Source organism: Apus apus, chromosome 1 (assembly GCF_020740795.1).
Source record: "Apus apus isolate bApuApu2 chromosome 1, bApuApu2.pri.cur, whole genome shotgun sequence".
Lineage (NCBI taxonomy): Eukaryota > Metazoa > Chordata > Aves > Apodiformes > Apodidae > Apus > Apus apus.
In genome coordinates this window covers 32190810-32479167 of record NC_067282.1, presented here as the reverse complement: position 1 = coordinate 32479167, position 288358 = coordinate 32190810, and the positions used below count along the sequence as shown (strand labels likewise).

General features: G+C 41.3%; 7 protein-coding genes across 19 annotated transcripts; 4 read left to right on the top strand and 3 right to left on the bottom strand.

Moving 5' to 3' along the window:
* The first annotated feature begins 9793 nt into the window (after positions 1–9793).
* Positions 9794–14098, top strand: PCDH8 (protocadherin 8). Of its 2 annotated transcripts, none has more exons than XM_051625837.1 (3): positions 9794–12243; positions 12380–12590; positions 13059–14098. In XM_051625837.1, exons 1-3 carry the CDS (start codon positions 9832–9834, stop codon positions 13430–13432), a joined length of 2997 nt encoding a protein of 998 aa, XP_051481797.1. In that variant the 5' UTR covers positions 9794–9831; the 3' UTR covers positions 13433–14098. The 2 variants fall into 2 exon arrangements, with proteins under 2 accessions (XP_051481797.1, XP_051481807.1); XM_051625847.1 differs by having other exon boundaries at positions 9832–12102; positions 13059–14054.
* Positions 14099–35245: 21147 nt separating this feature from the next.
* Positions 35246–49971, top strand: CNMD (chondromodulin). Its single transcript, XM_051608831.1, has 7 exons — positions 35246–35317; positions 35833–35964; positions 38358–38498; positions 41111–41224; positions 44052–44205; positions 45445–45644; positions 48180–49971. The coding sequence occupies exons 1-7, from the start codon at positions 35246–35248 to the stop codon at positions 48393–48395; spliced, it is 1029 nt and encodes a 342-aa protein (XP_051464791.1). The 3' UTR covers positions 48396–49971.
* A 6851-nt stretch (positions 49972–56822) lies between these two features.
* Positions 56823–82432, bottom strand: SUGT1 (SGT1 homolog, MIS12 kinetochore complex assembly cochaperone). The gene is made up of 13 exons (XM_051619604.1): positions 82063–82432; positions 81927–81972; positions 79665–79755; positions 78912–78981; positions 78489–78559; positions 74341–74394; positions 72748–72764; positions 72108–72142; positions 71430–71526; positions 70286–70393; positions 58918–59008; positions 58019–58200; positions 56823–57370 (listed from the first exon to the last, which is right to left on the bottom strand). Exons 1-13 carry the CDS (start codon positions 82083–82085, stop codon positions 57269–57271), a joined length of 987 nt encoding a protein of 328 aa, XP_051475564.1. The 5' UTR covers positions 82086–82432; the 3' UTR covers positions 56823–57268.
* A 1494-nt stretch (positions 82433–83926) lies between these two features.
* On the bottom strand, positions 83927–170346 carry ELF1 (E74 like ETS transcription factor 1). Of its 8 annotated transcripts, XM_051619714.1 has the most exons (10): positions 148330–148668; positions 121965–122270; positions 114948–115169; positions 113148–113322; positions 105473–105580; positions 104716–104880; positions 101184–101267; positions 98056–98248; positions 96521–96988; positions 83927–85607 (listed from the first exon to the last, which is right to left on the bottom strand). In XM_051619714.1, exons 3-10 carry the CDS (start codon positions 114957–114959, stop codon positions 84992–84994), a joined length of 1821 nt encoding a protein of 606 aa, XP_051475674.1. In that variant the 5' UTR covers positions 114960–115169; positions 121965–122270; positions 148330–148668; the 3' UTR covers positions 83927–84991. The 8 variants fall into 8 exon arrangements, with proteins under 8 accessions (XP_051475674.1, XP_051475637.1, XP_051475663.1 ...); XM_051619677.1 differs by lacking the exons at positions 114948–115169; positions 148330–148668 and adding an exon at positions 170272–170346; XM_051619703.1 differs by lacking the exons at positions 114948–115169; positions 148330–148668 and adding an exon at positions 169665–169682.
* A 59-nt stretch (positions 170347–170405) lies between these two features.
* WBP4 (WW domain binding protein 4) lies at positions 170406–192864 on the top strand. Its single transcript, XM_051644132.1, has 10 exons — positions 170406–170523; positions 176029–176101; positions 177550–177612; positions 177726–177849; positions 178657–178872; positions 179769–179824; positions 182640–182706; positions 184699–184844; positions 185877–186112; positions 187765–192864. Coding segments are annotated over exons 1-10 (1191 nt in total). The 5' UTR covers positions 170406–170521; the 3' UTR covers positions 187973–192864.
* A 3625-nt stretch (positions 192865–196489) lies between these two features.
* On the bottom strand, positions 196490–211106 carry MTRF1 (mitochondrial translation release factor 1). Of its 2 annotated transcripts, XM_051644130.1 has the most exons (10): positions 211045–211106; positions 208054–208509; positions 203902–203993; positions 202964–203045; positions 202625–202732; positions 202361–202533; positions 201012–201129; positions 199899–200035; positions 198217–198315; positions 196490–196718 (listed from the first exon to the last, which is right to left on the bottom strand). In XM_051644130.1, exons 1-10 carry the CDS (start codon positions 211055–211057, stop codon positions 196596–196598), a joined length of 1401 nt encoding a protein of 466 aa, XP_051500090.1. In that variant the 5' UTR covers positions 211058–211106; the 3' UTR covers positions 196490–196595. The 2 variants fall into 2 exon arrangements, with proteins under 2 accessions (XP_051500090.1, XP_051500091.1); XM_051644131.1 differs by lacking the exon at positions 211045–211106 and having other exon boundaries at positions 208205–208290.
* A 5082-nt stretch (positions 211107–216188) lies between these two features.
* On the top strand, positions 216189–284881 carry NAA16 (N-alpha-acetyltransferase 16, NatA auxiliary subunit). 4 transcript variants are annotated; one of them, XM_051644126.1, is made up of 20 exons: positions 216198–216550; positions 227234–227318; positions 229511–229615; positions 234473–234630; positions 235373–235507; positions 241201–241354; positions 242888–243007; positions 245127–245222; positions 248935–249041; positions 271708–271780; positions 272017–272186; positions 272553–272705; positions 274635–274763; positions 275342–275555; positions 277824–278017; positions 278671–278779; positions 279283–279381; positions 279975–280118; positions 282703–282800; positions 283075–284881. In XM_051644126.1, the coding sequence occupies exons 1-20, from the start codon at positions 216497–216499 to the stop codon at positions 283273–283275; spliced, it is 2598 nt and encodes an 865-aa protein (XP_051500086.1). In that variant the 5' UTR covers positions 216198–216496; the 3' UTR covers positions 283276–284881. The 4 variants fall into 4 exon arrangements, with proteins under 4 accessions (XP_051500088.1, XP_051500089.1, XP_051500086.1 ...); XM_051644127.1 differs by lacking the exon at positions 216198–216550 and adding an exon at positions 217320–217402; XM_051644128.1 differs by lacking the exons at positions 272017–272186; positions 274635–274763; positions 275342–275555; ... (4 more) ...; positions 282703–282800; positions 283075–284881 and having other exon boundaries at positions 216189–216550; positions 272553–272644.
* The last annotated feature ends 3477 nt before the right edge of the window (positions 284882–288358 follow it).

Genomic DNA, 288358 nt, shown 5'->3' with positions numbered 1-288358 from the left:
AACTCACTGCAGGTAGAACCTGGGAGGAGATTTACCTGCCTAATCTCTACTCAGCACTTGCAGGCTGCAGTGTTTCAAAGGTATAGCCCAGTTCAATAGAATGCTCAAAAAAATGGCACAAGTAACTTTAGCAGGGCATCCTCTTGCAAATTCTGAAGTGCTCAAATGAAATAATGAAAAATCCATGGTTTAAAATAAATAGTTAAATAAATCAGTAAATAAAAAAATGAACCAGCAGAGAAAAAGAGGACAGTTTGGATATTTATCCCACAGATAAAACTACCATTAAAAAAGCTTGGGATAAATTTATCCTAGCCTCTTTTCTGAAGATAGCTGAACTGCTTCAGATGAAACTTTCTCTTAGAAAGAACCAATAGCCTGAAGCAGACATCCAGCATGGAAAATTTCATCTTAAACAGTTACTACTTGCTGAAGCACAAGCTCCTGGAGACAGTCTTCTATACAATGTAAGTATTGTTATTACAGGACTCCCTATAGGACACAGAGAGCCCTGAGTGCCTTTCCCCAGCATGCCTGCTACCTCTGCTCCTGCTCCCCTTGCCTGGCTCTCCACTGCCCCTTCCCAGCCCAGCTCTGCTGGGACCAGCCTCATTTTGCCACCTGCATGACCAGCCCAACACTGATTTCTCACCCCAGCTGCTTTCACCAGGGTAAAACAGCAGAGCAAATCCAGTCCTGGGGAGTCACTAATCCAGCACCTCAATCCAAGCTGCAGCTCTCCTACACACACTTGCAATTAGTTCTTTATATTTTAGACTTTTTTTTGCTGTCCTTATCTCCTGTGGGTCTGCCACGTTTTTTTAACTGGTTAATGACTTTACCCCCGAGCTGAGCACACCATCTCCAGTCATTAGCAAGCATTATGTGTTCCTGTTGTGCTATACATCTTGGAAGGCTGCATTCAGATACGGTGCATCTTCCTCTTCGCGGTGCCAGGGTCTTGCACAAGCCTCCCTTACTCTTTTGATGGACTGCAGACAGCTGGCTCATTAGTCAGTATCTAATTGCTTATCAGTCAGACTCTCAAGCTCCTCATTACTTCACTTACAGAGCTACAGTAATTAGATTTCACATTTCTTTAAACTCTCATGGCATTGTTTTAGCCTAGTGAGGAGGCACTCATATATAATACACATATATTATAAATTATCTCCTATAATTATCATCTTCATTATCATATATAACGCAGACATATACATCCATAATGCTGCCAAGGCAAACTCAGACCTCTCCAGTTCTAAGTGTTCAGGGCACTCCGGGAGCATCTTCAAATGTCTGTCAGTTTTAGCTTCTGCAACAAGGCTTCACCCATCTGTGACCCTTCACTTACAAACAATGCCCAATTGCATCGTTTGCTACCTCTCACCCACCAGAACATACCTCTCCCACAAAACAAAGCTTTCTGCACATTGCAGAAATGCAAATTATTTTAAGCAGAAACATGAATTTAGTACAGAAGCCAGCAGACAAGTCACTTGAGCCACCAGCCCTGATATTTGGGATAACAGATTTTATGCCTCTTTTCTGGTCTAATTTGATGTATTTCTTTAGCACCTGTTGTCTAGGCCTCAAGCTTTTTTTTGCAAGATCATTTCACCCATTTATTACAGCAATTTATTTGACTTTCCAGAACAGAATTCTGCCAACTTTGGAGCCAGATTTTTTTTTTATTTTTTTTTTCCTGGGGATCACATGTGAAATTTGTGCTGGTGTCTGTATTTCCAAATGCAAAAAGCACAGATACTGAGTGGCATGTGAAACTGTGCACCTCTTTTTAAAGTGAATGGACCAGATGGTTAAACTTGAAAAGGCAAACAGGTGATTCCCCTAAAATTATTAAAGGGCCATATCATCACAGTTGACACCTGCAGAAATAACTTAAGCAGAGCCAGAGGATAGACCATTTTATGCAGTGTTACAGATTTAGCTGTAGAAACTGCAGTGGTTTCCAGATCATCTTATTGTGCTGCTTTGTTGCACATTTACAGGTGCAGGAGGAGTGGGTGACATCTGGGGACTGACTGGCTGTTTCCTAAAGATGGGCAAACACATTGCTCTGGCCTACAGTGTAGATGCATCCCTCAGCCATAGAAAACAGCTCTGCCCCTCTCAGCTCTACCACCAGCTCCTGATGTCCCAGGTCACATCACCCAGAGCCCGCATTGTGCCTCCTCAGCTAGACCCCTTCAGCAAAGCACACATAGAGAATGAGCAAAGACCATGCATGAAAGACAGGCAGCGAGTACAGGAATATTTTGTAGCTCTGGAGGTCAAAGTCCTGCTGAGGTCGAACAATGGCAGATTCAGACAAAAAAATCTGAAGGCAAAAGCTTTCCTGTGGCCTTGTAAGGCAGTCTGATCTAATCCTGAGCAAACACCACAAACTCCTGAAATGCAGCAAAATATCGTAGAAAACCTTAAAGCAAAAATCCTGGGTGAAATACTCAAGAGCACCTAATGATTTAGGAACCAGATTTCCACTAGACCCCAGGCTTCTATAAAGTTTATTCTCACAAACTTGGTATGAATAGCTAAAGCCTTTCCAAATTTATTTTAATGGGATGTGCTTGCTCTCCTCCCTCCTGTTGTGTGCCGTTTCCCTGCCTTGCTCTGCCCAGAGCTGGCTGCACGTCAGGCAGCAACACAGTGGCAGCCATCGAAGCTTAAAACGGGCCCTTGTAAGAAACCCAACACGTTAAAGGCGGAGACAGAGAGAGAGCTGTAACTCTGAGCCCCACCTGAAGGTAAGAAAGGGAGATGATCCCAAATGCAGGGTGAAGGCAGATGTCCTGACGGGACTCACCACCCGTTCCCCCTTGCCTTCAGTCCCAGGGGGCTCCTCGCCATGCTGAAATCTGGCTGGGCAGGCTCCCGGCTCCTGGAGGCAGCCGGCTTGGGGAGGATGCTCAGGGATGCGGAGGGAGGGCACAGCGCTCCTGCCCTGGCCGGCGGCCAAGCGCGGCAGCCGCCTGTGCCCGGGCCCTTCCCCCGCAACGGCAGGGACACCAGGCACGCTCTCCCCGCAGCCCGCAGCCGCCGGGGAGGTTGGGAGAAGAAGAGACTTAGTCCTTCACAGCTGGGGGCTCTGACTTTGCAAGCTGAAGCGCTATTAAGATGGAGGATGAGGAGGGGGAAGAGGGGGGAGAAAGAGAGGCGAGATGGAGGAAGGGACTGACGGCACAAGGCTGAGTCCCTGCCTCTCCGTCCTGTTTTTCCCCCATGCTGCTCCTCACTGTAATCCTTCAGGAAACAACTAGGAGCAGACTCAGGACACCAACCTGCAAAGCCCCCCCAAGACTGAGATTCAGAATCTGTGGCACTGTGCCTAAGCTCATTAAACCTGCTGTGACACTGGGCTAATTAGCTCGAGCATGGCATCATGCTCACACAACTTCTCCATATCCAGGACCTCAACAAGGATCAATTCCCAGCATCCACTCCTGTCCCATGGATGTATCAGCAGGGGAGGGAGGAGAGAAGTCATGTGTGGGTAAGACTGAAAACATAGAGACAGCAGAAAAATGGGGCGGATATTTTTATTGGCAGAGTAACAATACATTGGTGTGTATGTAACTACCCTTGGGCTCGTGTGAGGATACAATCTTACTGGGAAGGACTTCAGAAACTTTAGGGAGGAGGCAGAGCCCAAGGACTGACATGGCCATGCTTGCTTAGTGCAGCATGGGGCAGGTAGCACTGGGTGTTTGGGAGCAGCAGAAGGACATTCAGAAAGGGACCTTGCACACCAAATAGCAATGGAGCTGCCACTCAGAGAAATCAGTCAAGCCCATCACAACCACCACACCTAAGTATTCACAGAGGACTGTACATCTTCCTGGTAGATGAGTGGTGGATTTCTTCCATCCATTCATCATTTGTAAGAGTCTAAAATCCCAAACAGTCCTTCAAGGAGGAGAGTGTGAATGAGGCCCAGGAGGAAACAAGGAGCTGCTGGAGGAAAGCCAAATATACTAGCCCAGACACCTTCAAAGTGGTATGAAAGACATCCCAGCCAGGTGTACAGTAGCGGCCACAAAGGAGGAGCACCAACTTATAGCAGTCAAGGAGACAAGCCATGCAACTCCTCTCTTTAACATCCCAGCAATTTGACCAGACCCCAAGCTATAGAAAGAGTAGGCATTTCTTCTAAAGGTCTACATCAAAGCCTGTTACCTGCACCCCCAAAAACCAAAGGCATCAAGGCAAAATGGCCAGAAAGGACCTGCATAATAAGGGTTGTTCCTTCTAAGGGCACCTCTGATTTCCTAATGATCCTCATGGTTGGCAAACAGCAGGATTGGGCTGTCATCTGTCGAATGCACCCACAGTGTGCAGTGCATTTGTCTTCACAACACCACTATGACATACAGAACTGCTGTGTGGACATGAGGGCCTGAGTCTGTGACAGACTTGAACGCTCAACCAGGCTAAAGTATGTCCAACACCCATGGCATTCAATACTCCAGACCTTGGTAGGGCTAAGCCTTGTTAGCTTGCTCCAGGTGGCAGAGCAAAGAACTGAACCTGGGCACCTGCCTCATGGTTTAACAGCTGAAAAGCCTCAACTATATCTTCGGGGCAGAAAAGGTAGAGGGTGAAGAGAGCTGTAAAAGTGAAGGCAGAAGAGGGCAGGGACTCCAAGGGAAGCTATGTGGGATCACAATCTGAGTTGTGGTATAGGAGGGAGAAACTCACATCTAGCCATCTTGCAGGCAAGACAGACTAAGGAGCACCCCAAAAAAGCCTGTAGTAGACCCCAGCTGAGAGCCACATTGAGGGACCTTTAGGAATGCACTGCTCCAGGGATACCTCCAGGCAGTGCACACGAGGATCATGCTGTATGGGAAATGCAAAGAACTGGTCTTTTGTTTCACGCCCTTTTGTTTTAACCTCTTGAATCAGACCCCAGCTGCTACTCCAGGAGAGGCTAGAAATTAATCCAATTAAAAAATAAATTCCCTGTGCAATCAAAACTGCTTGCCGGGTGGGGGGTATGGGCATGTGATTTCTTTCTTCTGCAAAACAAACTCTCTTTTTCTAATCCTCGTTTCACAGAGGGGAGATACAGGCAGGGAAGCATTGGAAGCAAATATAACAAACAAATGATCAGGATGATTTATAATCCCGGTAGCAACCCGCAGCTCACAGGAAGGATGGCAGCCTCTGTCTTCTATAGCCTGCGTGGCCAGAGACAGAAGCACAATGCCGCGTGCTACCCTCCAACACAAACAGGCACAGAGCAACAAAACCCTTTGCCGCTTCGTTCCACTCTTTTGTTTTCCAGGATTTTTTGGTCATCCCGGACTTGTGGAGCTTGACAGGTTAACCCACACTTCCTTGGTTGGCAGAAATGATTAAACAGGGGGGGACTGTTTAGGCCATGAAGCAGAAGGAATTGCTTTGTTTCTGTAGATCACTCCAAGGCAGCCGAGCCCGCCTGAGATGCCCAAGAAAAAGGGAAAGGCTGACAGTGGAGATGGCTTCCCATGGAGCAGGGCTTTCCAGGGAGCCTTCTGGGCTTGGAGATAAGGGATGAGGGGACCCACTACATCCCGGCCTCACAGCTGGAGAGAAGTTGTCCCGGCCTTCTGGGTATGTGGGTAAGCAGGACCAGCTGGAGCCCATGTCCACATAGCCTGGCTTCTCCCTGCCAGGCTCAGCAAAGACCCAGTAAAGTCCTGCTACCCTAGGGCTTGTGCTGCAAGGGGATATCACCCCAATCGCCCTGAGAGCATGCTGAAGGGAACCAGGGCCAAGGAGAGAGTGAGACTTCCAAGATCTTCCTAAGATCTCCTGGGAAAGGGGGAACATATATAACACAGCCATCTATTCTTAAAGCCTGGCTTGCTAACATCACCCCATGTGTTACGGTGCACATCCTCCCTCAAGGTATATGTGGTCCTGAGGTATTTGGCTGGATATCTATGGAAGTCTTACCTTCTCTTGCAATCCTAAAATGTAACACTTTCTGGCTTATCTTCATCCACAAAGATACTGGAGAGAATCGCAGGCACCTGCTGAGAGGAGGAAAGTCTTACCCCATTGCACTGGGGACAGCAACACCATGGGACATATGCAAACTCGTTGTGCTGTAGGTGACAGTGAGAAAGACCAGAGCCATAAGTGCCTGTGCTCCACTGGAGGAATGAAGGGAAGAGGAAGAGGAGGAGATCCTGAGTTTTTGTCTCCCTCTGAAAGGCAATGGCTATCTGAGGAGACAGGAAGAGCACCCACAAACTTAATTTCTAAGAGTTAGATCAGATTCAGGGGCAGGGGGGGGAAGTAAATTTAAAGCTAAAAAACGGAACTTGGAGTGATTTTCTGGCCATTACCAACTTGGTTGATATTGGCATGAGACTGGTAGTCTAGGTGTCCTCTTACTCCTTGGGAGCAACACATTCCCCAGGGATTCAGGTCCACAGGGGTGGCTGGGTGAGTCTTGCTTTTTCCTTTGCCTGACACCCATCTCTCTCAGAGGAATTTTGATTTTTGTGTTTAAGAGGTACAGGGCAGCTTAGCAGCAGAGATCTGACCTCTGGACAGTATGGATCGCCTCTTTCTTAGCAGGTTCCGAGTCTCCACAACAACACTAAGCGCAAGAGAGCTGGTAAATTATTAAAACAAGCTTGCAACAGCTCTGGAGAAACCACCAGTGCCTCAGATTCAAAGGAAAGGCTGTGGTGTGAGAATCCCCATTAGTAACAATACGCACAGTTTGCAAGAACATATGTCCCCGCATGGAGCAATCAACCAATCTGGGCTGTTTAACCACAATATTTCAAAGAAGTGCCTTTAATGCAGCTGATCCATATGTTTATTTCTGAGCAGTAAAACGGGATTCTTCACTAGCCTTTCAGAACATTTCTGTAATGGACTCTATCCAAACTATTGGGGAGAAGGCTTTGCTCCAGCGGAGTGACTGATAGTACTTTTTGAATCTCAGAGTCATGACTGTGGAAAAAGAATAATCCAGGAAGACAGAAAGTGCATTTTGCTCTCTTATAAAAATAAATAAATAAATAAATAAATAAATAAATAAAATGGCAAGAGGAGCAAGACTCCACTGGGAGCCTCTTAAGAAGGGGTTTGGATCACAAGCACGTGAGGTTGGGGCCAGGTGGATGGGAAAGAGATTTCCAAGCCTCTTCTGATGTGGATGCTTGAGCACGCACTGAAAATACAGCCCTTTGCACCCTTCTCTCCTGCAAAATGTGTGGGAGGTGAACACAGGTCCTGGTTTATTGATTGATTGATTTTTTTAGAAAGAATAAGAGCTCCTCGTGGAATAGCAGTGTCTTTGTGGGAGGGGGAGGAGGGGGGGAAGTTCTGGTCTTCTTCCCTGCTCGATCTAATCCTAATTAAAAATAAATTACATGCTGTATGGAACTTGAAATGGCAAAGATAATCCTGTTACACACGAGGAGCCTCCCCCGCTGCCCCCTGCCCGTTCCCGGCCGGCAGCCCCGTTCCCAGGCACGCAACTCGACCCCGGACCCCAAACCCGGGACCCCGGCCCGCTCCGGACCCCGGCCCGGCACAAGGTGGCCCGACCCAGCCGTGCTGCCACCCCCGCACCCCCCGCCCCCCATCCCCTCCAGACCGCCGTCTGCGGAGCTCCCGCGGGCAGGGGACAAGAGCTCGGAGGAGGCTTTTCGTATGGAAACCAGGCGCTGGGGCAGCTTTTGTTGGCGGCAGAGCGTGTCCCTTCCCCGCGCCCCCGCAGGCAGCGCTCAGGCGCGATTTAAATCCTATTTCCATAAGCCGGAGCTGCGGCCAGCCCGCCGCCCCCCGCTCGCGTGCCGACCCACGCAGCGCCCCGCGCAATGCCCGCGCAACCACCTGCGCAAGAACCCGCGCAGCGCCCCGCGCAGCCCCGGAATAGAGGATGAAGCCCCCCGAGGATGCTACATCCCATCGTGTGCACAACGGAGCACTTTGATCGAGGCTTCCAAACCCCACTTAGTTTTTTCCTTCTCTTCCTTTAAAAGGCATCCTTAGGTTCTCTGCTACGTGGAAAGAGGGAAGGAGAAAAGGGGAGGAAGAAAAAAAAAGAGGGAAAGGAAGGAGGAAAATAAAGCAAAATCAAAGAATAAAAAATATTAAAGAGTGAGAAGAAGGAAAGGAAGGAAGGAAGGAAGGAAGGAAGGAAGGAAGGAAGGAAGGAAGGAAGGAAGGAAGGAAGGAAGGAAGGAAGGAAGGAAGGAAGGAAGGAAGGAAGGAAGGAAGGAAGGAAGGAAGGAAGGAAGGAAGGAAGGAAGGAAGGAAGGAAGGAAGGAAAGGGAATAGGAAAGGCACGCAGTTCCCACTTAGGACCTGCAGCTTCCCTCCTCCTAGGGTGCCCTCCCTGCAGGCCGGACCAGCAGCCCCCTCCCCATGGCGGCCCAGGCAGGGCGGGGCTGCGCGGGGCCTTGGTGCCTTGCGGGGCAGATGGTTTTGTTCCCCCCGGTTCGTGCCAGGTTTCAGCCTCATGCTGTTATTTTGTTCTTCTGGAACGAGACTGGTGTTGCTTCCCAGAGAGGCCCTATTAGGACAAAAAGAAAATCCCGTGAATAGGCGTAACAGGGCACCAGGAGGGATAGGTCTTAAATGTATTTTAATATGAGCAGGGCATTGTGTGTAATTCAGCGCTCATCATCGTTTAGTCAAAGAGTTATGGCAGTGATTGGGAATGAATAGAGGGACATAATGGATACATGTGGCGTTTGCTCATTATATTCAACTTAGTCCAGCTCCTCTGTGGAAACTGTTCAACTTTCTCTCCCTTTAGCCTGTCATAGTGAAATAATACAGACATTGGTTCCTCGAATGGGATAGCCTGCCATGCTATTATATTTCTACAGCTAACGAGGGCTTCATAAGCCTTTGATACAGCCTGATCTTTGAAACCTTTCCAAATCTCCTCAAGCTTATGCTAAATCCTATTTGGAACTTTTTTTTTTTTTCTTTTTTTCCTCGCCTGCTAGTGCCCCAGGCTTAAGAAACCCGGGCGGTGACATGCATACTAAAGCATGCGGGGACACCTCCTGAAAGGCGACTTACGGCGCTGATCACAGGCTCTCACGCGAGTGACACACCACTCCGGGCGAGCAGCTGAATGCCGCCATCCCCCCCGCACCTCCAGACCCCCCCCCCCCCGCCTCTGCACCCCCCGCACCCCGCTAATCCGCTCCCGCCGCCCCGCGCCTGAGTACCCACCCGCGCCCGCCACGACACGGGCGCGACATGCCACCACACGACATGCCACGACACGACATGCCACGACACGGCACCTGTCCGACCTGTGGCATAATTAACAAACCCCGCCGCGCATTTTACTCCGCGTTTCCCGCGCCAGCTCCGCTGCCGCGCATCCGGAGAAATAAAAATGAAGGGGGGGGGTGGGGGTGGGGAGAGGAGGGAAAAAAAAAGAAGGAAAAAAAAAAAAAAAAAAAAAGGAGAAAAGCAATGAGGGGGGCAGTCCAGCGGGGGGGAAAGGACAAACCCCAAACCTCGGAGAGTTAAAGGAAACAAAGGCGAGCGCCCCGCGCCCCCCGCTCCCGCTCCCGCGGCCGGAGCCGCCCCGGCCCGGGGACCGCCCGGGAGCCGCCAGCGCCCCGCAGCCTCCCATTGGCTCCGCCGCCGCTCATTTGCATACCGCCGTCTAGAAAAGGCGGCGCGGCGGCGCGGAGGGGCGCAGACGGCGGCGGAGGGGGCGCGGAGGCGCAACGCGGGACGGTGGGTCAGCCGCCGAGTGCCGCACATCGTCACCCGCCGGGTACCACGCATCGTCACCCCGGACCGCGCCGTCGGGCTGAGCCCCGCGCAAGTGCCATGAGCCCCCTGCGGCTGCTGGCCGTCGCCTGCCTGCTGGCTCTGTCCCGCTGCAAAACGGTGAGGTACCGGACCGACGAGGAGGGTGCGCCGGGCACGGTGATCGGCACGCTGGCCGACGAGATGCCGGTGAAGGCGCCGGGAGAGATGAGCTTCCGCCTGATGAGGCAGTTCAGCAACAGCTCGCTGGTGAGGGTGCGGGAGGAGGACGGGCAGCTGAGCATCGGGGAAGCGGGGCTGGACCGGGAGCGGCTGTGTGGGCAGGCCCCCCAGTGCGTCCTGGCCTTCGACGTGGTGAGCTGCTGGCGGGAGCGCTACCGCCTGGTGCACGTGGAGCTGGAGGTGCGTGACATCAATGACAACGCGCCACGCTTCCCCCGTGCCCAGATGGCACTGGAGGTGTCAGAGAGTGCTGCACCTGGCACCCGCCTCCCGCTGGAGGTGGCCGTGGACGAGGACGTGGGCTCCAACTCCATCCAGAGCTTCCAGGTCTCCCTCAACAGCCACTTCGGCGTGGAGGCGCAGACTCGGGCAGACGGGGCACGCTGTGCCGACCTGGTGCTGCTCCAGGAGTTGGACCGTGAGCGCCAGCCCTCCTACACGCTGGAGCTGGTGGCCAAGGATGGCGGCAGTCCGGCACGGTCGGGCACGGCCACCGTGCATGTCCGTGTCCTTGATGCCAACGACAACAGCCCTGCCTTCGCCCAGGGCTCCGTCACGGTGGAGCTGCCTGAGGACGCACCACCCGGCTCCCTGCTGCTGGACCTGGACGCTGCTGACCCCGACGAGGGCCCCAACGGCGAGGTGGTCTACGCCTTCGGCAGCCAGGTTCCCTCTGAGGCTCGGAGGCTCTTCCGCCTGGACCCGCGGTCGGGCCGCCTCACACTGGAGGCCGCTGTGGACTACGAACGCACCCGCACCTATGAGCTGGATGTGCGTGCCCAGGACCGTGGTGCCAGCCCCCGCACCGCCACCTGCACCGTCATCGTGCGCCTCACCGATGTCAACGACAACGCGCCGCGCATCAGCATCAGCGCCCTCCGCGGTGCCGCCAGCGCTGCCGGCGTGGCCTATGTCAGCGAGGCAGCGGCCAGCGAGAGCTTCGTGGCCCTTGTCAGCGCCACAGACCGTGACTCGGGAGCCAATGGGCAGGTGCGCTGCAGCCTCCGTGGCCATGACCACTTCACCCTGCAGCGCGCCTATGAGGACAGCTACATGATCGTCACCACAGCAGCGCTGGACCGTGAGCGCATCCCCGAGTACAACCTCACTGTGGTGGCCGAGGACCTGGGCTCGCCACCGTTCAAGACTGTCCGCCAGTACACAGTGCGAGTGAGCGATGAGAACGACAATGCCCCGCTTTTCGCCAAGCCCCTCTATGAGGTGTCTGTGCCAGAGAACAACCCCCCAGGTGCCTACATCACCACCGTGGTTGCCCATGATGCCGATCTTGGCCACAACGGTAAGGTCACCTACCGTCTTCTGGAGACACAGATCATGGGGGCTCCCATCTCCACTTACGTCTCAGTTGACCCTGCCACTGGCGCCATCTATGCCCTCAGGACGTTCAACTATGAGATCCTCAAGCAATTGGACCTTAGGATCCAAGCCACTGATGGAGGCTCCCCACAGCTCTCCAGCAGCACCCTTGTCAAAGTGAGGATGGTGGACCAGAACGACAACCCTCCTGTCATCATCCACCCAGTGCTCACCAACGGGACGGTGGAAATTGGCGTGTCCAGCAAAGCCTCCCGTGACTCCCTGGTGGCCCAGATCAAAGCTCGAGATGCAGATGATGGGGCCAATGCTGAGCTCACCTTTGCCTTCCTGGAAGAACCTCAGCAGGATCTTTTTGCCATCAGCCCAAGTACTGGGGACATTGTGCTGAGGGGCGACCTCTCTGAAGAGCTGGGACAGTTGTTCAAGGTCATCCTCACTGTGACAGACAATGGCAGACCCCCCCTGGCCACAACTGCCACAGTCAACTTCCTGGTGACTGCCACTGCTCCTTCCAGTATCCAGGAGATAGCCAAGCCCAGCTCCTGGGAAGGAAAGGCTTTGCAGTGGGACATCCCTCTTATCGTGATCATCGTCCTGGCGGGCAGCTGCACCCTCCTCCTGGTGGCTATAATCACCATCGCCACTACCTGCAACAGGCGCAAGAAGGGGAACGAGATCAAAAACAATGCTTCTCTGAAGGAGCAGATAGACATCTCCCACCTGGAGAAGGGCCAGCAGGAGGAGAACAGCCAGAGGGGGAACGTGTTTGAGGTACGAACCTTTCCCAGCAAAACCTCTTTCACCAGCCCTGACCCATCTCCTGTTGCCGAAGAGATCTCCACTGCTGAGAGCAGCAGTGACAGCACTTGTCTCTATGACGGTCAAAAGAGGCTCAGAGGACCGAGTGGGGAGGTAAGATCCTGACACAGGGAAGGGGGTCAGAGGGTGGGGGGGATCTCAGAGGATGTGAATTGCAGAGATGTGGATCTGATACTGATTTACCCTTCACTACTCCCCCCCTCACCTCTCCTTTGATCCCCTACCCCAGCAGGGTTTTGCTGCTGCTCCGAACTACAGCAAGGACCCTGCTCCCCCTGTGGCCATTTGGAAGGGACACTCATTCAACACCATCTCTGGCCGAGAGGCGGAGAAGTTCAGTGGCAAAGACAGTGGCAAAGGCGACAGCGATTTTAACGACAGCGACTCGGATATCAGCGGAGACGCCCTGAAAAAAGACCTCATCACACACATGCAGAATGGTAAGGGCTTACCCCATGCTCCTGGCTGGCACCTCTGGACAGACAGACAGGGGGGTGGTGATGTGGACAGAGGGACCTAACCCTGGGGCATAGTGATTAGGCAAGAGCAGCTGGAGGGGGAAACCTGATGCTGAGTGACTCACACTGCCCATCTCTTTGCAGCAAGCTGTTAGATGCTGATTCGTCTCCACACAGAGTGCCCAGCACAAATGAGCAGATGTTGAAAGTACTGTAGGATTGGGGGTTTTTCCTCACCAAAATTCTTCCACTGAGGTTAGGGTTGTGTGGAGTATCCCTAGCAAAACAGCATCACCTTCCCAAGCATGATTTTTGCTGTGCTGCAGAGCATCACCTCCCAATTCCCACTGTCAGCGCATTGAATCATCCTGTGACTGATAACTCTGGGGATTACGAATTATCTGGATTTATTCCTGCAGTAACAACAGGTTTCTCCTTCTCTCCCTTTAGGTCTGTGGGCATGTACAGCTGAGTGCAAGATCCTGGGCCACTCGGATCGCTGCTGGAGCCCCTCCTGTGGCCGAGCCAACCCTCACCCCTCTCCCCATCCTTCGGCACCCCTCTCCACCTTCTGCAAGAGCACGTCCTTGCCCAGGGATCCCCTTCGCAGGGACAACTTTTATCAAGCCCAGCTGCCCAAAACAGTGGGGCTCCAGAGTGTCTATGAGAAAGTGCTGCACAGGGACTTTGACCGGACGATGACCCTCCTCTCCCCGCCACGCCCTGCACGGCTCCCCGATCTTCAGGAGATTGGGGTGCCCCTCTACCCAGCCCCCTCAACTAGATACCTGGGTCCCCAGACTGACACAGCTGAGAAGGTGTAGCCGAACACTCTCCATGCTCAAGTACACGTGTCCCTGCACGCACACGGCTAGGTCACTCCTGAGAGCCTTTAAGTTATTGACCAGACCCAGTGTCATTCATGTAAATATGCAAGATGTGCCTTAAAAATGAAGTAGTTGGGAAAGATTTCCAATCACGTCAATACTGTTTGATATTTGCAAACAAAAGTATTGTTTGTAGTTAATGTAATTTTTATGAAATGTGCAGTATTTAATTTTTTTCCATGTTTTCTACATTGTTTCTTGTTTTCTGCTTTTGGTTCACCCATGGCCTGCCATTTTTTGTAGTGTTTTTAACCTGTACATTGTGTAATGTAATGTTTGTACATAATGAAAATTGGTTATATTTTTATATAATAAAAGCTTAAAAAATGGGAATTCTTGCCAAAGGGGCTGTCTGAAAGACACAATGATAATAATAATTAATAATAATAACCTGAATATGTAAAACCTTGTAAGGGAAATTCCTCTTTCATGGTGTAATAATAACCTAAGCAACCCAGTGTACTGAGAAGTTTGCCTTGCCAAATGTGACTTGTAATTCTTGAGTCTGTGGTCAACTTAAAAGTTAAATGTTATTTAATTGCCTTTGGTTCCTGTAATCTGTGTCACTCATAAACACTAATAAAGGTTTTGTGATGTGTCGGAGGGATCTGTTAATGGATTTCATGCCTTAGAGCACAGAGGTCTTTACAGGTTAACAAACTTATTTTGTGCAGAGAAATGCAGTGGGGAGGAGCCTGAATTATGCTACTTTTATTCTTGACCACCCTTCCTCTCTGGCAATACCCCACTGAAGGTGTAGCTCTGGAGATTTTAATGATGGGTTACGGGGTGAGAGGGAGGGCTGGGTGGCTTTTCACTATCTGGTCTGAGCTCTTCCAGCCCCATTCTTATCCTTCACTGGCAGGAAGCAGTGTGATTTTAGTGAAGCACATGAAATGAAGTCTGAAGTGCTGGTGCCATGCAAGTGTCTTTGCATCAGCAGCCACTTGAGCACTTCGCTCTCTGATCTGGCTGAGATGTTTACATGAGTCAAGCTGCATAGGAAAGTGTTTATATATTTATCCCTTGTTAAGACAGCCTTATAAAAGGACAGAAACTTCATTTTTATTTTATTTTTTTTGTACATATATTTATTCACCAAGAGAAAGGATAGGTTTGTATTTCTGCATAAAAGACAGAAAGAAGAGATGTTGATTATGTTGAGCCTGACCATGCTACATATTTTGCCTCTTCCTAGAAAGGACAAAGCCTGAAAAAAATGTATGTAGAGCATTGAAATTCCCTCCCATCAAGGTTTCAAGTTAACAACAGATCTCAAATCTGTCCGCTGAAATCAGGCATAGAATAGCATTGAATGAAACAAACTAAGCATGAGCATTTCTTCCTGTTTTTATAACAGAGATAACACTGACATTGGAGGTTAAAGACTGGATTGAACTTTTCCAAATGGAAGAACTGTGTTTCACTTGGAGTATATAATTTGGCATTTTGTACAAATCAAGAACCCAGAAATTTGCACGTGACAAAGCTTTTGGTTTTTATTGTGAATTCTTCAATTATAGGTCTAATTAGTACGGTACACATACAGAAGATGATTCACAAAGAAAATATAAAGCCTTCTTAGGTATAAATAAGGCCCTATTAGACTTTGTGTCTCAAAATGTAAATAAAAAACAGTATTCCACTTGCTTGTCCCTTAACCAACAAATTCCCTTTCTCCCATCTTCCAGCTTTCTCAAGCCCATGTAGCAAGGATGACAGAGCCTGACCAAGTCTTCATGCACACGCAGGCCGAGTTTTAACAGGAGCTTTATTAAAGCCCCTGTGTGAAGATTTGTGGCGGGTACTGAGTTTTAGAGGTTGTCCTGTAGTGAACATACTTGAAGGGAACTGAAATCAGGCCGATGCAAAGCTCAACTGGGAAGCAACATCTCTTATGGTCAGGAAAACAATTGAATGTCTATGGCGATTCATCTAAACCTGGTAGTAAAAAAACATGGTGCATTTAATTAACTAAGAGGGTTGTCTTGGTTAAATTTAGGGCTGAAGTTTGGGCTGAAGAGTGGGTGCTGTGAAGGAGGGCTGGGAGCCTCCCTGCCAGCTAATCATCAGTGATGCAGCACAGCAAGTCTGCATGCAAAGTAATTAGCCATAACTGAACGCAGGGAGGGAAAGGCCCTCTGTCAAAAAAGGAGGGCGATCTGATTAGATGGTTCATTTGACAGCCTGGGATACGTGCTGCTAGAACTCCACAGCAGGTCCCTAAGGTGCCAGCAGGTCCCTGGACTCTCCTGGAGGAGGCTGGTGGGAGGCAACTGCAGCCAATGGGCAGTTCATCGCCTTGGGCTGAGGTGCTGAATTTGCACTGCTGCCTGCAACAGAGCCTGTGTGCTTCTGTGGGTGGGTCGGTGCTCATCACTGCCTAACCAGGAGTGCAGACCACCCCAGAGTGAAGCAGTCATGAAAAAGGAGGCAAATACAGTCACCTGTTCCTGTTCCCAAAGCAGCTTTCAGCAGTAAGCAGCTACAGTCTCGTTGGGATCTGGGGTATGTCTGTTCTGGGGTCCAACCTTCTGCCAGTAAAATGTGGGATTCATCCACTCAGCATTTAAATCTGACCCAGTCACTTTGCAGGGACTCCAATTAGTGGAAATATATGGACCTCTTCTGAGGACTTCTCATCTTGACTCAGAGACAAGCAATGGGGACAGTTCAGGTCTATCACTGAAGCTCCTGATTTCCTCTTTGCCTGTAGGGCGAGGGGCAACAGCCCAGACTCCTTTAACCTTCAGATACCTAAAATTAGGTGAGGGAAATCCCCAGGCTGCATCAGAAAAGAGCACACATCATCCAAAGTGCAGATTAGTGAAGAGGGGAGCCCAAGGCTTAGCTCCAGGGCAAGGGCCCTTGAAGCAAACATTAGCTCCACTGGTGCTATTTCTCTGTGTATGTCCTAGTTATTTTCTTCCATTTTTGATCAACATAACAGATTTTTGCTACCATACTCTAGAATTTAATGCAGACTTATCCATTAAATTCCATTTATTTGCCAAGCATGGCGTGGCATCAGCCTTGTGTGATGTGTGGGGGAAGAGACTGTGCAGCCACACAACTTCTCCATCCTGTGCAGCTGCCCTCTCTGTCCTGTGGAGCTGCCCTCTCCTGCCTGCCTTTCCCCAGTTCAGAGGGCAGAGGTGAGAAGGGAGAGCAGGTACACGGACTGGAGACAGCACTCTTTCACTCAGCTAGCATTAATTACACAGTCTAAACTGGCTACAGCAGCTGGAGATCACAAAAGCCCTAACACTAAGCCTAAGATACTCCTGTAGAATTCTCAGCTATGATGGAGCTCCGTTAGGATGCAAATCATCTCCTGAACCAGCCACCTAACACAGGCCTAGTCTATTGCACCGAGAAATTCCCCATCCCTCCCCACATGCAACCTGTGGTGGCTTTAGATGTTTGCCCTGTGGATATCCAACACCTAACAAATCTTAACCCAAGTGTTTTCAGATAGCACCAGGTAGTTTGCTGGTAGCAATTGCCATGAGACCATCTGATCTGAGTGCACTGGCAGCGTGGCAAAATGAGGGAGCTGTAGCCACAATCATTTGCATGAAGGTGAACACACCTCATAGCATCAGTAACATCAAGCCAGGCCGTTGGAGACCAGCAGACTCACAACCAAGTGCCAGCATCCAATTTCTTTGGCACGAAGGGAGAGGACTAAGACAGTACAAACACAGAAGTGGGTAATTCCCACAGCCTCTCTTTGGGTTTACCTGCACAGCCATGAAGACATAGCTGCAAGACCCAGGACACAGAGGAATGGTGCTACAGCAGCACAGTCATTAAATGCCCTGTGTCCTAAGTGCCTCAGAGATGTTCCGGGACTGTGGGCTTGCAGCTGCCACCCTGGAGAACTTGGGGCACTTATCCAAACCTGTTCTAATTTTTAATAAATTAAATTCATTTTCCCAAAGTAGAGTCAGTTTTGCCTGTGAAAGTAATTAGTAAGTGAACTCTCTATATGTATCTTGACCCATGAGCGTGTCTTTTAAATCTGATTTTCCCCCTGTCCTGTAGAGGAGGGAGAGGGACTGAGTGGCTGGGTGGTGATCTGGCTTCTGGCCAAGGTCAAGCCACCACACACACCAAAGAAAAAAGATCTGAAAGATGGTTTCTGTAGCACTTGAGAAAAAAAAAATTTTAAAAAGTCATATTCCCACTGACCTGCTCCTATTTCCTGTGCCCCTTTAATGCCTCCAACGGATGTTGCATGTTTAACCTTGTGTGATGGAACACCTAATTCTGGTTTCTACAGTGCAGTGCCTGCTCCAGATGCAGGACTCCCAGGGGTGGCAGCACTCATGCTTCTAAGTGGATATGGTTGTGACATCTGGGGTGGGGGTTCATTCCTGTGATTTTTACACATGCGAGACATGCTCAGAAAATGCTGCCTGGACCAGGCCCTGAAGGCAGAGGAGCATCAGGGTGGGGTTTACTTGATGATTCAGACAGATGTGCCTTTTGTGGCCAGTGGGTGTCTACATGAAGAGAAGGTGTCTTTGGTCTTGTGGCAGAGAAGGAGGGCTTGTCAGAGGGGTCTAGAGGGTTGCCTGGCTCACCTCACAGCAAGCACCTGCATATGCTTAGTAAAATGGCTCTCTGCTCTCTCATGACTGCATCAACTACCTTGCCATTGCACATGACAGCAGATTAAGCACCTACCTTACACACAGACACACATGTGGGTATAGAAATTCAGGTGGGTGTACTGACACCAAAAGAATGTCACCCTTTTCTCCATGTCCAGCTTCATTTTCCCATTAGTCCTTCGCAACCTGGACCCAGGAAACTCATCTGCCCATAGGCTGATGTACAAAAGCTGGGTGGATCTCTGCAGGTTTAGCTCAACCAGAGGTCAGATGTATGTCAGACACTGTCAGGGAGGGGGCAAAGAGGAAGGAGGCCCCCAGGGCTTGGGAAGAAGGCAGAACTGCACTTTTGGGCAGCTGCCAACAAGTAGAGCACCCTAGGTGTAATGTAAAGCTTCTACAGGTTTCTAAGTGAACTAAAGGTTGGCCAAGGAGGAACCTAATGCCTTTTGGATGCTTTGAAGGTTTGTCATACTGCCAGCTCCCTCCCCAGTGTTACCTAAGCCCAAATTTAGGTTGAAGAATGTGGGCAGGTAACTGGGGAGAAGTGTTACTTCCTACCATATATGCCAAAGTCTTCAAGCCTTCCTTATTTAAGAGGATGCTTTGGAGATGCTCCCTGGAGTCAGGTTTCCTTCTCCTTAGGCAGTGATAAGGATCCCTCCACTTGCCCATATTTCCCGATGGACAAAAAAACTGGTTTTGCACTCATGCCCATGATGCCCATGGCAGTGGGATCCTCACCACTCTCAGGGCTCTGAGATCTGCTGTCCATCAATGTTAATCATACTGGTAGGGCTCACAGGGAGCCAGGAACCCAACTTCAGGCAGGGAAGATACAGGGATCAGCAGGGGGGCTGGCTTCAGTAGTTTCCCCCTGCAGGGCCAAGATTAAGATCCCGGTAGCTGAACTGAGAAGGGAGCAGATGGCCACCATCTGAGAAATGCAGTGATTTAGACTGTGAAAAGCCAGCGGATTCATTCAGTTGGTAATTATTAATTTTTTTTGAGTGGGCATTAGCATCCTCTGGGTCACAAGCATAAGCACCCATTTTAGCCTGCAGAGGACAAACCCCACTTGCCCATTTTAGCCTGCAGAGGACAAACCCCACTTGCCCATCAGCTCCTGCTGAGGTGGGCAGCCAGCTGCTGTGCCCTGATGGTACTTTTTGAGTGAGGAGGAACTACCAGCCCCCCATGGGAAGCAGGGAAGCAACCCCATGGGCTACTATAGCCAAACACTGTTTAAGGATGCTTTCAGATTTGAAGGCAGGTCTCTGTTCCAAGCCCAGTTGTGCTCCATTGCTTTAATCTACACAGGGTTAAGAGGCCAGAGGTGAAGACTGCCTCCTACCCATTATCCCCTCCTGGGCAACTGCTTCAGATCCCAACGCAATGTCTACCTTCCAACCATGAAACAGTTGACTCACATCTTAAGAGTGCTTCTTAAGTCAAAGTATTGGCCTCTTCTGGGCACGTGAGTGCCATGAGATTTGGGCATTTCTGTCCTGGCATCAGCACACAGTTGTCTGCCAGAACTCCCAGCTCCCACCATAGCAAAATAACCTCTAGGCTTTCTTCCAGATCTAAAGTGGATATATGGTGGAAACAGCCCCTGCACCCACCACAGGTGGCTGGGTACCTACACTTTTGCAGCTTCCCAAGATCTTGGGGCAGATGGCCCAAAGCCAGGGGCAAGAAATTACATTTTTCCCCAGCAGCTCTCTGCCAGGCAGACCCTGCCCACCTTCACAGCCCAGCTCTTGGAATCTTTGCCCACCTGCCTGCTAAATGCAGTCTGTAAGGGTGATGAGCTCTGGCCCTGCCTGGGATGGCTGCTCTGCAGATGAACACTGTCACCCTGGCTATGTGCTCCATCCCCCTGGGATGGGGCAGCTCACCAAATAACAACCAGACCAATGGGCCCTGCAGGCAAGACTTCCCTTTTCCCACAGGCTCATGCTTGGTATAGGAATACTTCTGAAGCACAATGGTTTAGGGGTAACTTGATTCTGCTCCTGCAAGTAGAGGGGAGTTTTGTGGGAGGTCAGCAGAGGTCATGATGATGGTCAACTCTCTAAAACACCATCAGAGGGACAGAGAGACAACAGGAGAAGAAATGGCAACATTTTCTGCTCCCTTCAGCTGGAAAACTCTTCTCCCTCCCACTCACAGTGAAAGGAAGACAAGAAAAGCAAGGAGTATGGGGGGACAGGAGAGAGGGTTATGGGGCTAAGCTGTCTAGAAGCCGCAAACACACAATGGCTTTTGGAGGACAATCCCAAACAAAATAACAAATTTTATTTATGTACAGAGGATGTTCAGCTTAACTCATCTTAATTTTTTTTTCCATTCAAAACATGTTCACTGGATTTTGAAGAAATTCAAGAATCTTGACCTTCCAAAAATCCTATAGCAGAAACTAGAGCAGGTTTACTGGACAACTCCCTAGAGAATAGCACAAAAAGGCACCTCTACAAATCTTAAAGATCTTAAAATTGCTTTTGCCTGGAAATTTTCTGCTGCCTGAATCTCTGCATGTCAGACAACAGAGCATGTAGCATGTGAGTCGTGAGTAGGGGCATCCCTTCCCCAGGTTTTTGGTGCAGCTCACAGACAGTAATTCAATGAGGTCTCCTCCCTCCCCAGAGATTAATTTCACTGCTGTTCTAAAGATGTTCCTCCTCCCTTGTGGGTTAGACCACTTCAAAAATGGGTTTCAGCCAGGGCTGGCAGCCTGCTGTGACCTTTGTCTGTTTGAGTAATGCACGATAATGAGAGATCCGAGCTGCCTCTGAACACACCACTTGACAGGATGTTAATTAAAACAGAGTAGCACTACCTCTACCATTTGCAGGGCCTTAGCTCAGAGCACTTTATGAATGCCCAGCAGGTGAAGGAACATGTTCAAGGCCACACAACACATCTGAGAGAGCTGGGAGCAAATCCAAGCCCTTTTTGTTTAGTTATCAGCATACAAGCTGCCTTACAGGATGAATCCCAGGAGAAGACCAGCTGGATGCAGCAGAGACTGGTGGTATGGGAAGGTAGAAAAATTGCTTCCAGTCACTTCACTTGAAAGGGAAAGAGCATCCTGCCTCCATTTGTTCTCACCCCACCAGCAGCAAACCATTACTGTCCAAATTACCTTTGTAAATGTCCCCACAGTCTCTCACTCCTCTGTCAGATCATAGCAAAGAGATTGGCTCTGCCACCTCCAGATTCACGGCTGCTTTGAGCCCCAGGATGGCCAATGCTCTGCTTCATTTTACCAACCTGACATGACCTGGGTATTCTTAGGAGTTATTTATTTTTATTTATTTAATTGTGTAAACTGATTATCCGTGTAACAACTTTAATCAATTATCTGTGGCAAAGAACTTCTCTGCAACTTAATTAGCAAAGTTCTTCCCTGACCTAGCAATATCTGATTGCATCATAGAAGAGCTTAACTTTGAAATGGCAACACAGTTCATTAAAAATAACTAATAGCTGCAGGGTTTAAAGATGTAAATGTTCATTTTCTTAATGAGAAAAAAAAGGGCATGCAGACTCTACCTGTCTATATTCATTATACTGTGTCCACATGGGATGACTAACATTTGCAAAACTCAAGTTTAATTAACATGCTTATTTTTACAATGATATTTCTCATTATAATAAATTAAATGTTTAAACAGCCAGCGCAAACATTTTGATCCAAGACAAAAACGCTTGCACAGTGCTAGTTTAAGCATTTAATTTATTATAATCCTTTCCATAACAAATGCCTTAGAAGTTGATTTTTTCGCTGTGAAAGGCTATTAGTATTATTTCCTCTGGTAATGTTTAATCCAAAACAACCAAAAATGTAAGGCGTGAACAAAATTGGACTGGAAGCTATGATGATAAATGAGATAGTGGAGGAATCTGCCTCCGCCGGTAGCTGAGCCGGAGCCTGCAGCTGGTGCCAGCCCCGTGGAGAAGCTGCGCCCTGGAAGGCCACGTTGCCATTAGGAGCTCCTACACAAAATCATCAAAGCGCATCCACTAATCCAAAGCACTTTTAAGCCCCGAGAGCCTTTACCCCAACCCTACCCACCAGCATACCCAGGGCAGGGAGGTCTTTCAGAAAGGCTCCTTCCAGTCGGAGTTTGTTTTCATCTAAAACAACCCTTCAACATTTCCCGGCTTGCGATTGAGGCTGGATGTGGCTCCTGGCATGGGGCAAACCCCCCAGGGGAGCCCCAGGGCAGCCCGGGGAGCGGGGCAGCCTGGGGTGCCGTGAGAAACACCGCTAGCAAAGTGGAAGCAGGGGAGCGAGGAGGCTGCAGCAAGTTCCACCATGAGAGCGGAGAGGGAGAGGGTTGTGCTAAAATCATAAAATCACTACATGTTTCGGGCTGGAAGGGATCTTACAGATCGTCCAGCTCCAACCCCTGTGCATCAGCAGCGGTTGCTCGGAGCCCTGTCCAGCCTGCCCTAGAGCACTTCAGGGAGAGGGCATCCACAGCTTCCCTAGACAACCTGTGCCAGCGTCTCACCACCCTCACACTAGAGAATTTCTTCTTAATACTGAATCTAAATCTTTCCATTTGAAACCATTCCTCCTTGTCCTATCACTCCAAGCCCTTGTAAAAAGTCCCTCCCCAGCTTTCCTGTAGTCCCTTCAGGCACTGGAAGGCTGCTATAAGGTCTGCCCAGAGCCTTCTCTTCTCCAGGCTGAACAGCCCCAGCTCTCTCAGCCTGTCTTCGTAGCAGAGGTGCTCCAGCCCTCTGATCATCTTGGTGGCCTTTCTCTGGACCCACTCCAAGAGCTCCATGTCCCTCCTGTGTTGGGGGCTCCAGAACTGGACACAAGTGGGGTCTCACCAGAGTGGAGCAGAGGGGCTCCCTTGACCTGCTGGCCACACTTCTTTTGATGCAGCCCAGCACACAGCTGGCTTTCTGGGGTGCCAGAGGTGAGCTTCTCATCAAATAACACCCAAAGTCCTTTTCCACAGGGTTCTCTAGATGTCTTGAAAGACATAGGAGCTCAGCAGTTAACATAGCTCCTTATTTTCATGGGGTTTTCAGCCTTGGCATCAATGTGGGACAAGAGGCTCAGTCATGAAATCGGCCACCACTTTACACCCACTACAACAAGGTTCAACTGCTAGTTTCTAAAAATCTTCTGTTCCAGTTCTGGCATGGCTGGGGTTCAGGGGGCAAGCTGAAGCAGGGCAGGTGTCCTTCCCTGCTTGATATAAATTCACCAAAGACAATTATTGCCCGAAGGGATGCCAGCTGAGTGGGCTCCATCATCTCCCACTGGGGGCTGGGACTGGGAGATCAAGCCCCATGAGAGGCTGGAAGAGCAGGGAATGACAGGGCACTCCAAGGGTTCCTCAGGGGCACAGGGAGAGCAGGAAGGGACGCTCAGCCTGGCTGGGAGCTGGAAGACACCCAATTCTGACCTTATCTAGGTTTGTGTCCCCAAGAGACATCTCCTGCACCTCCTCAGAAAATGTCTACCTTTGAGATGGAGGGGTGTGTGCAGAAAGAAATGGCCCAGGTGGCAAGTTCCTCTTGAAGTGGTCCAAGAGAGAAAGCCTTGCAAGGAATAAAGTCAAGGCAGGGTCATGCCATCAGGTGAAAAAGGCCCTCATGTTCAAACACCCCCCGAGCAGGTAGATAAACACGAGGCAATGAGCTGCTTGGGCTGGGCACAGGCACACAAGGACCCACTGAAGGTCCCCAGAGTAACAACCAACATCCCCTGCCATCATCTCACCCTTGTATCCAGGAAAGCTCCCACCTTGGCTTGGCTGCCTGGAATCAGTGCCAAATAACCATAGCTGTACAGAGTATTTCAGTGATGCTGAAAAGCTTGTCTGCAAATCACTCCACTTCAGCACATAATTCAGAAGTATATAATTCGAATTAAGAAGTAAAGCCCTTTAGGGGATTTCATTATGCTGTGCAGATCATTAGCAAAACACAAGTCGTCAATCAGTTTAGCCAGCTGACAAGCCAGAAACCAGCTGATGGTCCAGGCTGAGCCAAAACAGCAAAGGAGAAGAGAAATCTCCCCTGGATTTACCTAGTGACTGTGACAGTGATTCTTATTTTTTTATATTTTTTTTTAATTAAAAAAAAAAAAACATTAATGGACAAATTATGAAGTCTCCCCAAACCACTGAATTAAATCCAGGGGTTGCTCACAGTCTGATAAACATCCTGCCACAAGGTGCCCACGTATTTTTCATCGCTTGCTGCTTGACAAATTGCTGCATTCACAAAAACTCGGAGGATTAATAAGCTGATCCCACTGCCTAACTAATTGCAAAAACCCAAGAAGTGACTTGAGTAGTAAGATGGTCATTACAAAAATACCCACTGACTTTGGAAAAATTGAGGGCACAACATTTTTACCTCGAAGGGCAGCTTTATGTAGGCCACAAAGTGCCTTGGGTATTTCTTAGAGTATTTGAGTTTATTCATGTATTATTTTGTCGGATATTTAGTGCATTTTTCCAGCAGGCAAGAAACTGGAGCTTCTGTGTACGAGTTTCATCTGCTCAAAATGTGAAAAAATATAGATCCCCTTAGCACATTCTGCTACAGTAGAAGCAAAGTGTAAAAGAAAAATTCCAAATATGTAGATTTAAAAATAATAACACAGACTCTCTCCTCCCTAGAAGGGATTTGAAGAAAAAAAAAAAAGAAAAGAAAAAGAGAAAGAAAGAAAGAAAAAAACAACCTGGGCTACATATAGGTCTAGACTTTAATTGTCGAGTTGCCTAAGAAGAATTATTGGCCTGAGGTCATTTTAATCAGGTTGCATGTCAGCTTGCAAAATCTCCAAATTAGCTTACAGCTCCAGGAGAGAAAGATGTTTTTCCTTCCTGAGGAATGCAAACAGATTGTTGTGACATGTTCTCAGTCATCGTGACAGATCAGATCCCTGCTTTGCTCTGTGAGCCAGGGAAGAAGTCACCCTCTCCTTCGGAGATTTGGGCATCTCCCAATTTGTCAGAGCCAGGGATGGAGTTTATAGAAATCCTTCTGAAAGTGAGGTTTATATGCAAAGACTCTGATAAAAGAGATTGGCCTTAATTGGGAAACAAGTCTCTTTCACAGTTTTTAACAACCTTCAGGCCTTCCTAGCAGTCTGATGAAAGGGAAGTTGTGAAAAGAAACAATCCGTATGTATGCAGCAGGAACTATCGTATCCTGAGCTGCGCTGAGAATGACAAGAAACCAACTCATCCTTTTTAAAAAAGGATTAATTTGCCATTTTCTTCTCGAGTTTGTAAAAAGTAAGGCTGTGGCTGGATTTCAAAACAGGCTGAGTACCTTAGTTAGATTTATGGCAGGCTCTGAGCCTGAGACTATGCACATTGCTGTGGAGAAGCTAACCTGGGGTGGGTGTCTCTCCCAGGGTGTCCTCAGCTACTGTGGCTAATTTGGTCCCTTTGGTCTAGCACATTTGGATGCTTTTTTCTTTTTTCTTTTTTTTTTACTTCTCCATGTTCAGTTTTTCATCTACATCAGCAAATGTCTCTAATGGGATCACAGAGGGGTTAGGAAGCAAGGGGACAGGAGCAGGAGTGCTGACTTGTTTTCATTTTGATGGGACCAGAGGAGAAGGTAAGTGCCGATTCATAACAACTGGCTGACAATGAGATGCATCTCACCTCTCTGGTGTCCCCCAAAGGTCTGCACCTGAATTAGTAACCAGCAGTGTCTTGTTCACAGAAGAGGCAAAGAAATAGATGTTTCCAAATGGGGATTCCTCTTACTTCCAGCTGCTGCCTCTTTCTTCTAACTAGTTCAGGCCCCTTATTTAAGGATAATGAATCTATCTGTCCCTGGTACTGGCCAAGGGCTCAGTATTGCCTGCAGCTGGGGAAGGACATAGGCAGAAGCAGGAGACCCTGACACACTGCAAATGTAGGTGCATGCCTGGGCAGAAAAGGGCCTGGGACCACTTTGCCAGAACAGAAGAACACATGATGTGCAGGCACTCATACGTGCACCATGAAGGAGCCATCCTGAGTGGCTGATGTATGGCCCCCAGGCCTTTAAAATTGGATGGGACAAGGCAATGGGGGATCTTTCTATGGGGAGAACCCCAACAGCAGCAGAAGGGACTGTATTTCTCTGTCCCCACTTTTTCCTTCTGTCATGCTGCAAGCCAAGAGAAGTCACAACCACATCTCTGGCTGGAAGCTGGCAGTTTCTTCCTCCCAAAGGCCTCCGTGTTGACAGCAGAAAAATCTTCAGCTTCCCTGTTGTACGAGTTTGAGGACTTTTTTGTTGTTGTTGTTGTCCCCTGGCTCCCTGCCATCAGCCCTGATGGGGAACTCAGGGCAAGGGAACAGTGCCACGCAACCCAGATGTCAGCAAATTGTTAATCCCAAGGGACAGACCCCTGGGGTGAGATTCCCCCTGCAACTTCTCCAATTAGACGGCTTACCTCCTGCTTGGCCTCTGCTTTAGCCATTTCAAACCTAAGATATTTGAATGTCCATGCTCCTAGTTAAACGGCTGGGAAGCTCTGGATGTAGGCATGCAGAGATTACTGGTTCAATAATAGAGTCGGGCACATTGACTTTACTTAATTTTGCTAATAAAGCTGCAAAATAAAGCTGTTGACTCTTCTTTCATCAGCATCAGCCCCATGAGGCTCTCCCATGGCTCGCCTGGTGATTAGAGCAGAGGGCTGGAAACACGGGTCTGGAGTTCAGCCCTTAATGAGCTGCCCATTCAGTGTGTTTCACTTGGGGTTCTTGACCTCTTTGCACCTCGGCCAACTCAGCTGTAAAACTGGCTGAAGGGTGGACCTCGGGGAAACCAGTCGCTGTGCCCTAGTTGAATCTCAAGTCTGGGATGCATGGGTAAACACAAAATAAAAATCAACAACAATTTGAATCTGCAGTGACCCAGCTCAAATGCCACGAGGATGTCAGGCCTTGCCAGTGTAAACAGCATCAGTCTCTGGGGTCCCTCATTACAATGTCAGAGCAAATCTAAGCAATGTCCCTGCAATTTGTGCTGTTGTGGAAAAATAAAAAATGGTGCTGTGGACACTAGCACAGACAAGGCAACGTGGTGCCAGCCCCGGTACCTGGGTACATCAGCACCTGCAGCACTAAGCACTGCTGGGAAAACTTGAGTGGCATGTGCCCGTCCAGGAGGGGGTGCAGTCCCCCAGCCAGGGTGAGCGGGGTCTCCATTACTCCCTAAATCTCTGAGCTGTGAGAGAGCCCACGGCCCATCCCTTCTTCAGGACAGCTCTCTGTGGAGAAACCAGCATGAACCATGCCATGGACAGGAAAGCCCTAGTGCTCTCTCACACAAAGTCCAAAACATTTCCAACCTGTCCCACACCCAAGAGGGCTGCAGCTGCTGGCACCTCTATTAGCACTCATTGCTTGATGAAGGAGAAGGAGATGAAAGGAGGGGCTTGTGTCTGATACAGCTGGTTTGCTGTGTAACACCTTCTAGATATGATGGGAATGCTGAAGAGAAGTCCTGTTGCAGCCATCTGCCCAACACACACACGTCTGCTCACGTGAAACACAATGGTATCTCTCAAAGTTGAAGACAATTGAGAGTTTTTTCCCTTTTAACTGGGAGGTTGCAGGTCAGACTCAGAGGTGGCAGAGAGGATCCAGAGCTGCCAAGCTGGCATTTCATGCAGTGAAAAAGGCAGAGGCACCATTCCTTGGGATTTCAGTAGTGTGGGGTCAGCCTTGCACGTGCTGTTTGTCACGGCAGGCTTCGTAAAATGAAGCAAGAAACTGTTTTCAGACAGAGCAAGAGCACCTGGGATCCAGTCAATCCAATCCAGTGGCAGGGCCATTTGTTCCCAGTCCTTGTCTGCAGCTCCTCACACAGTCTTCCACTGTGCAGCCATGTGGAAATGACACTCCTGAACCAGAAAGCTCTTCCTTGGTCATAAGCAAGAGTCCCAGCTGTAAATCCTCTGGATGTCACAGCATTATCCCACCTTGCACCACGCAGACATACACAACCAAGCACAGGCTTGGAAAGGGCTGAGGTTGAGAACTATCTTATAAAGCCTTCTCTATACCAAGTACCTACCACTTATAACCCTGCCTGCTCTACAAAGTGGCCTTTAGTGACTGGTAGGTGTGGAGAAGAGGTTGGCATGAGGTGTCTTCCAGAGTTGGGAACGTGGATATTTGCTGGGTACCTGCAGGCAGCTGGGGGTGAGCCCAGACCTTCAGCATAAAAAGGAGATCCCTGTTCTTCTGTAGGGATCCTTTTACTGAGGATTTTCCATCCCTTGGGGGAAATATGCTAACAGGCTTTAAATAATTAAACAAATCACATTGCTGGCAAACCCAAGTTGATCTTTAAAATGCATTATCCTCAGAAGGCCAGAGAAATGCTCAGTGCTTTACACCTTCCTCCAGCCTCTTCACACATTAACTAATTCATCACCTGTGGGACCACCCAGCTGCATCTCATCCACAGAGCAAAGGCTACACCAGTCACCTCCATCTTTAAAACCAGTATTGCCACAGCTGGGGACTAGGTTTCCTCAGTGCCAACAAGCACAGGCAGTGGGGTAACAAAACTCTTTTCATGAGGCCAAGCTTGCATGGAAGACATTGTTTCCACAAGAGACTCTTACTGGTCTTGGCCAGGAAGAGCAGGCTTCCCTTACTGCAACAAGATGCCCTGGGGCAGCTCCAACAGTCTTGCTGCAGGAGGCAGGGTCATGTGTGGCCATGATCAGGGACAAGTTTGACTGTCTGTGGGCAGAGGCAAGGAAATCAGCTATTTTGAGCATCTCCTCTGGGCCACCAAGGCTGTGCATGGTGGAGACCTTCAAAGAGAGGAAGGCAGAGCAGCTGCAAGGCAGCTCTCTCCATCTAGTGCAATACTGCAGATCATTTGTGTAGCTCTCTGCAAGCTAACTCTTCTTCTTCCCCAAAAATAGCCCAAAAACTGCCTGGAGACAAGTCCTACTGTCTCTGCCAGACTATGCAGGGACAGGCAAGCAGCTTGAGGCAGGGTCTGTCAGTAAGGAGAAAGCCTTGCTGATGAGGAGCAGGGAAAGGCCAAGCCCATCCTCAGCCCTCCCTGACATCCTCCCAGCCCAGCAGTGGGGCTGGGCTTTGCCCCTGCCCTTGCAGGACCCCCTGGAGGACAAACTGGTGGACAGAGGCCACTGGCAGCCCCTTGCCAATTAGTCCAGTTTTCTGCAGTGACATTTTCCAGCTCCTCAGCTCTCTCTCCTGCAATGCATGGCTTAGAGCAGATGGGCTAACATGTGGAGCTTAAATTATTTGGCAGTTCCCTCTTTTTGGGATTAGGGAATGCCATGGAAATAGCTGCTTGTGGCACTGTGAGGAAAGCCCTGGGAAACGGAGCTGTGCTGCAGGTCCTGAGGCCAGCTCCAGGACAGCCAGTTCTTCCCAGGAGCTCACCATCTCTTCTCCCACCTCACCCGGCCTCTGGGCTCAGGAAATGCCATTCCTCCCTCCATCACTCTTCCAGGCTGCCCAAGGGGAATGGTCACCAACTTCTCTCATGCTGTTTCTCAAGCATCTGCTCCCCTCAGCAGTCCACGTCAGGTACTAATGGGGACACTGCTGCTCCAGTCTTATTGAACCACATCTTTGGGAAAGGAGATTTGACTCTAGCCAGGCCAAAATTATTATCATTGTTGTTGCTACAGCTTGATTTTGGTAGAAAAGCCAATGAGGGAGTGTCCAGAAATTATGGTTGCTCTTGGCCTGTCTCTAGTCTATCTTTTATCTCTCAGGACATATTCATCCAAGCAGTCCATGGCTCCCATCTCCAGTTGAGCCCATGGTGCTGTCTGATGAATTTTGCAATGAGAACTTAGCCATTTTCTCCATCATGTCCTACCATAAGCACAGAGGTCCTCAGAGGGAATGCACCTCTCACAGCCTTCAGCGGGGAATGGAGAATGGATGTGTTGTACTCCCCATGGTTGTGTCTGAGAACTAGCAATCTTGAGAGAAGGGATGTAAAGTCACCCAAAGTAAAGTCAACAGAGCACTCAAATTTAGCAGGTTGAACCAGGTAGTTTATTGGTTCTTTCACCCTCCCAGATTTAGTTTCTTAAATGTGATGCAATAGAGGAAGAACCTTTTTTTTTAAAGCAGAGATTTATTAAAAAAAAAAAAAAGCCTGATGTAAGAGGTTAAATGAAAGAACATAGGGTAGGTGAATAAAGATTAAACTTGCTGAAATCAACCTGCACCAAAGTCTCAAAAAGGTAATGAAAACAAAACCAAAAAAGTTGAAAGTTTTGTCAGAAGGGTGAGTAAAATGTATGTTTCAAGAGATTGTGAAAAAAAAATAATCTGCTGCTGCAGGAACCTCTGAGACAGTCTCATTGGAAATATTCTCTAAAGTCAGGTCATGAAATTATTAGAAAAACAGTGCATATATCAAAAAAGAGAAATACAGTTGATTCATGGGTGGTCTTGGATAAGGAAAAATAAACAAACCCCAAACAAAAAAAGCCAGGCTCGGCCTTTGCTGCAAAGCAAGGAGAAACTTAGCAGATTTCTCATCAAAGTGTAAGAAAGCCTCTGGGAAAGAAACAGATTGATGCTACCAAATTGTTTAAGATGATAACTACCTCCAAAGCACAACGTTGTGGTTGGAGGTTAAGAAAGTAGCCCATGAGCAATTTACACAGAATAGCTACAAAGGAGACCACATTGTTAAAGGTAGGAATGAAAACATGTAATGACAGCTAGTTATTTTATTTTATTTCTTGAATGCAAAGAAAGCAGAAGGCACAGCCACTAGCTAAATTAAGAAGAATAAGATGAAGCCATATGGATAAATGGGATTCGGCTCTGGGGAAAAGCAAAACAGGCTTTAGTGGCCTAGGGTGAGGAAGAGCAAACTGACTTGGGCCATATGTCCTCACCCAAGCACAGGGGAGAAGAGGATGATAATGGTTGGACTTGATGATCTTGAAGGTCTCTTCCAACCTACATGATTCTGTGATTCTGTGTTTTGGGCTGAGCAAGGTCCTGCACCAAGTATGTTTTGGGCCATCCTTTCAAGCAGGGCCAGCCTGGCTGCATGGGATGCATCCATCCTGCTGGGGATGCATCACAAGCAGAGCAAATAGGGATGCCCATCTTCTCCAGAGAATAACATCAAAGCAAAGGACACTCTAGGGCTTTTCTGGGAGAATTTCATAGCCTACCAGGAAAAAAGGTGATTATGGTGTTTGAAATTTTGTCTGTTGCTAGCCAAAGAAGGGAGGATGGTGTCTGCACACCGTGGGCATGGGACATGGATGGAGAAGAGAAAAAGTGAGCATACCAGGGACACTGCAATGTCCAGGGTCCCTACAGAGGTGAGAGCTGTGGTGGTTACATACATACATGTTTTTTAATCCCCTGGTCTCAGTGCCAGCAAAAGAGTCCATAGAGTTTCTCACATTCCTCAGACTGTCACAGGTTAAATACCAAAGCCAAGATTTTATTTTTCTGTAGGACTTTCTTCCCCAAAGGACCTTGGTTATTTTGAAGAGACATCAAGTAAGTAGGACCTGAATCAGCACCAAGTTCTGGTTGTGTAAACTCATGGAAAAGCAGAGCAGTGAAGCAGGTGCTCGGGCTCAGAAGCTCTTGCAAATTTCTCTTCAGGCCCTTGTGAAGTTCCAATAACTGTTTGAGACAAGGAGAAAATGAAGATAAAATGCATAAGGCACCAGAGGAGACTTACGGAAAGGCACACAGCATCACCCAATCCTCATTTTTAATATTTCCGTTTCTCCTTCTAAACTTTTTCTTTAAACTGAAAAGTAATGAGAAAATGTGCTGCTTTGAGACAAGCTGGTACTATCAGCTAAGCAACCTCACATTCATCGTAGCACTCCAAGTACTCTGGAATGCTTTTCAGCCTGAAGGATAATAGTGTTAGACTACCAGAAAGGCTGTCCTCTAAAAGACTGTTATTATGATTTCCAGTCTCAGAAGCTGGCTTAATCCAGCTGAGCACACACATGTTATTTAGAGAGGAGCCTGAGCTCAGACACTAGTATCATCGTCATCTTTATTGCAAATGAAGAATTCAGCCAGTGAAAGGCAAGTCACTTTATTTTTTTTGTCCTAAGCCCTGCAAACACTGGCTGTTGCACTTGTCTTTGCACTCTGCAGCAAGTGTCTGGAGCTGCTGAATGCTGGGCCGTTTGTACAGATTTGCATCTCTCTAAAAAAACCCCTTTTTTCCTCTCTTGTCACCTAATCAATCAAATGGCAAAAGGTGCACTCCCCTCACCCTCCAAGGAAAACAGATAGATGCCCACACAAAAGGCAAAGCATGAACAGAGGGGTTACCTAGAAGGGATAAGCTGCAAGCAGTGTAACAGGAATTTAATTTTTTTCCCCTTCTGTCTCCTTGAAATGTCATGCTCCTCTTCCTATGCCTGTGGAACAAAAGAAGAAGAGGCAGTGATGCTCTAAATTGGAGGGGGGGGAGGAAATCTGGGATTTTTCCCTGCATGAGAAAAATGTGTTTGCAGGATTACTCAGGGGATTTGCACTTTGAATTGAGGAGGAAATGCTGCACGCACAGCTTCTCTCCCAGGGTTTGGGCAGACTAGCTCCCTCCTGAAGGACCAGTTCCCTCATCCACACCTCCCCTAGCAAACAGGACTTATCTAACACCCCAGCCCACCAAGGACCAGCAGCCAGGCACGCATCCCTGAGGATCAGATTGTGGCTGGGATCATGGGAGTGTGCCCAAGCCAAAACCTGCCAGGGCCACCACTGCCCCATCAGTAGGGTGAGGACAAGCCCTTAAGTCCATCCTTCAGCTTCCCAGGGGTGATAACTCGTTTCATCACATGCTGCCCTTGCAGCACCGGGAATGAATGTGCCTCCATGAGTATCCAGCACGGATGTATTAATTACACCTGTTCGTGCTTGCACTGACAGTGTCTTTGTTAACACTCCTCCTGGACACCGCATCCTCAGCTGCCCTGTTGCTAGCCAACATGGTGCAGCCTCCCTCTGTCCTTCCACTTACATCCCAGGAAAGGAGCCATTGGGCACTTGGATGCATACCAGGATGGGGGGACAGCTGGTCCCCACCTCAGTGGCAGGGAAGCAGCTCAGATGAGCCAAACCCCAGCGAGCAGCAGCTCTTCCCAGGCAAGTGCTCCCTCCCTGGCACATTTTCCCATGGGAGACAAGTACAGGGGCCTTAAAATAAATGTCTTTTTAAAGAAGGCATGCTAAATGGAGGTTTGAGATCAAAGGCTGGGATTCTCACATTTTGCCAAGACAGACATATCCATTCACGAGATTTTTGGTGTTACAAAATACTTGCTAATGAAGAGGATCATAGTCTTATTATTAGCCCCAACCTACAACAGGATGTCATTTGAGAGCAGGCTGGAATATGCTCTAGTTTAGGAAGTTGCAGGCTTTGCTTTTGATTTAATGAGCTGTGATTGTTTTTATTTTTGATGGCAACTACGCCCTCTACAATTTTGGTTAAGGTCTGATTGTTAACGACAGGAATAGATGGGAAGGATTAATTTGGGTAGAAGGGAAGCAAAATGGGGATGCTGTCTGTGGGATTTGGCACCCGAAGCATGTGGTGGCAAGGCGACCAGTGGGGCCTACTTGTCCTCCACTCTTGTGTTGCTTCATGCTGGTTTTTAAGCTGTGGGTCACAGCAGTGAGGGGATTTAGAAACATGAGAAACAGCCAAGATTTTTGCAGTTATGGAGCAGGGCGCAAAGGACAGGCAAGTGTAAGAAATCAATTGCAGGGGCCAAACCTGCCTTTTTGGAACACACAGAGCTGTGATGAGCCGTGGTGGGACAGGTTCATCGCGGGGCCTCTGCTGGCAAGATCCCAGTAGGTTTAAGACAGGGGGACATGGCAGTAGTTTGTAACGACTGAGCAAAGAGACATAAACCTGCCAGATAAGCAAAACAGAGAAGAGAGGGGAAGAGAAATGTAATCAGAGATGCACACTGGAAAAAAAAAAAAAAGTGCTGTTGTAGAACTAATTAGGACAAAGAATGCTCTGGAGTGAGGTGGGGTCGCATGTACCAGGGTCTTCCCAGTTTAACAGCCCCCTTGCAGTGCTGTTGCTTGTCTGGGAAACTGGAGCTGGGCCACAGGGTAAGCAAGGAAGGGCAGTGCACACCCCTGGTTGCCCCTTCACATACTCTTTTGTAGTTGTTTTGTTTTGTTTTCTCTGCTTCCAGCCTTACAAAGGGTTTTCTGGTCTGTTTTTGGCAGTGTCAGCCCCAAAGGGGTCCAGCACTGATTATTTTCCAGCAGCAAAGAGTGCACACTTGGACACAAGCATGTGCAAGTTCAGGCAAGATGTCCATACACTGCATGAAGGAAACACAGACACGGACAGACACGTAGCCAGTTGTAGCCGGAGTTTTAGCTTCTTGTGTACAATCTTAGAGTGACCAAACAGCTCCCTTTCAACCCAAATTCCCCTTCAATCCTGCCTCTAGATGCTTAAAGAACATGCTGAGCAGTATGAGTGACGAGGAAATAGAAGAAATCCCAGGGATACGCCTGCTTTGGAGGTCAAGTCTCAAGTTATCGATGACCTTTGTAAACCAAAAGATGAAGTTCGCCCTGTGCTGTGCCTGGGGCTCCGTGCCCCGGGCTGTGCCCAGCCCCAGCCTCGCCCCGGGCCGCGCTAGCAGCCGGGCTGTTGGCTTGTGCCACCCATCCAGGTGTGTTGCAGAGCAGACATCCAACAGCAGCAGCTTGTCACCTCCAGCGCCTGTGGATTCCTGTGGCAAATGTGGGGGGGGGAAAAAATAAATAATAATGCTGTTCTATTTTAAAAGCTGCATTTTCCGATGTCTGCGGGGCTAGGGGGGGTGTATCCCCTAAACCCCCCCTGACTCCCTATCTCCAAAGCTGGCCACAAGCCCCAGGGGTGAGGGGAGGACGGGGCTGCGGGGGGTCACAACCCCGGCTGCTGGGCAGCTCAAGGGGCTCATTGTGAGCAGGGCGGGGGGCGGTCCGGCCCACCCCTCGCGGCCGGGGCGGGCCGGGGCGGTGCTGCCCCCGTCGGGGCCGGGGCCGGGGCAGGGGCCAGGAGAGGGGCGGCGGCGGAGCCCGGGGCAGCTCTCCCTGCTGCGGCTGCCATGGCTGAAGGCTCCGAGAAGGTGCCCATCGCCCGAGCGGGGCCCGACGATGTGGAGCAATGTCTGCCCCCCGTGAGCGCTGCCAGGCGGCACCGGCCAGGGCGGGACGGACCGGGCGGGATGGGGTAGTTCGGGACAGAACGGGTCGAGTCAGGATGAAGCGGGTCGGGACGTCTCGGGGTGGTATGGGATGAATCGGGACAGGACGGGACTGCTCGGATCGAGTCGGAATGGGACGGGAAGGGACAGAACGGAATGGGATGAGTCGGGACGGGTCGGGTGGGGCTGGTATGGGAGGGATCACATCGGGACAGAACGGGTCGGGTAGGAACGGATCAGGACCGAACGGGTAATAATCAGGTCCTCTCAGGGTGGGTAGGGTAGGGTCGGGTCGGGACTGAACAGGTCGGGACGGAGTCAGGACGGGACGCGGTGGAAAGGTGGGTCAGGACGGGACGCCGCATTCCGCACGGCCAGGCGAGGATGGGTCGGGTCGGAGCCTGAAGCGGGGTCCCGCTGGAGGCGGGGGGGAAATCCCTGCCGGGCCGGGGAGTCCCTGCCCGCAGCCAGAACCGCGCTCTCCGCAGGCCTACACGGCGGCTCCCCCGGGCCCGGGGCGGCTGCTGAAGGCCGGGGCCGCGGTGCTGATCGCCGGAGCCCTCCTGCTCCTGGCCGGGGCCATCGGCGCCTTCTACTTCTGGAAAGCCACGGAGCGGCAGGTGAGCGCGGGCGGCCGCCGAGGCTGGGAGCAGATCCTCACCTCGGCATGGGCTGGGGTTTTGAGCTGGTTGGATGGCAGGGGAGGCACAGGCTGTGGAAACTCTTTTTGCGAGGTCGATAAAGAGGTCTTTAAGCAGACCTGTAGTTTTTTTCCATGCTTTAAAAAACCCCAAAAATCTCAAAACCAAACTCATTATCTTTACTGGCTGTTTGGATGGAGCCTCCTGGAAGCACATTTACTAATGAACATGAAACGTACCTTTGAGAAAACAGTCACTACATTGATTTCTGCTTGCAAATCCTCAGTGAACTGAAACCCCAACAAGTCCCCAGGGGTTCACATCCTGCGCAAACTCCAGCTCCCAGGACAAAAAACGCATTGAAATGTGTGAACTCCTTTTTCACGTCATCTGCATTCTTGGTCCGTTTTCTACCTGGACCCTCAAGTATGTAATGCTGTATTTAACCCATTAACAGGCCCCATTAATTCACTCTGGTGGATTGCATGGTAGTACAACCACATAGGCATTTATAGTTAGCAGCTGTGGAGCAATTTTTAAAGTACTAAGTTTTATTACTTAATTTTCTGGGGCATATGAAAAAGTATGTATGCAAAGCATAAAACTGAGAAGCTGCTGATCAGTTTTAAGAATCAAACTTCAGAGTATTGGAACATGTTAATATATAAACTTTTCCTTCTGTTTACATCAGATTAGGGTTTAAATAAATATTTGAAACATGGTGGTGCACATGTGAATTAACTTGCTCCGTAAGTGCAATCGGTATCCTTGGATTTACTTTGGAAGAAGTTTTGTACTGGGCTCCAGCCACACGCCAGTCCCTGTCAAGGGGAGCCTTGTGTGAATCCCAGCAGCCAGAGCAGAGGTTCCCTGGTGAGATGCACCCCTGCACGTAGGAATAATTCAGATAATCAGAAAGAAAGTAGAGGGTTTTACACCAAAAAGACAGGACACGTTGCTGACCTCCAGGACTGGTGCTGTAAGAACCATCTGCTCCTCCAGGCTGTTGAAAAGGGAGAGGGGCCTGAACCAGGTCAGTGTGCAGGGAGGGGGTACAGTGCAGGCACCTGCAGAGTACAGGACAAAGTTTCCTTTTTATTGGTTGCTTGTGTCATCTAAATTCTGGTTTGCAAGATGTGTCACATTCATAGCTGTCATTAAGCTCCTAAGTTGATCTCTAGGTAAGGACACTGGGGAAGTTTGGAGTTATTTTTCCAAGCTGCTTTCAAACTCAGAAAGCTACACTTGACTTGCAAATGTAAAATTTATATCTAGGGTAATTAAAAAAAAATCAGGCAATTTAAAAATTATTATTTTAAATCTTTAAATTCTCCCATAACTGACAACCTCAACAATAGCTCCCTATCAGGGGCAACCATGTACATTGGTCTAGTTTTATGGATCATGTTCAACAGGAGTCCTAGACAGCAGAGAATATGGGACTGAATCTGTGTAACTGAGGAACCATAAATCTTCAGCACCTTAGACTCTCCTGAGCGAAGGTGAGGGAAGAAGAAATTTGTCTCTAGCTGTCAGTATAAATGTTTCATTAAAATGCTGTAAGGCTTTTTAAAGACCAAAAGTAAACTGCTTTTGCAGCACTTTTAGCTGAGCTGCACAAGAGAATTGCAAAAACCCCTCCACAAATTGTGGTTCTCCAGTAAATACAAACCACGCTGCAGCTTTCCTCTTTGAAAATAGGATAAGAGCAAATACGCTGACAAGTCAAATACGAGACTATACAACTTCACATCCAATTTAAACAAAGTTCACAACCATTACAAGCTGGGAAGAATGTCCATATTCAAGAGAAACCTGTTTTCTTGTGCCTCAGCAGCACATCCTAAAAGATAAATAGGGGTTGGCCTCCTTTGGAGTAGGGTGTTCACTCCTGCTCTCCTTTGGGAATCATGCCAACATATGGAGCGATTCCTAAAATGTGACCTAGAAAAAGGGTTGTAAGTTGGAGTGGGCCTGGATGTGGGTTCACTTCACACTGTTTTTTAAGTAAAACTCTGAATAGTCCCTGGAGGATGGACCTCAGGAGGTCTGTAATCCTAACTGCTGCTCAGAGCAGAACAGCTGTGGGTTCAGAGCTGGTTGCTCTGGGCTTTATCCAGTTGGACCTTGAGAACTTCCAGGAATGCAGACTGCACAAGCTCTCTTGGCAAACCTGCCCCACTGCTGTCCTACCCCACTGGTGAGGTGTTGCAGTAGTGTGGAGATGGTTGTTGAAAGGGTTATCAAATGTCTACAGAAATAAAAGTTAGGAGCTGAAGAGGGGTATGACAGTCAGATGGACCCATTGCCTGATGCAGAGCAAGGCAATAAGCAACTACTGACATGTGCTACTGCCCTTTTATTGATTCCAGGTGTACAATGTTCACTATACTATGAGCATTAATGGAAAAATACAAGATGGATCAATGGAAATAGATGCTGCAAACAACTTGGAGACATTCAAAACGGGAAGTGGGAGTGAGGAGGCTGTTGAAGTTCATGATTTTCAGATTGTAAGTACCATCACCCTTGGCCTTCATGTAACACACTCCAGTGCTGGACTCCAGGGATACCCTGCCTGACTTCTCTGCCCTAGTCAGTCTCAGGTTCCAGCCTCCAACTGTCCACATAAACATCCTTGCTCTCTCAGCTTGCTTTCACAATGAGACAGGCAGCTTCCTCCAAAACAAAGTCTGAGTGCCTGTTGGGGATAGGCTGTGCCAGCTCCCACTCCAGGAAGCAGTACGGATTAGCCTGCATCAGGTTTGGCTCCAAGTAACACTTTGCAGTTTCAAACCATTGAACAGAACTGCAGCATGTGCCCTTGGGGTCTCGCTAGGAAAACGTTCTAGCAGGCTACAATGCAGCCCTTGTGTGATTTCATATGATTTAAATTGGAAAACCCACCTCCACCTCACCAAAACATCACCATTTTAGGAGCATAGGGCCAACACAATAAGCCAAATATACACTGAGGAGAGACCACTGCCTGCTGGACCCAGGCAGCTTGCTCTGCCCTGATACCAAGCATGGGAGCTGATCTCCATGGCTCGGCCTGGGTTCATCCCCAGAGGGGAGGATGGAGGCATTGAGGATAGCTTATGCATCTATGCACCAAATGCCCAGGGCTGGGCCGCTTGGGCTGGCAGCAAACACACTTGGGTACCCTAGCAACTTGGCTGTGACTGCTTAGCACAGAGACTGAAACTCAGCAGAGCTCAACAGCTTGGATAGAGTGGTTCACTGAGCTGTACCACCTTGGAGCTACTAAAGGCACATCCATGCAAAGTTGCAGAAACCTACTTACAGAGCTCAGATCCCACAATTAACATTCTTTGTGCAAATTAACATTCGTGCAAAATGTTCAACTTCAGAGCTAACTCCTCTCTAAGTCAAAGAAGCACCTAAAGGTGTTGCTGTCAGGAAGACTTGCCCAGGGCTTCTGGAGCAGCCACCTTTCCCTTGTTGAATCTAGAAATTCAGCTCCTTGGCTTCTCAGCAAATACAGACAAATCCATGCCAGGAAACCCAGGACCCCACCTTTCCTGATAACTGCGGTTCAGCCTTTATGAAACTCTCACTAATATCACCATAGCAACTTCATTAGCAGCTGAATAAGAGCACCCACAATGAACTCTTCTTGTTTGCCTTCACCATGCCACATCTGCACAAAACCACCTGCCCACTGGAGAGATACTGACTTCACATTGCCTCCAGATGTGCTGCTGGTTAGCTACTGCCTGTCACAGCTGGGTCAGGAATCGGTCCCCAACACCAACCAGCTAAAGGCACCTCCCAAGGGACGGTGCCCACTTGTAACAACAGAGGGCCAAGGCCAGGCTCAGCAAGAGCAAAGGGATGCTGCCAGTTGAGTTTTGAGCCAGGAACACACATAAAATAGAAATTGATGAGATGTACTCCAACAGCCAAGTATTTACATTAGCAACTTTGGATTGACTGGCTTCTCTCCAACGATTGCATGGTTGGTGAAGACTTGGATTTGGCAATTCCTAGGACACTCAGTGCACCACAAAGTCTCATTCCCTTCTGCACTCCTCTCTGCACAGCCATCCCCTCTCTCACTGCTTCAGAATCGTCATGTTGTTTTGATGGGTGTCTGCCCAACTGCACAGGATTTGCAGGCACACAGGATGAGACTCTGGTGCCTCAGTACTGTCCATCTCAAACTGTACTCCATGGTCTCTGGTATCCATGATGCCCATTTAGAGGTGAGAGGGATCATGTGAACACCCATGGCCCCTGGCCTGGCAGCTAACTGCTAGGCCGAAAGCCAGTGTCTCTCAAACGGCACTAAATCTTTATCTAGCAGGTGAAATGGAGCTCACACAAGCCTATGAAAGCCATGCAAACTTTTCAGCCTACAACAAGCTATCTAAAGTCATAATGTAGAATAGAACACTTTCATGGGTACTCGAGAGACCTACAGCAGAAACACAGAATATATAGACAAGCAAGGTTCACCTGACCAAGGTGCTAGTATGTAGCTGGCAGATACAACCCCAGACTTGGAGGAGACCTGCAGCCCTCTGGAGCTGCCAGGATACCCATCTCTTGCTTACAGCTAGACATCCATGGCTTAGGCAACTGCATTTCAGCCTCATAGGCCAGATAAAGGAAGTCCCACACAGAGATTTCTGCACCAAATAGCCTGTCACGAGCTTCCCCTTGCTGTCACAGCCACTTACATGTACAAATTGAAACAAGCTGCCCCCATATTTTTGTAAATCCGTGTCATATGGGTACTGGCACCACCAGCTAACACCATTTCAAGTCTGCCCACGTTAGGTGCTAAGTTACAGTTCAAACTGTGTCAACTAATTCCTTAACAGAGCTACTCCAACCAGTCTACAGTGGGCTTGGAAGCACTTACATAAAACACCTCCATCTTTCAGAAACTGAGCAAAAACTTCCAGACCCATTTAAATGACCAAAATCATAAAGCTAAAATGATGAGGGAAGAGTGTTTCATTGCATCGGGTTTTAAGTAAGATTTTACCTTCAGACTAAAACATTCAGTGGCAGTTTTAGCAGAGCTTGAGTGCTTTCCTGGGGTCAGTGGAGGGCTGGAGGGCTGCATACAACCCCCTGCCTTCTGCTTTTTCAGGGCATAACTGGAATCCGTTTTGCTGAAGGGGAAAAGTGTTACATCAAAGCTCAGCCAAAAGCTCACGTTCCTGAAGTTGATGTTATGACTAAAGCGAGCCTCTCATCTGAGCTGGTAAGGGGTCATTTCTTTTATTTTTGTTTGTTGGTTGTTTTTTTTTTCCCCAAAACAAATCTTTGTATAGAGAGGGTCTCCAAGAAATATTTAAATACAAATAAAAACATTTGAAAACCACTGTGGATAGTGATGACAGGGTCGTTGAGGGTACTCTAGCTGAGGGTTCATTGACTGCAAGGGGCCCCTGAAGGGTAAGAGCAAGATTGGGTCAGAGGTGTCATTGTGTCCAGGGGTATCAGAAAAGGTTGCAGACTGGAGAGTGGGGGAAGCCCCAGACCAATGCCTAGCAGATCCATAGGAGACCTCAGTGACAAGAGTATCTGCTTGAGATCAGGCCGTGCATAAGGCTGGATGAGAGAGGGTGGAGGGAACAGCTGCTTTAGTCAATGCAAAGAGGGATTGTGGCAGATCCCAGGAGATTTCTATCAACACTCTTGAGCAGAAGCAGGGACTCCATTACTCAAGTCCTCCAAAATTATCAGTAAAGGGGAATTGTGGAAAACATGACTGCAAAATTTCAGCTAACTCAGAAGAAATAATATGTTTTTTTAAAAATTAAGAATTTGCCTTCTTAGATAGCAACAGAATTCATTTTAGGACATTGTGTTGACTAAATTCAATGGAAACTGCATTGCAACCACCACAAAAGCTGCAGTTCTTGCACAGATACCACCAAACCTCCCCCTTCCCTCACATTTGTAAAACGGCCTGTCACTTTCGGTGTGCAAAGCCTGAGTTTCCCAGAGCTCAGACCTTCAAACATATCACTCACAAAGGAGTGGCTCTGGTGACTTGATCATGGCTGAGCCTGGATGCTGACAGAGGCTCAGCTGCTGGCAGGAGAGCACAGGAGGTCCACAAGCCCTTTCCTTGGGTTTGCTCCACTCCCGAGAAAATAAAAGCAGGGAGAGAGGTTCTGTTAAGGCTGCACCTCTCTGCAATGGTGCTGAGATTTCAGAACATCTGCTTTAAAATGAAGGGAAAAAAGGTCTAAATGAAGTCAGCAAGGCACCAGTAATGTTACAAAATCCCCTGAAGCTGGTGGGATTTTCCCTATAGAATTATTTTGGTTGGAAAAGACCTTTAAGATCATCAAGTCCAACTGTTAACCTAGTGCACAGCCAAGTCCACCACTAAACCACATCCCTAAGCACATCTACACATCTTTTAAATACCTATAGGGATGGGGAAGAGATCTTGCCTAAATTCCAGACAGAGACCTAGATCTTTCCCACCTTGCTTTATTTTAAAGGCAGGCTGGGATTCTTGGACTTCACTAGCACTATTGCCTGAAGACAAGGTTTCAATTTTTCATCTTTTTGTAAGAATAAAGTCACAGTCCCGAATAAATCATCCTAAAATAGTCAAGAAGTTATTTATAATATTCTAGATGTCTACAGTAAACATCTTTCCTTGTCCTGTTCTCCATGCATGTTCTCCAAAAATGCATCTCCAACACAACTGCTGCAATAAATTAAAAGCACTAAGGCCAAAACGAGCAGCTGACAGTGCTACTGTTGGGATATTAATCTTTCCCTGTTGCCCAGTTTTCCAGGTTAGAGGTATGATGGGAATGGGAAAGCAGTAATTTATTTTTCTAGAGCAAGTCCCTCTCTGATACACGTGTATTTAGGAGAAAGTATGCATGTCCTTTTCTTACAAATCGTATCATAACCAACACGACCTGTAAAAATGGCTGATTAAAAGAAGCTTTTCTAGATACCCAAACTCTGACTGCTGCTCACAAGTCAGGATCATCTAAACAGAAACAAAGGATATTTTTATTTCTGAAAACTAGATTCAGATATTCCTGATGCAAATAAAAGCTTAAGTGGGAAAATATAACTAAAGAGCACTTCTCACTAGACAGACTGGAGTGCAAACGTAAATGACTTGAGACCTACAAATGAAATAAACACATTAAAGGAACAACAGCTCAGTGGAATAAATTGATCTAGTCAGTTATGTAACAAGTTTCAATGACTTTTATGGAAGCAACTTAGAATTTTAACTTGGAAATCATACTGATTTTCATGATTCAAAAGTTGGTTTTCTTTTAATACTTTGCTATTGCTATAAAATACTTACACATTTTATGTAAAATAATACTTTGAACTAACAACTTTAAAGAATCAATCACTAGCATTTTCCTACATTACTTTGAAGATATGAACCAAAAACCTGCAGGGTACACTTCAAAAAGGCAGGCTCCTTCAACTCACACTTCAAGCTTTTGGTCCATTGAATTGCCTTTCCCACACGAGACCTTTAATCAGACTGATCACATTGACTTAACACTGGAAGGTGGAGGAGTTCTCAAGCTATAATCCTCTCTAAAGCTTCAGAACAAGATTCTCCCCTCCAGCCCCCATCCCATTGTAAATATAGATGTTATCTTGGAAGTACATCAAATGAGAACGGGGCATGATAAAAAATTAAGGTCTTCGTTTGTAGCTGGCATATTTCATTGCTGTTTTGCTGATGGTGGTAAATCTTCACAGCTTCTACCACCTGCTAATTGGGCACTTTGGGCTGAAAGATCTCTGACACCTAGTCCTTGTACACGGGGCAAAAACCTTTCAAGAGAGAGAGACGGGTGAAATCTTAGCCCCAGCAAAGCTGACAGTAGTTTTGCCACTCAATTCAGTGGTGGTAACCTTTGCTTGGGCTTTGGGCTCAGTACAATCTGTTCACATTCATGAAATACATGGATGCTGGGTTTTAGCTGCAGCCCGTGATTCTACAGTTTGATGCTCAAGAATTAACAGCAAGCAGGGATGACTGCTCATGGAGCAGCAAAGCATTTATGCTCTTCTATTTGCAGGAAGATGAAATCATGCCTGTGAGATTTGACGAAAACTCTCTTATCTGGGTGGCTGCAGACGAGCCCATCAAGCATAACAGTTTCCTAAGCCCCAAAATTTTAGAGCTTTGTGGGGATCTTCCAATTTTCTGGCTGCGACCAACATATCCCAAAGGTAACACTTCTATCTGAAAAGTATGTTTTACCTCCTGCCATCTAAATGCCCTCCCCAGATCAGGTTTGCAACCAAGACTTGCACATCTGGGAAACCAGGGTCCTTTCCTCCCTTGCCCAGCCTTTCTTCCCAAGCCATTGTGGGTTGGTGCCGAGACTGTAGATTTAGAGTTTATCCACATTTACTAGACATTACCCATACTTGTATTTCCTCAGACAATACATACAACCCATGTGGGTGACTTACTATGAGACAAAACATTCCCAGAGAGATCAGCCTCCTTCTACAGAAGGTTTAAACTAACCCCCAAAATGTTTAGGTAGCTGACACCAGGTAGCAGGGACACTATACCTAATCAAGAGTTGGGGAGTATCAAGCTCCTGATTTGGGACCATAGCCTGTCCCCTTTCCTACCCTGCTTCTCCAGAGGATTTCAGTGGAGTGGAAGGATGAGGTGCTTTACCTAGGCAACTGGTGAATGAAGTTTGTGAGGTCCTGGGGGCAATCCCTGGATTGAAGTACAAAAGCAAAGGTGTTCAGGAGACACCAGAGAGACAGCAACTTCTCCAGGTGACTTCCAGGCCTGGGAGGAAAGCAGAGGGTTGGAAAGATTTACTCTTCCTTGGTCCAATTAATCTTAGAACTCTCAAAGAGGGAGGGGGAAAAGAAAAAGGAAATTAAAAACAAAACAAAACAAAAAACAACAATGACGCCATTAGCACTGTAGAGCACCTGTGGATCCAAACTGCCAATATTTTCCACTTTTTTCATGACCTTGCATATCCTACTGGGCAACAAAAGAGCAACATCAATGCTGTCCAGAATCTGTTTCCACCAGGTTCACCAGCTGCCCCTGGGAGAGGGCACCAGTTTGTCCCAAAAGCACTTAAATAAAGAGATGTATGACTGGTCTTGCTAGTGCTGGCAACTGCTGCTGAGTTAACATTAGTGACAACACAGTGGGTCAAAAAGCACCTCCTCACACCCATTTTGCTTCAAGGGGAGGGAGGTGGGGGGAAGGCAATCTCACACCCCTTTGGATGGACACTGGCAGCAGATACAACGTAGGAAGGTGAGCAGCTCCCATGGGAATGCTCATCAAGTTTGCCACCAGACAGTTTCATCTTTCCCTCTGCCCTCCACCCCCCCCTCTTTCTTTGCGATATTTAAAGAAACCACTGAAACCTTAGATAATAGTTCCACTGAAGGAGGATTATCCTCTTGTGATTATTTCTTCAGATGTCCAAAGGAGAGAAATGAAGAGAAACAAACGCCAGTCAGAATCAAACTTTGATACAGAAGACATGGAAGCTGCTGCTGAAAGGAACACCAGATTGTCCACCATGCAGCTGACTCAAGAGCTTGATCATCAATCTAATGAAACCAGGCCAATGGCACAAGAAACCGATCAAACACTTAATCCAGACAACCCATATAATGTAAGTATTTGCTCTGTAACCTTCTTTCAGAGCCCAAGACTGTTGTAGATAGGTAATAATGGTGATGTGGGGCTCATCTTTTTTTTTTTTTTTTTTCTGTTAAATCTGTGCAGTCTTTGCCTATTCAGTTTTTCTCTGAAATTACAGACTTGTAAAACACCTAAGAAGCTCAAAAAGCTCTTCCCTCAGCCTCCTTCCTCCCTCATTCCAGTCTTCAGTAGACTTTAGTCTGAAACAAGCATGAGTGCTTGAGGCTAAAAGGTTAAGGCAATTTGATGCCCAGTTGCTTTTCAGGTCTTCCAGGTCCATATGGAAGCAGCACAAGTGAGATCTGACAAGGATGGCATCTTCTGAAAACAAACTATAGCTGGTCTTGGTCAGACAGCTGAAACCCATCATTTACTGACAATGTAAAGAGACAGTCCACTAGCTAGAAGCATACCTTGCCATCAAATAGAAATCAGTATCAGAAGTGACTACTTCAGAGGAAAGCAGCAGTGAGATAAGGGTGAGGCCAAATAAATCTGTTTTCTCAGCCTTTTTGCTGTCAGGGTGAACAGCCCTAGTCTAGCAAGTAATTCACAGAGAACCTGTTCAGAGAGACAGCAATAGTGGGTGGAGGATGAGTATGGCAAAACTTGTTTGCACTCTTGGAGATGAAGCAGCCCACAGACAGAGCCCAGGAGCTCCCCTCCTGTGTCCCAACACCTTTGCTGCACTGTGGGAATACTGACTGTACAGTAGGCACCTTCCAGTCTACTGCACCAGCGCCAGACAATTTACACCCACCATTTGGTGCAGCAGGAGTAAGTCATTTTAATACAGCACTGTCACAAGATAAATGCCTCCTGCTTTGGAAGTAAGTTCCAGCTTTGACTTGACATTTATGCAACAGCAGGAGATCATTATACTGTGACAGCATTCTGCCGAGTTGACATCCCTTAATTAAAGTTAAATTAATCACTCCAAATAAAGTGGATCTAAATCGACTCTCTCATGAGGTCAGTGAAACAGCAGTGGCACTGGAATGTGACTTCTCACAGCTACTAACATGACCACATCCATGGGATCTGAGTTGCCCTGTCTCTGGAGGGCAGTGGCACAACTGCCACAGGTCCCTTCTTCCAGCCAGAGTGTCCCTGGGTCAAATGGAGAACACCCAGTCAGATTCAGTCACCAGACATGGTGACCCAGGCCGTCCGGGGAAGTGGTTGAGCCACCATCCCTGGAGACATCTAAAAAGACAGATGTGGTGCCAAGGGACAGGATTTAGTGGTGGATGTGGCAGAGTTAGGGTAGGGTAGTGGTTGGACTTGATGATCATGAAGGTCTTTTCCAACAGACTGATACTGTGATACTTCCCTCAGGCTGCAGGGCAGGATTTGCCTTCACAGAGTTGTTGTATAGATGCTACATCCAAGCTTTGTTTAGAGATCAATTCATTTGATTCAAAAGGACCTTTACTCTGTAGGTCCTTCCTGTAGGATGAAATGAATCTTCCTTAGAGCTGTTTCTCCTCACCCACTGTAAGTGGAGTCTGGACCATCAGCTCAGGTGTAGAAGCTCACATTGCAGGTGTCTGAATTTAAGGGAGATGAATCCTGCCTAAGGAATCAACACCCTCCTTCTCTTAGGGCTAGGAATGGGTCACTGGGAGCCCAAACAACACCGAGCTGTTATCAGTGACCTGTACAAGTCCAGACAAGTGACAGGACTTTTCTGTGACTCACCTCTTTGGCAGGCTGCAAGTTTCAGGAATGAAAAATGTTCATCTTAGTGTTATTTCTGGCATTTGCTCTTTGCTTCTGCTTCTCTTGAAGTAACACAAATGGGCAAAGGACAAATCAGTTTCAAAAAGCAGAATATCCAGGTTCCTTTCTTTTTGTTTTTCCCCAGAAAAGAGGAAAGATTTTGACAGGTGAAAGTAGTAGCAAGAGCCTGCTTTTACATATTTTATGCATGCCTTGCTCCATGTTGCTCCTTACTGTCAGATGCAAAACAGGCAGAATTCCCACTGTCCACAATGCCCCTAAGTGTGGCAGAGGTGGGGAAGCAGACTGAAATACAAGGGAGAAATACTCAGACAACTGCAAGGTTACTGGGAATGCTGTAAAAAGCATTAAAATACAAAAATTAAACCAAAACACTAAAAACACAGCATACACGTCAGACATCATCATCTACATAGAAAGACCCAGATAAATGTCTCAAAATCTTTTCCATTACTAATATTAAAACTTGGGAGTTTATTACTGCTGGATCTCTTGCAAGGACAGCAGAAGAAAGATCATTACCTTAGAACTCCCTGTTGTTTTTCTCCGTTTTACACAGGTGATTGTGCCACTTCTATGCTTCTACCAAACAGAGCAAGGCAAAACAAAAGAAGTTAAAACAAGGCAGGGTCAGTTAGTGTGAGTTCTGTTAACATCAGCAGGACTGAGATTTCAGATTCTACCCATTATAGGGTTAACAAGTGTATTCTAAATTCTCTCAGAATGAGAGTACTGGGATGACATTTAATATTTTACATTTCAGCAACTGGAAGGCGAAGGGATGGCTTTTGACCCCATGCTGGATCACCTAGGTGTGTGCTGCATTGAATGCAGACGAAGTTACACGCAGTGCCAGAGAATTTGTGAGCCTCTCCTGGGCTACTACCCGTGGCCTTACAACTACCAAGGCTGTCGTACTGCCTGCAGAATCATCATGCCCTGCAGCTGGTGGGTTGCTCGTATCATGGGGGTTGTGTAAGAAAAAGCCATTGGAGCCTTGACAGAGCAAGCAGGAATGCAATGACAACAAACCGGTAAAAAAGACTACAGCCAAAGCAGCAGTAGCAGCCCTGGCTTTTAAAATCAAAGTGTGTGCTACTGCATCAAAAGCAAGACCAGATATTCTAACTGTAAATAAAAATCTTAAGTTAATATCCCATTAGCTTTGCAAATGACAAGGGCATACTAACACTGAATTCAAAACCTAAGACATCCCAAGGGAAGACAATCCTAGACTTTGCTGACAAACTGGTTTAGCAGTCCAGAAGCTTGCTCATAAATCCAAATTCAGCCTTTCATAACAAAACACTCTCTTTCCAAGCTACATGTGAAAATTTACGTCCAATTAGGCAACTAGCTCGCCTCGTACACTTGGAAGTACCTTTCATCCATGTAGCTTACTTAAATAAATCACAAGTTAAGTTGCTCCCCGTTGCTATTCATACTGAGTTGCTAGGTCATTATGAATGGTTATAAACCAATTACAGCATACCTTTCCCACAAAGCTGCTCCAGGGGACACGGGAAAGCTCACATTGTGCTAAATCGGAAACAAACGGCAGGAAAAGGGTCTGTGGAAGGGAATGCGCGTAGCGTGGAATCAAAACCCTCTGCACATCTCAACATCAAAGAGGCCCCAGCATCTTGTATCCATGATACCACTGTAGTGTCTAACAAGTATCTGCTATCCAGCTACTACAGCAGAAGTATTTACATGCAGTTGCAGACCAAGGAGTCTCGAGATTCTTCAGAATCCACAGCAGCCACTGTACTTATAAATCCTTGAACTAGACACTTTTGACACAAGATTACAACCCCTCTTTATTCCACATGGAGAGCAGCCATTCATGCTAGCTCTTTTAGCTTTTCTGAAGCTAACCTCCATTCCTGACCAGAGAAACTGCCTGCCAGAAAGGGCAAAATAAAAAAAGGGAAAAAAAAAAAAAAGTATTTCTAACCTTACCCTTTTTGCTTAGGCAACTCTGCAATTATTAGGATTGATCCCATTACATATTAAATCTCTAAGGAAGGTACTAAGCTGAAACAATCACGAAGATGGAATGACTTAGGATTTCGAGCCTTGAAAAACACATAAAGGTACTACACTGCCTTCATCCATACTATACGTCTTGAACTCTGCCACTGAGTTTATGAAGCCATCTACATGAGCTTTACAAACACAATGGTCCAAATTTTTTTAAAAGTTCTCTTTCTGGAGCATTCATTTTGTGATTAAACGGCTTTCGAGATGTTGCAAGCCTCGTAATGGCATTAACACTGTGTGACACACAGAAAAGAGGAATTAATTTGACATAATCATGGCTTAAAGAAAATAAAGACAACCTCATGTGGAATGCTAAACTGCATATCTAAAAAGCAAAGTGTTAAGTAAGAATAAGATGAGAATAGAATTCAGTATTTTTTTCTATTGTAGCTTTTTTAAATATAACCTTCACCTTCCCTTAATCTGAATAACAGACTTGCTTTGAAATATTTAAATTAAAAACTTCTTAAAGTGGGATTTCAAGGCCTGTTAAATTTGAGTTTCTGCTTTTTAAAATGAAAACAACCTTGATCATTATGTTGTTTTAGAAGTATGTCGTTCATATGCTTAGAAAAGTTGCGTTTTCCTTTTTTTTTAACTGCAGATTAAACAGATACATTTAAAAATGGCAATGGCTTTCTGGGCTTTTTTCCATGTAGAAAGTGTAACAGCACCTTGTACAGGTTCAAGAACTGTCTGGAGAGGAAAACAAGAGGATCACCAAGTGAAACACTGAAGGCAAAGAGATGGAAATGTGACTGTATATACAAACTAAAACTGTTGCTCTCTTTTGCATGTAAGGCCATGCTGAGGCAATCCATGATCTGCTTCTCCCTGTGTACCCCCAGTTTAAAAAGAAAAAAAAAAAAAAAAAGCCATCTTATGCTCAAAACTGAGTGATCTTGGAGGTGTTTTCCATGTCTACACATTCTTAAAATTAACGCCTCCTAAACAAAAGCTTGTTATCAGCTGATTTCTACAGGCAGTCACAAAGCATAGAATCACAGAAACATAGAATCATTAAATCATTGGAAGGGACCTTAAAGATGATGAAGTTCCAACTCCCCTGCCATGAGAAGGGAACCCCACCACTTGATCAGATTGCACAAAACCTCGGCCAACCTGGCCTTAAAAACCTCCAGGGACGGGGCATCAACAACCTCCCTGGGCAACCCATTCCAGTTCCTCTCCACCCTTATAGTGAAGAATTTCTTCCTAATATTTAACCTACATCTCCCCTCTCTCAGTTTAAAACCATTACCCCTTGTCCTATCACCATCTTCTCTGATGAAAAGCCCCCCCACCAGCTTTCCTGTAGGCCCCTTTCAAATACTGGAAGGCTGCTATAAGGTCTCCCCAGAGGCTTCTTTTCTCTAGGCTGAACAGCCCCAACTCTCAGCCTGTCTTCATGGCAGAGCTGCTCCAGGCCTTTGATCATCTTGGTGGCCCTTCTCTGGATCCTCTCCAACAGGTCTATATCTTTCTTTTGCTGAGGGCACCAGAACTGTATGGAAGAAGTAAAAAAAGCATCCTACTCATGGAGATGTTGAGCTGTCAAATCCAGCACGTACGCCTTAAGAACTCCTCAGTACACACCCTGCCAAGAAAGGAGCAGATACATTGCAGTACTTGTGACTAATTAATTGCTGGAACTACAATACTGCCTAAGCACAACAGAGAGGGCACAAGTTATCCATTTCCAAAAGACATGCAAAAAAATGCCACCCCCAACTCATGCTTCAGAAGTAAGCAAATACGTATTTACTGATACATCATATTCAAAGAAAAAAAAATAGTAAAAATCTCTTGCTGTGGCAAGGTTGAAAAATTTTATCTAAGCTCAACATCTAATTTAGAAGGAAACATTCCAAGGCAACATAGGAATAGCAATAAAACCAATGATCCAACAGTATGAAAAGATGTAGCAATATTCCCCCCGGCAGTGGCTCAGACTACAGTTGTATCTATCCACAGTGAACCTGTTCACTGTTGTACAGCATTTACAACCTATGTTGAAGACAAAGTTTTCCAGTGTCACCACATGCAGGGGAGCTGGAACTAGATGATCTTTAAGGCCCGTTCCAACCCAAACCATTCTATGATTCTACAAACATGTCTACATTTGGAGGGGGTGGGAGTAGGGTGGGGAGGGATGTTCCTTGAATCTGCACTTGCAGAAACCATTTCAAAACCCTCCCTCAGGGAAACCTTCCCTTCAGGGAAAAAGAGCACAATGAGCTTACCACCAGTGGTGTTTTCCACCACAGGTAGGTGTATGTTAGACACTATAATTCTATTAGCCTTAAAACTTAATTACCCATGTGATTGTATAATAGGAGGACTAGAACGGCAGGGCAGATGGGAGCATAAAAAGGGGATAAATTAAGGCTGGTGGAAAAGAGCAGGAAAACAGGCAAGAAAGCCACAGGGTTAAAAGACTCAGAGCCAGTGATGGGAAGGCAGGATTCACTTTTCTGTGTCTGCAGCCCCCCTTTTCCTTGCTTACAAGAAATGAACCTGAATCATAGAATCATTTTGGTTGGAAAAGACCTCAAAGATCAAGTCCAACCTTTAACCCTACTCTACGATGTGTACCCCTAGACCATATCCCCAAGCACCACATCTATGTGATTTTAAACACATCCAAGGATGGTGACTCAACCACCACTCTGGGCAGCCTGTTCCAATACCTGACAACCCTCAGAAAAAAATTTTCCTAATGTCCAGCCTAAACCTCCCCTGGTGTAGCTTTAGGCCATTCCCTCTTGTCCTATCACTACGTGTGAGAAGAGACCAGCATCTACCTCTCTACAATGTCCTTTCAGGTAGTTAATTGAAGACAGCAATAAAGTCACTCAGCCTCCTTTTCTTTAGACTAAACAGCCCCAGTTCCCTCAGCTGCTCTTCGTAAGTCTTGTTCTCTCGACCTTTCACCAGCCTAGTTGCTCTTCTCTGTACCTGCTCCAGCACCTTGATCTCTTTCTTGTATTGAGGGGCCCTAAACTAAAGAAAATACTCGAGGTAGGGCCTCACCAATGCCGAGTACAGGGGCACGATCACTTCCCTAGACCTGCTTGCTGCACTGTTTCTAATACAAGCCAGGATGCCACTGGTCTTCTTGGCCACCTGGGCACACGGCTGGCTCATGTTCAGTCACTTGTTGATCAGAACCCCGAGCTCCATTTCCGTGAGACAGCTTTCCAGCCACTCTTCCCCCAGCCTGTTGCATTGCATGGGGTTGTTGTGGCCCAAGTGCAGGACACAGCACTTGGCCTTTTGTCCTTTTTAATATGGGATCATCCTCCACTTGTATGTACAATGAGAAAGTAAGAAGCTGCTGGGAGGTGTGGAAGGGAAGATGGAATCTGTTTTCTGTCTCCCATGTATCACTGCACCCCTACTGCAGCCCAAATAAATTCCAAAAAAGTTTTGGTGTAGAACAGACTCATCACTTGTCCCATGCTGGAGAGGAGAGGGAAGAGATGGAGAGAAGCCTAAAACTACAGTTGGCAGAGAACAAATTGTTGATTAGCACATTAAGGTGGACAGAATCTCTGCTCAGAAAGAACACAAGTTAGGCTGAACCAGGAGCGCCACCATCTTCTGCTTCTAAGAGGCTCAACCGATCTTTCAAAGCACTGCACGTATACCAAAGATGAGAAGCAGCCTTAAGCTACAGCAGACAGGCATCTTCTATAACCCCCAGAGCAGAAGCAGAGTAATCCCATCTGTGGTATTAAATGGAAAGCTACTGTTATCCCTTGTTGTCCTGCTCCCCTATTTGCAACAGGACTGCAAACCAAGATTACTGAGGCAAAACTGCCTGGCTCTTCTGGACTGTACTACCTACAGATGACCAAAAGGTTTTTAAAAAAAACTCAAAAGAAGCTTGAACACAACTAAAACATCATCAACACTGTCCTTGCAAGCAGGTCTGTCTCCAGCCAACTCATTGCCAGTGCTGCAAGAAATTCCACTCACCTTCTCCAGTCCTGAAGGAAATTCCCTTTGTTACCAATGCCCTTCACAGCCTATATGCAACCTCCAAGCTCCCCGAGATCTTCTGCTTGCCTTTGGGCTTCTGGAACCATTTTGTATATGTGTTTTGTCAAGAAAAAAACCCATACTGTTCACAAAGCCCCTTCCTCTACTTTACAAGGAGTTTTTACTTATTGCTTTAATCCAATTTCCTCCCCACAATACAACAAGAGGCAACAAGAGTTGCCATTATCAGTTCACCTAAATTTTAGGGTGAAATATATACATACAGATTATCTGCCTGTGCCCAGAAACACGCTGGAATTATGTTCAGACCTGCAAACTTTGCTCACAGGATTGAGATGGACAGGGAGGTCTAGCACTTGATTGCTACAAGTTTTAGCCCGAAGCCAAATCATTATACTTGCATTACATATGCCTCAAGAGTACGTAAGTAGCAATGCATTTTATTTCACTTTTTGCCTTACACTAAGTAAATTGAATCCCAAAGCAGTGAAACAGTACCCACTTAACACCAGAATATATTGTGCTCATCTGACAAAATATTCCCATTGCCTTTTTCTGAGTTAAAGTAGACAGAGGAACTCCTCCTGTGTTCTCTTCAGTTAGTAAGACCAACTTGATTGGCAGAAAACATCCTCACATTACTTTTTCATTTCTATTTCAGAGATTTTTATCTAGGCTTTTCCCAAAGCAAGTCTTTGCTAAGCACTGTTAAGTGCTCTGAATTACACTTAAAAAGCCAGACTGGCCAGAAGACAAGAACCCAATTTTGTGACAAATTGAAACGCTCTGACATTTGTTTTCCTTCTACATTAGAAAGGAAGAAATGCCTTTCAGAGCATAAATAAAAAGCAGCAAAGCACTTATCGAGTCAACTTCAGTGTTAGCATCCCATATAGATGGCAAATGCTCAAGATACTGAGCAACTAGCTACTCAGAACTCTCTGAAGGGCAAGAAATTCCCCACTGAAGCTAACAAATCTTCAAGGAAATATGCCACCAGTATACTCTTTGAGAAGGTCTTCCAAGTAGGAATCACTGCTCACTAAGAGTCAAAAGGTAAGACACATACAAAACCCTTCCTATATTCAATCCACCTTGCATCATAATATCCAAAGATGAGGATAACACTCACTTCTGAAAGTCATCAGGTCTGAGCTTTGGAAAACATGAATAAATTCTGAAGCCAAAAGTCATTAAAAAAGAAATCACCTCCCAGCTCGAACTACAGATGATCTGAGCAAATCAAGAACCTGTAGTTATGTCAAGACTGTAGTCAGAGAGTATGACACTCTGAAGTTCATAGCTATGGCATACACCCAAAACCAATATTTTTTTGGGGTGGGTGATATTTTAAGATCTTGGTACCTACTGCACGGGCACATTACCAGTACTAGGAAAAAAACCCAACACTACACTTCCACAGCATCACTGCAAAACCTAGATTCTTAGTCCTCAGGAGGAACAGAATATACCCTTTCTTCACCTTCCTTATTTTTTTATCTTTCATATTTATTGCTGTTCCAGCTGCAGACTTCACTTATCCCATTAAAACACCTATTCTAATAGCCCTTGTATTTTAACAAACTTGTACACTTCTTGCTGTATTAAAGTAACACATCAAATACAAACAAAACAGGCAAAACAACAAACAATCTGAAAAGTCTACATGACTGGAATGCAAGGAAAAGTAGCAAATTTAAAGCAACATCTGATGAGGAATGAAGTGCATTTCCAGGGGCTTCCAATATTTGCAACTCATGAGAATGGTTGAGGTGGAAGGTCATCCTGCCCAACCCTCTGCTCAAGCAGGGCCACCTAGACCCAGTTGCCCAGGACCATGTCCAGACAGCTTTTGAGTATCTATAGACTCTTGCAGATTTGCATCCAAGACTTCTTTTTCTGTAAATTCTGTCATTTAAAATTTGATCATGGAAAAACTGCATTGATGGCAACAGTGAAGGATGCATGGGCTCATCTGTGAAATAATGAAACTCAAGGTAACTGCCTGCTACTTCAGGCAATTGCAATAGATCCTTATTTCTGAATGAGTAATTGGCTAGATGGCCACACCCAGAGAGTTGTGATCAATGGTTCAGTGTTCAAGCGGAGGCAAGTGATGAGTAGTGTTCCCCAGGGGCCAGTGTTGGGACCAGTGCTGTTTTAACAACTTAGTTGGAGACATGGACAGTGGGATTGAGTGTATCCTCAGCAAGTTCACTGAAGATACCAAGCTGTGTGGTGTGGTTGACACCCAAGAGGGAAGGGGTGCCATCCAGAGGGACCGTGACAAGCTGGAGAGGTGGGCTAGTGCCAACCTCATTAAGTTCAACAAGGCCAAGTGCAAGGTCCTGCACCTGGGTTGGCACAACCCCAGGCACAAATACAGGCTGGGGGGAGAATGGCTGGAGAGCAGTCCTGAGGAGAAAGACTTGGGGGTGGTAGTAGATGAGAAGCTCAACATGAGCCAGCAGTGTGTTCTGGAGCCCAGAGAGCAACTGCATCCTGGGCTGCATCAAAAGAAGTGTGGCCAGCAGGGCCAGGGAGGTGATTCTGCCCCTCTACCCTGCTCTGGTCAGACCCCATCTGGAGTGCTGTGTCCAGTTCTGGTGCTCTCAGCACAGGAAAGACATGTAACTGTTGGGAGAGGGTGCAGAGAAGGGCCACGAAGATGATCAAAGGGCTGAAGCATCTCTGCTATGAAGACAGGCTGAGAGAGTGGGGGCTGTCCAGCCTGGAGAAGAGAAGGCTCCAGGGAGACCTTACAGTGGCCTTCCAGTACCTGAAGGTACCAGAGAGGTACCAGAGAGAGGTATTATTACCAAAGAGGGTAGTGATAGAACGAGGGGTAATGGTTTTAAACTGAAAGAGGGGAGATTTAGGTTAGATATCAGAAATAAACTCTTCACCATGAGGGTAGTAAGGCACTGGAATACTTTGCCCAAGGAGGTTGTTCAAGGCCCCTTCCTGGAGGTGTTTCAGGCCAGGCTGGATGAGGATTTGCACAGCCTGGTCTAGTGGTAGGGCTCCCTACTCATACCAAGGAGGTTTGAACATGATCATCTTTAAGGTCCCTTCCAACCTTAACCATTCTATGATTCTATGAATGCAGAAGTTAGAGGACCCATTTTTCTGCAGAAATTTCTAGCTACCACTGACTGTCTGCAGTTCAGACTATCATCCAAGTGGGAGGACTCCACAAGCATCAAGAACAGAAATACCATCCTCTTCACTGAATATAAGTTTTGCCCTATACATGTCAGCTTTTTTTTAGCAGTGTATTCACATCCTTACCTATATGCTTTAAGCAATTACCCCATCAAAAAGGAAGATTACTAAAAACGAAATGAAGCAGCTTCCGTATAGAAAAATTTATATTTACAGTTTTATTTAGCAGAGTTAAAGAGCAAACAATTTTAACACTGTTGTTGAAAAGTGTCTTACCCCAAAGTTGCCAAGATGTAATAAGTTATTGAACAGAAATATGGGGCGTAAGGCAATAATCCTGACCAGCCCATTACAGATCACCCTATCCCCAAAGAGCAGAGCTGATAAAGGCGGTAGAAAATTTAGACTGATTGACTCAATTTCCAAACATTAGACAGAGATGATAAAAACAGGGCTCCACTCCGAAGAATATCTTTAACATCTGCAGAGGAAGGAATTTCTAAAGCACGCAAAATATACGGACAAATTCCTGTTTCCAAGGGAACATTCAGTGCTTTGAATCCAAGACTGCTATGTCCATACACAGTGGTCAGTACATGACTATGGCAACACAAAGATGGTAAAAGATTAAGAATAGGATTAGAATTTTTTCCATTCCACATCATCAGGAGGGTTTACTTCTACCTTCCTTTTACCAACATCAGACCAGTTGGTGCTCAGAACTGTGCCTCCAGACTCCATCTGCAACATAAGAGAAAGCTTGTTTAGCTTGCTAGAGGAACCCTAGTAATATGAAAACTACAACTCTTAGAGCAGATTAAGAAATTCTGAAGAATGGTGAAGAATTTAAGCTTCATGTAGTAAGATGTTACACAGGAATTCTGTGTACATATGAAACAATATTTGACAAAGCCATCATTAAATAATCTTCAGCCCAACAGTGCTTTTATCAGTACTGGACACAATGGGATGTTGCTTCATTAAAAAGAAGTTTTTGAAGGGTCAGTCACATTCTTGTCTCTGAGGACTTCAAACTGAAGAACTAGATATAAACAACTAAGAGGAATTTGATCCTTTTTACCCATAACAAGTCTTCAAACTCTGTAAGTACCAAAATCTGCATTCCCTTTGATAACACTGATGGAAACAAAGAGACCGGTGACAAAGAACACCTTGGACTTAGAGTCACATTCATTAGTGTACACATTGTACAATCACACTATAACTTTCAGCAAGACTTGTTCTACCAGTATCTCTACTAGAACTACTGCCACTCCTTACAGGCCCAAGGTTCTGGTAGCTAGAGGCTTCCTAATTCATGCCCAGTTTAGTAAATTGTGTCAATGTGCAAAAGTTACTTATCTGTTCAGAGAAAGAGTGAAGACTTACAAATGATTTGTTCATGGCACGTTTCACTTCATCTGTACCATCTGAATAAATTTGCTGGAAGAGTTTATTTAAAGCAGCATCTCCTTCTAACTTCTCATTCTTCTCCTCTTCCTTGATTTCAACTACCAGCTTGTCCCAGTTCCTCGTATAGTGAGAGGATGATGGATATAAGTGCTGGGTATCTGAAAACAGAAAACAGAACTGTAACTAAGATCTTCTCACAACTTTTAGAGCAGCAGAGAACACATAGACATATATATATCCAATGAATCAGAGATTATAATGGAACAGGAATATGAAAATGCAAATGGCTTCCTCCTTATGGATCCAAGTATTGCAGTAAAAAAAATAAAGGAAGCTAAGAAGCAACTGCCAAAGTTGACTTTTAAGTAAACAGTTACATAATGTAGTTATCCAACAAAAAATGGTGGATAACAGCAACACAAATAACTGAAGTCAAAACAAAGTAGGATACACTGGCTGACAGTAAGAAAAAAAGAAGCCAACAGCCCAGAGCAACAGGAAAATTTGTGCTACATATCTTCAATAAATAAACAAGGAAATTCAAATTCTCTTGAAGACAGAATTGTTAATCTGTTTTGAAAAATTCCAAAAGTATTGCATTCCAAGAGTGATGGAATTCTTAAGTAAACAATACTAAATGATTTAAGCAACAATAGAGGCATAATGGCAGGTTTTTATAATGGTTGGACTCCATCATCTTAAAGATCTTTTCCAACCAGAATTATTCTATTATTACCATACCTAGAACTGCAAAACAGTGACCAAAAGAGACAGACAGAGAGCCCCAAAAGACTATTCAACACAAAAAAAAGTAGTAACTGCAAGTAACTTAATACAAATGAATATTTTAATACTTAATAGTTCAGAGAACAAACCTGGTGTAAATTGCTTTAACTTAGAAGAATCTCCCTGGCCCTCCAGCTTCTCCCATCTTACAGCCTCTGGCTTTTTCATTTTTATTTCAACCTACAAAACAAAAGACAAAAACAAGTAATCCCAATGGCAATGAGTTCTGCCAAATTGTTTGAAAGTAGCTGGATCCTGTAGCAGCAAGAATATAAATACATTTGTTTTTAGAAACAGTCTCTAATATGAAGCCTGTATTTTACCAAAAATTATCTACCTTACAAGATGAAGGTGCATGACTTCAGGTCACAGATCAGCTAAGCTCTTAAGCATCTGCGTAACTCTTGTATCAAACGTTTACCATTTTGTTTAGTACCACCTCAATTTATTTTGCTTTCCATTCACTTGATTCTTTCTGTAAATTATATAGTATCACAAAAGTAATGATCAGTCCCAATGTCTTTACACTGCCAGGCACCAGGGTATTATCTTTCAAGTATCCGGTTCTTGCCAGTCAGCTCTATTAAGTCTGAAGGCCTGCAAAATTCAACTTTATCTAGGTTTACATTTCATCCACCAAAAATTTCCTATTTTATGTGTCGTACAAAAAAACAGAGAAACACCCTGGGATTATGGCTTCACTAAGGACAAGTAACACCTGACCAATATGGTGGCCTTCTACAACAAGGCTACAGAGACGGTGGATGGTGGCAGAGCAACTGACATCATCTACCTGGATTTGTGCCAGATGCTTGACACTGTCCCGCATGACATCCTGGTCTCCAAACTGACAAGGCATGGGTTTGACAGATGGACCACTCAGTGGGTAAGAGATTGGCTGGATGGCCACACCCAGAGAGTTGTGGTCAATGGTTCAGTGTTCAAGTGGAGGCAGGTGACAAGTGGCATCCCTCAGGGGTCAGTATTGGGACCAGTGCTGTCTAACTTCTTTGTTGGAGACATGGACAGTGGGATTGAGTGTATCCTCAGCAAGTTCACTGAAGATACCAAGCTGTGTGGTGTGGTTGACACCCAAGAGGGAAGGGGTGCCATCCAGAGGAACCTTGACAAGCTGGAGAGGTGGGCTAGTGCCAACCTCATGAAGTTCAACAAGGCCAAGTGCAAGGTCCTGCATCTGGGCTGGCACAACCCCAGTCACAAATACAGGCTGGGGGAAGAATGGCTGGAGAGCAGTCCTGAGGAGAAAGACTTGGGGGTGGTAGTAGATGAGAAGCTCAACATGAGCCAGCAGTGTGTTCTGGAGCCCAGAGAGCAACTGCATCCTGGGCTGCATCAAAAGAAGTGTGGCCAGCAGGGCCTGAGTGATTCTGCCCCTCTGCTCTGCTGAGACCCCACCTGGAGTACTGTGTACAGTTCTGGTGTCTTCAGCACAGAAAAGCATGGAACTGTTGGAGATGGTCCAGAGAAGGACCACCAAGATGATCAAAGGCCTGGAGCAGCTCTGCCATGAAGACAGGCTGAGAGTTGGGGCTGTTCAGCCTAGAGAAGAGAAGACACTGGGGAGACCTTATAGTGACCTTCCAGTACCTGAAGGGGCCTACAGGAAAGCTGGGGAGGGGCTTTTCATCAGAGAAGATAGTGATAAGACAAGGAGTAATGGTTTTAAACTGAGAGAGGGGAGATGTAGGTTAGATATTAGGAAGAAATTCTTCACTATAAGGATGGAGAGGAACCGGAATGGGTTGCCCGGGGAGGTTGTTGATGCTCCATCCCTAGAGGTTTTTAAGGCCAGGTTGGATGAGGTTTTTTGCAATCTGATCTAGTGGTAGGGTTTCCTGCTTATGGCAGGGGTTTGGAACTAGATGATCTTTAAGGTCCCTTCCAACCTTAACCATTCTGTGCAGATCTTCTCACTGGAAAAATTCAGAAGCTGTATGCATTTGGTCAAATGAACACACATTGCTACAGAGAAAACTGTCAAGTAGCAATTGACAAAACTGGGAATTAAAAATGGATACGGTTGCAATTATCGTAGGAAAAACAAAATTAAGTGCAGTACATATCATGGCCCATTCACAATTACACATAATCCCTTTAGCCAACCACACTGAAAAGTGTTTTTTTTTCAGAATTAACCTTAACCTTTCATTACAGGGTTACAAATTTGCAAAACAATATGTGCAAAACAGGGGCTTCGTAATGTCACTCCAAATGACAAATTCACTTAAAGCATCAGAAAGCTCAGTGCTTGCTAAACTTCAGCAGTTCCTTGTTTGTGAAGGGCTCAGCAGAAGCAGGTTCTTAGTTCTACCTAAAGCCACTGTAACCTGGGGATCCCTGCAGACCCAAGAACAAAGGCACCACTGTAAAAGCTAACCCTAGAGATCCTAACGGCAAGCTCCTTGCACGGCATCATGGTGGTCTGAAATTTGAACTTTATTGAATAAATTCTTCAAATCAGTCACTGGCAAGCAACAGAATACCTTATAAAATTAAAGAAATTAGCTCATTTAAGTTTCAAAGCTCCCATGTGCAATCATGCTGCATTTTAGGAATCAGAATATTCAATTATGATTGCTTCAATTGCTTCCCCCTACCCCCCTTCCCGTGGGGAAGTTACCATTTCTCTAGATGAGTCTGTATACTTATTTTCCACCACTAACTTGTACTATCTGAGAACCACAAAAATATTTTTAAGACATGAGTTATGGAATTCCCTTCAAGGCAGGGGAGAGTTTCAGTAGGTTTTAAATCAAATACCCACAGGTATTTACTTCCCACTCCCCATGTCTCTTGGATTTCCACTGTTTTTAGCAACTTTACAAGTCACAAATTACGCATCAGGGTGTCAGCTTCCAAAATAGTGGAAGTCACAGAACCAGAAATAACCAAATAAAAATTAAATACCATATTACTCCAGTTGCTCAATCTACTGTCCCTAAAGAAGGCCTGTATTCCAGAGCTTAATATTGAAATCTGTGAGGATGCAGAGATTTCTGTTTGCAGAAGATGCATTCAAACTGTGAAAACTTCTTCAGCAAAACTAGGTCAGTAAGGCTTCCTTCACTGGACTCTTCTAAAACATTCTGAAAACTACAACCTTAAAGTTAAAAAAATAACATCTACACTCATAAATCAAATGTTCTGCAATTAGCTTAAAGAAGCTAAAATATTTGTTGATGTACAGGTAAGACAAACAAGTAGTTCTACCAGTGCCAGAACTAGCAGGGTGGGGTTTTTTTCCAATGGATTTGGATCTCATGAGTCAAACATTTAAGTTAATTAACCACTTACAAAGGCACTAATTAGTTACAAGTGAAACGTGAGTATTACTTTAAAAAAACTTGTCTCTCCCCTGCTTCCTATCTGATTCTTCTCAACCTGAGGAAACTATTACCAATTCAGCTGCACTTTTAAGTAGAGGAGATCTCATTTTTAAGATTTTATACTCTGCTTATTAGTGCATCCCCCTACATTCTATTAAAAAATAAAACAAAAGAAAGATTAAATGCTCAACCCTATACCTCTTCAGTTTTTCTTCTGTTTGTTTCTTCCTCCTCTATCTCCTCTTACACTTCAGGCTTTCCAATATCTTGCAGTATCTCAAATACGGACTATTTAATTCATACCAAAAATGACCTCTAATGCAAAACAATGCTTGATATGAACTACTAAACATGGACCTTTTTCTTCTCAGAATACAATCCTCCCCCCCAAAAAACCCTTATAAAGACTTTTGGCTATTCTTCAGAGTACTCCGTCCATGCATAAAAAGGAGAAAAAAGAAAGATCTTTACTTTTACTGCTCCAGTAAACACTCTCTCCTTTTTAAATCTGCTAGTTCTTACAGTTTCCTCTCTGGAACTGTTCCTAAGCTGCTGCTACACATGACAAACATCCTCAAGGAAAAGAAAATGCTACAAACTAATTCCCAGAGTAAGATGCAGATTTCTTAACTCTAAACCATTTCAACTCTGCGAAGCTAAAAGTACAGACAGCTGAAAAACAGAGACAGAAAGTATTTATGACATGATTAAAACTCTACTCCCATCTACTCCATTCACTTCCATTGAAGTTACTCATTAGGCAACGTGGCAGGCAGCAAGAAAACAAGGGAAATCATTGGCTGGTTACCATTATACAACCACATTTTCCAAAAATATAAAGCTATATAGTTCTGTTTGTGAAGGCACATATTTCTTCAGCTTGAGAGCTTCATTTGATCTAGGGAGAAACAACTTTGTGAGTCCCAATTACGTGCACAAATGGCAATAAATGCATTTTAATGACTATTTTAAAGCAGATACTGATAGCTATCATGCAGACAAGTAACACAGCAGTACGGACATGTGTGTTGTATCTAACACACAAATACTGTTAGCTTTTTCCTCTCCTTTGAAAAAAATTCAGTACTCAGGCAAGAGAAATACATCAACACTTTGCCAACTACTTTGATTTAACATTTATATTTCATAAAACATGCACCTGTCTGCCTTGTGCCAACTTTAGAATAAAAGACAGGAAAATTTCATTGCAAATTAAATGTTTTGCATGTCTCTTAAGGACGAGTCTAATTCCTCAGCCTCTCCTTGTAGCTGTGCAGACACCTGACCATCTTGGTAGGCCTCAGCTAGGACAAAGTACTCCAGATGTATGAAAAGCTTCAAAGCAGAAAACCCAGAATCACATTAGGGGTTGGAAGGGACCTCTGAAGATCACTGAGTCAACCCCCTGCCAGAGCAGCAACACCTAAGGCAGATCACACAGGAATGCATCCAGATGGGTCGTGAAAGTCTTCAGAGAAGGAGACTCCACAACCTCTCTGGGCAGCCTGTTCCATTGCTCTGTCACCCTCACAGTAAAGAAGTTTTCCCTTGTGTTGAACTTCCTGTGTTGTAACTTGGTGCCGTTTCCCCTCGTCCCATTAAAGGGCACCACTGAAAAGAAACTGGCCCATTCCTGACATCCACCCTTCAGATATTTGTAGACATTATTAAAGTCCCCTCTTAGTCTTCTTTTCTCAAGACTAAATAGCCCCAGGTCTCTTAGCCTTTCCTCGTATGACAGGTGTTCCAGTCGCTTCATCACCCTTGTTGCTTCCATTGGACTCTTTCCAGCATATCAAGCATATCTTGAACTATAAGATCAAGAGTGAGTGAATAGTAAGTGAATAATTCACTTTCTGTAGTAATTTTTAAGTTCCTGGTATTTTGGGCTCAAAGTGAGGAAAGCAAAAAGGAAAAGAAACATGGAATTTTGACAGAGTAATTAATGCACTACTTGTTTGAAATACTGCCTTGACAGAAACCTAGCCCTCTGAGAAGAGGGTCAAATGAATTCACTGTCTAGAAAAAAAAACCCACATCTGCAGTGGAAGGATACAGAGAAGTTTCTACTCACAGAATTTTCTAGTCATAAAAGTAGTAATTTTTTAAAAACCTATCAAAAGATTTAGACAATAAGTATATCTGCTGCTTACTCCAAGTGCTACCTATCAGGAAAGTAAGAGTTACTTTCAGAAGCTATTCTGAGCTACTTCATTGGTAGTGTAAGAACACAAAAAATCCTTACTTTTAAGTTGACTGGCATAAGAGCATTTCATCTAGTTTTAAGAAAGAATTTCTGTCCTTAGTTACAGATAAACACAACATTAGTTAGTCAACATTCATATTCTAAGTAGAAGCTTATGTTAAAAAGCCCAAACCTATGGTGAACTAGATTTCACTGAACTTACTTTCTGGGACATTGACAGTTTAACTGACAAACATTAAAAGGGAAATAATTTTTAACTTCCTCTTCAAAAGAAGTCACAAGATTTTTTTAAAAACTTTTTTTTTTTTTTAATTCTACCATGTTTTATATTTTACAGTCCATGCTAAGGGAAAGTTCACTTACCAATGGCAAATTTGTGTCAAGCTCTGATCTGATGGATGAAAGAAATCAGAACTGGCAAAGCTTAAGAAGAAGTTCAGCCATTAATTTTATGATGCATCAAAAATACCCTTTTAAATTCTGATGGTTTGCTATGTCAAAAACATGAAAATGAGAATTCAGGGTTTCCAATCTACTACTTAGTTATTTACTGAACTACTGACGGCCTTGTCCAAGTTGTAAATCTTAGTGTTGAGAATTGTCATTTTTGCAATCATCTCATGTATTTTGTAACCTAAATTTAAGGGTAGGACAAAATAGCACTATCTTCTGAAACTATATTACCTATTCAAACTTACATCTAAAATCACATGCACATTCAGTTTTGGTACCCTAGGTATTCGGAGACCTTTTATAAATTGCTTATAATCTGAACTCCAGGATCTCTGGTCCATAATTTTAAACAATATGAGATAAAGATAACTCTACAGCATTATCACAATCTACAATTAAGAAATTTATTCTGTCCAAATGTATTGCAAGATAAGTGATTTAGCATACACTTTTCAGTTTCTTTGCCAGTTATATACTATGGAGAACAGAATGCAAAAAGGTCAGAGTTTCCACCTCAATATTACACAGTAATCCCTTATAAAAATTTTGAATTTTAGAGAAGGAGCTAGTCATACAGAGGTATGCCACTGCAACCTCAATGCAAATCATCACTATTCCAATAGTTTTAAATCCATCTTCTCTCAAGACAGAGAAAACCCCTTATGTATAGTTCTGTTTCATGTATTTATATAAGGCATGGGCACATAGACTTACATGCTTATTTAAAATACAATTCTCAGAGTATTAACAAGTTTAAATCTACCCAACACCTATCTGCATCCATAAAGAAGAAAAAAAAAAGAAAAAAGAAAAAAAAAAAACATTTTGAGCCAAGTAAATATCATGCTAATAATTGGGAAGGTTTCTTTATGGTCTAGCCAGGAAATTGCTCCAACTAGCTCTGCCTAAGAGATGCAAGAAATTTCAGAAAAGTATCCAACTCATATATTAAATATCAATTAAAAATTTACAGAAAACACTCAAGAATATATCTGAGATATGAATCTGCATGAAAACCTCATAGGGAAAACAAGTACCTGAGAGCAGGGAAGCTATTTTATGAAAACATCCAAAATGACAAAGGATCTTTTAAGGATTGGACTGCAACAGTTAAGAACTCCACTTAAAATAAATCTGTTCCTCTGATTATCTATCTGTGCATATTTGCGTATGAATAGAAACTCTGATCACAGTCCAAGAGTATGTGAAACAGCCTCACTCTTTGCCTTTTCCCTTACACATTTAGCAACAGGCATTGGTGTGCTTTTCCAGTAAGCACGGAGCATTTCAGAGTTTGCAAGGCAAAATGGTGGTTTGAGAAAAAGAAACATTTCACTGATGCACACTACCATATTCTTGGCACGAAGCTGCTAAGACTGTGCTTCTACCTCAGACATCTCTATTAAGTAACAAATGTCAACTGTATAAGAGGCTGAAGATTTCTAACACCTTTCCTGTTTGCAGCACAACTTTAATCTCTAATTAAAGGACAGTTCTGCAGTAAAGAAACCGTTTTTACCGCTTTTTCAAATGGCTCTAAAATTGCTGCAAGTCAGTGCTTTCAAAAAGCCCAAACGACTAAAAACTGAACATTCAAAGTAATTGTCCCTAAACTGTTTGTAGATGCAAGAGCAGAAAGGAATAAAACGAGAAAGCACCATCTCAAGTTTCCTTCAAGTTCATAAGCATATACTAAAAGCACATACTCATTCTCACTCTCCTTTACAAGGTCCAAGGAGCAGAAAACCCTGAGCATCACCTAGTACACAACAGCAGATCTAGAGAAACTGCTCATGTTATACAAGTTTCCAACAGAACATGGCAAAATGATCCCTGGAATCCCAAACATTCTGCCTGATAGACTGAACAGAAAGCAAAGCTGACAGTGCACAAAGAACTATTTCAGAACATTAGAAATCCTTACACAGTTTGTGCATTTCAACTTTCCTGCTCTATTTTCTGGACAGAAACAGATAATCTAGTTTTGTCTTAAGCATATTTAGCCAGTAATTTGAGAGTTTTATGGGTTTTTTTCCTTTTTTGAAGAGAGCTCGATGATCCTATGCTCACTGAGCTACATGACAAATGCATTCAGGCAACTTCCGAAGACCAAACCTGATCCAGCCTTTACATTTTGGCTCCCTCTTCTGGAATGAAGCAGCCAAGTAGCACAAATAAAGGGTACCTTCCTCTTGTGAAAATGCTGAATGCAACGTGGCAGTTTTTCCCTCACTTCACCTCACACCTGAACACCACTGAGGATGACGACCACAATACACAAAACCCTACCTAGTGTGTGCAAAGTTATGCTACATACAAAGAGCTGATCAGCTTCTATTTATATATGGTGCTTTTTGGAGCTGCTGTTACTTTTTGCTTAACCAGACTACTATACACACCTTGGACAGATGAGGAGTATAAACAACAATGTCATTTGATCTAGTTATGCTAGTTATGATCTACCAACTATGCTGTTAATGTAGAGGAAATAAATGCTATGCACATACAGCACAGGACTCAAATCAGTTGTATTCAGCATTTTCTCACATGAACTTTAAGTTAAAGCCTTAGTTCATCTGGAATACAAGCTGAACAACACAGGGTAATTCCAAGTAACTTGTGACTAAATGTGAACAGGAGCCATAACCAACTCAAAGCTGAATTTGGAAGTAGAGATATCTATTAAACAGCAGATCAACTTTTGAGTTAGGTAAGAAAATGGCTCCAAGCATGGCAGTATAACTACAACCATTATTTAAGGGAGTCTGCATCATCTGCTGACAATTAGACAATATACAATACTAGGATGCATAAAGATTTTCTCTCAAAACTGGACTTCACCCTCACATCGTGCTGTTCTTGAGTTGGCATTAACTGTTTTATCTCTTCTAGCTCACAGCCTGAAGCCAAAAGTCTGCAGATAATGAACACTAACTTATTTCTGCTCATACAGAAACCATTCAAACCCCTCAAAGCATCTATCTATGCTACCTCTGTACCATTTGCTATTCCAAACAGATACTTTGTATGTCAGAGATAGACACAGTATGGCTCTATTGAAAGGTATAATATTTATTTTATTGCCAGGAAAGAAACAATTCTTAAGGTACAAACTACACTTTTCACCACTGTTCATATCTCCTGAAAGAACCAATCCCAGAGTTTGTAAGTTCTGCCTGCTCTTTGCAGTTATTTTTGTAATTGCAGAATTACAGATTCTATTAAGGCTATTTCATCCTCCTGAATTTTCATTTTTACCTTTATTCCTTTGCATTTATCAAGAGACAATGAATTTTAAGCAGCAGTGAGAAATCCCTCTCCAGCTTCTCTGTTATCAAAACATGCAGGATTCTTCTGCTGTCAGTTCCATTGTTTCATCCTCTATCCATTACATTTATCAGATTTATTAAGTTCACAGGAAATACAAACTATCCCCCACATAACCTGTCCACACATTCCATTCTGTTACTCACATATTTCCTCATATAATTGGAAAAGACAGACCAAACTCTGTTGCCCAGTCAAGACTACATGTTAATGGCAACATAGCTCACACGTGTAAAGCTGCAATACAAAATAAAGCATTATGAACACACGCAGTTATTATCTGAAATTATTGATCAATAGGAACAGATCTGTTCCTATCCCATGAAAACACCATTTCTTTAGCAACACATAGTAAAAAGTTCATATAATTAGGAAGACAGTGAGATTAGGTCTTTCTTTTCAATTCCTTATAAAATAACTTCATGTAAATTTGTAAAGGTGTTGAAAAGTTCTAAGTAATAAGACACATTATTCAAAGTAATAACTGCCATCTTCCATACTGCTCATAAAAACAAAGCACATACATTAAACTTAAGGAAAGGAATCTGAATTTCTAGTACTCAGACACTAAAGGCCACACCATTCTGTTAAAGAACTTAATGTTTTTCAAAGTAAAATATTCTAAACCTTTAAAGAAGTCTTTGCATGCATAAAGTAGACGTGCTTCTATGCGTTTTTCTTCAGCCAGACTCCATCTGCTGGTCAGAACTGGAATTTAGCTGGGAATAATTTAAATTGTATTTTTTCACTATGCCTACACAGATGTCCTTATACTATTCTTTTCTGCAAGAGGAAGAACATGTTCAAGCACAGACTTCTGCTGTAACAACACTTTCTGTGATCTCTCTTATCCATTCTGTCTCAAAATATTATCTCATATAGGAAAATTAACACTTGGAAACAAATGCAAAATATATACAAATACACTGCTTGAACATAACTATAGTTTTCACACTACTGTAGGAACCTTCATATAAACAAGGCTCTAGACTAGTTACTAGAGATTATTCCAGAGATTATCCCAGGCTAGAAAGGGTACTTTAGAAAGACAAGGTCAAGTTTATTTCAACCATGCCCAGGAACATGCAGGTGCTTTGTGAAAGTAATGGTAAACTTCCAAGGCAAATGAAAAGACTAACACAAGCTGGATAGGAATATAAAGCAAACAAAACCTCACAGTTCTCTAGATAAGGTCCGTGCCCATTCCATACAAATTTAGATAAATACTAATGGACTAGAAAGCTTTCTACATACTTGGAGCACTCTGCTCATGCCCCACAGCCTAAGAGCTCACATGACTCAACACATAACCTGCCCAGCTTCCTTAGGGCAAGGAGTGGAGAAAGGAGACCAACTTCCTATGATAATCCCCTCATGTAATCTTGAATTCCCTCTTCACTGAAACGATGCAGAATTATAGGCATCTTTTTGAGAAGGGAACAGGTAAAATGGAGCATCAGAATAAAAAGGAATTTCCAAAAGCTCTGCAGAACCACTGCTGAAATACAAGGAAATAATCAACAATATATTCCTGCTTCAGAGATTCAGGCTTGGCTCTATTTACGAAGTGTGTGTCTTTAACAGCCTATGTCTTTCCATATGCTATACCCAACAATATATGCCACATCAGACCAGTTTCTTACTTTGCTATACCTTTAATACAGAAAAAAACAAATAGTGAGACAAAAGCATACTCTCTCACATCGTGTGATTTTTAAGTGTCTCCAAGCAAGTACTATTTCCAGGAACAGTGTGGAATACACCCTCTTGAAAAGCCAAGAACAGTTAACCATCTGGCTAACCTTTACCAGCAAGAAAAGGTCATGAAATGGTAAAGAATTATTTCAACACCAAAGTCCTCAAAGTCTGACTTGCTTTTTCTTGGGCACACACAGATTAACAATGCTTCATGAGGCTATATTGGCTCCTAGAAGTTTAGCAGAAAGGTGTTCATACTTTCCCAATACCTGACTTTTAAGAGTCAAGACCACAGTCTTCTCTCTACAGCAACAACTAAAAATATCCTCAACATATGTCATTTGCACTATAGTTGCACAGAGACAGCAGAGCACGAACATTTTCAACATCAGGAAGAGTCAAAGAAATACAGTTTAAGAAGCTTACCTTTGTGGAAAGCACTTTAAAAGTACTTTGCTCGGGCACTATAGAATGAAGAAGAACAAGCTTTAAGTTGTAGTCTTCACCTGATGGAAGTCTCACTGATGCATTCATCTGTTAAGAATCAAAAACATATCTCTGGTCATCTTTGAGAGCAGTTTTCCAAGTAAAGGACTGTCATTTGGCACCAAGATTAAGCAATTAAATTAAATTAATGACCCTTCACTAGGGCACTTAAAGCATCAGGCATCAGAATTTCAGACTACACCATCACATTACTGCATTATTAAACAAGGTGTTTCTAAAGTACACTAGAAAGTGAACAGGAGATTTCAGTTCTTAGCAAGTACTCAAAAAGCCTATTATCTTGTCAGCTTGATCTGCATTCTTTGGGGAAAGAATTATATGGCAAATGAAGTATCAACACATTAATAACGGAACATGAAAACAGTCTGCAACTTCCCTTTTAATGCATGCAAACTACGTGGCAAGTGCTCACACAATTTTAACAATCTAAACCAAAAGGTAACATCCAAGTACTTCTGGTAGTTTGTGAAGTAGCAACTTAGTTGAGAATAAGAACCTAACTCTAATATTCTCAGCTAAATAAAACATTAACATCATCAGTACCACATATGGTATTACAAAAGAATATTGCACTTCTTTGAAACCTGTATTTTGCTGCCATTAACAATTTTAGTAATGCCAAAACCAAGAAAAACCCTCCCACCGACACTTATTCTTTATCTCTAATTGTCCTAAAGCAAGATACTACTCATTCATACCTATTTTTAGAATACCTTGCCTCTGTCTATTCTTACTCCAGATGCATGCACACTCAAACATTTTAAGTCCAGATCACTTCCTCTCTCACCCCTCCAAACATACAGGCAGATGTAAAACAGATGTTCCTGTTGCAGCTTGTGTATAAACCCTGTAGACACTGCTGTGGTAACAACTCCTGGTTCACCTGATTGAGCATATACATATCGACAGCACATAAAAAAAGCTGTACATGAAAAAAAAAAATCAGACACAAGACCTTTTGTACCCTTTTTTTTTTCATGCTATTGCAGCAGATGGCACTCCCTGGTTTCAGTACTACATCTAGGGAATCCAGAGATGTGTATTAGTAACAAAGACAAGTCACCTCTTTCTCCAAGAACTGCACACAGACACCATCCTTCTGGGCATTCTTGATCATTATAGTCACAATTACTTGAGATTCTGTTTGGTACCAGTCGTATCTAAAAAAATTAAAAAGGAGAGGAAAAAACTGACTGCAAAGAGATGTACAGAACAACACTAAAACGTGGAACTGTACATTACGTAGCTTTATGGGGAAGACATACAAATCTAGGTTTCTTCCCCTTCCCCTAACATAGTAGTTGCAGAACTGACAAGGTAAGTAGTTGAAGAACAAAGAAACATCATTAAAATTACGGAATTTTTTTAACGAATTTTCTATAAATTAAATGGCAACTTTTAGTTCAGGGTCTTCAAAGGTTTTTCAAAAACATCACCTATACTAGGCACAATGGGACAGTCTTTGAATTATGCTCAAACTGAAAACTAGACAGAAGCTGAAGCCAGAATCCTTACTCCATTCCCCACTCGCCGAGTGAAGCATAATATCCTGGAAGTACAATTTGGTCTGAACAGAGGACACTGATTCCAAAACATTTCACTTGAGACTGTCATGTTCTAAAGTTGGCAAAAAAAGGATTTCTACAGTCATTATTTTGCTTCTCTAATCCCCAAGTCAAAGAATAATTGACATTGTATGTCAATTCCTTCAATTCTCACAGTAAAGCTGAAGTCAACTTACTTGATCTTTGGTGGCAGAGGTTGCTGCTCTGTGTTCTAGTATATTCCATTAGAAAGAAAATGACATTAGTGTCAGTGAAAATAATACCATGAAGTACTTTTGAAAGACAAAAATAAGTTACATACTGCTCCCCTTTTCTTGATTTAAGTATGTGCATTACCATATAGGTGAAGCTCTTCACTGTTCTAGCCATTTATGCTAGATGAAGAATTTAAAAAATCCAATTTATATTAAATATGACAGTCTGTAACTTAGAATGTATTGGTCAGACATTTTATAAGTATACCTGAAAAACACAGTGGCCACGTTACTTCCCAGCAGTCACAAGCAAGTTAGTACTGACAAGGCGAGCTGGTTAATTTGTAGAATTAGGGCACAGAATGTAAGCAACCAAGTTAAAATTTACTTTAATGACTGTACAGTTATTGCCAGATTTGTAAGCCATTCCTAAGAGTTTTCAAATTTTGCAACCTTTGTCTCAAAAGAACACACGTTCAAAGAAAAGTTAAATCCTTCAGAATTGCACATATAGAAAAGAAGATTTTTAAAGCCTGAAAGCTTTAAGGAGCCAGTGAAGCCTAAAAGTATGCTCTAGCTTGAAGAAATTTTAAGAGTAAATATATTAAGGAAAACACCTTACCAATTCTGTCTGTGATGCTGCAGAAAGAAAAGAAGTTGCACTTTCAGAAAAAGACACTGAACTTAAATTCATGTACTTATTCTAGCTTTATTTCAGTTACTCCAAACATTCTGCATTTATTCCAGTCTCAACAGCAGAAGGGTTAAAAACATACCAGTTCCACCTCTAGTATTTTGCTTTTATGACACCCTACTTTTTACAGACTTCATATCTGTATCTCATGCTAGTCAAACACAGCTGGGGAATGAGTTGGAAATGTGTCAGAGAAATTCAGTTACATGACCTTAAATATACTGTTAACAGTTGGATCTAAACTGTAACTCAGTATTTCCTCTTCTAAGTATTTTTTCCTAAAATATTTAAGATTAAATACTTTTGAAATAAAAAACAACTTGCACTTTGATTCTTCATAATGCATACTGCTAAAAAGACAAAGATTAATAAAAAAAGAATCTTAAGTTGCAGTTAAGAAAACAGAAGGCAGAAGGTTTGGCCTTGACTTTTTTTGGTTGTACAGGGGTTTTTTTGGTGGGTGTTTTTTGTTGGCTTTTTTGTTATGTTTGTTGCTTTGTTTTTGTTTTCTGGAGAAACAGAGAACTGAGGTAATGGCTCAAAAAGGAAAAGACAGGGATGAATATTCAAGACAAAAAGAAAAACTGAGTCGAACCAGACAAAATACTGCAAAAATTAAGTATGACATTAGAGAAAAATGTCTATTACGTCCTCTTGCCTTGAGACTGCAGAATAAATTGTCACCTAAGGTAAGTCTGCAAATAAGACCATGCACTTACCTAATTTGTCCAAATTATAAAGCTGGTGAAAAAGTACCATGAAGCAGAAATTTGTTGATTCCTATACAATGCAAAAAGGTTCTCCTCCACTCACTCAACAGGTTGACATTAACTTTTATTACTTCTACTGCCCCCTTTTCCAGTGTGCACCACAAAGTAGGGAGGAAGTCACAACAGGTGAAGGCAAAATCTGCATCAGTTATTGTGTTGTATCTCATTAAAAGCCACAGGCAGTTTAAGCATGGTGGATGAGTTCACTGTTGGGGGTGTCAGTTTGTAGAAAGGTATGAAAGGAAACTATGCTCACACTCACTGAATACCATGGATAAGACACCAGAGCAGCAATTAGTACCTAAGCACCCTCCATATGGAATCAGCAGTAATATCCCCAAATCTCCACCTCTCTTTCCAATTTTTTATTTTTCAAGACTTGAAAATCAATTTTGATGCTGTTTTTACAAAGCTAGTTGACACATGCTTCCACAGTTACAACTAGCTAGCAGCTGTACATGAAAGCAAGTTAAAATTAATGATGATTGCCTATACTTTAAATAGATGCTCCTCTGACACAGCTAATTATTAACATTAAAGACCCAGTATTAATGTTCCTCTAAATCTGAACTATAGAAGTGTTCTGGATATATACTTTGAGAAAAACGGGAAAGAGAAAAAAGTTACTTTTTTAGAACAAAAATTTATTTTGTTCTTAGTAACAGGTAAGCTGTAAATCCTTGAAAAACATGACGGCTTCAAAGCAGAAGGCATATGAAATCCCTTATTGAGCAAAAGTGGTTCTTCTTACCATTTAGTCTTTCTTCACATCTTTTAATCCAAATAGTAAAGGTATCATCTACATCTAGAAGAGATCAAACAGTAACATTAGAGCTCTTTGAGCACTACAAGTATTGCATAAAGAGCAATCCCTCACAACTGCCAACTGCAACAAGCTCACCCTATTAGTTTCCTAAAAATTACTGTTATTTCCTAGTATCTTCTTGCAACTTCTGTCATTCCAGGAAAACTTCAAGTATTTTTATTTAACTCTGCTTTATTTCATTAACTTCAAATTTATTTATAGGGCAATAGATTTCATCTGAACTGACCCAAACACAACTGCTTTCCAGTTTGCTCAACTTCTATATAACTGTTTGGAAAGCCAGAAGTACAGTTTTTACACATTTTTCCATTATTCTTAAAATTACTTTTTCACTCGGTCACATTCTTCCTCTCTACAAAAGCATCAGACTAGACTGTTCCGAGGACAACACAAAGTTGCGTAGGTTTTCACAAATACCAAGTAACTTCTCCTGGTGGTTTCCCACAAACTCTACATACACATCTGAAGCTTCAGGGATGTTAGAAATACACAGGTGCCAATTCCACTCTATGAATCAAAATCAAAGAAAAGTTTAGCTAAGACCTTGATATTCTAGAAAGCAAGCTCCCCAGATAGAAATGAATTCATTGGAAATTTAATCAAAAAGTAGCAGTGTAATGACAGTAATCATCTTTTATCAACAAAACTCCCAGAAAAATCTTTCAGTCAGGAAAGTAAAAAAGTGGCAATGTGTGACATTGGGGATATATGGTGCTCATCTCAAACAATCCAAGAGATAAACAGTGTATTCAGACACTCAGGGTGTCTGGTGTTTGTCTGGAGACATCTAAGAGTTAAGCAGGATTTATTGCTGGACTGAAGAGATGTCTCAGCAACCCACCAAACAAGCCCCCGCAATGTGTCAACAATGTGGCAAATGTTGCAGGCAACTGCTAACCAGGGAGTTTGCTGTAGGATGTGCTGAGGTTGGAGACAAAGAAGCTCACAACTGGTGCCACAACCAGCACTGAGCAAGGATATCCAGCAATAACCAGACCCTGAATTAATCGAGACTCAACGAGCATTTCGTGTAAATCACTAACTTGGGAGAAAAAGATATGGGTAATTGCACCAAAGGAATGCACAAGGTGATAAATAATTTTGCTACACACGTGGAACTTGAACTCCCAAGTTTCCACTCATGAACCACTGCATCTTTCCCTACATTCCAGCGTATTTTATAATTTGAGGAAAACCAAATTCTTTTCAGTGCTCTCTAATTGCATTATCCTCCCAAAGAACTTAACAACTTCCTTTATTAATTCCCTAGTTCAGAAAACCTAATTTTGTATTCACCTACTGAAAATCTCCTAACTCTCAGAATATAAGTACCAACTAATATGTTTCTTTAAAGTTGACACATTCCATCTTTACTAAATTCACCAAGTAGTCAGAGAAAAAAAAAACACAACACAAAAATTTGAGCTTAACTGTCCTAAACCCACATAACATACTGAAGAGTAACAAATCACACCTCTTTTTCAATCAAATGCAACTTAATTAATTTCAAAAATCTATATGTCTAGTCTCACAGTCTACTGAAAGAAACCTTGCTTCCTCGTGTTATTTTATAAAATAAAGAAACACTGCACATTCAACACCTCAAGCCCTATTTAGATACCACCTGGGGCCTGTCAGTCCCACCAGTAATGAGAACAGGTAGGAAGCTCACTGTTATTAGCATTCCCGATTAAGATTTAAACCAGCCCCTCATATCAGCAAGGAATAGAAACATGTAACAACGTCCTCTGACCCCGTGTAGCAAAGAAACCGCCCTTGCCAACAAAGAATTCCCTGCCACGGCAACCCTCTATGGGGCAGGAGCAGCTAAAATCAACTCTTCAGCATCTGCTTAGCAGTATGTGGCAATTTTTCCCTCTGCGCTTTATTCATTTTGCACTAGCTGCATTGAACTGGAAGTTAACGGTTTTGCCAAAATGCTTATGCTCACAACTGTTTCCACCTGGGATCCATAAAACATTTCTCAAAACTGCAAAGGCAAATTCTCTTATTGACATAAACTTGCTAGCGAATTAGGTAATGGAAGAGAATCAACCAAAACTCTGTATTCTTAAAAAAGGCCTTTGTGAGACTCCTCACATCACAGCGGGTTACAGAATTTTGTAATGAGATAAGGGAAGCACAGCAGAAACTATCTTCAGATGAATGAGTAATCAGGAAGGACTGGGAAGCTTCAAAAACACTTCAACTGGGTAAGCAGCAAAACAATGACAGATTAAATTCAAACAGGTACAAGTCAAGCAATTCAACACAGGAAAAAGCTGTGCTGTATTTCAGAGATTCTGTATTAGGTAAGAGGATCCTGGTACTCAAAGACTTACCTAAAAAGTTATCTGTAGCTCTGTGTGCCGTTGCACCCTACAATACTAGCAGGACGTGTGGTTAAACAGAATGAAAAAAACAAGTGATGCTCTGGCCTGAGGAGATTTTGTGTATCATCTGTATTTTGAACAACTCCAACTGACAAACTAAAAAGGTGACAAAATGCATGCACAGGAAAAACCTCAAATTGACAGTGGTTTTTCAGGCTGGGGCAAGAATATTTTAAAAATATATAAATTTAGGAGTGATGAATTTGGAGATGTATGAAAAGATACCTATCAAGTAAGGAAAGCTACAGAAGTAGGAAGGAATCACCTCCTTTCACGGGAAGATACTAAATAAAGAACTTGGGTAGATTGGAAATACACACTTGTCTTTCTTGTGTACAAACTAGTAGAGATTACCTAATAATCCAAACTACTAAAACTGAAAGAACTTTAGGAAAGTTCTTACATCTTAACTCTATTCCAGAGCAGTCCAAGCTAACAACTAGCAGTTTCTGTAATTCCACCACACCTCCCTTTACCACCATTACCACTGCCCAACACTGCTCTGCCACTTCTACTGTCTTTGGCTCTGAGATCCTTTATTGGGCCATTTCAACACATTAATCCAGGGGAAAATAATTTAAAAATAGTAGCATTCTGCAGGCTTACTGCACTGAAAGAAGCAGCTAAGCAAATACAAGAGTAGGAGGAAGAATGACTGCTTGGCAGTAAGCTTAAATTAGTTTATACTCTCATGAAACTCCAGTTTTAGTTCAGAGGATCAGATCACTTATTTGGGAGAGGCAATGTAATTATACTTTTGCTAAACGTGTTATGTCCCAACCACTGTTAGCAGGTAAGAGAGCAAACCAGAAAGATCTGAGACTGTAACAACACATATCACTTTAGTGCACTTTGCTCTGTGTCACCTTTCAAGGTGGTTTTCTTATAATTTCCTCCTGCTTTCGGGAATGGCAGGAACAAGAGAGTTCTACTTAAAATAGGGGAGTGGAGGAAAGAGAAAGGAGTCGCCACCATCTTGCAATTGCTTTGTTTTATGCCTCCCCATGTCTCCTACCAATACTTTCTGTAATAAACTTCTCATTTCCTGCTTCTAGGATAAAGTCAGGTTTTAAAAAAGCTCTGACTCTCCTCAATCTAAAAAGCGCCCAAGTCCAGCTGGGAAGCCAAGACTAAGAAAAAAATATAATAAATAAAAAGTATATTATCGAAATAAAATAAATATTTTATAATAAATTAAATTATATGTAATGTGAGGTAAAAATCCATTTTGTCAGTTTGAATACCCATCAAGTTGCACACTCCTTCTAAAGACTGTCCTATCAAATGGCTTAAGAAAGGAATTTCAGCTTTGTGTAAGGAGCCTGTTCTGTTCAGAAAACTTTCTGGGACACTTACAGCCACACCACTGCCACCATTTATCTGCAAGACCTCCAGAAAGCATGACAATGCTCCCCATTTTATAAAGAAAAAAAAATAAACTTTTAAAAATAATATACTACTTGCTAAGAACTTTGATATACACTTTTTAGCAGTTTTACACTTCTATGCAGTGATTGCACAAACCTTCCCAAAAAGCAGACATCTGAAGTCAGGCATCTAATATGTTAGCCTTTAAAAAAAAATGTTAAAAATCCTTAGCTTTCACTTTCAACTAACATATTAAAAGCTTTTTCTCATTAGCAAAGGAGTATTCTGCAAAACAGAAATGTTAATACTCACTGTCCAATCTTTGTCCCTCTCTGAAAGACTCTAAAGCAGATGCATAGTTGTTGATATAATATTCACCTAACCTGACATAAAGAAAGAAAAACACAAGGAAACAGTAATTACTTTTCAGTCTAATCCACATTCTTAAGATCACAACATCCTCAGTTCACACACTATATTTGTTAAAAATACCCATGTAAGAATTTAAATTGCTGAAGAGGTTTGTTTTTGAAATGGCAAGGATCTTAAGATAATCCACCCCAAACTGAACTGCTTCTTATAACACAGCTTTATTATGGATTGGTTACAAGCAGCATGGCATTAAATTTATTCATTCATGGTGTTGCAAAAAGCTTGTGCAGACCCATAACCCAAATACTGGCATTGCCCTATAGATGATCACAATATTCTCAGAGTACAACACAGGATACATACCCTTTTCTAAGGAGCGCTACAGCATTATTCGGGTTGAGCTCTAGGGACTTCTTTGCATCTGCAACTGCATCTGTTGGAAGTCAGTTTAAAGATGAGGAACACAATAATACCTTATAAAAAGCACTGAATGGCGAGTCTTTCAGTAGTGAAAAAATTTAAGGTGTACTATGTTAGTTTTCTTAGGTTGCACACAGATCCCACAGTTGGAATTAAATGTAGCCACAACTGCTCCATATGACCCCTCCATCCTGCTGTAGAGTTCTACCTAAGATGTAGCACAACTTTTGTTTAGTCAAATCCTCTACTTAGATCCGAAATGTGAATCTGTTTGTTAGGTTTTTATTGGAAAGAAAAAAATAGACCAAATCTTAAGCTATTTAGTTAAGTCCTTTTCCCAGGCACTGCTCAGTTACCATATTCCTACTGTGACAGGATTCAGTCTCTACCAAAAACATAAGGATGCTTACAACACAAAGCTTAAAAATGTGTCTAAGAAGTCTACTTTAAAAAAGCTGCCCAGATAATACTAGGCTAAAACTAAATGGAAATGGGACTGCAGAGCACCCAGTTGGGAAGTTTTGCAGAAACAAAACAAAGAAAATTACAAAATTATGCCCTAACCATAGAAGCAGAGTATTAAGTTATAGATAACACTTTCTTATTACTGTATTTGTCTTCAGATTGAAGACATCTTTTGTAAAGAACATGTTATAATACACTTTTAAGATTCTCAGTATTGTCTGAAGACCTTACCAGCATATTTCTGTAGAAGGATATGAGCATAAGCTCGCTGACAATAATACTTGGCATTGTCTGGATTCTTCTCCAAAGCTGTTGTCAGCTCCTGTATAGACACATAAAAAAACCCATGAAAAGGCACCTCAGAAGTCCCCATAAAAAAAAAACCAAACAACAGTACCAAAGTCTGTCAACTTAAGAGATGTTTCAGAAGAAAATATCCTAACTGGCATGACTGTTAACCCGTTGCTCGATCCTAATGCTCAAAGCTTAAACATCAGAGCTTTAAGTACAAGGAACTTGCCAATTATATCAAATTCCAGGAGCCTGTTTCTTACTGAGGAGGAAACAGAATCTTCAAATGCCTTAAATATGAAGCCTAATACACAGATGACAGCCATACTCTGCTAGCACCAGGAACTCCAGATTATGGGCATCAGCAATAGTTTCCTAGAACAAGCTTTTAGACCTTGTCCTCACAAACATTCAAGTATGCTTTTTTACATATTTCAACCCTAAAGGTCCTTACTATGCAACCAAGTTGCAAATCTATTTCTAAATGAATTGGGAAACTTCAGATCCCTCTGTGCTAAGAGTTTGCATGCACTAAAGGTGCTTTCAGTCTTCAGTAACCTGTTTTTTCAACTCAAAATGACCAAAAAACCAAAAGCTAGAGACTTTAAAATTTTATCATTCAGACAGTATTTACAGATGGATGATGATCTTTCAGCTTTATCAGATCCAGGCACAGAGAGTCAAAGCATGCTCTCCAGGAGTTAAAAGCAATCAAAAGTCCTGAGGACACAGTGCAGAAATGCCACCCATGCCAACTGGACACAAGTCTGGTCAGGTGTGGAAGCACTACACAGCACCATTTAAGTAGTATCACGTCCCAGGTTACATCTATTAAAGGCATGAGCTAAAAGACCACACCTAAGATTATGCAAATGTGGTGCACTACCTGCAGACCCAAGCTTCTAAGTCAGCAAAATACTACACTGAAGTATGGAATTTAACAGTTCAAGGATTATCAAGCACAACCTGCTGACTCAATTTAAGTGCTTTTAAAAAAGGCTACACAAGTGACACTAGTATTACTGCATTGGGTATTAAATACTGCATATAGAATGTGTTACGTGTAGCTTTGAATGTACAAAGAACTGAAATGCAAACTAAAAAAACAAATCGACTAGGTTAACACAGAAAAAACACAAACCCATGCTCTGATAGGATTCTTTAATAATTCAAATGACCTTCTAGTGCTGGGGTTTTCTTCCTGGTTGTTGGTGTGTTTTTTCCTCCACAATGACAAACTTACCTTTTTTTAAAATCTTAAATTAGTTTTACTATGCCAAATATATTTGGTTATTCCAATTTGCTTTTTTTATATATCATTACCTTCTGAAAAACTTTTACAAGCTACAGCCTAAACCCCAAAGAACTCTTTAAGATTCAGCTTCACTGTTTTCTTTATGGAAAGAGAATTGAGTATCAAGTTATGCTTCTGCCACCTACTCTATTCAAGCAGAACTAACCGTTTACATCCTCTGACCTTCCAAGTATGTTAAACAGATATACTTATCCACCCTCCAGTTCTGTCTTCTCATTAACCCTCTCCTTTAAGTAAAAATAACCTTTGAAAGCACAATAATACACATTAACAGGTAAAATCATAAAACAGCCCGGGGTGGAAGGGACCTTGAAAGATCATCTGGTCCAACCGCCCGCTCGTGGAACAGGCCCAGACGAGGTTATCTAGCACCCTGTCCAGTCACGTCTTGCAAGCTTCCAGTGCTGGGGACACTACCACATCCGTGAGGAGGCTGTTCCAGGGAATGACTGTCCTAACCCTATTACGTCGGTATGAAGCTCTGGTCTCCCCAAAATACAGGAAGAAGAAAAATATAACTCATGACCAAAAAAACCAACCTAATAAAAATATATTTCTCCACTAGGCTTGGGGCGTTTGTTTGTGGGTTTTGTTTGGGTTTTGTTTGGGTTTTTTTTGCAAATCGCAATCGATTTAGTTACCACCTACCTACACGGAAGACAAACTTGGTTGGGTTCTGTTTGGCTTTTTCCCCACCCTACCCCACAGACCGCACAGGCGCTGTGGGGTAGAACTGCCTCACCCCACAGGCAGGTGAGGTTGCCAGGGGAAGCTCTGCCAGCCCCCTCGCTCCCGGAAGGGCAGCGGCGCCCCGGCTGCCCCCCGAGCCCCGAGCCCCGGCTCCACGGGGCAAGGCCCGCCGCCCCCCCGGCCCAGCCCGGCCTCACCTGCGCCGCTGCCCCCGGGTCCCGGTCGATGTCCCCGTCCGAGAACCTGCCAAGGGAACACAGCGGCGTGAGAAGGCGAGACCAGGCCGTGCGGGGGGAGGCGGGGGCAGGGCGGGGGGCAGGGCGGGGGACTCACCGCGGAGCAGCCGCCGCCGCCATCGCCGCCCCAGGAAACTTCTGGAGACGCGCAGCGCCGCGCGCCGGGAGCCCCAGGGCCGCAGCCGCGCAAAGCTCGACGGGATGCGGGGGGGCCCCGCGAGCTCCTCCCAGGCCGCTCCGGGCCCGGCGGCGGCCGCGGCGACCGGGGCAGCGCTCCTGGTGCTGCTGCTGCTGCTGCTGCTGCTGCTGCTGCTCCTCCTCCTCCTCCTGCTCCTCCTTTCCGCCCGCCGCTTCCTGCCGTGGCAGCGGGGAGGGAGGTGGCGGCCTCGGGGGCAGCGGCCTTGCCTGAAGCCCAGACGCCTCCTCTCCCCGCAGCCTGCGGCGGCCTGCGGCCTTCCTCCCTCTCTCCCTCCCTTCCTCCCTCCCTTCCACCCGCCTCCCGCCGCCTCCGTCTTTCCCGAGTCAGCAGCTGCTGGGATTTGAGACGGGCGCGTCTGGTTGTGCCGCTGCCGGGGCAGGGAGGCCGCTGCCCGAGGGGAGGAGCTGCTGGAGCTGCAGGCGCGAGCTCTCGGTGTGGTTTGCTCCGCACTCTCCCGGGTGGGGCCGAAGAGACGCGCGGGTGAAGCGGGCGGGCTAGAGCCGGAGGGCCCGGGAAGGGAGAGGTTGCCCTTTGCTGCTGGCTGCGCGAGTCCGCTGCGGGAGGCACGGGCCCGTCTGCAGGAGGTGTTCTGGCATAAACTGAGCTGACACATCATTTTCCTTCTGTAATAGCCGCATCTATGGCAAGAGGCTTTGTTGGCAAAGTTGTAACCTTATGACGTGCTTTTATTGTTATTTTCATATTTCCAGTAAATCAGCAAAACGTCTTGCCCACTAACATCGGTGAAGCGTTGCCACTTCAGGTTTCCTAGTATTATAAAACACTTCTACTACAGGAAGCAGTTCCTGCTTTACAGTCTGATTTAAAAAGCCTAGCGTCCCTCCCCAGTGCTTTCCTCAATTGGAAATAGCCCTTGGGGTGGGAACTACATTGGCTTCATCGCTGCAGTCCTTCTCCACGTTCCCAGCAGTACTGCAAGGCTCCCCTGCGGCAGATGCACAGTGGTCCCTTCGGCCAGCCCTCCTGAAAATGGGGGGAGGCGGGCTGGATTTGCAGCTGGAAGCCTGCCTGCATGGGAGTCACAGGGAAGAAACGCTGAATTAAATGGGGGGGTTTCAAGCACCAAGAAACAGGACAGATGTAGCTGAGAGCTGCTCATTTTCAGACAGTTCGTAGAGGTTCTTCTACTCAACTAGACCAAAACGTCTCTGCTACAGTTCTGCTCCTATTAATATTTCTAGTACTCATATGCTTATCTTTAAATGTAACCTTGTGAACCAATAAACATAACTCCTACGTTAATTACATCATAGAAAGTAATATTTCCTTTAATGCTACATTCCACTAATCTTACCAGGCATCATGTTTATTTTTTCATCCACCTTCTCTGGAAACACTGCAATTTGCAACTGTTTGAAGCCCTAGTAGTTTGGGCCAACAGTTGTGTTATACAGGCTACAAAGACCTTTGTGATAAATGGTACTCCAGAATTACATTGACAGTTTTGGGGTTGTTTAGAGCATACTGGGAAGTGATGGAAAAGGAGAGTTTAAGTCCCATTCTTGGACTTACTCAGCTTCAATTTTGAGCTACAAAAATGTACAGTACTGCTATTTCAAAGGATAGCCACACCATGTTGGGATTATTCAAGCCTGTTCAGAAGTGCTCCATGGATTGCCCAGGCCCCATCACTGACCCACAATGATTATTCACACTGTCCTATTTCTCAGTGTATTTTGGTTATTTCTAATGTCAAAGCATTACAATAATATAAAAACATTTCAGAGTAAATACAGAAGAATGTTTTTCCACTTGATTTATTTTCATAATAAACCAATTAAAAATACAAAAGACAAGGACCCAAGGTTCAGAGGGCTCCATCATTTAAAAATTTGTCTTTAAATACAAATTCACTCTGTAATATGAATACATATAACATTAGATCTCTAAACATAATGATCTTATTTGCATCTATCAAAAATTTGTATGGAAACAAATTAGCTGAAAAAACTTCCTTGTGACACTGAATGTACATTATTTACAATCAAAAAAAGAACTCTTAGCAGTATTAATCTCAAATACCTGCATAAATTGTATATATTTTATTTCCTTCCCCCCCACCCCCCTTACAAAATAATCTGAAGTACAAAGCAAGATTGTTAAGCTTCAAAGTTGCAAAATGGCATGAAACATTTGCCATTACCTTCTGTAATTAAATATATCTGGTGTTTTCATATAAAATATAGACATGGCATTGTCCATTACTGGAATAAATGTTTTGCATACTCTCAATAGGAGTGTATATTCCGTTTTGCACACACAAGAGCTTGTGCTGCAAAAAAAAAATGCAAGATGATACCTGGCTATCAAAGTCTAAAACTGGTGTAATTCACCAGTATGGAACAGATACTTGATCATAAAAATTCATACACATGGAATGAAAATGTCCCACACTTAAAGTAACTGTTGTTTCAAAAGTTACATGATACACATACGGATTAAACAGAGAAGGTTATAATAATGTATTGCAATGTAAATCAGCAACAGACTGAAAAGACAGAGTAAGAAAAAAGTTTGAAACTTTGGCCAACAACCTCAAGAGAAAGTCTTCATAGCGTAAAAAAGCATGTTCCTTCATGCTTGTATTTTGAAACATGAGTAATATATACTTTTATTTATATGATAACATTCAGCAATTTCCAGAATATCAAAATCCATTCTAAAGCATGAATTCTAACAATTAACTGCAGAAATTAAGTAGCTTTGCCACATCTTGCTTCAGAATCAAATCATATATACAGAACTGAAAAGGTCCCATCACATTTATGAAAATAATCATCCACAGGGTCTTTTTTTTTTTTTTTTATCAATACGAATTGGATTCCAATGGCTCATTCTCTTGCTTCACTTGCACGTTAGATGGGAAACCATTTGAACTGGACACCACCATCACAAATGGTTGCTGCTGGAATCTCTGCTCTGACTGCTCAGTATCATCTAATTTGTCACCATTGTCTTCTTTTTCCACTCCTTGCACACCGATCTGTTTCGTTTCTGGTGCTTTAATAACTGAAGTGATCACCGTGCCCGATGGGTGAGCCACCACCTGTGAGCTGCTAGGTGAAAACGTCACCATGGGGGTGGTGGCACTGAAGGATGGAGACGAAGCCATGTTGCCTGTTCCATTGCAAATTGTCTGCACGCTGCTGGTGAGCACCTGCTGAACTTGTGCCGGGCTCAGGACAATTGAGGAAGGAGGTGAGACTGGCTTCTGAGACTGCAGCATGACGTTTTCTTTAAGAACCGTCATGGGTTGTGAAGTAGGAATGGCTTGTAAAATGAATTTTTGGGGTGTTGTTGCAGAGGCTGGATCTGTGCTGGCTATCACCGTGGTAAGAGGCACTGTCTGGAGTGTTACAGTATGCAGCTGCTGATTTCCAGGAGAAACAACCACCGGAACTTGGGTTGGAGTCTGTAAAGTCCTATTAAGATTAGGAAAGATTATAGGGTCAGAACACATCCAGAGTTATGAAAAATAATTACAGATTTATGATCGAAAAATCATGTGAGACTGTTAACATTTCATGTACCTAATAGTTTCAAAAGAGTTAGCAGTCACTCCGGACCTGGCCCCGAATTCAGCAACACAGTTCCCAAAGTAAAGGTACCCTGCACAAACAATACTTCCATCGCCAAACTGAACAGCCTACCTTTGAGATGTTCATCAGAAAACCTGAGAATCACATCTAAGATCTGCTTCTCAAGCATTAACCAATGTCATAAGCACGACCCACTACACATCTACCATCAATTTCATGAGGTACCCTAAGTAATTCATAAGTCATGAGCCTAAATAATTTTTAAGTCAAGCCTCAGTTCTCCTGGCATCCATATATACATTTACCTATATGCGAAAGTATCTGCAGTGAAACGGTGCACCTGGTCAGGACTCTCTCAGACTCCCAGAACACACAGTGCTCTGACTGTGAGGTCTGTACGCTCCTTCTGGTAAAGCAACTGAACAGAATTTGCTCCCCAAACCAATTTAAATTAGGAATCATGCTAACTATTGCAGGCTCACAGACTTTGGTGCCACATTACTTTCTATATATGTACAGCTCAGAGGGCGATGTTAAAGGATTAACAGTATGAAATATCCAACTACTAGTATATCACTGTACACAACTATTATATGACGACTACAATGGACAATGGTGATTTAAAGATGTGGCTGGAACACATACACTCCAGTCATGCAAATTAAAAAACAAACCAAACAAACAAAAAACCCAAAACAGGACACAGTCCTGGTGAAGTAAATAATTTCCAGCAGCGGGCAAGAAGAAGGGAAGGGTAATTGCTTCAACACCCTCCCAGAGCTTGCCCCAGCCCACCATGTCATGCTGTCTCCGACAATCTTTTATTTCCTTTCACCTGTCCTGCAAAGTTTACTCCAACATTCCTGCTTCTCTTCAGTGTTTTCTCCTGCCCACCCTCCTCTCCTTTTACAGACTTACGCTCTCCCTTGTGTTTTCTTGAACATATTTGACACTGACAGAAAACAAAAATAACTGTCTCCTCCTAGTTTATTTCTACCCCTGCCAAAATCACTTTAGATGAAAAGCAATTTACTGTCAACATTTGTACTTTCAAATCCATGCACAATCCTGCATGCTCATCCTCCTGAAGACTGATCCTCAGCTACACTGTAAGGGTTGCCTGCAATACATCTACTGTGGGATGTCCTCCTTTCTATAGTCCTTCTCCCCATGTTGTACCTATTTTTTACAGCTCTGTGAAATCCTACTTGCCAGTATTTAGTCATTGACCAGTGAGATCAGACTCAGCATATTTAAAACTTCAATTTAAAACCATGTTCTGGCTATCATAGTTACAACAAAAAGCTTACCAAAGCAGCATTTTTGTCATGCTGAAGCTAAGGGGCAATCTGGATGCAGATGGTGCTCCTGGCAGTATCCCAACAGCACAGAGCTCTGCTCCCTCTTCCTTAGCATGGCAGCAGAGAAAAATGAAGAAACATTTTGTAGAAGATTGCCCAGGTCCCTCTCAGCTCAGTCCTCTGGCAAAGGCCTCTAGCTGCACTCCACAGATTCCTGCAGCACAAGCAGCTCCAGTATCAGGCTCAGAGCACATCAGTACCTCCTCTCTGAGCATCTTCCAGCTGCATTCCCTGCCACAGGGCAATCTTTTCCCCACTGCCAACATGGCTTGGTAATACAAGGAACAAAATTTACATCTGTAGCTTTCTCTTCCTCACAAGAAATAAGAGAAAAGTGGCACCCAGGAATACTGCTATAGCAAAACAAATCCAAATCCTTGTCCATGAGGCTCCTGCACAGGCTCTCATCCCAGAGGCCATAATAACTGGACAAAACATTTCATGCAACTGACACAAGGGTCTATCTTGCACTCCTGTTTCACAAAACTGGAGACAGCCCAAGGAAGAAGCTCATGGCAATGGGGGCTGTCTGGAGATGAAGCACCAGCTACAGTGATTGCTTCTTTCATTCCAGCTCCTGGAGAATCGGGTGCTGCACACCATCAGAAAAGCATTAAGAGCATCTGAGTAGAAATCAAGCCAGCTCTTCAATCCATGAAGAAACTTATTTGAGCCTCAAGGATTACGATCAACTCAAGCTGAAGCTGCTAGCCTGTGCTGGGATACCATGCAACTATTACTTTCTAATTCTTTAGCTGTTTTAAACCAAAATAGTAAAAATAAAAACTTCTAGCTGCTCAAGGGCTGTGAAGGACAATCTCAAAAATTGTGAACAGAAGGCATTCTGTAAAGCAGCAGGAGCAACAGCTCTGAGAGGACTGAACCAGAGCATTTGTCTCATCACACTGTAATTAGTATTTGTGCATGGATGTTAGCCATTTTACGTCTCCTTAAAGCAAGTTCCACACCCTTACATCATACGGTGACTAACAGTTTACTCCAGGTGTTCTATCTTCTCCATCAGTCAAGACACACGTATATAAACATGTATATACATATATGTGTATACACACACACAGAGTGTGAACCCTAGAGGCAAAGCATGCAGCAGATGTCTGTACAAGCACAGGATTCAGTAGCACACACAATCATAAATACACATTGTTATTTGTGCATATGATGGCCAAGCAAGACATTTTCCTTATGTAGTAAGATTAGAGACAATTGTGTTTGTCTAGAAAGTAAAAATCTATCTGGTCTATTTGCCTTGAATATAATTGAAAAAAAATAATAAATGCATGTTTGGTTAATTGTTTTGCCTGTTTTACCAAAAAAAGAAGCACACACTACTTAAGGTGGGCTGCATTATTTTAGGTACTTTGAACTATGTATTTTGCTATAGTTCTGAATTCCACTGTCAATTTGCCCTTCCTACTCTAGGGGACAAATCTGTTCCTGCTGAGGTTACAAGAGGAAAAAGAACATTGAGATACAGTGATGAAAAGGAAATGCTGTCATAAAACAGTCTGGTCACAACTAAGAATGACACAAATTCTGAAGTAATTTTAGCTTGGCAGAACAGGATCATCTATTTCTTGGTTTATTTGGTACTGTTAACAGCCTAGAGTTGTGCAGTATCATGTTAGCTCATCAAGAGGTAATTGGTGATAAAGCAAACATTAAGTGAGAGGCAGGAAAACCAAGTTTATTTATGGTAATTTACATTACTTTTTATGAACTGGAGAAAAGGAGAAGATAAAAAAAAACAAAACCTGAAGCTACAAGCTAAGGTAAACAATGTATTTCACAGCAAAATAAGAAAATTAAACAAGGCAATATTAAGAAATATATAGAGATGTAACAGGAGAGTTTTCTCTCCTACATACACATTGTTCAACCTACAACTATAAGGGAAATTATGGCCTTGAGATTAATGGACAAATTTCCAGGGACTTCCCCCATATGATCAACTAACTGCTTGCAAACAACTCATTCAACTGAGCTAGGAAGAGCAAGGAGGTGAAGGGCTGGGATGTGCTTGTCAGAACCACTTCAGATGCATGAGTCAAGAAGCAATGTCTTCTGAGTGACTATTGGAAGCACCAGCCAAACGCGACTCAGGAGCCCTGCTGTCACTGCCAAGTCACTCGTGTACATGATCCTCAAAAGTCATCAACAACCTTATCAAAACTGAACCCCAGCGTGTCACCATCACCGCCACCCACTGGTGCTTTTACAGCACAAGCCAGGCAGCCAGGAGCTACTAAGCAGTCTAGGGGGAGATGTTCATGAGAGGTAGAAAGGCATTTGATGCCTTCATGCCCAGTCTGAACACAGCCTCCTCTGAAGGGAGGGAAGAACTTGCCTGTTCTTGTCTGGTTCTTTGCCTGGACAAGATAATATTTTATTACATGAGAACAGAGACAAGAGGACTCGACTCTCAAGCTTGGTATCCTTTGTACTGACCCATGCAGTCTTAGTCTTCTTTCCAGAACTTTTCAAAACTGCATACTCACCTGAAGTAAACCTCATAAACTTTGCTGGTAAGAAAGACCTGCAAAAACCCCTCATCTTTCAACAGTGCCAAAGACACGTAAGGAGAGCTCCTGTGGATAGTTTCTTATTGTGCAGAAACAAAATTGATCTGTCTAGATGACTTTGAAGTCCCATCTGCCATAAGCAGCCTTCTTCCTACCTACCGTAGAAATTAAATCAGAAATGAGCTTAAGAAAATGTCTTCTCAGCTGCAGGAGATTCAAATAAAAATGTTTGGTTATAACCAAAGTCCTTGATGCAACAGAAGTTGTCCCTGTTAGAAATGTGTTCTGACACACTCTGTTGTAAGCTAAATGAGAGCTTCTTGTAGAAACCTGCTGAGATCACATCAGTCTAGTTCTGACCAACATCTCCCTCAGGAACAGCATTTTCCTCACCATCCTCAAACCTGAGATGCAGTTAAGCCTCCACTTAAGAGATGACAGAGTCTAACTCTTTGCAACAATCACCTGCTTCCCTCCTTTTGGGGAAGGCTGAAGCAGCAGTGAGCCAGATCCAACAGTATCTGCTAGTCCGTGTGTTGAAGAGCTTCCAGTGCAGGCATGAAGACCCAGCTTGTTGCACTGATGGAACTACTGTCTAACCGCAAACAGAACCAAAGCACGTGTATCAATGCTGGCTGATCAAAGTAAGGCCTTCCAAACATTGGCCAGGAGTTGCTTCCAACTATCTAGAAATCCTCAGCTGGCATTGTATTCCTTCACTCATGTTCCCCATCAAGTCCCAGGGAGCCCTAGTGAGCTCTTCACCCAGACTGACACCTGTGATGGTCTTTATTCAGCTATGGGAACAGCAGAGGAGTGATGGGTTACTTCATCAGATGACATTGTGGAGATTTTACTCTTGTTCTTATTCAGGATAAAAAAGGACTTAGAGCAGATGGTCACTGCAAAATCTCAGAAGGACAGTGCCAAGGTGCCGACCTGTGTCTGTGTGGTTATGCAAGCTCAAGCAAAGTCAATATATATAGGGTGTAAAAGTATGATTACAGAAAATAATGGTGACATTCACTGAAAAACTTACACAAGCTAACATCTATACATGGCACAAGAGGAAAACACTTCATTTGAAACAGCAGCTGTAATCACATTTTCAGAGTTGATAAACTCATGCTAGACAAATCTGTCTATTCTTCAGCATCAGCAGAGCTGCAGTCAGACCACCAATACATCAAAGCCTGGACACAGAAACAGATTATGGAACAAAAGCAGAAAGCATATGTGTTTGCTTGGCATAGACATGACTTTCAAAGGTAATTCCCTCTGCTTATGGGGACAATCCACTGTGTTGGCATATTGTTGGCTTCGTCACTGTTCTTACACAGAATTCTCATGGCCAGAAAAAACACAGTTCACCTTCAGCTACTTCCTTCTGCTGAATCAGGATCTTGCCACTGTGGTCCACATTCATGTCACCTTCAGGATGAATTACTGCAACATTTTCTACCCCAAAGGTTGCAAAAAGGTCAAGATGAAAGCTGTGGCTCATCATGTAACAGTTCTCTAGAAGTGAACACACAGAGTGTATCCCACTGGTCCTCTGTAGTCTGTATTAGCTTTTCCCCCAGCTAAGGAACAGAGTCAGGATACTGGTCTTCTAACATGCTCTGTCCAAGCTATCAGAGTGACAACTTGAAAATACAGAAAAGAAGCAATAAACTGAATTCTGATGGAAACACTACATTTAAAACCTGAAGTCTGCTAAAGCATTGCACAGGATCTAGCAGCAGTCAGCTAAGTGAAAGTTTCTTGGTATACAGAGCTGCCAGCTAGAATATTCAGCTGTGTTCCATACAGTCAATAGGAAACAGAGACACTGTTTTAAGTTTCTCACAATATGATCTTCTCTGCACTGTCAGTAACATGAGAACCTCTTTTCACTCCATCCACAGTCCATCTTAAATCACAACTACTGTAGATTAAAGGTAAAGTAAAATGTATGTTCCTGTCTGCAGTCCTAGTCTCATTTAGGGGAGCAATTTAATTGCACAAACACGAGCACCTTAGAGCCATGTACGATGTCTTAGGCTACGCATGACAAGTTAAGTCCCTAGCCTTACACGATATGCACACTTTCTGGAACAAAGGAAGGGATGCCCTTTATGCCCAGCGTGACCCAATGAATATGGATTGCCCCCAGATTTCAAGCTAAAACACAAGTACTCCAATAAACTATATATTCTGGCAAACCTGTGTAAGTTATTCTAGTTTAAACAGAACAATTTTGCAAGTGCTAAATTCAAATAGACTTATTTTATCACATCCTTAAAAAAAAATGGCTTATTGGAAAAAGTTAGAAATAAAATAATCCAGAGAGGCATTTTTACTTTTTTGTCTTATCCCTGTAAACATGTGGTGCCAAATTCAGTTCCAGTTACACGGCTCAAGACTGCAGTGACTGTGCTTGCATCCACTGGGACAAAGTGGTTAGACCTGCAGAACAGCAGTGAGTTCGCAATTCCAAATATTCCCACTGGGGATACTAGATGTCTTCCCTGGTCAGCAAAACCCAGTTTGTATGACCTGACCCTGCTCCTGCCCCTTTTCCCAAGCTTGAGCTAGAACCACATCACAGCCTTTTTGTTTAAGCACTAGTTCTGAAGAAGCACCACATTCCCCATGCCACTTCTTGTCTCCTGCATACAGCAGCCCCAAAACTTGTATAAAAAGCCCCTCAAAAGCCATCCAAAAGACAAGACCTTTCCAATTTGGAGTAGGACACTATCCTTCTCTGAATGTACAACTCTACATGAGCTTTTTGCAGCTATAAATGAAGCCAATGTCTGTCTCCTGAGAAGAACTAGCCCTGATTTTCACTGTTTCTCTGAGAAGCATAAAAAGGCTCTGGGAAACAGCTGCCACGCTCTCCCAGCCATGCTCTGGGATAAGACTCTATCAGGCAATGCTGCCTACTGCAGTTGAAGGATGGTGACATAAGCCTTTAACTACGTTCCTGAAATATGATTCCTTTATCTCAGCAGAGGAGATACATGTTCAGACTTCTTCTCTGAAGGATACGGTTAAGTGTTAAGCCAATTGTTTTGACCTCAAAAATCCTTAATGTTTTCTCTATAGTATGTGGTTAATCACATTGTTTTTTTTCTTCTCACAACACAACAGAAAGAAATTGCTGCCAAGGGAAGAACACTTATACGAATAAAATTTTAGAAACTACATTGCATAAGACAAATTATATGGGTCCAAGAAGTTAATGCTTGAAGGCAGAGCCCAACCGCTAACCAGTATGAGTCAGAAAAATTTCTGAGGATCCCTTCCAAACCCTGGTTGCCCTTTCTCCAAAATGACCCTGACTACCTAAATGCCTCAACCTCTGACCAGTAACTGGCAACCAATGTTGCTATTTGTCCTCATGCTTCTTTGTAACACTACTAAGAAGTGACTCCAAGCACAAGCCTACAGAGAGTACGCATACATCAGAAGGTTTGTCAGCTCTTAGTCTGTAATGGCAATTGTACATGTTGTACGCTTTCAAATCATGCAGATAATTAATTTCATCCCTTATGGAATCCACTGCAGCAATTCAGAATGTGCACACACATTCAGCTGCTAGAGATTTATGGCTGCTTGAACAAACCAACCCAAAATCCAGTTCCTTTGTTTTAGCTTTATTATAAAACAAGACCTAAAACATATGCGCTGAGAAACATACAGTGTGCCCTTCTACTTCACCAAACTGTTTCAAGTCTGCATTTTGAAACTAAGCAGAAATGTGTGTCTCTCATAAATTGTATCTTTAGAGCCTGGAATGGGCAGTGACTACTGCACAGGACTCACCAGCACCTTGATTTGCAGCTTGGCCCATCCTGTTAAGAGCACACCAAAAAAATCTGGGTTGTGTTTTTTATTTTCATTCTAACTGCTCAGACACCTCCATACATCCTTTCTTAATTAGCAATACTTCTAAACCAGTCAGTAATTACATGAAGTACTGAAAAGATCCCATGGGTTGTTTTTTTCCTTCATCTGAGACACTTTGTCATCTTGGCTAAGGAAAGTGCAATTGAAGACTTGGTGGACTAATGTTTTAAGTTACAAACAAGGGATCAGAATTGATGCAATACAGAACTCTAAGGCTTTAAGGCTTCTGCTTCATTCCAAGTTTACACATGTATCATCCCTTCTACTTTTTTTTCCCCCTAGCTTATTGCCCAAGGTCTGACTGTGAAATACTGTAATGCAATAACTGGCCATCATCATGTCACTGAGCAGCTCTCCAAATGTTAAGCTGGACCTCTTGCCTTCCTGCCTTACTAGGTCTTACAGATAGTTGTTTGTTGTCACCATTTCTTATACCATCTGTATTACTGATAATGGTTTTGACATATAATCTAGTGTAGGTCTAGCCTAGAGCTATTTAACTCTGTAAATTGCTGACCTCTCCCCCTATTAATGTTTAATAGCATTGCTCTATGGACTTAAATGGTACAGTACAGCTTCAATTATGTTTGTACTCGTTTCCTTTCACTATATTGTCCTAAGTCACTTTTACAACTTACAATTACATTCTTCATCCACCTTAAAATGATAGGATTGTACTCTACCGAATAAGTTAATTCCTAAGCTTTAAAAACATAGAATACACACCAACCTGAAGCAGATTTTTATTTATTTTCTAAATAAATTGCAAAACTGGTTGTTTTTTTGTTTTGTTTGTTTTTCTTTTAATTATTTTGTCAAGTTCTTTAGGCAAGAACTTCCACATAAGCTTCTGATCAAATATAAACTTTCCCTCATATACACCCTGAACTAATTTCAGTTGGTGGGAGCAATAAGTAAAATACAATTTGATTTCAAATCATGCATTTTAGAATTAAAATACAAATGAAAAAAAAATGGTCTACTTAAAAATTATAACTTTGTTTTGTTTTAGATAAGGATTTTGCTTTCATGGCCCAGTGTATTCATTCCCTTGCAACCTCTACTAACCAGTGAATTCCTCTTTTCAGCATGAATTTTTCATGTTGCAACATGAATGAAAACATTCCATAATTTTAAAAGAAATTTTAGAAAAAGAGGATTCAAACTAGAAAGTCCAGGGATAAATTTAACAATTTTATTATTTTTTTTTTACTCCAAGGAAAGAAGATATAATAAAACTTTTTTATTGATTGAAACTGCAGTCTTGGTTTGTCATTTCCTATATATAAATCCTCAGATTCCTCAACTACTCTTACCTCCTAAAGCATTTCTTATTGGTTCTGTTGTATCAGTCATTGAAGATTGATCAAAACAGTTTCAGTTCTTCTTTCAGTTCTTCTGAAAAACCTAGCTGTTACTGCTATTCTGGATTTTCCTTTTGTATCAGTAGAGTTTTAATAACTAGCTCCTACAATATCCCTCTAGTAGCAGAGATGAGAGAGAGAGTAAAACTTTGAAAACAAAGACATTATTTGGTCGCATCAAGCTCATTACTTATATCTCTGACAAAACTGCATGGTTAACCCCAGACAGTCAGTATCACTCCAAACATATTTGTGGCTCTGGATGTTATTTTCAAAGGAAAGAATATAAGAAAGGAGCAGGAAATAGCTTTATTGACATTTTGCAGCAGCGACATTAACACAGCACATCTCAAAAAGTGATGTTCATAACTCATTAAGAATGAGCACCTCCTGAAATATATCCTGAAGCTTTCCTGAAACAGCTTTAAGGTCCAGAATCACCATATACAACTCTGACATTCCTGTGAAGGGCCTAGCTTACAAGAACATTTATTTGGTTTAGGTCTTGTTTAGTCAGTGGAGATGAACAAGCTCCACCAGGGTATGTCTCAGGCAAGGGTAAAACCAGGCTTAAGTGACTGTTTTAAAGCCTCTTCAATTAGGATGCTGCTGCTAATGTGTAGGTGGCAAAGGAGTCATGATGCTTAAATGCTGTGTAGTGTCAGCCAGCTGACTTACAAATGCAGCATGGAAGCATGACTGTGTCCCAGTATAGTCTGCAGATACACAACTCCCATGAGATTATGCTGTTAATTGTTCTCTAAAATTGGAAGAACATGCTTTTGTAACAGCAGCAAAATGCCAGAGAGATAACACGGAGCTTTCTCCTCTTGTAACTGCAGCCAATAAAAAAGATGAAAGAGATGACAAAAAAATTCTTAAGAAGAAAAATTAAGAAGCAAGGAGGAAAATCTTTAAGGGATCACACAGACATACTATGTATAATTCAAAAGTGAAGATACCTATTGCAGGATAGAATTGATCATACCAATTTTAAAGAAAAGTTGTATATTTTTCCTCTCTAAAGGATGTGCATCAGGCCAAGTACTGCAGGAAAGATGTGTTTTCCTCCACCAATGGCAGAGCATTTATGAGCATACAAGTTGAGTATGCTGTAGTAACTCCTGGTTCCCAGGATCAGCCACAAAGACACCACTTCAACCGAACTGGGAGGTGAGTAATTTTTTTGAAGCACAACAAAGAATGTCTATCTAGCCATTACAGAATCACAGAATCCTAGGGGTTGGAAGGGACCTCGAAAGATCATCTAGTCCAACCCTCCTGCCAGAGCAGGGTCACCTAGAGTACATCACACAGGAAGGCATCCAGGCGGGTTTTGAATGTCTCCAGTGAAGAAGACTCCACAACTTCTCTGGGCAGCCTGTTCCAGTGCTCTGTCACTCTCACAGTAAAAAAATGTTTTCTGATATTCACCTTAAACCTCCCATGCTCCAATTTGTATCCATTACTCCTTGTCCTATCACTGGTCATCACTGAAAAAAGCTTAACTCCATCTTCTTGACACTCACCCTTTACATATTTGTAAACACTGATGAGGTCACCCAGTTAATTTATTATTATTATTAACCAGTTAATTTATTATTATTCATACATTTATTTTCTGTACACTTTCTTACCTTATATTCTGAACAGAGGGATTTAATGCTTCATCTGCAACGTTACTGGTTACAGCTGCACATCCTTCTGTGAGGGGCTGTAATGGCTGCATTACGTGAACTGTCCGAAAAAGCTGTGTGGGATGTACTGGCTGTGGAGATTGCATTGTCCTCAAAACTTCTGAAGTCAAGCCAGGTGTCTGCTGCTGTACAACTTCTACATGCTCCTTCAGCTCAGCAGGCTTCAAGTTTCCTGTTTTTAGCGCTGTGGTAGATCCCCCCTTTGTTCCCGTGTTTGCAGATGCTCTAGATCTGCTTGATTGGTTTCTATTGGCCACAGGAGTTGAGAGGAGAGTTGAATCTGATGATTCAGTGCTAGGGCTTGCGTCTTCATCATCTATATAGACGAGATCTTTTGGCATCTCCTTAAATTGATATACTAGGCGCTGACCTTCTACTTTAGCCAGTATTCCTCTTTGGTAATAGTATCTGTTTAAACCGTACACACATCAAGTTACACAGTGTTTTTTTGCCAAAAAACAAGCAAAACAAAGAAAGGCAAAAAAAATGTCCAGAAAATAAGACCAGCAGTAACAAGCGGAAGCTTAAAGTTAAAGTGCCTAGTTTCTTCATGATAAAGACGAGGCCAATTTAATGGCATTTTTTTCCTCACACAACTTTCTTTTACTGGTATTTCTTGTCATCTTTTAATTTCAACATTGCATTACTCTGAGGAGAAAGAGAACTACATTACTTGGCAGCCCTGCTATCAACTTACACTCTTGAAAAGTTGCATGAAACTTGTAATTCTCCCCTTGACTCAAAGTGTGTTCAGTTACCTTAAGTCATGCTAATTCACCAGTAACCACTGGCAGACATTTGAGCTAGAAGAAAGGGAACAAGGATAGGAGAGCACTTCTTCTGTTATATTTACAAATTAATTATAATTTGAGGTGAGGGATGAAAGGAAATGAAAATAAATGCATAGCTGCTCAGTCAGACAATTATCAATCAGCAGGTAAGACTGAAGCTTTGTGGACGTCTGCTTTAATTTACACAGTCTTTTATGTATAAGAAATATCCCAGCCTGACAGGCAGAGGCACAAGATGTTTTAAAATTATCTGTACATGCAAGTCAAGAGAAGTGCTCCCAGATCTGAACTCCAAAACTGTATCTTCCACTGGAAACAGGATCATTTGCAACAAGTAGAAATAATTTCATTAATATACCTGAATTTAAGATTTTTTTAGAGAAAGGAGAAGCAGATTTTAAGTAAAAGGCTTGTGCCAGTTGGAATCTTCAGCCTCTTACTTTGTCTGACTGTTCAGATGGGTTTTTTGCAGCAGCACTGAAAATGTCTGAGCTACTGATTTGGGGTTGAGGATAGGAAGGGTTACTTTTAGTTAACTTCTTTATTTTGCTGAGATAACTTCTTCATTTCCCAAAATGACTGAGTATTAACTCTTTAATGTTGTTACACAAATTAGATGAGGCACTGAACGCGCACACACACACTAACACAACAAAAACGGTCTATTATTAAAAATGCACGTACCTGAGAGCTCTACCCATTGTTTCATAATTCATGTCAGGTTTGTTTTTGTGTTTTCCCCACAACCTGGACACAGCCTTGGAATCTACCAGTTTGAAAATGCCCTTCTCTCTTTGAGTCCATTTGATATATTTAGGACATGTAGCTTTGTCCTGGAGCAGTGCTAGTAAGAACTCCCAGAGATAAATTGTATTTCCTAAAATAGAAGTATTTCAGGACACAGAAAATAAAAAAGAAAAAAAAATATTAATCAATCACATTTTATTAATGATGTGAATAATCTAAAAATTAAGAAGCTAGTATCTTCAGGAATACACTGTAATACACTAGAAAATAGTGATGGAAGGGCATGGAAAGGGATTCTCGCTAGTTATTATAATCTGAGTGTACAAACATCCTCACCAGTGTCTGTAACCTACAGAGTCAGGTACTAGTCAACATACAGTCACCCCGCTCCAACCACAGGCTCAGACAGCATTAGTCACCTATGTGTACACTTCCCCTCTGCCTAACCCAGTTACAGAAGCAGTCACTGTTGCTTTACCTCAAATAGCAACACGTCCTGGTCCATCCTCTGAAAATGCTAGAAATTAAGCTCTTGTTTAAATAATTTGCTGAATTGACGTGAGTGTTATAAATCCTTTAAAAGGCTAAACAAAGCCTTCACTTTTAGCTAATAGATTTATATGGGGTAGTCAGTGACACATGCTGAGGTAGCCAAATCTTAAAGAAAAACATTCTGAAAAAGATTATTCTTTTTTTTTTAATCCATTGAGCACTTGCACTTGGTGGTAGACAACATTCAAATTACATTTTACAAACAAGAAGGCACTTATATATGGAAATCCATTAAAGGAGTCTAAATTTCTATAACTAATGAAACCCCTTTTTCCTGCTTTTTAAAGGCTTTTTGTGCCTGATGTTCTTTTGCACATTTGAAGCTGCACATAAGCTTCTTTGTCATATGTTAGTCTGAGAAAGGAAGAAAAAGCATCTTGTATGGAAGTATCACCTCCCACAAGTAGTTGAGCAAAAACAAAGCAAGGATAATGTGTTCAGATTTCTTAAGTTTCATAAAAATTATGTCCAGTGCACCAGAAGGTGACAGGTCTCTTGTTAGCTTCATTTTAACTTTGCAGCTTTTTCAACTTTAATAACCACCAGACAACCTTTTTTTTTTTTTTTTTCAACAACAGGCAGTGTCTCAAATTCAAACTCCCCTACTACTGGATTATAATGTGTATTTTGCAAATTTTCAGCAAAGCCATCAGCACTGGCAGTACAACGTGTACTCCTCCTCCTTCAGCAGGTGGAAACCTGAAAAGTGAGCATCCCTAGAGAAAAAACACTGCCTTTGCAACAAATGGCTCACAGCTTACGTAAAACAGGCAGTCTGCTTGCCTTGAGATACCCCAAAGGCAAAGGTTAAGACTGCTTAGGCAGGACACAACGTCAGCCAGGAGTCAGAGCTTTCCCAGCTACTTGCCATCTAATCCAGAATGCTTTTGTTATAGTCTAAAAATGCTCAGCTGCATCAAGATAGTCTGAAAATCTGTCACTGCTTAGCCACTGAAAATCAGTGTGAAGAGGACTGTCTGCATGCCTGCTTTACTCACAGGCAGAATTTTTAACCTCCTGTGAGTCACAGAAGAAGAAATATGTGGAAAATGCAGTTTTCTCCATCCATCACACCTAATGATTTTATGGAGGGCTTGGTATTCTACCATACATGTGCCCTTTAGGGGAACAGTGTGGAGACAGAGCCAGGCAAGACTTTCTAGCTGCTTCCCTGCAATGGCAGCTTACATTAGTATCCCTTTTACTTCAATTCTCTGTTCCTCAAAATGCTCCCTGTGCTTTCCTGTAGCTTTTCTCCTAACAGGCAGTGGTTTCAGGCAACGTGCTACTTTTTAATTCCTTCTGAATTAGCAATTTTGTAACAATGTACAAATGTGAAATACAGTGTATCCTTGCTATTAATGACACAAACATTAGACTCTTCTGCCATTTAATTTTACGGCTAGCTGCTTTAATGTTTTCTATTATTTCATTTCAGCACTACTTGGATGTTCCTCTGACAATTCACTTTCATTTTTACTTAAAAGTCAGGTTTTAATTTTTTTAGAAAACAGCAATAATGCACACTCAAAATTGCTGGAACTAACCTGTTAAATATTTATTGCCTGCAAACAGATCTTTACTTTCTGTCATTGCAGAAAATTCCTCTTCAAAAGAAAAAACAACAAAAACCATTCATACTCATTTTTCAGTGTAGTGATTTTTCTGATTTCAAGAGTGTCTGACATTCTCATGTCACCACCTTCCAGGTTTCGCTGGGCTCCTCTCCTGGCAAGTATTGCACATATGCAAGTGCATCAGCCCCTTGGTGTGCATGCAGGCACTTCTGGTGACACAGGGGAGGCTCATGTCCAGCTCCTGCTGAGCACAGCAGAACCTGGAGGGGGCAGGGGCATGAGGCTGCCACTCAAACACCAGCCTGGGCACGGGTGTGTGTGCTGGACCCAACGGTAAATCAACTGAGCTGCTGATAAAACTAACATGCACTACTGAACAGTTCAACCTGGAGGAAACTATTTAGTTTATCAGTTATGTGGTATTTATCTTCTTTCTTCCTTTTAGACAGGAGGAATGAATGAAGTATCAAAACTGAAACTTTCTGCTCAAGTCTTCAAGCTGCATTTTAACTTCCCTCCTGTTAGCTCCTCATGCAGAATTAGACACACACAGATGGAAAACGTTTTCAAGGATCATCTGTCAAAACAACTGCAGCCCAAGAAACCCTAACACAATGCAAAGTGCTCCCCAAGACTTCACTCAAAACACAGCAGCCTCTGTGGGAGCTTGAAGAGTTTCCAAGAACCCTTGCTACTAAAGTGCCAAATACATTGTGTTCCCTAGGAATGGAGTATTTCACAAAAACAATCTCACATGTACTGATTTTTCACTTGCCTTAAGATATGATACTAACCACCCTTGAGCATAAGACCTGGGTTCACATCACAAGAAAATTAGTGAACATTTTTTTTTACATCACAAATGTTTTCCTTTAACAGGTCACTCTGAAACAATGCTTTTAAAAAAAACTTCAGTGACAACTCTTTGTGACTTACCCTTTCCATCTTTGCTTTTCTTTTTCACAGATATGTTTGGCGTTGTAGTAGGGGACTCAGGACGAGATGGTCTTGGCTTCTTCCCTGAAATAAGCCACCCATCAGTCAATTTTTTTTAAAAAAAGGAAATAAAAAAGAACAAGGAGCTAAACAGGGAAGAGATTTGTTTCCCCAATTCAGAGAGGATTCAATTTCTAGGAAGTTAGCAGCTCAGTTCTATGCTGAAATTTTTCAGTGTCTACAGCAGGATTGGATCCCCTGTACTCTTAGTGTACTTCTAGTAAAGAACTACCAGAGTGTGTTTGTAGCAGCTTTGTTCCACACACCATTATTGGTTGCAGATACGTTTTGGTTTTTTCCCCTAAAATGTCTAGATATAGTAACTCTTGTATAGACCAGGTCCTACTGCACAAGAAGTCTGTCAGAGTAACTTTGGCTGAGTGTTTTTCTACCCTTGGAGTTGTGTCATGGGAAGACTCTGTCGGGTGCTCATTTAACTTCCCCTCTCTGTTCATGCAGGTGTAGATGTAGACCATTAAGGAGTGGGGAGTGTTATCTTGATGTAATTAATTACATTGTGTCCAAATTAAATCAGATCTTGAAAGAAAATGCAGTTGTTGAGGGCTCAACTAGGTCAAGAGTGAACTACTACGGTCAACTTCAGGAAACTTTAACATCGACCACACAGAATTTATGCATTTCTGAGGAGGGATGACCTAGGCTACCAAGTATGAATACTGCTGCTACAGCAATTCTAGGCTCTCTTACCTCAGCCTAGACTACTTCAAGACATCATATATGGACAATCCTCTACCACAAAACCATCCAAAATTAGAAATCAGTGAAGGATGTGGAACTTTTTTACAGAAAGGTGTTGATGTTGCTGCTCAATTATTTGGGCTACAGATACTTAAGATGATGGTTTTAGACTACACTGTGAGCTATCATCTCCAGGCACTGACTGATACCATCAAAAACACAGTTAACAAAGACACACAAGATATGCTTCCTGTGTTTAAAAGATGTTTTCTGAAAGCACTTTAAGTGTCAGCACACTTCCTCCTTTGGTTCAGTAGAGCATGAATTTGTTACCTTTCAGAATACATCACTGAATTTATTTTTAGGAGAGAATTTTACAAAAAGGCAGAATGAATGTGCAAGAGCTAAGCCTTACATGGGGCTACCGTAATTTTGCATAGCTAATTGAATTTATAACCGGTGTTTCCACTTTCCTATTTCCATGGCTGCAAAAACAGCTCAGGTTAGAAATTCATGCTACAAATTAATGTGATATTTAGAAAGCGAGATGCTCATCCTGATTAAGTATTTTTAATTACATCAGAAGAAGTTCAATACATTTTCTTGTTTTCAGTGGGTTTTGTTTTAAAAATATATAATGTATGTAAAAATATAATAAGCAGTACATATCTAAAATATAATGTGTATACAACTTACATGACCACCTACTGCTAGATGCCTCCCTTACCAAACACGGGACTGAAGGTATTAGTATAGCAAATTTCCAAATTTCTGTCTTTGATATCCCTTTGTTTTTCCTGTCTTTCTCTCATCTGTAGTTCTGCACCTCAGACCTCAGACGAATGTACAAACATTACACTGAACCTGGGTCTGGGGTCGAACAGACAGGTGGATACAGCTCCCCTGCTGCAGTAATAAGGCCCACAAACAAAGGAAGTGAAATCACCTCATCACTTCTGGAGAACATTTTCTTGGAGGAGCTCTGCTTGACAGTGCCATTCTGGCTCAGTTAGCTGGCAAAGCTCTGCACAATGCAACCCTATAAGTTTAGCTGACATATGCTAGAAATCTTTAAAATCATTAGTGGTATTGATTGTGCAGAATGAACATGGTACTTTGCCATGCCACAAAACTGATGAAACGAAGGGAAACAGATTGAACTTCAAAAAGAAACCCAAACAAAACAATAAAAAACCCAGAACAACCCCACACACCCATTGCACGTCATCCTCAAGTGCACTACAAAATTAATAATGTTTTGCAGTAATTACTGCACACCAATGTCTCAAAAATCCCTTCAGCATCACTCAGACCATACCATCTACCTCATGAAGTCTCAACTTCATTGAAAACTAGTAGTTACTGAAAGACTAAGCTGATGAATGTTTTCTAGTACATTTTGTATCTGATGTAACTGTCAAAAACACACGTTTTCGCTGAAGCAACTGGTTTTCTAACCTACAGCTAGGGAGGAGGAAGGAGTGGGAGTATGCAGAAGCACGACACAAAAGAGGGTGTGAAAGCATCAGGCCAAGGAGGTTAAATGTCTGGCAGAGAGTGGCTCCTTGTTTTGACCCACATAGCAGCTAACGTTAAGAAGAAGAAGAAGAAAAGAAAAGAACAAAACCAAAAAAACAGTTTAAAATCCTCTCACGGTTGGTTATCTCACAGCAGGGCACACAGTGCGGTAGTTTTCCCAGCAGCACTCTGGGGGCAGCTGCTGGTAAAGGTCTCCTCCACAGTGGTTTCACTTCAGCTTTCTTACGGGAATTGGAGACTTCCTGACCCACACCCATCCCTACCAGGCCTTGTGACATACACGGGGCTCAGCAGGCTTCCCCAACATCTGCACAGGCCAATATGCTCCATCTCACAACTTCAACACTTGGAAGGAGCAACAAAAATAGCAGTGAAAATCCACTCTCATGCAGGAATGTGGCTGAGTAGGAGTAGCAGGAGCCCTGTTCTGGAAGGCTTCTATTTCACAGGGGAACCTGTTGAAGTCCTAGTCCTCTGATTCAACCCTAAGATTAGTTTCAGAAACAGAACTCCCTTGGTTTCTTTATCCTTTTTTCTAAAAAACACCTTACATCTGCCTGCACTGCATGAGTCTTTTTTCACTGTAGACACCAGCTCCAGGACCTCTGATGGGGTCCATGCTGAAGCAGGGTGGGACAAGAGGAGCAGTAGGTCTGACTAACACCACTTCATTACTCTTTGGCACAGCATTGGCTTCAATGGAACATAATTCAGTGGATACTGTGTAAATATTATCTACCACAAACAGAACTAGAACTTACCACACCATGCAGCTGTTTTAAAAAAATAAAGTTAAACCATTCGCATTCAAGAGAAGCTAAAAATCCCTCCTTATTCTCATGCCATATTCTGAACAGATCAGTATCAGAAAATATCTTTAGTTGAAGCTAAGTAAGAGCTCATGAAAGTATTTCAGGATTCACAATAACAAAAGCTCTACAGCTTGTATTGCAATTCTGCTCTGAAGAAGCAGCTATAAATAGGAACAAGCAGTGATTCACGTTTCCTGTGGCATAAGCCATCACTGCTACCTCTCCAACATAATCAGTGTCTAAGTACCAGTATCTGTGCTCAGGCCACTCAGTGAGAAAATGCCTTCTCTGTATTTCTAGCTGAGCCCACTCATTTATTTTGACTTGACACCCAGAATGGTTCCAGACAGCCACAGGGTGGGACTGCACACAACAACCAAAGCTTTCCTACTCTGCAACACTGTTCTCCAGTAGCATCTTACCTTTTTTCTTCTTTGGTTGTTCAAATTCTGGAGTCTCTGGTGATTCAGCGTACGGGTCTGGAGCCTGGTGAACTTCCACCACCTCAGGGATCCCATCAAGTGTGACTGACACATGTGTAACAGGAGCCACCATATCGTCATCTTCAGTTGAGCCAAACATAGTTGCTTAAGAGAAAGGGACAACAGGAATATTTTCACATGGCCACAAAGACTTTAAAAAGAAAATTTATTTACAGGAAAAATTTAAACATAGAATAAAAAAAACTATGACATTTCAGGCCTTTATGGGAGAGAAGACTAGTTCATCGTGGAATATATCTGCTCAAAACATTTTGCACTAGCAGAAGCACTATAAAAATAGAACAATTTAATGATATAATCCACTCTCCCCAAAAGCATAATTATTTGGTGATCACCCATTTTCATTCATATTTCAGGCAATCTGTAGATATAAGTGTATCTTCTTTAATCTTGGCAACATTAATAGACTAATCCTCCATCACTGCAATCTAAACCACTTGACTTCATTCACACCTTCCCTCTGCAATTTTTAATTCTTTTTTTACCTGTTCAACTCTGGCAATGAAATCCTTCACTGCATACAAAACTGGATTTCTCATATTCAAACTAAGTATGTAAAGTCTAACTGGAAGCAAAATAATCTTACCAATTCCATGCAACCACACTGCACTGAATCCCTCCTTTCACAAATGAACAAGGCAAATAGAGACTGGATTTGCTTTCACAAAAGACTTACTTATTCTTTTTTCATCCAACATAGGACCAGGGGAGTCCATATTGAGAAGTGCTTCAGCAGCTTCGATTGTTTCCATTGTTTCATCTCCATTATGACAAGATGCTTCAACTGAAAGCAAGAGAGGAAAATTAATTCTTAACAAGGTACAAATTAGACTTAAAGCTTAACATTAAATTTGTATCTATTTTATTCCTAGAAATAAATAAAGAAAAACTGGTAAATACGTCTTGTACTACATGAGTAGTGACAGGTTAGCTGGGGAGAAAATGCACACTTTTCATTTCATTTATTCACATGTTTAATTTCTTTAATACACTACATTTTTTGTATTAAAAAAACAAACAAACAAAACACAACAAAACCTACGCAAATTCTTTGTTACTGCCTCATCTTTCTAACCCTTCTTTCTTTGCTGACCAAGCACATACAATAAAGCACAACACGCATTAGCCCTAGGAAATACCACTATCATAAGCAATATATTACAGACAGTATCTTTTAAAAAACCAATATTGCTAATTTCTTCATATCGAGGTCCAAAGGAAGTGAATCCCATAATTACGAGATGCACACCAAAAATACCCTGTTATTCAGCCTGGAGGACAGACAAGAAAATACTCTACAGCTTCTATTAGAGAGCATATGATCTAAAGGTGTAACTGAATCCTAAACCATTCACATTCAGGGGGATTAGAGATACAGCTAGCAGCCCAGGCTCCAGGAACAAATTGGAAAGCAAAAGTAAAATACAAAAAGCAGTATGTAGGGCCAGCAAACTTTTAAAAAAATTTGACTACTGGACAATCCCTCATCAATCTCATGAGGGTGGCCACAAATCCAAAGCTCTTGAGCATTAATTTATAATTAATCTGAAGAAAAAAATAATCCAATATCATTTGCAAAATAACAGCTGTCTAAGAATATAATATGGGTTTGACTAGAAGAGTACCTTACCAGAGGATTTTTTTCAAAATAATTATAGCATGACAAATAAGTTAGATATTAATTCCAGTACCTGGTACCATAAACCTTTGGAACTGTTAAACACGTTCTTTTAGAAATTTCTCTTTGTTGGATGGAAATGCATGGGCCAAGCTTCCTTATCCTTTGACATGAATTTGAAGCTACACTGGGAAATTCACTTGCATCTACCAGAGAGGTAGAAAGGCCTGCATTAATATTCCCCCTCAATGACATCATTGAACCTCAGTTACTTTCTCTGTCCAGTAATGAGTCAGCTTCACACCCTCTCTCCCTGTTTAGCTTTGAGGAATTTGGGTGGGGCAGTGTCTGACTGACAGAGCAAGCAAAAATGCACCATAAAACACAAGAGAACACTGGACCTTGGAACATTTCTTCTTTGCATAAAAACAAGAGGTTTATGCCAGAATTTCTATGGTTTTGCGTTTGTTTTTTTTAAATAATCACACTAATAATAAAGCACCAAGCTCACTAACCAAACAATCACACAATTAATAAAACAATGCAACAAAAAGAAACCCAGTTTCACCCCAAATATGTACAGCTTCAGCAATCCTATCATTAAAAGAGGGCAAAGATGAATGAAGACATTAATGCATGAGCTCTACCTCCTCCACCTAGCTGTGACTTACGTGCAGCACATGAACCTCAGGAGCCTCCTTACCTTCTGGATTTTTTCTTGACCTTAAGTCCTACCACACCCCAAGTGCCAGAGGCTCAGGCTAAGTCAGAATGAAGGAGAGGGGTGTTGGGAACCCCTGACCCACACAACAACTCACCCTGTTGTCTACAGGAGCCCCCTGTCCTGCATAGGCATTGAGACAACTAAGGATCTGCACTTCCTGGCTGACATCTTCAAAGAAACTGAAGAAATGAGAAATGCAGAGCTGGGGAGGAGGACAGCGTGAAGAGACATGTGGACGTGCTAAGTATGGACTAAGGTCCCAGCTTGAGAAGCCACAGAGTGAGATGGAGCAACAAACAGCTGACAGTTTCGTTGTGCAGCTTGCAGGCTCAGGGAGCTCAGCCCCAGAATGTCACAGTCCCAAGAGCCAAACAGCAAAACAGGGAATGCCTGGCCAGCTGAGGAGGAAACTGAATCAAGAGCAGCCCATGCAGCCTGAAGGCACACTCATACATGGCCCAGCACTGCTGACTTGATCACTTCTGGTTCTAAGCTTTATCTGGATGGGACCTTTCCAAACCATCCATCAGCGTAACAAAGGCCACAGTAGGGATGTCTCCCCAAATATAGGCACACAGCACTGCCAAAGCAGCTGTCATCTGTTCTGACATTGTGTGACTGGATGGGAAGGTAACACTCCAGGATCCAGCGCCACTGAAGCCACCAAGTGGGGCCGGTTTACGCTGCCACATACAATTTAAAAGCCAGCAGCAGTACCCCCTGGGGCTCAGTTCTGCAGGCAGGGAGGAGGGAGCAGCCCTCAGTGGGAGCTGTGAGGAGCAAACCCTCTCACTTGCTTTCAGGTGCTGAGGTGACAGAGCAGAGCCAATCCTTCACTGAATAACAGCAGGCAGAGGTTTGCCAGCTTTACGTTGCTGTTACACTGGGTGGCTAAACATCAACCATCCCTATGCAGGACTAGTGAAAGAATTTAGAATAGTCATATAAATGACATAAAAATAGAAATCAGTATAATTTGATGCTCACAAAAAATGTAAGGAGTGCCAGCTATCTGTCTATACACGGACACAGAATGGCAAAAATAAGTTTCTAAACTACATTAATGCCCTTGCTAACACCCTTCAAGCCTCTTCTTAGATGATGACTTCTCAAGGTGGCTTGAGCCAAATGAATGTTTCCCTCTTGCTGAAAAAACAAGAGCTGTAGTTCTTTCTCCCATCTCTGCCTCTCATGATCCAAACTCTTGTCACTTAACACGAACCAGGCTTCACACTTTTTTGAGCACGCAGTGAGACAATTTAGTTTTATAGAATTATTCAAAGGACATTTTTTGGGTTTTGTTGAGTTAGCAAGTTGAATTACAAGAACTCAAGAGCTAACACAAAGTTTGGAGCACTGCACACAGGAGATGGAGCACCTCTCCTCTGTGTCCTACTAGCAGCAAGATGTTATTTTGCATCATTCAGCTTGAGACAGCACTCAGAGATAACCAACTCACCTACCAAAGGTAAGTTGGTGTCTGTTATTTTTCTCTTAATGTTGCAGAAAAGTATTCCAAACACTGGCAGATATGATACAGTCACAAATTCAAAAAGAATGGGGATGAAATAGCTTACTTGTTACACTTTGTCAAAGTCAGCTGAAAGAATGGTGGTTGGGGAGGTAATTTCTGACAAACATCAGATTACAAATGTTACCTTAATTAGGCAGAAACTAAAAAAAAAGAAAAAAAGAAAAGAGGAGAAAAGAGGGAAGCAGACATGTAAAATCAAAAAAGAGGAAAGTGAAAAGGTGGAAAGGGGAAAAGAGGGGAAAAGGAGGGGGGCAAAGGGACAGGAAAAAAAGGGGGGGGGGGCGATTGAAAAAGAAAAAGGAGGGGAAAATGGAAAACCACACCCAAAAGTAACTTCATTTTTTTTTCCCAGGGTACTCTACAAGTTCTTGTTTATCTGAGCAACGCACAAATGTAAGCCTCTGTATCTGCACACCAATTACAGCCCAGTTACCAGGTTCACTATGAATCAGCACTCACCCTTAGCACAGGGCTTGCCCAAACAGAGTTTTCTGCTCCTCTTACCGACTGGAGACAGAAACTGTCTCATCTGGAAGCTCCCTGCCCCTATCCAAAATCCTGCTTTCCCTACTCCTGCCTAGCATGTTTTCTGAGAGCTTTATGGTGCTTTCAGCAGTCCCATCTCACTCCTGTCAATTCCCAGGTGGCTGGTAGCTCAGGAGAGTGGACAACACAAGTCCTTCTCCAGGCCAAGCTAATAAGGGCTGTGCTGGCCACTGCTGTGTTTAAATTCACTGCTGCTTTTACTACAGACAAAAACAAGGACTGCAAAGCTTCAAAGTATCACCAGAAGAAATCTAATTTTGCTAAAAGTAGAAAGAGATCCATTAAATGCAGTCAGAGGCCCCTTTAACAGAACAGCTAGCTGTTAAATTTCAGCAATTGTTAACAGCAAATCTGAGTTGCCTGTTAACTGACACTGGAAAACAGAGTTTAGGAATACTGATATTTCAGAAGACCTACACATCACTCTTAATTTTCTTTTTTAAATAAGGCTTTAAAATTTGTAAGGAAAACTATCTGACTGGGGAGCTATCAGGAAAATGCTCATTGTTTTTAACCAGATGCTGCATGCAGCAGTGACTAATTTCTCTATGAAGTAACAAACCATATCCATTTCTTTTTACATCTGGCATCCCACAAACTAAAAATCCTCACAGATTAACACTATGAGGTTCTGTTTCCACCTAACTACTCCTCTGGATTTCTTTGTAGCATCAGAAATTATCATCCAAGATGCTGGACGCAACTATCATCTCTCTGCCTTCATTCTCCTACCTGACCAGCTCGGCCTGTGCCATGAATGCTGTAGCTTCACCAAATGTACAAGCCAAATGCTACTAAACTTTGAAATGCTGTACAACAACTTCTGAACTGGTTATTAAGGACCACCACCGATCTATCTAAGGACCACCACACTTCCACACTCCTCATTCAGCCTAGGGCATGGGGCATGTAAGCACAAATTTTCTGCCCTCCTCCCTCACAAAATGACAGTTTGATTAATTGTTGTCTTTCTAAATTAAACTGGCCAGACATGACAAAGTTAAAGAGAAAAAAAACAAAACAAACAAACAAACTTTAAAAATATTACATAATTCAGTCAGTTCCTCCTTTCTATGCATTTTACAGCTGTAGTCAGTTACATTAAGAAGGTAAAGAAAGTGTAGCAAATTGCACCATCTGACAAGTTGGCCTAGAACTTATTTTGCACAAAACATTACCCACTGTATTTTTCAGAGAAAAAAATTAATCAACATTCTCCTTAGACATAAAATTCCATTCAAAGACAAAAGTGCCAATTTATTTTCTTAATCACCCTTTACTACAAGACAGCTAATCATTTGAAGTCCCTAATACTGGCAACAAAGTGAATATATAAATTGCCATTGCAGTTTTTCCAGGGAAAAGTGCTTTTAAAGAGGACAGTGATAAGAGAAGTGTGCCTATTCATTATATTAAAAAAATAAAGCATGAGGATTAATGTAACTAAAAAGCTGGTAGTTAACCACCTTTCAGCAGGGTTTTACATGAAACAGATGCTTTTCTTATAGTTTTCTGCAGGTTATAATTTATGCTACAGGTAAGTAATCACCCATGTGCAATATCTGTGGTTTTGAAGGGCTGAAGCTACATCCTAGAGCTGGAAAAACCTATCCATCATTCTGCAGATTCCTAAAAATGAATTGCTTTAGTTTCAGGAGACCTACTGCTAATTTCTGTTAGTTTAGGAGAAAAGGAAAGCTTAATATATATGACAGAGTCATAAAACAGTACTGAAAAGCTGGTGACTTTAAGAAAACCCATCAAATCCTGCACATTAAGCAGCCATTTCTCTGTAATGTTTAGTCACAAAATGATGGCAGTTTTCAGTTTCGTTTTGCTGTGAACTTCAGTCTTATGAATATTTTAACATGGAATTAGTACAGTCTTTACAAAATCTGATCCTTTCTCAAAGGCATAATGTGGAAGTGACTGGAAAGGCTGGTACAATCTTCAAAAAACAAAACAATGCATTTCACTGTTGAGACCAATATACTCCATGAAGAAATACCAAGAAGGGAGTTTCAAAGAAGGGAGAAAAAAAAAAAAAAAAGATGATGAAAAATAGAGTAGGTAGGAAATTTCTGTTAGGATTAGTCCTGTTTCAGAGGCAGCCTACAGCAAGCTGGGCTTGAACCAGATCTCTTCCAAGGCAGCCTTGCAAGTCAAGTGGGCAGCTGCGGCCACAGCCGATGCTTGCCTGCAGGGGGCAGGGAGGTGACGGGGAGGGGGGCGATCCTTCCCTAGTGTCCTCACATTCTGTGGGGTGCTTTCACACCTCTGGAGCCCCGAATTCTGCCCTACTTGAGCCAGGCAGGATGGCTTCCTGTCAGAAACCAGAGGGTGAGCTGCCAGTGCTGCACACCTTGCATCCTGCTCAGCAGCTTTCAGCAATGCTGCTGGTCCTTGCCTGGCCTGTGCTCATCTGCTTTCCTTTCCTCAGAGACCCACAGCATGCACAGTAGCCAGCAGGATGGAGGGTGTGAAACAGGTAATTAGTTAACGTCTCCTTAACAATAATCTCTGCAAAGTGGCAGCTTTGGTTTTCTAAGGACTTCGCCTTTAAAGAAAACCAGATTTCTTGAACTACAATGGATGATGAGAACAATAAGGTACTTGTCTGCCTCCAAAGTATCCCAGAAACCCTTGGACACCATCGGTTACAAGGATTACGTATTTTCAGTCTCTGGCAGCAACTTGCAAACCCTTCTCATGTGACCAGCAACAACAACAAAAAAATGTTAACAAGAGAATTCACAAAAGTAGAGTTTCACAATTACTCACGCAAGTAAAAATTCACACACAATATATTACAGTGAATATGGATTCACAACAACAACCTGCTACGAAAAATTTGAGAAAATGCCAGTTGCAGTGTGAATAATTAATACGAATAGCAAGTGAATAGTTGGCAAGAGATCTCAACTTGAAATAATGTTTAAGTATGTAAAACCTTCTTGAATAATCAGCTAATTTACTTGTACGGTCACAGTCTGTTCACAGATAATTCACTACTAACGGAAAAAAAGGAGCCGTATTTATCAGATAAATCCATTTACTGAGAACCGCTCATGTCAACTCTGTGAACTGTTTCTCATGTCATGTTTTGTTAAGTTTTTGGTTTGCTTTTGGTGGTAAAAGATTGTATCCCAGTATGCCTTTGGAAATAAGATCAAAAGCATGACTGAAACCAGCAAGCTGACTCCAGCCCTGGAAACTGTCCAGGTGTGGAGCCTAATGGCTGAAAGAAGACACAGAAACAGATCCTCACTCTGTGAAGAACCTACCCCACCTTTCAGACTTGTTCTGCAAAAATGCTTCAAATCCATGTGTTCATTGAGAGGTTGTTTTTTAAAAAATATATATCTTCAAGCTTTCCTCTTGAGAATTATTTTCTCTTCGGGGCTACTTTTCCTAACAGAATTTACACAGAACATCTGTATTTTAGGTGTTAATAATTATTAGAGATTCAAAATTAATACTATGCTGAGAATACTTAGATCAGTAAGTCACACTAACATGCACATTTTATGGCTAATTATACACCCACAGGAAGCTGAAAGCAGCACATCTACTCAAGCTGCACATTCTTGCTTTTTGGTATGTATGTTTACTTAGGTACATACCAACAAATAAATAAGAGCAAACAAATCCTATGAAGGGCAAAGAAAATCCTGCTGGGACTCTGAGCAGGACTCTGTCTTAATTTCTGTTGATGACTTAAACTTTTCAGCATTATCAGCTGTGCAGCTGGGATTGCGAGCCACCTGCTAATGGTATTAATGCCATTTTCTCGGTCTTGGACAGAATTAACAGCATTCAATACTACTGTAATTTTTTTTCCTGTTGTTTTTTGTCATTAAGCTTTTTCCACCATTAGCCACAGCCATCTTGATGCAAAAACATGGCACAGAAACGCTTTTATTGCCAACCTGTGAGGGTTATATCATCATCTTCTATGATTTGTTCTTCTGCAACATCCAGGGAGCTCTCAGTGATCATGTCACTAGGTTCATCCACGCAGGTTAAGCCGGAGTAGTTGTGTAGGAGGTCTGCACTAGGAACATGCTCCACAATGACAGCAGGGAAAATAGACGGATCACCAAGCTAGGGGTGGAAAAAAGAAAATTAAAATACAGGTAGCTAGACTGCATCCCATCTAACTACTTACTGATTAATTGCACTACATCACTTGAATATTAGATTGTCAAAAGGGAGTACCAAAGAACGAGATTATTTTTAGCACATAATACCAAGTGTCTCACTGTGGGCCACAGGCTGAATTTCACTGCAGTATCTAGTACTTGACTTTACTCCACTAGGTAATACCAGACTCCTGTGATACTACTTTGCAGCATAAAAGCTGACAATACAGGGTGGCAGAGCACAGTAAGTGCTAAACTTTGCTGGCAGTAATACTGGGCAAGTGACTTGCTGGAAGCACCTTAATCTTTTGCTCTTCCTGTAAAGCTGGGGGTGGAGGAGTCCTGTGGATGTCAGGACAACAAAAAGCTTTCACAGGCCCCCAGTTTCCCACACTAGTTGAAGACTGGTATTTTAGGGAACACTTCGTACAAGAGCAAAGGGTTTAACGGGGAGTGCGTAATATATGTGCCACACTACTTCCCCTTTCTAATTCTTATGGCTTTAGTCACTTGTCATTACTTCCCCTCTGCTTTCCATCCTAAGTCTGCTTTCAGACATCATCCTCTGTCTCAACAGTTATTTTACACCAGATATAGAAGGAAAGGGGCAGCTGGGAAAACAAATCAAGCTGACCAGTAATAACAACATGCTCATTCTGAAAAGGCAACCATTCAACAGGAAGAAGTTTTCAGAAAATAACATTTACTATGGACCCAGTATTTTCCACAGCAAGTCTTTAAAAACGTATTTTGCAGGAAGAAAGTCATAGCTGCTGATACCAGAGCAGGCTCAAAGAAAGTCTAGTGTAACTGTAAGGCTCTCTCACTATAAAAATAAGTAACATTGTGAATGTGGCAAGCTTAAAAACAAGAAAACAAACCAAAAAGCTGCTAAAACATGTTTCTGAGAAAACTAGTATATATGTATATTTGGTCTCATCCTCCACAGAAGAGCACTGATACGCATGGATCAAGCAGGGTTTTTTTATTTAACCACATAAGAAAAAAAACAACAAAACAACCATATGATTATGAATTTGCTTAGGAATTGCTCATGTCTCACAATCTTGCCACTATGCACACCACCAACACCAATGGAAAATAGTATTAGAGCTATTGGCTCAACACAGACAACAGCTATAGGAGTAAGCCTCTCCTTGGGAAAGAGTCTGGAAAGAAAGTACTGGAAGTAGAAAGTGCAATGAGAATTTTTAAAAGGCAGTAATTACCACTTTAAATTGCTCTGTGTTTTGTAAAACATCTCTCAACAACAACTGTGGTAAAGGGCAATGGGGGAAAAAAGGAAGGACTAAGAAACAAAAGTAGTGTTTCTGTGGGCTTCTATCATAGACAGTCTGCTAAACAAACAAACAAAAAACCAAAACAAAAAACCAACAAAACCAAAAGCAAAGAACCCACAAATAACCTACCTACTCTTCCAAACATAAGCTTCAAAATCAAGTAACATGGTATAAAATCAATAAAAAAGATCAAAAGGCAGACCAGTTAAGGTCCTCTCATGCAAACATGTTGCCAGGTGATGGGTGTACATCAAGTTAAGCAACAGGACAGCTTCTACCCCCATACCTTTGTAGCCATCTCTCTCCAAGGCTGTCTCTTGCTTGGGCTGAGAAACCCAGAACCACCGGTGGCCAAGAGGCCTCTGCTGTTTCTCAGAAAGCATCCTGTTCACATCATGAATCCTGTTTGGTTATGGTCTCTAACAGCCCAGATCTTATTTTCTTCCAGTCAAGAGTAAACAAATAGATTTTATTAAATAAAAGCCAAATAAGTATAGAGGATAAAGCACTGTAAAAAAGAAAATAAAAATAAAATAGTGTGTACATTCAAAAAGCATTTATTTTCAATGCTATGTTTCAGAAATCAGAAGGGAGATGGTACATTGCAGCCTCATTACCAAGATAAAATTTCATGCTACAGAAATAGTTCAGCCATCCCAGTTTGAGTAATATGCCACTGTGTGTAACTTGGGATGAAGTTACATTTATCATATGCCTATATGTGTAACTACATTTTAAAAATGAAGAAAGGATGACATTCCACTTGGGTTCCTGTCACTTGCAGGCTTTGCAAGTACCTGTTCAGTATTTTCCTGAACAGTAAAAAATATGGATTTTTTTGTAGGGAAGATGCAAGTAAGACGATTTCAGTCTTCTCATCCTGCTCTAGCTCCTAGACACGAGGGCTGAAGTACATCTCACCTAACTTCAGACAGCTGTGGTGCAAACACTCGGACTTGTGCTAGTAACCCCAGGTTTCCTTCAGAACCAACTGAGAGAAACAGGTATTTCCAGGGCATAATTTCCCTGTCCAGTGTTAGGCTCCAGTGCTATGATAGGCTGAATCATACCCTAGAAACATCTATTCCTCTATGTTGACTATAAAAGGGTGGATGCACTGGGGCATCTACTTCTGATGTAGGCGTCTGTCTCTTATACTCTCATCGGCAAATGGCCAGATGCTTCCCTGCCACGTCTTCCAAGCAAGACGCTCCTTCCTCCCTGCTTCCTCTGTTGCACCAGCTTGATAGCTGCAGCATCTCCAGCAACATATTGAGTTGCCTGTGCTTAGGATAAGCCTCACATTAGTTCCTTCTGGGTAAAAAAATTACTCTGTCTTTCTCTACTTACTGATGGTCACATTACTGACTTGGCCTCCAAGAGGCAAAACCACCTCCAGCACTGCTGTTACTCTTTACTGAGGACAAGACACAAAAAGCTGTTTTAGAATAATAAATTAAACAGATAAACCAAACTGATTATCACAAGTTTTCAGCTCAGTTTTTCAAAGCCCTACTTATACTACACCTATAGTCGTGCCCCTGCTGTGAAATCTAATTACAAAAGTTAAACATCCACTTGTTACTGAAACAGACTTCACTGCTGACCAAAATGTTTCCCATGCTGCTGAACAGTCATATTGTCATGCATTTTGGCAGCAGCTGGTTTGATCCATGTGATCAGATGTGATCTGCTCTGCAAGGCTGAACCGTATTTTGACCATGTCTAGAAACAATCATCATACAGATATTCTGACAAGGTCACTGCCTACAGGCAGCGAAACCCCCATGGCAGGAGAATACAGGGGCACTCAGTCTGTACCAGACCATCGAGGAGCTTGCTGACACACTGAACTTCCACAAGACAGCAGATGAACAGGAAAGCCTTCACTCATGGTAAGACACTCTAAGTGTAGTTTTCTTTAAAATTAATAACAGTTTTGAGCTTTCACTTCTTGTGGCCTTTTGTTTTAAAAACATGGTTACACCTACTTCCAACTCATGCCTTATGGAAGTAAAAAATACGAATTTTCTTTCCTGCCACCATGGTGAAAAGGAAAGGCTGGAAAAAATATATAATATGCTTCCAGGAAGAAAAGCATTCATGCAACTGCAAACAAATCTGATTTGAAATGCATTTTTGCAGAAACCTTCAAGGCTTTTTTGTACAATATTCGCAATTACTTATGGTTTCATTAACAAGCATTTAATTGTTTTAGAAGCTACTACTAATGTATGCTGATGTATATATATGACTGATGAGAGGTAAAATCTCATCTCAGTGCCTCTGTAATGCTCCTGATTTCATTGAAAACACCTGAATCCCAACTGAGAGCCAAACTAAAACTTCCTGTAGCCTGGTTACTGTCAAATAGAATAACTCTGTGTGTGTGTAGAACTGCAGAAGAGCCCAGGTTTGCTACAGGTTCCTTTGATGTTACTGTATAATGAGAATTACACACAGGGAAAACAATACTAAATTAAGGAGTAGAAGGTAGAATTCCCGTTAAGACAACTTTAAATTACCTAATAGCAAGCCCACAAAATAATTTATTTCTAATACAAATGTGGTTCTACATGCACTAACAAAAACAAAGAGTGCAAAGTATCCCAAAATTTCAAAAACAGGCCCAGTTTGAAATGTCAGCAATGATTTTTGAGAAATTAATATGTAAGTCCATAGAAAAATAAGTTATGTTATTTTTTCCTTTGGCCTACTTCTGATGTTTCATCTTTCTTATGCAAAATACACTTAAAATACAACATCCTAGCTGTGTCAAAGCTTTGGCTTGGCTTCAGTGCATCTCCTATGTCTGGTGGACACTTAAAGGAGTTGACCTACTGTGAAATCTTCTCAAGTCTTAGACACTGAATTCCTCACAGTGTAGTTTATCTGCAAACCAACCCTGTAGACCAACCTTTTACAATCTGGAGGAGTGCAAAGCTTCAGGCAGATGCTGAAGTGCATGGAGGGTCCCATGAGCAGGTCCCTGAAATGATCAGTCATGCTCCATGACGCCCTGTAAAGGGAACCCTGCCCTCCTCCAGGGGCCAAAGGCAGCCATCTTCCTTCCTGCACTTAAAATCTTCTTGGGAGTTTGACATGCTGACAAGGTGTTTCTTTATTTCTCTGACAGTTTTATCACTAGGTGCCACCAACTGACCAAAGACCAAAACACCATCCTGGCTGTGGAAATGGAAAATAAAAGAGGGATTTCTTCTTTGGAGGTACTGCTTTCTCATACTACGAGTCCTCTAAGGGGGAAAACCTGTCCCAGGAATATAGTGACTAGCTTCTAACCTGATGTGGAATAAATTTTGTGCAAGTGATGAGTGGGAAGAAAAGCATGTGATAGACAGGAGCAGGGAAAAGCTACATGGGGAAAAAAAAAAGAAAGAAAAAGGAGAAAAAGAAACCACATTTTAACAGAGCAACAGAATTCTGACTTGCAATACAGTTTAGGATTAAAAAATCCTCAAACCTAAACAAAACTAGGCAAAGTGACCTTGGTGACTAGAAAATAGTCTTCCGTTTTCTTTTGCTGAAGTTCCTGTACCAACAGCAGAGGCAGCCTCTTGACTTTAAAGGCATTCCCATGGCCAGCAGCTGAGAAGTTAGCAAGTTTCACAGAGGGATGCTGGAACTAGAAAAAGGCCACTTGCTCTCCTGAGGAGACAACCTCATTGTACAGCTCTGGAGCTCTCAGCACAGGAAGGACATGGAGCTGTTGGAAGTGTCCAGAGAAGGGCCACCAAGATGATCAAAAGCCTGGAGCACCTCTGCTATGAAGACAGGCTGAGAGAGTTAGGGCTGTTCAGCCTGGAGAAGAGAAGGCTCCCTGGAGACATTAGTGGCCTTCCAGTACCTGAAGGGGCTACAGGAAAGCTGGGGATGGGCTTTTCACCAGAGAGAACAGTGATGGGAAAAGGGGTAATGGTTTTAAACTGAGAGAAAGGAGATTTAGGTTAGACATCAGGAAGAAATTCTTTACCATGAGGGTAGTAAGGTACTGGAATAGGTTGCCTAGCAAGGTTGTTGATGCCCGGCTTCCTGGAGGTGTTGGTCCAGGTTGGATGAGGCTTGTGCAGCCTGGTCTAGCATGAGATGTCCCTGCTTATAGCAGCGGGGTTGGAACCTGATGATCTTTAAGGTCCCTTCCAACCTTAACCATTCAATGATTCTATGATTATGGATCTCACAAAAATTTCCTGAAAGTCTTCAGAAAACTACAAGTGGATAAGGGAAGGACTTTCTGTAGGAATTGGAAATAGAAAAAAAAATATAGACCTTGGCCTTGACCAGGTGAGTTTATGTTTCAGAAAGTCCATGGCAATACAAGAGAATGTGGAAGAGGAAACCAAGCTATGAGAAGATAGTACATAAGTCATGGCCCAAAATAAGGGCTTGGTCCCCCCTTCCTCAGAAGAAGAGAAGAGAGAAACTTCCGTCAGAGATACAGAAGGTATCTTCAGGCACAGCTTGCTATAGACATCAGAGCTACTTGAGAAAGCACCTGTTGGCACAGAACAGTCATGCTGGGAACCCTGGTACCATTTAAAACTTCTTAGAATGGATCTGTCCTCTGTGGCTGCTTTTATTCAGCTTTTTACATCAAGAATGATCAAATATCACACTAAGTTAACAAAGGACTAAATGAAAAGACATCGAGAGGTGAAGCTGCAGTCAAGAAAAAAAGCAATTTTAGAAAGCAGCACTAACTCAGCCAAAGGCTGTAGGAACTCCTGCCCAATTTTATGTGTGTAGTCTCTCTTGTATAAAAAGGAGAAAAGAGGGGGGGTGGGGAGAGGGGATGCAAGCTCTCTATTTAACCAGAACCTCTGATATGTAGTAGCAGCCAGTCAGGTTATTAGTAGTACTAGTGCAAGCCACTTGTTCTCTTCTCAAAATTACAGTGATGTTTTCATCCTATTTCTTCCTCACCATACATGCACAATCTGATAAATGAACCCTCAAAGAAAAAAAAATAAATCATTATTTTCAAAACTGAAAAGGATAGAGCTGATAAGAGAGAGACTTTCCTGTTCACATAGGGCCACATGATTGAGTTCCTCCCACTGGTGTCTGCCACTGGCTGAATGCTTAAACGAATGCATGTGGACTTATGAAGCAAATGCACTACTCATAATTTATGGTTGTTTAACCAAGACTTAAAAAAAAAACTTTTTTTTTTTCTTTTAAATAGCCATTATGAGTTCCCTGAAACACTGACCATAGTTGCCTTCTGGACCCCAAACCTCACCCCACAGTTCTTCCATGTCCTGACAGCTCTTGGCACAACAGGGCTCTAGGCAAAACTTTGACAAGAAGAAAAGTACCAAAGTTTTTTCAATGCAGGCTTTTGGTGGCATAAAAAAAAAATAATTAACCAAAGACCAGTTAACTGACACCTATGTATAAGACATCAGCTTTTGTATACTGACAAAGCTCAGAAACTGCTTTTGACCAGCACAACACGCTTCCAGAGCTAAATTTTTTGCAAAGTACACAAATTGTGTTATCTATCCCTAAATACAAGTTATCTGGGCAGAACTGAAAACTTCTGGAGTAGCAATAGTGATAGCTCCTACGTTGTAAGAAGCAGATCACCCAAGTATACACATAATCTATCTTTTGGGGTTAATGTTATAATATAAATCTTTGTCTGAATCTTACTTCAGCTTCCCAGATATTTTCCTATGCAGGATTCCTTTTCTACAGCTGAGTATTTAAGATACTCCTTTGTGCATCCAGCTAGCTGGCTACCTGTATCTTTTTTCTGCACTAAGGTAACCCAATGATTTAAGAGGACCTTGCATCTGACTGCTTGCAGCAATGGACTTTCTGCTGTGCACTCTCTCTCTTTGGTCTTTCACATCCCTGATTTCATCCCCTATAGGGTATGCTACAGGACACCCTCTTTCTTAATATGGAGTAGGATTTATTAACTGAGGGGGTTATGAGGGCCAAAGGGTAAGGTAAATGCCAAGGTTTGGTTTGTTCTATGACTGGGGAAAGCTCTGTTTAGGGAAGTTTTACTGGCCTGTTGAGTGCTCTTTAATATTTTTAAAGTTTTTCAGGTAAGCATCTGAAGAAATTGCAAGAGGCAGTCTGCATAGCTAAACTGAACAAAACCATGTTTGTTTACATTTTCCCGTCCAGAAACCACACTGAAGTAGCCCTCCTCATCTCAACTCTCCCCTCTCCCATTGCCTTGTAAAGTAAAACCAGCAATGAACAACAAACAGAGGTAATAAATAAGGTTTGTTTCCCACTATGTTCGTGCAATTCCCATATCTAAATCCCCAGGCTGCCACAAGCTCTGGAAAAATACAGGGAAGGAAGTTACATTACTAGTTCCACCCAAAACTGAGTTAGCACTTTAGACAGACAACATTCAGTTCATTGAAATGATCGCATGACTCTGACAGCCAAAATGGGCAACTGACCCAGCCACATATTAGGCCTTACAGAAAACCCAGAGACAAGACTACAAAGCCAAAAGTACTTTTGAAATAGAGAAAGAGAAATGCTTTTCACATTCACAAACAGAGGAACAGTTTGTTGTGGCACTTCTCCGTCTTTTAAGAACTGCCTCTCTACAGTACCAAGGCATTTAATTCCTTGTTAATAAATACAATACTCTACTATTAACCACCACCTGTAGAGGACCTGAATGATTTTTACAATAGGAATCCTTTACTGAAGCCTCAGGGCTCACAGGATGTGATTTAAATAATCAACACCTAACTGAGAGCCTCCCCACGTAGAAACAGACATATTTTCCCTGCAGTGTGAAATAAACTGATTTTAATTACTTTGAAGCTCATTTCTGAATAGCTGGCATACAGTAACAATTGAGAAACTAACCTGTAAAAAGCAGTGAGAAGGTACCTACTGCTCCTTTCTAGTCATCTGTAGAGTGACTGTTATTTTTATGCAGAATTTAATCCTAGTACATTAGGAATGTTAAAACTACTGCCAAATATCAGAACTTGGGAAATTCTGTATCACAAATGGATGGATTCTGCTGGCACAAATAAGCAGCACAGGAAAAACATTTTCAGAGGAGGATGTCTCTGCAAAACTGCAGAAGCTAACACATTTCAACCAATTTCTGTTCTGCCCTGCCCATGCAAATTACAGGAAGCAACAGGAAGCTTTTGAAATAGCACAAAGATCTGGTGCAACAATAATGACCTCAATGTTTGCTTTTTTGTGTTTTACACCACACTTTTCCCCTATGTTTTTGTAATATTCCTAGCACCAACTTGGTGTGAATGTGGCTTTGTAAGCCATCCCATACCTGCTGCTCATCCTCCATGACGTTGCTGGCAAACTCAAAGACGAGTTCATTCTGCTGTACAACTGCTGCCATAATAATGCATTCCCAGGTCTCAGCTCCACATATGAAGAAAGATGTTCTCGAATGCTAAAGAACAGAGACAGTCGCTGAGGTCCAGCAGGGCAGAAAGGCAGGATCACAAAATGAAGCAAGTATTGGTGTTCGTATTTCTTGGATCTTCAGTGTTTCTGGGTTCTTCTCAAAGGGAAATGAACTGGGGGGAATCCTTGCCTGAGTTGTTCTTCCCACCTCAATAGCCTTTAACCACTGTGGAGGGAAAAAAGGAAAAGGTTATAATTAAGAAATGATTGCTTTAGCTATGTCAAATAGTAGCAGCCACAATACAGCTTGCTCCAAACTTTAACTGTTCTATCTAACTCCAAGGAAATCAGACACCTTTGTATCTTCAGAGCTATTACTGGTTAATATATGTGAATTTTCATTTCCTTAAAATAAAACTGTTTCAGGAAGACATCAGTTTCAGTGTTTCATATTAAAAGCATGAGACTAAGAGAAAGTTACGGAAGTTACCAAAAAGAATATTAATCTTTTAATTTGATTCATATACACATTTTTCACAGTCATTAATAACTCTCATCTTTAAGGTATATTTGAAGTAAAAATACAAAAGCCAGGCTGACCTACTCAGCTGTAGGATATCTCAAGTATATCACCTTTCTTCTTCACACACAGTTGAAATTTAGTGAAGTTGTTATTTCACAAGTAAAATGCTCTAGATCTTGATTCCCACAGTGTCAAACAGATGAAACCAGTAAACAAATTCTTTATACAATTCAGAGAGTCCCCGCGTTCCAACACGAAGCAGATCTTCAGCTTCTTGTTAAAAATGCACCGTAAACGTATCCTTATCTCTACCACAGGCTCGCAAGCAGCCGGAAGGAAACAGCACTGACCACGTCATGGCAAATTAGAAGAGGCAAAAAAACTGCACAGTACAATAGCAAAGAAAAAAAAAAGTATCCCGAACTATGGAATGTAAACAGCTTCACTGAAGGGATGCATGCCTACAGCTCCCACGTTCTCATTTACTCATCAGCACATGAGGTAAACATGGTTAACGTGGGATTATGAAGAAATGTGGTGCAGCACTTCTGGGAAAAAAGGCATAAAATGTAATATTTTTATACAACTAAGGTGCCTTAAAAACCTTACTGTTTCACAAGAATAACAAAATCAGGTGCCTAAAAGTAGGAACCTAAGGGAGCACACGCTGGTGCCCAGGAATTTAAATCCCTCTGTTTTTAAGGAAGCGAAATGTGTGCCTAGCGTTTTCTCAAAAATTCGTTAAACTGCCTTTGATTAAGGGCTGCTGTGACCGAAGAATATGGGGCACAGGTCTAACACATATCCATCCTGACTGAGCCCCCCAGGAAAGCCTCTGGGCCAGTTCAGTGCTTTTGGCAAGGATTAACATCTGCCTTCGTACAGGTGATTTAACTTTGCCTTGTTTTTGCAGTAGGCTGAAACTCGAAAAAAAATGAAGGGCATCTCCCTCTCCCTGATGCCAAGCAATTTGATTAGGGAGGATCATGTCACAGGCTCATACTCCCTCACTCTAGGAAATGTAACAGCTGTTTTTTCCCATATAGATTGTAGTATTCCCAAATTCCTGAGTAGTGATGGCAGGGCATTCAAGCATTTAAGTCACTAGATCCTACCCTTCTAATAAATCAGGAAACTCGAGGTTATGCAAACAGTAGAAGCTCCCCAACTTCCAAAGTGTGCTTTAATTAGCTGTTAAAGGATTTCTAAGAGTAGCCACAACCCTAACTAGAGAATATTTGAATTAATGAAAGCTACATGCACAGAGAAGGTTGTGCTTTGGGAACCATTACTGTTCGACCTCAGCTCTTGCCATTTTGCAGGATGACTTGAATAGTTACAAGGCTTTCTCCAAAATTCAGCAGGGCTGTGGCAGTGAAATCATTTCATGTAACCATGTAATCCCAGGTAACTTCCCTAAATTTAACTACTTGGCCTCACCTTTAAGAGGATAACAATGTTATTAAAAAGTTACATGCCAGTACAGTGGGACTAACACCAGCTTGTCCTCTTCCAGACTTACTCGTTTTGTATGCCAGCCTGAAAATAAAGTACATAGCCAGGAAATGGGTCAGCAAATGTCAATAGGGACATGTCAGCTCTTTCAGAAGAGAGGACAGGTATGGAAATTTATTTAAGTACAACTTCTGGTTTGTTACTGCCTAGAAATAAATTATAACTCTCCAATAAAATGAAATAATAATATTTGAAGTTACTCTCTTCAATCAGTGAAGGGTAATTCCAAAGGATAACTGGCTAAATACAAGAACCTCCTCAGCTTCCAAATGGAGAATTATTTTTAAATGGGATTAAGCTAACTGTTCAGGGAGAACCAGAGGCAGAATACAGCAAGGGCTTATAATCCTCTCCATTATGCTAATTGCGGGCTCATGTGTGAAGAAAGAGTACAACTTCTTGAGGTCCAGTAACTTTCTAAGGTCAGGAACAATTAATAATGCCAAGGTAAAATCAGGATAAATGAAGTGTCAAGAGATGTGGGCTACCTAGTAAGCTCATGAAGTACAAGGAAAACTGGAGGTATGGCCACCATGAGACAGATCTTAAAAGGACCCTGAGTGCTTTGGAAACTGGTCTATTCTTCCATGAGTGCCAGACCATTATTCTGTAAAATATCTAAATGCATAACATCCAAAAGCTGTGGCAGTAAACTTATTAAAAACCATAAAGAGGTATTTCCTTATTTTCTTAAAAAAACAACAACAAACAAACAAAAACCACAACAATAAAACCCTGAATGCAAAACTAATCATCATGACTTAATATCATTTTAGAGACTGCAGCAGTGTAATGCATTTGAACCCCAAGGAATATGGACAAGCACTACTTAGAATAGTCAAATTTTTTTTTACTATTTTTAAGTTCCCAGTCATCTGTTATTGTTGCAGGAACAGGTATTTCAAAGCTGTTTTATGAATCTTGCACCACAGTGACGCAGTAATGTACGACTATATAGCAGACTGTTCCTTCCTCCTAAACACACCTCCTCTCCCCAAACCACCAAGGAATCTAGAAATGATGCCTTCTTCTTACAAGAAAAGACCCATCTAACCACAACATCATGACCAAAGTCAAAGAAAAGTGAGAGAACAGGCTTTAGTGGGCTTTTATATCTAACCTTATAAAGGTTAGGCTCTCATTATGTACAGGAAATTTTTCATTACTTCTTTAGCAGGACGCAGTAATAGCAAATGATCTACTGGGCAACAATAGCACGGCAAAAACATGCAAAAGTACTTTCCTTTAACCCACATCACACTCTGACATACAGAAAACAAAAGCAGCTTTTCACAGAAGTCAGCACAGCTCTCAACCAGCTATATTTTCCTCCGCATCTATTTTTATAAACCATGCTTTCATTATTCCAAGTATCACAGGATCCTGCTGTCTATAGGCTAACACAAACATGACTTTTGTTTTTTATATATAATGTTAGTTATCTCCCCACCTGATTTTATGTACACCTGTGAGTAGAAAATTAATTATTTGCAGACAGCATAAAATGTGTAAATTGTATTCACATGCACAATAAGCTTGACTACATACAAATAGTTCTAAGAGAAAGGGAACCCAGTATATATTACCATAAAATTTACATCAAATTTTCAGTACTGCAAAATAAGTAAGGTTGCTTACATTTTTAGTACATTTTGTACAAACTTATTACAAAAAGCAATATTAAGACACAGTAATATAAATTAAAATCTTAATTTTGGTTAATCCTCGAAATTGAGCATACAAATAGATTATTTCAACCCCTCTTGGAAATTCCCTGCCTCTACTGATTTCAACATCTAGAAATAACCTCCTCCATCAGTCTGTCAAAAAAGACAACCAGCCAGGTTAACCCTTAGTACATTGCTACTCTGGTGTCCCGGAAGACACATTGTAGGACTCCTTCCAGCTGGGCATCATAACTATTTTCCCCACCACTCTTCACCACATATACCCTGCATTTAAACCTAGCCAGTTCAACAAAACTCATAAGGAATTCCTCCAGAACCAACATTTTTTGTTCCAGCAGTCAAGTTACAATACTGCAACTAGGCTCCAACTTGGAAGTAACAAATCCACAATTTCTCCTTCAGCTCCTGACAATATGTGCCAACATAGCCCAATCCTGCCTTAGTGTTCAAGTGGTGTAAAGCAGAACACTGGAATAACAAGCGGCACCACACCCGAGTGGGTAGCACCCATCAAAGTGCCAGGCACAAACCCAAACATTTGCTACAGAAGCTCAGCTGCAAACTAGGAAAGCTCAAGTCTTAGTACTAAGAGCATCCCAGCTGTGTGGAAAGATGTCTCCAGCAAGCTGCTGGTTCCAGTCCATCTAAAGATGACTGTTATCATCCTGCACAGCCTTTTTTTGGGTGAAATTACTAAGATCATTTGTACATTTAAAATTAAGAACCAGCTTAGCTGCTTCAAGATTCAAATGCAGATCTGAATCTTCAGTTACTGCTGATACAGCTCAGCTCATTTAGCATGGGGACAAATGACCTGCAATTGAAATTTCCCAATTATTTTCTACGACAGTCTGCAGCATTAGTTCTAGCCTAGGAGTGTGAAAGTTGTCATTTAACAGAAATGCAACGCTGAACTCTTTTATCAGCGCCATCTTGGATGCAGGAGGAAGTGGGAAGTGACAAGAGAAAGGGAAGAATAAAGATATCACCTGGAAATTTTGGACTAAAAGACTGAAAATCATCCCAGGTGAGGTCAGACAATCATATGGGTACTAACAGCATGAATTCGCTCAAGTTTCTAACTCCTTTCTGCCAGTGGAGGTTAAGGACGGATCAAGCCAGAGCCAGTTCACCCTCTGCAGAGTCATGTCTTTCTAAGATACTGTACAAGTAACATATCATAGAGTCTGCTTACCTTAAAAAGAGTGGAAAAGGTAAATAATATCACAGTTCTTATAATGCAGAAATCCCAAACCCATGACAATCTTCTTTATGCATGAGCCACACTGGACATAAATGCTAACAATAAAGTCTACAGTGGCATTCTTCATTAATTGATTACTATGATTAGAATGATTACTATTCAGTAATATTAATAATTTGCACACTACAGGAGCTTTGAACCACATCCTTAGACATAGGGCACCTGCAGTTAGCAAAATGACAACCAAGAAGAACAATGTTACTTGGCATGAGAAGTTTCTGAAGTATCAGTACTTCAACTGCTCACGCAAATGAAAGAAGATAGGAAAACAACACTGTAAGGAAGTATCACTGAGGAAGGAAAGAAACAACATGAGGAACAGCCTGAAATCTGAAAGCACCCAAGTTGCCTAGGGGAAACTGTGCAAAAAGTAGCTAACATAAGTCAACAGGGTGACCTTTGCTGAGCTTTTGTTAAGGACAAAGAAATCATCAGTATCAATAAATCTCTGTTTTGCAGCCAGGCTGAAAACCAGCCTATGTCACCACAGACTCAGAGTACTTATATAGCAAGGAGGACAGAGAAGGCTCATCTGTTACATATAAACAAGGATTAAAAGAAACAACAACAACAACAAGGAATAAGCACACAATTCGGACAATATGAAAGAAGATAAACGAACCTCACTTCTCTAAATATCACATAAAAGCACTTTTACTCCAAAGAGAGCAGAAAGCACACATGCAAGCAACAAGATCTTTGCCATCACCAAAAAAATTACATTTTCAATGAAGTTTTGTTTTACTTCGGTTTTGTTGTTTCATTTGTTTGGCAACTACCTCTTTTAGCCTGAATATAATACAAGGCAAGATTCCTCTCCACATTATTAACAATGACTCCAGTATTGTTTACAGCCTCTTCCACTCCTGAAAACCTTCCTTTTATCATCTCTCCCACGTCCCCTGATACTTTTTAAGTCCCTTTTATTTAGCACATTTATATAAGACAGCTGCTGTACACAAAACCCCCCCAGCAACCCAGCAGAACGTTACTGGGAAATCTGAAGAGAATTACAGTGTGGTTGAGGCTTTTTCCCCCCTCTGTATCCTCTCCTGCCAGCATGCTCAATGTGTAAAGGTAGCTCCAAATCCATGTGTGTAGACCTAGAGTGCTGTAAATAACTGATGTATGCTGCAGTAACAAAAGATTGGACTTCTACAAAAAGGCCACTCCTAAACAGTAAGCTAAAAGATACTGAGGCACAGGAAGGCTCTCCTCAACTCTACTCCTCAAACTCCTGAGCTCTGAATGAAGTATTTGAACATCTGCTAAAAGGAAGGGCAAGCTCCTTTCTTTTGCCTGCCCAGATTAGAGGTCAAGCTGGATTTTAATCACCTCTCCACTAAGTGCTCTTGCAAAATAGAGCCAACTCAACAAGAAAAGCTATCTGTAACTTGCCAGAAAGCAAGGGCACTCCAGGGGATCTTCCCTACTTTTCCATCCCTCTGAAAAGAAAATAACTGAATTTCACATTTCCATGGGTTCAGTGCATGGTATAAGAAGAGATCAGGGAGATGGGACATCCCAATACCAGCCCTCACTTTCTACCCAAACCATGTCAAAGACTGGAAATCTTTCCCTCCCTGCCTGCCTCACCCCAGATCAAAACTACTTAGTAGATTCAAACATAATTTTGCAGCTGCCCCAAATTGCACTTTTTGGCACATTAGACAAATGAAAGAAAAAATGAGGGTAAATTTTTTTAAGTGATTATGTGACCTAGCAGCATTGGCTATTTGAAACTTTTCAGATTTAATATGGGTTACTAAAACCTCAGGTCACAGATAAACTGCATTACAACAACTACTGTTAGATAAAAGCCACATAACATTGCTACACTGCATAGCACCTACTCTACACACTTGCATGGATGCATGCATACGTGTATCACTTGCAGTTATATAAACACACTTTATCCCAATTTTTCTGTGTGTATGTACACATATACACACACATAGGTGTACAGCAAAACAAATACATGAAATGTATGCCCTTCTACTGACTTGACTATTTATTTTTGGTGTAGCTGTTTTGGCTACCAAAGAAGCAAAAACCCCCCAAAATCTCACATCCCTATACAACAAGGGGTATGCAGAAGTGCTCCTTCTCTGCTTCCAGTTCAGTCACCTCCACCTGCTCCTTCTCTGCTTCTAGTTAAGTCACTTCCACCTGCTGCTGCTCAGTACTGTTGGCAGAATACTCAGCTTGATATTCCCCTCATCCACTGAAGGCCAAATAAATTAGATAAACTGGATACCCACAGAAAAGTACAGTATCCCCTAGGCAGTGCACCAGGGAGCTTGAACAGTCTGACAAGCCTATGAGGACTCAGCAGTCAGTCTACCAGCCTGGGGAACAGAGCAGAGCAGCACTAACGTCTCGGTCTTGCAGATATAGCATCTGTGTGTAGCTACTGTCAAGAAGGGGAGAAGAGTATGTGCGAGTCAGGCCCACAGCACCTGAAAAACACTGCCACTCCGAGCTTCCTGGAGACCGACAGCATGACTGCCAGTCTTTCTAAGAACGTCTCCATGATGGGCTATTTAAAAGTCTCTTACTTTAAGCATGGTCTTGTTTACCAACGCAATGTGGATCCAAGGACCAGCTAAAAACAGTCATAGTAACAGCAAAGACCTGCTTCTTTTCCTGCTACTGCATAATGGTACACAAACATGCTAAACTCTGGTAAACAGAGACTGGGGAGTGCGGTCTTCTGGTCCAGAACTCTTGGGAATCACTAACTTGGTCTGTCCTTTGATTCTGCCTTTGTAGTTAATTCATCACTATTGGTAAAAAGAAGTGAAAAATCAGGTGCTCATATTTCTCAGTTGATAAAATGAGAACAAGGAGGTATTCAATTAAGTTGAGAAGCAACTACTTGTGAAAGGATGAAAGGAAAGCAATTAAAAATGCATCAGCCTGGATGTACTTGCTCAAACTCCTTGCTATAGACATGACAGAATTAAAAGCTTAGGAAAATTATAAAATGTTTCTAAAACAGCTTGATGTAATTAGACTAAATCAGGCCTCATTACGTAAGGATTTCTTTTTGAACAGAATGGAAAAGACCTGTCATAACACAAGGCAAACCTCCAGTAATGCAGATTGCAACCACACATCTCTACAGGCATGATTTTGCTGTAATTTTTTTTTCTTTGTAACTGCTTACTTCTGGACTCACAGATTCTCCACCAGAAAAATAAGACATTAAACACTCCAAAATCAACTACCACTAGAAGTCTGATATGACACTGCAAGTGTCTGTGTAGGCTAGCTCATCAAGAGGTAAGTGATACTAAGTATGGAGAGAAAGGAAAAGATCTCTCATTATTTCCTCTCCTACAACACTCAGCATATGCTATTTTATCAGATAGTGAATTTGCAGAGACAGGATTGGTTTTATGTGTTGTCACGAGACAACCAAATTACCAGCATCACTATCAAAGACAACTCACTGTTTTTATACTGCATAACTGGTTAAAACAGATACCAAGAAAACTCCTAATTTACAAAATCCCCAATCTGGTTCAGAAATTTCTGTAAACCAAATGAATTATTCCAATGGCACAGAATAAATGCTTTAAAAGGCACCCTCAAATGGTTTCTGACATTTAATAGCACCTTTCAAGAAGCATTAAGACCATGATCTTATAAGCAACCGTAAGAAGTGAGCTGCAGAAAAGTCAGATCTCACTGATCTCAAAGGGAGAGGGTCTCAGTACAGAGCTGGCTGAAGGGCTGAGCTCCAAGACAGCTAAAACAGGATATGAGGAAACTTGTAGAAGAGGGTGGAGGGGGAAAGAACTGCTTGACCCCGAGAGGTTTTGCTCTTTTGATTAGCAAATACACACGAGAGAATTAAGAGATGGCAGTGGGAGTTAGAAAGACCAGAGGAAACTAAATATAATTGCTTTGGCTAGGTGACAGACTTCACAAATTACCAGTTGCCAGTCTGCACCCAATACTGATCTAAAACTGCCAACTGTCATTTAAAAATTACTTTGCCCACAAATTAGTAGCACAGTCACTGTTGTTAAATAACCTTCAGGTAAAAGTTAAGTTTATGAAAGAAAAATCTGCCAGCCAAAAGCACAGGTACTTTTTTCTTCTTTTTTTTTTTTTTTCCCCTTTTCTTTTTTAAATCTGGAATATAAATCCACACAAAATATATACAGCAAAGGGAAAAACTGCAAAAAAGGCCATCAGAGATCAGGTTCAAGTAAAAAGTGTCTTATTCCAGGTGACCTTTTCCAGCCAAGTGTCAGCAATCCTAGACCTAGAAGTTAAACTCCCACAAGACTCTTTCAGCATCATGCATCTTGAAGATGCTACAGGACCAAGCTCAGTAAAAATTCCCTTTACAGCTTCTGCAACACAGATTTTTAGCATTTTGTGACTTTCCTTTTGCAATTAACTTATTTTTAAAGTTTTCTGACTGGACTGTCAAGCACAACAAACAAAACATTTAAATAAGTTAAAAAACACTGTTGCAGTCTCAGAAATACTGTCATTTGCATTTCTGTGTTTGAGTATTTGAGCAGTTTCAGATCCCTGAATTTGACTTAAATGACATGCACCAACTAGAAAGGGGCACAAACTAATCCACACAAAACTTGCTGAGGCCTCCCCTTTTCCATCCACACACAGACTTCGAGCCTCAGTTTGGTACTTAACTCCAGTTAACAATGTACGTGTTGCTCAAAGCTGTATTCAGCAACTCTGTTGGGTTGAGAAACATAAAGGGTCTTACCTTTGCAGTGTCTACAGAACCTGTACGAATATAGAGCAGATTAGGCAATATTTCTGTTGTTTGCCTCTCATTTGCTGTCAGCTGTCAGCAATATGAACAGTCAAAAGCCTTTGGAGCAGCCTGGTACTAGTCAGCTAGACTTGAATTTCCAGTTCTTTTACATTGCTGTCTATTTTCCTTCATTAAGTTAGCCTGTCCTACCCTCGTATCAGATTACACGGAGCCAACATTTATAGCACCTTGCAAAACAGTCAAACATATCACATACCAAAGTCTGCCTATACCTGCTGCCCTCAGTATTTAACCCTTGTTACTGAAAGGAGAAACTTTTATTCTAGAATCTATCACCTAAGCCCCATTTACAGCAGAGGAGTCATTTTTCCTTCTTACCTGACAGCTACAGGATGGCTTAAGATTTCATTTTACAAACTGAAGGGCACAGACAGCCTATGCCAAGGACAGCAGCTTCAAGATGTCTGCAAGAACAAAACGGAAGACCCAGAACCAGAGAGACTTCTACCTGCAACAAGAACCATGGCCTGGAAGTCCTTGCTACTTATTTTAGCAGGTCTCAGAAACCCCAAATGGCTCATTCTGGGTTCAGTACAATCTAATTACACTAACTTCTCCCCTGCCTTCAGACCCTGCTGCTAGAGCATGAGGCAGGCAGGTGTGCTTTTAGCACATGTCTGGTGCAGCATGAGCCGATGGTGTTTCCAGCCCATGACTCTTCCCAGCACAGCTGGCTTCCCTCTGCCTGGCCAGGACACAATGCTGTCATGAGCTTGGCTCTTCCACCATCTACTTGATGGCTTTCAGCCTCCCTTCCCTTTCTGGAGAGTGTGCTGCTAATCCTATTTCCACAGGCTAGGGTCTGCAGTCTAGACTGTGGCAAGTTAAGCTATAAAATGCTGGGAAAAAAACAGCAGTGATGTCTCTCTCCGGTGCTACAGCATCTCTATATGCAAGATGCGTCGCCATCCCTGTGAACATCAGCTGTGATGGTGACACTTCAGATGCCTACACAAGGTATCCTCTGTGTACTTCTATGATAGGCACCTTAGCTTTCCTACATGTACATCACACGTCTTGGAATTCAACAGAGTTTTAACAAACAAATGCGTATATTCTTACAACTCACCAAGGGTTGTTCAGGCAGCCTCCTTCTTGGAACAAGCTGCCCATTTTGCTAAAGCTGAGAATACAAGGTAATAGTCACACCATTACCCTCTCACAATCGAGCTACTTTAGACAGCACAAATTAAACACACAAGAAGAGTCTTATTTGCATGCTGAGTTAACCTAAATCATTACATAAGTAACTTTTTAACCCTTCAGACAAGAATCACAGACCCAGTCAAGGCAAAGCAAAAAATAAATGGCTGAGAGGGCTTGTGTGGAAAACCAGTACAGCCCATAGCATCACTAAACACTGCAACAAACACCTATAAGCTGCTTCCTTAACACAGTGTTAAACAAGCATTTTGGTCTTTGGAAGATTCTAGCTCTGGATTTCAAAGAGCACTTGCATTTATATTTAAGTTAGCATTGTGGTTAACAATGACACGGGGGTAAAATACAGACAGAAACACGAGATTTTCAGTCTTTATAAATAAAGCTTATCAGTTAAAACACATTTTTGCAAACTGTGCCTGAAGCTTTTTAATCTGTCACAAAGCTCCTCATTTAACTTTACCCACAAATGTAAGAAACGAAGTGCTCAGTCACGCATTTCCAATGGTTATACCACAGGAATTAACCAGCCAGTTTTTTCACACCAGCAACAGGTGACCTGTTTTCTGCAATCTGTGATCAGACAGCACAGCACCCCTATGGTGCCCCAACACAGCTTCCTTACACATCCCCAAGGGTCCAGTTTGTCACCCTTTCAGTCACAACCATCGACATTACTGCTTCTTGTAAGTCCTTTCTGAAATAGTTTGATGAGTGAACTAAGACAAGTGGTACTGTGTTATTTTTAAGGGCTGGAAGAGTTCAATACTATTACTAACACAGTCAGGGAGTTATTTATGAGGTTGGGACTGGATTGACACATCTCTGTCAGCAAACCTCTCAGAAATATCAAGACATATCTAGTAATTTGTCAAAAATCACAAAACTGACGTTTGCACTAAGCTTTCATACAGATTCCCCAAAAAAAAACCCAAAGCAACAAAAAAGTCCAACCCAAGAGTCAGTGACACCTCCCAACATTTCACAAGCAGAAATACTTGATTCAAAAAAGCCTGTAGAAACAGGAATGAAAGGTAATATAAGAGGTGCAAAGTACCAAACTGTACCTGCAGTCAGGCAAATTGATAAGGAACAGCTGCAGACAGGGAAGTACGAGATGTCAGTCAGACTTCATGAACACCCTCCAACTGACCTCCTGGACTGACAGCTCTGGCTTTTTTTCATTGTTTGTCTTTTCTAATGTAACTGAGTCTTTTTTGCATGAGTGCATTCAACTTTATTTTTGGCTTAATCTTGTTCTTTACTGTAGCTCAGAGCATTCATGTAGGAAGAATTCATGTAAGCCATGATAATCTTGTTCTCTTAAATGGGACACAAAAACTCCACACCTTCAAGACAGTCTCCCAGTTTAACGATTGGGAGTTAATACTCCCTTCCAAGGTGAAATCTTCAGCCTGATTTCTAGTTTATCATATTTTACAGATCACTATAACTGCAATTCATGTATCAGTTACAGGCCTAACAAAAAAAAAAATAATAAATTAAATTTATTGAAAATTATAGAATGAGAGAGATAAGCTGTTAAACTCTCAAGCAGAAGTGTTAAGGCTTAGTTGGGGTAGACAGCTGTAACTGAATGTTTTCCTTCAGAACAACAAGTCACAGCCCTGAGCTGGTAAGTACTTTCTGCATGGGTAATCCGTACCAGCATTCCTGGTCACAGCTTACCACGGTGAAAGGCAAGAAACAACAAAATAGTCCAGATATGCTCAAGTAAACATGATCAGTAAGCTCTTGTGCAGCATGCAGGAAAGGGAGCAAAGTCACTCACAAACCAGTTTGCTCTTAACTCAAAAGAATATTCTCAAAACATTAGTTTAAAACTGAACTTGAGATTGGACACAACTTTGAGAAATAACCAACACACACACACAAGGAGGAAGGGATGTGGCCTTCATTAGAAAAGGTGAGTATTACATAGCCAGAGGGACTTCAAAAAACAAAACAAAGAAAAAAAAAAAAAAAGGCAACAACAAAAAAACCAAAACCACTGAACCCCAGGCTCTTGCTGTAACTTGTTTGGTACACAAACCATCTTGTTACGAGAAGGTCAAACTACTTATAGGCATGGAATGTTATCCAAATAAACTCATCTAATGCAGACACATGGAGTATACCTTCATTGTATCTGGAAAAAGGAACAGAATTGTCTGATCTCTAAACCTTCCTGAGGTGACTTCTCCATCTCCACAGAGAGACAATAGGTTTGGGTTTTTTCATCCCTAGTCTTTGTCATAATCTTTCCTTCTTTCTCCTTATTAACCTTTTCAGCATTAACTCACTTGTCCTGCCACTACAGGTCCTGGTAAAAAGTCTTTTTCTAAGACTACCATGCCTTTCACCTATTTATTCATTATTACCCATCCCCAAAAGCTGTTGCTGGACTAAATCAGTGAGATGGTGAAGGCTGTCTACATTGGAGAAGGAGCACTAAAAGTATGAAGAGCACAGGCATTTTTGCTATACTGAACTGCATCTAAGGTGCAACATGTAGTAGATCTGATTCACTTCAATGTCTGCAGAAAAAAAATCTTAGGTAAAGAACCAAATATAGAATAATACAGCTAAAATCATACCTTTAAAACCTCTGCAAGGCAAGAGGGCCCTTACACAGTCTTAGTGGAGAAGAATATTCACTCAATCCATAATTAGAAATTAGGTAATACTGCCAATTTTAATGCACTCTAAACCGCAATGTATTCACTTAGGTTATTCTGAAAATGTGTGTGCTTTATGATGCTTACCATAATTACAATAATAAATACATTAACTTGCAGCTATGTAGGATAAGACAGAAAATAAAGATTGTCATGCCATTTGTACAGTTTTTTACAAATCAGCATATCTTAGATTTTATGTTGTGAAGTATTTGCACAGGAGGGGATTAAGAAGGGAGACTACTTGTCTGGGTAATTGCAAACCAGTGAACTTGGCTATCAAGAGAATATAAATTATCTCCTGACTTGTTGCTAGACTAACAATTCCCACTGTGGGGTTTCAAACAGTGATGAAACACAAGTTAAATACCAACAAGATTAATACAAAAAAGCAAAAATATTTCTCTTAAGAGTGATATGGATAAGGAGCAGCGTTTGCAAAGGTCCCTCTGGAGAAGGCAGTCTGGACAGGCCAGTATTTCTCATTTTGTAATGTCTGGGGAAATGTTTTCACTGAAGCTCAACTCACTCTTGTATGAGCACACACCTGCTCCTGGGAGACATAGGAACTCACTGTTAATGACCTAGACACAGAATTTATGAGTGTTACATGAAAAAATCCACAAAATCCAGGTATTCTGGAAAGTTTCAGAGCCCCCATAAAGCAAGTGTAGAGAAATTCAAGTCTCACCTCTTTCTCATTTCATCATTCAAGTTCCTGTGTCTTTTGCAGAACTAAATCAGGCATCAGAGATGCCTGCAGTGTGCATCCCTGTGACACCCAGCTGAAGGCCCCACCCACAGGCCTCTGTGAGCCAGTCTGACTCCCCAGCTGCAAAGAGAAGCAAGGCAGCAAGGTGGGGGGGGGGAACCAAATCACCCAGGGAAAACACAAAATCACCTGGTCATCTTGGACTGAGTTGTGTGCCCAACTTGGTCTCCTGCAACAGAAAGCAGTGCAACCTCGCTGCAGTCTCACAAACTCAGAGCCTCCTTTCAACCCCTTTCCCCCCTCCCCATCCCAGCCCTGCAGAGCAAATAATACAGATATTACAGCACCAAGGCTCATAAGACTTTGATGTGCAACTTGTAAGTTCAGGAGATAACCACTCTTGCTATGTAGGCAACCGTCATATTCCACATCCCTATTCACGCCAGCAAACGTGCACAAGCAAACATGTGCCCAGGCACACACATGCACTTGCCCTCCCCCTCAGGCAGTCTGAACAAAGTTGTTGCACAAGTCCACAGAACTCAAAAGTGAAACCCTCACAGTGTCATACACAGGAAAAGCGTCAAGCAGACATGCACCCACACAGCTTCTACCATCAGGAAACAATTTCCTCCTTTGACAGCTTAGATCCACAAAAAGGGGATCCATTTGACCCACCAAGTAGGATTTTTCCTGACAATCAAGTCCTCTAAATTCATATTACTTCTAAGAACCTCAAACACCTCCATAGGAAAGGACTTTGGTTGCTCTAAGTTTTACCCATAGTCAAATGGAGAAAAGGTGGACTGCCTCTCCTGGAGAGGATGGTTATTCTCCACTGATTATAGGACAGCAACAGAGCCTTCTCCAGGCTGAACAATGTCAACTCACTGAGCCTTTCTTCACCAGAGAGGTTTTCCAGTCCTCTGACCATTTAAAATGTAGGTATCTGGGTAAACAAGCACACTGCCAAGCACAGAACCACCTCCTCCCCACCTCACACAGCACAGTTGCACAGTGCTTCATAACCCAAGAGAAGTCAGGAGAAAACCCAAAACAAAACACAAAAGAACCACTCCAAAACCCCTTACCCATGTAATCTCACTGCCCCTGCAACATTTCTACTCTTCCCCACCCTGATAATGTGCACCTGAGGCTGAGAGTCTCTATTTTAAAGATCATGTGATACAGAAATATTTCATCACACAGTAAAGACATCTCTACTCAGTGCTGGCTATCCAACAAATAAACAGTTTCAGGGGAAAAAAAACCAACAGTTATGATGTCACAAAAGGAAGGAGAAGAAACAAGCATCAAATCAGCCAAAAAGGTTGAAATTAATCTACAGTGTTTCTGTTCTAATATAATTTTGAGGTGCAGAGTACTCAGTTCTCTAAAATCTGATGCTAGAGAGATATTATTAGAGTTCTAGATTCAATAAATGAATTATGATGTAATAACATGCTTGTTTTCAGAAATCAAGAGACTTACTTAAAAGCTATTACATCGTTTGGAACAGAAGGTTTTATGAGCTTTTTCTGTGCACTTGTAACAAGTTGTTTAACTGAAAGCCAGAGTTGCCTCAGAAACACACAGATCCACAAGTAGATTAAAATGAAAAAAAAAAAAAAAATTAAAAAAATTACTCCAAAGATGATGGGATCTTACAATAAAAACTCATCAGGTCAAGTAATGTAGCAATTATCTGTCCAGAAAGATATTAATGAAATTGCATGACTTCACACCAAATCTGCCCATTTCCCATACACATTTAGAAACCACTACATGGCAACAGTGGAAAAAGAAACACTGGATGTCAGCTCTCCTCACATTAGGTAACTCCAATGGTTACTCTTTTACAGCTGCTTTCTATTGAGCTAATTAAATTCTGATCTTTACTCTCAGGTATCTAAATAAGGGTCTCAGAAAGATAAAGTCAAAAGCATTTGGGCAGGAGAATGCTCTTGAGAAGACAAGTTTGTTACCCAATGGGGCTGCCTGAGGCAGACAGCAGAGTCATCTCTGGGTGCATCTGCTCCCCTGCTCGTGGTTTAACTGACAGGAAGTGCAGCCGAAGATACCGGGACCCAGCCATGGGTGTTTCCTGCCTGCACAGTCGTGTCTCCCCCCCACGCACTTGTCACCAAGCACGCCTGTCCTCTTGCACAGGCCACAGCCTCCCATGAAAGGGAGAAATGCTGTGATACCTTCTAAAATAAATAAATAAATAAATAAATAAAGTTAAACCCATGCACAGAAAACCAGCCAGCTGGATGGATAAAGAGTAATCAGGTCGAGTGTATTGAAATGTGGCCCCAGAAGGCCACCAAAGCTGGGTATAAAATGCTGGTGGCTTGTTCTTGTCCGACATGGCCCAGGACAACATGCAAGCCAGCTCTGGAGGTTTTTTAGAGCCTGGCCTTCCTCAAACATCACCAAGAAACAAAGTTACTTGACTTAACAAGTGAAGAGGCAAACGAGCAGAAATCTTCAGAAATGAACCACAACCAGTTGCAGAAACCACACTGCCAAATACAGCACCAGCATATCTCCTTAACGGGACCACCCCGTCCTATAAACAGCTTAGATGGTTTACAGGGCTTTTCTAACACAGAGAGTACCATCTGTTAAGTCTACCACAAAAATGAAATACTGAAGGAGCATTTAATATCAACAGGCTAAGCACAATTAAAGTAGCTTAAGCAAGCAGAGAACCGACTGCTAGACAAAGCAAAATTTTACTAAAAAGCAGAAACTCCAGCTCAGCTGTAACTTCTCTGGTACCTGTATGTGAAGCAATATGCTATACTCAGCCCCTCCTGCTCAGTCTTAGATTACCCCATAATATCACCCATCAGAAAGCATCATCTCCTTAGCCAGCCTAAAAAGTATACTTCCGGGCAGGATGAGAAGTTACTAGATGATCTTGTATCCTTCCTCCACCCATGGTCAACTGGTGGTATAAAACAGAGGAAAACCAATTTTGAGCTCAATCTCCAGGGTTGCTAACTAAAGTAACAGAAGACATGTGATTCATAATTAAGTCGGGAAATGTACCAACCACAAGATATCTAGTAGATTTAACACTATAATCTACACCTACAGTCTAGCAGCACTTTCTGCATAAACTTTAAAGCAGCAAAAAAGTTTCCATGGGACTTAATGGAGTTTCTGGTACATTTTACCCTTTATGGAACCAAGGTTCTCCATCCTAACATGCCTTCCATTCCCATCCGACAACAGTCAGGAATAAAAAAAACTTCACATAGTGACTGGCACTGTTAGTAGAACCGCCATCTCAAAGTCAGTGGTCTGCAATTTCCTGAAAATGACCAGGCTCCAAATTAATTTCTAACCAGAAACCTATTCTGTAACTAGGTTCCTCCAAAAGAGTACACTTTTGTTTCCAGCTTTCATGTGCTCCATCTGAGCTCTGTGACCACCTGGGTTATCCCAAAGAACCGCAGATACCCAGTGCTTCAAAAGACAAGACTATATCCCTCCACATCACTGAGCACTTGACCCCTTCATGCCTTAAAAGTCGTAGCAAAAGCCCTAAACCTGGACCCACCAGACACTAACAGTGAGCCAGTGGAAAGCTCACTTCTGCAGAATTTCTGATATCCACTTAAGACACAAGTCCCTCCCTTGCCAAATACTCAAGTGATTCCAAGCAGCCAACAAATTAAAAGAAGATAAAAAGTAATGGTTGCTTAAAAGCCTTTCTGAACAAAAAAAAGCCTTGCAGCATGATCTGAACCTTACTAATTTTTGCAGGATTGGCAAAAGGACTTAGAAAAAAACTGGGGAAAAAAAAAAAGAGTCTTTTCCATCTCAGATTCCAACATTACTATGTAGCCAAAAACAGTTTGTAGATTTGCTTCTTAGTTTGTAAGTCACGTTGGTCATATCTTGCAACATGTACTGGCAGGATTCAATGTTTTCCTAAGAAAACTGGGGTGGCAGATGCTGACACTGATCCAGAAATGGTTTATTCTCACGTTGGATATTCTTTTTAACCCTGAAAGTTCCTCTGTGTCCTGCTAATGAGCTACAGATTTTATTACAGCAAACATTTCAAAATTCTCGTATGTGTTAATTTTTGTGGTGTATTACTGTTGCACTATCTCCAACCATAACACCAAAAAAGTTTTATTTGCAGGCATAATAATCTCTGTTATATTGATGATACACTATTATGTTAGCCAGGAAAAAAAAAAATATATATATATATATATATATATATATATATATATATAAAAATAAATAAACCAATGTAACACAAGCACAGGGCTAAAAGAAGTGGGTGTGGAGTGGGAGTGGGGGTGGAGAAGTTTCTTATATATTATTTTGAGGGACCCTAGAATTGCCTAAGTTTTCAAGCTCTGCATATTTTAAACTGAAAAGGTAAAGGTTATGGTATTTATATTTATAAAAGCAAAACAAAAATCTGGATGTCCCAGTTCTTATAAAATGCAAAATCCATCCCTCAAAGGTGCTGATGCCAGGCAGCAGCACACACACTGCCTCCTGCATTTCTTCTCCTACTCGGCTACAGCTACCAGGGGAGGAGTGGTCTCTACAGAACTGCTGAACTGTTTTTCCTGCAGAACATCTGTGAGTCAACTTGTCTCATGTCTCTGCAACCAACAGCGTAACTGCCTTGCTACTGGTGTATTTTTTTGAGAGGTAGGATGGATCACTTCTTCCCAGACCACCATATAAGAAAGGGGAGCAAAAGTGAAACCTAGCTGCTCATCACCCACTGACCAGGCTCCCCAGACAGCAAGAAACTGCCTTCATGGATTTCTACGTGTTTTAACCAGCCTCAACAGAGTGGAACGTGGTTTTTAATCCTACAGTGTCCCTTTAATAAACACCCCAAATAAGACATTTTCCAGATAACCAAGGAATTTTTTACAGTGTTGACTTACCAAGCAGAGCACAATAACCAGCTATTCTGTTTGCACTACAAGGCAGTACAGTGCAATGAGTTAATAATTTATCACGGCATTGCTCTTGGCAACTGACCATAATCAACTTTTAAAATTCTTCCTCATTCTTACATTTTTAGTTTCAGCAAGAACACGGCATCCTTAGAGCTTCAGCTTTATCTGAACGTTTTCTAGCTGAGACAAGAGGTTTAATCTTCCCAAACACCTGCTTTCCTCCTGCATTGTTTCAGGATCAGAGCAAAGGTCACAATTTCATTTCAATAACCTGATTTAGCAGACAGGAATAACTAGAATATTTTTAAACAAAGCAAGAAGTTAACATTCTTTCAGAAAGACACAGCAGTGCAGTTCTCATTCCTGTGCTTTCTTCCCCTTCTCCTAGAAGGTAAAAGAGCAAGAAAGCCCAAGCTTCTCCCTCCACCAAAAGCTTTTGTTTGCATCTAAAAAGCAAACACTTTTTCCTCCATTTTGTATTACAAATTTACAGATTTTTTGGCAAAACCTAATTGATCAGTTAACACACTCTTCCTCTCAATCAGAAGCACCTAGGTGTGGTGTTTGGAAAACAAGTTTTTAAGATTTTTTAGATGTCAGGTGCAGAAGAGAGTTAGTTAACTGTCTTAAATGTCATGTCATTGAAGCTTTGGCCCTGGAAATCAGTCCTCTTTCAAGGACAACAGTGTTATTTTGTCCTCTCCCTTTATTTCTCAACCCCAGCTCTTAAAAACTCCACAATTTCACCACTCTAAAATCAATTCCTAACCTGGTTCAGTCAACCAGCCCCGCAACTTCCCACAGTGTGGACACCTGACTTGCCAACTTGGCTGAACCAGATAAGGGGTTGCTCACACAAGCAAATGGGAGGGGAGAGCAATAAAACACTGGGGGGGGGGGGGAATGTTGTCATTGAGGAGAAAATGAAGGTGGTACCTCTCAAGCAGCACTGAGGTAGCTGGATGAATGCTCCTGCCATGGAAACATTCAGGACCGATAATGCCCACCTCTAACTGCTTCACTAAGGGTACATTTTAAATTAAATTAGATTGGTGCAATTTTATATGCTTACAAAAACATATGTCTGGAGTTTAAATTGCAACTGTAGCTCAATTTGTGCAGCTTACTGTTGAGTCAAGTACCTAAGGGCAAGCTAAGGCCCTGGAAAGATGTTATTTGAGCCATTTAAGGATTTACAACACCCACCACCTCCAGGACAGTTCATTATCCAAGTAAAACTTGCTTGGTCCAAACCTCCCTTCTGTGCTTCAGGGCACATCCAAGTAAACCATTGCTGTGTGGATTTAACAGGATATGCCACCAAGCAACCAGCATGGTTACGTATGCAAATTTCACTTGTAAGTGAAAATGAGCAGCTGGGGTGAGGCTGCAGCACCTTCAGTGTGCAGGTAAGCTGGGTAAGCACATGATATGTCAAGATAGCAGAGACACCATCAAGGTACTAGAATCATTCTCTCATCTAGCTAATAAATACCAGACCTTCTCACAACAGACGGTGCAGCATGTTCTTCCAAGGCAGCCTCCATCAGAAAGCAAGCTGCCTTCTCCACAGTTTTCTTTTTACCCCCCAATTTCACCCCATCTAGAGATCCTCATGCAAGGCAGCAAAAATGAACCCGCAAAACTTCCCACTGATTTCACGTTTTTCCACAGATGCATCATGTATGGATCAGTAGTTCTGGGTCTCCTCTCTCAGGACAGCACCTATTTTACCCAGCTAGCTATCTGCAACTAATAACTGCTGCTGTCTCTCTTCTCAAGTGCACACATTTTAAAACATGGTATGTCAATCAAATGTTGTCACAGCTCTTTTGTTTAAGAAGCCTGGCAGTGCAAATTAACAAAATGGTTCCTAAATACACCTGAGCACAGGGCAGTGGTAAGAGAATCTTTAAACATTGCAAACATCAGAATTTAGACACAAAATTTACCGTTTCTGACAACATGGCTTCAGAAGAATTACATCTTTTTTGCAAATGTCATTATTATTTAAAAAAAAAAATGAATTTGCAAGACAAAGCTCTTATCTTGCAGTTTGGCAAAAGTTTCCTGACATTTCTTACTGTTGAGAATTATTTCTAGTCCATTACCGCTGAACAACATTTAATACAGCTCATTTGAAGGACCATATTGAAAGACAGTTAGCTTTTTATATCAAATGGTAGAATACATCACATCAAGCATTTGTAATTAGATATATAACTTTCAGACATGCACATTTAGGAAAATATTTACCAACCGTAACTTTCTTCTCAGTTTTCCTCTCAGGAAATCTCTCCACAGCCCATTTTTAAATGGTCTAAATTAATGTCTTTCTATATTATGGCCCTATAAGAAAAATTAAAAATTTATTTCCCTCTGTTGCTTCAAAAGCAAATTATTTAATTGTTGCTTTTAACTGATACTAAAATTAATATATTTTTAATTTAAAGGGCTAGTATTTTTAAAAATGCCACAAGCCAAGCAGTCAAACTTGAGACTGTTTCTCAACACAGAAAGTTTCATTTTCATTCATATGTCTAAACCACCTTTGTAAAGAAAAAAAGCCCCCAAACAGGCACTTCCCCTCTACAGTTCCTTCTTTTCTCTTTTTGATATAAACAGAAGTTGTTCTCCTGAAAAACAACAGGACAGCAGTGCTCAGTAGCACACCACCAAGGACACCTGGAGCCTCTTGCTGGGCTCACAGAGCTCTCGATTAGTTGGTCTAAAGGCATCGAGAGATGGGGAAGTAAATTACTGCAATTTGTGCAGGTTTGCCACCCTTTGTACTCTACGACATTTAAGCGTCAAAATTATTTTCTTGATAGCTAATACCTTTGTTTGTGTGCTTAATTTACAGGCTCCATTACATAGCCTAAATAGCCACAGAGAGTAAATAGTTTACAGAGGCTCTGGGCGGGGGCAGGGCAGGGAAATAACAGCACAAAATGGCAAACACCAAGAGAACAGGAGTGGATAACATAACCACCACCTCCAAGGACAAAACCGGGCAAAACTCTGCCTTCAGCAGACAATGTACAAGCTCTGGTGCCTTCTAGATACGGTTTTCATGAAAGCTCTTCCTAGGAAGGTCGTCATCTGGTCAGAAAAAGAGCCTCCACTAAAAACAAACCATGCCATCACATCCTTAGGAAACTATTCTTGTTAGCTCTAAAATTACCTCGTGCAGCACATGTAGCACAAAGAGGAGAAAATTAACAGTATCCTTCTGAATTCGCTTTTAACTTGAAATAGAGTCTGGTTGGAAGAGCAAGTTAAACATTAATTTTCTGACAGCGGTCAGCCCTGGGTATCACAAGTTGTAAGCACAGTTTCACAATCTCATTTTGCTGTTTCTTTCCCTAGCTGCGGTATAAAACTGAATAAACACCGAGACAGCTGGGAACTGGAGAAGAGCAGAAGTGCCCTGATACAAAGCTTACAAAAGCAAGGTGGCTCTCTCCTAACCTGTCAGCTTTATTAACTGTGTCAAAAGAGCTCACGAAAAACACAAAGTAACTGTAGAGGAACATAGAGGGTGACAAACCAGTATACGCAGCCACAATGTATATTAACATGTTTTCTTCTTTCCCCTGCAGGCAACAGTGTGAATCAACCCAAGCTCACCCCTTTCTTTCAGTTCTGAAACCCAGTTTTGCATGGGATGACATTTATACTGAGCCCACTTAGGAAGTCAAACCACTACCATGCAAGAGGGTGAGGCAAAGGGGGAAGGTCACACATGAGGAGATGAGACCGTTAGCGCACTAACAGTTAGTACACTAACAGTAACCATTCAATAAGAGCAAAATATTCCCCTCGAAATAAAAAAAATGTTTTTGGTACATTCACACAGAAATATTGACAATGTGTTAAATATAGGATGCTCCAGAAACAGACTAAGAAGTCTAATTATAGAAGCGCACAGTGACAGTCAATCCATCTAAAAGCAACTCTTTCCCACAGTTTCCAACCTAGGTATTTAGTAGTTCTAAATTATCTTAACAGTAGCATTTCTTCCCCAATACAGAGAGAAGTAATTTTTACATGCAAGTTTGAGAACTGGAGGTTCTTCCCAGGCTAACAAAATGGCTATCACTTTCACATTTCAAACCTGAAGTTAGCACAGAGTCACGAGTGACCCAAGATGACTGATCTCTTTAAGGACAAATAAATGACCTGAGCTGTAGCCATTCGATTCATCTCTGAAGATGTCTGGTAGGTAGTTAAGGCGTAAAGCACATCAAGGTAAGAATGCATAAACTTGAGTCCCTAACTAATGAGATCCTTTTAGCACAAAGGCTGACACAGTAGGAAGCTTTGCCACAGGACAGGCCCGTATTGAAAAGTAAATAGTTTTTACCTCTACACAGATTAGCCTTCTCAGGTCAGGAGAGTGGGAATGTCTGGAGCCTTTCACATGGCTGCTGCGGAGTTTTGATAAGCAAAAGACTTGAAATTTCTATATGTGTAGTCTTTGTCAACTACCTTATCTGTGAAGAAACATTTCAGTGAGATTTAAGAAAGCAAATAATCTCTAAAGCACATCAGTGGCATTAACAGGATAAGCACAGTAAATCACTGGTGTATTGGTAGTAAATTTCAGTGCTTATGGAGGGGATGATAACCAAGCCTGGAAATGTGAGCTCCACCTCCTGCCACGCCTGTGCTGAATCACTCCATCGGGGGAAAGTCCTTGCTGCTCCTCACACACCCAACAAAACTCCAGCGAGTTACCAAAACTGTCAGTAAAAAACAACAAATTTTGCCAGGGATCAGGGAGCTGAGAAACTTTTGCTAATGCTTGCAAGAAGTGAAAGCTGTTTTAGAGATCAAAGCTTCTCCTCTGCTACAGAGGGAAATCCTGTGCTTTTTTTACGAAGTCTTCTCATCAGCTCACCAAATGCAGTTCTGCTGTAGTCCCTGCTCTTGAATACAGCTCTACCGAAAGGAGAGAAAAAGGTACACTTACACACCGTGTGTGTTTTTAGTTTTTATAAACAGAAATGTCCAAAGAGTAATGCACACCACTGAAGTATGAGCTTGCAGCAATACTGAACCATCAGGCTATACCAGGCCAACAACATTCTTCAAATCTGGACGTTTACTTTCTTTTTTTTTTTCCTCCTAATTTGAGTGCCAAGATCACAGACTCGGCAATTCTAATATTCAGTGGAAGAAGAGAGGAGCACGTAAGAAAACAGGGACTTCTGTAAAAGCACGGGTCTGGAAATAATGCTCAAGCTAACTGGCATCTAATGATATCACTCCAAAGGCTCATCCCTCAAACTCAACCCAAACCAAAAGATCCCTGCCTCAGGGTGAGGGGAAAAAAGAAAAGTTTTTTGGTTGGGTTTTTTTTTTGAGACAAGCACAGGCATCAACTATAAAAATCAACCAAAACTAACACCATTTCTCTGTCCCTTCTAATCCACTTCTCTGCCTTCTAGATCTGTCTGAGCTGTTATTTGTAAAGCTTGGAGGGCTTTCAGATAACTTTTTCCTAGCTCTACCACTGCATCCTAGATGTTTCTGTAGCCCTAGCATAGTCCTTGAACAGCAGAAAGAGAGCCTGAACATGGCAGCTTTGCTTCAAAGAGGAACTGCTCCTCCGCACAGCCCAGCTCGACAGAAAACGGTGGCAGCTACTTACCCTTTGGTACACAAAGAGCATTCTGCCCAAGATAAGCAGCCACAGCTTGGGAGACAATTTAGAGTAACTCATGTTTTTTAAGGCTGGATGTCTCGACAGGGTCCGGTAGAGCAGAAGGAAGGGGAAGAAAGAGGCAAGGGGAGAGAGGCACATGCTCTGCTGGTTTCAAGTATGGCAGACAGTTGTTGCCTCAGCCCTAGGATCTGAAAATAAAACTCATTTACGAAAAAAAGGAAGACGCAAATACCTTAAATAATTTTTTCAGTAAAAAACATCTATCAGTAACTCAAAACTCATTTTTTAAGTGGTTCCTCTGTAGTTTTATAATTTCTTCTGTTTTTTTCAACATTAAACAATGAACCAAACAAATCCCCCCCAAACCCTTGCAAAAACTGCTGCATTTAGAAAGAAAAAGGCAAAACATAAAATCAAAAGGCAGTAAAAATACACTAAAAGTACACTGTACTGTAAGATGCAGAAGGCATACACAGGTGAACACACTGGAAAGGCTGCAGGCAAGAGACAGCCTCACCCAAAACATGACCACTTACTTAATGGTTGCCTCCCTCTCTCCCTCCCCTGCAACAGATAGCAGTATTAAGCAAGACTCCATTATGCTTCTCAGATACAGGCTTCATGCAGTAAGTGAAACTGGAAAGTATTCCCCTGTGTGCAGTAGTTCGAGCTGCCTGTCATTTCACTGTCAAAAAAGTTGTTATTCAACTTTATTTCTCAAGCAAAAGAAATATAGGGTTCAACGTTACGTACTCAGACAAAACTTCTGGAGATACTAGCCTGCACTTCTGTTTAACTATAAACAAGGTGGGAACACTCTTTTTTCAAAATATGGTGCTAGAGTTCATAAGTAATAATTAGGAGAATCAGGGTGGTTTTCATCCACTGAAAGATTAAAAAGCAATTTGACACATCGCAATTACTGTCAGGATTTTCTTCTCCCATTACAACTACCACTAAGCCCATTTTATAATTGGTCTGTCCCTCTGCCATGCACACCATCCCCATTATTACAGTTTTTAAAGCATTTTCAGGAAAAGGTGAGTACTGGCTCATTTTTTTTTTCCTGCAGAAAACAATGTAACTTCACCCCCCCCCCGTCTCAAAACGGCACCACGGCGGCTTCCACGGAGTGTGTCCCGGCAGAAACAGAACCACAGGGTAATAAGGTCAGGGGCGCAGAGCACACGGTCTTCGACACGACAAACCTGCCATTTTCACGTCGCTCGGGACCACACCGGGCGAACAGCGGCAGCAGAGCAAAGGTGCTCAAAGCCACCGTGCTGCTTACCCACACCTCACCTGCGTCGCTTGGGACCACGCTCTCTGCTCCAGGCACAGGTAGCTTCGGAACAAATCAAATCAACTTAGCGGACAGTCGTCTGAGCAGCGGCTCGAACGGGTAAGAGCAGCGGCAGCCTGCCTGACACCTCCGCACGCTCGAAAAGGGGGCAAAACCCTGAAGCGCAGCACTACCACGGATCAGCTGCAACGCTTTTGAAGCCTGCTGTTCAGAGAAGCGCAGCAGTGGCCGCACTGCCCTTTGCCCGGAGCAACAGGCTCCGCTGCGAGCTGCTCACACAGCGCTGCCGCGCCGAAACGTCACCCTTCCTCGGCTCTCCGTTTGACTTTCGTGCCGCTCCCCAAGCACGCCCTGCTGCTGCACTTTACCAGAAGTTCCCCCTTTCCCCACCTCCCCCGGCCCCGGCCCTCCCCAGACGGCTGAGGAGCTGCTCCAGGCCCGGGCAGCACGTCGAGGCAGCCCGGGGAAGCCGCGTCCCCCCCAGCCGGCCGGGCCGAGCCTCCCTCTCCCTTCCCGCCCCCGGGGAGCACCTACCGCCTCGCCGCGGGGCCTGCGGCGCCGCCCCGGCCGCCCCGCTGCTTCGTGCAGCTAAAATGGCTCCTGTCGAGAGGGGGAAGTGGTGCCCGGGCCCTGGCCGGTGAGTCACCGCGGGGCCGGGCGGCTCGACGCGGCGCGGCTCGGCTCGACACGACACGCCCCGGGCGGCGGCCAGAGCTCCGCCGGGCCCGGCCCGCAGGTGGCGGCGGCCCCGCTCCGCTCCGCTCCCCGCGGCGGTGCTGGCGGGAGGGCGTGAGGGACCCCGGAGAGGGGCCGGCCGGCTTCGCGCCCCGCTTGGCCGCCCCTCGTGCGGGGAGCACGACCAGGCGAGGCCGGTTCCCCCCGCTTACACCACCGGCAGACCCGCGGCCCTCTCGCCACCGCCCCGGCAGCCCTCACACAACGCGCCAGCCGCTCCTCTTCGCTGGCGATAAATACATAAACATGTTTCTGAGGAACATCTGGTATTTTCTACCAACGCCGTCCTGCTCACGCTAAGCTGGCTAACCCCGACAAAAAAAAGCAAAACTCGAGGAGGGCCCGCACCGCTTCGGGCAACGCGGCCTGCCAGCGGCGTTCAGTGAAGCCCCGACACCCGCCCAACCCCAGAGCCAGGGCTCTCAAGGATCTCCAGCACGTTTCTCATCGGCTTCTTATGCTCTTTGAACCAACCGCTGGGCCTAATACACAAGACACTGAAAGCTGCCCGGAGCACAGGCGAAGCACACGTCAGATGGGCTCTACCAACTCACCGGGCACACCGACAGGCCGGACCGAAAGTTACTCTTAAAAAGAGGGCGAGGATGGTATCACTTCCACCGCGCTTCGGCGGGAAGGGCAAGCGCGCTCGGTCTGCAGGCTGGCACGTGCCTTCATCTTCCACTCCCTTCCAGAAGGACAGTCCCAGGCAGCGTGCCGGCTGCCAGGGAAGGCAGGGCACAAGGAGCCGAGCCCACGCTGGCAGCAAGAAGGTGCTAACTGCAGGGCAAGGAGCTGGGGGGCAGGGGAGGAAAGAACACAGCAAAGACAACCTTGCAACGAGCAGGGAAAACATCGGTAAAAACCTGCAGCTACTTCTAGCAAACACACTGAAATAATTTCAAATATGACAAAGTGCAGCCATTATTAACGACACCCCCCCACACACACAGTAATTAAAGAATAGTTGCATGAGGTGTTCACTGAGCAAAATTCATTGTTTAAAGACATTAACATCTCCAACTACTGGTTACGTTTAATAATCAAGAAGAAAATTTTTGTTTTACTTCCAAGTATTTCAGTCCTTGTGACACCTGCATGGCACTCAAAGGCTAAATCAGCTCCCACTTGAGTGTTTAAAGAATAAGTTATCCAGGCACAGCTTTATTAGATGTATTTTATAATGTTCTTTTTCAGTTGAAGATCCGAAGGAAAGAAGCAGCAGTATGTTTTTTTGTGACTGAGTAAAGGTATCAATTAAGTCATTACTAAAATAGATTTGCTATAGCTCTTTATCAAAATACATCTTCATTTGTATTTCTCGGTTGAAAAAAGACCAGGTGGAGGAAACACCACAATGTTATTTTAGTCACTAGATACATTTTCCACCTCTCACAACAGATGTATTTTACCTCTCTCCAACACCTTAATTCCAATTCAATCTTACATCTAAAAGCATGTTTCTTGTGTAGCAAAACCCTTTTGGAAATCATGGGGCATTGAGGGGAGAAATCTGACCCAGGTGTACAGCAGTTATGAGGAAACTGTAACATTTGCACAGGGAGAGTGCCATTTTAATTATTAAAGAAAGTCTAATAGTTATGTTTTACAGGGGGAAAAAAAACCAAGAGTCTTATCCAGGCAATCAACTAAATTGAAAAAATTTCATATTGATGTATGAGCACAAGCTACTCAAACATTTTGCTATTTCTAAGCTAAATCTGGAAGCAGTGTTTTTTAAAAAGCATATGTAAAATGTAAACTTATTTAGCAAGAAACAATGCAGGTGGATGTTCATCCCTGGAACTGCATCAGGTTTCTTGCTAATTATAATTTTGGCTTAAAGAAGAAGTTGCTCATTACTGGGATGAGTATCTATATGAAAGTTAGATCATTTGCCCAAAAGACATAGCTAGACACTGACCAACAGCACGGATTAAGCCAACTGAAACAGCTTTAACCCTCCACTCCATCCTGGCAGCATATTCCTAGCACTGAGCTACTCCCCCACTGTTTCCCTGTGCAAATATTTGTGCAGCCGCACAGTGCGGCAGAGGGTGGAACCCACCAGCAGAAAAGTCGAGTAAAATAAAAGACAAATAAAGAATTAATGTATAATACAATTTTCATGTTGCTGTTGGCCCTGGCTCCCAGAGAAACCCATGCCAAATAACACCCCAAGGTGTGCAGTGCAGCCAAGTGGGCCACACATGGGCTGGGTGGCTGAGACCTGGATGCAGCTCCCACTTCTGCTCGCCTCAGGTATGAACCTGAGGAAGCTGCTTCTCTTTTCACACTGCGGTTTGGTAATTGCTGTCCCTCCTTCTCAACTGGCTTGGAATGCTACAGGTCTGCAAATGTGAGATGAGGTGGGATGGAGTGGGATGCTTCCCCAGGAAGCACAGGAGGGGACCAGGGCAGCCTGCCTGCACAAGGGACAGTGCAAGGCTCTGAAGCTGCATGAGGGCAGATCAGAGAAATGTGTTCTGGAGGTACATTGTCCCACCTGGAAGATCGATGTATTTTAGTCACAGCAAAACAGGCTGAACGGGAGGTTTGTGACTGTTCTCAGTTTTCAGTTTTGGTTGGGGGCTGAGGATAAGGAAGTATTAATTTGATGAATAGAAGTGGACAGAGACTTTAGACTTAAAACCTCAGATTTTAATTTTCTTATTATACATAAGGCCACTACATGAGAAGTACAGCAACCCTCTGTTAACATGGGACCCTGTGGTGCCATTCCTCAAGCAGCTCAAGATGCTGTAACTTCTCTCCATTATTCCAATAGGAGATCTCACCACCCTACTCTCAGCTCAGAAGCTCATACTGTCAACTCACACAGGCTCAGGGCCTCCTCAAACTCTGGCTCAACACTGGATAAAAATCTCATTTAAGGTTCTGCTAGATTTTGTAGGATCTGACTTCTTTGTAGGAAAGAAATCCTAGTAATTCTATTCACAAGCATGGCAGGGAAGAACACCTGAGCAATGGATATGTCCAAGACCACACTGTATGTGTCTGGGTGGACGACACTTGAACCAGCCTTCAGCCAAATCTTGAGTTAGCACCCAAACTTATGCCCCACCCTTTCTCCTTTAACAGTAGTAGCACTGCTACATTTTAACATCTACCATGGTGTTACTGTCCCAGTACTTTGGATTGGTAGACTGGCACCTCCCTCATAGAATCACAGAATCATTAAGGTTGGAAGGGACCTTAAAGGTCATCTAGTTCCAAGCCCCCTGCCATGAGCAGGGAACCCTACCACTAGATCAGGCTGCACAAAACCTCATCCAGCCTGGCCTTAAAAACCTCCAGGGATGGGGCATCAACAACTTCCCTGGGGAACTCATCCCAGTTCCTCACCAGCCTTAGAGTGAAGAATTTCTTCCTAATATCTAACCTACATCTCCCCTCTCTCAGTTTAAAACCATTACCCCTTGTCCTATCACATTCTTCTCTGATGAAAAGCTCCTCCCCAGCTTTCCTGTAGCCCCTTCAAGTACTGGAAGACTGCTATAAGGTCTCCCCAGAGCCTTCTCTTCTTCAGGCTGAACAGTCCCAACTCTCTCAGCCTGTCTTCATAGCAGAGAGGCTCCAGCCCTTTGATCATTTTGGTGGCCCTTTTCTGGACCCTTACCAACAAGTCTGTATCTTTATTGTGCTGAGGGCACCAGAACTGTACACAGTACTCCAGGTGGAGTCTCACCAGAGCAGAGCAGAGGGGCAGAATCACCTCCCTGGCCCTGCTGGCCACACTTTTTTTGATGTAGCCCAGGACACAATTGGCTCTCTGCACTCCAGCACACACTGGTGGCTCCTGTCGAGCTTCTCAGCTACTACCACTCCCAACTCCTTCTCCTCAGGACTGCTCTCCAGCCATTCTCCCCCCAGCCTGTATTTGTGCCTCGGGTTGTGCTGACCCAGGTGCAGGACCCTGCACTTGGCCTTGTTGAACTTCATGAGGCTGGCACTGGCCCACCTCTCCAGCCTGTCAAGGTCCATTTGGATGGTGTCCCTTCCCTCTTGGGTGTCAACCACACCACACAGCTTGGTATCATCAGCAAACTTGCTGAGGATACACTCAACCCCCTGTCTGTGTCTCCCACAAAGATGTTAAGCAGCACTGGTCCCAATTCTGACCCCTGAGGGACACCACTCATCACCTGCCTCCATTTGGACATTGAGCGATTGACCACAACTCTCTGGGTGTGGCCATCCAGCCCTCTGTAGTAGGTACCACATAAAATGCACACTGAAACTATTGTGTGTTTCTAACCCTGCCAAATGTATAATGCTGTAAATATTTACACATTGGAGAAATTGCCTCAGGAGATTATAAGGTAAGTGATTCCTGTCTCCAAAGGAAGACTCTGCCACAGGACATTAGGTATAGAAAAGTTCTCATTGCTGTATTAACAACTTGATCACAAATTCAGACCATATACTTCCTATGCTTTTAAGACAGTTGTTTACCATCTACAGACCTCTTGTTTTTTCAGATATTTTGGTTTAGAAAAGGCATTTCAAGGAAGAAATGTGGAACCCACAGTGTCGGATACTTGGAATACAGCCCACACAGCTATCAGTTCTTCATTTGCAATTTAAAGGTATGGTTCAGTGATATTTCAGTGCATGCTGAGTACAGGCTGAAAGTAGAGCACAATGAGAGAAAACAGTCTACTTTTTCACTGTGCTGGTCTTCTGAACTTCAGTTGAATTGTAGGAAAGGAAAGGTGGTGGTAAACAAAGCACATATGAACAGGCCACTGTTCTTTTCAAAAGCCAGGAGGGTTGGTATCCTAGCTGTCCTGTGTTTAACTGGATTCCTTCACATAGTAAATGTGGTCTTCTTCCGAAATACACAAGAGAGCCTTCCTCAAGTCTGTGGTCAGGAAATTCCTGAGCCTACAGAAATTATTCTTTTGTAGCAGAAGCAGCAAGAGAGGTGTTTGAAATTAAATGGATTCACAGCTGAGCACCAAGCAGCTTTAACCTCATCCATTTTTATGCTTCCAAGTTTACCTCCAGTGTTTCCTAGTGAAGGCAGTTTTGGCATGGTGGCTACCTTCGCCAGCAGCACAGCAACATCCCACACAGCTACAAACCCCTGACCTTGTACAGCCTTGCACAAACTCTTCTTGGATCATCTCTAAGGTATTCCTAGGTCACATCCCAGATATGACAAGCCTCAAGGAAAATCTAGTTATATGGCCACTTTTCCTTGCTCTTTCAAGTTCCTTCCTTCCTCCTTTTGTTATGGGTTTGCCTCTGCTGAACAGTATGCTTCTTAGTATTTCTGAGAATCTATTAAAATATGGTTATATGCTCGTTTCTACTCACAAGCAGGCTTCAGAGGGAAAGAACTGTAAAAATCCAGGTAGGAAATACAGCTCCGACACAGAATGATCTCTGATCCACTCAGCCAGAAGCTGCAGGCTCCATCTTCTCTCTGACACTTCTCTACTGATCCCAACCACACTTTTCAATCCCTACCCATTTCTTGCACTGATTCTGGTCCATGGGGTACCCGTTAAACTTTCTGCTGATCCCATTAAACACACTGATGTGGGAGAAAGCTGATCGGGATGGGTGGGAAGCATTGCCAGCCCTTGACTTAGCTCAGAAAGGCTGTGATGACCACTGACAGCAAAGGAAATAGGACCTCTCTCTGTGGGTGTTAATGAACTGCTAGACTGGCCCAGCAACAACATAAATTTTCACTCTTCACATGATTGCACATTAGTAAAAAAAAAAAGCTTGAGGCACATTACCCAGGGGATGCTCCAGGCCGAGAGAAGAGACAAAGATGCCATTTAATGCACAGCTCTCAGGCCTGAGCTAGCTCTGTTCCACCCTCCCTCCACACGCTACTTGTCCATTTGTTTTGGAAAGTGCACTCAACATCATTTAACACCCTATAAATACACCTGCCAGGAAGTGTGAAAGAAGTAACATTTCTAAACCCACAGTTCTGAGGCAGTCACACAAAGAAATATAAATAAGGACAAGACAAATTTATAGCCAATACTACTTCTCTCAGCAGGCTTTAGACCCCCCCAGAAATCACAAAACAGAAAGAATTAAACAGATGACAGATGGGAGAAATCATTGTGCCTCACCTAATGTTGTCACTAACCCCAATGGGACAGGCAGTTAAGGCTCCTGCATCCTGAAACCCAACTCACTTATAAATTGCTGCTTTCCAGTTCTTCATTCCAGATGACTAAACTGACTAAAAAGGCCAACATGCCTTATACCTTCAAGTATCATCTCTAGACCCTGTTCCAGCACAGGCCCTACAACAAATAAGGCAACTAATGAAAAGACTGGGAAGTAAATGGGCTGAGAATGTATTTTATACCAAGGAATGGGTAACTCTATCTGGATTTTAAATGTGTATATATATTTTAGTCTAAAAGAGCTTGTTGCTTCAAAAGTTAGAAACAGTTTCTGAAACAAGGCAGAAGATAGTGTACTTGTAATCAATGCTTAAGTGTGGCTATACATTGTAGCAGTAATGCGATTTTATGTGCAGAACACCTCACCACAACACATCTGCAACAAACAAAGCCAAAACGACATCACTTTTATATGGTAATAATTACTGCACATCTCAAGAGAACCAGCAAGGGCACAGCAGTATGATGTTATTACCCAAAATTTCCACACAGTGTGAGTACCAGCCCTGAAAATTCTTTTAAAACATACCTACATATCATAGAAGGCTATACAATCCTGACTGCAGTAGGATTACACTAGATGCACAGCTTTCCAAAGGAAACAATTGCCTGGGTGTACAGCTGGTTTGAAAGGCAAGTCTTACATCACCTCTGTATATGGAAAGCTTTTAAGCAAATATGGGTTTCTAGCTATTGTGCTAGAAAGACACAAAGGTGAGGGTATACCTGGGATGAGGTAAAACTGATAAACACTGTTAACATTAAAAAGAGCATATATGAAAGAAAATATTAGATTTTTCCAAGCAAAAGAAACAGTCTTTCCAGAAAGAAAGTCACTGTTGATTCTGGAAGCAGATCAATGCTGGACATCACGCTACGATGTGGGCTTCAGATGCTCCACCCCTATACTCCTTCAGAGTTCTCTTGCTTTAACAGGATGCTTATATTTGCCCTGGAGTCCTTGCAAGGATAATTTTTAAGAACACAAGCTCAACCTAAAACTATTAAGAGATGTTAACATGCCTGTAACAGTAAACTTAGCCTTTGTTGTTCTCCTTTCTAACACACAAACACACACAATAATAATCCAGAAGTATTTGTAAACATGTTGTTCTGCGGTTTTGTTTTGTTTTTAATGTCAGAATTTTGTCATCCCAGATACCAAGACAGGAAAAAATAAATCAGCCTAGTAAATGAATAAAAAATATCTATCAAGTGAAACTATGTTTCAAATTCACCCAGAATGAGAGTAAGGACTGGGTTGATTTTATGTAGTCAAACCATGGTTTCTTAACTGGAACGCTCTGTAGTTTGCTGAGGAATCCTCATTAAAAAGCTATAACTGTATTTTTCCTCTTCTCATTCTGTGAGTCACTCATTACATTTTTGGATGTTGCAACACATTCATGAATAATAAGCACATTCTGGGAAAAAAAAAATACCCAGTGTTCACACTGGGATTTTTTTTATGGCTATATTTACCAGTATAAAAATCAAATAAAGAATGAAGCTGAGATTTATAAAAGTTTCTATGCAAGGAATGCAATTAATCACAGACAAACTATTTAGGACCACCAGAGACAAACGTACAGATATGCACAGAAGTTCCAGCACAGCAATGTTAGTATTACTATTATTGTTTGGCCTTTATACAGAGCGAGACAACAGGGGGAGGGATTGTAATGTTCCCCATCAAACCCTCTCCTGGGGGAGAACAGCCAGGCACCGCCCTTAGCTAGACAGTTCTGGACCCAACACTGTACTTTTGCAGCTGCTTTTTAAAATTATTTGGGTTTTTTTTTTAGGCTAGGGAGTTAAGTTGTGGAGACTACACAGTCCCAGAACGTCAGTCATACTACAGGAAATTACTGTCGGTATCTTGAAGAATTACCAGGGAATTAATTATTCACATTTGTCTTTCAGTCAATAACAAAGAGCATGTAGCATACGCACATGTCGAGGTGGTTACTGCAAGGTTTTCCACTGCTCCAGCTGGATGAAAAGTTGTTTGTTGTCCTCTCAATCCCAGGCAGGCAGTACTGTCTACCTCGTACGCTTGTGCCGACCCCCTGTAGGGGTGCAGGCCAAATTTGTGGAAATTAAAGGAAATACAGATAAACATCATTTTTAGAAAAATGTTGAGCTAGAGTTCCACAAATACTTTAGATGCTTATGAAAATGCAGCAGGGTATTTCTGCACTGCTCAGGATGTGAACACAAAGGAAAGGAAAGTGTGTTTATTACTGCTCTTCCAACTGCTTTAATTAGTGGAAAAGGGTAAAAGTGTTAACTTAAGAGAGGCAGGAGAAAAAAATCAGTTGTGCAAAAAAGTAAGCTCATATGAATTAATCCATTTTCCATTGCAACTCATTCAGATAGAGACCTGGCTATTAAAGAACAGTTCATCCAGAAAACGACGATTCAATTACTTGCTTGTTCAGGAAACAATCAATATTTTAGCAGTCGGCTTACCTACCCAAATACATGCTACATTAACCAACTGGTGAACACATAATTCATGGAAAAAAGAGGAGAAAAAACTAAAGATTGCAGGACACAGAAAAGAGGGGTAGGAGGGAGCAAGGGGCTGCAGGGAAGGTGAATTGACCTCTGGAAGGTCAACATTTTGATCTCTCACAGACATTTCAAGTTACACAAACAGCAGATTTATGTCTCTACACTGATTTTTAGCAGGGTGAGCAGTCCTACCATCAAAACCTGTAAGATTACAATCCTGTGGATCACTCCAAGAAACCAAACCATCACCTCTGCTTTTGTCACTTGCTCATAAAAACAAGGTATGGCAGGCCAATCTGTCCTAGAAGATACCATCACACACGCACAGAGGCTCAGTTGCAAATAGAACTGCAGCTACTTCTATGTGTTTTCCAAAAGCCTCCCAGGAATCATCTTTACTGACTCTCTGGTTTAGGGAGCCCTGAAAACAACGTCGGGAGCCAGAGGCTAAGAGAATGAGAGAACATTACAGCAGGCATGGTTTCACAAATGTAATTTTTCTCCTGCTCTCCACTATCAGAGGTCATTTATTTAATGGAGGGAGCTCAATATTCTCCTCAAGTAACCTGTCATAAACACTTAGTACTCTTAGTGCACCATCCTAAGTACTTTGTATATATTTATGTTTATTATTTTAGTCTAATATTGTAGATTTAGCATTTCAGTATATACGTTTAAGCTTATAGTTAATTTCACCCAACATTTACTGAGGGTCCATCAGCTTTAAAGATGCCTGTGCTCTGGAAAACATCTCACTAGCCAGAGTGGAATGATTTTAACTTCCTCTACCGTCAAGGCACAGATGAGATTGAAATTTTGGGAGCAGAGTGCTCACATCCTGGAACAGTAGCCTAAATTCAGAGTTTCATCCACTGCTTTTCTGTGATCAGTTTTATTTCTTGAACTCTCACTTTCTATGTTCCCCCTTTTTTAGAGACACATTAGAAAAGTCTTCCAGCTTGGTATATCAGACAAAAACATACTACTTGTGACTGTGGTCACAGAAATTTTCCTTTACTTCAATAACTACTGAAGAGTAACATCAGCCTAATTTAATGTTCAGAATAATTAAAACAGCTTTTCTTATGACAGTGGTCAATGATCTCAGGAAGGAGACAGTAAATATTTTTTTTCTTTTTCTTTTTTTTCATTAATTGTCCACATCCTCAGGCCTGCTGGTTTTATCATATGAGACTTTGGTGCTATGCACAAGCTAGGAGCAGCTTTCTCCCTGCTTTTCTCTGTTCTATCAGAAAACTAACTCACTTCCCCTGAACAAGTGTCCTTTAATTCTTTTACTGCTAATTCTTAATTGCATGCAGCAGGCTGCTGCTTCTTCACAAGATTCCAAATAACCTATCCAAAGCTTTTGGTTCCAGGTACTTTTAAGAAGGTTAGGTACATTATTTCCACTTATTTTCAAAAAATATACTAATTTCTTTCCAGACTACTGAAGAAAACACCCAGTGAGCACTGCCAAAGCTACAAAAGTATACCATTTGTACACCACATCAGCAGAAATCAAATCTGAAGGAGCAGGAATTATACAACCAAATTATACAGCACATTAGAAAACTCACTTGTATGATGAAATACCAAGTAGCAACACCAGACAGCAAATGGGAAAGATACCGCCTGCTTCATCAAGAGATGCACATTTGCATTTTGGAGGTGAAATGGCAACTGGATACCAAATAGGGAGGAGCACTATGCTTTGGATACAAATCCACGGGAAACCTGGCTCTTTACTTATAATGTCCAGGGAACAATTCATGTCTATGGGAAGAAAAAAGCAGGCTGAAGATCTGCAGGCTGAAGTTAACACAGCAAAGACCTTTTAATCCAAAAAGTCAAAACAAAAGAATAGGAAAAACAGCATATAATAATTGAGTAGTTGTGTTGGCTCAAGGATTGTTTTCTTCCATGCTTCTGCATTCCTCAAAATGGTGAGGGGGGTGGTGGGGCTGGGTGGTGTAATGTAAGGTGTAAATATATAACCTTCTACTTAACTAAAGAAAACCATAACTAGGCTCTGACTCCTTTGCCCATCAGCCTTCCACCTCACAGAACATCATTACAGGTGTAACCACAGAAGTCTTAAAAACAGTGAATGACATTTACTAATAGAAGGTACTTCCCTTTACCCCTATATCCAAAATGGTAAAAAAATGCTGCGAAATCAGACCTCTTAATAGGCTTTGGATGCCAGTATTTCTGGATGAGAAGTCTTGTGTTACAAGAGGTTTAATCCATAAGTGGGAGGGAAGAGGATAAGAGGATGGGTCCCACCCATCGCTTCATTTGATGCTGTATTCAAAACATCCTTAAAGTCAAATTATTAAATTCCTATACATTTTACGGGAAAGGTCAAAATACACAATTAAATCCTTCCCTCTCTTTCTCCTGAGTTGGACTTGTAAACGTTCAATTTTATGCAAATATTGTCAGACCTCAGTCCAAGAGACACTTGAAAGATTAAAACCAGGACAAAACCATAACGAGAGAACAATACCTTCAAAATAATTTTAATATGCTATTAAAAAGCAAACAGAGAATTAAGCAGAACACAGTTAAAGCAGATGCAAATCTACCATTATAAAATGGTTGACATTTTGACTACATAGTATCAAGATTCTTCCCAGAATCATTATATTTATATAGGGTATACATACATATATGGAGAATATATACATAAACTATATGACTGTATATATAATATAGTATTTGGCTATATATACACTGTACAGTTTCCAGAGTGCTGGGAACCCATATTCAGGAAAACTTTGTAAAGGAATTATGAGGATTTCTGACAGATATCTCTCACTTAAACTGAAACATCACAGTTGGACACTTTAATCTTCTATATTCTTCCCCTATACATTTTGGCACACTCAGTCTGAGTTTTGTTATGAAGCTCCTCTCTGACATGCCATCCAACATCACAGAATCTTTGAATGGTTTGGGTTGGAAGGGACCTTCAAAGATCATCTAGTCCACCTCCCCACTGTGAGCAGAGAAATCTTGCACAAAGCCGCATCCAACCTGACTTTGAACACCTCTCCATCCACAGCATCTCTCTGACTCTAAGCAGAGTAGAAATATGCTTCTGCTAGCTGTACAAGCCTCCCCCAAAACATCTCATCTTTCACTTGTTTTCATTTTTATTTGACACCAAAGACACAAAGACTTGAAATCCTCTGAAAAAAACCCTCAAACATCACTAGTGAGATGAAATGGAGCTGGTGGCAGGCTACTTATTCTTGTAGTCTCTGCCTCCACATTCTTCATGGGGCTTTGTTGTCTCAGTTTCCCCATCACTTTCCTCTTGGGTCCAATCATTGGCAACAATCCCAAGCTAACGACAGCCCTTGACCTCCCCACAGAGTTTCTCAGGGCTTTCCCTACCTTCCTCCCTGTGTGTAAAGGCATGGCAAAGTAAACCCAGACTGTCTAAAAGGAATTGGAAGAACTTGAACTTGAACTCTTGGTCATTCCCAGCTGGGGAAGCTCTGGTGCTTCACTGATGGCTACCAGTCACTTTGAAAACCTGATAAAAAGATTTTTTATATAGTTGTCCACCACACATCTTAAAAAGTTACAATGAACTATGCAGTCTCTAACTATATTTAGTGTCATTACACGTCTTGAAATCAATCTGAAACAAGAAAAGGGAGGATTAGAGAATTCAGAAGAGTAAGCAATATTATTGACAAATAGAGAAGCAAAGATACAAGACCCAGAGCCTAGTCAGAGTCTTAAGAGTATGTGAAGAAGTACAGCACAGCCTCATTTTTGACTCAACCTTGCAGCTGCTCATCACACAGCAATGACAAAACAGAGACTTTGAACCCCCATTTCTGATGTAGTTTTTATTTCAGAGGAAGAAAACACAACACCTACAAAAGTTAATGTACTGGTTTTCTCACAGAAAAAAATATGGAGACCTCCAAAGCAAACACCCTGAAAACAGGCTGTGACAGTTCAGCTGTCTGACCTCTGTTTTAGACTGCCCCAGAAACTACACTAAGAGGCAAAGCAAGTAGCTACATCAAACTTAGGTAATGTATTTGCAGTAATTTCCCTTGAATGAGGTACACAATGAGGCGATCACCACCCCCACTCCTGAAAGAGTACAAAAATGATAAAAGTATACCAGTAAATATGATCACTAGGAAATTAAAAATATTTAACATCAACAGATGTTAATTTTCACAGATGGTCATTTGCCAAGAACATAGAAGTATATTTCTGGCTCTCACCACCTTGGCTGCAATATATTTATGGTCAAAAAACAGCTCATTCATTCATTAAAATATTCCACCTGAAATGTTGGAAAGGTTTTACTACACTGTAACATTAACATTTGAAAATTGAATTTTTACAAACCCTGAAGACTAAATCTGTTAACCCATAAAATTTGTTCAACTAGGAAAACTTAAAAGAAACCAACAAACCTAAAGGTTTGTTTTGGATGTCTCAAGATGAAAGTTTAACTTGAAAAGGCATGCAGTAAAAGACAGCTGCACAGAGCATATAGATATACAAATATGTAAGAAAAAAAGCTCAGCTCTACTTCAGTGGAGGTAGACAGGTGCTGGGGGACCTATTCTCTGCACCTAATTACATCTGGGTACAATTCCCCTCTCCTAGAAGGAAACATTAAGGAAAGACTGGATGTGGCACTTAGTGCCATGGTCTAGCTGATATGGTGGTGTTAGGTCAGAGGCTGGAATTTATGATCTCAGAGATCTCTTCCAGTCTCAATAATTCTGTGATTATGTGATAAAAGGAAAAGGCTGGCACAAGGCTGCAGGCACAAGGCTGCAGGCACAAGGCTGCAGGCACAAGGCTGCAGGCACAAGGCTGCAGGCACAAGGCTGCAGGCACAAGGCTGCAGGCACAAGGCTGCAGGCACAAGGCTGCAGGCACAAGGCTGCAGGCACAAGGCTGGAGAAAGCTTTACAGTTCAACAGACTGTGGACACATCTCATCACCACTATCGCCCCTAATTTATTCCACCCAATCCCAGCAGCTTCTCAGCACAGTTATCAGAACCTGCCTCAGCTTTGCCACTTTGCCTCAGATCCCCACTCCATTTTGGCTGAAATAAATCTACTTTTTAAAGCATGTAAGTTAAGCAAAATAATTTTGGCAGAAGTGTTGCTGTGGTCAGCTGGCAGGTCTGGGGGTGACAGTAAATGCCAGCAGAAGATAAGTGAAAAACTGCTGGGGGTGACGAATGGAGAAAAGTGATAACTATTACAGCCACAGCAGCTATGGGCATGAAAGCCAAGCGCTCTGCTCTTCTCATAAATGTCATGGTCTTGTTTCTCCTCAGGATGCCTGCACAAACCACCACTTCCAGTGATGGCATGGAGAAGCCAGTGCCTTTGCCTGCTCTAGCCATCCCTCAGGCCTAACATTTTGCTTAGAAGATGACTGACTGCAGTTAGGATCCATACCAATTAATGGTCAGCCATTTAATTAGGCAGTGCTGTCTGGCTCTCAGGTATTTCTCTCCTGTGCACAAGAGGGGAGACATGCAGGGAAAGCAAGAAAAAGCACTGTGCAAGGGCTGCCTGAAGGCCAATTTGCATCAAAGATATTTTTCTGAGGTAGTGTAATTTGGTTGTCTGAGTGCATAATTATCCTAGACACACACACGATTTGTGCTCTATTAGTACAGTCAGTCAGTTACACAGCTCAGCTATTTAATAGCATCATGTTCAAGTTTGATATGCCCGAGATGGACACAGGTCATTAAACAATTTTGTAAATTTTAATCTCAGCCTAAAACATTGTTTCACTTCACAAACAGCAAGGGAATCAAACTCACTAAATATTACAAATACACTAAGATGTCATGAGGTGGGAAACTACAAGCCCTGACAGCATTGTCAAAAAAACCACCACGTGGCTACACCAGTTATCATCTCCATATTAGCCCAAGGTTTACCCCACTACTGGAACATTATATAGGAATCAAAATTTAGTGTTGACTCTTTGATTTTGCCATTTTCTGAGAAGAAATTATTAAATAAGCTGACTAGAGCTCTTAAAAATGGAGAACATTCAAACTGATTTGTACTTCAATAGTGAGTTGGATCCTCTATCTCCTGGAAATCAATACAGCATTATCATTAACTCCAGTGAATGTGGCAATAGGCATTATGGGCCAAACCTTAGAAGCCTGTACTCTCTTCATTTTCTCAAACATGTACGTCTCAATAAGCCAGCATGGGAAAGTGTTTTGAGAAATCATGTTTGAGAGGAGTACTTTAGCACTTAAGTATTCCTAAGTAAGCGGAAATACTTCAATGCGTGTTTTCGGGAAGTCTAGAGATACCAATTTACAAGAACCCAGGCTCCTTAAGTTTCAGTTCTTCTCAAAAGGAAAATTTCCAGCAATGTCATCCTGTATAGAAAACCCTTTTGTTACCTTAAAACATAATTAATATGATATCGAAAAGCGTGAATAAAAAAGCCCAAATCAAGACCAGTGTGTGAAACATTGACCATCAGATCCCATCACGCTTTTTGCACATGATGTACCCTAGAGCAGGCACAATGAAATACATTTTCTACAGAAAGAAATACTTAAAAACTTAAAGCATATTTATTCTAGTTCAGATGCCAGAGGAAAAAAAAACATGTCTGTTTGTTCTATTAAAAAGAATGAACTATGGAATTATAAAACATCATCTCACAACTATCTAGGCTCAAGCGCAATTTCCAGGCCAAATTAAGCCTTCAGCTTTATTGTAAAGCTGCCTGAAAAGGAACTCTGCAGGTAATGCTTCAACTTGATTTGAGCAGCCAGTCGTGTGTTTCAGGTTACAAAATTATTTCACCCCCATATCTTCCGTTGTTTTAGTGACTGCCGGCAGTGATTTGCTGCCAAGCCATTCGCATGCATGCCCCTGTCTCTGGTGTCTGCTTGCAACAGGAGATCTGCTGGCAAGAGAGGTACACCCAAAGGACAGAGAGGTGGTTAAGGGGAGGGTGGGCTTGCAGGTAATGCAAGCAGCTGGCTTCTGAATGGTGAGCAACATCCTTGCCTATCTAATGGCAGGGGAAATTTTTTCATCCCTGAGTACAGCTGTCAGTACCCTGAGCAAAGAAAGACGCTACACCAACCGGGGAATACAACTGGACTCTGCATCGACAGAAGTGAGGAGGGTGAGTACCCGATATCCTGTTCCCCAGCTGCCAGCAGATGCCGATGCTCTGGAGGAAAGTGAAGAGTACACAATAGTTAATCATAATCCCAGAAGTAAAATTAAACACCAAGAACAAATGGTCTTCCTGACCCAAGAGAAAACCAGCCAACTTCTGAAGAATGACATTTTATTGTAATCTTGTCCAAGGTAGCAACGTGTGCTACAATACACGGAAAACACTACAAATAATCTTGTTTTTTCAATCCAGGGAAGAATGTAGGTGAACAGAGCACAGTCCGTCCCCCTTCTACACGCACTGGAAATGTCTTCCACTGAACAAAGCCAAAGCACCTCTTTGAGAAGGAAACCCCATCTCCCTTTAACCACTCCCAGCAACAACAAATCCATTACAATGCTTTATTGCCCTCATTGCTACTTATTATTTCAAGGGACAACACACCTAACTTCATCTCCTGGACACTGGATGTCTCAGTAGGGTCAAGTATCATGGATTTTCCTTACACATACTGATATACAGAGGCACCATTTCACCTCTCAGCCTCTTTAAACTCTGCGCACCCTGCATGGTGAATCTTGGCTTCTTAACCCTGGATCACTTCTGTCACTGCATTCTTACTAATATTTCATATCCTTCCTCACGCGTGAGCAGCAAAACCAGACATGGAATTCCTGTGATCTTACTAATGCCACGTTACTTTCCTATTTCTGTGCAATATTTATTTTGCTATACAGCCAAAGACCACATTTCAGTCGCAGCATTGCAATGAAAACTTCTGCTGAGATGATTTTATGCACAAACTCTTAAGCCTTCTTTCCACTTAGCAGTTCAAAGACAGTCTCCTACCCTGCTGGTGTAACTTCAGTCCTGGTTCATTTGTATCTGGCTACACAAAAGGTGCCTTCTGCTGGATGATAACCATTAAAAAAGTGATTTGGAGTACACCATACTCATAATTCATTACACACACACATAAAACTGCACGTAATCTGTAAGTAACAATGAGATATCATCACAAAAAACTACAAATACAATTATATTAAACAGCCTTAGACCAAGATCCAGCCCCCAGGGGACCCCACAAGAAACAGCTGCACTCCCATAGAAGAACAGAACGTCTAAGTTCCTCTCTAAACTAAGAAAGATTTATGAAGCAACTTTGCCAATGTTTGTGGTATTTATTCCACAGTGAGTTCATAGCACAATTGTTTTAAACTCACACTTCGCTGCAGAGTTAATAGATATATCAGGGATACAATATAGGGTGAGTCTGCTACAATAGCCCACTTGATTAATAGCTCAGGAATCTGGGAGATGTGGTTTTTTACAATTCAAAACTCTGGGAAGCAATTTGCTCTAGTTGTACTGTAAATTGGTCTTTAACAATTGTAAAGTCAGTCTGAAAGATTCAGAACAAGTAAGCCTTGGCTTGTCATTTATTTCAGAGGTTCCATTTTAAAGTTTTCCATTTTTCAGCCAGGAAAACAACAATGAATAATGTGAGTAAGGCAAAGCATTCATACTTTCTACTTAATAAATAAATAAATAATCAGAATTGACTGGCTGCCAGTTAATCAACCAAGTAACCTATTAGTCAATATTACAATTCTGCAGCATATTTCCATGTACATAAACATATATACATGGTATACACAGTATTGATGAAGCTTGTAGCACTGCCTGTTAGGCAGTTTCTGAACACTTCCAATGCAAGATGCTGTTTCCAGCTGTTTGTAACTTGGCCAGACTTTGACTGTTTGGGTTGAAATTTTCCAAGTTGAATGTCTGCCTCAGGCTAAATTTTGTTCCATGTGTTGTAGAGGTTGCCTCTGAGGGAAGGGTGCAGAATGAGGTAGACTGCAATTAGAAGGACTCAGCCAAAATCCTTCAGCTGTTTTTTGACCAGGAAAAATGCTGTCTTTCAATGTTGATAGATACCTCTGGCAAACTTGGAAAGCTATAGCACCCTTACAGCCCTTGCTGATAGATACAGAATCTGGCTGAGGGATGGAGTCACTATATTGGAGGTGTCCTTTGAGCTGCCCCCATGAAAAATCTACCAGTATTATGTCAAAGATCCAAAGACAAATTGCCCTTTGTGCACTTTCAGTAGGTACCTGTTAGGCCATGTTCACATTCTCCTCAACTCCTCATGCTGATCAGACAACACAGGCCTTCCCTACAGCAATAAGCTACCTCTCCTGCACCACCCATGCAGGACTTGGCTGCAGCTCAAATAACTGTGCTCCAAGCCAGGGAGAGGCAGCAGGCTCCAGGCTTTACACGCAGGTGCTGGTGGAGGCCAGGATGGCACCAGGTGCAAGGGACATAAGCAGGAATCCTGCTTCTCCTTGCCCCTTCCCTGCCTCATCCTACACGTCTCCACAGCAACACAGACCACAGTCATAACCTACCATCCCCAGTTATTTTCAACAGAGAGCTCAGCAGCTGAGTCCCAGGTGCTACATTAGGAATCCAGGGGATGAAGGATGGTGACACAAGTATGCTACTAATCTGCTTTTTACCTCTTTTCCTAAGGGAAGGAAAACTTAGGAAATTATACACAAAAAGCAGTATTAAAAATGTGATTAACATGACAGAATTTAGGAATTGTTAGAACTAAGTGGCCTACAATAATTAAAACTGTCTCCCAGTGCTTATGCGCATAGAAGTTAATCTCTAATTGCAGCTGACCTGGTCACATTTTTTTCCCCCACAGAAACTTTGCTAAAATTAACACAGAAATCACTTTTTGGCTTTCTTATTTAGAGCGTCATTACACATTTTCAAACCTCAGGGGGAATTACGACTTTTCTCCCTGGTTCTTTTATGGTTCTCCTAACTACAGTAATCCATAAGATAAAGGACACTGTTATCCACATTTTTTTCAAGATGGGCAACTGAGGTACTAAAATATTAGAGCAAAAAGCTAAGGACATTGAGCAAGCAATTCCAGCACTCAGGACTTGCACTTCTAATGCTTAGACCTGCAAAACATTTCTGTACATCGAGATCGAACAGCCATCGACTTTTGCTTCAGATGGATGAGCAGATCCCAAGGACTCAGGCCAGGCATCCAGAAAAACCAGTAGCCCACGTGCCAAAAACTTCACGTGGAAATCCTACGTGAAAGGTAGGGGCTGCAGAGTCCAATTCTCCAGCCATCTCAGGCACGAAACTGCCTCCCTCTGTGTGTAATCATCTGCCTCATTCACATCACCTCTTCTCACTGCCACCCAGCTGCTACACGGCGGCAGATGCTCCTCTGGTTCATCACCCGAGCTGGCCAGGAAGGAAGGAATCAGATCACGGCAGACACCATCACCGTGCACCGTTCCAGCTCGGCCAGATGAGCCTGGCATTTTTACAGCTCCTGAGCACTTCGCTTTGCAAACTTACTGAGTAAGGTAGGTAGGGCTGGGTGGTGCGGAGAGGCAGTGAACGTATAGAATGCAGGGTATAGAGAGATCAGCTACATCCACTGGGTGGCAGGCATGTTTCGCAGGATCCAGATATGTGTACATACAGAGGTACAGGAAAGTAACCTGCTCATTACTGTGCTTGTTCCCTGTCTCAGAAGCAGCAATTCAACAGACACGGTAAAAAACCCAAAAACACCAAAAAAAACCACAAAAAAAACAACAAAGAAACAACAAAACAAAACAAAAAAATACACCAAACACCAAAAAAAAGCCAAACCAAAACCAACCAGGAATCCCACAAAGATGACATATTCCGCCTTCATTTGAACACCAGCTTCTTGCCTGCAGCACTGAGGTGTTCCAGCTGTCCTGGTGCGAGCTGTGCGGACACGAGGGGCCTCACATCGCTGCTGGAGGTGGGTGCCCCGGGGCCAGGCAGCAGGGACCTCGCAAGAGTCTTCACAGCGTCTCTGCTGCACCAATCCATGCGTGAAGAGCAACGCCCGCAGGGGCCAAGCCCTCCAACTCTTCCCCAATTTAACAAACTTTAGAGAGGGGAATTTTTTTATTTCTTTTTTTTACTAACAGCTGTAAATATGTCCATGTGCAAAAGCAGCAAAGTTTTAAAGTTCAGAGAAACATAAAAAGCTGATGTTTTCCATGGATATCCACTTAGCATCTAAAGCAGCATGATTTCAAAACTCACTCAAAAGACATTTCTGGAGAAGTGGCCATCAACCAAACTTCAACCCAGCGCATATTTTTATAACCAAGCTGTAAACTACATAAAAACGACACTTCTGATGGAAACGCTGACAAACAACTAACCAGGGCAGTTAGCTATGACAGCCTGACCACAAGCCCTCCTTCAGGAAAAAGCCACATTTACATCCCCTTCCTTTCTGAGGCAGCTCACAGCAAGCTGGGGCAGGGGGATGCGCAGTATGTACGGGTACCTCTGTCTTACCCTTTTATCAACAATTTAAGCAAGTCTTCCTGCACTTATTTCCTACACGTTGCATGAGCCACCCCCTGTTTTTTGTTGTGTTGTTTTTTTTTTTTTGCCATAAACAACCGGAGGGCCTCTTAAGCCCATGACTCACTCCGCAGGCTTCTCCTCCACCCTTGTGCGTGACTCTAGCAAAAAAAAAAGGTTGCCAGCTGTAGTCGGCGAATGAAGATTATTTTTTTTTTCGCGGCACCGTCGGGAAGTCAGTCAACACAGCGCGGGGGCGCGGGGGCGGGACGTGGCGGAATACAAACCCGGGACGAGTTTTATTCCCGAGGGGAAACACACACCTGAGGAGGGGGCTTCTCCGCTGCACCAGCCCCAGCCACCCGCAGGCACCAACATCCCCCCGGGGCGCCAAAAAAGGCCGACGGGTCCGGCGGTGCCGGCGGGCGGCCGCGCCTCGTCCCCCCGCCCCGTCCCCGGGCGGACCCGCTCCCCGCCGCGGCCTTACCCACAGGAGCCGCCGCTGCCCCACGGCGGCGGGGAGAGGGCGGCCAGGCGGTGGGGAGGGTGAGGGAGGGCAGGGCGGCGGCGGGCGGAGCAGAAGTCGGCGGGCAGCAGCCCCGGCACACGCGCTTGCCTGAACTCTTCAGAAAAGTTGGCAGGAGGGTCCGGCCGGGCACGGGGCGGCAGGAGCCGCGGCCCGAGTGGACGCACCGCCCGCCCGGGGCTCAAACCGCCGCCTCCGCGGCCCCTCCGCACCTCCCCTCCCCCCCGCACCTCCCGGCTCCCACGGCCGCGGCGGGGCAGGGGCCGCCCGGCACGGGGTGCTGCCGCTGGCGGGGCTCGAACCCGCGGGCAGCGCCAGGCTGGTCCCCCGCGGCAAGGCAGGGAGCGGCTCCCCGCGGCCCCGGGCGCGGGGCTGGCCGCACGCCGCGGCGCTCGCTCACTCACCCAGCGGGCGGCGGCGGGTCCCTCGCCGGGCGGGTCCCTCGCCGAGCGGCTCCCCGCAGAGCGCTCGCCTCTCTCGGGGGCGGGGGAAGGCAGGAGGCGGGGAAGGGCGGGGGAGGCGGAGAGCGCGGATTGAGCCCTCCCGGCTGCCGTCGCCGTGCTCCCTCCCCCTCCCCGCGGCCCGCCCAGCAGCGCGGCTCGCCCGGCGGAGCGCGGAGCGGAGCGGAGCGGCGGTGCTGCCGGGGAGGCGGCGATGTGAGTGCCGGGGCCCGGGGAGGGGGTGGGCAGCGCCGGCCGTGCGCTGGGCATAGCTCCCCCCGCCCAGGGGCCGGGGCCGGGACCGGGCAGCGCAGGGTGGGGGCGGCGGGGGCCGGGCCCGGTGCCCGCGGGGAGGCCTCGGGGCAGGCGGTGACCCGGCCGCGGCCCCCGCCTCGCTGCCCCTGGTGTTTCCCTCTCGCCCTGGTCCCTCTGCTCCTGTCTGTCCTTCGCCTCCTCCCGGTTGTTTGCTTCTGCTGCGCTTTCGGCTTCTTATCTCTCCCCGACACGCCGGGTAGGCTCGGCTCCTGCCGGAGAGGGGCTCCTCCAGGCGGGGCAGGGCTCCGGGCCCCCGCCGACCCCGGCCTCCCTGGGCGCCTCCGGTTCTGGGAGGGAGCCGCGTATCTGCTGCCCCTTTTAAATGTTTCAGGAGGAAGCTTGTGTTACTACTTGGCCACGTTTGAGGGGATAAAAATCCGAGCTTTGGGTATTATGAACCGAGAGTGTCGTATGGATGGCGTCTGCTCGGTTATGTTACTTTTCAAGGTGCTTCCCTGCTGGCGAAAAAAAAAAAAAAAATAATAAAAAATTAACCTGAATCTGATCATAAATATCTTTAGGAATCTTTCTGTGGGGAAGTATGTCATGGTTAGGTGGTGTGAGCCTGTCTTGTAGGCTAGTACTGCATACAGCAGTGTTCTTAATTTTAGTTATTGCTAAAATTATACCTGAACAGTTTCTTGACCTAATTTATGGTGCTGTTTTTTTCCTCTCCTAATTCTTATCATATTCCTCCCGACGTAGACCATATCCTTCTTTTGCATCTACAGCAGCAGACCTCTGCTCTCAGGAGATAGCCCTGGCTTAAGGTACTGAACTTGAAGGCTGACTCAGGCATTTTACTTTAGGTTCCCTGAATAAGGAAGAAACACACATCTGTGGAGTTCAATTTGCTTCTCAAATGCCTGTTTAGGATGGAAAGAGTGGCAGTTTAAAGATGACAGTGTCAATCTGTTGACATGGAAAGCTTTTGTCAATGGAAGTTAGGGGAGATGAGGTCTGTTGGACCCTCCATACATGCTGAAGGCTGCCTGCCCTGTCATCCTTGTTCATTTCTCTATATTGTTAAAAACATTTGTAGTGTCACCTTTCGAGTTACATCGTTTACAATTTAGGAAAGAGATCTGGCAAAGCAGATCCAGGCAGATGATCTTCAACACCCAATACAGGTCAGACTTGGCAACTTCTGCAGGCAGCTCAGATTGTCTTGTGGAACATTGCTTTATATGTTGTTGAGAAGGAGTTAATACAGTCATAAAAAGAAGCAGCTTCTCAGGTTGTAAATTAGAATTTACAGGATTACCAGAAATACAATTGAAGGCCGGAAGAGCAAAACTCTTCACGGAACTGCCCTTGTTTCACATAGAAGAAACTCCCATCCAGTACTACTCTGTAGGACCCCACATAAAGATGTATATTCTGTAATATATTGGGCCCACAAGCTCAGGTCAGGCAGGACAGCCTCCTATACTAGATGTGTCAGGGATGCTTTTTTCTTGAGCCCTCATTTTTAAATGCTATTTTGTTAAAAATTAAGGGTACATATCTAAGAATTAGGGTAGGTTTAGTGCACTATAAATGAATGGAGCTGCTGTGAATTGTTTGGGAGTGTGGGTCGTTAGAGCCATGGCACTGGGAGCTCCTTTACAGTACAAGAAAACCCTTTTGTGTTTGGCCTCCTTCCCTCCTGATTTTCGGGTTGCGTTCTTGGATCTTACCAATACTGGGATATTTCAATTAGAATTACCTATGCTGGAATGGCTTCTCATGTGGAGGAGGGCTTGTTGTGAAATATATGTGATTTTTTTTTTTGTGCTTTCTACAGAAAGAAAAACCTTTTAAAGAAGCATTATTTCTCTTTAGAAGTACACAATGTTCCCAAATAGAATTTTTTAGTATTTCTGAACACTATGTCCTGTTGAGTGGCTGTTATAGAACAATTGTAGGTATTAAAACTGAACAAAACTGCTAAGCATGTGTGTGATGTTTTTAGGCTTATAATTTGGACAGATACATCCCTGTCACAAACCCATCTGCATTCCTGCCAGATTTCAAGTCTGATGTTTTAGAAAAGAGCTATTGAAAGCAAATGCTTCCAGATTTTGTTTGCACAGCCAATTTTTTTTTTCTCCATGGGTTCAGAACCACCTGAAACAGTTGGGTTTTGTTTGTTTGTTTTTCTCCCTCCCCCCAGCCTTTTAATTTCAGCTAATATGTGGTAAGAGCCAAACCCTCCAGCTCACTGTCAAAGCAAAGTTTGGAAAAGCTGTCTCAGCTGAAGACAGCTTCTTTCTGAGGGTTTCTTATGCTTCCATATATACAGAAGGCTGATTGCAGCACCTAGTATAATGTTAGTAATACTCTTCAGTTGTGAGGAGAAGCAGCTCAAGGCCCTGGACCTCCAGTATTGCTGGAGTTATTCTGCAAGTTGCCTTCTGAATGTTGTCAACAGAACCTGTCCCCTCTGTGTGCTCTCAGGCGTGTGGTTCATGTGCTGGAGGGCATAACCCAGGCATGGCATCTTAGGCTGCCTGATTCTCATGGCTCAAGAAATGAATTCTGCAAAGTAAAAATACCTGAGCTTCTGAGCTTTTTCCCTGTTGAAATAGTGAGTGTGGTGAGTGCTGTGAATGCCAAGTTGCTTCGTGTTGTCCTCCATCTTCTCACTCCCTGTGAAGTTTTAAATTAATTTCACAAATCTGAAAATAGTTTAAACATGGATGCTGTTTGCACTCTGCAGCTGTTTGGAGCAAAGAGTTTGTAATTTCATTGAAGTTTCAAGAAAATAGTTTGATGTTCACTCCCTCTTTTACCCCTTCTTTCTTTTTAGTCCACTGAACTGTTGCACATTCTGCCCCTGGGTGGTTTGACCAGCAAAAGTTGAAAGAAAATCACTGTTCTTTAGGAGACATTTCTTGCATGTTAGTACAGGATTTCCAGCTCTCATGGAAAGCTGACAGCAGTGTGTCCAGAAGTTGCCCAGTACCCCACTTTATTGGGCACCCCACGTGCCCAGTAGCAGGGTGCCAAGCTGACTTGCTCAGCCAGCCGTGGAAGGTCAGGCAGATGTTGTTGGAACCCTTCCCAGAAGGTAGAGCTTCACAGTAAAACTTGCACACCCCCGGGTGAGCAGAATCTGTGAAGTACTTGCAGCATCTCTGTGTGGGGTCTTGCTTCAGTTGCTGCATCTTTCCAAACATGCCTCTTGGGTTTGCTCTCATTGCAGAACTGTTGGTGCTTTACAGGCTCTATCTTTGGTAGATGTTATTAGATAGTTATTTAAACCAAGCCTCCTCTTTTTTTTGCATGACATGAACTGAAGTAGAAAACCTTTTAAGAGAATTACTCAGTGTATAACATTCTTCATACTCATAAGTTGCAGAATTGGGACCAGAGGAAATGCATGATTTAAGGTTCCCAGGATATCAAGTCTTCTGCACAGAGTATAATTTACATTTGTTTTATATGTAACAACAGAGAGCCAGCTCCAATCTTTATCTACACCAACAGGAGATGAAGACAAGAGGCTTCTGTCGTCAAAACCTGGATTTGTATTAAGTCCCATGTGTGTCTTCACGTTCTCCAGCACGAAGACTCTGTCTCTCTGTGTAGCTAGAGTGGTTTGCAATAAATGTGATGTCCAGGAGCATTTAGGAAAGAAATCAGTGGAAAATATAGCTGTGCAAATACAGCTCATCACACTCTCAGATCTCGACTTCTGGTGACTGCAGCTGTGCGGTCTTCATTTGAACACTATACTTGTTGAAGAGCCAGCCCTGTTAGGTTGAGCTTGGAACAACGCAGATGTTGTTGCACCTCTGAAACGTGCAGTGAGGCTCTCTCACAATTTGTGTTTTCTGTCAGAATTGGTCCATTGCTTTTGGAAGGTCAACCCATCTTTTAGCTGGAAATTTATCTTGGATGATGTCGAAGGATTTAGAGACAATTTTGGAGCTGCAGCTCAAATAGGAAAAAGGACCTTGAGGTTTATCTGAGCTCTGAATTTCTCCCTCCCAGTCAGCTGCTTTTCTAGCCAGAGTGTTCCATTTCCTGGGCTTGGCCTTAGTACATTTCAAAATATAAATCTCAAAAGCCTTTTAATTAAATCTGTGACCAAGTTTTAAAGAACACCATTTACAAATGAGTGGATTTCTGTTTAAATCAGGGGGAAGCCTAGATGCTTCTTCCTAGCTTTCCAGAAAATTGCTTGAAAAGCTGTGCATTGCTAACACAGTCCTGCTTATAGGTTGCTGTATTTTTGCAGAGCACATCCATCATACTTTCACTTTTAAATAATTGTAGCCTCTTAAACTTTTTATTTTTTCATTAAGCACTGATGGGGGAGAGTATTTTGATACCTGCTTAAATTTCAACAGTTGCATCCATTAGGTCCATTTCTGTTAGGAAAGGTCTGTTCACACGTATCGTAAGATACTATGGGTGCTAGTATTGTGCATGGTAGAAGCTTTGTTTGTATTGAGTAAAAATATCAGGGAGTATTTTCATTGAGCGTTGATCTTCAGACAGAAGACAATGATTCATTTTTTGGATGGGTCTTTTTTATTGTTTCTGAACTGTTTTTGTTTTGCCCTGCATTCTTTTTCATTTTAACTTAAAAACCTGGAAGCCTGTTGCTGCAATGTGTTCTGTTGAACCAAAGCATTCCATCTGTTGCTGCAAGCCAGTGAGAAATGGCATTACTTCTGCACGAGCCTGGTCTGGCATTACAAAGCAGTTTTTGATGAAGAAATAGCCATTGGAGGGGTTGTTTGTTTTATTGTTAAATACTTTTATGTACTAACTTTCGAGTTCTGAAGAGTCTTCCCCAAGTTTCCACACATACACAACTTAAATTGCGTGGCTCAGAAATATTCACATTTTTACGCTGAAATATCCAAACAATTTACTGCTGTGTCAGAATCTGTTGTAGGTTTCCCCACAGTAGCTCACATTGTCCAGAACTGCACCTTTGTGTTGCTAAACTCATTGTGTACAATATCCAAAGTACACTTTGACATTAAATTGAAATTTTACACTTAGTAACGTTTGTTGTATGAATCTGTATAAAAAACAGTGCAAGTTGCCCATTTCTGACAGTTCTGTGTTTAATTAGGGTACCCAGAGCTGCCTGTTTATCTTTGGCTTGCACTGCCTTGTATTTCTGGTCCTTACGGCATCACCTCCATTGTGAAAATGTTGCAGTCTCTGGAGGTCAGATGTGCACAGTCCCAATCTGGAACTGTGCTTTAATGGGGCACAGTAATCAATATAGATACCCTTGCTTGCTCCCCATACTTTGTTTAATAAAATAAACTCTTGGCACTCAATCACCCAAGAAAGACTCAATTTAGTTTCTTTAGTTTTACATATACATACATAAAAAAGACCAAACCTGTGGCTTTGATTATTGTTTCAGATTATAAATCTTTTTTTTTCTCTCCCCAGGGCCGATTACTGGAAATCTCAGCCAAAAAAATTCTGCGATTACTGCAAGTGCTGGATAGCAGACAACAGACCTGTATGATGGTCTACCGTATTAGATCAATAATTCTGAAATACTAGGAATTTGAATTACAGGCATTTAACATCACTTTTGATAATGATCTCTTGATGCATGAAATTTGTTGTTTAAAAATGCCTTTGTAATACTTGGGGTATTTAAAATATGTTACGTGAGAGCCCAAAACTGCATACAAGGTGGTGTGTGCTGTTCTACTTGGCAGTACAGATAAGAACTGTAATATCTGATCCTGCTTTTTCTTCAGGTTCTGTAACTTAATACTTGATCTGTTTTGAAACCTTTTCCATGCCTATTCCTAGCCTTGTATGCAAGTAGAAAGCAAAATCTGGCATACGTGGTTTATATACGGTAGGCCTGGTATAGCCAGCACTGTAAGCATTTAAAGCAGATTTATTTGATTTCAAACAAGCCACAGAAACATTACAGGCTTACAGAAAGGTGTTTCTGACTCAAAAATGCCTTTTGCAGACCACTAGACCTATTGGTTTCTTACTTTGAAATTAAGTTCTGCATTCCTGACACAATGCCAGGGGTACTTCTGGAGCTGAGCTACATCTGTCTTACAATTAGATACCTGCAGTTCAGAATGACACGTGTGAGCTAATTGGTTTAGGTTTATTCTTGAAGTTAGTAAAGAGAAATACACATTTAAGGGGGGGATTTGGGTAACTTACAAAAACTGTCTTTAAATGAGATGAGTCATCCCCTGGATGTGCATCGTGGGCACATCAGTTCATGTGAAGACATTTCAGGGTTACTAGGTCAGGCTTAGGCACCTAACATTTGAACACCTAAATGTGCTCAGATGTTTTTTGTGAGAACCACAAGAGGACTTCCACCTGTAGAGCTTCTGAACTCCTTCGAGTTCCTAAAGGCTCTGGCAGCTTTTTGGCTTGCAGACTGTTCTACTGTCCACAGTTACCCAACTCTCCCACCTTGCCTTTTCCCCTCTCTTTCTCAGATTTGTGGACCTGCAGACTAGTTTTAATTTCACGGGATATCTGTGAAATGTAGCATAATCTAATTAAGAACCTTAGCTAATGTTTGGAACTCTAAATAAGCTGTATGTTTTTTTAAAGTTTGCACAGAAACAGGGGGTAAAAAAAAAACATGAAGGGATGACAGCTGGAAAGATAGCGTAGAGAGGGAGCCCAGATGACCTGTTATTTGTCTCATATGTGTGCTGAACAGTAGTATTTTAAATTTTATAAATACAGACTATGAAATTTCATTATACCATTTTGAAGTCTTACTGATTTTTCATCATTTCTATGTTCAGCATTTCTCAGTGTTCCCAATTTCCTAGAGCCACTTTATAGTGTTTGCTCTAAGTATCTTCAGAACAGGTTACATTTAGGCTTCAACTAAGTTTAATCTAACTAAACTTTAACTAACTCAAATTAAGTACATTAAAATTGTTTCTTGTTTTTTTTCTCGCTTTTAAGAGCATTGATTTTCATGAAAGAGGAAAGAATCATAAAGAAAATGTGGCAAAAAGAATTAGTGAGGTAACTCAGATATCTTACTTGCATGAACACTTTTTAAAAATCTCTTTTATTATCAGACTTTTAAAATATATTCTCTTTGGTTTGTTTTTGTTGTTGTTGTTTGTTTGTTTTAGATTAAAAAGAAAAGCTTGGAAAAAGCAAAAGAAGAAGAAAACATGTCAAAAGAATTTGCAGCAATGGAGGAGGCAGCAATGAAAGCATATCAAGAAGATTTGAAAAGGCTTGGAATTAAGCCAGGTAGTTCATATAGCTGCCAAAGGTTTAAAGACAGAATTGAAAGAATATTGAGTAGGATTTTTTTTTTTTTTTTCATAAAGTAGGTTTTAAGAACATGAGAGGAGATCCCCAGGGCTGTGTTTGCTCATTTAGGGAAAAAAAAGGGAAAAAAAGGAGCCTGCAAATTGCCAGTAGTAGAAGTTGCAGTACAGATGCAGTATAGAATGTTTTTAGCTATGGTGTCCTTTGGTCCATGGAACAATATGATTTGGAGTAGAAAAATTGAACATTGTGATAACAAACAATAGGCTGTATTGGTGCTTGAAATCAGCACTGCAGCTTCCCTTAGTTAATGTTACATTTCCCTTCTATTGAGTAGGAGAGGTTGGGTTCCCACTGATGTCAAACAATGCAGATGAGAATCTTCTGCTCAGCTTGCAGTTCAGCAAGTACCTTTGTTCTGTTTGTGTGAAGACACACTATCCTTTTTAAAAAAGCTTGTAGTTTCCAGATCCTGTAGAAGTTATTTTTTTTATAGCTCTTCTAGTTTCTTTTTTGTTGTTGATTAGTTAGACCACATTGGTCCTTACAGTTTTTCTCTTACGTTACTCATCTTTTTATATTTGGACTTTCTTATGACACAAGAGTATTGCTACAGTGCCAGATTATTTCAATTTAATATTTTAAGTTTACCTGCTACGAGTGTAGTACTACTGGGTGAAAATACTCAGAATAACAGAATTTTCTATTTGCTGTCGCTCAAGAGTGACTAATATTTAAGCTCAGATAATTATTCTTTTTTTAAAAGAGAGTATTATTTTCTTCAAGATGATGTAGGTCCCAGTTCGACACAGAATAAAACACAGACTAACACAGTGGAAACTAAAGGAAAGAAAGAAAAGAAAGAGAAGAAGGAGAAGAAGGAAAAGAAAGAGAAGAAAAAAAAGGCATCTCAGGACACCTCAGTGCCATCAAAAACGAAGGAGTGGGTGCAAGGATTTTCTCCTGAAGGCTATACATATTACTACAACACAAAAACAGGAGGTAAAAACTAGTGAGGAGCAAATGCAGATACAGTTATTGGATATAAATTAGAAAATACTATCTGTATTACTTTAATCTTCTGCTTTCTCAGTAGTAACCTGATTATTAAAATGTGAACATTTAGATGAAATTTTGATATTTAACATTCAAGACTTAGGCATCCAGAAATTCAGACTGGTTTTGCTGTTTGTTGGTAATGGGGGAATGCAGTAATTCCACAGATTCTGGAACTGTTTAGCCTTTCAGAGGTTAAGTACACAAAAGATAACTGTGTTCTTCCGAAAGAAGCTTTGTTATCAGGAATGTGAAATAAGTTGATTGTGCCCAAGTAAATGATAGAGGTTTTGGATTGCTGTCTAATTGTTTCTTTCCACATTTACAGGATTTATCTGACTGACTTCTGTTGAGGAGCTATGTCTTATGATCTACCTTAGAGCATAAAAGCAAGCCTCTTTTATGATTAATTAGAATGTTACAAAATTCCTTATAAGTTTAAGGACTGACAGTAGGGATTTAAGTATTTACCTTAGTCTTTCTTCATGTAAGATAACTTATAAAAGGTAAAAATCTTGTGTGTTTAGTTTCTTCTGGCCTTTGCTACCATTGAAAAACAAAACCAAAACCAAGCCAAACCACCTTTTTTTGTACCAAAATTCTACCTGTGTATCAGCCATAGTGGTTAATCTGAGTAAAGCCAACTGTAATTATGATAATTTGGTTTATTGTTCATACCATAGTTTGATCAAGAATTATTTACATTCCAGTGAGGTGTGTCTGTAGCACATATTTGTAATTGTGCACACATCAATGTCATACCTTTTAGATCTGTTTTTTCTAAATATTATTGAATATGAACAGAATTGAATGATGGATGAATTTTTAATTTTTTTTTAAAGAATCACAGTGGGAGAAGCCTAAAGGATTCCAAGGCAACTCTCAGAACTCACAAACGGTAAACAGCATTATTCATACTTTTCTTTGTCCTTGTAAGCATCAGAAATAAGCTAAGCAATTTGGAGGTCCTCTGATTGCAAAAGTTAAATTGTTTACTCCTAGTAAACTTAGGAAAACAATTTGAATAAATAGAATACTTTATGATGTATTTGATGAAAATCTAAAACAAACTATACAAATCTTTTTTGGCTAATTTGTTTACTAAGGGAAGAGAAGTGGTAGTAGTGGTGTGTTTTTACAGGATATGCTTTTTCAGTGCTTCAGCCTGTGAAACTGAAAGCTTTGGGGAAATTCTGAATAAATACTGTTCAACCTTTTGTGAATTAAATTTAAGTAAAAAATTAAAAATTACACATTTGAAATAGTTAACACTTCTTTATCTTAAGAAACATTGAGATTGCATTGTCAGGTAGTAAAAAATAATACAAGCATCTATTTTTTCTGTTTGCTTTAGGATAAAGTTATGTAATAATTGTCTTTTTCGTGGATTTCTTATCGTCATGAACATATGTGCAAGCAATCTTTTAGCATATTACTGTATTTTCTTAATTGAAGGCACTGGAAAACTTGCAGAATAGTCCTAAGACAGAAAGATACTTTTTTTTAATTATTGTTGTTGTGGTTTCCCCTGCTACTTGCCACCCAGGATTTTTGTGCTTTGCAACCTTAAAAATAGGATTTTTACAACACTGATGTCACATCTCCCCATTTTCAAGCTAGGTGTCATAGGTACAGTGTGCTTTAAAGTCAGTGTTATCTGGTAATGTTGGATTTTGTGTTAGAGATCAAATAAGCCTGGCCTATTCAGAGCGTTTCGACGTTCTGCAGCTCCATGTTGTCGCTTCTCAGAAGGCAGCCTACGTTTGGTACTGGGTTCCTTGCAGTCAGAGGAGAAAATGGTTATAATTGTTTATATTTTCAGGCAGTTGTATAAATTAACAAAACGTACATGAGATTTTGTATTTTGCCTTTTGTTAAGGCAGTGTTTTATCTCAGATGTGTAGGCTTTTCCCATCCAGTGTTCATTCCCAAGAGACTGCACAGCTCGTGTCAGAGCTGCCCATCAAGTGCTACTCTGGCTTTCTGATTCCCTTATCCTGTGGTTTTGCGCAACTTGTTAACCACCACTTCAACTTGTATCTTTTCAGTCAAGGCATAGCTTTATCAGCCAGTCTTCCTGTAGCCTGCTACTGGAAGAGGTAGTCCTGTGACTAGCCTTGTGTGGTCCATTGGTGCATATTTGCCCTGATAGTGACCGCATCAGAGTTTAGTTTAGAGCTTTGTAGGCTTATGCCCTTGCACCAATTCTCTGGGTAATCAGAGAAATGCTGGTACGGGGAAGGCAGATGGAGGAGAGGAGGTCCCTTCTTGGCAACAATTTGAAGTTGGCTTAGCTATATCATAAACACACACCTTCAGCCTCGCATATCTCTAATGCCACATGGCTGTATTTTGCTGTTCCTCCCTCACCATGGTCAGTGACTTTTAGTTATTTTCGCTACTGCTAAAAACAGGTATTTAATTGCTCCCTTATTTAGTCTGAGCTAAAGATACGTGAACATTCCAGATCTCTAACAAGGACTCATTGCCCACAAACTGAAGGGCATGCTTGCAATATGTAGTGCAAGTGAGATTCGCAGCCCATCCTTTTTTTTCAGCATGTTAGCTTGCTGGTCAGACTTGGTAAAGGTGGAGAGAAGGGAGTAATGAAAAGGCATGTTGAAAACTGCCTTCAACTTCAGTGAGATTGACATCATCATGCATTTACGTAGTATGGTACTTAATGTGTCTACTGTCAAGTATGTGCTGAAAGCCTCTAAGAACATGGACTAAAACGCTCAGGATTGAGCTCTTAACAAAAAGTATAGGTTCTATTTAAGACTAGTTTTTTAGTCCTCTTCCTACTTACATAAAATAATTCTTCCTTTTGCTTTTGTGGAAACTAGCCCACTGAAACTTTTGAAAGAAAACCTTGAGAAGACTTGCTCACAGAAGTTTTTCTTGCCTTTGCCTGCTCTGAACCTACTGGAACCATTTTTCTTGTTAACAGAGCAGATCTGAGAATTTTAACTTCTGTTTTTGTTGTGTTATTTAAAAAAAAAAACAAACACAAAGTTTTAATAGAGTACTAAGCAAATGTATAGGTGTGCGTGTGCAAAAACCTATCTATACGTGTATGTGTTTGCATACACATTTCATATTTCATAGGTATTTATTAATTAGAAGGGGAAAAAAGTGCTTTGTTGAAATTTGTTCTTTACTCAATAAGTAAATTCATGGCATGCATTCCTGCAGAGTTTGCTTCTTTAATATTTTTGGTGAAGACCTACTTTGAGATAAATTTTAGGAGTTTTGTTTTTGTCTGCTTATGTTCAGTTTGTGACAGTACATATTGCAACTGGTTTTCTGTTGCCCTCACAAGACCTTAAGACTCCCAGAGACATTTTTTCTTGGTCTCTACTTAAAACAATGAAAAAAACAGGAAATAACAAGTTCAGGTGTTAATACTTTGGAAAATAAATAACGTGTAACATAATGGCCTTTATGGCTTTTATCATAATGTGAACTGTATAACAGCCTTTACTGCTTTATCCTGATTATCCACTGTGGGAAAAAACTGTCTGTGTGCATTTGCCATACTTTTAAGCAATTCAATCTCATTTGAGGCAAAGGGAATACTTTCTAAAAACTTTAGGGCTTCAAGCTTTAAAACAGTAAAATTATCATAAACTAAAATGTTGAATAATCTTGTAAGTGATACTGTGGCTGATCCTTAAACTGTTTTGTAATTGGCTCCTAAATCTTTTTCTCAGGCAGGCGAGTGGGTAGAAGGTGTCACTGAAGATGGTCATACCTATTACTATAACACACAAACAGGAGGTAAGGAGAGCTTGTTTTCCAGTTAAGCTGTTTCAGAATAGAGGGTTTTCAGAGCATCATTTTGTTTTGCAAACAACTGCATTTTAAGGCCATTACTAAGTTTTGCATTTTTTAAGCTGTTATCTACTTGTTGCTTAAATCAGTTCTGGCTTTATAGCTGTGTTGTCAATGTTTGTACATTTGTGCTTCATAGGTTTTTTGAGACATTCAACTTAAAATTCTAAGATATGGGTTCTTATTTTCTACATGTATATTGAAATTATAGTTTGGAAACCAGAAAGGGGCAGGGGTTTGTTTTGACAGGTATGTAGGACTGAGTAAGAATCTCAGCTTTTCCTCTTGCCGACATGTCATTCATAAGAGAGTCCTGAATCTTACCTCCTACTTCTTTCCTCATTTTTTTTCCCTACATGGGGAACTTTGTGGTGACTCCCTCAGAACACGCATCTGTTTTCTGAATCTGTTAAAATCATTCTAAGGTGAATGATGCCTCTCTGGAGAGCAAGTGGTTTTATGCTGGCTATGAGTTTTCCTTCTGCTGTTGGGTATGAAGTGGCATTCCTGACAATGCTAAGAATAGGAAGAAAAAAAACAGCAAAACTTTTCCATTTTTCAGCATGCCACTCCCCTGCTCAAATGATTTGTGATTTGGGTTTTTTTATTATTATTATTTTGAAAGGGAAATGAGATGTTGATTATTTTTAAACATTGCCTTCTAAGTTCATATACATGTTATGCCTTTGGTTGTATTTGTTTTTAAAGGTCTTCATGGCTACAACACTCACAAAGAATGTCTTTGTAATCATATTTGGTAAAATTCTGGCTTGTGAGATTTTAAAGCGATCCCTTATTTTTATATAGCTGTAAATAGTCTTGGAAATGCTTGAAAATTACTTGTCAGTTCTGTTAACACTAATCCTATCCACTGAAGACAGGACAAATTGTTAACCAGAGGGACTGATGTAGTGTCTCATCCCAAGTGTGTCACTGAAGAGGCCGGTATCTCTAGGCTTAGCTCCTGCTACAAGTCCTGCTTTGGGAGGTTGCCCTCTGCTCAGCTGGCTATGCATGACACCTAGGAAAGTGAACCCTCTCAGTTACTGGTCTAAAGCTGCTTGGCAGCAGTACCCTTAAGAGACTGTTTTCTTCATTCAAAGCCACCATTCCCAGTTTCTTACACCTCTACTTCTTCAAGATACATTTAGAAACATACCTGTTAAATTATGTTTTCAGTTAGGGATTTCTTTGGAAACAGACAAAATAATTGGGAAAACAGTAGTTTTACTACATTTGAAAGCTTAAACTAAATTATAGATTGAAAGTTGGTGTATTTTTGCCTTATTGTTACTAAAAGCCATTGTAAGATCTTTGAGTCAACTTCTATTTAAGTATTTCCTGTAAGTATATTAGCTGGAATCATACCTTCTCATTGAAAATAAGGTCGTAACCTGTAGATACTTTCGTGTCTTTTCAGGATAATGTTTATGTTTCCTTGTTTACTTGACAGCTCTTTAATTAGAGACCTAATGTTACCAAGCCAGGTAGCACAGGGAAAGTGTTTATCTGCCTGGGCACCTGAGGCTGGCAGTTATCATTCTTTACCTTATGGTGTCTTTGTAATCAATGGACAACTCAAATCAAATAGGCACCTCTAGAGGACAATTCATTTGTCCTGTGTTAGGATGAGAGGGATTATGTTCTTTTGGACCACACCTTGCTGTGCGTGATATTTTTCTTAAGCACTAATTACAACAAGCTTTATGAACAGTGAACTCAGCTGTCATGACAGTATCTCTGCTGGGAAGTGAAGTGTTACCTTTCTGATTACGTTTTCTAAAACAAACATACCGAACAAAGGCAAAAGCCTTGTGCTAAATTATTTGCTGTATTTTTGCATAAGGCAACAGTGTTTCTGAAAGGTAATGTCATCAAAGCAATAACAGATCAGAATTAGAAATATAAATAATGTGGTTATTCACATATCTTGGACAGTATCCACATGGGAGAAACCAGTTGGTTTTGAGAAGAGTCAACGTGATAAGCATTCTGAAGAGCTTGCAGGAACAGATTCCAAAGAGTCTGAATCAGACTTGGAAGACAGTGAAAATGAAGCAGACAGTTCAGAAACAAATATCAAGGTAAGTCCTCCCTTCAAATTTATTTTATATATAACATTAATTTTCTAGCATAGATAATTATCTTTTATCTCTTGTGATAGGCTGTGCTCCTTGTAATGAGGTTAAACCGCATGACTGAAAGCAGAGCTTGGCACTTGTTTGAAGAGTAAAATGAATCTTTTTTCAATTATTTGGCCCATTAGTCACACTGTTTCAGGACAGAAAACATGATCTTTCCTTCAGCCCACCCAAAGTAGATTGAATCTTACAAGAAATGTGATGTTCTCTGAGAAAGGTCACTGTCATCTCTGCAAAATAATCCACATATTGACTTGGATTTCAGTGTGAGGACATGACTTCTAACCTTCAGTGGTAAATTTGACTGCCCGGAGAACTGGGACTTCAGGGAATGCCTTTGACTGAAAGTTACATGGTTGTAGTTTCCTTATTAATTGAGAAAAACATTGGCAGCATGTTGTACAAAACCTGTATCAATTATATATTTTTGTCTTCAGATTTAAAACTTAAGATAAAAGATGTGATTATGGCTCTGGTTGGGTGAGAATTTTTTTCTGAAATGGGTAATACAGAAGAGGTAGAGACAGTTTAAATATAAAATGTATTCATAGACTGGTGTTAATTCTAAAATACATATTTTTTGTATCACTCTGTGTAGTTAAAACTACTACTTGGTAGTAGCTGTAAAGCATGTGTATCTGCAGGCACAAAAAGCTGTATGTTAATGTGGGCTGCTTTTTTTAAAAAAAAACATGCTTTAAGTTTGCATTGGCTACTCCTTGCTAACTTCAGCCTTAATAAGTGGGATTTTCCAACTTTTAACTTTTAGTAACATTTAAGATTTTTTTTTTTAACTCTGTATGTGATGAAGGCTCCAGGAGATAAAGATTTTATTACAATATGAGTTTATTGTTTCAAGTTATTCTTGGTTGAAAAGTATGAATAGTAGACAATAGTAAATAAAAGATGTAAAATAAAGCTACATTGTGTTTTTATTTAGGCATTTTTGCTTAAGGTGGGTTTTTTCCTCTTTAGAGGAAAGGAGATAAAGGTGAAGAATCAGAGGAAGGGAAAAAATCTCCCAGAGCTAAAAAGTTAAGTCCTTATGGGAAATGGCGACCAGTTAAGTCAGAAGAAAGTGTTGATAAAGAGGAGAGTACTTCAGCTTCCCAGGAAGCCTCCAGTGATTCACCTAACAAGACCAACCCTTACGGAAAATGGAAAGCACTTAAGGAGGAAGGAGAAGGAGAAGAAGAAGAAGAAGAAGCATGGTGAGGATCTTTTAACTCTATTTCTTTTCACAGTATTTTTTTCCAGAATATTTGTTTTCAGAGCTGAAGCTTTTTCTTCTGAATTCTGGCAGAATTAGCACAGCAGAGATTGTAAACATAGCCCAAATGCAATTATTTCCACAGTGATTACATAATAGCTTTGCATGGCCAGATAATAGTGGTGTTTTGGTTTTAGTGTAGAAGTTCTCCATGAGTACAAAGTAAATTAAAGTGATTTACAGGATCCCTGTCATCCACAATTATTCTGAGAGGCTGAGTATTAACTATTTAAATGTAGTTACTCTAAGCTTATGGTCCTTAACATCCTCTCCTCCAACAATCTAGTTCAGCTGCCTCAGGAGCTCTCATGACTGTTTTTTGAATGGCTTCCAGCCTTGCAGTAGCACAGGCAGCTTTCTCAGGGCCTTTAGCTTCCACCCTAAATTCTATTTCTTTCTGCTGAGTAATTTGTTGGGCTAAGTCTGGCTGCAGTTTAACATCTATCTTGATCTTCTAGGGCCAGAAGCAACCTGATCTTTATCATACTGGGTTAGCATTCCTTTGAGTTCCTTCCCCATGGGATCAATAGTTGCTGACATAATGAGTATGCTTTTTTAGACTCTGAGCAATGTCTACCTAAGCCTGGTATGTTTGGTCGAGTTATTTCCACAGGCAGGGAACAATTTCCCACTTTGTGGTGGTGTGCTGACTCCAGCTGTTCACTTGAAGGACACAGCCTAAAAAACACGTCCAATTTTTTGTCTTACTTCCACCTGGTATTGCAGCAAAAGACTTCTGCTTGAACTGGTTTTCAGGTTTTTTTGTTCCCTGATTTCCCTCATTTCAAAACAAAGTTAAGCAAAACCAAAACAAAATCCATTACAATCTCTTCTGTTGTCACTATGGGTAAATATTAGAAGTTCTTACAGTGTGGTGGGAGACACTTTCTACAATGATTTAAATACGGAGATCGAAGACAAGACTTGTGTAGTCTAGTTATGCCAATTTTAAATCTGGAAGCTGTCTCACCCCCTCCCGTGTCCAGCCAGTGTACTGCAGATGTTTTCATGAGATGCATCTGATCAGGAGTGGTTTGTTTTGTTTTGATTTACTGCTTAATGCATGAGAGGGCTCATTTTCTCGTGCAATGTTCAGACCAGTATTAGTGGTGATCCTCTCCTCCGGACCTGGTTCTCCCAGCTTGGGGTCATTGGCTGATCTGGTAAGTCTGTTCTCTGTTCTGTCATGCAGACCTTCAAGGGTGGATGCCTGCAGAAAACTACATAGTAGCATTTTGGCAGGGAACTGTTGCTAATTACTCACTGACTACTGTCTCTCAACATTCTTAGATTTATGTACTGCAGTCCTGTTATCTTCTACAGGACTACTGATGTGAACAATGCTTGGGCCATGGTATAAGCTCTGTAGAGAATGAGGTCTTAGTTTTTTTACTTTTCATACCAGCCCACACAGAAGAAAAAACGAAGAACATGGGGGTTTTCTTTATGCCTGTCATGATGGTGGTCTTGGCCAGAAACTGCATAGAGCTCAAAACTGCTTTGCCAATTAAATATGGGTGTTACTGTCTGCGGTACACCATCTTGTTTTCTCCATGCAGATTAACCCTTTTATGTTTTCCTCTCTTCTCCCAGTGAAAAAGTGGACCTGGAGCTTCCTAGTACAGAGAGTGAGAGTCTACCACCTCCAGTGGTAGAGGTTCCAGAAGATGATACAGTGATATTTAAAGAGAAGACAGTCACCTCCCTTGGAGACCTGACCGAAGGGGTGCCAACATTTAAAAAGAGGAAATTTGAAAATGGAAAATCTAGAAACTTAAGACAAAGACTAAGTGATCAGTAATACTTAACAAATAAATTTAGATTCTGTTTAAGCTAGAGTGAATCAAGAGTTTAGTATTTTAAACAGGCTTTTATAAAGAAAATGTTGGATAGAAATTAAGGATTTATAGGTATTAAAACATATGTGAGTTGTAATATTTTTAAATTTTATTTTGATGTGATTGATTTTGGATTGGAATTTGGTGTTTTATTACTTATGCAATATTGTAAATACATTTATTTTTTATTTTAACCATGCTATCTAAGTTTGATTTGCTCTGTGTTTGCTGTTTTAAACATATCGTGTAAGGTTTTTTACTCCTTTTCTAATTACTGGAGAATTCAGTAATCCTTAATCTGGCAAAAATTATGCAGACCTTTTATTTTTACAGAGTCAGTGGCATGTACTAGAGAGTAAAATCATCCCCCAGGATTGGTTATTTGGAGTAGCTTGCTAACTACTGAGTAAAAATATGATGCTTACTAACCTTTGGCTCTTAGCTTGCAAAAGAGTAGGTGGTGAGAATGCCAACATATCAAGAAGATCATTTGAAAGCTGTTTTTAGAGGAGTTAGTCGCATCAGTGCCACTCATTTCAAGTAAGAAATATCTGCACATGCATGATAAATGTATTAAACCTCTGCAGAAGATTTAAACCTGTTAAATCTTAACTTTTAATAACAGCACCAGAGCCACCCCCATTAGAGTAGGTGTTTCTCTGGTGTCTTCCTGTTGTGTTTTGCTTCATTATTGTCTCTACTTGAATTTTTCTTTCTTTTCACACATGAAGTTGCGTTTTTTTTTTGTTTTTCTTTTTGGTTTTTTTTGTCTTCTTTTTGTTTCTTTCTCTGTAAAAAAACAGTTGTCTGATACTTTAATGAAAAAAATATTCTGAAGACCTGGCCCTGCTAGAGCATACAGCACCCTTTTTGAGGCCAGTGGATTTTGTCTGTTGATATGAGGAGTGCGTTGAATAGTTGTGGTCTTTGCTGAGGGGGCTAAGTGTATTGAAGCTTAATCATTCTCAGTACCATAGGAGAGGAAAACAAAATATGAATAAGTAGAGCTGATGACTGTGCTCTCCAAGATGGCTTGGACATTTTCTTAAGGATTGTAGATTTGTTTTCGTCACTTGGTGGTGGAATTGGTCAGCATCTATTGTTAGCTGTGTAAGAATACAGCTATGATCATTGCTTCTCTTGGTATCAAACAGTGGACCATAAAGGTTGAAATTACAAAGCCATTCAAAAATATGTCTCTATTTCCAAAGCTCACAGGGAGAGTCTAAGTCAAAAACAGAGGGTGCAGTGAAGACAGTTATCAAAGTCCAACTACAGCAAAATAGACTTGGTAACGGCTGAGCTTGGACTCATGGAGAAAATGGCTATTAATCTGTCAGATCAGCTGAGAAAGGAGTGCAAGACAGGGAATCTGGTTTATCACGTCCTTTTTTCTATTCTGCAACATTTTCTCTGTGTGTAGAAAGTAGTTAAGTATTGTATTTATTCCCACATGTTTCTTTGTCTTCATCAGGGTTGTTGTATTTCTTCTGATGTTTGTTTTGAGGAATTTGAAAGTTTCCTGCAATATCTAGGCCTGGATTGTCATTTAGAGATGCAGGATGCATGCTGGATGCTCTCACAGTCATAGATGCAGGCATGTACAACTTATATGCTACATGAAAGACCTCACATGCAAGGCTAGAATAGAAATATCCTTCCTAAGGTTTCTTTAAAAAGTATATTTTTCAGGTTTTGTTTTTACTCTCCTCTGAACATTACTCCAGCAGCAAGGAGTTGCTCTAGCTCAAAGCCTCTGTGCGTTTGCAACTACTTTATACTCATTTCTTCCCAAACAACATGAGTATTGCCCTTCAGCTAAGAAGCTTTTCTTCCTCTTGAATCCATCATGTCTTTTCTAAATCACATAAAGCATCCTTGTGTGACAGCACCATCAGTGCTCCACTAGCACTCTTCATCCATTCCAGCCTGAGTTTGCCTAGGCTCTGTGTTTGAAGAAGATTAAGGCCATGTGTGATGTCACTAATACTTCCTTAGCATATTGGAGAGAACTCCTGATACTCCCCTAAACCACATCTGCCTTTCACATGACTGCATCATGCTGTGTGCCGTGGGTGCCCTGTGATTTACCAGTACAACTAGCTCTTTCTGCTCCCTTGCCATTGCCAGCTGCTGTGTTAACAGCTGACCATGCTTTCCTTTCAAGCACTTTTTTTTTCTTACAAATTTGTTTTGTACTGCAGTACTCATCCTGCTTCTGTTATTCCAAGCCTGAAATTTCTTGACATCTTTATAATATCTGTAAAATAATTTTACTCTTTATGAGTATAGTTTATACACCAGTATAGGGTTTTTTTTGTAGGCTCCGCTTTTAATATCCTCTGAGGAAGACATCTTTCCTCTTTTAGTGAGTGCATCTTTCCTTAAAAATGTTTTCTCACATTGAAGTGGTCCTAGGCTGTAATTTAACATACTTATAACTAAATTGCTCAAGCCGATGTTTAAAAACATTTGCAAATAAAAATGTTCAAAACTTGTTTCCTTGAGGAGCTATTGTTAGTTGTAATATGAACCAAAGGTCTTTGTCAAGCACTGTGTTTAACAGATGAACCAAAACGTGTATTAGTTGAAAAGATTAAATGTTTTCTTTGTTCACTACTAGTAAAGTTAATTTAAATACCATATGCTTGATTTTGCTGATGTAACTTCTAAAGCCTGAATTTCAGAAAGAAATACAGTTCTTCACTCCCTAATACCTCTGAAAGTCATTTTCAAGAGAGACCAGCTGTTTGTCCTCAAGTGTAAATTATAATAAGGGCCAGTTGAACAAAATTTTATACATCCAAAGCTACTGTTTAATTTTGCACCATACTGACATTCAATTTCCTTATTGTGTATCTAAACCAAGTATTTTCTATACAAAAATACTGTCTTGTGTGAGATTTAAGGCAGATGCTGCTTTTCCAGGACATCTGTTCTGCTTTTTTCTTTCCCTCCTGTGCTATCACCCTGCAAAATCTTCTGCCTTTGGAATTTGCTGTAGGATTCCTCTAGGTATTACCACAGTTATGCTCCTCATCTACTAATCCTCCCTTGGGCTGCACTGGCTTTTGACAAATGAATGTTCCTTTTACTGTTTCGGAAGAACAGTGTTTTCAAAAGAAGAGTCTTCTCAGACTAATCCATTTTCTATCATGCAGCATGTTTTTATCTGCTTGCCTGTTTTTACTGCAAGCTCCTTGAATGAGGGCTAGATGCTTGGCTTTAGAGACTGTCAAAGACATTATTACTAATATGAGAAGAAGAGTTGGAGAGAAAGGGGAAGCCACTGCCATTTCTGATCATTATTTCTTATGTGTGGTTTTGAGCAAGTAAATTCACAGCTTTGTATTTTTGTTTCCTTGCTTCATCTGTCACCTCTCTTGTCTGTTCAGAAAGCTTAACAATACACGACACTTGGCTTTGGGGTGTGTGTTTACAGTAGTGTTGGCCTGAAGTCAGTGATGCTGTTAGAAGCAAACATACAGCATATACTGAAAATTTCTGTGATAGGCATCTGTTATGCTAGGAGCTGTGCAGTCACCACCTGCTCAATTTGACCTGATTTGTAGAATAATCCTTGTTCCTGTTTAGGCTAAGCCAAATTTTAACCCTTCACCTGGGAATCTGTAGATTGAAATCCAGACTTTCCCAGTAGGGTAAAAGTCTGTTTCTTCTTTGACCCTCATACACAAAATATTTTCTGTAGCATCATCCAATCCCAATATTTGTATTTATAAGGTAGGAGGACTGGTCATGACATGGATTTACGTTAAACTTGCTAACCTATGCATGTATAAAGACATTTCTCGTTAAGGATGTTATTTCAGTGCATATTTTGGTATCTCAGAAATGGAGTAAAAAACTACTCTATGCTGCTTGGTTTCTTTTGGTTTGCTTGTTGAGTTATGCCTCCTCGGTTTAGTTCTTTTCTTCCTCAAACTGTCTTCCTTCAGTATTCCTATATATGCAAAACTATGTATCACCACTGTGCTGCCTTTCTAGCATCCACCTTCACCCTACCCCCCTGCCCACCAAGATCTCTGGAAAGCTTGATGGTGTCACGTAGGCCCCTGTGTCTCCAGATCCCAGCTTGTCCTGAGCGCTTCTGCTGCCTGTATCATGCCTTGAAAAAGTACAACCTTGCTGATTTTCTGACACCACGCAAGCTATTTCAGGACCAACCACATTTGCTCTTTTGGTTCTCATGACAATTTGTTTTCCTGAGACAGATTTCATTCCATGCCTCCTACAGGGTTTGCAGCCCTTCAACCCTTTCACTTCCTGGTATGAAAGCTGTCCCGTGTGCCTCCTGCTCTGCTGCAGCAACCCTTTGGTGCTGGTTTGTCAGCCCTGTCCCTGCAGTATCTCTTGTATCTACCTCTTAGGTCCTCTTACCTTCTACCTGCTAAATTATTTAACTTAGAAATTATGTTAACCGTTTGTGTGATTGATTAACAAATGTAGCTTTGTGAAATGTTTTGGGATATAAGCTTGAACAAAAGTTTCTGTACAAACAAAAAGTGTTGCAAATAATAAAAAAGGCTAAATTTGCCCAAGAGGATTCCCAGAGTAGCTCAGCTCAAGCAGCTTAGATTCTACCTGTAAAAGCAGAAACACCTGCAGACAGTGTTCTACAGACCCTGGGCTGAAAAGAGTGGATTTTAACAGCTTGCTTAAGTGAAGATGCAAAGAACAGAGGGGTGATTGAAAAGCACTTGTTCTAGTTCATAAGTATTGTCTGCAGAGTTAAACGGCTGGTTTCTCTTGAACAGCTTCTCAGTTGCAGTTACACAATGTTGCAGGCTCTTGAAGTGGAGTTAATATGAAAATACCAAATAAAGCTTTAATTTGACCAGTCTGTATTCCTGTTGTTCATCTATTCAGGGGGTTTCAGACAACCTGAAATTTATGGGTGCATGTTCTCTTAAAAATGGGGTCCGTGACATATATAAATGAAAATAGGTGTGTAAATATGGAAATGCTTCTTAAAATAAATACTCATATTTTGTGGTCACCAGAATAGTGCCCACAGTAGAGCATTAAAGCAGTTACTGGAATTTGTTTTATTCTGTGCATCAATTGTGAGTAACAAATGACCCAGGTTAAAATGTTGAAGTAAAATTCTTAACAGAGCTCAGGTAAAGTTTGTTGTAGTTAATATTTAGTAACCTTGAGGATATAGCTGAATATACAAACTTTCTGATGGTAACAGATGGTGATTCAGTAGCCTTCATATTTGCTGGTCTTAAGAACGATGAGTAATGACCTGAGAGTTAGAGATATGCACTTTTTTAAAAGGTGGGGAATGCATGTAAATTATTTCATAACATTTACTGAAAAAAAAAAAAGTATCTTTTTGTAAACATGATCTGGCAACTTTTTTCTACAGAAAATGAAAAAAATATTCAGCTATATTAAGTAGCTAGAAAAATTAAGTTATGATCCAGGCACACAGTTCTGCCAGACTAGGAAATAAGTTTCATTGCTCACAGCATTTGGTTGTTGTTTTTTTTCTTTTAACTAAATGAGAACAAGCAGCTTTCAGATTCAAGTGAATAAATTCCTTTGTAGTTCCAGGATTTCCAAGACATTCCCTTGTGTATTCTGTTGATGATGAAATGAAAGTAATCAAGGTAAGGTATCAGGGCTGCACTTCTTAGGCAGTGGGTAAGCATCCATCTTCACACGCTCTTAACAAGGGCTACTTCCAGGCTAAGCTTTTGTCTGGCTTCCTTTGCTGGGTGAGAAGCTACAGCTTGAGGCTTCAGCAGAGAAATGAAAGAGATCCAGGAGCTATGTTTCATGTCAGTCAACAGGCGGTGAGGGGAGATGAAGTTGGTGCCTTGCACCAGCTGCAACATCACATCAAGTGTAAGGTCTCAGGTATGCACATGGATGATGGTGAGGGAAAGCCAGGCAGACCCGTGGTGCTTCGTTCTGCTTGTTGTAGCACTGTTCGACAAGCAAGACGCTGCAGGGGGAGGCTGTTCCTGTGAATGAATCTGTTCTTGCTCTGCTCTCCCACGAATACTTGTGCTGTTCTAAGGGGCTTTGCTACCTTCCAAAGAGCTGCTTTCCTTTTCCCCCTTATCATAATTTTTCCTGCTAATGGTTTCACTGCTGAAATCAGGGGTGCTTGTGGGATCTGAAAAGCCCGTTTTCCAAGTACTCCATCCTGAAAATACCTCAGAGATGGTGTTGCTATACCCCACATCCCTCCCTCGAGGACAAGTGCCAGCACACAGCCAAACCCCATCACAGTCTGTCAGCTCTTAACCTCCCACAGAAGGACTGTGGTAGAAGAATGTAAAATAAAATATGGTTCCAAGTAATATCTTGTCAGTTAGGAGAAAACAGTTTTAAATAATGCTTTGTCAATGAGGAGAAGCAAATATTTCTGTTTTAGTAGGAGTGTTGCAGGCAATGACCTCCAGGTAAAAGGGGGTCTTCTCTGTGTCAGATTCTCTGTGGTAAGTGAGCATAGCTGTATCTTGCTTTCATATACAGGTATGAGCAATTGCAGGATGAGCTTAGTAAGGCAAAGGTCCTTCAGAATGTACTGGACCAGGCTGGGAGAAGGGATTTAGCTGTTAAATTTCAGTGCCTGTGCTGGGGACATCTAAAATCATGGGGAACTGCCTTCTGCTTTCCTCTTTCTCATCACTCTACACAAAACTCTCAACAACAAAGAAGGGCTACAGAAAACTCATTAACTTCATTGCAAATACACCTAAGGTTCTGCAGTCACCACATAACCATCCTTCTTCCAGTACTAGAAGTGAGGCTCATTTTTTAACTGTTGAAACTGTTTTTCATAGTAAAGAACTTCAGAGGCATAAACTAAGCCTAGAAGTACAATCTGATTATTTAAAAGGCATACTTTGTAAGAAGTTTCTAAGATTGTTTGAGATAATGTAATTAAGAAAATTAATTGGTTTGCATCATGAAAGTGACCATGGTAATTGGATAAGCACGTTAGCTGGATACTTCCTTGCTACAACTAACTGCCTGTCAGGACTGCACAAGTATAAGCCGAGTTGCAGATTTTCCTGGAGGTCTCTTTTTTCTGAACTCCTTCAAGTAGTCAAAGTTCAAGTGTGCCAATGACTCTCAAGTCACACAGTAATGTTTCCTGATTGACTCACAGAGCTATACATTTAAAAAGTAAAAAAGGCAAACCAAAACTAAAAGCTTTCGTAATTGAGCTGCTGGAAGCAAGTCAAAAATTGTCAGACAAATAACCCAAAAATAACTCCAGAACTGAGAGCTTTTTTAAATTGTCACATCCAAGGCAAACATAAAGAAAAGTTTTTTCACTTTCTTCACTTTTTTGCCCCCTCCCTGGAGGTGTTCAAGGCCAGGTTGGATGAGGCTTGTGCAGCCTGGTCTAGTGGGAGGTGTCCCTGCTCATAGCAGGGAGGTTGGAACCTGATCATCTTTAAGGTCCCTTCCAACCTTAACCATTCTATGATCCCATGAACTGATTCTTCACATGCAAACCATCACGCAGAGCAGCCTTATAGCATAACCTAGGAAGAGCAGGATAAAGAGAACAAACACCATGATCTAGCAAACCAACCCAGTTCAGGGGAGCACTTGCAGGTTTTTGAGGGACAGGAAACTTGTGAGTGCTCCAGAATTGCTGCGTGTCGCTACTGGCTGCCTAGGCGCACACGCCTGTCAGCACACTGCACAACACGTGCTTTGGTGAAAACATCAGTGCAAGTCCAATAAGCCAAGTGTGCTGTACAGGTATCTGGATTGCCCTCAGAGACAGGGATTGCCCTCCGACAATCCCAAAGACATCAAGGCAGAAATGGAATTCCAGAGCTTCCCGATTTACTAAAATGCATCTACACCGTGAACTTGTTTTCTCCGCCACGCAGGGAGCTGTCTGTTATCACTGCTAAACTCCTTCCAGAATCTCACCAACTTAATTTAAAACTAGAACATGTGCTTTTACACTCCCCCACCACATGTGGTCCAGACTGTCCCTAAACTGGAAGAATGGCTGGAAAAAGCTGACATGCTTCTCTCTGCCCCCTTGCCTGAGATCACTCCCTTTGCTTTTGTTATATTCACTCTAAGAAAAACAAAGCATCATACACAGACTTGTTTTTAAGGGACTAACTTTAGGAAGCTCACCCAATCAATGGATAAAAATAAGAAATATTCATGAGGTCAGATTCTAAGACTATGTTTGGGGAGCTTATGTGCTTTCACATGGAGAGGAACATGTCCCACCCCCAAAACAAAACTTGCACAATGTACGACTTCTTCCTTCTCCATCACCATGATTCTGTATCTTTCAAGCTGCAATACGGCAAAGAGAAGGACCAGCTTAACAAAGCCATGGGGCCAGGACACTAGGTATGAGCCCACAGTACTCCAAGCTTGGTCTTTCCTGCTAGGGCTGCTGTAACAAATTCAACTCATTTGCATCAAAATATAAAAGAAAAAGGAGTAGTGTAACACACTGAAAAACAGAGACATAGATTTTAATCAATCTATCATCTAACAAATGCATCTGTTTCATTTTGCTACTAAACACAACATTTCTACTCTTAACTCTGCGCAGTGTTTTCAGCTGCCTCCTCCTTCCAAAGCCTGCAGATTTCCTAGATATTCGGTGACAGCCTCTATCTCTGCAAACTCCAGCAGTCTGTTGATCAACTTATCCAGTGCTTCTTTCCCACTTAGAATTTCCTACGAAAAAAAACAAACAAAAGCATTACTGACTGTCCATCAGAATTCTTCTGAAACACTGACTACTCAAACGAGGAGCTCCTGGAATGAACTTTGCCTGCAGTCTTATCTCAGAGCATCCACTCCCTTGTCTCTGCAGCTCCTGGTGTGGAAGCAGCACAGTGTGGTGCACAGCAGCAGGACTTCTGCTGCCTGCCTGGGAAAAGCAAATTGATTCTGGCAGCAGCAGAAGGAGCTACTGGTGTCTTCCTGCCATGCTTTCATGTAACCCATGCGTTTCACTGAAAATCCTCTAACAAAAACAATCAAGGATTGAATAATCTAATTTAAATACTGCTGTAGATGCCAAGAACTGGTTTGTTTTGCAAGCAAAGCTTAACTGACTTTTGTTAGGCAGTTTATGGTTCCAGCTTCACTAAAGAAAAGTAACAAGTTCCCAACCTTAAGTAACTGAAAATCTGTACTAAGAAGTGTTATTTTTATACAGTCAGGGAATTTCTTCCCATTCTGCTCCATCATGGTATTTGTGGACCTATTCCCCACTCCATTAAATATGTACCATTCTGTATTCAGCATGCACTGTATTCTCTGAGGTTACCTAGGACATCTGTGGATACAGCTCAAAAAGTGTTGCTTCTCATGCAATAGCACCTGAAGTAAACTGGATACCTAAGCCAAAATTTTGACAGGTCACCCTAAATTTTTTCCCCAAAGTAAAAACATTTTCCAAAAATTTAATACACAAAAAAATCCATTTCCCTGAAACAAAACAAAACAAAACAAACCCCAAATAAATAACTAAGATTCAAGCCATATGTAGACATTCACTCAGAAATAAAATATCAGGTCATCTTAACATTAAAACATTCAGATTCAGCTTTTTTTAACTGTCACATGCAAGGAAAACATAAAAGTTTTTTCACTTTCTTGCCCCCCCCCGCCCCCGGAGATGTTTATGGCCAGGCTGGATGAGGCTTGTGCAGCCTGGTCTAGTGGGAGGTGTCCCTGCTGGTAGCAGGGAGGCTGGAACCTGATGATCTTTAAGGTGCCTTCCAACCTTTACCATTCTATGATTCTATGATTCACTCCAGCATTAAAGGGTGGAGGAAAGACTTGGGTTAACTTAAAAAAAAAAAAAACAAGTCCTTGTCAGGTTTTTCTTTTGTCTGTACTGTGCCTCAAGAATCTCAAATTTCACTCGCCCAGTTTGGCCAAGGGACTTGTGGAGTTCACTAATGAGAACTAAATGCTTCCTCATTTTTCACTCTTACAGCAAGAGAAAAATAGAGAAGTGGGCCAGCAAGTTATATCCTGTGCCGGTCACCTTTAACACTGCTCCACAACAAGACAGAAAAGAAAGTTTCAGCACTCTAAGTCTATGACATTGTGTCAGAGCACAACCGGCTATCTCATTTTTTCATATATATTAAATTGGTTTCACTAAGTTAATTTTTTCATCTTAGGTAACTATCTAAAGACTCTGGTGAGCAACCATCACCTTGATATTGCGAGCATCATATGAGATCCTGTGGTCAGTGACTCTGTCCTGTGTGAAGTTGTAAGTACGGATTCTCTCTGACTGGGCTCTTGTTCCCAACTGCAGCAAAGAACAAAAAAAACAAATTCTATTAATAAAACAATAAATCAAATACTACTCTAAAACAGCATACCTAGAATAAACTTTAATGGACCAGCCTGTTTCACCCACAAACCTAGTAGTCACTTCCTTAGTATATGTGTTTTTTATAAATACTGCAGCATTGCTAAACTGCATTATTTCTGATTGTGTATCACAGACCAAGTGTGCACATCCTCCAGTAGAATTCTGCTCCACCTCTGCAGCTGGGAGAATTACATAACTCTCCAAAGTCATATAAACCATGAGATGTGTCTATAGGTGTCCCCAGTTCAAACGTGGGTGTTTTTCTTTTTTTCAGGGGTTGCAGCTCCCACGAAAGATGAGAGCATTAATAACAGAAGCAGGACAGTCAACCTGTGGCAACGCAGTTCCACTAAGGTTTGGCTGTCAGAAATTAGCACTCGAAGAGGAGGAAACTGAGACTACGAAGTGTAGTCCTCTAGTGGTAAAGCGCAGGAGTGCAAGCAATTCTAAAAGCTTTAAAACCAAAGCTAGCATCGTTGTGTGTGGTTAAGTGTTTTATTAAAAAAGATAATGTAATGCTAAAAACTGCTTGGAGAAATAGGTGTCTGCTTCAATGGGCTTTTTTAAAAAAATCATCTGCACTCACATATCTACTTCAAAACAAGGAATTTACTGAATAAATTCTGAAACATTAGGAAATTTAATTTACTTTTGCCTGGTATTCTGTACTATTTATATAAATGTACATTTAAGACCTCTGTACAGCTTTGAAGACTGTCAAGCTAAAATTAATAACAAAAGATAAATGGCTTACCACTTAAAATGACTGAGCTAATAATCTGCAGGAACAACACATTTAAATGCAACCTGAAATTAAATAGCTAAGCTGGAAACTCTGGAGTACTGAATAATTATGTAATTATGAAGTACTTTATTCCTCTTGATCGCTGCTGAAGTTTGCACCACAAACAGGAAAATACTCAAAGAATGGGAAAAGAATGAGCACATTTCAAAAGAAAAGCATAATTTGCAGCATAACTTGAAGTAATAATTTTATTGAAGCTGTTTCTTCCTCACAAGTTTACCTAAAACACCCCAAATAAACTGCTACCTAACTGCAGGATATTGTTTATATACTTGTTTCTTTCAAAAGCTCTGTATGATCTTACAAATACTCTGGCTTAGAAACAGGTTAAAATACAACTTCGAGAAGGTCTGATCCCAGTTTTCATGGAAAATAACTTTTTACTGCTGTTTTAACTGTGTAACTCTGGCTGTAATAGGGTGATTCAATCAATTTATGATGTGTGTTGCCTTCTGGGTAATTGCAGCTACAGTCTTTTGAGTCTTTTCTTTCCAGCTACAGTTGATGTGTCTTTTTCACTGCCTGAGAAGTCTACATTAGAGTTGAACAGGGATAAGTGAAAAACCAGATTTACCATTTCAAAATACAAGATTCTCCTCGTAAGCACACCTGGTCAGACACACACACTGCCCTGTCACTGTCACTCAAACAGATCATCAGCACATTTACAGCATCCCACTCTTTCCAAATTTCAGCAATCTCATTCTCTCACCTGCAGTCTTCTGGAACTCTGCTCTTGACTTAGCTGTTTTTCAATGATCTGCTGGTACAGCTTAGCTCTCAGTGTCCGCAGAGCTATTTCCTTGTTCAGCTGCTGTGATCGCTCCTGCTGGCACTCAACTGCCAGTCCTTTACAGAGGGGATTCATGAGAGATCACATCAAAAGCCCATTATAACAAAGAACAAATAAGCTAAATTAATTCTAACACTTTGGGCAAATGAAACCTTCTAAAGTGCTGGCTTGTAGGGCCTTTCAGCTGTAGGATAAAAAGTCATTTTAGCACACTGGCCAGAACCATTAGTATGTTTCTAAACTCTTCACAGCTGCACCAGGGGCTTTGTTCAGCACGACAGAAAAGTCAGGAACATTTTAAAATTCCATGAAGCAAATGAAACATTTCTAACATTGACTGCAGAAAACCGGTTCAGTCCAATTCCACATGTTGGAAGGTAATTGGCACAGTCTACAGAAGCATGTTTAAAACAGTGTAACACAAGTTTGCAAAGTCTTAGTCTAGATAAATAAGCTCCTGGAGATGGGAAAATTCATTCCAGACAGATGGAAGCCCACTGAATTTCAACAAAAACAAATCCTGAGAAAGACAGGAGTGGTCCAGTTTATACACTGCCTTTCCATCAATATACATTTTCTTTCCTATTCAACATTTGATAGCATTATCTAGTACTGAATTAAAACCTTCAAGTCTCCTTTTTTCTCCGTCTTGTAACTACCCAGGTTCCAGCTTGGCCACAGGCACCCTCGACTGCCAATGGCCATTATTGCTGAAGCTACTGAGCACACAGCAAATTACTTCCATCCCATCCCTGTCAGCCTCCATTTGTTCTTTCATCCTTCAAAGACAGCGTATTCATTAAACACTCCCTCTGAAGACAAAACTGGCATAATAGCAACATGCTGACCACTGTGCCACTGCTCCATACCCCTTTCCTCCCACACTGCCTTGCTAGAGGATGGGCAGAACATGGGCTTCCTTTTTCTGATATAAGGAACAACCCTGCAAACCCACTCTAAGAGGAAATCTGCAGGATCACAAGCTTCTTTTCTAGAATACAGATTAGAAGTATGAAATACAGCCAGACTTACCTGTGGGCAGGTGTACCACTCTCACAGCACTATCAGTTTTGTTAACATGTTGCCCTCCTGCTCCTTTGGCCCTGAATGTATCTATACGTAATTCTTTGGGATCCACTTTAATATCAACCTAGAATAAAAGAAAATCACCACTTTCTGCTCATTCTAAAAATATTTTTACAGGAAAAAGTATTTTCAATGATAGTGGGGAAAAAAACCAAACCAAACAATGAAAAAAACTCTCAAAAAATTGCTGCTTTGCAATCGTGCCTGAGTAGCAGCTATAATTATCATACTTGAAAAAAAAACCTGCCATGTCCAATATCTCTGAAAAGAAAGTGATGCTTTAAATATTTCACTTATTTTTTCAAAATCTTATTCTGGGTCCTTCAAAACAAGGTATGTGTGTGTGTGTGTGTGTGTGTGTGTAAACAAAACAAAATCACCAACTTTTTGTAAAAACACTAGCTTTGGCAGGGAATAAGGAATAAGCAAATACTAAAAAACTACTTATAAACAGCAGTGCAAGGATCTTGTTCATGAGTTAAGCCTGAATGATTCTTGCAACAGTGCGTTAAAAACATCTAACTGAGGAAAAATTGGGTGTATCCAGATCCCAGTAAGGATTGCAGCATTGGAAATATGAGTCCACAATGACCTGGACCACAGTTTGAGCTCAGTGGATGGGAAAAGAACATTCAGATCTGATCAATGTTGCAAGAAAAGCATGACAAGGAAGCAGGAGAATTTGCAGGAAAAGCCTACAGGATCTGTTTTTGTTTATAAACTGCTGGTTTAAGTGGGAACTGCCATATCACTGAGATCTCAGAAAGACTAGCCAACACACTCATTCAAATTCAAAGCAGACTGTCCTTGTTTTAACAGAGGACAACACTAACTTAAATGAAACAAAAAAAAAATATCAAAAGGACTTGCAGAATCACATTAATATGCAACACTGAGTATTTCCTTGGATATATTCCCTGTCTTAATACATTAAGTAATTTAAAATGGGCTTACTCATAGCAGGCAGCTCCGTGAGTGCTGGGGTGAGAATACTCATTGAAACAATCACTGATTTACGTGCCACTTCAGGCAGCAGCAAATCTCTGTAAAGTTGCTTCTGATATCCCATTTCAACATCTAAGGTACAGAGCTAAGGACTGCTGCCTTCCAGTCAGACAACTTGTGGTTCACTTGCTGGGACACACACAAAGCACTTGGGTATCAATAAAATCCCCAAACAGTAAGACCAATGTGATTTTAAATAGCACCTACTCCAATGCCAAAATGAGTGAGCAAGGATACACCACCTCACTACCCTGATTCATTGTTGGTTTACCTATTCACAGTTAGTTTACCTCCTCTGGCTGAGGGAGGACAATAACTGACATTGTTCCAGTGTGAATTCGCTGCATTCTTGATGACAGGCCGGTCTCAGGGATTCGCTGGACTCGATGAGTCCCTCCTTCATATTTCAGATGTCTGTAGACATCATCTCCTGAAATATGAGCAGCAGCATGATGCAACCCACCTAGAGAGACAAGTAACACGTGACCAACATAGCACAGCCACACAGCTTTGAATGTCATTGTCTTGGTGGAATGTCTGAAGAAGTACTGTACCTATCTCAGCTGGCGTATAGTTCACAATGTCAAAGGTCCAACGTTTATAGTCTGCATAGTTCTGGTACATCTCAAACATTTCTTTAGTGAACTGCTGGCAGATGTCTCCTAAAAATATAAAGGCACTACAGCACAAATAGCAGTTCACAAAGTGGCAGCCACCAGTTTTTAGATTTATCTGCAACTCTAACCATGGGCATTAGACTGATTGATACTCTTCTTCTGAAAGTATTACTTTATATCATTAAAGTATAAAAAAGCATTAAGAATAACCCATAAGAGGTTTAATAAAGTTGGATAGAGGTTTAAAGTACTCTTTACTGTGGGGACTTTGCTGACCTCCAGTTGTTCTGCCAGCTGTCACTTCCAATATGACATGACTTCTATCATATTTTTCCTTTGGCACTAGAAGCTGGAAAAGCTGGGGAAAAAAAAAAACAAAAAACCACACACAACAAAAAAAGGTCATTATCTCCTTCATGACTTTTTTTCTCTTCTTAATCAAATTTAAAGCCAGCCTTCCCAACTGCCACAGCTTGAATGCACCCAACCACTGATTTCTTTTGGCAAACCAGTAAGTAGGACTAAAAACTGTACAATAACCACTGCAACTCAGTGCAGTTGGAGTGGAAATGGGACATGCTGGTGCATCCACAGTAAAGCTAGCAGAAAACTTGATCCCACAAAATCAGGTGTCAGGTCACCCACTCCAACCCCAACTACCTGTGAATACAAAGTTATTAGCTATAACTCAGCCTATCTTTACATTAATCTTATTTTTCAGAAAGTCCCATTTCACATTATCAGTGTGAACACAGAAATGAGCCCAAACATAGAGCTCTCCACTGAACTGGTCCAGCCTCTCTGCTTATAATTAATTTCCTCACTCAGGGAGTGCTATCAGCTGAAGGAAAAATGAAAGACTGCAAGTTCCAATCAGTAACCTTTCAAGAATGCATGCTCCACTGCCACAAACAGTTATTAGGATGTAATGTCAGGTCTCAATAGCACAGACTCATCATTTTTTTAATCCCCTTCAGCATCTACAGACAGACAAGGAAGCAAACAAAAACCAGCTAAAATAATAAGCTTCTAAGACACAATTGTTGGTAAGAAGCTTACTAATAATTAATGTCGCCACTTATTTTCAGGGAGAATAGAGAAGCTGAACTTCTGTTTCATTACATGCAACTGTCAATATCTATTGGTAAGATCACAAAAGAACATTTTTCTGACAACTTTATTTACAAAGCCGTATAATTTTACCTCAGACTCACCTTTCTGCACAACATGTTGATTTTTTTATCCAGGGTTTCCTTCTCTTCTAAGGCAAGCTCTAGAAGTTGTTTCTCATCTCTGCTGTCTAGCTCTAAATTGCAACAACAGGAAGAGATGTTAGCCAATCTCACTTACCTTAGGGCAAATTGTAATCCAGCTGACCAAAGACACATTTTGTCAGGATGAAATATCAAATAAGAGCAGCCCAAGCCAGGATGCACGTTGCTAACAAGGTATTTTTCAGGTGTGCTGGAAGGAGTAGTGAATATCTTACCTCTCAATCTCTACCTTATGGCTCAAAGTCTGCATCAAGAAGATGCGAGTCCCACCTGACAGTTACCCACTCTCAATTATACTGATAGTTCTGTCACACTGACTGACAGACCAGGGGTAAATCCATAAACTGATTTGATAAAATACATCAAAAACATGCCTACAAACAAGAAGTGCCTCTGTTTCTCTCATTATCGTTTCTCATGCAACAAAACGTTTTGTTTCTAGACTTGCCCAGAACACCCATATATTAAAAAAATTTGCAGGCAACTCATTAAGGTGGCCACTACAAATAATGGTATGATGCTAATAATGAGGTTTCTAACCTGTCTCCTGTTATTCAGAAGATCGCTGAAATGTGGGTTATGGATGCAAGTAATCAGGATGTGGAAGACCTCATTTTGACTCTTTGCTGTGCTTAAGGAGATTTCCTTCTACTTTCTTCAGCACGTGAAGAAAGATATAGAAATACTGCAGTTAACCTAGTTGAGAACTACCAAAATGGTCAAGTGTTGGAGCAAAGAATGTATGAGAACAGGCTGGGAAAACTGTGTTCAGCCTTAAGAAAAGCAGGGGCAGGGGAGGGAGAGGTTTTATTGTTGTGTACAACTATTTAACAGAAAGACATCAAAAAGATGGAGACACACTCTGCATATCATGATAAAAGGACACAAACTGGAATAGAGCAAATTCTGATTAGATATTAGGAAAACTATTTTCAGCTTAAGGGTGCTCGGACACTGGAACTCAGAGAGGTTGCAGGACCTCTGTTTTTTGATATATTTCAGAATCAACTGGACAAAGTCCTGGACAACCTGCTCTAACTGGTCCTGATTTGAATAGGACATTGGACCAAATGACTTTCAGAGGTCCACTTAAAATTAAATTATTCAATGATTCCGGGATCAGACTGCCCCTTTCCACATTTTAGAGCTTACTACCAACCAAACTAGGAAACATTCTCAGGTAAAGCTAGCAGAGACTCCAAGCCTTTTCTGCTATGGAGGGTCCAGTTTTCAATAATTAAAGATGCTGATCAATTAGCATTAGATCACCCACTAAGTAGAAATTTGGAAGACAGTTGGAGTCAAGTGGAAAACCCACCAATGCCCAAATAAGGAGCAACCCCTCTTTTCCTGTTTCTTCCCATTGCTCCCACTGTTATACCAGCTGAGGAGTGACTCTGCAATGTACCTCATCAAAAAGTAAACCAGTTCAAGGCATAGAAAGAAAAAAAGGTCTGGTTAAATAAATGCATCTTACCATGTCAAGTTGAACTAGGTTTACTTTACAGCCAGATAATTAACAGCCCAAGTAGGGGGCTGGGGGAAGACAGCTTTAACCAGCTGGGAGTGAGAGCAAGGGAAGAAAGCAGCTACGAGGAGGAAAAAGTCTTAACCCTTCTGACCAGCATGGAAACCATGGGTTTGCCTCAAGATGCAGCATAAAACCAGACACTCCATAGCTGAATGCATCTCTTTGCCTTGCATGAGCAGTGCCCCGAGCTCTGGATTCTACAGCTGAAATCAGGTATCTCAAAGGCAGGCAAAAGGACTGCAGACTCCATGTCTCTGGGTATCTGGAGCCTGGTTCCTGTTTACAGCGTCTCACACACACACACACACACACACACATTTACTGGTGGCCTCAGCAGTGAGCCTTAAGAACTAAATGGGCTGGGATGTAGAACCAGCTTTGTACCTACTGCTGCAAGGACAGCAGCAGCTCCTCTGTATCACAATATTTAATTCATGCTCTGGATCCTTTTGTCCTTAAATAAAAGATGTCAGCTCAACACTTGACCATTTAATCCTCTGTACACAAGGGAAGAACTGTATAAATTTCCCTGCCCGTATGTCAGAATGCTAGCCCAAAGCTTGTACTGCATCAAAGCCTTCTGGCTGATCCAAAAGGCATCATTATTGATTAGTTAGATAAACAGTATGAAATTAACTACTGTCAGCAGACGTGAAAGAATGTTCTGGTAGTGACCAACAAGCTTGAAGCTCAAGGATTTGCATCCCATTCCTACCTCCCTGCAAACCTGACCTTTAAGAATCTACCCTGTGATGCACATTACCAGTGGCAAACCAGGAAATAATATTTTTCTGCTTCACTGAATGCTGCAAATACAAAATCCTACAGCATTTGTGAGGAATTCAGGTACTACAGAGAAGAGAGCCAGTCAGGGAGCTAAATGGAAAACAAAGAGCAATCAAATTAAGAGAACATGTCTTTTAACTTGGCCACACGATAAACAGTACAGATAGAATAATTGGGATCTATTAATTAACTTATTGGTTGTAATTTTCTTTTGTTCTTTTCCCTTCTTTCAACTAGAATTCACTCAATTCAACACATATTTTACAGAATTAGAAAAATTCTTCATTACATTTACTTGGATACAAAAATAGCCTTTTCAAGCTCAAGTATGAATTTTACAGTGTTTTCTTAATACTTTCTAATTCTTAAAAAAATATTTCTTTTTCAGTGTTAAATTTTCATTCGTCTTCACCATCACTCCTTTTCTCTTTCTCTGGTGAAGGGTACTTAAGAAGGTTAGGGATGAATACATTTTCAATAACCACCATTTCTTCCAAAAGCACAAATATCTATTTATTTCTAAAACTAAATAATATAAACGTTTTCTACCTTTCTAAACAAGTTAGATTTTTACCAGCTTTATTGAAATATGGCTTTTACTGTTTTGTCAGCACTCCTTTGTTCTCTCTCTGAAAAGCACCATGACTCAAAGAATCATAGACTGCTTAACGTTGGAAGGGACCTTAAAGTTCACCAGGTTCCAACCCCCCTGCCATGAGCAGGGACACCTCACACTAGACTAGGCTGCATAAAGCTCCATCCAACCTGGCCTTGAACACCTCCAGGAAGGAGGCTTCCACAACCTCCCTGGGCAACCTATTAAGGTGCCTTACTACCCTCATGGCTGGTGTCTAACCTAAATCTCCCCTCTTTCAGTTTAAAACCATTGCCCCTTGTCCTATCACTACCCTCTCTGGTGAAAGGCCCCTCCCCAGTTTTCCTGTAGGCCCCTTTCAGGTACTGGAGTTTAATTATTTTATGTAAGCCCCATTCTCTCCAGGCCAACGTTTCCCTCTCTTGGGAGAATCTATCGGTGTTGCAGAACGAATGACTTTTTTTTGTTCCTCCTGACACTTCTAACTTTTTTGTCTCAAAATGCTGCACTATTATTTCTTTTGTAAATTCTTTTAATCCCTGTGTACTTATTCCTGAACAATATCAAAAACAATAATATTTTTTAATTATTTTTACCCCAATTTCTACTGTAGCAGGGTATTGAAAACCTGCAGCTTCTTAGACAGCAATCAATTTTTATTCCTTGAAGGACTCCTCAAATATTTTCAAAGAAGTATTAGTTTTTATCACTTAAATTGGAAGCCAACAATTCAGGGTCTAATGAAAATTAATGTAAGTTTCTCAATAAGTATCAACAAGGTGGCTAGATGGAACCCCATTTAAAATAACAAGTCTTCATCTACCAAGTTTACAAGGCTTACTAAAATTCACAGTGCTCTTGGTTCTACCAAATAACAACTTTAAAACCAACATTTCCAAACTATTTCTGCTAGACAGATAGCCCTGAGATTCCAGATGATCCCTGCTCTCCCCAGTTGGCAGTATTAAGACTTCAAACTAAGGCAAGATGAGAAACAGAAGGATGCAGCTGGATGCAGAAAGCCCTAGCAGCACACAAGTTCCCAGGAGGAGGCAGGACCAGAGAGTGTTCCAGGGATGGCTTAACTTACTCAAAAGCTTTCCTCAAAGGCTGAACAATTAAGTTTATCACCAGCAAAGCCACTGTTTTGAAACAAGTTAAGCAGATGTGTTCTCCTTACCTCTGCACATAGCTTCTAACTCTTGAACTTCCCTTTCAGCTTCTTTGATTTCTTGAAATGCAGCTGCAATGGGGGACAGATCGGCACATCTTCTCCTTAGGGTTCTTTGCTCAAAGTCATTTAGTGAGTCAGCACTTAACAGATGACTAACCTGCTGGTATTCCTTGCTTAGAGTCTCCAGATACTTCTGCACAGCCTCATGCTTCCACAATGCTCGAGAAGCCTGATGGTTTTTCCTATGCCAACTGTTAAAAGACAGAGTGAATCTAGCCGTATCCAATAAAGAGTTTGGCCTCCAAAATCCAGAGTTGTGGGGGCCCACCACATAACCTATATTCTTCACAACAGGAGCAAGAAGATGGCTGTGAAGTTGACCATGACAGCAATTGGCAAGCAGGCTCTTAAACAGACAGACACTTCGGAAAGGTTTCATTTTGTTTCTTATTTTTCCATCACCTGAAATTAAAAGTAGACAGTACATGTACACTGTTATTATCTAGAAAAGAGGGAGCATTCTGTTAAAAGTAAAACAAACACAAGAACTGTATCAGGCCCAAATCCTGTTCTTGATTACATCACCACAAACGCAGCTGTCATGGAAAAACTATTCCTCTTTTAGTCCTGGTTTAGACCAGAAACATGTATCAGCACAGTTAGAAAATGTCTCTTCCCTCACTTCCTCACACAATTTATTTATGCTGTGGAAAAGCTACTGCAGATGCTGCTTTACAGAAAACAGATTCATTTTGCCATACATCTCACTGGAAAAAAACAACCCCTTCACACCTTTACTGGTGAAAGAAAAATGTTGCTTAGAGAAGACCAACCTATACTAGAGGTGCAGAATTGTATAGAGGGAAAATATGAAATGTGCAGAATTAATGTGCAAAATTATATCCACTACCACAGGATCTAACGTTGGCAGGAGGACATTAGTAACACTGTGCTAACCTTGCAACAGTCAATCAGACTACAACACACTTGCAAGAAATTACTCACCCATATATGTACCGTGTAAGACACAGTTGCAGTGCTGTATGTTCCCTGTATACTCCTTCCATTATATATTTACATATAAGTGCTATAAACATTTTCTATCCAAAAAGGGATTAAGAAGCTTGTACTCTGAAATACAACTCCTGTATTTTTCTGAGACACGGCCTACAGTTTCGCAGGACACAAGTTCCCCTTTTACCATCACACTGCCTCTAGGAAAGATCTTTTCCTCTTTATTTTATATCATCAACATTGCAAACTATGCTATGAATTCTTAATGTTCTCTAAAAATTTCTATTGATGTGCAAGAGCCTACCAAGAGGACTGAATTACAGTCATTCATATTTTAGGATTTCTTACACAGAAAAGGCTTAAGAAATAAAGAAGCACCCTTAAATATCCCTGCTAGTGCCACAATCCTATCTGTCTACTGATTTAAAAAAAAAATAAAAATGAGAGCATGACATTTTGCAACAGGATCTCCTTGAAACATACACTTCTCTTTTCTGAAACAACTATTTTTTTTCATGAGTGACAAGAACTTCTGTGCATCTTCAGGCATTTAATTAACAAACTACTATGACATTTTAACTACTCAATTCACCCATTATCCTCAGCTATTCACTTTCATCCACCTGCCCACAATGAAGAAAGAGCAATATGCAGTAAAACCATAAGCACTGCATCTTGCTTGCCTGGATGTCTATTTTACTAGGTACAGAAGGAGGGAAAGACCTTCACTGTACTTCTCTGCACCTTCCCCAGACTCCACAGCCAGCAGTTACTATCAAACCCAGACTGGCAACGTCAGAAGTGCTTTAATTTACAGAAAGCCAACAATGCCCCTCAGGGATTGCTCTGGTGACTAAAACTGGCTGTAGCAGAGGGATCATGTTCCACTCACCAGGAACACAGCAAAGGGCACTAATCCAGCTCGTCACCTACAGCCCTGGACTCACACGCTCATAAGCACATGCAGACTCTGTTCCAAAAGGCCTAATTCTGCTGATGGTACTGGAGTTGCTCCAGATCAGCATAGGCCCATTGCTGTTGTTTGGTTAAGTGCTAACCATCTTTAACTGATTTTTAAAACATTAATAATTTATTTTAATTGATTCATTAATTACATGTATTAATTGTAATGATCCAACTCATTTTTACCAGTGTTGCTAAGAAGCAATGCACTCGAACAAGAACAGATTTGTAGTACTGTTCTGCCTGCGTACTCAGAAATAAAATTCTTGGCTTTAAATGCCTAAAAAAACCTAAGCAGTGGCATGACACAAACCTTAAAGGAAGTCGGAAATTTCAAAATGACTTTGCTACGTTAAACAAAAAAGGTATCTCCTTTTCAGCGAGATATTGCTGTGTTACGGTTGTGCAGAAATAAGCACGGATGCAACTTTCACAGAGCTGTGAGCAGCAGGGGACCTACTAACTGCGTTCCAAACCAGATCTGCACAACTTTTTAATGTGACAGAATTACCCCGTGTCCGTCACAAATCAAAACCAGTAAGCAAAAGTGACAACTGTAATCGCCTAATTACAACATAACTTACTTCTCTTAGTTAGAGAACAAAAAGAAACCCAGACAAGAAAGCGCTAAGAGTGCTGTGACCACTTCTGAGGCGTTTTAAAACTCGCTTCTAGCAATCAAAGGTGCTATTAACTCCCCGCGAATCAGTTGGGAGCCGTAAGGACAGGCAGGCAACAGGCAGGAGCAGGAACGCCGGTGCTGTGGCACAGCTCCGGGCCGTGCTCCCGAGGCCACCGCTGCTCCCCCCTCGGGTACCCCCAGCACAACCCACCCCTAAACCGAGTCCCTCCGGCGGCCCACCCCACTGCAAGGGCTGCAGGTGGAGGGGGAAGCCAGGGCTGCAGGTGGAGGGGGAAGCCAGGGCTGCAGAGCAGGCAGGAGCAGCCGGAGGGCAGAGGCTGTGGAGGGCGAGGGGGGCTCCGCTCCCCAGCCCCCAAGGGGGAGCGCTGGGCACTCACCCTCCGCACACATCGGCGCTGGACGGACCCTGCCTCCACAAGCGAGGCCATGACAGACGGAAGTAGAGCTGGAAAACTCCCAGTCCCAGCATGCCTGCCGAAAGTCAGGGCTCCCGGCGTGCCCCGGCTCAGCCCCGCACCGCCCGGCTGCGGGGGGCACGGCGGCCCCTCATCCGCCGCCTGCCCGCGTCCCCCCAGCAGCGCTGTCGGTAAAGGCGGGCTGGGCTTTGCTCAGTGAAACACAAGCCTTGAAATGGGGAAAGCGACCTCAAAAATCGGTCCTAATTTTGGGTATGTTCCTCACGGCTGCACAATGACGCGCTCGGACTGCAGCAAAGCTGCGGGAGGAATGGCTAGAGTCACAACAAATGAGAACATTCACTTATTTTTCCAGCTTCGAAGCTGTTACATTACATACAGTTTTCTGTATTTTCCCCAAACTTGGGCTGAAAATACATGTTGTTTCAAATCTGGTTACTCAACAGTTAATTTCAGAGAAGCTTGCGTAAGTTAAGCTCCACTTTATGTCAAAGCTCACTGTTCAATTCTGTTTAAAATTACTATGCTACTAAAGACAAACAACAGCTATAAAGTATTTATAACAATAACCATTCCAATTATCATTGCACTAATAGGCTGCAGCTTCCTAATAAGGTATGCTTTAAAACATACTATGTATATACACATTTAAATCCATAGTATTAAACAGATTATACAACTACCTCCCTAATTACAGTTGCATTTTAAAAAGACTTAAGTAACACTGGTCTTTTACACTTACAATCACCCAAAATTTTAATTTACTTACTCTTTTGCTGTAGAAGGGAAATATATTCATATGTCTAAGACAAAAAATTCTGCTGCTTGAGATTGCTTTATGTTGCCCTTAGGTGCACCACTTGGGCTGAAAGTCACCCTTTCTCCTGAAGTTTTCTTTATTCCAGTAACTTTCCCCACCTCTTTTATATTTGAGCAAACCCAGCTCTGCTGTAAATGCTTTAAAGTGTTTCAAGTTTCTTTTGTCCCAGCCACTATAATCCAACAGGATTTAAAAAAAGGTTAAAATTCAGTATTTGGAACATGACGAGGTTTGGTGAGGTAACTATTCCAAAAGACTGAAAATGAGACCGATCGGGAGGATTTGGATCAAACCTCAACAGCACATGAATGACAACTAACTGCTTATTTAGATCTGAGAACTCAATCTGGCTCTGCTCCATTGGGACAGGAGGCAAGGCAGACAGACTGAAAGACTCTTCCAAGAGAATGGAACCCACCCCAGAGCTGATCCAGCCTACAAAGGGGCGACAGCACACATCACCCTGAAACCTCAAAGTCATTCCCCAGGCCTGAGCCTGCTGTGTGCTGTGTAGGGAGAGACACCATCGTCCAGATGCTGTGCCCACCACACCACACTCTGCTTCTGCTATGACTTAACCTCAGTGAAAGGAAATAATAAAATTATCCTTGCACTGGGACTCTAAATATGCAACCTGATACTTAAAAATCCTGGGAAAGTAATCTATTGGAGGACAACCGAGAAGCTAGTAAGAACATGAAAACTGTAAGCAGCCCATGCACTCAAATACTGATTTTAAAAGAAGAGAGTAGACCAAGGAAAATCAAATCAGCTTCTACTCCAGCCAGTAATGGTTCTTATTATTAATATTCTGATTAAAATCAATCATGATTCCGTTTTTATTATGCTTTCATGGGGAGTTCTAAGTGTGAAAATAACAAATTCTCAGCCCTGCGTGGTCTGCTGCCTTGTAGGGCAGGCTGTACCACATAGCAGACCACACACGGAATGTATTCCCATTCCCTATGGGAATGCACAGGGACCACACGGCCAAGACAAGGGCTGGACTCTGTACTGTCAGCGGGGCTGCCAGATATAATATCAACCACAGGACCTAGTCCATACATCTCATGTTGAAAACGTAGAAGATACACCCTTTCCCCATATTTACTATATGCCTTTATAAGGTAATATGGGAGTTACATATGAAGTATGCAAAATCCTGTTGCCATCTCTGCTTCCACCTTGATGCCTGAAAACCTGTGTGTCTGTGGAGCTGGTGAGGGCAGGGGGTTACAGGAAGGAGGCTGCTTGAGGCAGAGTGCCACTGCCTTCCCCAGCCATCACAGCAGCCCACAGGGACATCCAGTGCAAAAGGGAAGAGAGACAGCACACGTACAGCAGGGCTTCAGGGCTTCAGCACAGCCATGGCCATCCTATACTCTTAAATCCAGCAATCCTAAACTGCCAGTTGCTTTAGAAACTGGAGGCAAATAAACGGCTCATCAGAAACAGGCTCCAGGCCTTGCAGTGTGCTTGGCTTGAAGGCAGGTCTCTGCCCACACTGAGGCCCTTTTCTGCTCAGGGGGGCCTAACTCGGTTTAGTGAATTGCAAGGATCGTGCCGCACCTTCTGTGGATACCAATTGACATTGACAGGTCACTGAGTAAAGTGAGAAACACTGCAAAAATCACAAGCTTGTTACAATGTATACATAACTTTAACGTTGCTCCTTCTTCTCGACCCAAATAGTTTGTCAAGACTTCTGAGTTCTTTCTGTTTGAAGGAAAAACTGGTGACAGAATCATACGCGTCTTGAATACAGTCCTGTTTATTAACAAAGCCTGTAGAAAGAGCTTTGTTTTGCCCAGCACAGTGGGATTAAATGGCAAGAAGTTTTCTTGACTGTGCTCCCAAACCTCAGTTTCAACGAGAGCTCTGCCTCCCCCCAAAGCCGGTTTCTTTGTTTATTCTCTCCCAGCCAGTCTACAAATGTTTCTTTTATTGCCTCCTCTCTTTCCTTTTCTTGATCCTTTAATATAGATTTTTAATAGCCACCCAAATCGAACCCCTGCCTCTTATTTGCAATTTGCCTATTTTCAGACAGCGTTCTTTCCAGTATTTGGACTAGCATGAAACAGAGACCTTTAGCTGTCATGAGCAGCCTTATTGCTTCAGACCAAAGTTTCACCTAGCACAGTATTTGGCTGACCATCTTGGAGATGCATCTGTTCATCACTCAACCCAACCGGAGAATTAACGTGCCTTTTGCTAAGACAGAAAACTAGAGTTCATGGAGTCAAGGCTTCACCTAGTTATAAAAAGCACTGAATACGTACTATGGTACAAACAGGCTCTCAAAATGATGCAGCAGGGCAAAGTCAAGTTGGCCACCCTTGTCAACAACACTCCTGCTTTGAAAAAAAAACAGATATGGAATACAGCAGTGCTACACCATAGAGCAGAAAGAACAGTCAATTGGGTACAGCATGTGGAAAATACACATACTGCTACAAGTGATCCAGGTGACTGACATCATTAGAAGCATGCCGAAACAAAAAAGTGAGAAGTAAACACAATAAAGAGATTCCTTCTATAAGGAAACTTATTACAGACTATACGTTTAAACACGTGGAAAGCCACATGGAAAACAACCACCATCCACAAAAAAAGTGGCCATAAACTGGTGCTCATGTAAAAAGAACCAGGAAAACATACACTGTACTTCTTTAACATTCTCCTCACGTTGGCTGTTTTCATCTCAGGAGGCTTCCACAGCCTACCACTTTTTTTTTTTCCCCCCCTAATTAGTAGTCCCCAAGTTAGGCCACAATCCAGGTTATTCTCTTCCAAGAAGTTGTCCACTCTTGTTTCCTCCTTTAGCCTGAAAGGAAAGCAGCTATCACATCCATCAGCCTCAGCAATGCTTGTGACAAGTCAAAGATGTGCTGCTTGGGATCCTCAGTCACACCGTCACCCACTTTATGTGTAACTAAATAAAATATGTTAAGCACACAGCTTTTCTAAGTGGCTCGTTATATACTATTTTCCACACACTTGCTTTACTGTGCATATGTATCATATTCATAATCTGGGACAGTAGGTGGATAACCATATTATTACAAAATTAATATCCTTTTAAAACATACCAAAATATAATTAATATTTTAAAGAGTAATTAAACAGAGATTCTAATTGAGGCTATTTTTTTCCCCCTGTAAAATGGTGTCTTTAATTGATTGCAACCTCGACAGTTTAACCAGTTTTCCTTCTAAGTAAATGCCCCCCCAGGCCATGCGGTTTTAGTGTTTCTGGTTGGTTTTTCTTGTTGATGCTTTTTAAGTTTTCGCACAGATTCATTTAAGAGCGATTTCTGGGAATAACAAGACGAAAAAAAAAAATATTTCAAAAGACCTTAAAACCTCCTTAGGTGAAGGAGCCAAGCCATGAATAAACGCTTGCTGTTCTAAGCATGCACGATAGTGCTGGGAAGTTTTACATAACCAACTGCTGAAAAATGCATTAATGCAATAGATGACATCCCTGCTGCTGACAGGCTGACTGCTGAGCTCGCTCTTGTTCCCTTAAATACCAGCCAGGGCACATCAAGCACGCAGCCCCTCCAAAGCCCTGCAGTTTACAGACTTCGCTCTCTTCCAGCAATACCTCCCAGGCTTTCAGGCAGCCTGGCTCTCCGAAATAACAGTTTTAAGTGAGCTCTTGGGACAGCGGCTAAAACCAGGCTGCCAGGGGCAGAGAAGCAGGGTGAGCGAGCGCACAAAGCGGACTTTCTGCCCTCCCAGCCGGGAGAGGCCAAACGCTGCCGAACTCTCCGCACCCCGTTTTCACAGCCCTCGCCTCGGAACAGCCCAGACTCGGGCCTTGGGCGAGCGGGAATTATAACATATCATTATATTATATGTGCTCAGCGGGTGGGCGACCCTTCCCTTCCTCCTCTCGGGGCGTTGCCGAGGGCTCCCCTCCTCGGGGCTCCCCTCCTCGGGGCTCCCCTCCTCGGGGCTCCCCCCCTCGGGGCTCCCCTCCTCGGGGCTCCCCCCCTCGGGGCTCCCCCCCTCGGGGCTCCCCTCCTCAGGGCTGCCGGCCGCACTCACGGCAGGGAACGCCGCTCAGGGCTACCGGGGGGAGCAGCGCTACAATCGCCCAACAACGAAGCCGCCCCTTGGGCCGAGGGCGCGGAGGGAGCAGGCGGCAGGGCAGGCGCTGCCCTCACAGCGCGGCGCGGCGCGGCGCGGGGCGGGGCGGGGGGGCCGCCCGCGCGGGGGAGGCAGCGGGGCCGCCCGGCGCCGCTGCGCCTGCGCGGAGGGGACCCCGGCTGCCATTTTGCAGCGTCAGCCGGGCGGCGAGGCCTCCCCGGCAGCTGCGCAGAGGGGCCGCAGTGTCGGAGGGCGCCGGCGGGGAGGGCGGTGCAGGCCAATGAGTTAAAGAGTCGCCGCCGCCGCCGCCCGGGCAGGAGTCGCGCCGCCGCTGCCGCCCCGCGGAGTTGGGGATTTTCCTTCCCTCCTTTCCCCCCCGCCCCCCTCCCCGTCCCTCGTACCGACAGCCGCCCGGCCGCCTCTCCTGGGCCGCCCCCACCCCTGCCAGCCTCCCTCCCTCCCGCCCGCCCGCCGCGCCTGCCCTGGGGCCGCCCGCACCATGCCGTCCGTGCCGCTGCCGCCCAAGGAGAGCAACCTCTTCAAGCGGATCCTGGTGAGCCACCGGCCCCGCTCCTCTCTCCCTCCCTTCCTTCCTCCCGCACACCGGCCTTGCTCGGTGCCCTCCGGCCCGCGGCGCGGGTTCCTTCGCCCGCTGCCGGAGTTGGCTCCGGCTGAGCGAAAAAAAGGATGCGCTCGCCCGGGGGGGAGCCTGGGCTGCTGCTGTTGCCTTTTCGTCCCGGTTCGTCCCCGTTTCCTTCCTTTGTCTGGGGCCCGCCGAGCAGGCCGGGCGAGCCCCCCTCGCTCGTCTGGGGGGCCGGGCAGGGTCGGTGTCGCCCCCGGCCGGGCGAGGGCGGGAAGGAGGGAACCGGTTAGCCAGGCGCCCGCCCGCCGCTCCCCCGGCGGCCGCCGCTCTCCTTCCTTCCCGCCCTGGGCGAGCTCCGGCTGCGGGACTCGGCAGCGCGTCGCCGCCGCTCCGTCCTCCGCGTCCCTCCCGCCGCAAGCGGGCGGAGGCGGGACGTTCCCCGCGCCCTGAGCCGTCCCGCGGACGGCACCTCGGGGGTGGGGGCTGTCATCACGCCCCTCCTGCCGAGCGCCGGGGGTCTGGGACCGGGGCTTGGGGGGGCTGCTCCCCTCGGCCGCCTCCTGCTCGTGTCACCGCGCTCGGGAGGTGGGGAGGAGACCTCGAATCACGGTGCAAAGCGGAGCAGGGATTTGGCGTTGCTGAGCTGATCTCTGTAGGTGCTTCGTTTTCAGTAAGAAAGTCGGTTTTAGGTTAAAGGTTGCTCACTGAGCAATTTTCAGTGCAGTTGAAGACGTCTGGTGCTTGATATCCACCGTATCCTGACGCTGTATGTCCTTTGGGAGACTCGTCTCGACTTCTGTGTGCTGGTCTGCTTTTGACTCGGTTGGTATCTTAGGCTGCTTCAGCAGTTTGAGACTTCATGGTGCAAAGGACACTTTAACTTTAAAGAAGGAGCTCATTGGAGCTGTTAAGTTTCCACTCAGTCACCGTGGATTTTATAATGTTAACTCTCTAGGGAAAGAAAGAACACCGACAGCCCACAACCCCGAAAAAAAGCCCACAACAAAACAGCAGACTCCCCTCGTCGTGGGCTTATCAGTGTGATAGTAGTGGAGTCCCAGCCTCAGCAAAGTTGAACGGTTTTCTGCCCGTTCACTAATCCGCAGGCAGAGGAGGTCTGTGCAGCACCGTGCTGATTTGTTGGTAGGCACGAACTTCTTCAGTTACATCTGAATTTGTTCAGCTAGCTTCAGTACCTTTGTGGTTGGGACATGAGTGTTTGGGCCTCAGGAAGCTGAGCTCTAAACCATGTGTGTACTCAGTATGAAGATGGTGCATTTCAGCAGGTGTTTCAGAGCTGTTTTCTTTTACCTGCTTTGGGTAGTATGCAGATTTTAAAAGACTTAATGGTTCTCAATGGTGATTTTTTTTTTTTTTTGCTTACTGCATGCTTATGGTATGCATCTTAGTAAGTCATTCTAGCACTCCTCTTTCTCTCTGCTAAAAATAAATTACTAATATTAGAACAGTTAAGTGATTATTCTCACTAGTAGCAAACAAGTTCAGAGTAGCAGTCACTTTTGAGGTTTTTCCAACAGACATAGAGGAGATTTTTCTGGAGATACATGTTTTAGATTAACTTTTTTTTTTTAATTAAGCAGTAGACAGTGTATAAGTGTTTAGACAAGAAAGAAAGAAAGCTACTTGCTTCAGAAGGTGTAACTGGTGTTGTGTAGTGGCCAGTCACAGTTCCTGAAGTGTTAATGGCTTTTACTTGTTGGCTTGTCACTTCATACATTGATACTTCTTGAAACTTAATTGCCTATTACTTTTTTTCTAGCTAGCTCTGACTTTTTCATGCTGTGCTCTCTTTCTGGAATACTAATGTCTCCAGTAGTACAAATTGAACCATTTGGTGGCTTGACATGCTTCAGAGTATTTTAGTGTAGTAGCAGAGCTTGTAGTGCCAAAAGCTCTTCTCTGATTGAAGAAACTTTTCCCTACTTTGGCATTGCCAGAATACTTGAAATTACTAAGGATACTCTAGGCATTTTAACAATTAGAGAGGGAAGGGGGAAATTATGTGGGAGGCTATATAGTGAGACCTTACAAGCATGTAGTGATTGAATCACTTGGAATAGATGCAAGGAAACTGTACTCGTATATTAAGACTAAGTATTTTTACAAATACTCGGTGGAGAGTTAGCATGTTAGTTAGGAAACAGGAAACTCATTTGGAGACAATGAGAATTACTTAGGAGGCAGTGACTTGGTGTACATATGTAACACGTGAGTCACGTTATCAACAGTCTGAGCAAGATGACCATGTAACTTAACAGCAGACCAAGCTTGCAGAGCTACCCAAATTTGTGTGGCCTCATGGAGTTCAGTTGTAAGCTGTGAAGTCTGCTCAGAAAGCTGACTAAATAGTCTTCAAGCCACATCAATTGGTGTCCCTGCTTGCTTGGCAGCACTTGAGCAAGCTGACCTAAAACTAGCTGTGGTGTGGTGAGAGAACTAGAAGCAGTTGCAACCTAGGTAATAGTTAGAATTTCTCAGTACTACTTTCAGGTAGTGCTAGAGCTCATTTCTCTCACTGTCCTGGCTTCCAGGTCTTACGTGCTTCTTTTGTTTTCTACAGGGGCTTTTTCTCATACTAGCTAGTGCACTTCCCTGCTTCTTACAGTGTGGTGTTGCTTAGGGCTGACCAACTTCAAGCTCTTTTCTTTCGCTTCTTAGTTTCATGGAGGAAGTGTTTGAGAGCTTACTGGCTCCCTTTTCATGGAAACAGAAAGGCATCAATAAAGAAGAAATAATATAGGAATGCTGGTGTGCTTCTTGCCCCTTAAAATCTTCGGATCATGTGACTTTAAAAGTGAATGGGGCAGATGCAACCTAAAATATGAATGTACATGTGGTAACTTAAAAATGCTTCTTTCTAACAATGAAATTTGGTAATGTGCACTGGGTGTTTACATCTAGTAAGCTGAGGCAGATCTTTTATTTTTGTGTTTAAAACAGAGTTTTAGGTTTACTTTCAAGAGTATGTTCTGGTTTGAGCAGCTTCAACTTTTTTCTTCCCACCACCTGAAAATTTGGATTATAAACTGTCTTATCTTAAAATTAGTTTTAAACTTTGGCTTTATAGCATCAGATCAGCTCTGTCTGGACAAGGCATGATAATGTAGTCTCTGAGTGTTTTAGAGGAAAGCCATGGTAGCGTTGTCATACTTAACAGGGCTTACTTGCCAAATTGTTTTTAAGAAGTGCTTAGTATTTTGTAGTAACTATTGGTGTCTGTCCAGTGTCACACAGTGTAGGGCATTGTCTGCTGTTCTTTTTTGTGGATGGTATAATGCCTTTAAATATTTAATCCTTTGATGTCTAAGTAAATAGCAAAACTTACTTTATGCAACAATATGTTCTGCATTAATTACAAATGTTTCCCTCGAGGAAGGGCTAGCCTGTGAATATTTCATCCTGTTACAAGGGAGCTAAGTCCTAGTAATTTCAGATACACAGCATTACTCTAAGACCAATTCAGCCATTTACTGTTGTTTGACTTCAAATGATTAAACACATGAAGTCTTCAAGTATACACCTTCATAGCAGTGACTTGTTGCAGCTTAGTTGATTCAGGCATGTATCTTCCACTTTTTTGAGTGAGGAAATCTTAGAAATTATCTAAAATGCTGTATCTCTGAGGAGCTGCTCAACTTCTCTGTAGTGTCCTTTTTGTTCCCTGACTCCTAAAATAATCTTAAGAGATTTCTCCTCTGACAAAATGTAAATACACAAGTGTTTGTGGGAATTAAATTAGTTCTTACTGATTAAATTTCTAAAAGCTATTTTATGTAATGAAATAACAATGGATCATAAACATGAAAGTAGTCATTCTCCTAGTAATTATGTGAAGGTGTTACCAAACTGTTAAACTCAGTAATTGGGATGGTATGATGCTGTGGTAAATATTGTCTCTGAAATTAGATTAATAGTGTAGCTGAAGTAGCCATTGTAATCCACTACTGCAGTAGTAGATGTTTGAAGTCTCTGTTAAAGATACCTTCATATAAAGACAGGAGCATGAAGCTGTCAGTAAAAAATACTTTGGTGTAACTAATAAGACTGAACTGTGGGGCTGTTAATTGTGCTGCTATGAAGGGGCAGCTTAGAAAAAAACATAGGCTGTTTCCTTGACGTTTCAAAAGAGGTGGTGAGGTTGTCTGGCAGCTGCAGACTAGTAAAATGACAGAATTGCAAAGGACAGGCAATAGACTAATGGTAAGAGTCAGTAAGACTTCCATAAGGGAAAATCATGTTTTACATTTGTTAGTGATTTGAAGGAGTATGATTTGGAGAAGACTTTATCCCAAATAAATATTCCTGATTTAATTTTTAAAAAGGAGTTTGTAAATGTCATAGTGAAAAGCCCCATAAAACAGGCTTCCATGGAATGGTCCTGGTTGTTTATTCACCCTGGACTTTTCTTAAGGGAAGTTCCTGTATGAATAAATGATAACTTTTCAGAGTTAGGTCCCATTGTGTTTGGTTCTGGAACTTTTTCTTAATTGCCTGTGGTGATAGTGAACAGAACAAGCGATGAATAGAAGGAACAGTTCAGTCATACTGAGCTATTAACGGCACAAGAAGTGAAGACCGTCTGAAAATGCACAGAATTATGACATGGTTTTGGAGTAAGTTGAATCATAGTAAATTAAGTTGTTTGTAGATTAATATTAGACTTGGAAATCATACTTTAATGTAGACCTTATATGGGCTGTGAGCTGGATTGCCTGTAAGATTTAGGGATTTTTGAGGTTCTGTTAAAGCAATTCCCTTGTACTGTAGTTGAAAGCTGGTCAATCCTAGGAAAAGAAAAATGCTGTTGCGCTGCTACTCAAGCACTTTGCAAGCCTACATTTGCAATGCTGTGTCTGCTGCTGTTTCCCCCTGGTCCTGCCCCACTGTCTCCCCAGCCTCCTCAAAAGGATAATGGAGGTAGGAAATTGCTGTCTTGAAGGAGAAAGAACTTAATAGAAGATTCTGAAATTATCAACCATCTGGAGAAGTGAAGTAGGGACTTGCCTGTTGTCAAGCTATCATGCCTAGTTTTCATTTTGGTAGGAAGGTAGCTGCAAAGTAGCAGGGTCCAAACAAACATTTCTTAACTAAAAGGTAGTGGAACACTGTGGATTTGTTGCAAGATGTAGTAGTTATGAAAAGTTTTAGGCACTCCAGGTTGTGTGTCATGGGTAAGTCCTATTTTTTGTGTGTGTGAGAAAGGTAATGTACCCTTTGGCTCAGAGGATTGTCGAGGCACAAATAACTGGAGGCTGAGAATCTTTTGGAGAGAAATGTAATAATGCTTGTCTTCTTTGTAAGCCTTGTCCTATGCATCTGCCTCTTGCATCTTACCTCTGGTGGCCTGTACCAGGTGTGTCTGGTTTCTATAGCCTGATCTATTACAATTCATGCAACCTTTTTATTAGAATCACTGTGAAATCTTCTGTGGATTGTTGAGATGAAATTAGCATTTTTAGGCATCAGTAATTGCCTTGAACTTGCTTTAAAATGTTTAAATAAAAGCATAACTTTTTTAAAGCCTGAGATTTATACGTGTGTGTTTATCAGGTCTCAAAAACAGTTCTGAAGTTGATAGTTTAATTAGCTTAACTGCTCACAGATGCAGTTCCGCTAGCTTGTGGAGCACCTGCTTGGTCTCAGATCTTCCTAGGCAAATTGCAGTTTCATCCCAGGAGATGTGGCAGAGTGGTCTCTTCAGTACTTCTACACAAAGTGTGGATTCAAAACTAGTTGAAAATGTATGATGGGGCTATGAGTTGTCTAATTTCTGCTGTTGCTGTTACAATTTCTGCTTTGTGCAGGCATATACAGGTTCATACACAGTAGAGAACTTACACAAATAGTGAGGAAGTTACAGCTGCTAAGTACTTGTAAGCAAGAGTTCTTTCTACTGCACATTCTCTTGTTTCTGCCTCTTCAAAGCAAAGGATATTGTAGGGATTGAAGTTGTATTGGGCATGTGTGCACAGTGCAGAATTAGACAAGGTCTTAGTTAAAGGCAAGCTTTTTAATAACAAGCTTCCCCCTTTAAAAGAGGCATTCCTGCCTGAAATCTAAGGTACTTAAATTCATTTTATCAACTGTTCTGAGAAATATAGGTTGTATTTTAAATGGAGATGCAGTAAAGTAAGGAAGACTTTTGAAAAAGTCCAAGTGTTAAATGCCAGTTAGGAATACCAGCAGTATGTTGGTGTTCCTTTATTGTCCTTGTCTGGTTTTGGTTAGAAAGTATATTAATAATCTGAAAAGCCTCTAAATATTTGTCACATAGCTCCTGGAAGAGTTGCTGCTTGGAATCACAGTCAGTGATAACTTTGAGGGTTTTTTGTTACAGAACTTGGTCACCATTGTGGCTTGGACAGATACCCTGCACACTGACTGCCAGCGTTCTTGCTGTAGGGCTTGGTTGGTAAGCGTTGTCTTTTTCTAGGCTCTCATGTTCCACATTTAGCCCTTGGATTCCTTCTACATCTGGTTCCCCCCTGTCAGTGCTACACAGCAGACATAGTTTAAAAAAACTGAAGATGTAATAAGCACTGAGAATCTAAGATGAAAATCTTGTTTAGATTAATTCTAGGTGTTAAAGTTTTGTCAAGAGGTGAGAGGTCTGCAGGCAGGATTATATGGAAGTACAGTCGCAGGGAACACTACAACTTAAATTATGTTCTTCTAATAAAGCTTGAAGCCAGTTTTTTTAGCTACTTTGCTGAAATGCTTATTACTGGTTGTTCTGATGGTCCAGCATGTTTCTGGCAGGGCTGCACATTCATGTGCAGACCTGTATTAATAGGATGTGGGCTGCACAGGTGGGATCTGAGAATAGTGTTAAATTGCTGGCAGTAGTCTGAATTTAGTGTTTAATGAAATGTTGTCAAGAGATGGCAAAACCAACTTCCAAATTGCAGTATTGTTCTTTAAGAAAATTGTTTATGCTCAGTGTGAGACTGCTCAGTGTGTCTCATTCAGATTGGACTTACTAGCTATGGCTTTGTTACAGCCACATACCCCCTTAAACAACTTAAAACTATTATTAGAAGAGTTAAGTTGATCAATACAGACTAGTTGCTGTGCTTAACACTGTTACTTGGTTTGATGTGATACCTCCCCTTATTCTTTGAATGTAATACATTTTATTTGTCTTCCATATGAAAATGGTTTATGAAACAACATTGTGTGACTTCAGTACACTTGGAGGCACTAGGGACAGGGTCTGAGGGAGGGAACTGGCTGCTGCAACTGCAGTCTCTGAGTAAGTAGTTGAGGTTCTTTTTTCTTAAGACAGGACTGTTAGTGTCTGGGGGCCATAATGAGATTCTTTAGCCATAAAATTGCCAGTCTGTGTATTAAACTCTATTTTCAGTGTGTGAAAAATGTAGCTATTCTCTCAATACAAGACCTTTTTTGAGTGGCAAATGCTTTAAGGAGGTAGTCTGTAAAAGTATCCCTTTACTAACCTGATGTTGCAAATACTTGAACATACTTGTGATTGATTAGTGATACATGAAATAACACTGTTTTATAAATAATGTTAACCATTCAAATCCCTGATTCTGTTGATATTTAGTAGCAGAAAGGGGTTTTATCTGTTTAAAAAATGATAGCATGACACAAGAAAAATAAATTAGAATTTGTGAATGGCAGTTCTGTAAGTAGAAGTAGCAAGGTACTGTGATATAGGATTAGTCTATGCTTGCTCTTTGCTGTAGCCTTGTTACCGGTATTTTTAACCTTTACAGTTATAGTAACTTCTAGATGCTGTGCCTATTTGACCTATGTAGAGGCACCTGATACCTATCTGAACGTGCAGAAAATGTCTAGCTTAATTGTATGGCAAAATATACAAGTAGATTATATCTTTGAGTTAATGCTGAAAAAGGGAATAAGCCAGTATGAGATGTTTGCCAGAGAAGGTAACATCCTTCCTGGAACATCTGGTAGCAGAAGTCTGGGTAATACTTTGGCCTCGCCAAAATCTTCCTTTGAGGTTTCAAGCATGTAGAGATTAGTGATTTGGCTTTAGTTTTAGCAGGAAATTATTGCTATAAAAGGGTGATGGGGAGCCTCACAGAGCAACAGATAAGGCCATTTAAAAAAAAAAAAAAAAACACAAAAACAAAACACAACAAACCAAAAAACCAACCCAGCGTATTAGCTTGAGCTTTTAATATACTAAAGACTTAACGCGATGGGACCAGATGATCCTTCAAGTCCCTTCCAAACTGGCATTCTGTGATCTATGACCTACTAATTAAGGCATTTCAGCGATATTTATCTTGATTAGTACGAAACCTGAGAATACATACTGAGACATCAAATTTCTCAACTATGACACTTCCATCTGTACTACGAAATGAGATGGTATATGGCATTGAACTCTTGTCTCCTGTAAACAAGATACAGGTGAAGCATGGTGTAATCATTCCATGTTTGGACACACAAGTTTAAGAGCTGTCTGTCTGGCTTGAAACTAGCAGGTGGCCAAGAACTGCTGTGGCTTGTGTCTAGTTTTGAGCTAACCTGTTCATATGCAAGTAGAAATATGCTGGTGGTCTCTCTGCAAGCCAGACAACTGTGAACATTTAATTTCTGCTTCTCTCTCAGTAGAGAGCATCACCTTCCCTCTTCCATCCATCTGTTGCCCTTTGGAAAATCTGATCTTGTTTGTTGTCCAAAAATCTCAAATTTGTCTATAATAATCTAAGTTCAGTTCTTACTCCAGTCCTAAGACTGAACTCTATAGGATAAAAATGTCAGAACAAAGATAATACATAGGACTTCAAGTAGTTAATCTATTTTAAGGTCACACTTGACTCAAATAGCTTCTGTTCTGTGCTTAAGTATTGCTGTGGATTTGGGGTTTCACTTAACATTGCAAGAGTTGTAGAATTGTGGATGAATGTTGACTGCTCTGTTATCCTTGCTAAATTTATTCAGGCATGCCTAAAAAAATACTTGGAGCATTGCTGGTATTTTCTTATGATTCTTTAAAAACAATATTATGCATTTTATGTTAAGGAAGAAAAAACAGTTGAATGGAAGAGTTAGACCTTCCCCAAGAGGGGACTCCCAAGTTTTCCTGCAACCTGGCTATTTCAGATGAAAATGTGGAAGCTGATTGTCAGTTTAAAACTCTCCAAGCCTTTTTGTTGCTGTTGTTTAAAAGTTAATTTACGTAACTATTTGCCTCTAATGGGAACTCCCTAGCCATACTGCCAGAAGTCAGCCAGGCAGAGCAACCTGATCTGATGTCAAGGTTAGTTCCCCTTTGTTTTGAGGGGTGATTTAGGTGATGTCCAAAGGTTACTGCTGACCGAAACTATTCCATTATTTGGTCTCCACTTAATCATGGTTAACTGCAGGTGTCTTGAGTTTCAGGCGGCAAAGATTTAAAAACTGTCTGCAGTTAAGGCCTTTCCCACAAACTGGAGGAGGACCTTTGTTTTGGCACCTCAACCAATTACTCAGGCGTGAGCCAATGCATGTTTCTGTATTGCTTGTACCCTGGGAAGCAATCTGATGATGTGTTATGACTGCAAAGGAGTTGCTACACTCTACCTCTCTCCTGGAAGATTAATGGAGTGGGAGTGCTCTATGAGAGACAGTTAAAGTACTCAAGCACGTAACTGAAGTGACACAGTTTCTCCTGAGGATAGCTGTCTAAGTTACAGCAGGACAATGCACCTTATTAACTGAATATGGTGCCAAGTTAAGCCTTGTTTGTTTGGATTTTTTTTCTTCAAGTTAAGAAGCTAAATGACCTTAAATCATTTTCATACGTACTGATACAGGCATGCCTTTAACTGGCTTAAGTAAATCTATTTTAAAGTGGTCAACTGTCTTGTATTCAGTAATCAAATTACTAAGACCTTACTGACTTAGTAACATCAGGTAATATCTTTTGACAGAAGAAAAGGGATTCAGGTTCATATATATGGTTTTTTCCTTGTGTTCTCACAGTTGAGCTGCATTTGTTGCTAGTTTACCCTAGTGATTAGGTAAATGGTACCCTAGATAAATCTAAGAGTAGCCCTTAGCTGTACTATTCCAGCTGGAAATTGGATTTTTTAATTATTTTTTTTAATACCCAGGTACATTCTCCCTGGATATCTGTATGTAGATTTTTGAGGTTACAATAGGTCTATCCTACTTCATGGTTCCTTCCTCACAAAAGTCTACACCAGCAACAAGGAGAGTCTTCTGTCTGAGATTTCTTAGTCAGGGAGGTCACTAAGCCAGGGAAATGGGATATTGAAAGCAGTGTATCAGCTCTTTAAGGCTAACTCTTCTCAAAAGTTCTCCTGAGTCAAGATTTGTAATTTGGCTCTCTATTTTAAAAATTTCTGGATCAAAGTAGATATTCTTACTTGCCTATCCTATTTGTTTTGAAAAGGAATTACTAGATTTTTATAAAAGGAGACAGTGAGGCATTGGCTGTATGTAAAATGAAGGCAGATACCATTCTGAATGCTGTAAAAAGGCAATATAATATGAATACTCATATTCAGCTAGAGCTTCTTGATGGTCTTATTTCCAGACCTTACTGAAAGAACTACTGCATTTGTGATAATGTGTTAAGGTACTCTTTTTGTAAATGCATTTCAGTGATCATATTTCACCTTTTTTTTCCAGAAATGTTATGAACAAAAACAGTACAAAAATGGACTCAAGTTCTGCAAGATGATCCTCTCTAATCCAAAATTCGCTGAGCATGGAGGTAACTGCAGACTCAACATTTTTTTCTCTCCTATAGTGAGCTTAACTGTGTAATAAGTCTATTCTATACTAATGGGAATGAAAAGAGCCTGTTGCTAAATATAATTCTATTCTTAGAACTTAATAATTACTGGATTTTCAGTCTTTGTTCATTCAGACCCAAGATTCCCCTCTAGCTCAGTCAAATGCTCCTGTGTGGTGAGATGAAGACCAAAATATATGGTGGAAGCACACTTCAGTGAAGCTTCCAAATATGTTGCCTTTCTAGGTTTCTGGGTCAGAATGCTAGTGTGGGTTTTTATTACATTCCTATTTAATAGCAAGCCCAGCTTTTTTTTTTTTACCATTACATGAGTGTATTCTCCCAATGAATTAGAAATCTTTCCCCACCCCCCCTCCCCGAGTTCATACTGTTAAGAAGGAGCGAATTTAAGTGTAAAACTGGCCCTGCTAAGACTTGGATCTAGGAACAGAATCCTGTTCTGATAAATACTTCAGAAAACAGGGCAGCACTTCTGTTTAACTCCGTCTGAACTTAATCCTCAATAAGGTGCTCTGTAGTGTTACTGTATTGCAGAGTTCCTATTGCATGGTTCAGCCAATATTTCCTTCTGATACAGTGAATTTTTCTTGTCTGTCTGCAACCTAATACTGAGTGTGTATGTACGGTGTCAGTAAAAGTGTTTCCCTGTTTGACATTGGCAAAATATTAACCCAATCCTTTTTGTGCTTCCATCAGTGTCTGCTGTTTCTTCATCTTCATTACTTCCTTAGAGATAAAAGTACAGTTTCCTTGTTGCTCCAAAGATAGAGTGGCTTGTCCAGCTCTGACCTAATGCATTTGTCTCTACCAGCACTTGTGTTTTTATAAGATCTCTGTATACATCTGTCTCTTGTGCTCTTGCTGCCTCTTAAACTTTTCCAGGACAACTAGCTGCTTTGGCAGTCCACATACTACTTTGGGCTCTGAGCCACTAATGGCTTTGAAGCTTGGGAGCAAAGCCTGAAATGAACAGCTGAAGCAGAACTAAGCCAATGAAATGGTCTGATGGGAAGCTGCACTGTTGTCACACTTAGCTTCAGAGACAAGGAACTTGAAAAATTTAGTGAGAAGGTGGCAAACGGATGGATCGCTGTGGCTGGACAGCAATCTCCCTGGTGTGGGGAAGGTAGGACTAGGTTGTCCTGCTTCCCACAGTGTGGATATTCTTTTTCAGGCTTCCTGATATTATTGGGCAGGTATTGTAGCTTTCTCTGTTCTGACAGTGTGGATGTAGGACAGTTTAAAAATAAATAAAACTCCTGGCTCATTTTGGGTCATCATTCACTTCAGGTGTACTTTTACAGAAAACTATGTTAAGCGGGTCTATCAATGAAATGTTTAACTGCTGTTATGGCTGACCTTGAGATGATGGGCTGTTGCCATTAATACTGGGGGAAAGGTTGCAGCTGGAGGAAAATGAGAGTACTATGATGAAAATGTGAATAATCTTCTGGCAGGGACCAAAACTAAGTGGTCTCTTTTTTTTTTTTAGCAAAAAAACATGAAATATGAATCTGGAACAGCTCTCAGGCATAACGCATGTATTAGATGCAACTTGTTTTGCACAGTGTTACTTGAAGAATGAGGGAAGCAGGGGAGCAGTAGTCATACCAATGTATTATTTGGAATCTTATGACTCTCAGAATGTTCATTAAAATGCTGCTACTTTGAGAAGGTCTTTTACCCCCAAAATACTGTAGCAGAAAATAGTCTTCTCAACTAATGCTTTGTAAGCAACCTGTAATAGTGGAGCTGTGACAGAAGTCTGTTTCTTCTGGTATGCCACAACCTAATTATTTATTTTTCCTGACCTGCCTGCCTGGAACTTTTAACACACACTGAGAAGCTCTCAGAACTTGCTTTAGCTTATTGATATGTATAACTGGCTTTAAGGAAGTTCTTTTTTGTATTAATAAAGTGCACGTTGTCTTTGTTCATCACATCTGTATGATGCTCTGCAGTGATCTTTTAAAGACCAATCTAAAGAAAGGAAATGCTTCCATATAACAGTCTTCAGCTGTGCTAGGCTGCTATCCTGATCTAAATTTATCATATAACGGGGAACTTCACTGTGTAACAACTTCAAAGGATGTCTGCACTATGAAGTTAGTGTATGGGAAGTCAAAAACAGTGTATGGTATTTCTTACAGAGACGCTCGCAATGAAGGGACTGACCTTGAACTGCCTTGGGAAGAAGGAAGAAGCATACGAATTTGTTCGTAAAGGACTTCGTAATGATGTAAAGAGTCATGTCTGTATCCTTTGTAATGCAAAACCTGATCTTTTTGCTATGAGTTCTCACTTCTGCATGTATGATCAATACTTACTTTTTAAGTACATAATGTGGTCTGTATAAAAAAAGCCTGAAGTAGGGTGTGTACAGTGAATATTAGTCGTTAAATACTTGAAATAAGGTTTTATTTTCTTAAATTTTGCAGAATCTTTAAGAAAAATGCCTTTTACATTTATCTCATAGGAAAGGCCATCTATGATGCCTACTTTCTGCAGAAAATAAGTATCATAGAATGGCAAGGTTTGGAAGGGACCTTACAAATCATCTAGATCCAACCCCCTTGAATGGGCGGGGACACCTCCTACTAGATCAGGTTGTTCAGAGCCCCATCCAACCTGGCCTTGAACACTTCCAGGGGTGAGGCTTCCACAATCTCCCTGGGCAATCTGTTCCAATGTCTCACCGCTGTCGCACAAAAGAATGTCAGATGTCTAACCTAAATCTCCCCTCTTCCAGTTTTGGTCCATTACCCCTTGTCCTCTTATTACAAGCCCTTGTAAAAAGTCCCTCCCCAGCCTTCCTGTAGGCCCCTTCAGGTACAGGAAGGGTGCTATAGGGCTTCCCCAATGGAGCCTTCTTTTCTCCAGGTTGAACAACTCCAGTTCCCTCAGTCTGTCTTCATAGGAGAGGTGCTTCAGCCCTCAGATCATCTTCATGGCCCTCCTCTGGACTTGCTCCAACAGCTTCTTGTCTTTCTTATGTTGGGTGCTCCAGAACTGGATGCAGTAGTCCAGGTAGGGTCTCATGGAAGCAGAGTAGAGGGGTAGAATCACCTTCCTTGACCTGCTGGCCACACTTCTTTTGATGCAGCCCAGGACAAGGTTGGCTTTTGGGGCTGCAGGCGCACACTGCTGACTCATGTTGAGCTTCTCATCCACCATCACCCCCAAGTCCTTCTCATCAGGGCACTTACCAATCCATTCTCCACCCAGCCTGTATTCGTGCTTGGAATTGCCCCTACTCAATTGCAGAACCTTGCACTTGACCATGTTGAACTTCATCAGTTTGCACAAGCCCACCCTTCAAGCCTGTCATGATCCCTCTGGATGGCATTCCTTCCTTCCAGCATGTTGACCTCACCACACAGTTTGTTATGGCTTGCAAAATCTGGCCTTTCTTAAAGTCTTCTTCTCTTTTAAAAAGGTATAAGAAATTCTGTCTAGACTTGCTCTGAAAATACCTGTTTTGCCACTAAATTTTGGATCTATGTCTTCTGGCTTAATGACTACTAGTCTTTTCTCAGCTTATCTTCCGAAAGCTTAAACCTGTGGAGATTACCCTAGAGCTACCCTAGAGTTTCAGTAGCTGTCTTCTGTTCAGGCCACGGGTAGGAGGCTACTTCAGATTGGCACAGAATGTCTTGCTTGGTTTTTTAAGCATTTATGTTGTGTTAAGGGACAAATTTCTCATGAAATATTTAAAATGTTAACATGAAAAAAATTATCTTCCTTTAGTATCACAGGAAACACTTTCCCATGGCCATGTAGTTAAGTCAAAGGTGTTGCTATTTAGACCATTCTTATGTTAAAGGTCCAAAGAGCTTGAGGTTGGGGGAAAAAACCTGAGTGTGTGGAGGTTATCAGTTACTAGATGCATGCCATAGAACAATCAAAGATAATATATCTTCTTGATCTTAAAAGCTGAACAGCTTAATCTGTGTAAGAAGCCTTGCATTTTAAATCAGAGACCAATAGAATTTTGGTGAATTAGTGGAGAGTTTTGGAGGACTGATTCCTAAGCAAATTTCCAGAGTTAGATTTTCCAGCATCACTGATTCTTCTCTGCAATTCATGTTGGCTCTTAAAACTGTCTAAGTGATTTCCTTACAAATTCTGGAGGCATCTGTGCTTTTTCAGATTAATTTTGGAGGCATGCATGTTTTCAAAGGGACCACTTCCTGGAGAAGTTTAAAATAATGGAATTTTTTTTTTCTGGTTATGAGTTATAGTGGATTTTTATCACAGTTTTACTGACTTGTTAAGACAACTGCAAGGATTTTTTGTTTTCTGAATTCAGAGAAAGTGTAATCATATGAATCCTGTTAGGCACAAGTGCTCATGTTTGTTTGGGGTTTTTTTGGTTGTTTTGGTTTTTTTTAAAGCTGCATCCATAGAATGATCTCTGACAAAGCAAGAGATTCCAACTTCTGGCACTCAAGTGTGTTGTTACAGTTCCACAGAGAATCCCCTAGAGTCATCTGTCTAGGCAGAATTACTTCCCTAGAGAGCACAAGCAAGCTGATACTGAATAAATTCCAGACTAGGCATCAGGTTTATTCAGAGTACTTCAAGTTGTCATCTCTTGGTAAATTATAAAGAAGTAGCAAACTTCTGTTATTGTTACCACACTTTAAGAGCCCCTGATGTGCTATGATAAAGTCATTACCTCAGTATTGGAGTCTTTCCTGATGGTGGGGCTCCTGTGCATGAGAAGAGTCAAGACTAGGCAAATACATATTCTAGTCCATGAGAGGCTGAGATCTGAGGCTGAACTGTTAGTAGTGGTTCCTTCTACATACTTTGGAAAGGCTTGTGGCAAGACATGAAGTTCTGATGAAAGCTTGAAAGCCTGTTGATCCTTAGCACTACCTAAGCAGAGCTTGGGAGGTTCTCTGAAATAATGTTTACAGTTCCTGCTTTTTTTATGCAGACTTAGTGCCTGACATTTGGTATAAAGGGAGCACGAGTGGCAGCCATTAAAGTCACCTCAATCCAGGAGCTGATTTTGAGTAGGTGCAGTACATCTGTGTTGTTTTCTGTGGTAACATTTGAAGGTGGTTTTGATGAATTGTCATCTGTGCTTTTTAGAAAGCAGCTGGTAGAGTGTGCTTGAAGTATAGCTAGTCACTTCAGTGCACTGACTTGTTCAAGGAGGTGTAGAAAATTTTAAAAAAACAAACCAAACATCAAACAGAAGTTTTCTGGTCAAACTACAAATGAATTGACACATTTTTTGCTATAACTGTAATGAGCTGATCAGAGACCTATGCTGTTTCAAGGAAAAATTTCATATATTGGCATGTTTTACTGAGAATGCTGCAGGAACCCATGCAAGACTGCCCAGAGCTGTCTACCATAACAAATTGGTGACACACTGCTTTATTAATAGGCTTCTATCAGCTGTTAAAATTTCTTATTCTCAGTCTTGACTACTCTACACACTTATTTCTGAATAGGTTTATGCTTTTCATGACTTGACTGCTGTGCAAAGAATTATTCAAGAAATACTAAGCCAGATTACCAATTGAATTCAGGAGTGGTAATGATGCCTGACAGACTAAGATGGTGCTTTCAGTAATTTAAGTACATTGTTAAAGTGCTCATAAATTCTTTTAGACAGAATTGTCTTTCTCTAGGTGAGAATCTAAATCAATAGTCCTGAGGCAGGTATATGAAGATGCTACATCTCACTTTGATCTGAGTCCTGGATACTTGAACTCAAATAGGCAAGGCAGGATTTATAGAAAGAAGTAGCAGTATTAGACCAACTGCTGAAACTGTATCTAAAATGTTGCCCCGTTCCCATTTTTCACCACAGCAATAGCAGCTCTCCTAGCAGTCTCAAAGATGCATATGGACTCTTTTTTTGCTTCAGCTGTTTGAAGTTGATTTGGTGTTCCTGTAGAAATGAAAAACTGGGTTTCTTGTTTCTGTATGAGAAGTTTCCTTCAGGCTATTAGTTCTCACAAGTCTTTTCATTGGAGTCTTACATCTTTTATTCTTGATAATTACAAACTTGTTTTATATCTTCATATCTAGAACTCACTTCAGGACATGAGTCTTTCTAAGAAAGAGAGAACTTACAGTTTCTTTAATTTGACCACATTAACCCACTGAATTTGTGCTTTCTCAACTATTTGAGATGCCAAGTGTAGAAATTACTTTATCTTTGGAGGGGACAGTTGCATCTGTTTCAGTTCAGTAGCATTAGAGCTCTTAAATACTTTGGTAATTAGCACTTCCAAGTTATTTAAACCATCTTAATTGAAATCAGGTGAAGGAGATGCATATACCTATCCAAGATTGGTCTTGTTTTGTTGCTTCAGGGGCATGTGGGAGAGCCTCTTGAGAGGACTTCTGAGTCACTTCAGATTTGAAATTCAGAATAAGTTCAGATTTACTAATGTGGAAGACATTGCCTCAGTGAGCTATTAATAGCAAAATGTAGAGCATGTCAAGTAATCTTAGTAAGACTTTTTGAAGGTTGATCTAAGCACACACAGTGTAATGCATTGCTGTGACCTATGTTGGTTTCCTGCCTTGAATTCAGAATCTTTCTACAATAAAAAAGGATGCTTGTGGGAGAAAAGTCTATTGAAATGGCACACTACTGATGGAAATCTGAGCTGCTGAGAATGTGGCAAAGACTTTTGGTGCACAGTAATGCTAAGATTTCCTCTTGTCAATGAATAAAATGTAGCTCTGTGTTAATCCTTTGCTTTAAAATCTGGAGATTAATTGAGGTTACAGATAGGCAAATGAGGAAAAGTAAAACTTGTACAACAATTGTACTGTTAGAGGGAGACACTTCTAAGAGTAAGAATTTCTACTGTAATTCCAGTAGTATGTTTTAGACAATATATCTCTAGGGATAACTCTTTGGGTCTTGTGGAATTCGGATCGTTTAGTTTGTGTAACAATGTTTTGGGGGGTTACAAATGTGACTTAGAAGAAGATTTAAAAGTGGGACTAGTGGGTTTTTTTGAAGCATTTAATATTTTAGTATATGTCAGCAAAGTTTGGCTGCATTAATCAAACATAATTTATAAGGGTGTTGATCTTGTGAAAACTGTGAATGTATCTTCCTTAACGAGCATTAGGTTGGCACGTCTATGGCCTTTTGCAACGTTCTGATAAGAAATATGATGAAGCCATCAAGTGTTACCGGAACGCTCTCAAACTAGACAAAGATAATCTTCAGATCTTGAGAGATCTCTCCCTGTTGCAGATTCAGATGAGGGATTTAGAAGGATATAGAGTAAGTATCCCCTTTCACTTCCCATTTATTGCTGTTATCATTCTCCTGTTACTCTATTTCATTAAGACTTCTGTTGGTAGGAATTCTGTTGCTACTTGTTTTTGCTGATTCAAAAGTGTTTTAAGCTCTTTAGGAAAGCATGAAAATGTGTTTCAGCAGAGCTCTGTAAAATGTTGAGAACACAACTAGAAGTACAGTTGTTCTGTACAATTTGACTTGTGGATCATCTTGTAAAACTCTAGTTTTCAACTCATAACTGACTTTGGGATACGGTTGACTCAGGAGGGGGTTCTGAGTACTGCAGCCGAGTGAGGACCTTGTGCCTGTGCATGAGGATAGTGGGATGGGTTGCACTTTCAGTGATGGTGAGCTCATGCTTTCTAATGCAAACCCCTTTCTGAGATTTCTGAGCTTACCTTTGGAAATAATTGAAGGCCCTTAAGAGGTACTCTTGAAAATGACACCTTTTGTGTCCCAACAAATAACTTCTATGTGTTGTGCCATGACTCCTATATTTAGAATGTAGTCCCCAAATCCATGAGGTGGAAACATGCTGATTTTCCCCATGCTGTTAGATTTTTAAAAATTACCTAGTCCTTTTAAAGTTGTGGGGTTTTTTTGTTTGGTTTTTTTGTTTGTTTGTTTTTTAAATCTGAGCCATACTGGTGGCAAATCGTGATTAAGGTGTAATAACTCTTAATATCTGTTACTTTTAAGTTGCCTTTTTTCTTTTTAACTGAAGGAGACAAGATACCAGCTACTTCAGCTGCGCCCCACACAACGTGCTTCCTGGATTGGGTATGCCATTGCATACCACTTACTAAAAGATTATGATATGGCCTTAAAACTACTTGAAGAATTTAGGAAAACCCAACAGGTAAGGCTTCCTTTTCTGGAAAGAGAGCACTGTCTGCATGAGAGAGAATCTGAGGAATTAGTTCTTTTTAATTGGGAAGAACTAATTTGGAACTGGTTAAGAAGTATGAAGAAAATTGTTATTTGTGGAGCTTTCTGTTTTGAGCAAAAAGATTTCCAGGAGCTTAGCAGGTGATGCAAATCATACAGGAATACTTCTTACCCTTGCAGTAGGCTGTTGTGGATGTAAGGGTAGACTGAGGAGGAGTAACTGAGTAACTTAATGTTTGTGAGGCTTGTAACTGAAGAAAACCTGTGATGATCTTGTCTGTTTACAGTAGGTAAAACTTCAGAAAATACTGCTTAGTGCTGGATGTGCTTGTTTGCCCTTTCTCCTGCTGTAGCCTGGGTGCCGTTATATCTCTACAAAGAATGTGAAAAGAAACTTTATTCCATTGCTGTGCATACATCCATATATTATACACTTAAAGTCAGTGCTTGGTGTCACAGTAGCAGGAAGGCATAGTTGAAAATTCTTTGTGAAGATTGTGTTACTGAGCTTTGTTGGAGTAAATTAAATGGTACAATGCTAAGATCACTGAGTGTAACTTTTGTTAAGAAAGAGACCGTTCCCTTGTTCTGTTACTGGTAATGTAGAACTGTGAACAGAGTGGGTGTGTTGGTTATTGTGTAACCTGGAAAGAAAAAAACATGTTTGTTAGCATTCAACTTGGGAGGCATGCGGGAAGTATCATGTGCAGATAGTACCTGACCTATAGATTCTGTTTTGTTTAAAGCAACAATCTTGCATCCTTTCTGAGAACTACATTTGAGACCTTATACAGCCCAAATGGAACTAACTGTAAAAAAAGGAAATTGGTAATTGCCAGGAGGGACCAATATTTGTCTTGATATGTATTGTGGTCAAACAAAGGATGTTGCAAGCCAGGTATATATAGCTTGATGTTTTGAAAGAGCTGTAATGTGAGTGTTGGCTGAAAACAATAAATTTAAATTAAAATTGGGTCACGTTTTATGAGCATTTGACAGCTAAAAAGTCATAGTTCTGGAATGAGTCAGCAGAGCTCAAGCTGAGTTCAGTGTCAAAATGACTGTTTGTATTAAAAATTACTTACAATAGATGGAAAAACTGCAAATTAAGTGTAAGAAATTGAGGTTCTTCCAGGAAATAAGAGGGCTTAACAGTGGTATGGACCTCTTGGAGAGAATGGAAGTGATGCTGTTGATATTGTTGTCTTTTCTAAAAGGTTGTGTTTAAATTTGCTTCTTTGAGGGCAGTCATGGTGATGCTCTTTGGTCTAGTGTTTAAGCCAGATTTAAATACCATCTGTCATAGACGAACACATTAAATGAGTTGGGTCTGCTGTGCAAATGATCAGTCTTAAATTTCACTAAAGAAATCCTTAGATGATCTCAAGCTCTAATGCCATTTTTTAGTAAAAACTGGAAGTATTTGGGAAATTTCTGCGAGAAAATAGTTTGGACTTAAACAGTGAGCTGTTTAACTGTTACTTAGCACAAGATCAGTCACAGGCAAATGGTGAAAAAGATGGTTAAACATGAAAGGACAAATATGCTATAAATGTTGGACAACATGGGTTTATAGGAAATTAGTTGTCAAGCCTTTCCCCTTTTTTTTGAGATTAATAGAGACAGTCAAGTGATATATTGTGTTTTCTCAGCCAAAGCATTAGAAATTAGGACAACCACGTTAGTTTTATTTTTCTTCCAAACAGAAGAGTGCCTTGTACTTTGCTGTGCTAGCACCATGAGGAGTGGAAGCCCATGTAGAGCCCCAGCAACTGGAAAAGAGAATCAGTATGTTAGGTCCAGAACAGTCCAAGCAAACTCACAGCTCAATTTTGCCACATTTTAGCTCTTCCACATTTGGGGACTACTTTATTGTTTCTCTGGTCTGTGGATATTTAATGGTCCTGCACTTGAAATAGTTGAGTTCAGGATACTCCGTTGATCTTTGAGGACATACACTTCTTGCTTACTTTCCAAATATCCCCTCTTGCTCTGTACTTTGTATGCAGTCCAACTCAATGGATGAACTTTTGTGACTGGCTTCATATAATATTGCATGTGACTGTGATAGAAGGGGAGTGCTGCTCAGGGTTTAAAAGGAGGGTTGAAAGACTGAAGGGTTTTCAAATCACCAGTGAATGGGAATCCTCAACAAACTGATGTTTTTGAGGGGTTTTATGGTAGTCTGTATTAGACCTGATACTGTTTGCCATTATTGTTAATGAATAAAGAAGTAAATGTAAAATGTTATGTAAAATGCTGCTGTCATAATAATAAAAAATGGTGATGTAGGGTGATAATATTCATTTACTTGGATTATTTGGGCAGCTCTGTCCATTCAGATGTGAATTAAAGCAGCCAAAACCAAGCAGTAAAACTAAGAAAAAGATCAAGAAGCTGTCAATTTAGTGATTGTAGGTGAGTATCTAAAGATGCAGTATTACAAAATTATGGAGCTAGCTACAAGCTGTTGCCAAATCCAGCAGTCTGACTTTTTCCTGTATGCTCCAACTGCTTCCTTGTGCAGCACTTGTTGACTCGTGGAGGGCTGGTTCAGGAAGCCAAAGTGACAGAAAAATAATCACTCTTTTGAAGGATTGATTGGCTGAACTGAACAACTGTGAGGTGAGAGGGGAAAGAGGAAGGGGAATAATAGAGGGAAGTGAACTGCCTTTGTTGATCCAGGCTACAGTTAGACTGACTTAGCATATTGTAATATTGTCCCTCAGGGCCATCTTATAGGTGAAAAGTAAAAAACATCTTTATTTCTGAGAAGCAGCAGGAATCTTCTCCATAGAGTGCTGGTTACTGAAAGATCAAGACTTACTGATGACCCTGTTTTTAAAAAGTTAGAAAATTAAAGGAACAATATGGAAATAAAAGAGGACTAGAGAAAATGCCATCTAGTGAAGGGCAGAGATTTTCTTTGTTTACTGTAAGTAGAAAAAACCTAGGTGACTCTAGCACAGTTTATTTAGATACTGTTTTTGGGAAGAGTGACAGAAAGATTGCTTAATGGGGAAAAATAAAGGAACAAGTAACGGCAGGAAGTTGAGCAGCAAATTCAGAGGATAAATCACTTTTTATCACTGACAGTTTTCTTCTAATAGCTGTTATAATTAGAAATGGTGAATTTTCTGTCTTCTAGTGCATCTAGATCAGGAATATCTGTCATCTGAAAGCTGTAAATTAGTCAGATGCACAGTATTTCAATCAAACAGTTTGAGGTTGAATGCAGACATCACTGCAGGAAATACAACAGCCTGTGCTGTCCAAGTTAAATTATTTAAAAGTCATGTCAGAATTAAGTTGTGGGAACCAAGGTGTAAAACAACTATGCCATTTCTTTTACTGTTGTTATGTCCCATTTTTCCTTTCTTTTCCAGAATAATATTTTTATTCTTAATTTTTATTTTATTCCTAATTTCTGCATCAGGCCCACAATTACAGATATGGACAGAAAACCTCTGGAGTTTTGGGGGTCTGCTCTTAGGTATGTTTTTGGCTGCATCTTGTCACATTCTTTCAGTGACAGTTATGTTAGGGTATCTACAGTTGTAAAGTTGGTTCTTTTTTTGGTCCAGGAGAGGAAGACATTTATTCTGAAGCAGCAGAATTGAGTTCAAGAGAAAGCTGGACAACTCATGTGCAAGAAACAAAACTCTTCTGGGGGGAGAGAGCAGTAAAGATGTATTGTGCAGCAATAACAATGGAGTGGAGAAAACTTTTTATAGAATATCTTACTCTTTATAAGGCAATCTGTTTATTCAAATTAAGTAGTGGGGTTATAAGCTGCTTGCCTTACAAAATTTAAATAAACATTAACCTGATGAAATTTCAAAATCTCTTTAAAAATGAACTTTTTTAAAACTACTTCTAATAGTGGCTTTTTAAGTGGAGCAACAGTAAGTGCAATATCTTTCCGGTGGATTTGCTTTATGTGTAAGGAGTTAATTTGATTTTTGACACTTCATAATTTCTTTGTTTGTCCTGCCAAGTTAGAAGAGCTACAAGAAGGTTAATTGATGTGTTTCCTGTCTTATATATATATGACTTTTTTTTTTAAGGGGTTTTGGGGTAATCTGTGTTTTGAAGTCCTAAAACCAATTCATGATGTGCCAAAAAGCTGTGCTACTTGTGGAATTTCAAATGTGTGCTGTATTAGAAGATATTTTTATGGAGGAAGTGGAGAGAAATTGGTGCTGTGTAGTTTCAGTTCTGTGGTATTGCAGTAGGGATAAGCAGGAAGACATGCTTAAACACTTAACCCTTGTTCCATGTGTCAATTCTGTGAAGCAGTTAAAAATGCTTTGCAGATTACAATGTTTTTTATTAGGGACTTCCAGTGTGTAATATGGATAAAAATTGAGGAAGGTTGGAAACAGAAATGGAGCTGCAGATAGAAGAAATACACTAAGAAACGTGTAGGATTTCATGCTACCTGCTGACTGTAGTATGTGCAAGGTCTAGTCTTGTTCCATTAATCCATTAGTTGTTATAATAGTTAGCTATTTTCAGCCCTGAAACTGGTTTTAATTGTCAGATGCATTACTTTGCGACATTTAATTTAGATATGCTGTCTTTTGAAACCCTTCTAACAAAAAGGAAATATTTTTGAAATTTCACGGTACTTGGAAAAGCTGCCTCTAAAAGTTCAAAGAGCATGTAAACAGTTAAATTTCATTAAATTAACTCATGCTCAGGGAAGGCCTGGAAGTAGTGGTTTTGGACTAGGTTCTTTTAACGTGAATGTTAAGTTCAGCCAGTTAAATGTTTTGGGATTTTCTTGTTTATTAAATTGATTCTTTAAAGAAGGAAAAGCTCTGGGAAAAGTAACAGTAAACCGTTTGGTGATCAATGTGACTTCAAAGCATTACTTGCTCAGGAAAAACTTAAGTATGTGGTGTAATGGGAAGGAAAATCATTAACATGTATTAAGCTCAGCTGCTTCATCTATTTTTATTTCTTAAAAAATCATGCTAGCCTACAAATGTCTCCCACAATTTTTATTTAGGCATTATATTTTACACAGTGAAATGTTGTATAGAGCTACTGCACATTGTCTGCAGACTTCTGCATTTTGTCTCTGAAATTCTTGCAATTTCCTTATTACTGGAGTAGCTTCTATGTATATTAGTGAATAGCATTTGATATGAAATAATTATTATAACTCTAGCAAGACTTTTCATTTCCTAAATACATTTTAGGGAGTTATCCCTAGAAAGGAATGATTTTGAGTGTCATCCTGTTTCAGTGCTGAAAGTTAGTATTGTTATATTCCAGCAATCTGCTATGAAACTTGGTTCAAAATTGTGAAGTACCCAAGTCCTTCAGAAGGAAAAGAATACCAAGATCTTTGCAAATTTTATTGGATTGTATGAGAGAAGGCAAGGATTCTTTTCAATTAGTTTGCCACAGTGATAGATGAGCGACATACAGAAATTATTTAAAACTGTTTTCTAACAGGATATCCTGAATTAATCTAATTTGATTGTGAATAATGTGAGTTTTACGTTTATAATACTTTACATTTAGAATATTTGGATGGTTATATAAATAGACCTGATGTATTCTGTAGCCTGAATCTTGTGTTCTGTAATACTGCATATGGTTGAGGTACAGGTAAATGTTAACTAACTAACCTATTGCTTTTTTCTCCCCCAGATTCCTCCTAATAAAATAGATTATGAATATAGTGAACTGATTTTATATCAAAATCAAGTTATGAGAGAGGCAGACCTATTTCAGGAGTCTTTAGAACATATAGAAACATATGAAAAGCAAATATGTGATAAATTAATAGTAGAAGAAATCAAAGGTAAGTAATACTTCTTCCCTCAGCCAATTTTGTTTAAACTGGTGCTACTGGGTTTCAGATATGATAAAGCAGTAAAATAAAGTGTTAAATCTTTAATTTATTTGAACCAATTACTATGGGGAAACTGGTAACACCAGATTTACAATTTGGTGCTTAAGTAACTTGCCCTACCAAAGTGAGTATGGGATGTAGGTTAACTTGGGTTGACACAGGAGCAAAGGACATCTCAGATTATTAAATTGGTCTGTACTAGAGTAGCTTTTTGTAAATCAGAGCTAGTGTAACCCAGTGCTAGTAAAATGAGGGAGAATCTCATGAAGAATACTATTTGTAATACAAACACTGATGTTTTGGGTTTTTTGTACCAGAGTGTCAAATTCTTGTTTTCTTTCTTAAGCTTTCTAATGCATTTACTTGTATTGCTCCACTTAAGTGAACAATGAAGTTGGAAGTTTTTATTTAAAAATAACCCACAGTTGTTTTGTGGATTTGAAGTACTAATACTGAGTTCTGGATATGCACAATTATGTGGTATAATAGCATGTATTCTTCAGCTGCTCCTTGCTTGCACAATTGTAGGGGGTTGACCCTGGCCAGCAGGTAAGCCCCACACAGCTGCTCACTTGCTTTCTCCAGCTGTCCTTGTCAGGACAGGAGAGAGAGTAGGAAGAGCAAAAGCAAAGAAAACTTAAGTGTTAAGGTAAAGATGGCTTAAGTGAAGGAAAGAGGAAGGAAAAAAGCCTCACAACCTAGATCCCTAGGTGACACAAAGGCAATCACTTCCCACCTTCCACAAGCAGGCTGATGCTCAGCTAATCTCCAAGCAATGGCCACCAGCCCAAACACTCCTTCCTCTCAATTTTTATTACTGAGCATGACACTAGATAGCATGAAATATCCCTTTGGCCGATTTGAGTCAGCTGTCCAAGTTGTGTCCATTCCCAGCATATGGTCCTGCTTTGTGGGGTGTCAGAGTGGGGGTAAAAAGGGAGCCTTGGTGCTCTACAAGTACTGCTTACCAGTAGTGAAAACATCTGTGTATTATCAATGCTTAGTCACAGACCCTGGAACACAGCACTGTAAGGGCTGCTGTGAAGAAAATTACTTCCATATAAGCCAGACCCTGTAGAACAATTTACCTAGTAGCAAATCAGTGTGATTTAACTAGTTAAAAACTGGTTAGTTGGTGTGAAAAATACAGGTGTAGTTAAGTAAACAGCCTGATAAGAAGCAACATTGTTACGAGTTGGGAGTCCTGGAAGGAAGAGTTGCTTGTTTCTTTGTTAATCCTAATAGCTATTCTGAACAGTCAGTTACAGATACTAAAATAATCTTTGTTTTCACAGATGCCGAGTGCTCCAAACTGTGTTGAGCTGTATGTGTGGTAGCTTCAAGTAGCACTTGTAATCCACAGTCTTTTTAAGTATCTATTATGGTTAAGCCAAATTTTACATATCTAGTTATGTAAACTTCATTCCCAAGGCATCAGTGTTTCCTGATGTAATTCACAGTTCTTTACTGTGTTGTTTTTAGGAGAGATGTTACTGAAGTTGGGAAGATTGAAAGAAGCTGGTGAGGTATACAAAGAGTTAATTGAGCGCAATGCAGAAAACTGGTGTTATTATGAAGGTTTGGAAAAGGCCCTACAACCCAGTAAGTTAAGATACACAGGTACATTAAAAGTACATATGATGTTGGATATACTTAAAACTCCTGTTTCATGTGTTACTGTTTTAAATTTAAAAGCTTTACATGACAGAAAATTGTATCTCCTAATCTTGAATATGATATAGTGGTGTTTATCCATTTGAAAAGTGTTTGGTGAAAAACATGTATGCATGAAAATACCAACAGCAAGTCTTTTCTCTTCTGGAGCTAAAGGTGGCATTTGCTAACGTGTTTACACAAAGAACATTTCCTTGCCACATGTGAATTTGGAAACCAAACTGTGATTCCTTCCTATCTAGTAGTTGATTGTCAGACTAATATTGTACACCGTGGCATAACATTGTCATTCTGAAACTTGTTTAGGTGGTACCTCTTTCTTCTACAGGCATGTAGATAAATACTCAAAGGTGTTTTTCAGCTGGCCTTTTTAAGATAGGTCATCTGAAAAAAAATACTTTTCTTTTTTTTAAGCTGACTCGTCTTTGGAGGAGAGGGTGGTACATTGTTTTTCCAGTGCTACTTCACATCACTGCTCTTCTGTCTTTCCAGGAAAATCACTATTGTTTTAAAATTACAATATTGCAACAGTACATACTGATAAGTGTTCTGCAGTGGTAACGTTCCCAAATGTTTACCTTTACACAGGCATGATTTCCTGATATTTGTGTTTGATAATTAGTGGAAGTTTTATGGAAGTTATTCTGATGACATCATAAATCATAAGCCCACAAAGATATAATTAGTAGATATTACAGCTGCATTATATTTCTCAACCAGCTGTCTTCTAGGAAGCTTTACAGTTGGGTTTCAAATGGTCTGGGAATATGGCTTGTGACTGGGAAATGAAAATGTGTTTATTAATTTATGCAGGGAGTAGTGTTGCCTTTTGAATGGTTTTCTTAATGTATCCACTTAGATGACAATCATGATTTGTCTCAGAAAATAAATTACTTAAGAACTTGATTATTCAGTTTGCTATAATTAATATAATGATGAAAATGTGTAGTTTCTAACAAAAAATGCAGTAGTTTATTTGACATAAAAATCCTTTATAGATTAAAACTGTACTAATTTATAAAACTAATAATGATACTTTATTTTTTAGGTGGTCTTAGGACTATTTCCTCCCCCATGGTAAGTTCTGGAGCTCCAACTTGTGAGTTCAATTAGGGGTTTTATATGCTTTAGTTCCAATCCAAACATGATTTTAGTATAACTCTTAGAACTCTATGTTTCTTGGAGCCACTGGGTAACATATTCCCCCCTCTTCCCCAACATCTGAGCTCAGTGACAAAATTTTTTTTCTTATTAAAGGAAAACAGATATGCTCATTAATACATGTTGTGTCATAATCTTGATCTGTACATTCTGTTTTATTTAAATTGCTTGATGAATGTAATAATATTTAAGTGAAATTGATCTTAATAATGTGAAAATGGCATTTCAAAGCAACAGATTAGTTTTATTTAAGTTCTAACCACATTGGAGCTCCAAAGCATATTATGGGGGAAAGGGGAGGAGTGGGAAGAAAATATTTAACAAAAATAAAGCTGCTTAAACATTAAGGTATAGAGTTCTGGTGCTCAGTATGTATGCTAGCAGTATTGTGCCCTGTTTTTGCTCCCACCAAAGGACCTGTAATAAAGGCATGCTTGTATAGTATACCTATTTGTATACCTGTTATTTAGAAACACAGCATATTTCTCTGAATGCTTTAAGTGTGTCTGAAACAGATGCATAGTGAAAACCAATGAATTGAAACTGTGAATATCAAACTACTATGTGCGTGGGTCTGCACAGCATGTAACTGAAAGAAGCCAAACTTTAGTACTGTATGATTGAATGTGCAGGGTAATTTTCTTGTTTACCTATTATCCCTACAGTGATGAATGCTGGTAGTTGCAGATTGTACATACAGTATGCCTTCCATACACAATTTTACAGGTTGATGTTTATGATTAACTGGAAAAATATATTGATATTTAAATTGTTCCAAACAAACTGTATAAAAAGTCTAGCTAAATTAATTCTCAACACTTAAAAACATTTAGAAGAATAGATGTTTATCTCTGTTACTTATATCTATTATATTTACTGATAATAGGCACTTTAGAAGAGAGGCTTCAGATTTATGAAGAAGTTAGTAAAAGACATCCCAGAGCAGTTTCACCTAGAAGATTACCTTTAAACTTTGTTTCAGGTAACAAGTTGCATATCTGTTCTGTAATAGTTTTTATTTTGTTTTTTCATAAGTTGCATCAGGCTGTTGAATGTGCGTTTAATACCTATTTGTACATATACACAAATCAGACATACATATTTCTCTCAGAATAAACAAAACTATTTATGTTTTAGGAGTTGATTGGAAAAGTTCGTGAGCTCTAATATGGTGGTATCAACCATGTAATGTTTGTGTAGATAAAACTTCAGTACAGAACGGTATATAGATGGAAGGATTTCTTGTACATAATTTTTTCTGCATCATGCAAGTTAAGAATCATAAGTTAGAAGGTTGAGGGTGTGATTCCAGGAACAATCATATAATTGGAAGTCATGTCCTACTCCTAAAAATTAGGACTAGGAGAGAGGTTAGAGGGTTCAGTTTATATCAGTCCTTCCTCTAAGCAGGATAATTTATATCTGCACTATTCCTAACACACACTCCATACCTTTAATACACTTAGAAACTGTTGTTAATTCACTTCTATATAAACACTGAAAGCAGGTGTAAATGATGCTTATAAGAATCACAATAGCATGGGACTGATTTTCCTAACAGTTCCTGTACCTGCTGATTTACCAGAAAACAACAGATCCTTTTTGTGACTGAATATGTGTAACATTTTGTTGCAGAATCATTAGAAGTTGGATCTACAAAATTAACTTTGTGCTGCTAATTTAATAAGAATAGGAACAAAAAGCAGGTCTGCAGTGTTACATAGCACAAAATACTTTATTTTTAATTCTTGCAGTGACTCTGGCCTTTCTAAGGTTTCACTGAAATACAGTGCACAGATGTCCTCAGTTCTGGAGGGAATATGTATATACTTAATAAAACAGGAAGCTGTGATCTTCCAAAGTAGAAGGAAGGAGACTAAATGAAATGGTAAATCCCATAAAAATCTACACTTCGTATGTAGCTGTCTAACTGCTGTAACTCCAGTAGGAAACTTTTGGAAGGAAATGTCAAGTACCTAAGTTAAATATCAAGTGCCATGAAATTGTTTAGCTGCAGATTCCCAACATAACTGCTCATGCTTTTAATTTTGTGAGGTTAGTTTTTAGTTTAGATCGTTTACTGAGCAATGCATATGTTGTATCTTTAAATGCTAGTCCACTTCACTGTTGTTGCTCAGGAGTCTAAATGTGCATACATGTTTCCTCTGCAAAATCACAATATTTTATACATGCTTCCTTAGAGATTTAGCCCTAAAGTTGTTAACATTTGTGCCTTTCTTAATCCCTGATTTTTCAGTTTCTTGGAAGATAAAAGGGCAACTTTAAGGCAGTTCAGCTAGATTTGAAGAACTAGGTGACAAGAAGTTGTTTTTCTCCTGTGATAAAACTGTTCATGGTAAAACACAGCAAACAAGGAAACAGCATGCAAAATGCTTTTTTGTATCTTTATTAATAGTGTGTTGACTTCATTTCACTGTATGTTTTACACTAGGTTACCTTACCATATCTGACAGTGTCGTTTCACAGCTAATATTCATTTAATTAGAAATATGTTTGGTAGTAAGGATTATTGTTCCTGCCGTAGCAATATTCTCAATGAAAGCAAAGTTCATTATTAGATCAGTCAAGAAAAGTCTCTCAGACCACTTTCTGCAGTGTTTCATAACAAATAAGAATTTTCCTGAATTAAAACTTGTTTCTGTTACTCCATTAAGCTTGTATCAGTCATGGATTTTGATCCTGTAGAAATTAATCTCCTAGGTTTATATCTATTTACTAAAGGATTCCTTTGTGTTTATAAGTATAGCAGATGAGGAATCCTGTTGGGAAAAGTTTAATAGTGGGAATATGAAGGTGTAAAAACAAACTTTTTTGCAGAAATGTATTTGCAGATTTGAAGAGGATAAACTTTTTGTTTAAATGAAGTTGCTCTTCCATTGTGATCACTGTCCAGTTATTTGCAACCAACACGGTTCAGATTTAGCTCCAAGTACTCTATAAAGTACAGGTTTGTATTAAGAGGGCAGCCCTTCCCACACCTGGGCATGCATCACATTTTAATAATACTGCATTTGCTACAGGTCAGCTCCACCATCTGGAAACCACCTTTATGGAAGAAGACTTAAAATTAATTTTCAGACTTACCGAGGTGGGGGAGTTAGGAGTCCGGCCATCCAGTTTAGATTTGTTTATGGTGCTGTAGATTCACTGTTTCTGTGGTCAGGTCTACTATATGCCTCAAACTAAATGTTGAGCTTGGCTTTGTCATAGGGGGTTGCCTAGCCCATAAGTTTTGCGTTTTTCAGTTTTCCTTTTAAAGCTGTTCTGCTTTCTATAAGCATGTGCTTACTGGAAACTAGAATCTTCCTTTCCTAAATTCTGAATTGCAATTCTTCCATCACGAATATAAATTACAGTAATTCAACAGACAAAATTGAGAAACTGAGATGAATTTTTGGTATATAGGGGAGTTTCTTGTAGTGCAAGAAAACTAGATAACTATATCTACCTGTAATAAAGCATGTGCTTATAGACTAGTTATGGATCCAAAATAGTAGGAGTTTGTATATGCAGCAGTTTGTTCTAGTACAGCAAGGGAGAAACATGAAATACTTTTAGTCTTAGTAACTGTTGATAACAGTAAATATAGAACAACAAAGAATTGGGGGAAATACATAAGAATTCATGTTATATACCAAGGAATAGTATCTTCATTTTCTGCATATCTATGGAATGCTGTTAATAAAATCTATTAATGCATTGCTACTGAATTGAAGTTTATTTCAGTAGTTTGTGTCTGTTATCACCATGTGAAGTGTGCTACTTCCTTGTCTAAAGACTTAAGGAAGTCCACAGCAGAGTAGACACTGAAGTGCAGCAACTTCACACTTATGCAAAGCAAACAGAGAATAAAAAAATTTAAAAGAAAAACACAAACCAAATTGAAACAACTGAAAACAGCCACATGAAAGAACATGAAAGTCAGCTATTTGCTCTTTGAAGTCCTGATATTTTTTTTTTGCAACTGCATTTCTCTGAAAGGTGGCATATTGTGATTTTTACCGAAGAACAGATTTAAATTAGATTTTTAGCTCTATGCAAGTATATTTTGATAAAGATGATTCTGATATGGTGCTTATCCTTCTGAAACCCAGTCTTCTATTCTGTTTCTGATTCCAGAAACAATCATATTATCATCGGAAGTCATGTCCTACTCCTAAAAAATAGAACTAGAAGAGAGGTAGAGGGTTCATTTCATCCATCCTTCTTCCTCAAAGCAGGATAATTTATATCTGCACTATTCCTAGTACACATTTGTCTAACTTAATCATTAAAACTTCTAATGATGGAGCTTTTACAAGATCTCCAAGGTAATCCATTCAAGTGCCTAGTTATTCTTAACATTATCATTTTTTCTGCTGTTTGTTTAAATAGCCCTTGCTACATTCTCTGTAGCCAGCCTGTAGTACTTTCTCTTTTTAATATTTTTTATAGGTTTGAGGTCTGTTACCAACCCTTGATCAGCAATCTCTTAAGCAGTAGCAACTTAAGCATTTTACTTATTTTTAATCCAGAGCATATTAGCATCTTATTCTTTAATAACAGGAAATTTCAAACCCCTTAATTACAATCTCTAAGTTACTCTGTTATCCAGATTTGCACAACAATTATCACTTATAGTATTACAACACTTGCAATCACTGACATATAACCAAATACACTTTTGTTTCTAGGTGAAAAGTTTAGAGAACTAATGGATAAGTTCCTGAGGGTTAACTTCAGTAAAGGCTGTCCACCCTTGTTTACCACTTTGAAATCTTTATATTACAATCCAGAAAAGGTAAAATTTAGTATTTACTTGGTTTTAATGAAGTCTTCTATATTGAATTTCTAATAGATTATCTAATTGTTTTTATAGATTTTCCTGTAACTTACCAATACTTACTGAACGCTTTTCTCCTTCCTGTGCTATTTTGTCATATGTGAATGATCAGCTGATGATACTTAATGTGTATGAAACTCAACTTCTGTAGACAGTTGATGTCAAAATGCTTAGTCACATTGGTGCAGAATGCACTGAAGTTTTTGAAAAATCAAAGAAACAAGTAACTTCATTTTTGTGTCTGTTGAGTGGAAATGTCGGGATTCTTTCAGCTTATGGTTTATGATGTCACCAGAAGTCATGATTTTAAAATCACATAGATGGCTATTGTTCTATGTACATTTCTGAATTACATGAATACATTAGTATTTACCACAAAGGCCTGTTTCCCATTTCAGGCTTTGGCTAAAACTTTAGTGTTCAAGTTTTGCACTTCTGAACTCTCACAGTTTTAGCAAAACTGTCACATTAGAACTGCTATTTCAAATATAGCTCTTCATTCCAAGCATGTCAGTAAGTTATAGTAAAAATAAATTTTCAAACTAAAGCATGTTATTAAAATGTGTAGAAAATAAAATAAATGTCAGTGTATTCACGTGTTGCTGTCTTTGCTACAAGCAATGAAAACTCTGAATATCTCATCCATTTGTAACTTGGTAAGAAGAGTTTTTGTAGCTGGAAAAACCCTAAATAGACAATGCAGCTGTTAAGCAGCAGTGAATATTCCTTTAGGCTAAAAATATTGTTCTTTCTAAGAGTCTCTTTGCTAGTTGTCCTAACATTAAGTTCTCAGTACACTTCTTTTTGGAGAATGTGCTCTGTACTGTGTCTCCATGGTTGACATGATTTTTAGTAAATTCTGATTTTGTGTATAAGCTCTTCTGCAATGCTTATTGCTAATGTATACTTTTCAGTATAAACTTTTGAAAATTGATTGCAAATTTTAAAAATCATGATGCCCTGACTGTACAGAGGTACAGTCTGTGCTGTGCAAGTTTCACCTCTGCTATTTGATGTATGAAAATCTAGAGTTTTAAGGATACAAAAACTTAGCACTTAATTATTTTTGATGTGATGGGTATAAAAGATGAGAACCATGTTTTAGTGCACCCTTATCCAAAAAGGTGCCTTGCTGCTGGTTGTTTTTGTTGTACCAAATCAGTGCTGCTCAGAACTGCCAGCTTAATCATGAAAAGTAGATAAAAGTAAAATTAAGAGCCTCACAATTTCCAAATGTACTTGGATTTATTTACAGCTAACATCTGCAAAAGCATTTTCTTTTTCTTTCTTGTTCTACTCTTCCTAAGAAGGTCTCTTTCATGTTTTGCTTGATTGAGTTTTCATGTAGCTATAGTATAACAGAAAGATCTTTGAAACTAAGAGAAACTTTAATTTTGGTCTCTGACAGTGAATTTTAGAATTGCTGAAATTTAGGGATTAGAGGGGAGCAAGGTGTGGCAAACTAATGTGTGCTACACCTTTCAGCAAAATGTACTTTTGTATTTAACTTGTCTGATTCAGTGCTTAATATCAGCTTCTCACATGAATAAGAATTATAGTCAAGATCATGTTATGCATAATAGAAAAAAAAATAGGAAATTATTGCATTCTCTACAAGCTGGGAATGAACAGTTCCTTGTTTATTTCTGTGGAAACTGGTATAATTTGGTGTGGTCAACTGGAGTTGAATTTGGAAGTAGCATAGATAAGAGGATTTTATGAAAGAGTTGGTATTTAAGCCTAGAAAATGCCTTTCTGGAACTCTTAGTCCAGGATCTTCCATAAGCCACAGCTTTGGGAAAAAAAAGGTGAAATAAGCAATATCTATGTTAATATTTGCATGTACTTAGACAAAAAGTAGTGCTGCAATATTTTTACATAGGAAACGAAAACGTAAATTAATTTAATACCTGCAATGATACAGAGGACTAATGGGGAAGGTGGTGGTGAATATGGAGCTTTACTTGCTCAGCAAAGATGAGGACTAACATATGTCTTAACATTTTGGTGTTAAGAACATCTTTTATACCAGAGTCCAAGATGTAAAGAGTAGCTGATTCTAGAGGAAATTTCTCCCCTGTGTTTGGAGAGGGCAAACAAAAAGTGGTTGTATAGGAGGCAAATGTTTGTCACGTGTTGAGGAAAGTGTTTGTTAACTAATTGCTGGAAGTTGATACTTCATAGTAGTGCTTTAAATAAAAATAACTGGTATATTTTGATCTAAAACCAGATTCTAACAGTTAGAAGCTTAGACATCTACCTTCAGGTACACAGAGCTGCAAAGCTCTAGGATTTGCCCTGATCAAACTGAAGACCTTTCAGGGAGGTTTTAGAAACTCTTCGGTATTTACACTGCATACAAAGACTCCAAATACTAAGGTTGTAGGCTGGAGTTACACTTTGTGTTCCAATACAGACATTGATGCATTTGGATGCTCTTGCTGTACTTGTGGAAATAACGTCAGAAAATAAGGTCGGAAAAATTCTGATTTTTGGTCCTGTAAACACAGAGGAGTATTTAGCAGTGTTTTATGGTCACAGTATGTTAGCATTGACCTGATGAAAGATCTTGTAAGCTAATGAGGACTTCAAAATGTTAATTGCTCAACAAATGAGTAATCAAACCAACTGAGAGTACACTGGAATAATTCTTAGTTTACAAGTTGGCCAAATGTTACATTTAGCTTTCTTCTTTAAGTTGCACTGAGTTTTGTTCTTAGAACGGTTTGACAGAATTCCTCTCTGGTACTGTTTGTACATGTTACACCAAGTTGTCTTAGGGAGAGTAGAAGTGTGTCCAATATTTGACTGAATTTCTTGTTTTGTTGTTTGAAATCTTACCTGAGACCTCACTGGAGATCAATAAGCTGTGTCTAAATAAAGGACTGCAGACAGAGCGTGTAGTCTTATTGCAGTTTTAATGCTTCCAGGAATAGGAGAAAAACCATAGAATTATCTTTGCATAACTTATCATAAAGGCTATATTGTTCTCCTCTATATTCCTGCTTCCAGGTTACAATTTTCAGCGTACTTGATTAATCAGAGTATAGTTCGTCTATCCTGACAAAATAAAAAATTAGGCATGACTGCAACTGACAATACAATAAAAAGATGTCTGAAGTAGTAATCTTTAGCTCTGTTTTCTTGGTTCTTTTTTTTTGTGTAGGTGAATTAATGTAGGCAGGTGTGTGTTCTGATTTCAGACACTTTCATTTTGGTTGTTTGTCTCCCAAATTATCTGGAACATGTTTTTAACAGTCAAAGAATGACTTTAATTTCCAGATTCAGGCATGTGAATTTAGGTCAGTTGGCACAGAGAACTGTTCCGCTAACTATCATATGTGGTTTCCTACACAGGATGAGTTGTACAGTTACCAAGGCTGCTTTTGTGCTAGAAAAAAAATTGATGTATGTTTTGATTGTGGAGAGAGCACAGGCACCTGTATTATGGTTATCTATGTAGAGAAGTCTGAACCTGAAGGTATCTACTGTGTCTCCCATCTGTTTTGCTGGGCTGTGTTTAGAACTGTTTATACTTGTTTCTGAAGTGCCTCTTGTATGAGGTATTTCATATCTGTGAAACTGTAATATTGAGCGAATTTTAGCAGTTGCTTCTAGAAAGAACTAAAGAAAAAGACTGAAGTACAAACTCGGTGAACACGGTGTCACTTTTTCAGCTACCTAGTTGGAATTTGTATACATACTTGTGCAAATACTAAGTGGAGAAAGGTGTGGAGTACAATTGCAGTGTGCTGAGGTGGTCAAGGAGGCCAGTAGCATCCTGGTCTGTATCAAAAACAATGTGTCCAGCAGGAGGAGGGAAGGGATTGTGCCCCTGTGCTTGGCCCTGGTGAGGCAACAGCTTGAGTTCTGTGTTCAGTTCTGGGCACCACAGTATAAGAAAGACATCGAGGTCCTGGAGCATGTCCAGAGAAGAGCAACGAGGCTGGTGAGAGGTTTGGAGGGCATGTTGTATGAGGAGAGGCTGAGGGAACTGGGATTACTTAGTCTGAAGAAGTGAAGGCTCAGGGGAGATCTTCTTGCTCCCTACAACTACCTGAAGGGACATTGTAGGGAGGCTGGGGTTGCTCTCTTCTCCCAGGAGGTGTTTAAGAAGTGTTTAGATGTGGTGCTTCAGGATATAGTTGGTTGTGGTAGTCAAATTACGGATGGGCTTGGTGATGTTGAAGGTCTTTTCCAAGCTCTAATTCTATGATTCTTCACTGAAGAATATGCTTTACTTTGGTTAAGGAAGAATGATGTTTGTAGTTTTCCTTCACACTTAGAGCTGTTTGTTTAAAACATTTGGGTAAAGTCACAGCAGAGTGCCTGAAGTGGGAAAGACAGTACAATAATGCAAAGCTATTTGTTTTGTGGGTAAAAAACCAAACAAACAATTGTTTTTTAACTTAAGATGGTTAGTGCTGGAAGAGACTTTTTTTGAGTAACCAAAAGTGTAAGGATTTGAAACCTGTTCAGTAAAGAAAGATTACATGTAGCTGCTTTGCTCTTTTTGGCATTCAGAAAGGTAAAAATCTTTCCTAAGAAGTCTCTAATGAGTTACAGTATGCTTCATATTATATTATGAAATCAGCTTTCCCTGAAATTCTGAAGCAGAAAAAAATCCTTTGTTTGCCTTGTGTTCACTTTGCAATGTGCAGAGTTTTATGTTTGACTGCACTACTGAATTGAAAAGGAAAGTGTTCAAGATTTGCAAACTGCTTGAGACTTGAGAAGGTGACAGAGATGGTATGGTGAAACTTGGGATAAGCAGGTTAGCTGGATGTTTCATCATTTAGTCAGCAATACTGTTTGTTACCTTCCAGAAGTGAGTTGTTAACCCACTGAGATTTGAGATAATTCTTGATTCCCCCACATTGGACAGTTTTAAATCTCAGCTTGACAGGGTGCTGAACTATCTCAGACTATAGTAGTACCTAGAAAAGTTGGACCAGGTGATCATTCAAGTCATTCCAACCTGGGATACTTTAATTGTTTAAGAGTTACTTAGGGCAGACTTTAAGGTATCTCTGGGAGTTGATGGGGAGAGGGAGAGAGTGTTAAGTTTGCTTTGCTCTAAATTACTGTACACACTTCTGTAAAAAGATTCAATTGCAGATTATATGGTCCTTCACTGCTTGCAAAGTGACTTCTCCCTAGTTTTAGAAGGGAGTTATCCAACAAATTGCTTAATTCTTCAAAGCTCTTCAAATGAGGTTGTGATTCTAAAGGTTTTCTGCTGTTATGCTAGTCTGGTAAGTAGCATGTGAACTGTCCTTTGACTGTTTCTTCCTCTTTGTCAAGCCACCTAGACTGGAGGAGGTACAACTAGTAGACTGAAGGGTGAGAAACTAAGAAATAGAGCTAATAATTGTCTTTTGCCCAGAAACTGTACTGCCATTTAAACTGGATCAAATGTATTGTGCTGTGGATAGAGCTTTTATTATCAAAATGCTGTACCATTTAAAAAAGTTACAGCAGCTGTTCAGTATCCTGATTGCACTTACATACCATGCTGTAGCGTAAAATCACTTCTAATACTGCAATAAGAAGAAAATAACAGAGGGCATTGAATTGCAGGAGGAAATATTGGACAAAGGCCAACTGAAAATGAAATGTTAGTTTTATTATTTCCTTTAATATTGGCAATGGGTTTTTCTGTAGGTAATGTGGATGAGTAGGGAATATGTTATGCAAAAGGTTATTTCTCAAGTGATAATTGTTACTCTGCTCCCTGTTTGCAGATACGCAAGGCAAGCACTAACAATTTCCTAACTTGCTACATTGGTACAGAGTCAGATTCTGTCTTTCCAAGTAATAAAAAGATTAGAGGGTAAGAGAGACTGTATTTTCCAGATTGCCTCATTCAAACCAAGTTTGTAATATTTCAGACTATACTCAGTATATCATTGCTGTTACTCATAGATCACTTTTTACATCTGAGATTTGATGGTAAAAGTAGCAAGTTGGGTGTACCAAGGCAATAGAGCATGTACTCAGCTTCTGTGATTTTTGAGCACCTATGGTTGTCGCTTTCATTGGTTTTTTTAAGTACATACATCACAGTAGAGGATCAGGTTATAGAACTTCTAAACAGGTGGATGTACACATGCCTGTTGAACCTGATGGAGTGCATCCACAGCTGCTGGGGGAGCTGAAGTTCAATTACCCTGCTTTGCCACTCAGTCTTTGAAAGATCATTGCAATGAATGGAGTTTCCTGAGGACTGGAAGAAAGCAAATGTCACACCGCTTTTCAAGGAGTACAAAAAGGAGGATCAGAGGAGCTATGGGCCAGTCAGCTTATTCTCAGTCCTTGTGAAACTGATGAAGCTAATACTCCTGGAAACCATTACCAAACACACAAAGCGTGGCTGGGAGTAGGAATTATGAATTTATAGTTATGCCTGACTAACTTGATAGACTTATATGACAAAATTACTACCTCCGTGGACCAGGGGAGAGTAGTTGATACTGTTTATCTTTACTTTAGCAAGGCTTTTGGCACTGTCCTGTAGCACTCAGAGGCAAACTGTCAAAGTACAGCTTAGGTACTAGACAGATGGAATGAAAACTGTCTGAACTGCCAGGCTCAGTGTTGTGATTAGCAGCGTGAAGTCCAACTAGTGTCCCCAGGCAGTTAATACTGGGGCAAATAGTATGTTACATCTTCATTCATTACTTGGTTGATAGGGCAGAGTGTACCCCTCAGGAAGCTTGCAAGATGATACCAAGCTGGGAGGAGTGGCTGATGCACTGGAGGATCATGCTCATTCAGAAGGACCTTAAAAGGCTGGAGAGATGGGCTGAAAGGATGTTTAACAAAGGAAAACACTGGGTTCTGCACCTTAGGAGGAATCACTCCGTACTCTAGTATAGGCTGGGGATTGATCAGCTGGAAAGCAGCTTTGCAGAAAAGGACCAGGAGGTTCTGGCAGACAGCAAACTGAACATGAGCCAGCAATGTGCCCTGCTGCAAAGAATCATAGAATGGTTAAGGTTGGAAGGGACCTTCAAAGGTCAACAGCACCTTAGTCTGCATTAGTAAAAGCACCACCAGGAGGCTGAGGGAGTTGATCCCTCTCTTTTCCTCAGCCCTGGTGAGACATCTGGAGTGCTGGTCTAGTTGTGGGCTCCCCTGTACAAGAGCCACACACATACTGGAAAGAGTCCAGAGAGAGGACATGAAATTGAGAAAGAGACAAGAGTGTCTGACATATGAGGAGAGGCTGAGAACTAGGACTGTTTAGCCTAGAGAATTGAAGACTCAGGTGGGATATTGCATGCACAAATATCTGAAGGGAGAGTCAAAAAAGACAACCTTATATTTTTCAGTAGTGCCCAGTGAATGGACAAGGTGGTATGAGCACATATACAAGAGAATGTTTGAGCAAAAGAAAAGATACTTTTATCATGGGGGTTGTCGAGCACGGGAACAGGTTGTTAGAAACATCTTGGAGTCATCCTTGGAGATACTCATGGACATGTCTGGTCACATTTTGACTAACGTGCTTCAGCAGGTCATGTTTTTCAAAGGAGCATCAAACTAGGCAGTCTTTAAAGAGATCTTTTCCAACCTTAGTACCATCTTCCTGGGTTTCACCTTCAAGTTTAGGTTCAGCTTGCAGCCATTGACTTGCTAGTCAGCAAGCTAGTCTGTAACTGATGATTCAGTACAGGGACATATGCTTTTTACTGAAGTCTGTCAACACTAAGATCCTATAGCAGACAGTGCAGAAAGGCACAACAGACAGATGTACCTGTATATAGAAATATTAAGATTCCTAATGTGGATACTGGCATTTGGAATCTTTATTTCTGATTTTTATATCTGTTTACTTGCATAGTTCTCCTATTAAGTTCCTAGAATTTCTTATGTTTCCCTTCTCAGACCATTCACAAGGGGAAAAACAGACATTTGTCACAGAATCTGCCTTTTAGAATAGCTTAGAACACAGGTGAGTGACTGCAGACTTGAATTAGCATTAGGTTAAAGCTGAGTACATGCATGGTTCACCAGATGTCAAGTGAAGCATCTGTAACTGCTGCTTCAGGGTAGGTGCTTTCCAAACGAGTGGATTGTTTATTCAAGAGTGAAATGGGGTTAGGCTGAGGATGCTATATATATGTGTATATATATATAGGGATCTAATAGTTGTTTCAGAAAAGTCCTCAATCCAACATTCTTGGTATCAGAGCTCTCAGAGTGGCACATACGGCATCCCTTTTTATTTCTGTGATGTTCCACAGTGCAAATTCTAATAGATATTGTAGTGTGCATTTGGTGTTTTGTCAGTGCTTGTCTACTCGTAGTTTCAAGTAGAGAGAGAGAGCTGTATAAAGAGTATTGTAAACTTGTTAAAAATCAGTAATTTTTCTAAGCTGTTGGGGTAGTTGTTCACTGAAATTGGATTTGCCTTTTTCTACTTGGTGAAGGAAAAGTGGAGGACATGACACTGGTAAAGTTCTAGTGAAGTTGTGATTGCATCCTGGTTACTTCTCAGGTCAGTTGGCTCACATTCACCTAGAGTTCACCTGCTGATGGTGACAGTTTGGTCCAGCAAACCTGCTGGTGTTTGAAATGTTATGCAGCAGGGACTATTGGTGTGATGCTGTCTTGGAGTCAGAGCCTGCTGTGCTCATGCTCTGACTTCCTGTGTTAACATAAAACTGTTGGGAGTGTTGTCAGGGGAGCTGTTTGTTGTCTTTAATGTTTGAGAAATCCATATGCTGGGCTTTCAATGGCTGAATGAGTTTCTGTTTTGGAGATCAATGCTTTGATTTTAAGTGACTTTTCCTTATGCTCACTATCCCAAGTACCTAAAGTCTTCCTGTACTCTGTAGTGACAATTGCAATGGCCTATATTCAAAGAGAAAAGGCCTTTTTCCCTAAAATAGACTGTTCTATGAGAGGTGATAACTGAGCTGTTGTCTTCATCTTGGAGTCTTCATTTCTGTAAGTTGTGTGCTGGCAGATTGTGGTCTTTCTATGCTCTGTATCTTGAAGGTGAGAAGAACAGGCACAGAGTTTTTATCACTCCAGCAGATGCTGCGGCTCAGGGAATTGATCTGTATGTATATGTCAAGCAATGCAAAATGGATTATTTAAGGGCCATGACTCGTGGACAAAGTGGTACACATTCCCAACTGTCTATTCCACCCTTGTCCTTCAGTTGCCACTTGTGTTGAAGAAACAGCACAGTGTTTGAATATCAGTTTCTGAATCCGTATGGCTTTAAATTTGCACTCTGTTTTCCTCTATTATGTTGTGTGGTTTAGATAAAAGTGCAGTTGTTTAACAAACCATTTCTGCAGTGGTAATATATAAAAGATGGTTGAATTAAACCTGAAAATAATAACCACTGGCTGTCCTCATTTGAAAAATCCACTTTAGTAATTTAGAAAAAACATGTGCTACAAGAGGTGCTTCTGTGCAATGGGACCAGTGTTGGTATTTTAAAGAACTGTCGTTATTTCTGGGGAAAAAAAGCAATTAATTTCATTTAAGAACATTATTGAAAACATTACTTCTTATAATGCCTTTGGAGATGCATTAGCTTGATTTTCTTAATCTTGCCATAAAATACCACTGCAACATCAATTCAGAAGCATACTGATTTTTAAAGCAGTTTTATTGTCTTTGTCTCTTTAAACCTTGGACTAGGTAGTAAGAATTAGAGGTGGCTAAAATGAGTTAATTCTAAGCAAGTGAGATATATGTAAGGATAGTAGGGGAGGCTATAATAAAAGGACAGCTTCATCCTACCTAATGGAACTTGTGGTTGTGTGTTTTGAAGTTTTTTACTAACAAGGTAGCCTGCTTTCTTCTAGAGCTTTCAAATGTTATCCAAGTAAAACACGACTTTTTGTAAAGTGACTAGAAGTAGAATGTGTATGAAATGTTTTGTTTTCATGATTTATGGAGTCTTTTGGAATAATCACAGCATACTGCTGTGCAAATGCAAGGGTTTGAAATACGACTGTTTTGTTTACATGCTAAGAAACAGAGCATTTACAAGGAAGATGTCTCAACAACATGTCTGTGTGTGCATGAAATACTTTGATAGGAGTGTCTTAATCCTTTTTTGTGTTATAGAAGACTTACTGTCCAGCTACTGGGCTCTTCTTTTATGCTACAACTGATTGTGTAGTTTTCATTCTTTGCTTAGTGCTTTAGTTTCTAAATGTTGTTATTTAAAAAATGGGTATCAGCAAAGTAGCTATTTTCTGTGAGTTTTCTATAATGCTAGATCTTTAAAAAACCTGCTCTATAGCACAGTCTTAATAATTTTTTCTATCAGACTTTTTTAGTTTCTAAATATACTTGTATATTTAGAGTATACTTGGCTATTTAAGCTACATTTGTCACATTGATATGTTTGTACTGGGATAAAATACACAGTTGGCACATTACATGTTCTGTTGGGAAGAAGTTGTGGCTCTTGTCAGAAGGTTTCTGCTAGAAGCTGATAATCTGAAGTATAAGCAATTGTATGGGATATAGTAACTTTCACATTCTGTAAGCAGCTGTCCATATGTATTAGAAATAACTGTGAGCAACCATAGTCACTGTTGCTTCTCACAAGAGAGGGATCTTTAAATGCTACCCCTACATCCCCCCCCCAAATTATTTTTTTACTTGAGCAGTATTCAGAAATACTCCTTGGTTCCCCATACATGCTGAGCTCTATGTCCATGAGGGGAAAATCCAAAGAGTGAAGATCTTCAATTAGTCAACATCAAGATTTGCATCGATTGTGTTGCAGGTGAGTTGGTTGATTCCATTGTTGCTTGACATTAGTGCACATCTGCCCTTCTTTCTGAGTAACTAAAAACATGGAGACTGAGGAAATACTGGATGAGAGAAAATGTCTGGCTGGAACAAACATCAAAAACAACAGTCTCAAAAAAAAAGGTGTAAAACTGTCTACACAGGAAGGTAGGCTGTCTCCAGTGAAGATCTTTCTTTAACCCTTTCAGGAAAGAAGACATTTTCCCTCCTTTGTATGGAAAGCTAAGGGAATTTAAAGCAAGTAGCAACTGTTTTTGTAGTTAGATGCTCTCTGTGAACTGTTGGTGGGTTATGTAAGGAAGAGAAACACCTAAGTTCCCCTCAGAATCTTGCTACATTTTAAGAAGAAATAACTAAGGTCAACCAAGGACAGCCTTTTGTTCATACCGACTCTATCAGTTCAAGTTTTAGAAAGTAGTGTCTCTGAGATAAAATTTCAGCAGGGGAAGTCTGGTAAGTGGACTTGTTCAGGATCCGGTTAACAGCTGGTACATTTATAGCAAAAGATGACATTTCTGCTTTACAATTTTATCTTGAGGAGTAGTAAAGAAATCTTAAAATAAGTGGAGGAAGGAGAAAGATGAGAAACATCATTGCAGGTACTGCCAGGATAGAATGCTTTACACTCTGTAAAGAGAATGGGTAGTGTGAAACATGATGGCTAAGTTTGGGTCCCTGAGGTAACATGTAAGCCAAGAGCTGAAAGGTGTAGCAGATGACTTAGGAACTACTTTATCAAGAGTTTTTTTGGTGTGAGTGGTCTAAACTGGGAATATCTGCTCCAATGCCAGACCATGAGCCAGCAATGTGCCCTTGTAGCCAAGAAGGCCGATGGCATCCTGGGGTATATTAGGGTGTGGTTAGTAGGTCAAGGGAGGTTCTCCTCCCCCTCTATTCTGCCTTGGTGAGGCCACATCTAGAATATTGCGTCCAATTCTGGGCCCCTCAGTTCAAGGACAGGGGACTGCTTGAAAGAGTCTAGCGCAGAGCCACAAAGATGATTAAGGGGGTGGAACATCTCCCTTATGAGGAAAGGCTGAGGGAGGTGGGCCTCTTGATCTTGGAAGAGACTGAGGGGAGACCTCATCAGTGTTTACAAATATGTAAAGGGCGAGTGTCAGGAGGACAGAGCCAGGCTTTTTCAGTGATGGCCAGTGATAGGACAAGGGGCAATGGGTGCAAACTGGAACATAGGAGGTTCCACGAAAACATCAGAAGAAACTTTTTTACTGTGAGAGTGACAGAGCACTGGAACAGGCTGCCCAGAGGTTGTGGAGTCTCCTTCGCTGGAGACATTCAAGACCCACCTGGACGCATTCCTGTGTGAGGTGCTCTAGGTGAGCCTGCTCTGGCAGGGGGGTTGGACTAGATGATCTTTCAAGGTCCCTTCCAACCCCTAACATTCTGTGATTCTGTGAATTACCCATCTGAAGACCCACAAGAAATGCTCTCAATGTTGCTGCTCAAATTAAATTATTTTGTGCAGTCTCCAAACTTGTCCTAAAGCTTTCAAAAAAACAGTTGCTTTTGAAATTAGTTGTGTGATGACCACAGTGATATCTTAGAGCATTGTTTTGCTCCAAGTTTGTATTCTTAGGAGTGTCTTGAAACTTTCAGTACAAACTTGTACTGCTCTTTTTAACTTACTCTATTGTGACAACGGTTTTATATCTGAATCTTTAGGAGTACTAGAAAAACTGGAAAGTCAAGTGCTTTAAAATGAAGAGTACTATTTTTCTGAATGTGTTTACATAGTGTGGTATAATATGAGGTTTTTGTTTGGCAGTTTTCTCATATGCTGTGCCTTATGTCACATCTCAAATTATTAGTCTTGACACAGTACAACGAAGAGAAGTATTATCCATATTTCACACACTTGAAATGGGCAGTAAGAGGTCAAGGTCAGAATCTGCAGGCATAGATCATATAGCCCAGGAGTTACCATTTCAGGAATGTTTATATTGAGAAGCATTCACTGGCCTCAGTTGATGTGGAATGCTCATCATGGCAGAAAATTTAGTTGTGGATATTTTAAGGCAATATGAAAATGAAAGCAAAAATATGTTTTGTGGATGTCAGTACATTCATAGAACATTATCTTATTTCTTTCCTATTCCATTTGCTCTGTGTGTGTGTGAGATAAGACAAGCACTCTTCAGGGAAAAATGTGTAACAAAATACATCACGTGGCTTGGCATCTGTATTTCTGACACTTCGGTAGAGTGGCTCCTTGATTTGTACTGTACAACATCTTTAGTATTACTCAGACGTGTGATTGCTGTTAGAACAATAAGCCTGAGCTAGCCAGTCATCTTTTAATTTTAATATTGTTTTTCTTCTGTACTGTGCTCGTGTCAATAAACATCGGTTCGCTATTAAGTGTAGATTTGGAGTGGGGTAGAGTGAATTAAAAAAAAAAGGGTGAACTTCAGATCATCAGACCTCTGTATGAAGTGCTTTTTGAGCACAACTTTTCCAGCTTATGACTGTCAGAGTCTGTTTCATAAGGCTCTGGCATGTCTGTAACTGTCCTGGAAAAATAATGTCCTTTTGAGCTAATTCCTCAATGAAAGATATCTAGTACTTTCAAGCAATGTTTTTTTTCTAGATATATCTGCCAATTCCAATGACACAGAGAGATATGGGTAAGCTTCTCTAAATTATATGCAAACATCAGTAGAAAACTGATATGTTACATTTCTATACTTATTTTGAAAATGCAGTGAAAGGCCAGTGTTTGGAAGCTTGTAATCAGAAGAGACACTTGAATCCCAAGCCTTTAATAGTCTTTTGTGCAGTCCCTAAGTTTTTGTTATAATTTTGTGTTGTACCTTCTACAGCTTGACCACTGTGGGAGAGTTTTCTTGGGACAGAGTCTGTTCTGACTGTGGAGTCTTGCTGTCCTACTGAACTCTGTTCCTGCACCAAAGTTTTCTAAGTAGTGTCACTTGTCATTGACAGTTTTGTAAATGGATGAGCTATGTTAGCTTTCACTTCCAAAAAAGACTACAGCCTGTGTAGAAATGTGAACATCATAGTCAAAATAGTTAATATTTATGATGCAGCTGAACACTGATGTTCACACTCTGAGGTCTTCTGTAGCTTTACTAAAGGCAAGTATTTGTTGCACAGAGAAGCTAAATATTGTACTGTATTGATAAGGTAGCTGGATGTGTACTTTATTTTGGATAATTAATTACTCTAGCATATTTTTATTTTTTTTTTCCTGAATGGAATGATGCTGCATTTTACAGAAAATATTTGAGCAATTCTGACAGTTCCCAGTAATCTCAAAGTTAAGACTTCATTTCCAAGTCTGGCTGAATCCCACATTTTTACATCCCAAAGAGATCACCCAGCAGTTTATAAAGATATTAAAGGAGTATTGCTTTTAAAATGTAAGATGTTTTTTTACTAGTCAACTTGTTACATTTGAAGCACTTAAATTTAATGACTGGCTATTGTATTTATAGTCATACTACTTACTTTGTTCTGCTTAACATGAGAGGGATCTTGTACTTCTAACACTGCTGCATAGCTCCAGAGGAGCTTGTGCCCTTGTACTTTCATGTGTAAACATATGGGTGCTAGACCTTTCCAAAGCATCAGTAATTCTTTAATGAAGAGTGTTGTTCTTGTGACTTTTTTGCCATTCTGCTCGAGTAGTCTTCTCTCTGCAAAGTTGGTGTATGGAGCAGCTTTCCCCTAGCTGGCCTTCTCTCCTCTAAGAATAACTTGCAAGTGCAAAGCTTGTTACATGTGGGACACAATGTTTCCAGTGCAGATGTTGGAGCCAAAACTGGTTAGTGCAGTCACATGTGGTTAGAAGTGCTACATGATTCAGTGAAAATTACAAAACACCAGCAGTGTTTATCAAATGATGCTTGTACTATAAACTTCTGCTTGTATGTAGCATGCCTTAAAAAATAAATAATGCTGTTTGAGCAGAGCAAGTGTACAAAATACCTTGTTACAAGTCACTCTCTGAAGGACATACAAACTAAACTCAGATGACCATGAGCCAGCAATGTGCCCTTGTGGCTAAGAAGGCCAATGGCATCCTGGGGTGTATTAGAAAGGGTGTGGTTAGTAGGTCAAGAGAGGTTCTCCTCCCCCTCTATTCTGCCTTGGTGAGGTCGCATCTGGAGTATTGTGTCCAGTTCTGGGCCCCTCAGTTCAAGAAGGACAGGGAACTGCTGGAAAGAGTCCAGCGCAGAGCCACAAAGATGATTAAGGGAGTAGAACATCTCCCTTATGAGGAAAGGCTGAGGGAGCTGGGTCTCTTTAGTTTGGAGAAAAGGAGACTGAGGGGTGACCTCATCAATGTTTACAAATATGTAAAGGGTGAGTGCCAAGAAGATGGAGTTAAGCTTTTTTCAGTGATGACCAGTGATAGGACAAGGAGTAATGGATACAAATTGGAGCATAGGAGGTTTAAGGTGAATATCAGAAAAAAATTTTTTTACTGTGAGAGTGACAGAGCACTGGAACAGGCTGCCCAGAGGGGTTGTGGAGTCTCCTTCTCTGGAGACATTCAAAACCCGCCTGGACGCCTTCCTGTGTGATGCACTCTAGGTGACCCTGCTCTGGCAGGGGGGTTGGACTAGATGATCTTTTGAGGTCCCTTCCAACCCCTATGATTCTATGCTTCAGATAAATAGAGGCAGCTTTTTCATCTGGAGTGAAGTATTTCAGACAGTCTGTGTTCATTGGTGGTACAGATGCTAGAAAAAATTATCACTTGTTTTATTTCAGGAGTAGCTGTTATCAGTGCTAGCAGCAACAGTAATCTTCACTTACACAGCAAGTCTAGTATTATCTTGAGGTTCTGAATCAGAGTAGGATTTGATGGTGTATACACCGTGCGTGTACAGATTATATGCAAACTTGCTACAATACAGCTGTCTTATTCAGCAAGATGTAGTTTACTAGCAATGGTGTGTATCATAAGGCACACCTCCAAACATAATCAAGGGTAAAAAAGAATCATAGAGTCATTAAGGTTGGAAAAGACTTTAAAGATTGTCAATTCCAACCATCAGCCCTACACCCCCATGACCGCCAAACCATCTCCCAAAGCACGATGTCTACCCCAAGCTCAGAGTGATCTGCTTCACCAGTTTCCCTGGTACTGAAGTCAAACAGACCTGTAATCTCCCAGATCACCAGAATATGTCAAAAACAAAAAAACAAATTTAAGGAGACTTGTGTTACCTAGAAGGCTGCTTGTCATGTTTTCATGTTCATACTTTGTGGCATGAGGTGTAAAATAATTTTTACATGATTTTTATTGTGTTCAGATGTTAGCCATATACTAAACTGTAAGCAATAGAAATACCCTGTATGAGGCTGAATAGTGTTTCACAACTGGAGTAATTTATTTCAGTTGTCTCTGTGGGCATGTTCTGTGGCTCATACCTTATTGGGTGGGGTAAATCTGTATTGGCTATATAACAAGTTGTGGAGCAGGAGCTTTTCAAGTTAGACTAAGGAAGCTATTGCAAGTAAGTTAGTAGATTATTTTTATTTTACTCAAGACAGTTTTCAGTCATTTGCACACCTTACACATATGCATACCCTACGTGTTCCTTTTTACACTGATAAGTCTGAGTGTCAGTATCTTATGTCCCGTCTAGCTACTTTGAAACATTCTCAATAGTAGAGGAACATTGCTTTTAAAAAAAAATCAACCAGTGTGAGCCTTGCCAAAGGAGGTTTTTGTCTGTGAACTCTGTAAGCTTATATATGTCTTTAGCTTGGATATTCTTCTAGTTAAGATTTCTAGCAAGTTATAGGAAATAGAACTTCTTTAGGTGGCTGCCAGTATACACCTTCCTGTGTGGATCTACTAGAAGAGCCTGAACTCTTGCACTTTTGTGCACTGCAATTGTGCCAGCTGGCTCATGTGTTTGGCATGCTCTGTTCTTTGCTGCCTCAATAAAAAGCACATCTCAGTTCATGCTAATCACCTCTTGGCTGTAGTTGAAGATGCTTCTTGTCTTTGTTAGGCTGTAGTAAAACCTTTTTTCTAATGTGGAACTGTACTTCCCCCACTGCCCTTTTCCCCCCAGTGTGATTAATTGAATTTATGAGCATTTTTCTTTTTGAGTCTATTGACAGCTTCTTTATTTGAAACTTCCTTCCCATCAGTATTTCCATCTGGAAAGGTACAGAGTGCTCTGGGTTAAACTACTGTTAATCATGTAATGAGGCCATGCTACGTATGATAGATCATTAGAAGTGTGCCTCTGCTACCATTCATAATATTTTTCAGGCCTGCAGAACTCTAAACTTACTCTCGTTGAACCTTTTTAGGTTAATCTTTGAACATAATCTTTAATCAGATAACCCTTTTCAGGCAGGCTGCGGAGGTGCCTCTGTGAGTAAAAGGAGTTTTGAAACAATTATTCAAGAAATACTACTTTAGAAGATGTTAATTTCTGCCATCATTGTATCAAAGCTTTTTCTTAGTGCTAAGCTGTTTTGGGGGGAGGTTCTGTTTAGAATGGTGTGGAGAGCATGACATCAAAAGAAAAGCAAGGAACCAGCTCTTCATAGTAATAATTTTAATTAGTAATTGAGTAATTAAAATTATTGTAGATACAGTGTAGAACTGTGAATACTTCCGTTTTTAAAAAACAAAATATGCAATTATCTAACTTCTGGTATGTATGATTCTTTGAGCTTCCATAAAGAAACACTTGATAAGTGGTCAGTCTCAGATAAGTGCTGTGTGGTGATTCCCAGAAGTGATCCATTTGATGCATGATGATGATGGGGCATCTTAGTGATTTAATTACCACTCTGCACATATTTGTGCTAAGTAAGGTGTGATCAAGGCAGATAATGTACCCTTTGCCCATGTCCCAGAATGTAAATATGTATGAACTTTGTGGAAGTTAAATATTTTATAAAAGCACATACTAGAGCACTTTTCAAAAGTATTTCTGGGATTTGCCTAAAGATTCTTCTGTACTACTGCATAACTAAAATTTCCTATATAAGAAGACATTTGCATCCATATCTACAGGTCAGTAGCATATTTGCTTATTTGGGCAGCTTTATGGCTGCATGTTGAAGATTTATATCTCAGTAGCAGTATTCAAACTTTCCTTTTTGGTTGTTTGCCTTTGAGAACAGTGCAGATACTACTAAACATGTTCCCAGGAATTCAAAAGGCAGGGGCTCAAACCTGTGCCAAATGTTAAACATAGGGGTAGCTTCTGAAAGTGCCTACAGTAGCTTTTAATCTGTTTGTGCACTAGAAGTGCTGGTAACTTCTTACTGATTTTTATAGTGGCAGCAACTGAAAAAAATGCTTAAATGCAGTGGTTGTGATGGATAATTAGCAAGCAGAATCCTTTTAAAAAAAAAAGGAAGGTTATTGACACAGCTTAAGTCTGACCACCTTATAGTACAATACAATATTTCTATATGGTTGGTATTGCTAATTCAGATCCTTTTCTTGTGGTTGTTTCATTTGAAGAAGGAAGTACAGTATTAGTCTTTTCCATGCTGTCATTGACACAGAAGTCTATTATAAAATATTTTACCCAGCTGCTGTAATAATAGGATATACAATCGATTTAGCAATTTAACTTCCATAGTAAGGAACCAGAGAGTTTGAGGCTTTTTACTTGGAAAATTTGCAGCCCTGCATTCTACTAGTGGGCTGTCGATTTCATCAGCCTCCCTTACATATATTTGCTTTGTATGTTTCTTAAAAACCTTTCCCTGTTGTTTTTCTTTGCTTTTATTGATTTGTCATTTCCTTCAACTCAACCTCCTGCATGGTGTTTAGAAAGGAAGAAATCAAACTAGGGCTGTTAGGCTGCCGTAGCCTGAACATCCCATTTTGAATCCCCATATCATTGTACTTATCTTTGATAGTCCTTTTTCGCTCTTTGTGTAAAGAGAGGCTTCTGTGGCAGGAGTCACTCGGTATGTGGCATATCATGCAGTATGGATTTCCATTTAATGATTGGCCCATAGGTGCCGCCATAATACCTGCAAGTGATGGTAAAAAGAACTCCAGCTATCCTTTACTAAAGAGGACACACAATATTTCTCAGTTTAATCAGATAGGTAAAAACTAATGCTCACAGGAAACAGTAATTCAGAATGGGGGCTTAAGTGTATTTTCTTCTTGTTGCTTACAGTTTAAAAATAAATTAAGATGAGTATGCATGAGGGTTATTTCAGTCTCAATTTGTATTTCTCAAATACTCAGTTACTCAATTTAAGGCATTTACTCAAAGTTTATTTATGAAGCCATCCTTTTCTCTTAGGAGTGGTGTTGTCTGGAGAAAAGGAGGCTAAGAGGAGACACTACCACTCTCAACAAGTACCTGAAAGGAGGTTGTAGCCAGGTGGAGGTTTGTCTTTTCTCCCAAGTAAATATGATAGAATGATATGAAATGTTGTACCTGGAGAGGTTTAGATTGGATATTGGAAGAAAATTCACTGAAAGGGTTATTAAAGGTTGAAATAGGCCACCCAGGGAGATGGTTGAATCACCGTCCCTGGAGGCATTTAAAAGACATGTAGTTGTGGTGCTTAAGAACGTGGTTTAAACGCTGGACTTGGTAGTTAGGTTAATGGTTGGTAGAGTTAAGTTATGGTTGGACTTGGTGATCTTAAAGGTCTTTTCCAATGAGAATGATTTTGTGAAATAAACTGCACAGGAAATGGAAAAGAAAAAAAAAGACCATTCTGGCCTTAGTGGAGTCTTTGCTTCAAGTAGTACAGAGTGTGGAAGATGTGTTCTTAACTTGCAAAATTATTACACTTGATAATTACACAGATAAGAATCTGTTCTGGTTTGTGAGCACATGAAATTTTCATTTTAAAAGTATAGGAGGAGAAATAAGCAGTTCCCTTGGTCGTGCTAATGGGGAAGACTAAAGCCCATTTTCCCCTTCTTGGATTTTTGCTTCTTAGCTCATTGTTCTTTCATAACAAAATATAAGTTGTAGGTAGTGACCTATGAAAAAGTTTGAGGTTTGAATTTTGATTATTTAAGAGGCCTCTGAAACTGGTGGTCCCAGTTTGGGAGTGGCTCCATTCTTGTCATAACAAAGCCCGAGATTCCTTGATGACTTAAGTTATGCTGTTGTAATACCTTAAGCTTTTTCAGATCTATGTCGAGGGAATAAATGAAACTTTTTAATTAGAATAATACTTTTTGAAAATTAGCTCATGGTTAGTGTCATGGTACTTCTAGATACCTCAGCTTGATTTTTAGAAATTGTAAAATTATCTTTATGAAGAATACTGTTCCATTTAGAAATAGTAAAATATTCCTTTTAACTGCAAGTGGTGACTTTTGGTTACAGATAATAGATGGCAGTAAATCCAAGAGACAGATTTTACTACTAAATTGCAGTTGATATGGACACAGAAAAAAAGGTTCATGCTTCCATACCATTTGTTCTCTAAAGCAGCACATGAACCTGGAATTATTTTCCTGAATTACCAGCAAGAGACTGGAACATAAGCATAAAGAGGGAGGAGAATTATTCTGAGCAGTCATGAGAAACAAAATGCTGTCATTTTCATCAAGAATATCTGCAGTAATCTAACTACCTGATTTGCATTATTCTTGTAGCTGTTGCTTTCAATGAATACTTGTTTCCAAAGGTATTGTTCAAAGTAGTTTGCAGAATGACAATATCAGTGTAATTTTTTAGACTGTAGAAGCCACTGCAGGGTTCTGAATTTGGAAGATCGTAGCATCTTTTAAAACATGGTACAGTTTGGTATTGTCCATTACCTCAAGATCAGAGGATTTTATTTCGTTGTTGCTGTTAGCTGATTGAAGATACTCCTGCCAGGAAGTGAGGCTTTATCACTGCCCCAGAACTGTTCACTGCCAGCTTCCCCTGATAATGGGACTAGTAATTGGGCATCTGTATGCTGAGGTGGAGCTGAGTGTAGATCACTTAACCCTGGATGCAGCCACTGGCACTGACCCAAAGCAAGGACCAGGCACGTGTGGCTTGGAGATGGTGGCACCATTCTTTTTGGTGGTGTGGTCTTCGAAGATGGCTTCACAGCTAGATAAAGTGGGCAGTAGTGGAAAAAATGATATGTGGAGTGTAGTGGTGGTGGGGGTGTGCATTAAAGAAGTGAAGGGGTCTTTCTCCCTTTACACACACTTCACTTGCAGTCTGGCAAAGCTGGCGGGTTTGAAAGGAATTTGAGTTTATTAAAAGTCATATGAGAATAGGTTTTGGAATACTTTGAAGATGCAGTGAAAAGCAGCAAGGAAGTAACACTTAATCTGTTGCACACATACATTGCAAGCCTGCTCCCTAAGCAGATGCTTATTTCTCCATTTAAACTCGCTTTAGAGAAGAGAATCTTCAAAGCTCTTCTGGGGTTGGTGAGGGGTTCCTTTAGTAAATGGATGTCTGAAGCCAGGGAACGGCTTAATGCTTTTATTTGCCTTTGTCCATTTACTTGTGACTTCTTGACACGTCTTTGTAATTTTGTAGTTATTTTAAGTCTAGTAACATTTTATTATATTTGAGGACATTTTGATACCAGAAACCATTTCTTATGAGGCATTTATACATTTTATTACACTTTTGAGACATTTACAGTGGCTGCATATGACTTCAGTGTGTCACCTCTACTTTCTTTGAAAGAAAATGTTTGGCATTACTTGCCTATTGTGTTGAATTAGGTTAAATAAAGTAGTATCCTTCAAATTGCGTGCTTTGATGTTCTAGAACAAAGTATTCCCTTCCCCTCCTCTCAAAAAGTGTAACTTGAAGTGGACACGTTTTGTCAAATCCTGCTTTAAATCTTGCTGTCTCTCCACAATATATTTTATTTTACTCTTGCAATCAGCTTTTTTTAATGTAGAATCACCTTGCTTTTAACTTAAGTTTTAGATTTTGGCCATCTACAGGTTTCAACCAATTGGTGAATGTAGCCATTATTCTGCTATGCTTACAGTCAAATCTTATTTTTTAAGGCCCTTCTGTGCTTCAGGTATACTTGGATCACATTTCTTTCCTTCTTCAGTATAGTTTTTGTTTCCTTAGGAGGCTGGTTACTTGCTGTATGTGGCAGGCATGTTTAAAAATGCTTAGCAATACTATATGGCACTTGCAAGCCATGGACCTGGTATCAGAATAGTTAATTGTCATGAAATGCAGATACTAACATTTGCATGTATTGTAAATGTCAAACTCATATAGTGTGAATTCAAAACCGTAGGGGTGAATTTTGAGTTTCAACCTTGACATGAATTACAGTATTGTTGACAAGGTCTGAATTTGGAAAGCATTAGCCTTAAATCAATCAGTATATAGGCTTTTATGTAAAAGATGCAGTCTAAAAATGTATTGTTGCCTAGAATATAACAACAACAACAAAACTTTAATAGTACGTATCAGCCTGCCAGTTAACAACAGAAGTCTGTTCTAAATCTTCATTGTTATGTAAGTGCATGCAGAGTCTTTCCCAAAGCAACTTTCTTGAGTTGGCTCAGTTTGGACACTTAAAAACTAGTAGCATAAATAAATAAAATTTCATAAATACAACTTAAAAAGGAAATTAATTGCATCTACTCTATTACTTTCTGCTGTAAGCTGGTAAAGATTACATCTGTTTCCCTGTCATATCACCAGTTAAAATGGGTAATGGAAAGTATCTTGTGAAAGGTGAAGTAAACTATATGAAGATATGTCATTTTTTTTTTTCCAAATTAAGTAATTATTTTAGTATAGTTTCTCTAATTTTGCCCAAGTATTCTTTCAAAGTGTTAATTTATGTGAATGTTACAGTAAAGCATAACTTAAGTTAGCATTTTTTTTATATGCAGGTTTCTACAATCCAAGAACTTGTTACTGGTTATGAAGCCTCTTTGAAGACTTGTGACCTTTTCAGCACATGTGGTAAGGTTTTATGGTCCTATATTAATTGCACTGTAATTACTAATAGTGTTTATGGCAGTTTTCAAGAACTGTTGAAGTGCTGATACTTTTTGGAAGAAGGTAGTTGTAATACCTTCTAGTAAATGAGTGCATTACAGGAAATATTTGCTGGATTTGCCAAGCATTGAGTTTGTTTGTTTTTTCAAATGCAGTTTTCAACCTTACTGGTTACTGTAACTGTTTGCATTTTGTTGCAGAGAATGGAGAGAAAGAGCCCCCAACGACACTGCTTTGGGTTCGGTATTTCCTGGCACAGCACTTTGACAAACTTGGCCAGTGTTCTTTGGCCTTGGAGTATGTTAATGCTGCCATTGCAAGCACTCCAACATTAATAGAACTATTCTATTTAAAAGCAAGAATTTACAAGGTAAAAAGTGACTTTGGACATGTGAAGTACCTAGCTTTAATTTAAAAAAAACCCCAAGCATCAAATTGGTGTGAATGTATGGATAGTACTTCAGTTAGCAATGGTTATGGGCCTGGATTTTCATGTGGTTTTCTTTGCTCTCTGTTCTGTCGGGAAGAAAAGAAAAACTCTTTTGTTTAGGTTTTGCAAAGCAAGTCACAACATGCAGCAAATTTTCATTCTGAAAAAAACTCTGGGGGCAGGGGAGAGTGAACAATAATACTTCCTTTTGTTTTTTCTGAGGGAGAAATACCAGCAACTAGATTTCAAGAGCTGGTCAGTGGCAGGCTTGTACTGGAAGTTAACTGTTTGGTTTCTCCCTGACAGCATGTAGGTAACCTCAAGGAAGCTGCCAAATGGATGGATGAAGCACAGTCTTTGGATACTGCAGACAGGTTTATCAATTCTAAATGTGCTAAATATATGCTACGAGCAAATATGGTGAAGGACGCAGAGGAGATGTGCTCTAAATTCACAAGGGTAGGTAGTGCTTTAATGAAGAAAGGTTTTGTTTGCCTCTGGCAGTTAATTTTTCACTCGCATAGGTTTTGACAAAAAAATATCTTGTATTATTGTTAATTTTTAAGATAATGCTCTTACACTAGTGATAAATAACTACATAGAGTCACAGAATGGTTTGGATTAGAAGGGACCTTTTAGAGATCATCTAGTCCAACTCTCCCTGCTTGCACTGGCAGGGACACCTCCCGCTAGACCAGGTTGCGTAAAGACCCATTCAACCTGACCTTGAGCACTTCCTATGATGGGGCATCCACAACTTCTCTGGGCAACCTGTGCCAGTGTCTCTTTAATCTTCACAGTAAAGAACTTCCTTATATCCAGTCCAAACCTACCCTCTTTCAGTTTAAAACTGTTGCCCCAGGTCCTTTCCCTACAGGCATTGGTGAAGTCTCTGTCTTCCTTATAAGCTTCCTCTATATATTGAAAGCACAGTAAGGTCTCCCTGGGGCCTTATCTTCTCCAGCCTGAACAACCCCAACAAACAATTCCAACTCTCTCAGCCTTTCATCATAGAAGAGTTGTTCCAGCCTCCTGCTGTTTCATGAACCTGCTCTAATAGGTCCACACCCATCTTGTGCTGGAGGCCTCAGAGCTGCATGCAGTATTCCAGCTGTATAGACCCCATAAAATCTGGAAGAAATGGTGGTTTACAAGTAATTGTCTGGCAGTATTATTTATTGACATACTTCTAACTACCTGTCTGGAAATGCATCTGATGGATATCTTGTTTGCAAAGCTTGGTGTTTCCCAGTAAGACTATCTGTGCTGCAGTTGCACAGGAATGTGCACTATATTAATTATGATTTAGCATTAACATAATTTGGACTTGAACATTCAGTTCATTTAAGCCAGTATTACAGGCAAAAAAATTATTAAAGCAAATCCTATCCTTAAAAGATGGGAAAAGCACCTCAAGTTCTGTATTTTTGACATTGAAAAAATTTAGTTCATACTTACCAGATTTCCATATTATGTAAGTAACTAAATATGAAGACAGCTACTTGGTGGGATTTCCTGGAGCACATCAATGAATTAGGCTCCTCAATTCTTCTCGACTTTGTGTGAAAACACTTGAAAGTGACACCAGGCTTTTGGTGTCACTTTCTAAGAATGGTGTCGTATTTCTAAGAATGATTGAAAAATTTTATTTCTAAGCCTGTTGTCTACGCTTCTCAGAAGTGTTTGAGCAAGACATACAGAACTCTAGCCTAGATACCAAGATAGGATAAATCTGATCCTAAATAATTAGATGTGAATTGAGCTGGGTTTTCTTTCTAGTATAAAGGCTTTTCTGAAAATTTGGTGGCTAGCATTTATGATATGTGGAATGTGCTTCCACTTTGTTTAATCTGTATCTAGAGCATTGCAACTATAAAGAATAAATCCTCGTATTTTTTCTTGTAGAAGTATGAAATACAAATCTAACTTCATTTATTTAGACTAACAAGTTCTAAGAAACTTATAATTATACGTACCACGTGATAAGGCAGTAAATACTGGGTGATTTTTTAGACTAGGAGATGCCAGATACCTGACAAGAAAAAACAATTATTTGTTCAACTTCCAGGGTTTTTTTAACACTGGTGTTATTGTCTTCCCCCAAATTGTAAAAATAAGACTGTGTATAGAAGCATCAATTAATCATAAAAAGTAAAAAAATATCTGCTGAGACACTAATCTTGTTCAGATATTTTCTGTTTCTATCTTGGGGAACATAGTGTATCACAAGTATTATTCTTAGTCACTAGGTGATTATATCTATTTTCTGTTGTATTCCAAGTAGTTGAAGGATTGATTGTTTCCTGCTAATGGCCTGAAATTAGCTATAGTTGAAAGAAGCATCTGGTAAATTATAATAGCAAAAAGTGATAATGATACTTGTTTTAGGAAGGAACTTCTGCTATGGAAAACCTAAACGAGATGCAGTGTATGTGGTTCCAGACTGAATGTGCTGCAGCTTATCAAAGGCTAGGGAAGTATGGTGATGCCTTGAAAAAATGCCACGAAGTAGAAAGGGTAAGTAGGTGCCACCATCCATTAATTAACCACTGTTTCTCTCATGCTAATGCAGGTATTTGCTGGTGTGATCAGCATGATTTTCTTTGCATGTAAAGTTTCTAGTATAAGGTTTTTAAAAAGCTGGTTAGTACTTGATGATTTATTGTAATAGATGCCATCCTTAGCTATTATATGACATGATTGTTTGAAGTGAAAAAGATTCAGTATAAATACCATATCTCCTAACTATACAACTATTTATGCATTAACTTGATGCTTTTGCAAATTGGTTGTTTTTTGTTGTTGTTTTTTTTAATTGAAGCAATCACACTTCAGTTGGCTTTTAAAGAGTTTCTGCAGTTTTTGAACAATCACATTATAGTTTTTGTTTACAAAACAAGATTTTTCTGGGTGTTTTTTTCCTTTCTGACAGGATCTCTTGGACCATGACTAAGAAGAATTTTTCTATACATGCTAAAATATTGCCTGTAAATAGTATCAGTTGTAACTTTATTCACCTCCATCTAATTAAAAAAAAAAAATAGGCTAAGTAAAGGAAGTGCATAAGAGTTGTTTGTTTTCTTTTTTGCTTGAAGCATTTTTTTGAGATAACAGATGATCAATTTGATTTCCACACATACTGCATGAGAAAGATGACTCTTCGTGCTTACGTAGACCTTTTGAGATTAGAAGATGTGCTCAGGAAACATGCCTTCTACTTCAAGGCTGCTCGATCAGCAATTGAAATCTACTTGAAGCTCCATGATAATCCTCTTACCAATGAAAGCAAAGAACAAGAAGTGAATTCAGGTATTTAGACCATAATGGAGGATCGTATGTGTACGACACATGTAAAAGCTTGTTAAGCTAAGTAAGTTATGTACCATAGAGTAAATGAGTTGTAACATAGACAAGTTTTTTTTGTCTCTTTTCTGTCATGATTTGATAACTGAAAAGAGATCACAGATAACATGCTACAGCTTTGTTCCTCTCTCGATCTCTTCTCATCATATTGTAAAACTGGTACATGGATGAACCCATACTGTAGTTGGAGTACTTGGAGAAGTTGCATTTCAGAGTATTAAGAAGGAAAATAAAATTTGTTTCAGCCATTTATCTATTTAAACAAGAGATAAATGGTATTAACAGTTGAATTATGAAACAATAGATAGGTTTTGTGGGAAAGAAGTCTGAACTGTAAGTGTAATTTGATGTACTTTAATTTTTACATTGTAATACTAGTTAACACTGCATTACACTTAATCATTTTTCACATAACTTCAGGACCAAAGAATACATGGATAAGTGTGTGTATTAGCAAAATTATTATTTAGGAAATTATTTAAAACTAGTGTTAAATGAAAAGCAGACTTTCTAAAACCAGTGGGTCGTGGCTTGGAAATCTGAGGTTTCAATGACAGATGAGTTACGGGGCATTTTCCTTTTTAGACAAACAGTTGCTTCTCCCTATGTGGAATCACAGTTACTGCTGGCACTGCAGTGGCTATTGCCTAAGGGGGTGAAAATAGTGTGTAGAAAGACATTTGACATGGTGAAATAGTTAAACTAAACCAAAAGTACCACTTAGTATTGCCAATACAGTTGTACCTTTCGTATAGAGGTAAATAGTAAGTTTTCCCATATCTGCCTACATATAACAAAGTACATTTCAGGAAGAAATTAGGTATAGGGAAGAAATTCTTCACCATGACGGTTATAAGGTGCAGGAATAGGTTGCCCAGGGAGGTTGTTGATGCCTCCTCCCTGGAGGTGTTCCAGGCCAGGTTGGATGAGGCTTGTGCAGCCTGGTCTAGTGTGAGGTGTCCCTGCTCATAGCAGGGAGGTTGGATCCTGATGATCTTTATGGTCCCTTCCAACCTCAACCATTCTTATGATGCTATATAAAAAGAGGCACATTTCACAGCACTTGCATATTTTTCTCTCCAGTTTTAAATTGTTTCTGTACATAATATAAGATTGGTGTGTGACAGAGGGTCTTGATAGCAGTATATCATAGAAACTGAGAGTCTAAGAAGTCATGGTGGGTCATTTGCCTGCTGTGGGGATTCAGTAGGTTCATCCCCAAAGGAAGGACAGCACTCTATGAAGGGGGTAAAAAAAAGCACTTCCTTCCCTATTGCAGAATGGTGGCTGGCTCCAGAAGAGAGGTCAAGGTGCCACAGCCACAAAAAAGATCTATTAGTCCCTCACTAGCCCATTTTTCTGTTCCTTGCAACATAATTAGCATCAATTCTGTACTCAGTGAAACTCCACAATAAACAGAGTGGAAATTACAGTCTTATTCTGGCTAAGCTGCTGAGGTCAGTGGTACAGAAGGGGAGGAATAAGAGGTGAATGGAAAGGCTGTGAAGGCTCCTCTCTTCTATGTAAACCTGTAGGAAACCATGTTTTTGTGTGTTCTGTATTTCATGCAACTGTTAAACCTTCTTGGTTTATCTAAATGCTAGTCCAGTCTAAAAATCTGAACACAACAAGCACCTTAAGATTCATATAATGGTCCTGCTAATACAGAGTGTTTTACCTCTCTTCACCCCAAGCAGTATCAGTTTTTGCTGGCATCCATTTAGTTGTCCCATGGCATTTGCAGAAATCAATGCAGTAATCGTGGCTGTTTGTTGTTCAGACACTTGAGTGAAAGATAAGTTTATTTTAAGATGGAGTGTAGATCTGTATGAATGTTTCTCGTTTGAGTTAGAAGGAAGCTGAGTTACAGTCAGTGTGAGAGTTCAGTATTACCCTTGTCCGTTTTCTGAGGTACAGCCTGTCAGAGATGCAACAACTTCATGTAGTTAACCTTTCAAATAGTTGAGGTTTTTATAACAACCATGTAAGAGAAAAAATGCAAGACCAAGTGCTGTGTTATGCTGTAAATAGTAATCCAGTAGTGATGTTGGACCATATAGAAGTCTGGCAAGTGCTTATATTTATGGAAATCATTCTGTAAGTGTGCTGTTTTGATACAGGGGAGGAGCCGAGTGGCATTTGAGAGAAGTGAGATTTTTTTTAAATTAAATGATCTCATAGTATAAATTATCTGTTTGTTATCTTAATCTGTAGAAAATCTCTCAGCCAAAGAACTGAAGAAAATGCTTAGCAAGCAAAGAAGAGCACAGAAGAAAGCAAAACTTGAAGAGGAAAGAAAACATGCAGAAAGAGAGCGACAACAAAAGAATCAAAAGAAAAAGAGAGATGAAGAGGAGGAGGAAACTAGTGGACCTAGGGAAGAGCTAGTTCCTGAAAAACTGGAAAGGGTTAGGAATGGTCTTTTGTGTTAAATTAATATGATTATCATAACCTATAATAAAATTACTGTCAGGTTCTTGAGGTTTTAAGTAATACTTTACTAAATCAAAGTTTGATATTAATAATTATATGATTCTATGGATGTTATTTTCTTTAAATTTGTTGTTTTTTTAACACTAGGCCTTCCTTCATTAAAATAGATACTGAACAAAAAGAGTTCTTGCCTGAAGAACTCCAGTGTTCATACAGTGAACAGAGGAAAAGCTAACAAATGTGGTTGCAGTTCACAACGTTTCAAGACATAAGCCAGCATTTTGCTAAGCACAGAGGACAATCCCCTTTATTACAGTAATTTCAGAAGTTTAAGCTTATTGCCTGAGGTGGCTGTGTTTGTTTTTTAAATGCTAAATTACAATGCTGAGTATGTTACATAAACAGTGCCAGAGTTAGAAGTGATGTTGTCTTTGTCAACATGAAATGAGTAAACACTTTTAAGTCTTGCTGTTAAAAAAAATGTTGTGGCTCAGTTTAATTCAGAAAGCTATATACAGTTGACCTTTGGCCTCTGATTATTTAAATGCTGTAAAGAACATATGTTACCCTTGGTGTTTCTTATTTTACATTGTAAGCTTTAAATGTCACTGTGTTTTTATTAAAACAGGTAGAAAATCCATTAGAAGAAGCCATTAAGTTCCTTATACCACTTAAGAATCTTATTGGAGATGACATAGAAACACATTTATTAGCATTTGAAATATACTTTAGAAAAGGTAAAGTACTGCATAATTTTTGTTTGTCTTACAAAATGTTAACCCTTCACTGCAACCTGTGTTACCTGAGCATAGCCTAAAATGGTGTGAAACAGATTTACTTAACTGAAGCTGAGCTTTGCATCATATCCAGTAAGTGAAATAGCATTTTTGTTTGACCATCCTTCAAACAAACAAAAAAAACCTAGGAGGCAAAGTAAGTTCTAGTATATACTGATAAATGCTGTAGAAAGATATTTGCAATGTGATCTTTAATCATCTAGAGGAAATAAAGCCAAACAGATAGTAACAGCATGTACGTTGTATTGCCAGAGCTCAAGCAGCAGGTATTTCTATTTTATTAAGCAATTGGGATGGGAAAAATAGATCTCTAGTTCTGTGTAGACATTGGTGTTTCTACTGTTTGCACTAGATTTAGGAAAGAAAACAGTAGTTGATTATAAGGAGAGAAAGTTCTGTGTTCTTAATCTTGGCATATTTTTGTTTTTTTCTCCTTCTCACAGGAAAGTTTCTGTTGATGTTGCAGTCTGTCAAAAGAGCTTTTGCTATCAACAGTAATAACCCATGGCTACATGAGTGCTTGATTAAATTCTCTAAAGCTGGTATGTGTATAGGTAGAACATACATATGTATAAAGATGCAAGATGTTATATTGTAGAAGGACGTTACTACGTAGTTCTGTAATGTATCTTGAAACAAAAACTACTTTTGAAACAAACAGGTAGAAGAAAAATAAAAATAAATGGTTAGTTTTGCATGGTGATACCCAGGAAAACCTAAGAGGTGGTGTTACACAGGGCACTGTGTGTATGTATTATACACCTTCCTTCATTAATCCACCAGGTGGACCCAATAAGTCATTTTGGCTAGATTTTACAGAGTGTAACAGGTGTTCCAAAGATCCTTGAAATTCTTAAACTTTGAGAAAATACGTGGCAGATATGGAAGAAAGGTTGTAACTGAAGTATGCATTGTGAACTTGGAGCAGAAAAATCTACACAACAGAGCACCCTTCTTGAATGTTCAATCTGTAAATGCATTAGTGATGCTTGCGTTGATGTGTTTTGGACTAAAATTTGTTTCTTTCTGTGCCCAGATTTTTAAAATGGGAATTTTAGCAGTGATTTTGTGGTTTCCCCACTTTTTCTACAATTTTTAAATGTCTTTTTTCTCCCTCTTACCTTCCCCTTTCTAGTATCTGACCATAGTAACCTCCCAGAAATTGTGAGCAAGGTCCTAACTCAAGAAATGCAGAAAATCTTTGTTAATAAAAACTTGGAAAGTTTTAATGAAGAATTTCTCAAACACAATGCTACCTCCATTCAGCACCAACTGTCAGGTTTGTTTAACTTTGCGATGCTCTTGAAAAGGGGAAGATGCACTTGATTGAAATCAATACATTTTATCTGCAGCCCATAATTTATACATAAATTCCAATGAGCCAGAAATTCATGTTTACGTCAGAGGTTTTTCTGCCTGCTTTTACTCTATACAGAAACTCATTCACTTTTTTATTAGATGCATAAGGAACCTGCTTCTTGCTTCTGAAAAGTGCAAGTTAACCACCATAGATAATCAACTATGGAAGCACTGTCATACCTCCTCTTGCAGCTTCCAGTTTTGAAATGTGTAAAATTTATTCTTCATCTCTCTTAAAGGAAGGTTAGGTAACCTACCCCAAACTTAGAGAGGCCATGGAAAGATCCCTGTTTCAGGACAGCATCCTGAGAAATGCTTGCACCTTTTTCCTGTGAGCAGGCTCAAGATTTGGGTAGTCAAGTACAGTTATCTTAGCAGGCAATTGCTCCTGATTCTTACAGATGTTTTCTTCCACTTTTGTCATGGTTGAACATCTAACGAGATGTTTTCCATATTGTACTTTCTGGTCCTCTGTTACTAAGGAAAATAGTACAGTCACTTTGTCACTGTAGTTGTACAGGCTAAGACTGTCTTCTGAGTTTGGCTTTATGCTGTCTACATCTTCAGTGCCTTTGGGAAGAACCCAAGTTAGATCATTGGCAGTGGTGCCATCTGTTTTAGAGAGATGTCAGGGACCCCTTTGGAGAAGGTGAGACTAGTCACATTAAGTGGAAGTGAGGGACTTAAATGTGTAGAAGCTCCTTTGAGTCAATCCATGGACCCGAAGGTTGATCACTGTGATCAAACATTGTTTCAGTTCACAGGCAGTGGGGAACAAATATGGGATGAGGCTTTTGAAGTGAAATTGGGAGTGAACTAACCATAGATGTGTCCTTGGTAGCTTTAGGTCTTTACCTACGTGTCAGTCTTCTGTTTATGCTGAAGCAAGTTTTACGTGATTGACTTAAAACTGCTGTACAATTTATAATTTCTTAAACTGTCATCTTGAATTCAAGTTTGAAAAACATAAAGGTCTGGAAGACCTAAATCTTAAGTCTGAGAGGACAAACAAGTGTTTTCTTAGCTTAAAATGATTACTGGTAAAACAATAATAAGCATAGCCTCCTTGACTTTAAACAAATTTAACTAGTTTGTTTTTTGACAATGATGACTAAAACCCAAATATATTCAATCTAACAATTTACTTTCTGAAATCTTCTAGATACAAAAAGCAGAACTACAAAACTTTCTTTGGAAACTACTAAATTTGTTTTCCTAATTTAAAAATGGGGGAAATGAGCAAGAGGAGACAGTGCAATTAAGAATGCATGTTTAACTTTTTTAGTAAAGTGATTTGTTAAGCTTTTTGTTCTTTGTAGTAGTTTATATAGTGAGGTGTGTCTGGGAAAAGGAAGGTATATAAAATGTCTACATGTTAATTAAGATGAAATTTTAAGTTTAGACAGCGATAATGTGAGGAGCAATACAGTATTTTACAGAGATGCCCAGATCAGTTTTGATCAACTGTTTGTGGTCCAAGAAGCTGCATGGTTGCATTAATGCAATGTCTGTCTTCCTGCTGACATACTCTAGTCCAGGCAAAGCACCAAACTTGCATTACACGTTCCCTGTACTTAAGCTATTTCACTCAGCTCCAGGTTAGTCACCCAGCTTGTTCTTACATACTGCCATATGGACATGCACTGGTCTGAATTTCTCCTGGACTGTGTTCCACAACTTGGTAACTATATAGTTCACTTACCTCCCGTACCTTTCAAAAGAATTCAGACTATCTTTGAGCAAACATCTTTTACTCACTTCTACATTTGTAGGATGGATTTCATTTAGCCTGCTGATCTGAAGAGCTTAATCAACAAACCGAGTTAGTTCTTGACTGGCAAGTCTTCAGTGAAGTGAGGCATTTCACCCTTGCAGAAGCAGATCTGTGTTACTCAATCCTTATGCTTCTAATAAATTCAAAATAGCTTTAGTTGTTTTTAATTTTAGATTATAAATAAGGGAGGAAAATATCACAATGTTATCTGGAAGGGACCTCCGAAGATTGAGTCCAACCCTGCTGCCAGAGCAGGACTAAAACTAGGGCTGATCACTCAGAAAGGCATTCAGACAGGTCTTGAAAGTCTCCAGAGAAGGAGACTCCCCACAACATCTCTGGGTAGCCTGTTCCAGTGGTCTGTAACCCTTGCAGTAAAGAAGTTCTTCCTTCTGTTGAGGGGGAACTTCCTGTGCTCGAGTTTGAATCCATTGTCCCTTGTCCCGTCACAGGGCACAAGTGAAAAGAGGTTGCCCCTGCTTTCTTGATGCCCAGCCCTCATGTATTTATAGACATTAATTAGACATAATTAGATCCCCTCTCAGGCTTCTCCTCTCTAGACTAGTCTCTTAGCCTTTCCTCATAAGGCAGGCATTCCAGTCCCTGCTTTATTAAATCTTGGAATAAGTTGTAATTCACATGGATTTATGTTTTTGAGTTGTGTGTGTCTGTATTTGTGGTATTGCATTTAGGAACACTATCTAAGTTTTGTGTTCTTTCTTGTGATAAGGTGCAAAGATGATGTATTTCCTGGACAAATCAAGACAAGAAAAAGCAATTGCTGTTGCTACTAGATTGGACAAAAACATGAAAGACAGAAATGTGAAGGTAAAATATAGTATTGAAAGCAAAAAAAAAAGTGGGATCTTAAATAACATATACTTAACTGCAGGAGATTGTGCTTCATATATCATGATGAATTAATATTGCTTGAAAAAACAAGGTTTCAGGTGTGGTTTTTTTTTTCTCCTAAGTAACTATAGGATATCTGAATACGAACAGAGGACTTGTGTTTACTCAGATTAGTATTGTTTAACAGTACATCTTTGATAATAAAACAGTTGTAAATCACATTTATTAACTGTTGCTTTTGTTTCTTCAGACATTAACAAAGGTTTTTGAGGCCCTGCTTGATGGCAGTTTTGGAAGCTGCCACACTCAATGTGAAGAATATCAAGCAGCATGTCATAAACTGTTTCCTTTTACGTCTGCCTTTATGCCTGCCACAAATGAGGACGATAGCAGCATTGCTTCTGTGAATCATACAGCCATTAACCATGATTTGCTGTCTAATGAAATCTGAAGCAGTGGGTGCAAGCCCATGTGCCTGGATACCCACATGTGTACAAAACTCTGACTCTCATTACATGCTGGCTGGATACAGATCAGGGTTACTTTTCCAGGTTGTATTTTAATATCTTTAACAGGTATAAAAATATTTGGGTAGTTAAATGAAATGGAGTATGCTATTAGTTATTTTTTTCTCCCAACAAAAACTGCCAATATTTATGTAAATGTTATCCTTAATCAGCATTTTTCATGTTTATACTTGTACAGTTTTAAGTCTTTTAATAATCCATCAGCCCTCCCTCACAAAAATTATGGATCTTAAAGACTGCTCTCACAAGTGTCATTACATATACAAATAAATATGATCATATCTTGTTAACAAATTATAATTTGAGCGGTTTTAGCAGATTAAGACTGAAGTGCTGCTTGAATTTCCCTCTGTATCTTTTACTGGGGTTTAGATTTTTTTTTCCTGATTATTCTTTTGGTTTTTTGTGGGTTTTTTGTTTTTATCTTTGTTCAGTTTGATTTCTTTTGAAGCACAATGCTAGTGAAAGCATTAGAGGTTTGCATGTTTTTGTCAGGTATGTATCTTATATGGAACCAGTAATGATGGCTATGAAGATTAGGTTCATGTGAAAAAAACAAACAAACAAAAAACAACAACAACCCAACAAAAAAACCTAGGGCTTTTTGAAAACTAATTTATCTACCTTGTGTTCCATAGCTATTGTTTTCTTAAGTTTATGGTCAGTTTAACATTAAGTTTGCATATCCTGAAGCAATTCCCTGTGAAAACATAATGCATTTGATACTGTTGTTTGTTCTTTGTTCCATCTTTCCCTTCATCCTCTTACTCCTGGTTTCTCCCCATCTGTTGACTTATTGACACTGAAATTGAAAAAGCTGCTCCAGTTTTGGGCAAATGCAGAAGGTACAGTAATGGGCAATATAGGTTGTTTCTTTTTTTCCCTAGATCATAAAAAAATCACTGGTAAGTTTACTGTATTACCTCCAATAAAAGTCCTAGTTGTCCACTTATGGCCAATACTCCTAGTACTTCTCATATCTAAATGCTATTGCTTTAGATGCTGCAAAGCAAATAGTATGTGAGGAGTAAGTTTTACATTTTAAAAACTATTTAAGGGAGCACAAAGAGGCTGACTACAGATCATAATGAACCTTTTTCTTACTTTGTATTCTGGTGCATTAACTATTAAATATACAACACATCAAAATGGAAGTCTGACTAATATATAAAGTATAGTATTGCTGGACAAAATGGCTACATATGACAGCTTTACATTCTATAAGAACTACTATCAAAACACAACTATACTGTGGCTTGTACAGAAAATCTTTTCTGAAAACTGTAATGGAATCATTCGATCTTGGTTTGTTTTTATTTCACTGCAATGTAAATAATTTCAGTAATATTAACTCGCCCCTCAAAGGCAAATATAAGTTCATGAAGAGGGGATTTTATTAAGACAAATAAACTGTTCTAATTAAAATTCTCCTTTGTGTGTCATCTGTTTAGATTCAAAACTGTTGAATGGAAAACTCACTGTAAAATATTGCCAACATATGTTATGCTGTAATAAATTATTTTGTACACACTTGCCTTTGGTTTGGAATTTTTGTGTATTCATGGACATCAAACTTCAGCTCATGGCATTCATTGTTGTTTGTTTTTCCCATTCAGTTGCAATGTTGACTGATTTAGTGTAAACTCTAGGCAGTAAAGAAAAAATTACCTGTTTATCACATTGAGATGTATCTATGTATAGTAACATTCTGCCCAAAAACAGCAAGGTGTTTTTGTCTTTGTGCATTTACCATGTGCCATTTGCTGTGGAACAGCTTGCTCAAAAATGTCTCAAGCAGGGAGAGGCAGTTGACCATAAGGGGTTTATTTTGGCTCAGCAGCACCCTAGAAACACTTCATCAGCCTGCTTAAGATGGAGACATTAGTGGTGTGTTGCTCTTCTGTCTTTTACAGTGATGACACTTCCCTTGCTGGAAATGTCATTCAGGCCTTCAAAAGAAGTCTGAAGCACTATAGATAAGGCTGCCAATCCAGTCCTCTGGTGTCTGCTTAGCTGGATTCTTTAAATCAGACTTAAACAAAAATACCTGAGGTACCTTTTCAGCAGTTTATTCCTGAAGGAAGTAGATGAATAGTTTTCATTTCTAGACTAAGAATAGACCATTGCAAAGAGCAAGTAGGGTAGTATGGAAAGGATAACAAATAATGCGGAACAGACATCAAGGAAAGGTGTTTTTAAACTATTCTGAAAACATTTGGTGTCTGTTTAGTAACTTGAATTAGAAAAGGCATCAAACTTAACATGCCAGAGGAAATATACTATAGAATATAAATACTAAGCATTCACATGTCAGAACCAGTGCTTCACATTTCAGTGTTTAATCAGCTGGCCTCACTGTACACTTTCTTTCACACTGTCATTTTCATTCTTTTCATTACTTTCCTGCATTTTTCTTCTGTGCAATTTATCTCAAAAATAATTTAATCCACTTTGACAGTCATAGTCCTTCTTCTACTCTACCATGCCTTAACTTCCTTCCTCCTCTAGCAAATGTGACATCCCAGAAGGTAGCTTCCCTTTTCTTAGGAGTCCACTGGCCTCAGAGTAACTGTTTTGCAGCATCACAAGTTTGTGGACAATCCTGATGAAGTCAGCTTGTGGAGGTGACTCAGAGCTTGAAGAGCCTAACATCTCCTTTGCCCCAACACAGTCACACCTATCCCTGATCTCAGGTATCAAATCTGAGACTGGCTGTCAGATGAGCCTAGCCAAAACTGTCCAAGGCTGAGGCCAGGATATTTCCTGGTTTTGGCACCACCTATTCCATTGATCCACAGGAAGATGGAAGGAGTGACCTATTTACTACCACAGCTCTCCTGTAACTGGCCTGGTCTCAATGCATAAAGAGCAAGGCAGCAATTCCATCAGGCCTGAAGTTAACTTGCTTGAAGATGCTTCTGTTGCAACCTACAAGCAGACCTGTGTCAGTGCAGTTGTTAATATGTAGCATATTTCAACTGGAGGTGGTCTTTGTGGAAAGGACTGGTAGTTTTGTTTGATTGTAGTAGTGGTTCTGCTAAGAAAAATTGACTAGTGTAGGAAGTGAAGCTGTGAACATCTTCAAGTAGAGCTATAGCTAAGTTTTGGCAACTCATTCCTGAAAAGAATAATTGCAAAACAAAATTCCAGGTCTTTTAATGTGCTTGAGTATTTTTACCCTGCTTTTTAAGAGAAAAGAAAGAAGCCTCTGACTGGTCACGGAAATCAAACTGTTTTCCTCTGACAGCTTAGTATTTCTATATAGGCCAAATTTAAGAGATTACCAGGAAACATTTTCATCAGCATATCGCTGTAAGTTTTTATCAGTTCTTTCTTATCAATACCGTATTCAAATGCTTCACAATCTTGGTAAGGCATATGTACAACCTCCTCCAAATTTAATTGTAGCAAATGGGTAGCGTGATATGTGCCCTAACTACCTGCAGGTATCTTAAGATGGAATTTGCTATCCAGGCCAAAAGGAAACCATGCAGGTGCAGGAGAGTCTAGCAAAAAGCTGCCTGCAGAATTCAGGACCTTGCTTATCTCAAAATACCTGCCAGTACTAGAAAGCTTGACCCATTGTTTAGTGAAGCGCTAATTCAGCTTGCTGAACTGAGAGACATGTTTCACTTTGTGTTTTTGACTGGTCTGGTGGTGAATGAAATTAATTCATCAGAAGATAGTCAGAACTAGTGCAGGGGAAGCAGCAGAAGAGGGAGCAATCTCTCTGCAGGCCAGCTCATCTTCAATTGCAACATAAGCATGTCATTGGGTAGCATACGTGTCTCTTGGCAGTCCTTGCCAGCACATTGAGCCATGGTGGCTCATGATCCATCCACACTGACTAGCTGGCTATCAAAAATGCTGCATCACATCTCCTTTGGTTCAAGAGCTGCCTGTAAGGCTGGATGTCTCAGTCCAGATCTGCTGCAGCTGTGACTGTGCCCTTCCTCGTGGCCTGTGAAATGGTTTTAGGAGGAGCTGAAAATGTCTACAACAGACGTTCTGCAGTCTTTGCACTTGTATGGCACCTACATGATGGCATTAAGTATTCTGCTATGATTTGTGTATATATGTATGAAGGTTAGTTAGGCTTCATTTGCTCACTATCATTCTTAGCAAAACCTTCAAAATGCCTTACATAGTCTCAGTGTGAATCTTAATCTTGATTGCTGTAAGTCACAGGAAGCAAGTTTACTTCCCTGTCTTGTTTTGTGGATCTTTGAAAACCTGTTGTTTAAACACTGAATGGTTTGGGTTGGAAGGGACCTTAAATATCATCTAGTTCCAACCCCCCCTGTATGGGCAGGGACACCTCCCACTAGATCAGGTTGCTCAAAGCCCCATCCAACCCATCCTTGAACACTTCCAGGGAGGGGGCATCCACAGCTTCTCTGGGCAACCTGTTCAGTGTCTCACCACCCTCATGCTAAATAATTTCTTCTTAATGCCTAACCTAAATCTACCATCGTCCAGCTTGCAAGCCATTCCCCCTTGTCCTATTACTGCACTTCCTTCTCTGTAGCCTCCTTCAGGTACTGGAAGGCCGCTATAAGGTCTCCCTGGAGCCTCCTCTTCTCTAGGCTGAACAGCCCCAACTCCCTCAGCCTGTCTTCATAGTAGAGGTGCTCCAGCCCTTTAATCAGCTTTCTCTGGACTGGCTCCGGTAGCTCCATGTCCTTCTTGTGTTGGGGGTTCCAGAACTGGACACAGTACTCCAGGTGGGGTCTCACAAGAGTGCAGGAGACAGGGAGAACCACCTCCCTTGACCTGCTGGCCATGCCTCCTTTGATGCAGTCCAGCATAGAGCTTGGCTTTCTCAGCTGCAAGCACACATTGCTGGCTCATGTTGAGCTTGTGGGTTGTTTTTGTATATTCTTATTGCTTATCCCTGCACAAACCAAATAATTGTTTTAACAGCATAAACATCACAAGAACTCATTGACCCATGTCATGGTTTGGGCCTAACAACAGCAAAGAACCAGCCACGTGGCCATTCACTCA

Bases quoted from the DNA above. Each gene is read 5' to 3' on its own strand.
- MTRF1 (XM_051644130.1), bottom strand. The intron at 203,994-208,053 runs GTAAGGAGAACA...GTTGCAATTTAG, and splicing joins GTTAGAAGCTATGTGCAGAG to AGCTAGACAGCAGAGATGAG. The intron at 200,036-201,011 runs GTAAGTCTGGCT...CCCTCTGTAAAG, and splicing joins AGTGGTACACCTGCCCACAG to GACTGGCAGTTGAGTGCCAG.
- PCDH8 (XM_051625837.1), top strand. From the start codon at position 9,832: ATGAGCCCCCTGCGGCTGCTGGCCGTCGCCTGCCTGCTGGCTCTGTCC. The intron at 12,244-12,379 runs GTAAGATCCTGA...CCCCTACCCCAG, and splicing joins TCAGAGGACCGAGTGGGGAG to CAGGGTTTTGCTGCTGCTCC. The intron at 12,591-13,058 runs GTAAGGGCTTAC...CTCTCCCTTTAG, and splicing joins CATCACACACATGCAGAATG to GTCTGTGGGCATGTACAGCT.
- NAA16 (XM_051644126.1), top strand. From the start codon at position 216,497: ATGCCGTCCGTGCCGCTGCCGCCCAAGGAGAGCAACCTCTTCAAGCGG. The intron at 216,551-227,233 runs GTGAGCCACCGG...TTTTTTTTCCAG, and splicing joins ACCTCTTCAAGCGGATCCTG to AAATGTTATGAACAAAAACA. The intron at 249,042-271,707 runs GTAAAATTTAGT...TTTTATATGCAG, and splicing joins TATATTACAATCCAGAAAAG to GTTTCTACAATCCAAGAACT.
- CNMD (XM_051608831.1), top strand. From the start codon at position 35,246: ATGGCTGAAGGCTCCGAGAAGGTGCCCATCGCCCGAGCGGGGCCCGAC. The intron at 41,225-44,051 runs GTAAGGGGTCAT...TTCTATTTGCAG, and splicing joins CGAGCCTCTCATCTGAGCTG to GAAGATGAAATCATGCCTGT. The intron at 44,206-45,444 runs GTAACACTTCTA...TTATTTCTTCAG, and splicing joins GCGACCAACATATCCCAAAG to ATGTCCAAAGGAGAGAAATG.
- WBP4 (XM_051644132.1), top strand. The intron at 177,613-177,725 runs GTAACTCAGATA...TGTTTGTTTTAG, and splicing joins TGGCAAAAAGAATTAGTGAG to ATTAAAAAGAAAAGCTTGGA. The intron at 184,845-185,876 runs GTAAGTCCTCCC...TTTCCTCTTTAG, and splicing joins GTTCAGAAACAAATATCAAG to AGGAAAGGAGATAAAGGTGA.
- ELF1 (XM_051619677.1), bottom strand. From the start codon at position 122,036: ATGGCAGCAGTTGTACAGCAGAATGAACTCGTCTTTGAGTTTGCCAGC. The intron at 101,268-104,715 runs GTAAGATGCTAC...GGCTTATTTCAG, and splicing joins ACAACCAAAGAAGAAAAAAG to GGAAGAAGCCAAGACCATCT. The intron at 96,989-98,055 runs GTACGTGCATTT...CGGTTTAAACAG, and splicing joins ACAATGGGTAGAGCTCTCAG to ATACTATTACCAAAGAGGAA.
- SUGT1 (XM_051619604.1), bottom strand. From the start codon at position 82,085: ATGGCGGCGGCGGCTGCTCCGCG. The intron at 81,973-82,062 runs GTGAGTCCCCCG...TTCCCTTGGCAG, and splicing joins GCGGCGGCGGCTGCTCCGCG to GTTCTCGGACGGGGACATCG. The intron at 71,527-72,107 runs GTAAGTTGACTT...TAATTTTTTTAG, and splicing joins CCTCTGCCACCAAAGATCAA to ATACGACTGGTACCAAACAG.